Here is a 288,358-nt window from a genome sequence, read left to right on the forward strand (position 1 = left end):
AAAGCAGGGAGGGAGCACCCAGGATGGATTCATTTACACAATCTTGTTGGGGGGGGGGTCTTCTCACTAGTATTTTTCTAAGTACCAGGCAAGCTGGCCAAATCAGGGTGTCTTCAGGTGATGGCCAGAGGAATTCCTTTTGCATTTAAAGCAGGGACGGTGCACCCAGGATGGATTAATTTACACAGTCTTGTTGGGGGGTGTCTTCTCAGTAGTATTTTTATAAGTAGCAGGCAAGCTGGCCAATTCAGGGTGTCTACAGGTGATTGCCGGATGTATTCCTTTTACGTTTAAAGCAGGGAGGGAGCACCCGGGATGGATTAATTTACACAATCTTGTTGGGGGGGTCTTCTCAGTACTATTTTTCTAAGTACCAGAAAGACATAATACAGCTTAGGGCAGAAAAACATCTTCACTGCTAAGATTCCAGCAGCCTACATTTGGAACCCATGATGGTATTACAAAAGAGTATTATGGATCTGAAGGATGTAGGAAGCTCCCAATATCCACTAAGTTTAATGATCTAAGCTTCATGTTTACCATGTTTTGTGTTTTGGTATGTTTTTTAACCTTGGGGAGCAGATTTAATCATGGTGGAATAAACTACAGCATTGAAGTCTTTACCTGTTATAGCAAGATAGGTCCTAGAGTTAAATGCCTCTAGAGCTGAAGGAATGCCTAGTATAAAATTTTGTGAGTCACAGTTTGGCTCACAAATTGATCCTACAACTATCATATCTTCCTGGGTAAAAAGAATGAAATTACTGCTCATCTAACATTTATATATGTTTTTTGTCAATCACCTCCCAGGCCAGGTCTGCATTGATAAATATGACTACTCCCTTTTTCAAAGGAGAAGGTACTTGCTATTACTAACCCCCTAAAACCATTGTTCAGACTCTCCTTTCTTTTTACTTACTTTTACATTCTGTAGCAGTACTATATAAAGTTTCAGAGGCTTTCTCCTTTTTGATAAATCACTTACCTTTAATTTAGAATGTAATCCTCTGATGTTTTAATGATAATATGTTTACTGCAGACATGTTAACAGAATTACAGTGCTCACCACTCCCCTGGAGGTGTCCCTGGGCCATCTCAAAAGCATAATACCTGTGTCAATGATACATACAGTAAACTTCTCCCCAATATACACAAGATTGTAAAATACAATTTTAGCAAAAATACTCGTGATGCAAGTTAATAACCTGTCTATCTGAGAAAAGTGAATGCCCGTCATAAACACCTATCCCAGCAGTGGAAGAACTGCATACAGATAAAAGTTCCATTTACTCCTAAATATATAAATAGATGTGTAACATTTTACTAAATCTAGAATGTAAATGAATAATACAAGCATAGCGTAGCCAAATTAGAAGCCTTCTCTACAGATAAATCACCTTTGAAGGAATAGCAGTCTTCTGTTTTGTCCAAAAACACAAGTCGCCTCACCTTCAAGTTCCCTAGATACATGGTTATCTTTTTATAGTGTAGATTCAGGCCTTTGAGCTTGGTGAAAATGCAAATGAGGTATGACCTCGTTAGAATTGCTGAATACCAGACTTTTGACTTTGTGCAGCTGATGTAAACACAGTGTAGGCTCCATAACACTTAGATGCTAAGTGCTTGCAATTGTGAATAATTTTGGGATGGAGATGGAAGACACAACAACAATTCGGACTACCTTTCCTGCAGTGGGTGTGTCATGCAGGATGCACTTACAAAGTGCAGAAATAACTTTAGCAAGCTTTTAAATAAATTATACAATGCAGATGTATAATATTGTTCAGTAGTACACAAACTCTCGTGTCTGTGCTGATAAATGTTTTTCAGTGTCGTACTTGTTATCATAATGTTAAATGAAAATTAGACAAAATGCACTATAGAATGCATGTCTGAGATTACAGCAGAGATAAGGGAAGAATGAACATTAAGAGAAGACAGAGCTACATTTGTGCAAAGATATTCATAAGTGGTTAATTTTTGTGATCACAAGTGTTGTTGTGTCTTTTTGGCTTTTCCCGGTTAGGGGTCACCACAGTGGAACTCCGGTCTGCTAATGATTGGCAGTAGATTTTTACATGCCGAGTTGCCGGCCCTGATGCACAACCTTCAACGAAGGTTTGCCCATTCACGCATGTCTCCACACAGAAGACGCTCTAGCTGAGAATTGAATAGGACAACGTCTTACTGTGAGGCGACAATGCTACCGCAGCACCACCACCACAGTGTATGTCCTGTTAATACTGTAGAGGAAATGCAAATTGCTTGCATACACGTGATTTGCTTTCCTGCTCAAAGCTGTGTCTGTGGCAAGGAGAGATAACACACTCATACTGTGTTTTATAATTTCATTAATATGATAGCCCAGATCCAGATCTGTGTTAAATTTAACGTGTTAAAATGTTTTTATTATTATTATTATTTTAGAAATTAATACTTGTGCGGCATGTGGCTTAGCACACACACAGTGAAACATATGAGTATTTAAAATGTCATATCAGTTGCCTTATGAAGCGCAGTCCTTCTTACCATTATTATGCAGCAGTCAGCAGCTTGAATGATATGGACAGCATAAATTGCACCTATGAATCAGCTATGTCTAGTACACCTTATAAAGACATTGAATCACACAGGACATAAGATAGCTAGACCATGGTTCAAGTCCCACTTTACTTTTTTAAGTATAAATAATATTAAGCATTTTCTACAAAGAAAATGTATTTTCACCTTTGCCTGTCTCATTTGCAGGCTGCTCACCCATGCGCAAATACAGAACTGATGCAGTCTAAAAAGATAGATTGCTGCTTGCATTAAAGATACATTGTTACTTGTTTTGTCTTTCTTCACACAAACACACAGAATGGCATTGAGAGTGGGTCAGCAATCATACACAATACCCGCAGACAAAAAAGAAACGTAACGTGCTAAAATGAAATATTATTACTTATTTCATCTTCCTGAAGGCAAACATGATAAGTGGTGTTGCATGGTGGTCAGCAATCTGGACAGTATTAAGTGTAGAAAATACAGCTGATGCATACAGCTGATACTGAGCTTTCCCTGTGACACAAAGTAAGTTCATAGCCACAAGACAGGAGAGCCAGGGTTCTAATCCAGCACACTCCAATTTTTATTAATGCTGTTTTATTCTAATTTATGTAAAAATTAACAATATAAAGATAATTATACATAACAATAAGTGGGTTTACCTTCATACTGTCGATCACATTATGGTTGACTCTGCTTCCGTGAATACCGAAGTGCGACTGTCCAAAATGTTGAACACCACATTTCCGAACGGCAAAATCTCACCCCCTTTTTGGTCTGGAGGTGTGGCGCAGTTAGAAAAGTCAAAATTTGACATTTATTCAACATTTGGAAGGATTCATGGTTCTGGTTTCATTGAAAAAGTTCAAAAAGTGGCCCGACAATATGAAGGTAAACCCAATAAGTGTGTATACTAGTTGATATCATATGAACTATATGTGTAACTGTGGTTATCCTATGACAATTATGTTTCTGTAATTAATCTTTTTTTCTGCCTGGGATGGACTTCATACTTTACTGATAGTCATGTACACACCTCATATAACACAAGCATAGCTGTAAAACAGAATGCATTATGTGATCTGACCAAGAACTCAGAAATCAAACCTGAAAATAATACAAGTATATGCATTCCGGGTATATTGTCACACACTACTCCTGCATCACTCACGACAATGCATTAAAGAGGACCTTGTCAGGTTACACATACATAGTTAACTGAAGTGTAGCACCACTCACTCTTTAATGTGTCTATATAATTAATGAACATGTCTGACAGACACTTACTCTGTGGCACAGAGGAAAAAACACCTATGTAGAACTTTATGTGTTCTCCAGTTTTAATAGGTTTGAATCCCAGATTGTACAAATTACTTTTATCATTATGTAAGACCCCACAACAAAATGTGTCGTCATAAACTTTTTACCCTCCAATCCATGCCTTAAAACTCAAATCACTTAACAGGAACAGTAGCAGACAAGCCATAAATTAATGCTAATTGTCACATTACCCTTCCTATTTCATAAACTGCCTTCCTGTCTGTTTGGCAATGTTTCTCTGTGCGCACCATCACACAAGTACTGTTGGCATGTTTGTACTAGTTTGTCCACTGGACATAAAATGTGATATTGTGAACTGGCGGGAAAACACTTTAACTGTTGTTGGCTGACCTGTGCAGACAAGGCAGAAGCTGGGAAGGATAGTGCCTAATTCAAGGCTCAAAGATGGGGTGTGGAGGAGTCAAGAATATTCATTGCATACCTCATAAAGCCCTATAGCCACAGCCTGCTGCAAGGACACTATACTGGGTCTCAGTATAAGTCTGAGGCTTGGAACAGTCTACCCAAGGCTGTCTCCAGTGTTACTGGCATTCCATGCACTAGGAAGCAATGTAGGCATCATTATAATGACCATAATGTTGCAAGCAGGCACAACTAAACTAATGGCTGGATGAGTTTTGAACTGCTGATATCCCACAGTTGTGTAAGTATAAAGACAAATCAACATTAACTAATGTAGAGAGCTGTAGAGAGCCAAGACTGGTATGCATAATTCTTTCATGTGTCTTTTTCTCTCATTCTTTATTTTCCATCTGCTCACGTGATTTCAGTGAACAGGGAGGCCAATGCTAAATGCTTAGAAAGACTCAGAGAAGCAAGGGGTATGCATGCAGCACAGATTACCATACTAGCAAATTAAACATTCATATCTTAATTTAAAAGCAAACATGCATGCTTTATTCTGTAGCTTAAGGTAACTATGGGAATCAACTATAACAGTATATTCAGATGTTGTGGGTTCAAATGTAACAAATACATTCTAAAAAAAACTATTTAACATTAATTTCAACAAAATTGGTATAAAGGCCATGTTGTTACCCTAATCATTATTATTTTTAAAAGCATATATGCAATATGTGCATAGCATATGGATTACTTGGAACAATTCTCAATCTTATTTTGGGTTTTTAAAAAGTATAGCTAATGTAAAAGAAAAATATATTTTTATGGTTGTAAATTGTTGTATGCAACATATAATGGTTCTAATTATCTTTATTTTTTTTTTTTTTTTTGCTCTTACCCCTTTATCTCTCTTATATTTTTACATGTGTAAAACTCATACTTTTCTGAGAAAACAAACAAAATGATATCCAGCATAGGGAGGTAGGCCAACCACTGAGCCTTAGCCTGCCACCCCTCCAACAGACACCACATCAATGCCCAGAAAAAAAAAATTGTCTCATACATAGCTCTCCACTTCGCATTTGTATCTTCTCGACACACATTATTCAGTTCAATTGGCAATATAACATGATTGCGTTGTCACTCATCTGTGTTGTAATGCCAGTCCAGATTTAGCCAATTTTATATACGTGTTCATATTACACCATTGAACAAGTGGATAGCTATGGTTCTTTCCTAATTCCCTCCTGAAAATCCCTATATTGCTTCCCCTTTGTTCTTCCTCCTGCTTGCCCCGCATTTCACCACTTTCCTATCTACCCCATTTTCACACCTTTAATCTGGTCAAAAAATAGAATAACACACCATGCACATATGGCAGCAATTAACCATAATAAAGTCCTTCACTTTTTATTCTCTGCATTTGTATGGAGTTTGGCATTGTGCACCAATGCCAAGTGACAGTGAGTTTTTACCATCAGCCACACTAGTTGGGTTATCTCAGTGCAATACTACTTAAACTTGCTGTGCTAAAGGGACACAGAGTTTAATCAGAGTAAAGGCAGTACTTTGCAACATTTACTCTGACATTTATTTGGACTGCTGAATGTGTAAAAATGCAAATCCATATGTGTAGTGTTGACATAAATCACTTTACTGATGTTTATTTTTACACCGTACTTCAATGTAGTTATTGCCTCTCACATTTACAGGAATTATCACATTTACTTATGTAATGCCATCCTGACACAATATGTTAAAAAGTTAAATTGAGATGGATTTGAACCCTCTGTTATTTATGCTTGGAACATAAGCTCACTGCTCTTTCATCTGCTGCCACAGGGAATCTTAGGCAACAGGTATACTTTTTTAAACTCATTACTGTCCAAAGTGCTGACAGCCATGCCTTATCACTTAGTGTGTTTACGTGAAGGAAGGTGAATCAACAGAAATATTACTATTTTACCATTTAAACAGAAAACCATGTTTGCACATCATTTAACTCCTTGCAAAAAGGGAAGCAATAGCAACAGTTACTAATGTCATAAAAGTTATGACACAGCATGGGCAATAGAAACTACAGTATGAACAGCAATGTATCTGTCAGCTATTTCTCCCATAGTAATCATTCATAACTACTTCTCAAGGTGAAGTTGTATTCATTTAATGTGAATACTGCATGTGCAAGCACATTGCCATAATTTGTGAAAACCAGTTGCTTGGTGGTGCACTCTGTAAAGAGGTGTTTGGCATGTCTTACTTGTTTACTGCACAGTTATTCTTCATCTCATCAAAGTCCATGTAAAAATGCAAACAAAGGGAAGGGACTTGGTATTGACTGAAAACATATTTACTCACTCGTATTTACCCTGCAACCCATGCACTTGAAAATGGATACGTCAGTAATAGGTCTAATTTCAACTACGCTACAAAAATAAATAGCACAACTGCATTGGTACATTATTTAAATCTTTATACTAACATTAGACATTGAGGTTGTCTTATACATGTCTTACTGTGCAAATCAATTTATCACAATATGAACACACGTACATCAACACTTGCATCCATGCTGTTCACAAAATATGTGTGTGTAACTGAAAGTGAATAATATAAACAACATATTGAAGCACATGTGCATGTTTGTCTCATTTTTGCAATATGCATTAATGACAGCATATTGCATATAGTTTAAGGAAGCTGTCTTTTAAAGTATATCTGCACAATGGAAGCAAAACAGAAAATCCAAAGTCCACATTTTACACACCAATCTCATAACAGTATATGTTACCTGCAGCATATATTGATGAAGTCATCCTCTATAAAGACCACTATGCCAAGGAAAAAGCAGGCTTCAGTGATGGCATAAATATTAACTACTGTGTTCTAAAGATGGGAAATAAATAAAGTACTCGTTAGTTACTAGTTAATAATAATTAAGTAATAGTTAAGTAGGGGTTCAATTTGCACAACAGCCAAACTGTGTGTGAGTCTGTATGTGTAAGTGTATGTGTGCATAGTCAGAAGAGCAAGAATCTCTGTCCTTCTGTCAGCAATCAAGTCTCATGGAAGACAAGACGTTTTACAGATGTACATCATTACACAGCCATTTCATGCAGGTCTCCCAGCATCTTCTTCCAAACATACACTGATGATGTTATCTGTTATAAAGTGTTCTGCAACAGTGCAAAAGTCAAACTTGTGATGTGCCACTTGTGTTTAGTACTGTGTTCTGTAGGTAGGCAGGGGTTCTTATAACACTGAACTCAACTTATGTGGGTGTGTTTACGTTCAGTCAGCTGTCATTGTAGAGACAATTATAGATCAGTGTGTGAGAAACTCCTGCTAACATTTTCTTCTCAACATACACTGATGATGTCATCAACTATAAAGTGTGGTCTGATAGCCTAAAAGTCAAATATCTGTTGTGGTGCTTGTGTTATGTACTGTGACAGATACATACGTTGGGTTCTAATCTCACTGCATTCAACTTGAGTGTGTTTGTGTTCAGCTAGTTGTCAGTGTAGAGACAATTTTAGAGCAGCACATGAGACACTCCTCTTAGCATCTTCTTTACAACATGCACTGATGATATCCTCTCTAAAGTACACTCTGACACTATTTAAATCAAACTTGCACTCTGTTGCTAATGTTAAGTATTGTGTACCCTGGGTTCAGTAATTAGATAGCTAGGGATTCTAATATCACAGAAGCCAACTTGAGTGTGTGTTCATCCAAATAATATTTTGGATACAATTTTACATCGAGATGTGACTCCACATCTATGCCAGACACTTCTCCAAACATCATCTTCTCAGCATACAATGATGCTATCAACTTCTCTAAAGTGCACTGTGACACTGCTAAAGTCAGACGTATGTAGTGGTGCCAGTCTTACAATGTATGGAATCCACCTTCTATACCTTCTATACCTACACAGCTTTAAAGTTCAAATCTGACCTCAGTCATCTGTGTGTGTGTGTGGGGGGAGGGGGTGGTGGTATATTACAGTCATTATATGATCTTTTGAATCTCTTTTCATTTGATTTCCACTTTGAGGAAAATAATCCAATATCCCCATTTTGTCCATTGTCCACATAATATTCTTTATGCAGAAGACTGGATGATGTCATCATCTCAAAGATGTATACACACATCTAGAGGCAGAGTCTTTTCATGACCCTCTGCAAGCCAGCTCCAGACCACTAGATGTGTGATTGCTAATTCTGTCATGGGGTGGTGCACAAGTCACATATGGACAGAGTCAGTATGCAATACAATCAAACACAAACATCTATGCACATACTCTTACTATCTTCAATCATATAGATATAGCAATTGCTGTTTAAATGGCATAATAATGGTTAGAATTTTATGTTATGTTAGCTATTAACCTAGTAATGTCCTATGACCCCATGAATATTGCACATGTCAATGTTGCTGTCATCCACATGTACTATGCTGAGATGAGGATATACAGTAGCCCTACAACAGCGTATTCCAATCTGTGAATTAAGGTAATATATTGATGGCTGTTGCTGCCATTTGATTACATGTTCGTTATATAGCAGCTGTAGTAATATGCCTCATGAGAACTGTTTAGATGGCAAGATGATATTTATATTATTTCCTTACTAAGGCATGTGTTTTTGTAGTAGATTATATCAATATTCTACCCAGTCTTCATTCAACCATCACACTTGCAGTATGGCATAGGTATGCATGTGTATACCTACCATCATTAAATGCTCTGTGAGATACATTAATATAACATCATACTGATTACATGGGCACAAATGTCTTATTTTAGCCACATGTTGTAATTTTATTTATTTTATTTTACATTTGTTTAGCGGGAATGTCCGACTAGGATAAGACCCATTTTCAGTGGAGGACTGGGGTGAAAAGCTCCACATGCAGAGATTATACAAAATCTTATACAAGAAATTATTCAAAAGTTACACAAGAAATTATACAAAACATATACAAGACATACAGTACACCTGGAGTTACATTCTATGCTATTATAGCTGACATTTGTATTATACAATCATCTAATTCCTTATTGTAGTGTAGACATTGTAGTTTCTCAAAGTAAGCTGAGGAAGGGTTTATGGGAGGAAATTGGCTAGAAAAATGTGAGGATAGAGATTATCTAGACATGAGAGAGAGAGAGAGCATAGATTGTGAGGTGGTCAGGGAAAAAGAAAATGTATGACCAGAAGCTATTAAAACTAGTTAACCTGGAGTAGTACAGGAACAAAGCCAGGTGTCATTCAGATAATTTTTCAAGACTCTTTTTGAATTGATTGGTATTTGTACTGGTTCTGATGCTGTGAAGTAATGAATTCCACCTTGTTGCTATATGATGAGAAAATAGCGAGTCACCTGCCATATTGGTGGATTTGGACATGTAGTAGAGATTTATTTGTTGAGCGAAGACTTCGATTTGTGGTATGGGGCTAGAGAATATTTAGAAGGGCAGGGTTTTTTTCAAGTTGATATACTAGTTTGTGTGCCAAGGTTAATTGGTTATAGGATGGAAGTTGCGGGAGTTCTAACAAGGAGAGTTTTTCAAGGAGTGACAGTGGTGGGTATGATGTGGGCAGTCAGTTGCAAATTTAGCTATTTTATTCTAGCATGTTTCAAGTTTAATTAAATCTATCTTTTTAAGGCTGGTGAGAATTGGGGAAGCATACAGAAGTGTTGATAGAAGATGAGTTCTAGCAATGGCAACCATAGAGGTGTTAGTTTATTTATTTAAAGAGTACCCATTTCTTTGTGAACTTTCTTAATTGTTTGTGCTACATGAAGTTCAAATCTTAGGTTATCTATTATTACACCTAGTAGTTTTGTTTGTGAATCAGCATTGATTTTAGTATTATTCCTAGCTGTAATGTAGAAGGTGTTGGGGGAGGGAGAGGATCTTGTGGGTTGGAAGATCATGAGTTTTGTTTTATTGGGGTTGAGTATGAGCTGATGGTTAGAGAGCCATAGCTCAGTATCTGAGAATGATTTTTGGGTTATATCATGGAGGTATTGCAGGTTATTAGTGGCACATATAAGTATTGTGTCATCTGCATATTGGATAGTTGAAGTCAGTGGGTAACACTATGGAGGTTGTTTGTAAAAACAGTGAAGAGTAACAGCCCAAGAACTGAGCTTTCAGGTTCTCCTAATGTGAAAGGAGGAGGGGGGGGGGCGATAAGCCATTTTACAGATTGCTGATGGTCCTGTAGATAGCTCCAAAACCACTGAAGTGCAGGGACTGAGGTTCAATTTGTAGACAGCATTTAATAGTTTGGGGTGGGAGACCATATCAAAGGCCTTGGACATGTCTAGAAAGACAGCAGAGACTATTTTACCATTGTTTCTGAGTTGGTTGATAGTATTGGTGAAACTGAGAAGTGCAGTTGTGGTACTATGATGGAGCCTGAAGCCATGTTGACATGTTGGTAACATGTTGTTGAAGGTAAGATAATGAATCAGTTGGGAGTGGATGCATCTTTCTAGATAGTAGAGACAGAATAGCGATCAGTCTGTAGTTGGTCAGCTCTGTAGAATTTCTGCCTTTGTGTAAGGAGATAATGTGTGCTATTTTCCATATTGCTAGGACATGTGGTTCTGCTATGGACACATTAATAAGGATTGACACTGGATAAGATATGGCTTCAGCTGCTAGTTTTAAATATTCAACTGGCAACTTGTTAGCTGCTATTGAAGACAGTTTAAGCTTTTTCAGTAGTTTCTTAATGGCAGTTGTGGGTACAGGCTGAAAGGAGAAGGAGTTGGAGTTAATACTGAGAGGTTGGAGGCTAGTGATGGTTCTGTGGAATTACTTTTAATTAGAGATAATACACTTTCAATGAAGTATTTATTGAATTCTTCTGCAACAGTGGTAGGAGAGTGTGGTAAGTTGGGGGATGAAGTAGAGGAATGTTCTAGGTGGATAATGGCATTTATGGCTCTCCAAAATTTGTGGGGGTTATCTGGTGTTTTTGTTGTAGGTTATAGTAGAAGTTTTTTTTTTATCTAGGTTGATTTGATGTTTAGGCTTGTTTCTAATTTGCTGGAATGTGATGCGGTTGATTTGGGTTTTAAAGGTGAGCCATGTTTGCCAAGCTCTGTCTCTTTTTCTAAGGAGCATTCTGATGTCATTAGTTAGCCATGGTGTGTATGTGGCTTTAATACAAATTGACCTGGGGGGGGGGCAATTTGTTTAGAATTTCAAGGAAGGTACTATTGAAATAATTTACTGCAGCATCGAGAGGCAGTTTTTTTTAATAGAGACCAGTTACATTTTTTTAGGGTACTGATTAGGTCTTGGGGCTCAAAGATTTTTTTACTGCAGATTTGACGAAAGGTGGTGAGCTTGATGGTAGTGATGTTTTTTCTCAATAGATAGGTTGGCATATGGTCACTAAGACTGTCTGGTAAGCAGCCACTAATCTGATAATTCTGAGGTTTGTTGGTTAGTATCCAATCCAGTATAGCTTGACGGTTGGAGTTTTTATGTATTCGTATAGGAGCTTGAATGAGGTTTGTGAAGCCATACAGGTTAATGTGATTGGGTTATCTTAATTACAAGTTGTCCAGTCTATATTAAAGTCACACATAATGATAGTTTCTTGGGCTATTGAATTTGATATAGACTGGATGATGTGCTCTATAGTGGAGATGCTATTTCCAGGTGGGACATAGGTAGTTATAATGGATATGAATTTGTTTTGTTTAAGTTGAAGTTTAGTAGGTAAGATTTCTATGTTTTTGAAGTTATCTTTGTTTAGGCTTTGTGGAAAAAGTGCAAGACTACTCTTAAATACGATGGGTACCCCTCCACCTCTTTTTACCTTACTGTCTGCTCTAATAATGTTAACCAGGTGGTGTAATTTTGTTGTCAGTAATGTGTGCTTTTAACCAGGTTTCTGTTAAAACAGCAATATCAGGGTTATAATGGGATAGGGTGGTGCATAATTCTTGAACTTTGTTGACTATGCTTCATAGGTTTAGATTTGGGATTAGTATTTCAGACCCTTTTCTTGAGAGATTGGTTATATCTTGTATTTGAGGTAGTAGTGAGGATGTATTCTGTAGGCCTGGATTCGGGTGAATGTCTCCACTTGTAATGTTTAGTAGCTATGGTTACCAGTGTCTGGATGAATGTTAATATATGCTTATGAAACCTAAAAAGGGTATTTTTAGGGTTTGGTTTAATATGGTGTAGTCTGTATGAGGTGTGATGGAATTCTGTTATATTTATGATGGATGGAGATATTAAGATGGAGTAGTCAATTAGGTGTGGAGAAATGGTAGATGTAGTTTTGTGAAAAGTGTGAGGGGAGACTATTGGTGAATGATAGTTTGTTAAGTGAGCAGCAGTTGTTAGCAGAGCTAGTAATATACAATGTATTGATAACATTTTGTAATGGTGAAAAGGGTAGGGATCGGTTAAAGGTTAATATATGTGTGGTAATGGCTGGGTGTTGTTAAGGTTAGTGTAGAAATGCGAGCTACTTTACAACTGAAAATTGTATAGGTGGTGATTGGTAGATACATTATATACGCAAAAGTTTACTTAGTTCAGATTCAGTTGCACCCATGGTGAATTCATTACATGCACAATTGTGTTGCCATTCACAAGGATTATTTATGTGGTCCTCAGCAGCATTGTGTGACTGTCATCATTTGTGTCACTGGCTGTTCTGCATGATGAAACACATCCAATTAATTTGTAATGTGTCCATATATGGTATCAGCGCACTCACACACAGGTTTCCAATGAAAAAACATATATACACATGATGTGCAATTGATGTAATTATGCGACATAGGAAGAGCTGTATAAATGCCTGAAGATGTGATGCATACCCAAGTTTGTAATCGAAAGTGTTGTCACAAACCATTTTTTTTAATAAGTATGAAATGTTAAGGAGAATATACAACTAAGTGCAGATCTATTTGTGGATGGAACAATCCTTACTCAATTGTAGCAAATAGAAAATCTGCTAGCTGAGAGATTTGGATCAAACTTTGATCTCCTGTCCACACTAGACATCACCCAAAGCATAAATGGAAATATTACTCAGCCTATTTTCTTATGAGAGAAGCTCATCTGTGCTCTCTAAGGCTAAAAACATGGCATCAATGGGCCCTGACAACATCTCTGGTTGCCTTTTCAATAACTGAAAACCTGACCTAGCAGACACAGTTGGACCCTACTTATCTACAGCCTCCAGACAGGCCATTTTCTGTCAGAAGGGTGTACAGCAACAGTCATCCATCTGAACAAGGGAGAACCATCACCAGACCCAGGGAATTATATGCCCATAAGCATGACTCACCTCATCTGTAAGCCAGTCAAAGGAATCATTATGGACCTTATAAAAATGGACACAGGTAACCTCCCGACTGTGCTCCCAACCTGTTTTTGATTAGGTAAGGATACTTTATGTTTGTTAAATCTGTTTGCCTCCTTCAAGAAGGTCACCAAGGGCATAGGTGAGGGAAAGACAATGCATCAACCTAAAAAGGCCTGGCCAAGGCATTTGACACAAATCCACATTCAAGTATTACAGATAAACTGTTTCAACTGGCCATAAACACATATGCCACCAGGTGGATAGCCAAATGGATCACAGATAGGGCACATACTGTTGAAATGTGTGAATTCATCTCTAGCAAGAGGCCAGTGATAAGGGGCATATCACAGGGTTCTGTACTAAGCCATGTCCTATTCAGTATTTACTGCTCAGAAGTCAAGACAAACTAAGGCAGTCTTTGTCATACCAACTTTGTGGAAGACTGCAAATTATGGACAATGATTGACTCCATGAACACCATTGCTATTCTGCAGAAAGTGTTAATGCACAAAAATGATAGGTGTCAGACCCATGGAAACATAGTAAATAAACAGAAAAGCATAATTATTCCCTTTTACAAAGCACATATTCAGGCTAGTTACAATATAGATAGAACACCCCTAGGAGTACACTCAGTGCTATATGATCTGGGTACTCAATTAGATGCTAAGCAGAATTTCCACCAGCATTCGACCACAGTGGTGACAAATCCCTTGCATGTGGTACAACTCATAAGTATGGGCAGGCCATCCACATCAATGGACATTAAAATACCATTGCACTCGGCCTACAGTACACCCTCCAAATTGTCCCTGATTGAATTTTTACACATTGTCAACACAAACTGCTCAAGGATCACTCATTCCAATGATGTTAACCTAGCCTCTGACATAATAACTCATGCTGGAGAGATAGATACATCTCTCAGATACCACCCCTTCTCTGGAACAAGCTTGCCATTCACATGAAGCAGAGACCTTTCCTGACCCTGTTCAAGTGTAGCCTAGCTCAATGAATGGTTAGTCATAATTGTACTCCTGTTGTTGCACGACATCCCTCATGGAAAGAGGCAGTTGGTATTAGATAACATAGCATGGACACATACCTGTGTCAGCATTGTTCAAATAGTTATTGAAAATTGTGTAACTCATGTTAAAAATGGCCAGACTTTGATGGGATCTGGGAACTTTAGCCCAATACTCTATAAACCTATGAAGTTCAAATGTATCCTAGGTACAGCTAAAGTGCGACTGTATAGCTTCACGGATGTGCCATTATATCATATCAGTATTGCAACTTGATAGATTGCATGAACACATATGCATGAATGTCAGGATTTCATGGTAGTATAACATTTTCCTTGGCAACGTCAGTGTGACAGTGATCATGTGGTACATGTCTTGGACTTGTCATGTGCTGATAGAAAGTGTGCCCAATGTATCATTTGGTATGTGAATGATATCACAGTGACAACTTTCTCACTCACTGATGTTAGAATTTTCAGTGTTGTAGTTTCTGTGCCCATGGGCATAACTGGTGCATTGCCATCAGTCTCACATAGTAGTGTATCATTCTTTATAATAAATCACTTCTTAATTCATATATCAGTTGCAAAATGCTATTGCATGCAGCAGATGAATGCAATGTACAGTTGTGGGTAGGGAATCTACTGCTAACAGTGTGTTGCTTTTAAGTGTTGTTATCCATATGGCCGATACTTATGTCATCCAGGGATACTTTACTCAAGTGCATCACTTTTATCACAGTGAGCTGCCACACATCTTGTCAGCCATACATAAGTATTCTTTGTGATGAATAACCATTTGGAGTTAACAGTGCAGACTTCCCTTCAAGGTGTTCTACAAGATGCATGTGTGATATGTCTTTCTGTGATGCACCCAGTAAATACACAGCTCATTGACAACATTGATGATATGGGTTATATTCTTGAAGGTGTGAATTGTGGCTTATATGTCATACAAACCTGTCAACTGGCCAGGATTGCCCCAGTTTAAACTATGGGCGTAACACTGTCTCTCTTAACACCTCCAAAAAGTGGTAATTTTTTGAGGAAGGTCTGTTGAATTGCCCTTACAGATTACTAACAAATCATTGCAGTTGTACAAATGTGTTCTCACAGAGTAATAAGTATGACTCATTGATGACATCAGTAACTTTTCTGAACAGGAGACTGACTGTAGTGCAATATGCCATAGTAAAAGAGCAGAATGGGTCCGCAGAACCAATTGGCACATTGTGCAGTCTAATTCTGATGTTAGTAATAGTACGGGAAGTACCTCTTGGTACATTTTATAGGAGTACAAGATCTTGTAGAGTTGTTGGAACTCATGTCTCTGACAATTTGGGTAATAACATCATTAAAAAAGCCACATCACACACTTAAACTGTGCTGCTTTTTAAAATACTGAATAACCAATACATTTCTTCATCTGTAACGCATATGGTTTTATATTAACAGTAGGTATGGAAATGCCATCAAACTAGGTGGCATCATTTATGCTATTTCTTTTAAGTGTGAAGCATTAGACATTCAGAAAAAGAAACACATGCTGCATGCAACAACTCTGGAACATTTCTATGACATTTGGAAATTAAACTAAGTTACTGATTTGTGAAGTCATGTAATAGAAGCAAGCCATTAGAGCATGACTGCATTTCTGATTTTAGAAATATTAAGGAAAAAAAGATTCTCAGACCATAACTGCTATAATAAGAAATTGTTATTTAAAGCCAGATGGCAGGCTAAACTTGACATCTCTGCCAACTCTGATTTGAGTTCTAATTTGCCAGTAAAGACTTCTCTGTCAGCTAGGGCTGTCAGCAAATTAAAGTCTTCCAGGTTTGATTTGTGTATAGTTATTTTGTAATTGATTGCATTCATATGTTATAGTGCTCTACTGTTTCTTAATTAAATGTAAATATGCATTCTGACCAGAAGAAGAAGGACCTGTGGACCTTTTATGTGAACAATTTTTAATAAAGTATTTTATCTCATGCTCATAACAGTTTTCTCTTGTTGCCAATTTTATCAATGTATTGTAATTCAATTTTGTTTCTTAGCACCCAAATGAAAAGTTCATTAGACATTTATTTTACTTTTTTATTTTGATTTCAGTGTAACCATGCTTATTCTGGATAAAGTCAAAGAAAATTGTATGACAATGACCCAAACTCAGGGAACATTTTCAAATATTGCTCTACTTTACATCAGATAATTAAAGAACAACAAGGTTTGCAAAAATATGCACTTACTGATTAAAAGGAAGTATAAAACTAATCTCCTGGAAATGATGACTAACTATAACCACCAGTGATCTCACAGAAGATCAAAAAGGTTATGAGGGACAGATCAAAAATTTGAGGTAAAAATCAAGGGTGTTCATTTTGCAAAATATTGGGCAGTTGAGAGATACAATACAAGACAGCCCCTGCAAGTATGGCAACTGCACGGCTCCAAAAACCCAATAGCTGTAAATGAAACAGGGAAGGCAGCAGAATGTAGCATTCAGTATTTATTCAAAACTAGTTGAAAAGCATAATATAAAATAAAAAAGAAGACAAAACAGACCGGTTTCAGCTGTAAAAAGTTACATAGCCTTCATCAGTGCAATAAAGAAATAAGACCTTTGTCTCCTTTTAAATACAACCACTAGGTGGGGCTCTTAATTAATTAATTAGTCAGCAATCCTTATTAAAGATACTCATTAATTCCTGGAGAAAAAAGACCCCCGATTTAATAATCCATTTCTTTTCTTTACTGTTCAGAATATGATGCCATCCTGCTTTATTTGACCTGTTACCAATAATTTTATCTATCACAGTAAAACTGCAAAAATGCATTATTGTGTACCAGAGAGTGCTTATTTATGGCCTTGGTAAGTTTCTTTTGCCTGATATCACTATAATGTTCAGAAATTCTGAACTTGAGTAGTCTAGACGTTTGTCCCACATAAAACGCAGAACAGGTACAGGTAGCCAGATGAATCACCCAATCAGTCTGGCAATTTGCAAAGAATGAAATACCAAATACCTGACAATTATTTTTGCTACTAAACTGGCTTGTTTTCATAATCTTTCTGCAGTGGGTACAGTGACCACAAGGAAAACAACCTGTAAGCTGATCCCCCATAAGAGTAGTTTGGACGGAATCACCCTTGCCCCTCCAACCATGTTTATAGTGACTCAGAAATGATCCCAGATTCCTACCTCTTCTGAAAGAAAAATGACATCTGTCATCCAAAAAATCAGAAAGTTTAGCATCAGCTAGAAGGATGTTCCAGTGTCTACAAACACTGTTTAGTAAAACATCAGTGTTCCTTCCATAAGTGGTGACCAAAAGGATGATAGGTTCCTTATCCAGTGTCCTGTCCTTATATCTCAAAAGGTCTTTCCTATCACGGTTAGCCACCCAATTCCTGGCCTCATATATATTCCCCATTTTGTAGCCCCTATTCCTGAATCTGGTGGTTAGATCCTCCTTATACACCTCATAAGTACCATCATTTGAGCATATTCACTTCATAAGTAAGAATTGTGATTTGGGAATATTTCTATATATATGTGGGGGATGAAAGCTGGAAGCATGGAGAAGGGAGTTGTATTGGGTCTATTTGTGATACACTTCAGATGCCAATGTATGGTCACTATTCCTAGTTACTAGAACATCCAAAAAGGTAATACTGTTAATGTTGTAACTGACTGTAAATTGTACACCCCACTTTTATCATTCAGGTATCCTACAAACTGCATAAGATATTCAGAATCAGATCTCCATACTAACCAGCATCATCTAAGTATCTTCTGCATATGTCAATTTCATCTAAATATAGATTATGTATGTTGTCATAGGTGAGTTGTTTCTCAAGGTGGGCCATGAAAAGATCAACATATATGGGAGAGAAAGAAGAACCCATAGACGTGCCTTCAATTTGCAAAAAGCATTTATTCTAATAATAAAATACATTATTGGTTAGAACTTGTTCGGCAAGGCAAATTAAGAAGTTGAGAAAGCCAGGTTGGTACAATTCTGACTTGTATAGCCAATATTCTAATGCTTCCAGGCCCGCCCAGTAGGGGATATTAGCAAATAATGCAGAGACATCTAGGATACAGAGTAACCACCCTGGCTCAAGCTGCATCTCAGAAATTACCTGAAGGAACTCCACAGTATATTGAATATGAGCCCAGACCTATTTCAATAATGGTTTAAGATATTTTGTGAGAAATTGGGAAAGTGGTTCTGTAATTGAACCACGACCTGAGACTATGGGTCTACCAGGTGGATTCTGAAGATTATTATGGATTTTTGGGAGGAAGTACATGTACTGATTTAAAGGATCTGACACAGTAAGATGATGTAGAGTGGTATCTGTGATAATTCTCTCATTCTTAGCAGACCCCAAAAACTGATCAATTTGTTTTTTGAAACCAAGAGTAGGGTTCAATGTCATATGTGTATAGTAACGGCCATCAGTAAGCTGTTTTTCAGCTTCCATATTATATTGGGTCCATGCCTGGACAACTACCGCTCCATCCTTATCTGCAGGTAATATAGATTTCATTGCAATCTTTGAGAGGTTATTAGATTTGGCTCAGAACTCCCTGGAATGAAAATGCAGATCTTTGAGAATACAGTTCTGAAACATATGGACAGTATGATGCATTTGTGGTGCAAAGTTTGATTTGTGGTATCTGAAACCATCCTGAGATTCAGGATTAGATGCTGTCTGAAAAAATAACTTTAAATTAAGTAATCTACATAATGAGGTAATATCTTGTGCAAAACTATCTTCAGAGACATAGAAACTAGGCATAAAATTAAGACCTTTATTCAAAACTTTGACTTGGGTAGGTGACAGAGAGGTAGATGAAATGTTCAACACATTACTGTTGTTATCTATTTCTGAACCATCAGTTTTAACAGTCCTTCCATATAGTCTACCTTTAGAGTGTTTCCTACCGCCCTCACTTTGCTTACACCTAGAGGGACCTGTGTGTTACTTCTTTTAGGTGCAGGGGAATCTGGGGTGTGCTGTGGATCAGGCTTCAAACCTGACGAGAACTCCTCACCTGAGGTGTCAAAACATGATTAGGAAGGTTTCTTTAAAATAGACCTTGGTCGTTTCCTTTTAGCAACCTTTCTGTTGGTTTGTTCAAACCTGACATGTTTGTTACTAGAGGATGGGTGCCCACTAACATAGTCAGCTAGGTCCCTCTGAAACTTCCTCATTTTTCAATATTACAGTTGCTGTTCCAAGTTTAAAAGATCCTGGCTAAGTTTCTTGAGGCCAGTGCTATAGGACTGTTGTCCTTCACATTTCTTAATATTTTCACACATTTGGGTGATTTCCATAATATCCCTATCAATAGTTCTCTGATAATGGACAACTAGAATTTCCACAAAGCTCATGGAGGCTTTTTGTTGAGCCATAGCCCATTGTTCTGTTAATGTTCTGTCAATATTATTAACTAATGGCTGTATGCATACCCTAAGACCCCTTGGTGAAATTCCCTTGATTATGTAAGCCTTAAAGAGCTTTGAATGCCATACATTGGTCCATAAAGACCTCATGCTTTTATTTAATTTAAGAAATTGTGCCTCACATGTATTATCTATTTGTAAGTCCTCTGACCCATTATTCTGACTACTTCTGTTACTAAGATCAAAAATGGCCAGATCATCCTGATCTGAGGATAAACCATGTAACAGACTGGTTAAGTCCATTGGTAGTCAGTAATTTGTATGGCATAACTACTTCTTAAGCTGCTGGACCGTTTCTGCCCCTTTGACAATAGATATAGATAATATAAATAATCCAGGAGAAAATCCCCCAAATGAAATCACCAAAACCACTGTTTGATCCAAAACAAATTCCAAGGCAGGGAGCAATCTCAAAAGAACAAGAGACATTGTTCCAAAACATTTTTCAAAATATATTTAAAATATATCTCTCCAAGCCAAATAAGATAATACATAGCAATGCCACATTCATATAAATTGACAGTAATGATGTTGAACAATTAGTAATGTATGGACAATATTTGCCCCTACTATTCAGTCCCTTAACTGCAAACATCAATTATTCATAAGCAGTGCTAAGTCCATTTAACAATAACTTATACTTTAAAGGCTAAAATGAACCATAACAGCCATTGCTGTCACCAGACATTAAGTATTACTTCAGGAGAAGAAACCTTTGGATCAGTATTGGAATCAAACCACTGGTTCTGCAGAAATAAATATAAATAATATCTAACTGTTCAATGGGGCCCATAGGGTCACTAATCATGTTCATTACAACAAATATTAAGACTGAGCCACCAATGGAAATATACCTTGTCTAGGTGGTATGGAAATTAAATTATACCCTAGAATCATGTGAAATGTTACCTCACTATTTGGCACCCTCCACACAGGGGATTGGGTTTCCTTGTTGCTTAGAATTAAATTGAAAAAATAGATCGATAAAAGCCCTGTATGCAACACTGTGGTAATATATAAATAATATAGCCCAAATCCAGGTGGCTAGGACTAAACAGTTCCTAATCGGTAGGAAAACTCAGCTATTTTGTGTCCCTGAGTCAATTTGGCCACTGTATAGTTTGCCACCATACAGTTAGGTTCAGGAATAGGGGCTACAAAATGGGGAATATATATGAGGCCAGGAATTGGGTGGCTACCCATGATAGGAAAGACCTTTTGAGATATAAGGACAGGGCACTGCATAAGGAACTTATCATCCGTTTGGTCACCACTTATGGAAGGAACACTGATGTTTTACTAAACAGTGTTTGTAGACACTGGAACATCCTTCTAGCTGATGCTAAACTTTCTGATTTTTTGGATGACAGATGTCATTTTTCTTTCAGAAGAGGTAGGACTCTGGAATCATTTTTTCGTCACTATAAACATGGTTGGAGGAGCAAGGGTGATTATGTCCAAACTACTCTTATGGGGGATCAGCTTACAGTTGTTTTCCTTGTTTCCTTGTGGTCACTGTACTCACTGCAGAAAGGTTATGAAAACAAGCTAGTTTAGTAGCAAAAATACTGGTCAGGTATTTGGTATTTCATTCTTTGCAAATTGCCGGACCAATTGGGTGGTTTATCTGGCTACCTGTACCTGTTCTGCATTTTATGTGGGACAAATGTCTAGACCACTCATGTTCAGAATTTCTGAACATTATAGTGATATCAGGCAAAAGAAACTTACCAATGCCCTATATAAGCACTCTCTGGTACACAATAATGCATTTTTCAGTTTTACTGTGATAGATAGAATTATTGGTAACAGGTCAAATTAAGCAGGATGACATCAGATTCTGAATAGTAAAGAAAAGAAATAGATTATTAAATTGGGGGGGGGGTCTTTTTTCACCAGGACTTAATGAGTACCTTTAATTAGGATTGCTGACTAATTAATTAATTAAGAGCCTGGCCTAGTGGTTGTATTTAAAAGGAGACAAATGTCTCATTTCTTTATTGCACTGATGAAGGGTATGTAACTTTTTACAGCCGAAACTGGTCTGTTTTGTCTTCTTTTTTATCTTATATTATGCTTTTCAGCTGGTTTTAAATAAATACTGAATGGTACAGTCTGCTGGCTTCCCTGTTTCTTCTACAGTTGAGAGCTACACAAATGTCCCAGATAGCTGTGCATGTTATGCCCTTGTAATCTCACATTCTCTAACATTAAGTCAGTACCATTTTGAAGGAACTCTTCACTTTTAGGTCGGTTTTGAGGGCAGATGAAGAATTCTTTAAGAACTTCCTAACAAAAATGAAAAATCCCCAGGATTTAATAAAATCTGTATAGACACTGTGTAGAGCCTAGATGGAATTTATCCATGTATACGGCCACGGTTCCCCCTCGGCAGCACGCCATGCATATTATTGATGGCGATCTGCCCGGCCAAAGATGAGGAACAGGGATATTGAATCAGTGTAGGTAGATTTGTAGAGGCTACTTGTGGCTGTAGATGAGTGTGAGACTCCCTGTAATGCTCCCCACCACTGTTGTAATGTGAAGTGTGTCAAATGTATACTATGTCATTTTTATGATCTTTTATTTATTTAGTTTTTCTTCATGTTTGCGCACCCCTGTGCTCACATATAGACAGCTGACACCTGCCAGACATCTAAAAATAGAAACTGGATGTAATTAATTATCATAATTACATTTTTTTATAATTTTTTAATTGCTATTTGCATAATTAATTATCATAATTACATTTGTTTATAATTTTTTTAATTACCATTTGTGTGGCACAGCACAGAGTGCAGCAGAGCTGAGCGGAGCTTATACATACATAGCCGATACCTGCCAGACATCTAAAAATAGAAATTGGATGTAGTTATTTATTTATAGGTGTGTTTAAGCATGTTTGCGATGTGTGTGCTCAGCAATGCTAACAGGTGGGCTAGTAGTATATGTGAAGGAATACTAGTTTTAATAATGTCCAACTAGCTACATGGATAGAGTTATGGCCTTATGAGTAGTAGGTTCTGTGTTTGAATCCATAACAAGCAGAATATGTTTATAAATGAATGTACTATTTTTCTGTAATTTAGTAAAAGTATTGTGGAATTTGGCAAAGCTGCGCTCTGCTAAGCACTGCTCATTCATGCTAAGCATTACATAAACATGTTAACGGCTACCAATGTTTGTGCAGTGCTAAGCTTCACTAAAACTATGGTTTTGCAACTTTATGTGCTGCTTGGCTCTGATTAGCTGGTTTGCGGCATGCTAACCAATGTGGCACTTTTTTGAATGTTGCTGAATGATGTGTAAGGGCAGGGAAAACAGCCTATATTAAGCACAAGAGGCAAGAATTCTGCATCATTCATTAGAGTTCAATCTACTGTTGATATGGCAGGTGGGGCTGGTGAAAGTGTGTGCTTTCAGGCACAGAAATGGGGTATTCAGGAGTCCAGGGTCATGGTTGGGCTCATGGTACAAAACCATTAACCACATCTGATGCAAGGTGGATTCCAGGGCTCGGAGTGTAAGGTGGAGGCCTGGGACCATTTGGCCAGGGAATGCACCTGTCTTACTGGTATCCCCTGCACTGATGAGCAGTGTCATCACCATTATGATGACCTGAAAAGGAGAAAGAGGGGAACCTTGGACACCTGGGTCCATGAAGCCAGAGCTTGGAATGTGCTACACCAATATGTAAGTAATTTGTCCTCTGTTTTACCACTATGCAAGCTGAATGTCTGCAAAACTGGTATGCATAACGGTGTGCTTCTCTCTCTCAACAGCTGCAGCTGAGAGGGCTCACAATGTCAAGTCCCATGCCAGCCTCTTGGCCAGGTTGTGCCATGAGCATGGTAAGTATGGATTTAGTATACTAACTGTAGTACAGTAAGCAAGAAGGTGTAAAGCATTTATTGCAATAAAGTATACACAAGAAAAACTGTAGTGCAAAAAACGAGCAAGTAGAGCTGTAGTGCAAGACATGAATGTCTATGGTAAGATCAATGCAGTCAAGTGTAACACTGTAATAGCTGTAGTATGCAACAGTAATGGCCTGTAAACTGTATTGTGCAACTCATAGTACTGTCCAAGGCTATCTCAAGGCCAATATCAGTCACATAATGTTCTTTGTTTCTCCTACTTCAGATAATAAAGGTATATGGATGAGGTAGCCCACTCCATGGGCAGATATTGTGTCTGTACTTCACAGTTATTTCAAAGCAATAACAATACAAAATGTTGACCAGCATTGTTGACACTAAAATAAAGCTGTTTTAATATATGCATTCTGGTTGTATTCCATGAATTTGTATTCTACTGTCACTGCCGTCAATTATAACACTGTAATATTTCTAGGATGCAAAAAGAATGTTGTGTAACATGTATGGGTAAACCCATAGTATGGGTCAAGGTTTTCTCCATGCCATTACCAGTCACATAATGCTCTTATTTTCCCCATCTCATGAACAAAAAGTACCTTGCTGAGGTGGCCATGTTATGAGCAGATAATGTGTCTGGACTTCACAGATATTTCAAAGCAGTACCAATAAAAAATGTTCACAAGCAGTTTTGAGTATAAAATAAAGGTGCATTAACATATGCAGTATGGTTTTCTTCCATGCACGTGTGTTCCACTGTCATTGCAGTCAATTATAACACTGTAATAGTTCTAGAATGCAAAAAGAATGTCCTGTAACTTGTATGGCTCAACTCATACTATGGGTCAAGGTTATGCCCAGCACACTATAAGTCACGTAGTGCTCACATTTTCTCTCTCCCCAGGAACAAAAGGTATATGAGTGAGGTAGCCCATGTTATGAGCAGATATTGTGGCTAGATTTCACAGAGGTTTAATATTAATAAGAATAACATGTTCACCAGCATTGTTGATTCATAAATAAATCTGTCTACTTCCAGTATGGCTGTATTCCTTACATGTCTGTACTAAGTTGCTACAGTCAATTATTACATGATTTGCAGATGTCCTCTGCAGTCATAGCTATTGAGTTCTATTCCCATGCCTGGCAACTAAGGCATGATGGTTGTCTAGTTTATGAACTGTACACAGACATGCCTCTCAAGTGTCAAGATTTCTCATACTATAATTAATGTTGCATAATCTGTCTGTCACAGGATTACCACAGAACTGATTACTTGGAATGCAAAGTATTACCAAATCTGCTTATAGAGCACCTTGTTAGTTATATACGTCCACATGATGTGGAACTGTTCTGTCTAGTTGTGTACCTGCATTTGTTAATGCTTGGCCCATACTGTCCCATGAAACAGCTTGACAGGTATACACGAGCTATAACACCTATAGTACACTTGTAGTTACTGTACATAAAACTGACAATACACACCTGTAGAGTAAAGATTAGCACTGTTTTCAGGGATAAAATCTGCAATGTCACTAATGGACTGTTTTTCTCTCTCACCCCACCCCTTATCTGCATGTATTTATTATTGTTAATTATTATTATGGTTTATTATTAACATATTTTGTTACAATAACTATATTTTGGGAAATGTGGTTTATTATTGTTATGTGTTATTATGCTTTCATATTTACATATTGTGTTAAATTAACTGCTTTGTTGGCCTTATGTGGTTTATTATTGTTATGTGTTATTATACATTCATATTAACATATCTTGTTAAATTAACCATGTGGTTGCCCTTATGCTTTAACTGTTACTGGCATGCTGTTAATATACTGATTGTTCTGATATTTCATGTTGTGTCACACATAATGTACATTGCTATATATTTGGGTTAATTAAAATGATGTTCCATGCTGTTAATACTAACAATGATTTGTTCATAACTAACCTCAACTTATAGCTATACCTCAATTACTACAGCATGTCAAGGTAGACTGGTTCCATCTGATTACTTTACCTTGCCTCAACTGGCCATGGCACCAGGTCCACCAGGTCCCAGTATGTCTGCTACCCAGACTGGTGGTGCCCCCTCTGCTGCCCCTGCACTACCTGTGCCTTTGAGTACTACAGCACCACAGGATGGTGCACAGCCCCCCTCTGGGAGCTGTGGTGGAGGTGTTGTCAGTCTTGGTGTGCAGGATAGTCTACCATGGGTTTGACTACCACCTGTGTAAGATTGAGTGTATGCTGGCCGACCTGGTGGGGCAGCCTCTTCCAGGTGCCCAGACTCCAGCACTACCACCCTTGGGACAGTGAAGGAGCAGTGCTGCCAGTCCCAAGGGTGGAGATGTGAGTCACACTGCTGTCATGGGACTTGGATTCCACAACACCTTCCTTTTCCAAGGTGTTCACCCCATCATGTGTCACACACTGCCCCTGTCTGCTATCTTGTCTGTCTTGACTGCTTGCAAATGCATCCTCACTAATGCAACTCACTTCTGCCACATGTACCTATGCCCCTTCCCGAGCATTACACTCTCACCTTAAAAAAAAAATGGGCACCTGTCCCCAAAAAAAAAAAGTCATCCCGTACATACCTCTCCATTTCTCACACTTGTCCATTGGACACACGTAACTTGGTCCAAATGGCTTCACTACACAGTTATGTTGTCCTAACCCATCTCTCTATGGGATGGAGAGTTCAAAGTCATGTACAAATTCTGTCAAAGTGCACAGTTGTTGCTGTACAAGAAATAGATAGCTATGGTTCTGTCCTACACTCTTCCTGCACATCCCTCCCTGCCTTTCACTATGTTTTTCCCTATTTCCCCATTTCATCACTTTCCTATCTCCCCTTTTTTCTTTTCTTTATATTTTTAGTGCAGTACTGTGTGACATGCTGCATCACACAGCTTCACTAAACTCAGCTAAATAGAGCTATACTGACTATATGCATACCCCTAAACCTCTTAGAGCAAGAAATCTGCACAAAGCCATTAATAAAAGTGGTACAAAGGCCCAAAACGAGGGACACTTTTTAAATATTACTCTTACAAATTTAGAAAGTTGATAGAATAACAGATTTGCATTACCATGAATTTTCTGAAGGGTATGAGGTCTGAAACTCGAAAGTATGTCATTATTTTCTAACTTCAGTGTTTAATGATTTGCCACTAATATGCCAGAAAACCATAATTTCATGAGAACTGGACCAAAAATATGAGGCAAAAATCTGGACATTCTGTGAAAATCCATACAGTTGAGAGGTATTACTATATATGTTTATAGCACTGTGAGACACATGCATAAAATAAACACCTATGCCATGTTTCAAACCCAAGCCCATCACACCTGCTGCACACTGCATTAACTTGTCATACCACACAACTCTTAATTAACAAAGGTGGTTTAAAAAACATAATAATTGCCGATTGCAGTCATTAGGCATGTTTCAGTGGAGCTGCACACAGTGCCACACCCTCACAAACTGGAATAAAAAGTAATGGAAAAAATGGGAGTGTACCTTGGTCTCTGTTGCTATAGTACACCACAAGACAGCCAAAGACTTGCTAATGGATGTAAGTGAGACCTGTGATAGCAAGTAAATGTACCCTTTTATAGGCAACATCTATAAAGACACCTGTTGAGGCATCAATGGCAAAGTACATGTTCAGCTGAGACCCTGGTGCAGACATACATCCATATAAAGCATGCACATACTGATGGATGTAGAAAATGTTTGTCACAGCCTGTATGTGTGCACATATATCTTGCAAATACACCTGCTGTAGCAGTGACTTAGTAGTTCAGTCTGTTAAATACCTTGTATAGAGTACATTTTGCCACATACAGTCCTGGGTTCAAATCCAGTGTTGTGTTGCATTTCAATTACATTATTGTGAAGACAACAGTTAATGAATAACTGATGCACTCTTTAACCCACATAGCATTGTAAATTGAATACCTGCTTTTCAGTGCTGGAAGTCACATGCCTGCAGGTAGGGACACACCACATATCCATATAGCAAAGCTATATGTCACCTACTACTCTGTTATTGACACAGTTGCCTAACATACTTACCTTAAACACATGCCTTAATTGAAGTGTAAAGAGTACCCTCACTCTGGCTCTGCCTTTACAACACGGCTGACACAGCTGACACAGATACACCTACAGCTTGTTGTCCTCCAAAGTGTTCACACTCTCTGGCTATGTCTATAACCTGCAGCAGCAGCTGCAGCCTGTGGTACACACAGCTCTATGTAAAGGTGTCTGCTACAGACCTACTCTATGTGATGATGTAGTCTCCTCACCCCAGTAATGTCCACATCAGCATCTAAGAAAGGGGGCCCTGACCTATATGAAGGCCTTATATATTACACAGTGGTTACATGTCATTGGCTACTGATAGTGCAATTCAGCTGTTTTGGCTACAATTAGGATTTCAGACCCACAAATTGGTTCAGAGCCAATCACCTGCTGATGAGAAGCATGTGACAAATACAAGCAGCTGGCTATGGGGAACCATTCTGTATGAGACTTTCCTCACACAGAGTACACCTTTGCAAAACATTACTGGAAGCACATTTCAACAGAGGGATACTGCACTCCTCCAGGTATGTAACTTTGTTTTGTTTATAACAGGATGCAGAAAGCCCCCCACACCCCCCAGTCCCCTACACCCTCCTAACTATATATACTAACTCCTGGATCACACAACATGGTGAAAAGGGCATATGCCTTTTACTTGCCTTACAGTACACTATACAGTACCAGTACTTAATTTCAGTGAAATGAGATTCGGTGAAATGAGTGTTCAGTAATTTGAGCTTTCAGCGATTTGGTTAGGGTGAATTCAAATTCAATGAAATAAGCTTTCAATGAAACAAAGTAGACCCACATATATATATATATATATATATATATATATATATATATATATATATATATACACACACACACACACACACATGTGTGTGTGTGTGTGTGTGTGTGTGTGTGTGTGTGTGTGTGTGTGCGTGTGCATGTGTGTGTGTATGTGTGATGGATAGTGACTTAAATTCCTGTGCTGTTGCTGCCAACATCTGATGAAGAGTACCATCAGCAATATGGAGATATGGAGATTAAATCTCACCACAGGTATTGGCTAAAATACAAAGGGCAATTGGCCTTGAAGGTAAATGATAAAAGCACACTACTGCCATGAGTAATAGCTAGCACATGCAACAACCAATTAAGCTTTCTCTATACAGCTTCAACTGAACCCTGTGCCTTGTAATGCAACCTTACCAAAAGTAATTAAAGCCTGCTCAGAATTATTTTGCATATACACTGAAGCAATGTTTTTTTAGAAGGGAGTGACTGTCCAGCACCAGCATCATTCTTTTCAATGTTTAAGGTATGTTATCACCACTTTGTCAAATCTAACAAAATAAATACACAACCTATGGTTTATCTTTAAAATAAGCTAGCCATTAAATATCCATATAGCAGAAATTAGCTCTGAGTATTCACACTTTAATTAGTGGGTACCACATAATTACATGCTCATGTGAAATGCATAAACCATAAAACCTATAAATATATCTCCTGCTACATTTTGAGTTAATAGTCATTCCCTCTTGTTATAAGTCCCCAGACCATTTAGTTTGAATTTCAACCAAGGCATACTTCTGGAGTTGAAAGGAAGCAGTCACAGCAAGCTATTATTCAACTAACACATAATCAGCATCACCATCATTGTATGAACTAGTAAATTAACTTGTGCACAGACTCAAGAAGTCATTCTTAAACTGTAATGCATTTTTTATAGTGACACCTACTGTCAAATACTATTTAAAATTTATTTTTCATATTACATTTTAAAAGGCAATCATTTGAGCACATTTTACAAATATAACATGGCTAGTTTTCATTTCATGTATTTTCCTTTAAAAAATTCACAGCTTATCGTATTTCACATAATAAGTATAATATGCACATTTCTAGATAGACATGAATATAGATATACATAATATGATTGCAGTTTGTAAGACTGAATGCTCAAAAGAGCAAATGTTATTTTGTTGTTTTTTCCTGCTGTCTGCTGCAATGCATGTGACATTACAGTACAGAGAGGATTGGGAATTTGCCATTTTACTGATTTTGTGTGATCTTAGAGTTGGTATATACAGTATAATTAGCAAGATGTGGGTGGGGGATAGGGGGACAAGCCCTTTTATAATATATATATATATATATATATATATATATATATATATATATATATATATATATATGGGTTCACGAGACAATCCTGAAATACTGAAATGTCAAATTTCAGTATTTCGAGACTGAATAGTGGATAGTGCAGTTACGCAAAACTGCACTATGTCGAATGCAGAAATGTCAAATCCACTGTCGTGGTGTCGTGTTCGTGACGTGCAGTGCGGTTTGTAGATTTATCTGGGGTTTCAGGTAAGTGGTGTTTTTATAAGGGTATTGGGTAGGGATTTTAGTGTGTGTGAGTGTGTGTAGTGGTGGTTTTTGTGTGTTTGTGTGTTTAGTGCGACTTCAGAGTAAGTATCTATATGTAGGGGGGTGTTGGGGGTGCAGAGGAGCTTGCCCCCTGCTTATAGGTAGACTAGGTGTGTTTGTGTGTTATGTTGTGTTTGTGTGTGTTGTTTTGTTTGTAGTGTAGTTAGGTAAATGTATGTGTGTGTGTGTGTGTGTGTGTGTGTGTGTGTGTGTGTGTGTGTGTGGTCACGATTGTGCTTTTCACGGTTTTGGGTTTTTGGATATATGGATTTTGTACTATTCAGTCTCAATATACTGGAATTCGACATTTCAGTATTTCGAGATTGTCTAGTGAATCTATCTATATATATATATATATATATATATATATATATATATATATATATATAGTTATTTTTTGATTCATTAGGTAATCACATATAGAGTCTGTATCAGTAACTCAATATACAGCAGTCAGTCAAAACACTGTCACAAAAGGAATCCATTGAAACCACACAAATAAATACAGTTTTTACAATGGGGCAATCACATTTAAACCTCTACACATCTACAGCTTAAACTAAATTGACTTCAAGATTGCATACCAGTCAAGAGTACAGCCCATTCCCTTAAAGTGTATTTGTTATGTTTCTGTTTTGCAATTATTTTTCCCCATTGTACCCCTCATGCTAAAATTGTAAGTATTTTTGCAAAATATAAAGATTTTACTGCATTGTTTGACTTTTTAGTTTCCCAGTTTACTTAGTGTTTCTCTAAAAGCACACCCAAACTGTGATGGTATGGCAGCTACTGAGCAAAGATTTCCATACAATTGCAAAACATTATGAGCAATTAAAATAACTTACCTCTTTAGACAGCTGTTTCTTCTTTATATTGTGGTTTTACTCCTGCATCATTATGTGTTAATTTTCAAAGTGCGATGTTCCATTTGCAATTACTATTTGAAGACTTGCCTTTCACACAAAAAATAAACTAATTCTGATGCATTTAATATGGAAATACATTGTTACTTAACACTTGCTTTCAAACATAACCATTATATTATAATAAAATATGCCTTAATCTTAAATGAAATGCAAGTTGCTCTATCACTGCTCAAAAGCAACAACCTGTACTGCTTTGATATGTATTGATGGAAGCATCTGATGAAATGAATCACAACTTCACGTGGATGAAGTGTAGCTCAACGAATAGAACTCACCAAAAAGTATATTTTTCACAATTGCTTTTAAAGTGTGCTCTGATGATGTTGCTAAACTCTACAAAAATAAGTGGATGAAGATGTACACATATTTCTTATTGTTTTTACAAATGATGGTTCACAGTTCTGGTCCCATACTTTCCAAGGATGAAACAATCCTCTGCATGATTAGAAAAGCATTTATAAAATACAGACAATGCCTGCTGTATACTTTAGCATAGGTATTCCATGCATAGAGTACTGTGACTACACAGTGAGGTAAGACTGCATACAGGGACTGTACTCCATTGTGCAACTGTGTTCATGAATCACTGCAGGCTTTGGTTTTCACTTTTAATGGAAATCAAAAAGTTGGTGATGGGGTAGATCAAACAGGAAAAGGAGTGGATGCCACAGGTGCAGGCTGTTAGGAGGTGCAAACATTACATTACATCAGAAAAGGTGCAGACTGGTTCTTACAAACAGCCTTTATAATCATTTCAGCAACCACCATCTCAGATGCAGCTCTTTAAGTGCCATTCCTAAAACAAAATGTCTAAAATTTCTTTGATCTTTGATTTTTTTCCCCACTTGATATTTTCTTTCCTCTGACTTTCTGTTGACCATTTTGTTATCTTGTGGGTGTTGCTATGAAGTAATAATAATTACATCTGATTTTTAAATACACTTTCTAATCCCCTTGCCCGTGGCATGCATATCTTTCTGCTTCCCAAGTGAGCATCATCACTTAGCAAATTCTAGTGCCAGAACAAAGACATCCACTGCAAAGAAGAAAGTGCTTTTAAAATTCAGATTTTACTCACTGATGCTTCAAAACAATGACACGAAAATTACAAATCTGTCAGCAGATATCCAGATAGACACAACTGACTGCTCACTAATGGCCAGATGGACACAAGTGACTGCTCACAAAAAAAAAATCCTTTGGACTTATTTTTTTAAGTATACTAGCACCAGTGATAAAGTTTATGAAGCAATGGCATTCAGCACATATTCAGTACATATATCTTATAAAATTCACTTAGGTTTAAGCTGAGGTTGCAGAACACAGCAGTGACAAAAATGCATGAAGAGCAATAAAAATTAGATGCTATTCATTTTGCATCAGCATTTTTAACATTGCACATGTAGGCTTCTTTCTTCTCACTTCCAATGTGCACAGAAGAATGAGATGTACCCAGGATAACAGGAGTATATCATTCACAGACATAATTTTCAGCAACAGATTACAGTTCCTGTAAAAACATAATTTTAAACTCATTTTAAAAAATGTCCATACCCATGTTTAGCAAGTGTTCGTGTACAAGGCTGTACAGTGCAGAGGGTTGAAAATATAAATGAAAGATCAAATTTTGTTTAAATCTGTAAAGTGATTTGTGTTGTGAACTGTGAATGCTCTTCAGGCTGCAGTCAATATTGTTAATCATTTAAGCTGCCATCACTGATACTGCAGTTGCTTAAAAGATTTCAAACACTGTTTGCAGTGTGTGTGTGTGTGTGTGTGTGTGTGTGTGTGTGTGTATGTGTGTGTGTGTACACACGTGTATATGTGATAGTAGCAGAAAAGTTTTTTTTTTTTTTCTTCAAAACTTTGACTTCAATTCTCCTGAGGATGTTTTCTTGAGTGGGGGTACTAATTAAACATTATGAGTAGTGCAAGTTGAACTAGCTACAATTCTGCATACCAGACCTAGAACTTGGTGTATAATGTTTACATTTAACCTTTTGAGGAATAGGTTAGTTCCCCTGGACTAGTAACCTCTTTCAGGGATGTGATGTTTATACTACTAGGTGAAATTTGGCCAGGGTATTCGGGAACTCTCCCAACTTGTCATTGTTGTGAGTGGGATCCATTTTGCAGGAGCACTTCCTGTTTCCAGTTCAGGTGCAGAGGCAGTCCAGAGAAACAGGAAGACAGACAGAGAGAGTGGGAGGTGATGGAGAGGTGAAAAAAATGAAGGAGAAAGCAAATATCAAGATGAGAATGTGTGCAGGATTCTGAGTAGATGTTTCAAAGAGATCTGTTTGATGGAAATGAGTCAGCAAATGATGGATGTATAATTACAACCTCCTAGTTGTGAGGGTTGTGGGATGCTTTATTTAAAGAAATTGTGATGCAGCGTGCGCCAGAAAATGAAGGGGATGTTGCATGGGGATCACTATGGAGAAAGTACAAAAGGAGGATGCAGAGATGATCCAGAAGAATAGTAGAACATATGCAGAGAAAGTAAAAGAAGGTGGTAGGGGAGTAGTAGAAAAGAAGTCAGAAGAAAATGAAAAACATAAGAACATAGTAAGGATTTAATGTAAAGAAGACAATGAAACTGACAGGTATAAAGTATTTGACAATTTATTAGCTCCTTTGGGTATAAAAGCACATGAAGTTAGAGTATTTATTCTTATTAACAAAGAGACATGACATTATATTTGAGTCTTTTTTTCAATGGAGAATTTTCTTGGAGAATATGAAAAAGAAAGACTGTAACACATAGAATCTTTATGTGAGAAAAGCATTTAACAGAGAAACAAATAAGAAAATCCATGTACAATTTCAAACAGAGGTAGAAAGAGGGACTTTGAAAGGATATTTGAAAATATTATGTAAAGAAGTACTAGACATTGCAAATGTTTATGACAAAAAGGGTTTATGAATTGATGAGTGGGACTGTAATATTGTGATAAAAATGGAAAGAGAAAAATATGTTTATACCGAGCATGAAAAAACGTGTGGAATAGCGGTATCATAAAATACTGGGGATAACCCAAAACATGTTTTTTTTGTGGAAAGTAACCATGGTAAAAAAAAAAATGTTATATTTGTGGGGAAATGGGAGGTGATATAAAAATGTGAATTGTAATTTATGAATATAACAGAACTGGACATTTATGGATGGACTGCAAAAATAAAAATAAGAGTAAGGAAAAAGAAAAAGAAAGAGAAGAAATGAATAAGGAAAAGATATTTTAGAAGTATTAGAAATAGAAGAAACATTACATGAGAAAAATAATGAAAAGGACATAGAATATAGTTCTGAAATAAGTGATGAAGACATAAATTAGGAGGTACTAAAAGAAAAAGAAATAATTCTTTTGGTAAAAGGGTAAAAGACAGAAAAAGACCATTTAAGGGGATAAGTACAGAAGAAAAAAAAGAAAGGAAATGGATGAAAAAGAATACATGCTGCTAACAATTCATGGATGCTATAGTGGTTACGGTATCTGACTCATAGATACAAGTTACAGTGTTTGATTGCCACTGTTGGGAGGGAAATTGGCTAGGCTTAAACTGGCCTAGTAAGAAAGCTAGCCTAGTAGGCAGCTAAGGGAATATTAACATTTTAGAGTGATTTCTGTAAATGTGAATAGTATTACAAATATAGTAAGAAGAATGGGGATTTTGGAATGGTGTAATACGTGTGATATAGATGTAATTATATTAGAAGACACAAGATTTTTAAGAAATGAAGAAAGACTACAAACAGAGAAACTTTGGGGCAGAAAGATAATCTGGAACTTGAGGAAACGAGAGATGTTCTGGAATAGCCATATTCTGTACAAATATAGGTTCATAGGTTCATAGGTTGGTACTGGGCTATCTGCCCGAAGGCATATATTAGCCCAGCCACGTTGTGCGGTATTCACCACCCCTTTAGTAGTTCCCTAGACCCTTGTACTAGCAGCTAGTACCCTTGGCCTCTATCTAGTAGTGCTGTTGGTGTGATCCCCAGTGTGAACTTTCTGTTACCCATCCACTCATCAAGGTTCCTCTTGAAGAGTGATAGTGAGGGGCTCTGTCTTATGTAGATTGGGACCCTGTTCCATAGTAAGGGAAGTCTCTGTGAAGGGAATCTATACCTCCAGCATGTTCTATTCATTATTGTGTTGAGGTTTATATCCCTAGAGCATGTAGCTCGAGTAGATTTGGTTTTGCTAAGATGGAGCATGTTCAACAATTCTGGGTTGGACATGGCTCTGTACGTTAGACAGAGATCGCCTCTGAGAAAGCAGTATGCAACAGAGAACAGTCTTAGCTTTTTCAATCGTGCTGCATAGGGCAACTGTTTGAGGCCAGTAATCCTCTTGGTTAGGTACCTCTGTCTCTCCAGCTGCTGGAGATGTCTAGCCAAGTACATTCCAATTGGTGCATTGTACTCAATAATGGATCTGATGAAGGAAGAGTAGAGGGGCACCATTACATCCTTAGATCTTGATGTGAACCCTTTCGTCATCAGATGGGTCACATAGAAGGATTTTCTAACCACTTTGGCAACATGGTTATCAAAGGAAAGCTGACTATCTACTTGGGTCCCTAGATCCCTTATTTCTTCTTCAGATTTCAGGGGATTACCTCCTATGTTGTAGTTTGCGGGTACTCTGTTTTTTCCAAAGGGGATTACTACACATCTTTTTGCATTTAGCTTGAGACCATGGCTTTGACACCATGCATCAGTCTCATTTAAGCCCTTCTGGAGGATCTCCATGTCAGCTGAAGACTCTATTATAGCACCCAGTTTGAAGTCGTCCACAAACTTAGTCAGCCACAGCCCTTCCCTGCTTGCCTGTACTTCTGAGAAGTATATGCCAAACAGGAGGGGCCCCTGGACAGAGCCCTGAGGAACACCACTCATTACTGGTCTGGGTTCGGACATAGATCCCACTACTCTTACTTTATGGGATCTGTCTGAGAGCCAGTTTGCGATCCATCTTGTGACGTAAGGGTTTATGCCCAGGCTGGTGAGCTTATCAATAATACTTAAATGGGGAATGGTGTTAAATGCTTTAGCAAGGTCAAGGTAAGCCGTGTGTACCTCCTTTCCCTTATCTATAGCCTGAGTAACTGTGTCAAAGAAATCCACAAGGTTCAGGAGGCATGATCTGCCCTTGACAAAGCCGAACTGTGTGGGGTCCAGCGACTGGAGGTTCCCAATCTCTCCATTTATGAGTTCCATAATGATTCACTTCATAGCCTTACAGATCAGGCTGGTCAGGCTTATTGGTCGGTAGTTCCCAGGGTCAGTTGTGGCCCCACCCTTGTGTAGTGGGACCACCGTTGCTGTGCGCCATTCTATGGGCACATATCCTGTGAAGAGGCTGAGATTGAACAGGGTATTAAGATGCGGGGTTAATTCCTTTTGAAGCTCGCGTATGACACAGCCTGGGACACCATTTGGTTCCATGGAGGCAGTGCTTTTAGCTGTAGATAGAGCCTTGTTAACCAACGTATCAGTAATAATTGGACTTACACAATCCCCTGGAATGGTAATAGGCCCTGTAGGTGGTGGTGTGGGGGGGGGGGATTTGCACTGAACCTGTCAGCCAAGATGTTGGCAATGTCAGAAGGGTCAGTGTATTTTGTTCCATTTTGTACTAGCTCAGAACAGACCGAAGCATTGCCATTTAGGTTTTTGATGTAGCCATAGAAGGCCTTATGATTATCCTTGGCATCCTTGGCAACTTTCTTTCCAAAATTTAAGCTTGTTTCCTGCCTTTCCTGTTAAGTGGTATAGATTATTTGTAGGCTTCTGAGCCCCCAAGCCCTTCTGTGTTGGAGGGAAGCCTTCTAGCTTAGTTTTTTTTTCTTATAACTAGCCAGTTTTCTAGTTTCAGCACTCAAATCTGTTTCTTTGATCTCAGCACTTGTTCAGAAAAAAAAAAAAATAAAAAATAATCTGCTTATACTGTACTTGTGTTTCTACCTACTTTATTTTACTTTTGCATCATCTTAAAAGTACTCAATTGTATTTATTACTGCTTGGTGTAACTCATTCTAAGCCTTTTGGTTTAAACACTTGGGCTTTGGACCAGTTGTTTTGCACTGAGAGGGTTTGTGGTCTGCACTGTAGTGGCAGAACAGGTAGCTTACATCCTTCTAGGTTGGGAACTGCTGATTGAGGGCTCAGTGTCTGTTATTCTAAAAGTGTATTAATTCTGGTTTAAGCACTTGGGCTTTCAGGCCAGTTATTTTACATTAAGAGGGTTCATGGTCTGCACTCTTGTGGGAGGAGAGGCTGGACTCTGCCCTTCTGAGCTGGGAATTTCTGGTTAAAGGCTTATAGTGCATGCATATCTGAACTGCTTCTTACTGAAGTTGGTGCACCTTGTTTGCTGTGGCATAGACTGGATTCGGGCCTGCTGGATCTAGCTTTGTTTGTGTAACTTGAGCACTAATCCAGGCATTCTATAAAGTATTCAATTGTATTTATTACTGCTTGGTAGTAACTTGATTAAAGTGTAGCTATCATTCTAAGTCTTTTGGATTAAGCACTTGGGCTTCAGACCAGTTGTTTTACATTAGGAAGGTTTGTGGCATGCACTGTGGTGGCAGGACAGGTAGCTTTCATCCTTCTAAGTTGGGAACTGCTGATGAGAGCCCAGTGTCTGTTATTCTTAAAGTGTATTAGTTCTGGTTTAAGCACTTGGGCTTCAGGCCAGTTATTTTACATTAAGAAGGTTCGTGGTCTGCACTCTTGTGGGAGAAGAGGCTGGAGTCTGCCCTTCTGAGCTGGGAATTTCTGGTTAAAGGTTTATAGTGCCTGAATATTTGAACTGTATCTTACTGAAATTGGTACACCTTGTTTGCTGTAGCATAGACTAGATCCAGGCCTGCTGAATCTAGCTTTGTTTATATGTTTGTTGTTTGTTTGCTTGTTATTTCCCTGGAACACTAATTCCACCTAATACGTGGCTTCTCAGCGCTTCTGTGGATCACTAGTGATATCTGCATTGCTTACTGTACTTATTTCCTTGTTTCACTTGAAAGAAAGTTACTGTTTGTCGTTTTTGCATTTAAGTTACCTGTAACACATTGCACTTAAGTTACCTGGCACTTGCTCACTAAAGCAATTATATAAGTCAGCACTAAAAATTAAAAGCACTACACCCTCACTCCCCACTGGCCCTTGTTTTCAATTATAAAGGAATTCCCAATATTATTCTAGCATGTCCAAAGGTCAGTTGTCAATCTCCTCTCGGTCCAGCTGGTGAATCTGGGAATCTTGAGGCAATGTTACAACTGCCTCATGTGCACAGACAACCCTCTCCTCCTCCCAACAAATTCCAACACATGCGAGAGATGCAACCATATAGCCAAACTGGAGGCTAAGCTCTCTCAACTCAGTACTGGCATAACCAGTCAGGAGGAGAAGGAAACCACACTCACTACAATTCCAGTCTCACATAGACCTACCACGACAGCAAACCAAACACATAATCACACAAAAACATACCGGAGGCTCTAAATAAAGATCTGCCTAAGCAGCAGAGACCTCCAAAGCAGACACCCAAGCAACCGCTACCCCAAAACAAAACACGTGCAACACATATCTCACAAAGCCAGTGTGCTGAACAGTCACAGCCCTTAAGACTAAACAACACACCTGATACACTTGTAATAGGTGACTCTATTGTCAGGCACACTGACGTCCCGCTCACCAGGCTGAACAAGGAGAGGGTCACAGTGAGCAGCCTGTCGGGCGCTAGGATCCGCCACATAACACAAGCAATCAGGTCACTCCAAGGCAAGTACAAATATGACTCAGTCATTGTCCATGCTGGTGTGAATGACCTGAGATGTACCTCCCTGGACTACATGAAAAGAGACATTGAGGAGCTCTCTGAGCATGTAACCCAGGCCGGTATGACCCTGACCTTGAGTAGCATCTTACACTCACCAAGAATGATGCCACAATATGAAGACAAGATGATCAATTTCAACAATTGGCTTAAGTACTGGTGTCATTCAAAGGGGATCCAATGCCTGTCAGCTTGGGATTATATGCTCAACAAGCCACGATGCTTCGCTAGGGACGGCTTGCACCTGTCACCCCTGGGGTTTCGGATATTGGCAAAGGCTCTTGCTACCCCCATAGTGCCTTTTTTAGGCAAGGCTCAAAAGACAAACCCATCTCCATAGGTATCACAAGGGATAAGAAACTAAGAGTAATGCTACTCAACGCCAGAAGTCTAAACCTCAAGATGCACGCACTCGAAACTCTCCTTAGCATGGAGAACATCGATATCTGTGCAGTAACAGAAACCTGGTTCAGGGCTCCTGAGAGCACCCCAGCACTACCAGGTTATACCTCATACCATGCTTTTTGGCCCCAAAACTTGGACCGAACCACAAAAGGAGGGGAGTATCGATATTCATCAAAGATACCCACACCTCCAGGTTGGTGGCAAAGCATGAAGCATCAGAGACTATCCATGTGCAACTAACAGTGGGTAAAACTGCCTTCCAGTTTATAGCCTGCTACAGACCACCCTCCCAAACCCAGGAACCCCACTCGGCCTTCCTGAGAACACTGGAAAATATGAAGGTCTCTCCAAACACCATTATATTGGGCGACGTCAACTACCCAAACATAGACTGGGAGCATTACTCTAGCTCCAACACCGTAGCCCAAAGGTTCCTAGAATTTATAAACTCAAATGCTATGGAACAACTTGTTACCACTCCCACAAGAGGGAAAACATACTGGACCTGATCATCACCAACATGGGGACTCTATGCTCCAGACCAGAAGTGTATCCCTCACTGGTAAGATCAGACCATAAACTAATCTCACTGGATATTTACATCCTGACCCCACCCCCTGCCCAGAAAACCACAGTGAAAAACTTCTCTGAAGCAAATTTCACACTCCTCAAAACCGAGGTGGTATCCTTCAAAGCCCCCGGGCCTGTGGAAAATACGGACCAGACCGCAGAATCCTTTATAAACGCATTCTATGAACACCTTCAGGAATGCATGGATCATGCGATCCCAAATAAAACCAAGACCCAATCCTCCAAAGGCAGACGTCCTGTCTGGTGGACCCCAGCCATAAACAAGCTATACAGTAGAAGGAGGAAGCTACTAAATGATAGAGCAAAATCCCAAAAAGGGAAGGCATCACTGATCAGTATTAGCAAAAAACTACGGGCACTCATGAAATTGTCTAAAGCCAGCTTTGAGAGAAAAATTGCACAGGACACTAAGGATAATCACAAGGCTTTCTTTAGTTATGTTAGGAACCTGGGTGGTAATTCCCAGATATGCTCAGAATTAGTCCAAAATGACAAAAAATACACCAGACCCATAGACATTGCCAACATCCTAGCTGACAGGTTCAGCACAAACTTCTCCCCCCCTCCCCACCAAAAGGGCAAATATCTATCCCAGCAGAGTGCTGCCCCCCTGACATCTCAGATGCTCAGGTAAGAGCCGCCCTCTCCAAAGCAAAACACACAGCATCAGTGGGACCAGACGGTGTCCCAGGCTGTGTCCTACATGAACTCCAAGAAGAGCTAAACCCAAACATAAAACTACTGTTCAATCTCAGCCTTACTACAGGATATGTGCCCAAAGAGTGGTGTACAGCAACAGTGGTCCCTCTCCATAAAGGTGGTGCCTCAACGGATCCTGGAAACTATCGCCCCATAAGCCTGACTAGCTTGGTCTGCAAAGCTATGGAAAGGATCATCATGGACCTCATAAATAAAGATATTGGGGACCTACAGACACTGGATCCTACCCAGTTCAGCTTTGTTAAGGGCAGATGCTTTCTCTTAAACCTGGTTGATTTCTTTGAAACAGTCACCAAGGCCATTGACGAAGGGAAGGTGGTCCACACAGCCTACCTGGACCTCGCAAAAGCCTTCGATACAATACCCCACTCGGGCATTATAGTTAAGCTCGGCAGCTTAAATATAAACCCCTATGTCACTAGATGGATTGCAAACTGGCTCAAGGACAGAATCCACATGGTTAGAATTGCTGGAGCCATGTCAGACTCCAAACCAGTTACAAGTGGTGTCCCACAAGGCTCAGTCCTGGGACCTCTCTTGTTCGGTATATATTTCTCGGAGGTACAGGCCAACACGGAAGGACTGTGGCTGACCAAGTTCGCAGATGACTGCAAACTGGGTGCCATAATCGACTCTCCAGCCGACACAAGCATCCTCCAAAAGGGCCTTATAGAAGCAGACAACTGGTGCCAGAGCCATGGCCTCAAGCTAAATGCCAAAAAGTGTATAGTCATCCCCTTTGGCAAAACAAAGTGCCCACAAATTACCACATAGGTGGTAATCCATTAAGTACAGAAAAAGTAATTAGGGACCTGGGGACCCAAGTTGATAGCAATCTCTCATTTGACAACCACGTGGCCAAAGTGGTTAGAAAAACATTTTATATAGCCCACCTAATCATGAAGGGATTCACATCTAGATCACGGGAGGTCATCGTGCCTCTTTACTCATCCCTCATCAGGCCCATAATTGAGTACAATGCCCCTTTTGGGATGTGCCTTACCAGACACCTGCAGCAACTGGAAAGACCCCAAAAGTACCTCACCAAGAGGATCAAAGGGCTCAAACAGATGACATATGCTGCCCGGTTAAAGAAACTCCAGCTCTACTCAGTGGCATACCGCCTGTTCAGAGGCAATCTGTGCCTGACGTATAAAGCCACGTCCAACCCGGAATTAACGGACATGCTGCACCTCAGAAAATCCAAATCCCATCGAGCTACGCGCTCGAGAGTCTTGAACCTCAGCACTGAAATAAATAGGACATGCTGGAGGGACAGATTCATAACCCATAGGCTCCCTTCACTCTGGAATAAAATCCCAGTCCAGGTTAGGCAGAGTCCCTCATTGACTCTCTTCAAGAGGAATCTTGATGAGTGGATGGGAGTTCATAGGTTTACCCCGGGTATCACTTCTTTGTCACTGTTGGACAAAGGCACAGTATACTAAGCTCGAAAAAGGGCATAGCAAAATAAATTTAAAATGGGTGGCGAAAGCCAAACACATTCTGGCTAGGCTTATAAATGCCCTAGGGCAGATAGCCTAGTATGAACCTATTAACCTATGAAAATTATCTTTAGTTGACTTGATGAGGGCCCTCAATTTCTTACTAATGCTGATCAGGGATGATTTTTATACTTGAGATTTTGCCTTTTTTTGTATAAGTCTCCTCCTTTTATTGTAAAGTTTGCTTATGGCTGGGGTCCACCAGACTGGTTTCTTCTTGCTTGAGGAAGGAGTCTTGATTTTATTTGGGATAGCATGGTCCATGCAATCCTGAAGATGCATATAGAGTGCCTTGGTGTAGGATTCTGCATCCTGGATATCATTATCCTTCTGCAAGGGAATAGTGAAGCTTTCCACTTCAGATGCAAGTAGTTTGAAGTTTGCTTTGGAAAGGTTTTTGACTATGGTTTCTTTGACTGGGGGAGGTGGAGGGGTGAGGATGCCCAGGGTTATCAGTTTGTGGTTGGATCTGACCAAGGAGGGAGTGATAACAGGTGTGGTACAATGGGCGCCCATATTTGTGATGATTAAACCCAATATGTTGTCCCGTCTAGTGGGGGAACATACTAGTTGTTCAAGGGCATTTGAATTTATAAATTCTATGAATCGCTGAGCATAGGAGTTGGAACATTGGTAGGTCGCCCTGTCTATACCATGGTAGTTGAAATCACCCAAGATTATGGTGTTGGGTAGGACCTTTATATTTTGCAATGTCTCAAGGAATGCAGAGTGAGCATCTTGGGACATGCTGGGTGATCTATAACCAGCTATGACTTGAAATGTGGTTTTGCCTGCTGATAGTTGCACATGGATGATCTCTGGGGCATCATGCTGCGCTACTAACCTGGAGATATGGGTATCCTTGATGAATATGGATAAACCTCCGCCCTTTGTACTGCGATCCGGTAACTGAGGCTGGAAGGTATGATATGAATTGTAACCTGGCAGTGCTGGGGTGCTCTTTTGAGCCTTGAACCAGGTTTCCGTCACTGCACAAACATCAATTTTCTCCATGCTGAGGAGAGCCTCGAGTGTGTGCATTTTGAGGTTGAAACTTCTGGCATTGAGTAGCATTACCCGTAGTTTTTGGTTACCTGTGCTGGTTATGGTCATTTGTTTGTCCTCTGAGCCTTGCCTAAAAAAATCACTATGGGGACGACAAGAGCCTTGGCCAGTATTTGAAAACCTAGGGGTGACAGTTGTAACCCATCTCTGGCAAAACAGCGAGGCTTGTCTATCATGTCATCCCAGGCAGACAGACACTGGATCCCCTTAGAATGACACAAGAAGCTTAGCCAGTTATTGATATTGATCATTTTGTCTTTGTATTGTGGTATCATTCTAGGTGAAGGTAGTATGCTACTCAAGGTCAGGGTCATACCAGCTTGGGCTACATGATCAGAGAGCTCCTCAATGTCTCTTTTCATGTAGTCAAAGGAGGTACTTCTTAGATCATTCACACCAGCATGTACAATGACAGCATCATACTTGTACTTGTTCTGGAGTGACCTAAGTGCCTGTGTTATGTGGTGGATCTGAGCACCCGACAGGCAGCTGACAGTAACCTTCTCCTTGTTCAGCCTGGTGAGTGGAACATCCATGTGCCTTACTATAGAATCTCCTATTACTAGCGTTTTAGGTATGGTGTTTTGCCTTAAGGGCTGTTGTGAGGCACACTGCTGAGGTGAAGTATGTGTTTTCTGGCTTGTGTTTGGGGGTGCAGGTTGCTTGCTTGTCTGCTTTGGAGGGCACTGTTTCTTTTTCAGATTGGTAACTAGTGCCTCTGAATATGTTTTTGTGTATTTATGCGTATGTTTTGGCAGTGCTTGTTTTGTAGATTCATGTGTGACAGGTGGTGTGATGCAAGTGTGTCCCTTATCCTCTTGACTGTCTGTTACATTCATGGGTTAAGAGCGCTTAGCCACCAGTCTGGCTGTGTATTTGCATCTCTCACAAGTGTTTGTGTCTAGAGGTAAGAGGAGAGGGTTGTCTGTATACATGAGGTAGTTGTGACATTGCCTCAGGATGCCCGATTCCACCAGATGAACTGGAGAGTACACCTGAAGCTGACCTCTGGACATGCTTTGAAGAGTAAATTGAACTTAAGTCCTGCGGACAATCGAGGGTCTTATGCTATATTATAATAGTGCTGTCTAGGAAATTTGGAGAATAATAGTGCTGTCTAGGAGATTAGGACAAGTGCTGATTTCTGTTTTGCAAGTGCTGCAATAAGAGCAGCTGATCTGAAGCACTTGGCTAGCCTAATTCTAAGGGAAAATTTACAGCACAGACTTTGTGGGGCCGGGACTAGTATACCCCAGCTAACCGGCGCTGCCCGACACTGCTCTGTGCGCAAGACCGCGCAAAAAGAGAGTTGCAGGGTTTTTCCTCTAGATAAGTGAGGAAAGTAAGTACAAGAGCTGTTTTTCTCTAAGCAAGTGAGAAAAGTAAGTACAAAAACTGTTTTACTCTGGGTAATGAGGAAGATAGAGTGCTATAGTAATTAATAGCTTATTTAGTGCTTACACGTTCTGAACAAGTGCTGAGTATGAACAAGCAAATTTAAGTGCTAAAACTAAGAATCTGTATCTGCACTAGATGAGTTACAGGACAGAAATAAGTGCAAATACAGGCTTTCAAATCAGAAAGTTGAGAGAGATGGAAGAGATTGCCCAAACGACCAATAACTACAAATTCTGGGCCAGAACCACTACTTATGTGGTAGACAGGTTACCTAGTGCTTACCACTCCCACTGATAAGCTAGAAGGCTTCCCTCCAACACAGAAAGGCTTGGGGGACTCAGAAGCTTACATACAGTCCTGGATACAGCAAATCTGTATCTGGAACACTAGTTACAAGAAAGGTAGGAAACAGGCTTACAGTTTTTTTTTTTTTTACAGAAAAGTAGCAAAAACAGTAGTAAAAAACAATTGACATGCATTGCAAGCTAGCACACTTGAGTATGCAGCAATATTAGACCAAACACAGTGTAAAAATGCAATTAAATAAAAAAGGACTAAAAGCAAGTGCGGAAAGAGTTTATTAGGTAGAATGTGGTAAAGAGATGGGACGGGGGAGTGTCCCAGATCAAATCTACAGTGGGGCGGGCAACTGCAAAAGCCACCAAATTTAAACTACAAACCAAAAATAGAGAGGGTGGGTGGGACAAAACAGTTTCAACAGAGATCTAAGCAAAAACTAACAGTACAAACTTTAAAACCAAAAAAATATTCTCAGCTCTGTATATTTGCCGATCAGTCTCTCAGAACAGTGAGACAACAGTTTCAATACAGATCTAAGCAAAAATTAAACTCTATAACCAAAAAAAAAATGTATATATATATACAGAGATATAGGAGAATGTGAGGTGGTTAAAACAACATTTTCTGATCATCTTGCAATATGGCTAGAGATAAAGAAAAACAAAGACTATATAAAATAGGCAAAGAAATACAAAGGATAAATGAAAAATTGGGTCTATATCACTTCATCAAAGTCACACTTCAACAGACAGCATTTAATCGGAAATGCCATTCATCAAATTCCGCACATGTGGAGGGCTGCACCCTCCATATCCCCGACTAATTATATATACCGACGCCAAGATCGCACCACAGTGGGGTAAGGGCAAATTTCCCAATGTACCACAATCTCAGTATAAACAGTTTGACGAATGGCATGTTTGATGCAAGTGCACTGAAAATGCCATTCGCTGTAATGATTTTTCACCGAGCTGATTGGGACCCTAAAGATCATGGAATGAAGAAGGAAAGATAGTCTTAATACAGTTATGAAAAGATCATATTACTATGAGAACATTTTATAAAAATTGGTCTGAATGGTGGATGATATTAAAGGAAAAATATAAAACATTTTTTACAGGGGCAATATGATGTGAGAAAAGTAAAAAAGAATATAAAAGAACATATAATGATGCATCAGAAGATTTAGAACTTAATGATAGAAAGTGTTTTTGACAAAGAAAAATAATTATATGAAAGAAATCAAGACAAAATACAAGAAATGTTATATAAGCAAAGATATTTTTCACAAGAAAAAAGAGAAGAATTATTAAGTTACTTAAGCAGATTTGTAAAGGAAGATGGTAGTGTAATGAGAGAAATAAAAAATGCAAAAGGAGAAATAAAAAGAGCTCAGGAAAGTCTTCCTTGCTGCCTCTGAACTCTCGGTGTCTAAGAGATCCCTTTCTTCCCACCTTCTCTTGTGACTCCAAATCACCCCTGCACATCCCAGTAAAGTACAAGTCAGAAGACTGCTCAAACTGACTAGCAACTGCTCCGGTGACTCCAGGCAATTATTTTGAAACTGAACTGTGAACGGGAACATTTCTGGGAGAGCTAGTGTATGTAATTCACATTTGAATTGCTCAGTATTATGCCCTGTGTCTGCCATTTCATGTTCTAGCACAGGGAACTTATATTACCTGGGTTGGCAGCAAGTTATAGTCCTACCCACCCCACTCTTCAAATTGGGCACATTAGAGTAGATTGCCCCCAACAAAACTTAGTCAGTGCCCACTTAAAATTGACCTCGGAAAAATATACTCACTGATAGTTTTTGTTGTCTGGAAAGTGCCCCTAATGCTGAGGTTGCAGTGCACATACTTCTGCCCACCTTCCTTATCTATATCTCCCCTCCCCCACCTGACTGAATAGAGGTTTCTTATTTACTCTGTCAATGAGTGCCATTTCTTACATCCTCCTTGCTTCCTCTGAACCCTTGGCATCTAAGAGATCCCTGTAAGTACTTACAACTGGCAACAATTCTTTGCATTTTGCATAATTTTAACTGTAATACTATGCAGCCTTATATCTCTGTTTGACCATCACAAGTACTGCTATACATTGGTTTATCATAACCTTATACTGCTGTATTCTTTAACTGTGTATCTTTGTTCATCAGCTTAAAGGAGCTTATCAACTGAAGGGGAGCATATTTAAGGTTAGATACAGTTCACTACTGTTGTTGTCTCTAAGTGACTGTGACCACTGCACCACTAAAGAGCTGCAGGGTTAGTTTTTAGCTACTTGTTAGGCTACGATACCTGAACTGTAACTAAGTCGTTATAAACAGCTCACCATCTGTTGAGCCTCATATTCACAGGACATATATGTTCGTATCTCTGCTGCTATTATTATTAGTAGTTCACCACTAAAGAGCCACAGTTTTAGGTTTAAGTTACTTGTTAATCTACGGAAGCTTGAACTGTAACTAACACGCTATTCGCAGTTCAGCATCTTATTAGCGTCATATCCATAGAATATATGAGTTTGTTTGTCTGCTGCTGTTACTATTAGCACTGTACCTGAGCCTGTGCACAGCTGCATCGCTTATGTTGTTTCTGCTAGCCAAATGTAACTTATTTTATTTTAATGTATTACTGACGTGCTATTGTACAGCCATTGGTTTTACAGTTTCTGATCTCACTATATAAATATCCCCTGTTCCTTCTAGTTCTTCCTACTTTCTCTTGGGACTCCGAATCACCGCTGCACATCCTATTAAAGTACAAGTCAGAAGACTGCTCAAACAGACTAGCCACTGCTCCGGTGACTCCAGGCAATTATTCTGAAACTGGACTGTGAACAGGAACATTTCTGGGAAAACTAGTGTATGTTATTCACATTTTTAATTGCTCAGTATTATGCCCTGTGTCTGCCTGTTCTTGCTCTAGCACAAGGAGCTTACAGTGCCTGGGTCGACAGCAAGACAGAGTCCCTCACCCACCCCACTATTCAATTTGGGCACATTAGAGTAGATTCAACAGCTATTAAGCTGAAGAACAGATCACCCCATAGCTATCCTTTCCCTCCTTGCAAAAATCTTAAAAAAAATGCATCCACAATCTACTCCTTAACCACTTCCTTAGTCATAACCTGATATCCAGTTCTCCACACGGCTTTAGACCTAAACATAGTGCCAGCACTGCCCTAATAACTTTCACTAAGTTTATTTATTTATCTATTTATTTTACATTTGTTGACCGGGAATGTCTGACTGAGTCGAAGCCCTTTTTCAGCAGAGGCCAAGGGAGAAAAGCTCCAGTAAATACATATAACATTTAGTCATAATGGTCTAATACCATTCATCATCTCTTAAATTAAAGTCAGTTAGTCTCTTCTATCTTTCTTGATATGTCCAATGCCTTCGACACCATTTGCCACCAACTACTACTCAACAAACTCTCATCTTATGGTCACAGTTCACCTTCCGTGTCTGGGTTCTATAGCTAACTTTCCAATTGACAGCAGGCTACCAAATGAGAGAACAGTCTTTCCCCTCTACTCCCCATCTCAGTTGGTGTACCCCAAGGCTCCATACTTGATCCTCTCCTGTTTTGCCTCCATTGTCCAGTATGCCGATGACGCTACACTTATTTGCTCAACCGCCCCACCCCAAGAACTTCAAATAAAAATGCAAACATCTTTTCAGGACATAGAAAAATACCTATCTGAAAATTAACTCATACCAAACCCAAACAAAACTAAGATAATAGTCTTCAGAAACAAAAAATCCAAACCGTGGCAGCCCACTGTTACAATCCTCTCCTCAAATGGAACCAAGATAGAACCCACAAACCAGACTAAACTTCTAGTTGTCACAATAGATGCGAATCTAAAATTTGATAAACATATTTCTCTGACAGTCAAAAAAGTTCACATCAAACTTAGCACCCTGTATAGGGCCAAACCATACCTTAATCAAAGCACCAGGCTGGCCACTGCTTGGTCACACCTGCTTTCTACCATGCTGTACAGATCTCATACATTCACAGACCTGTGAAAGTCTGACCTCAGCAACTTAGAATCTTGTTACAACAAAATCACCAAATTTGCCACTAATCATCTGCACAGGACTCACCACTGCACTGTTCTCTCCTAGCTCAGATGTCTAGAACTCCCTAACCTTTCATCTCTCAACCAAATTACAATGGTCCACAAACTAGTGCACCAACCCAGCAAATGCCCTGGTATTTTTAATCTAGTCCAGCCTAATATTAATCTAAGATCCCTCAGATCCTCTGACAAACTAATCCTAAAAGTTACCTACTCCCACAACTATCATGGCAACTCAATCTAATTACGCAAAATTGTTACATTTTGGAACACCCTTCCCCAACCCATTGCAAAAAATCCTCAGTATCATGAGGTCAAACAACTTCCAAAAATCCACCTAGCTAGTCACTGGCTCTGCTACTGCAATACTCCAGGCTAATTCTTCCCAGCTCCCTTACTACACTCAATCATCCTATACTACCCTTATCCTGCTGCTTCTAGCCTCCCTTCTTTTTCCCTTTATCTCTAGGCTGAATTGCTTATTTTGTTGCAACTTCACTCTGCTGCACTACTGGACATGGGTTTATATGTACCATTGCTCATAACTGTACATTCAATTGCAACGATGTTAGTGTCTCTGTTAATGATTCACTGTATATATATATATATATATATATATATATATATATATATATATATATTTTTTTTTTTTGAATTTTGTATTCTATATTGGTTTGTTTAATAATTCTTGATAGCATTGTTACTGTTTTGCAGATTTCCTCCCTGGGCCTCTACTGAAAACAGGCTCCTGGCCCAACCTAACATTTCCCAGTTAACAAATGTAATAAATAAATAAATAAATAAATAAATAATAAATAATTACCACAGATTAACGTCAATATTGGTTGCAATTAATAACTTGTATAATATTTTTCCCAAAAGATTGGAACCTAACCACTTTGCCTAAAATATCTCTTTTTCCCACCATTAGAATTTGACCTGGTTGAGGTGACCCTGGAGAGGTGAAGATATGCTCTAGAGAGGAGAGGAATGAAGGTCAGCTGGACTAAGAAAGAATATATGTGTGTGAATGAGAGGGAGGATAGAAGAATGGTGAGGATGTAGGAAGTAGAGTTGGTGAAGGTGGATGAGTTTAAGTACTTGGGATAAGTAGTTTAGAATAATGGTGAGTGTAGAAGAGATGTGAAGAAGAGAGTACAGGCAAGGTAGAAGGGGTGGAGAAGAGTGTCAGGAGTGATTTGTGACAGACGGGTACCAGTAAGAGTGAAAGGGAAGGTCTATAAGAGGGTAGTGAGACCAGCTATGTTGCATGGGTTGGAGACGGTGGCATTGACAAAAAGGCAGTAGGCAGAGCTGGAAGTGGCAGAGTTAAAGATGTTAAGATTTGCACTGGGTGTAACAAGGATGGACAGGATTTGGAATCAGTATATTAGAGGGTCAGCTCAGGTTGGATTGTTTGGAGACAAAGTCAGAGAGGCGAGATTGTGTTGGTTTGGACATTGCTGAGGAGGGATGCTGAGTATATTGGGAAATGGATGCTAAGGATGAAGCTGCCAGGCAAGAGGAAAAGATGAAGGCCTAAGATAAGGTTTATGGATGTGGTGAGAGAGGACATGCAGGTGATTGGTGTGACAGAGCAAGATACAGAGGACAGGAAAAAATGGAAACAGATGATCAGCTGTGGCGACCCCTAACGGGAACAGCCAAAAGAGAAGAAGAAGAATTTGACCTTTACTACCTGGTAAAAAAAAACTTCCACGCTGGTGCAGCAGTAGCGTTGTTGCCTCACAGCAAGAGGTTCTCCCGTTCGATTCAGGGCTGGAGTGCGGGGAGTGCCTTCTGTGTGGAGTCTGCATGTCCTCCCCGCGGTTGGGTGGGTGTTCGAAAGACATGCGTAAATGGGCATGCCTTTGTTGAAGGTTGAACATCGAGCTCACACCTCAACGTTCATGAAAATCTACTGCCAATCATTAGCGGACTGGAGTTCCGCTGTGGCGACCCCTAACCGGGAAAAGCCGAAAGACAACAACAGCTACCTTTCTTGGCATCTCTAAGAATTGGCATATAATTATTTCATCTATCCCAACAAAACTTTGGCAGTATCCACTTAAAATTTACATCAGAAAAATATACTTGCTGTTAGTTTTTTGTTGACTGGAAAATGCCCCTAATGCCATTGTTTCAACCTGCTTCATTCGCCCTTGCTGCGCTCAAGCTCACTCGGCTCCTCTACCCTACCCCTATTCGCACCCACCCCACCTCCCCTACATTTATAGGTAGCTGACCACACCCACATACCACCAGCCAATTACATTAAGCAAAGCAGCACATCTCTTTAGCACATCCCTAACACCCAATGCCAAACCTTAATAGCAAAGAATTGCGTCTAACTGCCTTACACACCATAACAATTTCACTGCTGGTCCTCCTTTCCACATTTCCTCATATAATACTCAACTGCAACTATCTAATCTCCCTCTCTGACAAACTACTTCCATATCCCACCAAGACAGATATTTTTCTTATATTATTGCCCCAACCCTTGTTAATGCTAGCCTCACATCATAATATGGAAACAAATACCACCCACATAGAACCTATACTCACACCTGCCAAAAGCACTCCAAACTGCAAAACAAACCCAAAAAACTGTTCTTTGAACTCAACATGCTACTAAGTGTCTCTAAGGACATACTTCCAAACCCTGGTCCACATCCATCACAATCTATCTTGAGCATCTCTTACATCCCCCACTTAACAGAGCACTATTCAAACACAAGAACAATTCAAACCTTCTCTTTCTCAACATGAATTTAAGTATAGTCAAAAAACTACACAACCTGCATGTAATATTGTCTTGCTACTCTCCTGATATGATTATATCAACCAAAACCTGGCTAAAGCCCAACAGTAATAACAATGACATATTAGCTCCTGGATACAATATTCTACGTAAACATAGACCAATCAAGAAGGGAGGTGGAGTAGTAATAATATTCAAAAATCACCTAGAAGTTGAAAACTTACAGCTAACTGTCCCTAACTTTAACAACACAGAACTATTCTTTGTTAAGCTACAAATCAACCCCAAAAACACATTACTACACTGGATCTCCAATGCCCTCCCACAGGAAACAATCCTGATGGGGGACTTTGACATAGACTTGCTTGCCTGGCCCTCTCAGAATCCAGTAACCCATATTAACTTTCATCGGTTCACCCAAATTATCACATCTCCTACAAGGACTGATAAATCATCCAAATGACAGTCCATCATTGACTGCATTTTGATAAATACCCCTACCCTTTGTTCTCAATCCTGTTGTCTGCCTGATGGCTTTAGTGATCATCAACCAACCTTTCTTCTCAGGACCTGTACCCACCAAAATAAGCTATCTATCTATCTATCTATCTATCTATCTATCTATCTATCTATCCCCTTTGTTCTCAATCCTGTGTCTGCCTGATGGCTTTAGTGATCATCAACCAACCTTTCTTCTCAGGACCTGTACCCACCAAAATAAGCTATCTATCTATCTATCTATCTATCTATCTATCTATCTATCTATCTATCTATCTATCTATCTATTGTGTAATCAGAAACAAAAAAAAAATAACCCTAGCAACTTTATCTCTGCATTAAGGAGCTGTAAGTGGGAACCTCTTAGACAACAACCCCTGGAACAGGCTGTTAAATCTTCAACACCACTTTTTTAGACATACAGAACCACCATGCAGCCCCTAGAAATATCAGATCAAAAGCCAACCATGCACCTTGGTGAAGTAAGGTTGAGACCATTTTCAAAAAGACAAATCCAAATCCTCAAAACTATCATTCCTGCAATTGATAAACAAAGCAAACAAATTAGTCAAACTTGACAAAATGAAACAAACAACAGCAACCACTAAGCACCAGAAAGCAGCAAAATACAATCAAAAAGTGATCCACAAGTTTTATTGTAGCAAGTTCTTTTTCTCTGATGTCTAGGCAGTAGCCATAATATTCAAAGAAAGCACCATAATAACCTTCAAAAGTTTTGGGAAGCCATCAATAATATTCTACTACCATGCAAATCAACTACACCTACTCCAACACCAGCAGCAACTCTGAAAAAATAGCTACCCAATTCAACAAATACTTCACAGAAACCATCCTAGTCCTCTCCAATACCCTGAGAACCCCAACCACCCCTGATCCTTTTATCTCACAGAACATCCCCAACTCCTTTACACTGCAACCTGTCTCATTTACACCATAAAAATACTTAAAAAAACTAAAGCCAACCACAACAGCAGCAGACAAACTCCCTGCAGACTTCTTGCAAATTGCAGCAGTAGCAATAGCCCATTCAGTGGCCATACTAATAAGCAGATCAAGCTCAAAAAACCAGGTACCTGACATCTGGAAAATCTCCCACATCATAACTCTTCACAAAGGAGGTGGGTCCACCTAACTAACCAATTATTGCCCAATTCCCATTCTGTTACCCCTATCTAAAATCCTAGAAAGAGTCATTCATACACAATTGATGGCTTACCTTCACACACAGAACATGACTTTCTGGAAAATCTCTCACATCCTAACTCTTCACAAAGGAGGTGGGCCCACCTAACTAACCAATTGTTGCCCAATTCCCATTCTGTTACCCCTATCTAAAATCATAGACAGAGTCATTCATACACAATTGATGGCTTTCCTTCACACACAGAACATGACTTTCAGTCCTACCGCAGTATCACCACAGCCCTGATGTCCTTCACTAACACAGTGAACCAATATAGAAATAATGGTAAATTTGTATTTGTCATCTTTTTGGACCTTTCTAAAGCCTTCAGTATAGTAAATTACAACAAACGTATCCATGTTTGTACCACCCAAAGCCTCAGTACATTCTCTATTACCTGGTTCAAAAGGTACTTATCAGGTCACCAGCAGGCTGTTCAGTGGCGACATGAACTCTCCCCTCCTCCTTCTGGTTACTTTAGGGGGTTCCCCAAGGCTCCATCCTTGGACATGTACTCTTCTCTCTTTTCACCAACAAACTCCACAGCTCCACCTCACAAACCACAGTTATACCATACCCAGATGATCTACATTAATATGTGCAGCCTCCTCCCTACAGGACCTTCAGTCCACAACTTAAGACTCTTTTCAATCTGTCAAAACATGGCTCACTAACTGCCAACTTATACTAAATTCCAATAAAACCAAGCTCCTTCTTTAGTACCCCACAAGATCTCCCTCAACATGCCTGTCATTCAACATAACATCCAAAAACAAAATCACTGTCTCACCAGTAACCCATACCAAGCTTCTAGGTATGGAAATTGACAACAGCTTGAAATTTGATATTCATACCTCTCAAACAATTATAAAAGTACACAAGAAATTAGATCTTCTCTACAGAAACAAATAGTGTTTAACCATAAACACAAAAACTACCATTGCTCTCATGCACCTCTTAGCAACACTCCTATACGCCTCTACAGTTCTAACCAACCTATGAAAAACTGAACTAGCTAAACTAGAATCCTGTTATAATAAAATTGCCAGGTTTGTGACAGACTCTTCATATAGGACACATCATTGTACACCCCTGAAACTGCTCAACTGGCTAAAGCTACTATAACTACTAATCTTTAATCACTTAACCTTTGCCCATAAAATCCTGCATCGACCAAATAAAACCACTGCTCTCCAAAATCTTATACAGCCATATACCAACAACCGTAATCTTCAATTCCAGCAACAAACTACTTCTTGATACTTCCAAAGTAAACAGCTCAACCTGGGAATCACTGTTCTCTAACTTCATTTCCAAAATATGGAATAAACTGCCAGCCCCAATAACCTCCAGCTGTTCTTTAGTACAATTCAAAAACTTTTAAAGTATCACTTAACTAACACTTGGCTCTGTTCTTGCACCACTCCTGGTTAGTATCAGCACTCATATGATCTATAGCCTACACCTTATTAGTCTCCTACTACTCTCATCTGAATCTGTATAGTATACAGAGTCTGTACTTGACTTTATCCATTTAATAATGTGCATTCCCAAAGAAACTTTACATGAATCATCATTAGATAATTGTATGTTGTGAAACTTCTCAGATTTTTGTATAAAATGTATGTATTTCTGTGTATTTCCAATTTATTTTTACTACTATATGGACTGCTGGAGCTTTTCTCCCCAAGCTTCCACTGAAAAAGGACCTGTGTTCAGTCAGACTTTACTGGTAAACAAATGTAAAATAAATAAATAAATACAAAGATTATGAATGGTGTAGTACGATATGTACAAGAAATGTTTACAGGCAAAAAGAAGGTAGTGAAAAAACATTGAAAGTAGAAAAGAGAATAAGAGATGGAAAATGCGATTTTTTAAATGAGCTAGATGAAGTATTAGAACAAGTAAATATAGATTCCACTGCAGACCATGATGGAATAGGGTATGAAATTCATAAAAATGTAAGGGATTGGCAAAAAATAATTTTTAAAGATTTTGCGTAAATGGTTAAATGAACCTTTTAAGTATATAGAATTATGCAGTGGAATACTTAAATTCATATTGAAAAAGGAACGTAGAAGACAATTAAAAACCTGGAGACAGATAGAAATTAATAATAATAATGATAATTATAAGAGCTTTATGAAAATAACACAAAAAAAGATTTAAAACTAAAATGAAAAATAGAATGGAAAATAGTATATATATATATATATATATATATATATATATATATATATATATATATATATATATATATATATATATATATATATATATATATATATATATTGTAAAGGGGAAGGGTCGTGAAGAATTATTAATGCTAGTTACAGAAATTGTTGATGACATTATGAATAGAAAAAAAGAAGTGAAAATCATGATAGGAGACCTTAATAAGACATTTGATACAATTGGACATGAAATCTTATAGATAATAATGAAAGAATATAATATAAGTGAGAAAGTTAGGAAATTATGCATGTCAGTGTATAGTAATTATAAAGTAAAAATACTTGTAAATGTCTGGTTTAGCCAAGATGTACATATTAAGAGTAGTGTAATACAGGGATGTCCAATATATTATGTAATCTTTACATTAGTTATTAATGTGATACTATATAAAATGAATCACAAAATGAAGGACGTAGGGTATATAATACCTGAAAGGTTAAGAATTCCAGTTCTGTAAACATGGGAAGAAGATATTTAAACAATTGCAAAAAAACAAAATTTGGATAAAAGAGGTACTAATTTGCATAAATGAGTGTCTAGAGGTGAGAGGTAAAGGGAAAAGTAAAGGTTTAGGTGATAAAGTAAAGATAGAGGGCATTTATTTTACAATGAATGGCATTTCTGTTTTCTTTGTTAGGAATAAAATTTGGGAATAAAGATGTATGTAGAATTCAGTGGGGAAAACAAAAAAAATAAACACACCTGTCTTTTCTGGCGAACATATACATTATCATTTAAAAAAAAAGGCTTATTTGATAAATTAAGTACTGATGGGAACAATGACCTACATAGCAAGTGTATTTATGTTGTCAACAGTATTTGAATTATTACTGATAATGTTTTCATTTTATGGGGTTCTAGAATAAAGCCAGTAAAAAAAAAGAGTTTTGTATGCAAATAAAGAGGAAGGAGATTTAGGGGTAAATAATTCAGTGGTATATGCTGCCTTGTTAAATTTGCAAAAAGTGCTAAAGTGGACAAATGAAAAAGATGAAAGTTTAGTAGCAAAACTGTATAAATATAGGTATGATAATTTTGAGGTATGGTATAGTAAAAAGAGTAAAATTGAAAAATGAGTGTATAAACAAAGTGATTAAATATTATCAAGAAAAATATTTTTACGGAAAATAAAAATTGATGATATCAAAAAACATAGTAAAGCATGGTATACAAATGCAGTTATAAAGCAGTACTATGTAAAACCATGGGAAATCTAACAGATAAAAAAATAATAAGAAACGTATGGTGTAATTAGAAAGTAGAATGCCAAGATTTTGTTGTGGAGACTGGTAATAGATCTATTGTCAGTAAAGGGAAATATTTCATATAGAAAGAAAAGTGATGGAACATGTTTTCATGAAGAAGAATAAGCTATAGAATGAAATGTAAAAGAATAGAAAAAAGTGGGGAAATTATGTTTAAGATTTTTTCAATTATATAAAAAAGTGGATAAAACATACATGGATATGATTAAATACTTGCTTGAGTGAATGTTTTCTTCTAGCAGTGTTAGTGCGATCCTTCTTTCTTTTGACAAAGCAGTTTTGAAGCAGTACTGCATGAATTATGGAATTTTGAAGATTGGAAAATTGGTTAGAGCCTAATATCTTACATATTTCCCCTATTGCTATGACATAGTACAATTACTAGTTATGCCTTTTGATTACCTCCAATCACTCAGTCAATTATGCTCTTCCTTTCCTTTCCTTCCTTCTTATTTCCCTCACTATTCTTTCTACCTCCTTGCATTACTACTTATAATTCAGAAAGCTAAAATGTATCTTTATGTCCATGCTTTGCCTGCAAGCCAATGATATAAATCAACTATTGTTTCTTCCTATTCCAGTCTTTCTGTTTCCTCTCAGTATTTTTGTTGCTTTACATTTAATTCAGTAAAGTATTATTATGTATCCAAATAGTCACACTCTTCAGAAAAGAACCTACCATATTGCATCTAAAGACATGAAAGAGGTTTTGAATAACACTTAATCTGACCATTGTTATTTGTTTACCACTAGCACAGTGTTCTTGCAAAGATTTCAGTAGGTTATCTTAGCAATTATGATCACATCTAAATTGTTTACCTCTTCAGCTATACCTCACTGTTTTATACAATGCATTTTCATCTCATCCAGAATTGGTTCACTGCCTCACACTTAACTCTGTCTTGGACAACCTCATGCCAACATGTAACCCAAAAGCAGGTATCAGAGAAACCATTAATGAATGAATATATCACTCTTAGTTTCCTGTTAAAGGCATTCATGATGATTTCCTGGCAGTGTATATTACTTTCAGTTGTCCAATTCTTCAGCTAGCTAACTATTGCATCTTATTTGTCATCTCAGTATCATTAATGCCAACCTGATTTACGTGTTATCTGTTATGGAATTTTCATTTCAGTTCACATGGTGGTACCAAGTATGTTACCCTAAATTAACATTTTCTGAACATACTACTCTGGAAACACAATACTAAAGGCTCTTAATTTATTTGTTTCAATAATTATTGGTTCTTTCTATCTGACCTTCAGCCATTCTTTACAAAATATATGTAAGCTTCTAAATACTAGGTCTCTCCAATTTTCATAGCATTTTGCTACAATACCAGTTCTAAAGTTCTCCTAAATTCTAACAAATAGTTGCCAGTAGATGCATTTATCCAGGTATCTTCTGATAAAGACTCAAATTTGACTTTCATCAGGACCACCTACTCTGCCTAAAACTATGATGAAGATCTTACAGATTGAAAATATCACAAGTCGGTTTATTTCAGAATTTTCTGTCAATGCACATCCCACTAAAGATGTGTTAAACCACAAGAAATTACCATGGCTGTTTCTTATTTTGTCTGGCAAAATGTGTCCATATTAAGCATACTACTAAGGGTCTCGTCAGATAGCAACCACATGATAAGGAGCTGAGCAAGTGGTACAACCAATTTTAGTCTTTAAGTAAACTGTGATGCAGACTGTTTGATCTTTAAGCTTTCCCTAATATATATATATATATATATATATATAAAACTGTATTCCTTCCATAAACATTACTTCTAACCCTGCACTACCAATTGTTTTGCTGCTGATATCAATGTTGTGTCATTTTTAAATTAAGATGCTTTAAGTTTGCATTTCATATTCCTAGTGTTGTTTTTGTAAAAGCTAAAATTACCTCTCTGTATAACCCTACATTCCATTTATTTAGAAGTTAACTGACAACATATTGGCCACCTCTTTCATTTTGACACATCAGATCACATTCTTTCCTAACTGAATCCCTGCCACTTTTTACTGTAGCATGGAAGAACATGTGCATTATCTTCATTTTTATCCTACAATACTAAATTCCTTCCCTTAGATTCATACCTAAAGCGCATGCACTGTGGCAAACAAAGCTTGACATATCTTCTCCTGTGCTGTTGTATGCACATCAGTAGTAAGCTACTCTTTTTTTTCCTTGTACTTCCTCTTTTTTCTTTTTCTTAGAATAATTTTCCATTTCCTTTTGATTCTCACTTACTGACACCAGCTACTCTGCAAGAAATGTACCTGCATTTCTCAAAGCTGTACATTTGGGAATATGTTAATTGCCTTCACCATTAACCTTCTTGAATTTTCATAGCTTCATTAAGTTCAGATTAGGCTGCAGATTAAATAGATCAATTATAGTCTAGTCTGAAGATCCCATTTTGGCAGTATCCTATGCCTAATTTCATCCCAATTCAGTATGGGTTTGAGTGAACAGATTAGGTACAAGTTTTCCATTTCTCATCAACTCATCCTGATTGCATTTGAGGAGGGTCATGGAGCTATTTTGTTTTACATTTAAGCGAAGTATATTCCATAAAAGAGGAACATTTTGAGAGAGAGAGAGAGAGATTATTTTGCCAGTATATCCTGATTATGCTGCAGTAGAGGTTTTCTTCTTTTAAGTGGGTGGTTAAGGTAATATTTGTTTTATGGATGCGTAATAGATTACATAGAAATGGATTATTTGAGGCTTTGTAGGCAAAGCCAAGGACCCTATCACAAATCTGTAAGAAACAGAGAAGAGAGAAAGTGCTTTACAGGAGTATATGTAACACATAGAAAACATGTAATTTATTTTCTCTGTAAGGAAATGTTGCTGTTTTTGTAGTTGAGTTTTATTTTAGACAAGTATATACAAAAAGAGACATTATATTCTGTTATGGGTCTGGCTAGGGAGAAGTAGACAGTGATAATAACTTCCTTTGACCTAGAAGATATAACTCTGATAATCAGTCTGCCTAAATCTTCATTTTTATTTTTTATTTATTTAACATTTTTTTACCTGGAAAGTCCAACTGGGAGAAAACCCATTTTCAGCAGAGGCCCAAGGAGAAACCTTCCAGATGCAGGTCTTTGGAAATAAAAGGATTTCATAAAGAGAGTAGATAACTGTCAATTTTCAAAGGGATGTTGTCTATGTGGTAGGTGCCTGGGTCCCATATTTGCCAAAAGACACAAAAATACATTTCTTGTCAAGTTTAAGGCTGATGTCCTGGCACCATTTATTTCTAAATGCTGAATCCTCCTGCAGAATCAAGGAGTCATCTGGAGAGCTTATAATGGATCCTAGGTGGCAGTCACCTGCAGACTTGGTCAGCCACAGGCCCTAGACTTTTAACACTGATGTCAGAGAAGTAAATATTAATGAGAAATGACCTAAGTTCCAGTCCCTGAGGGATGTCACTAGTAACATACCTTTTCAATGAGATAATGACTCCCTACATTAATAGAATGGATTCTATCAGTCAGCCAATTTGCTATTCAGTGGGTTACTTAAGAGTTTACATTTAGTTTGATTAAATTGTTGATAATGTCAAAATATGTGATGAGGTCAAATACCTTCACCAGGTTGAGATAAGCAGTGTGTACTGATTTATCAATATCTTGTACATCAGCAGCTTGTTTAATGAAGTCCGCTGTGCTTAGGAGGCAGGCTCTGTGTTTAATAAATCCAAAATGGTTTGGGGCAGGGCATAGTAGACTGCTAATATTCTTGCTAATGAGTTCTAGAATGATATGCTACATTGTCCTAGAGATAAGACAGATGAGGCTAATAGGTCATGAGTTACTAGGGTCAGCTCGGACCTTCCCTAGTGTGGAGGGTGTCTACACCCCAGACATGAGAGAATGAGACTGAGTAGGTTTAGATGTCAGTCTGTATGTTGGGTTTAGTACTGACAAGAAACAGCCAGGCACATTGTCACAATCAATGAACCTAGTCTTTTTGACCTTGGAGAATACTCTTCGAACTTGCTCTGGAGTGATCTGAGGGTGGGGGTCTGGGGATGCTAATACGCATAGCGAAAATGGGGAGAGATAAAGGTATATAATTAGAGCTAAATTTATCAGCTAATAAATTAGCTATTTTTTGGGTGTGAGTTTGTATTGTTGTTATTAATTAGTTCAGTGTTGTGCTGGATATTGCTTCTAAGGTTTTTCATGTATTTGAAAATCTTCTGGTTGTCCTTTACAGAAGTAACAATTTTCAGTTGATGTATATCTTTAGAGGATTGAGTTTGCTTCTCACTTCATGATCTTCACTTTTAGAGGTTGAGAGATTTAGCTTATTATTATAGACAATACTTTTTTTTTCATTTTATTTTATTATATTTTTAATACTAAAATGCCACCATAGGAAGTTATTCCTGAGCTTAGCATTGTATTTGTAAATGATGTGGACAGGTTGCCTCAAAACATGTATTTAGATAAGTATAGAATGTCTCCATGAATGCAGCAGTGTTTGAGATTATGTCATCGAGGGATGCTTACATTTCATCAGGTCCTTGCTTAACCTCAAAAGGCAGAAGAGTTTACTGATAGATCAGGTTTTAAGCTTGTACTGAGTATTACTGAACAATGGTTGGATATGACCAGTGATATGGTAGGCACAGGTCTAGAGCATAGTGAATTCATATTGGTGTGGGCTAGATACAATGTTTTTTAACACCTAGTTGTATGTGTCAGCAATTAGGAAATCTAGGAAGCATTGTGCATACTTACTTGTGGTAGCATAGGTTTCCCAAGTTAATAAAAGGACAATTGAAATTCTGCAGGTGATTAGGGTTAATGGGAAGTTATAAAAAGGGTCATGATTTTAAAGTTAGATTCCCTATAACTTATTCAAGCGACATCAGAAGGTTCTGTAATATTTTTGAGAAGAATTGGAATGTTTTATTGTCGGATCCTGACTTGAGAGAATTGTTAGAAGATAGACCCAGCTTTTCTTTTAGAAATAAGAGGTCCTTAAAAAGGCAACTCTGTTATAAATCCAGAAACAATGAAAGAATGATCCTATCTGATAGGCAGGGGACTTTTCCTTGCAGAAATTGTACAGCATGTGACTATTTATATAATAAATCTACATATAAACATCCTACACTAGGATTTATAATTGATATAGATTTTTATGCTGACTGCAGAACACAAAATTTGGTTTATTTCAGCTTCTGCACTGTCTGTCATGCCTTTTATATAGGCAAAACCAATAGGTGTCTAAAGGAACGTATCCTTGAACACCTTAGAGATATAAGAAATAAAAAAGACACAAGTGCTTTAGCAAAACATGTGGAAGAAGGAGATAGGAAACATATTTTTAATTTCATGGTTTTAGATATAATAAATAAAAGTAAGAGGGGAGGTGATATAAGGAACAAGGTAGAGGAAGCAGAACAAAGATGGATTTTACTACTTCAGGCAGATAGGTCTCCTGGACTGAACAATGCTGTTTCCTTGAAACCTTTTTTAAAATCCAGACCACTAAAACATTAAGTAATATGGATTATTACATAAAATATGTCTGTTATATGTATATTTTATTTCATCTTATGCAGAATATAAGGCAAATTAATGTACTGATGTATGCAATTTTAATTAGTCTATGTCATAGTTCTATATGTGTTTTCATTGGTTGAACCATATTTTAAATACCAATGTTTTAACTGTTTTTATGAGTCTGAAGAAGCGATCAGCTGACTTAGATCACGGAAGCGCTTACTCTTGTTTAATAAAGTGGTGTGAAACTGCAAGTGAACCGTTTCCTACCTTGACTACTACATCTCAGTTACAACTTTTGGTTTTATAAAGGGCACTACTGTGAAGCTGCAAGTGATTTATTTCCTGACGTGGATTATTCCATTTTTATCTTCAGCTGTGGTCTAACCATTGGTCTTTTCATTTTTTTCGCTTGAGGTGTATACCAGGTGTTTATCCAGCTTTTGTTTTCTTTCATGTGTTAATGGGAAGTTATACCATTTTGTTTGGATATGCCTCATAGGCTTCAGATGGCAGGAAGAGGATTTGGTAGTTGCTATGATAAAATACAGATTTTTATTGATGGTAAGTAAGATATATAGGAGACCAAGGACACTGCCTTGCCTTATACATCTTAAAAGTCTTGATAATTCATTTAGTCTTCATTTAAGCTGACATTAGTAGCTGAAGCTATGATACTGAATTAGATGGAATGTGATTTCCCAACCCAAACATCAATCTCTTCACTTTATATGAACTTGGAGCAAGGAAAATGGTTCTTTCTCTCTGGATGAAGTAATCAATTGTTTTAAGAGGCATTCCTGCACTGTCTTCACTAAACTACATTCGCTTGTACCAGCTGTAGCTATAATATTCACTTTCTGATATATTTTTAAACCACACTCTCCTCTCTGGTTCCTTCTTGGGTGAAATGAGAAATATCCCACATTGAATAGGGTCAATGCATGGAAAGTTAAAGAAAAAAATATATATCCAGGTTCAGCAACAACTACTGCAGGATTGCTGCAATCTGATAGGGTACTGTGTAGTGCAAATGTATATGAGCTCCATGGAATTAATAGCACTGTTAAAAACATTCAGAAGTATACAATCCTTTAATCTGGTCATTTATTCCCAGTGTGCCAGGAGACTCTCAAGGGAACTTTCTTAAACTGTTGGATGCCTTAGCATCTGATAAGTGACAACTCTTTCAGTTAGTAAAAGCAGGTACAGGACATTTTTGTTTGACATTTTTTTGGTGTTTAGTTTTGAAAAGAGATAAATTGTTATGAAGGTTTTTTTTTAATCCTGTGGAATATACACCACAGTGGACAATTCAGACTGCATTATAGCTTAATCAAAGATATTTGCTAATGAGCTAGAAAGTTCCACAGTGCCATACAACAGAGTTACCAAAGCCAATAGTGTGTTGTGTGTGTGTGAGGGGATTTGCAGATACAGCTGGCCTGTAGCACTTTTGGCTTTGGTAACTATTTGACATGGGTAATATACTATGATGTTCTGATGTACTCTGATGTAAGCCTTGTAATTTTATTGTAATGTTGGAATTATGGTTTTAGTGCATAAAGGTGTTGTAAAGCAGTCTCATACAACATGTAGAATGAACTAAAGTTGTTTTTCAAATGTTGGCATACTGTTATTCATGCTTGAATACTCATTTCCAAATGTACTGGGGCCCAGTCCCTGTCCTGTTGTGCATTAAGAAATCTCTTCTGCAACCATAATCCATTTCTATTTATGTGAATTGTGCTGGCATTCTCCAAAACATTTTCTGTATACTATGATAGGGAATTCATACCACGCATACATATCCTAGGAAATTTGTCTTGCATGCAAAAAAAAAAAAAAAAAAGATGGCTTGACTGCAATAACTGGTAATATTTATTTGGTAACTAAACTGCTCTGCCATTTTCAAGCACCCTCTAAACATCTATACCTGACTAAATACAAGAATTCAGGAAAAAGCCAAAACTAATTGGGGGCAAAGGCCCAAAATCAAGGACAGATTTCAAATAATGATCCTATATTAGCATACATTTATCTGAGGGATATGACATCTGAAACTCAAATACCTATCATTATTCAGTATCTTCAATCCTCAATAACTTGACAGAAAAACAAAAATTTTAAGAGGAAGTGATAAAAAAAAAATATAAGGCAAAAATGTGGACATTTTGCAAAATTCTGGAGATTTGAGAGCTACGCTCATTATTTTTAAAGGTGGAGATGAGGGAGGTTGCATAGTGGTAATGGGAGGCACCTGCCCCTAACAAATAAAAATTAACAAAAAGAACATATTGTTAGTCAGATTGGTAAATGTAACTTATGTTTGTTTTCTTAAAAAGAATGTACGCCGATAAGTTACTACTGCTTATTATGAATCACCAAATCTAGTACATTGACTTTTACTCTACTTCCATAGGAAATAATTTTGACTTTTTCATTTATCTGCCATTTGTAGATTTTTCAATATGTTCTGTGCTTTTGTAACAATCACAAATGCTGTCTTCTGTTGTTTTTTTTTATTTCCCTTAAGTTCTTAACATGTGAGAAAAAGTGCCCCACCACATTTGTCCATGCCACTTTTCACAGATCTAACTCAGTTGGAAAAGTATTGTAATGTCACTCTGCTTTTCTAACAGTAAAGAGGAATTCCTTATTGTGGATTACTTTCATTAACCGATTTACTGACATGGAATCAGTAACATTTTAACAATTATTCAAGCATTTGTTCTGTAATTGCAACGTGCCTAGATGCAGTTACTGAGGCACAATGCCAGATGTCGAATGCCCATGACACCAAAATTTAAAAAGCGCATAAAATATTTATTTTATTTATCCATTTGCCTTTGAATTCAGGGAAAGAATGCCTGGGCAAAGCTCCTTTCCTTTGAAGGCCTGGAGAGAAATGCACCACATTACATATATTTGCACAGTTAGCACGAATTAACAGTAAAACTATACAGTATAGCACTGATGCATACGTAATTTAACAGGTGATCACTCTGTTACATGCATGATATAGTACATAAAACATGATGGAAGCTCACTTGGCTCCCGTACACATGTTAGAATTTAATTTATTTGAGTGTCAGTAGCATGGAGAAAAAAAGATGAATGGCATAATTCCAAATTGAAAATCATTATTGGTGTGGTTCTTAAGTGTGAGTTGACAATAATTCACTTGTTTTGGGAGATTTCTCACTTCTTTGAGTTGGTGTAACAATAAAGCTTATATATATATATATATATATATATATATATATATATATATATATATATATATATATTTATTTATACTGTATATATTGTTTGTATGTATATATATATATATATATATATATATATATATATATATATATATATATAGTTTAGAGGATTTGTCACCTTCCCTTCAGGGGTGTGAGTAGGGCAACTTTCCCTATGTAAGAAAAGTAATTTAAATTCTGCTTTTCAGGCAGTTTTTCATCCTTTCAGCTTGTCAGCTTTTAGGAAGCTTGCAATTCATGTCAGAACCACCTTACTGATATCTTTAGAGCATTCAGCATTATTTTACATATGTATATCAAGTTATATATGTATATATTAACATCTTAGTTTTAGCAAAAACTCAAGCACTCAGCAAATAAGTCCTGTCGCAGGTATAGTAGATCGTGGTACCTCTCTGATACAAGGATGACCAGAATTGAAGAATATATTACTGAATTTATGAACAGGGTAAGACTAAGTAAGCTGACATTCATACACTTGAGTAGCCATTCATTTATACTATTTATTTTAAAAGAAGCACGGAAATGTTTAAAAGACAAAATAATATCTTATCAAAGACTTATAAATGATGACAGTAATGAGGTTCCTTAAACTACTAATACACATATTTTTGGTTTTAGTCAGAGCAACAACAGAAAAAGAATACTAACCATATCACCTTTTTTAATAATGCACATGTTGAAATAGACTTAGATGTTAACATTTGCTTGGAATGTAAAGTTTTATACTCCAAACAACGTGTACCACCACCATTTTCTAGTAATTGTTCTCCGTGTTCTTAGGGAGTCAGCATTATTTATGAAAAGTTACTCCTGATCTGTGCCCTCTGACTACAAGAATTTCAGTTTGACATATCATGGAGTAGTGGTAAGATGGAGTGAGGCTTTAAAGCATGTACACTTTCTTCTCCAGACTTTGACTGTATTTAGTTTGGATATATTCATGTTGTCTTTAGCAAATGGACCCTTCAGAGCTAAGAAATTTCATTTCATAGCTCTAAGAAATCTATTCTTCATTCAACACGAAAAACAAACAGTAAAACCATAATGGAAAGTAGTTAGATTGTGGCACACCAGGTAATCTTTTCCCTGGAACAATGTATGTAGATCTTCCTGTGAGGTTTGAGTTCACTCCCGGACATTGCAGTGAAACAGATCCAAAAGGAAATTTAAGTTAGTTGCTTTGATTTGATTACTAGAATTGTGTTTATTATGTAGGGAACACAATAATACCAAGTTTTGCTAACTATGACAGGCAGAATACTCAGTCCCACTTTCACACATTGCTGATTTAACTAGAATTTCTGCTTCATCTGCAGCTATTGCCAGAAGTAATTGAGGATAGAATGTCAGGAATAAAGAAATGCAAAGAATCACTACTGCAGATTTTGTACTACTGCATGCTTTACCTGTGTGTATGTGTTTATGTGTGTATATATGATACTCACACATGTACCTGTGCATGAATGGATGTTTGATATGTGCATGACTTCATCAAATAGGCAATTATTGAAATGTTTTATAACTTGCTCCAGCATATTATAAACTCAGAGACAGTTAAACAAGTTAATGGAATGTATGTGTGAGAGTGGTTATATTAGTTAATGGGGGATATAGGATGGGATGCATAGTTTCATATGGTATTAAAAAAATTCCGAAGCTTGAACAGTGACAGCTCAAAAGAGTACATCTAGTAAAGCAGGATATCATTTGAAAAGAGATTTGACTGAAAATAATATCCATTTTGTTAGTGCATGTGTGTGTGTGTGTGTGTGTGTGTGTGTGTGTGTGTGTGTGTGTGTGTGTGTGTCTGTGTCTGTGTCTGTGTCTGTGTGTGTCTGTGCATGTGTGTGTTTTAGTGTGCATAAGTAAATCAGTAAGTGTGTTTTTATATGTCACTTTAAAAATATGTTTAGTTTTTTCATGCTTTTACATTTAATGCAGATTTAGTTTTCCTTTTAGTTTGACCTTTTAGTCTTACTAGACAATCCTATGCCAAAACTGGAAACATGCTTTTACCATATTGTCACCTTCATCTTGTATGTATTATTTATCTCCATACAATACTCCATTGTACTTTAATTACTGTTCTGCCTGTCTTGAACCTTCCACCTTATTATCCTGCCTGTCGATATAACCCAAGTTAACCTACAATGGCTCTGCAAATAGAATTATATTGTGATATTAGATAGATTCTTACTCTGTTAGGCACAATTCTACTATTTTGATATAATGTTTTGCATGCTGGATTGGTCTGCTATACAGTTAGTCAATGTTAAATTCTTCATTTGCCTGCAAAAAAAAAAAATAAATAAATAAAAAAATCAAAAGACAGAATGTTAGCCATTGGTTTCCATAAGAAATCATTGGCGGTGCCATTTATAAGTCTGCACCAGCAGTGGTTTACTTCATTTATAAGTTCACAGGTATCAGGCTAGCTGTTCATGCAGGACATTTTAAGCCTAACCAGTATCCCTTTCAAATTAAACAATTCCATTTGGTAAGGTAGTGGCCTTACCCATCCCATGGTCAATAATTATATATTACCCTTAATGAGAATAACTGGGATTGTACCAAAGATAATTGGTGGTGACCCATGCAAGGGTTAAAGTATTTAGAAACTGTGTATGTCCATTAGTAGTACAGGGGGCAGTCCTGGAGTAAATGTTCTTTGATATAAGTTGTACTTGTATAAGGACAGGCATGAGCTTTGTTTTACGTGGATAGGGAGCCTGTTCCACCGCAGCTGTATCTTCTGCAAGATGAAAATGTCTCTCCAAACCATTCTGTTGATGTTGGAGAACACGTTTGGATGCCTAGACCAAGTATTTATGATGCCATTTGATTTACTGATATGCAGTATATCCATCAGTAATGGGTCTGAGGATGCCTTGTATGCCAGACACAAGTCATCTCATAGCTGTCTGTAGGATACTGAACATACTGACAGGGCTTTGAGTCAGTCCATGAACAAAATGTTGTTTAGGCCTTTTATCCTTTTAGTAAGAATTTTGTGTGTGTGTGTGTGTGTGTGTGCGTGTGTGTGTGTGTGTGTGTGTGTGTGTGTGTGTGTGTGTGTGTGTGTGTGTGTGTGTGTGTGTGTGCATTTCAGTTCATGCATGTGTCTCTTGGGAGATTACTTCCTTCTTCAGTTTGGTGTGACTGTGAAACTGAAATACATAAGATCAGTGAGGGTGAGGGGCTCCCCCTCACATCAGGGGTATAAAAGTGGGTGTGGCTTGCCCCCAACCATAAAATGCTCAAAGTTAAATTTTTCTCCCCTGTGTTTTGGGCATTATTGTTTCAGCATTTTGGATTGTCAGCTTTGTGGAAGTCGAAGATTCATACTAGAACTGCCAGAATGTGTATTATATAGACTCCCCCTGTGTCAGAATTTTATTATATCACAACATTTTTGCCTAATTAATACTATACTTATAGCATTTTTCCATACTGTAAACTGTTTCTTGATCTTCCATTACATTGTACCTACTCTTTTCTGACTAATCCTGAAAACAGTCTACCAGGATCAGTGCTTAACCCCTGTCAACAAATGACAAGTAAAAAAAGTTAACTAGGCAAGTATGTAAAAAAAATATTAAATAAGTGGTTAGCATTACTTTGTAATTGTTTTTCCCCTATAATATACTAACTAAAGCTTTCATGCTGAAACAGTGTCATTTTATTGCCATGGCTTCTCTTTCCCATAATGCACTATGTGAAATCATATGATGATTTGTGACCCAGCCTTTTTTCCTTTTCTCACATTTTGGTGAAGAATGCTATATTTTTCAGTTTATGTCCTACTGGCATGATTACTAGACTGTCTGTTACTTCATAAACATTACCTACTTTAGTTGAACTTTTGTACCTTTCTTCTACGGTTCCAGGCCCTACTTCTCTAGTTGTTAAATTGAACTATATTGATTGAGATTTGACATTTAAAGACTGATGCGTCAGTGTTCATAGGAAGCTTGTACTTAGTTTAAACCTTTTACTCGTTCAATGTCAGTCTGTTGTTTTGAAATTAGTGGCATAATTAGCCTGCTTTGCTAAATGTTATATATTAGGTCTAGAAGTCTCCTCCTAATCAAATAAATACTTCATAAAAAGAATACTTCTTTGATCAATTCAGTGCTGTCCCAAGTACCAAAATGAAAGTATGCAAGATTTCACAGCTTCTAATTATACAAAATAAACTACAAACAGAAAAAAGAGAAAAGTCATTTAAATCATGTTAGCTTTCTATATGCTACTCAAATCCGGAGTAAAGGGAAATATTTGGTCTGAGTTATTCTTCAACATAGTTTTCTGGAGTAAGAAAACATGGTGCACCAGTACAGGTGTCTCAAATAGACTTACAACAGTGTTGATTTTTGAAATGACAGAGTTCCTGATTTGTTTCCCCACATTATAGTTTTACTATGATCTCAGGTTTTCAGTCAGTTGCATCCTGGGTTTGAATTCCAGCTTTAATGATGCACTAGTAAGGTACTGAGAACTGGGAATACTCAGCAATGAGTTCAAGTCACGTCTTCTGCTGGAAGCAGATGTTGTTGTTGTGTCTTTCGGCTTATGCCGGTTAGGGGTCGCCACAGTGGAACTCTGGCCCGCTAATGTCTGGTAGTGGATTTTTACGTGCCGAGTTACCAGCCCTGATGCCCAACCTTCAATGAAGGCACGCCCATTCACGCATGCCTCCACACAGAAGACGCTCTAGCTGAGAATCGAATGCAACAATGTCTTGCTGTGAGGTGACAAGTCCTGTCTGGACAGGTCCTGTCTGGTGGACCCCAGCCATAAACAAACTATACAATAGAAGGAGGAAGCTACTAAATGATAAAGCAAAATCCCAAAAAGGGAAGGCATCACTGATCAGTATTAGCAAAAAACTACGGGCACACATAAAATTGTCTAAGGCCAACTTCGAGAGAAAAATTGCACAGGACACTAAGGATAATCACAAGGCTTTCTTTAGTTATGTTAGGAACCTGGGTGGTAATTCCCAGATATGCTCAGAATTAGTCCAAAATGACAAAAAATACACCGAACCCACAGACATTGCCAACATCCTAGCTGACAGGTTCAGCGCAAACTTCTTCCCTCCCCACCAAAAGGGCAAATATCTATCCCAGCAGAGTGCTGCCCCCCCTGACATCTCAGATGCTCAGGTAAGAGTCGCCCTCTCCAAAGCAAAAAACACAGCATCAATGGGACCAGATGGTGTCCCGGGCTGCATCCTACATGAACTCAAAGAAGAGCTAAACCCAAACATAAAACTACTGTTCAATCTCAGCCTTACTACAGGATATGTGCCCAAAGAGTGGCGTACAGCAACAGTGGTCCCTCTCCATAAAGGTGGTGCCTCAACGGATCCTGGAAACTATTGCCCCATAAGCCTGACTAGCTTGGTCTGCAAAGCTATGGAAAGGATCATCATGGATCTCATAAATAAAGATATTGGGGACCTACAAACACTGGATCCTACCCAGTTTGGCTTTGTTAAGGGCAGATCCTGCCTCTTAAACCTGGTTGATTTCTTTGAAACAGTCACCAAGGCCATTGACGAGGGAAGGTGGTCCACACAGCCTACCTGGACCTCGCAAAAGCCTTCGATACAATACCCACTCGGGCATTATAGATAAGCTCACCAGCTTAAATATAAACCCCTATGTCACTAGATGGATTGCAAACTGGCTCAAGGACAGAACCCACATGGTTAGAATTGCTGGAGCCATGTCAGACTCCAAACCAGTTACAAGTGGTGTCCCACAAGGCTCAGTCCTGGGAGCTCTCTTGTTCGGTATATATTTCGGAGGTACAGGCCAACACGGAAGGACTGTGGCTGACCAAGTTCGCAGATGACTGCAAACTGGGTGCCATAATCGACTCTCCAGCCGACACAAGCATCCTCCAAAAGGGCCTCATAGAAACAGACAACTGGTGCCAAAGCCATGGCCTCAAGCTAAATGCCAAAAAGTGTACAGTCATCCCCTTTGGCAAAAACAAAGTGCCCACAAATTACCACATAGGTGGAAATCCATTAAGTACAGAAGAAGTAATTAGGGACCTGGGGACCCAAGTTGATAGCAATCTCTCATTTGACAACCACGTGGCCAAAGTGGTTAGAAAAACATTTTATATAGCCCACCTAATCATGAAGGGATTCACATTTAGATCAGGGGAGGTCATCGTGCCTCTTTACTCATCCCTCATCAGGCCCATAATTGAGTACAATGCCCCTTTTGGGATGTACCTTACCAGACACCTGCAGCAACTGGAAAGACCCCAAAAGTACCTCACCAAGAGGATCAAAGGGCTCAAACAGATGCCATATGCTGTCCGGTTAAAGAAACTCCAGCTCTACTCAGTGGCATACCGCCTGTTCAGAGGAGATCTGTGCCTGACGTATAAAGCCATGTCCAACCCGGAATTAATGGACATGCTGCACCTCAGAAAATCCAAATCCCATCGAGCTACGAACTCGAGAGACTTGAACCTCAGCACTGAAATAAATAGGACATGCTGGAGGGACAGATTCATAACCCAGAGGCTCCCTTCACTCTGGAATAAAATCCCAGTCCAGGTTAGGCAGAGTCCCTCATTGACTCTCTTCAAGAGGAATCTTGATGAGTGGATGGGAGATCGTAGGTTTACCCCGGGTATCACTTCTGTGTCACTGTTAGATAGAGGCATAGTATACTAACCTCGAAAAAGGGCATAGCAAAATAAATTTAAAATGGGTGGCGAAAGCCAAACACATTCTGGCTAGGCTTATAAATGCCCTAGGGCAGATAGCCTAGTATGAACCTATGAACCTATGAACAACGCTACCACAGGAAGCAGATGTATCAATGTGATATTAAATGAAGAAGACTAAACATGCAGTCCTAGTTCCTGTTTGAGCCAGCTCATACAATATCACCATTAATGTCTTCCTTAACTCTTCTTCAGTGGAGATACATTATAGATCATTCTAGTACGAAGCCTAAGCCCTTTGCCTTTCCTCAGAGAAATAGAATACACTTTAATCTCACTTGCAACATTTACCTTTTAACTTCACTATTTTAATGCTCGTGAACCTTTCAAATAGTTTATCTTAACCTATACTTCTAAAATAGATTACATAACATAGGAGAACTATTTATTGCAGTAAAAATTTGCAAGTTAGCCTTTTTTTAATTTTATCTTTTCCACATCATGTGCATTATTTAATCATTTTATCTATGAAATGAATACAGGGTAGGAATGCCAAATGCAATATGTATGCCCTGGTGCAGTGCTCATACAAGAAAACAAAAACAATTCTGAAACAGAGCCAGACACAGTTTCAAAAATGTAAAATTATTACTTCAGACTACTGTTGTATCTTTTATATTTAAGTTGTCTACTGAGCTGAAAATGTATGCTTTGAGTTTAAGAGAGAAAACAAATAAAGCATGTATGAAATACAAACATAATATTTAAACAGCTGCTTTGCATTAAAAATCTCCTCTTATCTTCATTTCTGTTAATAGGTAGCTGTAGGTACCAGGAAACCTTGTGGTTGCTGAGCTCCCCGTGGCCTTGGCGGCCATCAACCACAAAATGTAGCGCAGCAATCTTGTGTACTTACTAAACCAGTTGGGTAATAATAACTCCTAGGAAGAAGATTCCCAAGGATTGGCAACACTTGTTCTCCTTTAAAATGCAAAGATATTCCATTGTTGTACACCAGTGTTTTGTCAAGTAGCAGGCATCATAATTTCATTAAATATTTTGCAACTAAAGTAGTTGCCTTGACTTAATTCATGGTGATGTGCATTCTGTCCACTAAAAATAACATTATAGCAGGTGTTAGTTGTCCATGATACCCCTTGATCATCCTTGATTGTGTGGGGGCCCCACAAATGCTTCTTTTGGTTAGGGAAAATGAGGAGAAGAAAAGATCAGGAATTTTCTTATTATGTACTTTCTCCTACACAGGATTGTGATGGGCCCTGTTACTATAAAGTTGGTTTTCAGTGAATGAACATGTGTGAGGTAAGTGCTAGAGATTAACAGCCCAAAGGGACTGACTTCAGTGTTTACTCGGGATTTTAAGAAAAGTTGACAGTCCTGAACTTCAAGATGGTTTTCTCTTTCAGGGAGTTTTATAAATAGTGGCAGGACACCAGAGACTATAACTCTGAACTTCTTCACTCAAGAATTCTGTGGAAAACCAAAGATAATGGCATCATTGGACACAATCAGATGTGAACTAAAAGAAAACAAATTGCTGACGTCAAGAATAAAAGAAATACAAAACAACACATATGATATAATGATGTATCTATAAAATACGTTAAGCCAGAGGGGCATGGTGCTAGCCTTGAAGCTGCTCTCTGTATAAAGGAACTACCCAGAATATGCAATCTTTCCTCCCTACAAAATACAATGCTGCATTTACCTTCTGATGGAAGTTAGGTAAGTATTAGACGTCCATCTCTCCATTCTTTTTAAAACTTCAGATGACTGATCTTCCATTGTAAGGTCTGAACTTCTTCCTGTATGAAGCAAATGTGAAGCAAAGTCCTGCGGGGGAATCTCCTGGTGACATAATACTTTGTGCAGAGTGACATTGGCTGCAAAGGGGATAAGTAATGTATCTACATTTAGGGAAAAGACTGGAACAGAAGGAGGAACTCATAAGGATAGCTTGCATAAATCTGAATCACAATGGACCAGATTACTGTACTACATTTTGATCCATCTTGGACTTCTTCAGCCAAAGTAGCACATACTCAGGTACTAAAACATCCTTTCAATGCAAAGGCTGGAGAAGTTCAGACACCCTAAAAGCCCCAGAGTATAGACAAGCAAATAAAGTGGCCTAACAGAAGAAAGCCTTAGTGGTGAAGGAAGTGCAAAAGATGACATGTTTTGATTGCAACCGTCCAATCAGCTTGCAGGGTCCTGAACCTCTTTTTTGACATTATTACACCCTTTAATCATTGCAAGGATTAACCAGTGATTTAAAATGTTGGAGATGCCTACTGAATGGGCTAACCATCTAAAGGCTGTTAGATGCATATGTAAAGTACTGGGGGCGTCATAGCTATTCAGCACAAATATTCAAGACTTTGGCCAGGATTAGAGTCCCAAGTAAATCTGCCTCTAGAGCTGACTGCTGGAACCTGGTCATCTGGATTCAGGACAAACTGTCAGGAATGTCATCTCCTTGCCTGGAAAATGTTGAATTGAAAAAGTCAGATTAATTTATAGGCCTAAGAGGACTATCAATCTTATTACTGAATGGACCCGCTTAGGTTTAGATGACCTTTTCTTAATAGCTGTTACTACAGCTTAATTGTCTGAGTGAAATATGATGCTCCTCTTTGCAAAATGGTCCTTCCAAACTAGTGTAGCTGCCCCTATGGACAGTATTTTTAAGAAGACAATGTCATGCTTCCATTCTTCTGTCCAACCTTAGGGATATTATTTTTGAAAACCACTTCCCACAGAAATATGCCCCCATCCCAAACTCTGCGGCTACATCAATGTAAAGGAGAATCTTGTCAGATGATATACAAGGGGTCTGCCAGAGGGTGAGTCTGTTATGCTGAATCAAGAAGGTTTTCCATAACTGTTTGGCCTCTCTAATCTGCTAGAGTCATGAACCTAATGGTGCTTGTTTTTCTAACCACCCAAAAAATTACCCAAATCTCTGAGGAAAGTCCTGCTTGGAGAACTGACTGTACAGGTGAAGTTAAGGAGTCCAAGCAGTTGCATGACTTCCAAGACCCTTACTTTCTTCATCTTACAAAACTGGTCAGTGATGGAATTTAGTTATTGTAACTTGTCCTGTGAAAGCTGGAATGATGTAGAGGGGACATTGATCACCAAGACTGAAGTCGTTGACAGATAACCCTGCTGGGTGTGATAGGTGGTGTATTAAAAAAGTCCCTCTTTTTAGGGACTAATCCAATGTGTGATGTTTTGAAGGTGGACCAAGGAGAGATTCTGTAAATGGGTGATAAATCTTCCAACCTGATGTTTTTTTTCTTTTAGCAGTTGGTTTACTATTGAGCCTTTGCCTTTCACTGAAGTTAGATTCTTCACTATTTGCCATAGCCAACCACTGAAGACTGAATGACAAAACCATTGATTTGAAAATTTGCTGAATCCCTGTCAGGGTACATGGCTAACTTTTTTGTTAATTTATTGACCTTGATTGGGAAATGATACATATTGATCACAGAATTGTCTCCTGGAGTGTCACTCCTAAAGCCATGAAAAATTGATATACCTCAGGATGTAATATCATGAGAGGGGTTGGATCCTTTCAAACCTTGGCCTGAAGTGACACTTGCAAGTCCTTTCCCTGCCAGCATCTTCTGGCTGGATGGTTTTTATTGCAATGAGAGCAAGCATGGGCAAATATAATATACATAAAGGCCAGGAAGACCTACCATTACCAAACACTCAGTAAGGTCTAAGGTTGGCTTGATTAGTTGAAGAAGAGGCATTATTCAGGGGGTTGGCCTTGGCAATCATTACACTAAGCCATATGCCTTTATAGTACTACTACCAATGAAGGGATTTTTCTGTGGCTTTTAACTTACAATATCACTGGTCATAACAGAACTAGGATGATTTGCCCCGAATATGATGGGCCACCTTATTTGACAGAAATTAGGTTAGCAAAGGAAGATTTTGACTTGTGTCTTTTTCAGTCAAGATGACCATGTAAACTGCAAAATCCAATATCCAATTATCCCAGATAATATTTTGTAGGAAAAATGTTTACCCAAAGCTGAGAGAGCCACAGCAAGGTCTTTAGACCCAATGTTTTTGGACTCAAGAATTCTCTGGATGCATCTATGAGGTGAAAATGTCTATATATTCCTACTGGTTGTTTTATTTATTTATTTATGTATGTATTTTTATATGATACTAACAGGTACTTGTGCAGTAATGTATGAACCTGGTAGGGAACTGGCAGGTTGTGAAAAAACACCTGGTGGAACCCTGATGTATATATTTCCTAGGAATCTTTGAAGAGCCAGAATTCTTTTCTATGAACATGTCAAAGATCCTTGATCTGCCATCTTCTGGTATTCACTCTAAAACTCTTCTAAGTAATCATCTACTGCTATTCCCCCACCTGTCAATGGAACCTGCATCCTTTCCCTCATCAATACCTTTATTTCCTTGATTTGACTTACGATTTTGTGGTACAGCATCTGGCATCTTTCTGACTCCTCCACCATGGCTTATTGGCCCGTGTTTCTGTTGATTGCATTGTCACAGTAGTTGGCTGCAAACTCCTCCTGTTATGTGTCATCATAACTTGATTGTTGGCTGCTTCTAAGTCTGAACATTTGTCCTGTGTATCACTGGTTAGATAATGCATCGGTCTTTAAGTTCTTGAAGTATCACCAGTTCTGTAATGAGAATACAGGAAAGTTTAACTTAGAGAAAAAATAAACCTCTCCTTACAGTGCCTATGATTTTCATTAATCTAGTATGAGATAGGTAATGCAGGGAACTATGCTTGACAATCACTTAGGTATGAGGAGCTAAACAGAACCCAGTTGCCCCTTTGGCATCTATGTTGTAAAATTATGTTCTTAATTTTGTAAATTAATTAACACAGTTACAATAAAAATGGGTCTTAAACAAAAGAGCCCTGCTGCCCTTGACCCAGTGAGACCCTCTCCAGATAAGGTAAACAGAAACATGTAGTCCCTGTGCTGTTGTCCTATCGAATAGATACCATAAAATAATATTCTTGCCCCTTTCATCTTGCCATTCACTATATGTCCCTTTAATGTAAATAGAATCAATTATTATCCAGTTCATTGCTCAATATTCTTAGCTTAGTTTAATTTAATATATGTATTTTATTATATGTGGTTTTGTTTTGTTTTGCTTTGTTTTTTGGGTTTTGTAAACCATCTGAGTATGCTAGAGAAGGTACACAGACAGCAGATTTCCTGGCTCAACCTGAGACTCTGAAATCTATGCATGTCTATTGCATGAAACAGCTGCAAACCTAAACTGATAGTCAATCTTATAAAAGTCTAGGCTAAAATGATTAATTGAAGTGCCTTTGTTAACCATAAGCAGATCAATGCTTTTGACCTTTTTTCTTATGTTTTTTTTTTTTTGAGAGAGTGAGGCCACATCCCTACACCCACATGATCTCCTGCTGCTGCAGGAGTTCTTGAATGGGAAATATCCCTGCTCATAATAAGGTGCACCAGCCTATCTCTAAACCTCATTGCACAGGAAATCTTGACAAATACCAAAACAAAGAGGGATAAAGGCCCGAAAAAGGGACAGTAGAAAGTTGGCAGAATAACAGGTTCTGTATTAGGATGCCTTTCCTGAAGGATATGAAGAATTAAATTCAGATGCCTGGCATTATTTAGAAACTCTGATCCTCAGTTATTCACAAGAACCTTCAATTTCATAACTTCATACATCCTTATTCAAGGAGGCCCTTTTAGTCAGATATTGTTCCACCAACCTAATGCCAAAATAAATCATAGTACGCTAAACATATACAGCAAAAATCTGAATGTTCTACAAATCTAGACAGCTGAGAGGTATGAGCACAATTCAGACTTAAGGACTACTCTTTACCTTACAGTAACAATTCTTCTCTAGTGCTACTATCAGCACTGAACAACTTACCATGTCATGTTACCTGAAAACTGAGTAAAACAACAACAACCAAAGAAAGAAGCTGCTGAATGAAGAGGACACTCACCATGCAGCCTTACTACTAAAGTTGACTATCAAAAATAGAGTTTACTGTCCTCAACCCCCACAACTCAAGGTAGCACAATACCAATCACCAATCCCACTACAGCATTGAACAAATGTATTGCGTCACCCATACAAAGAACTAATGTTAACTTGTACCATGTTGGCCATTAATAAATCACTAGGACTTCTCCTCTTGTGAAATACTGAAAAACAAAAACAGAAAAAAAACATCCAGAAGTCTAAATAGGATATAAAAAGAGAACCAAATAATGTACCCTGCATTTTTGATGTAAGCTCATTAAGTGGAATCTACATTTAGATGAAATTTAATTATTTAAGTATAAGTAAGGGTGTATTACCCCACTTGCTGGTAGATGGATCCATAGTTCCTTAACTCTTTTGTCTGACAGCTGACTGACCAACTGCTTCCTGGAATCCTTGTCAGGGGATTTTAAACCCCTTATCAAACTCTGTCTCATAGCCGCAACTCGCTCGTAGACAATGAGCTTCAAACTTTCTTTAGATGGAACAGAAGGAGTCAGACCTGCAGTATCAGTGCACAGAATGTCTTCTCCTAGGGGAAATAATGAATTATTATAGGTTTAAAAAGTGTTATGTTTTGATGTAAAAAATTCCTAAACTGCAATTTCTCAAAACTTAACTCATATTCTGAGAAATAAATTCACCAAGAAATGTTTGGTTGCCAAGAATGAAACAGTACTTATTAGGTCCTTGTACATAATATGTTAAAATCTGAAGTAACATTAAAACTTTCCTCACAAAGATTTCAGAGAATGTTCCCTGACAAAGGATGACTTTATTTTCCCTAGACTTATTTTGCTAAGTAAATTTTAACAGTAGAGAGTGTTGTCAACTGCTGTGTAGTATTCGGGCTGGTAATGTGGTTGTTGTACTGTAGGGGCGCTGTGGGGAATTCAGCATGTACTGTTGGTTCTGTATTCCCTGGTAACTTGTTGGTTCTGGTGGATGTATGACTTGCAGAAGTTGTGTGAAGAAGCATGGGTGCGCACCTGGAGGCTCTTAATAAAGAAAGGCCTTACAACTCCATAAACCGTGTGGTCTCCTTATTTCCCAGGATATAACATATTGGCGACGAGAGGATGGGATGCCTCCGAGTCCGCTGCGAGTAACCTGGTGAGCTGCAGTTCATGTCGGATGACGAAGAGACGGGGCCTACTGGAGTGATGTCTGGTTTCATGTTGGGGTCACTAGTTGCATACGACTGTCAGACACAGACCTGGGAGGAGTATTGTGAAGTGTTGGAACATTTTTTTGAGGCAAACCAGATAATGGAAGCGGGTCGGAAGCGAGCCATATTGCTAAGCTCGGTGGGCAGTAAGACGTACAGTCTGATGAGGAACTTATTGAGTCCGGATAAACCGGGGGACAAATCATTCACAGAGTTGACGAGTTTAATTCAGTCACATTATAACCCAAAGCCGAGAGCAATAGTCCAGAGGTTCAAGTTAAATTCAAGGACTAGAATGGCTAATGAAACGGTAATGGAGTATGTCGCAGTGTTGAGGGAACTGGCACAACATTGTGATTATGGGGACAGACTGACCAAAATGCTACGAGATAGGCTCGTATGTGGCATTGCAGATGACCGCATACAACGTAGACTGTTAGCGGAGCCTGACTTGTCGTTTGAAAAGGCCTTGAAGTTGGCACAGGCCATAGAGACAGCGACTAAAGACATTCGTGATTTACAACAGAAAGCCATGGAAGGGGTTGGAAGCAGGAGTGCGACCCCACTGCCAGTGCATAAAGTGGTCATGGAGCATAATTCACAAGGGAAGTCTGGTCAGTATGCTTGTTACAGGTGTGGAGGTGAACATCTGTCACGGAACTGTCGTTTTGTAACTGTAAAGTGTCATGCTTGCGGGAAAAAGGGCCATGTAAAGAAAATGTGCCGCTCAATGCCCTCTCGGGACCAGCCGAAAAAGGGGGAGGAAAAAAGCAGTATGATGGAAAGGAAGGGAAACTGAAAAAATAAACGGCAGTATGCACACCACATGCGTGAAGTTACAGATCAACCAACCAGGGAAGCCGAAGAAGTGTTCACAATGTTTAATGTGACAGAGGCCAGGTGGGAAAGAGTTGATCCCATTAAAACCCAGTTGGACTTAAATGGTAAAATGGTGCAGTTTGAAGTGGATACGGGGTGTAGTGTGACGGTTCTGTCAAAGGCTGAGTATGGGAAGTTATGGCCCAGAGAAGCTCGGAAGCTGCAGGACTGTTCAGTGACTTTGAAAACCTACACGGGTGAAATAGTTCCCACGTTGGGAATGGTGAAAATGAAGGTAAAATATAAAGACCAAGTCAAAGAGTTGCCAGTCATGGTGGTAGCAGGTAAGGGACCGAACCTGCTAGGCCGGGTGTGGTTAAAAGAGCTAAACATGGACTGCCTACAGCTCCATAAGGTAGAACAGCCGGGCCTGACCTTGCAAGAGGTGCTAGAAAATAATGAAGAAGTATTCAAAGAGGAACTGGGGACCTGGTGGGGTCCACCAGCAAAGATACACGTGAAAGAAAACGTAACGCCAAGATTTTACAAACCCCGTCCTGTACCATATGCGATGAAGAAGAAAGTTGAGCTTGAGTTAGAGAGACTCACTAAGCAAGGTATAATTGAACCAGTAAAGTTTGCGGAATGGGCCGCACCAATTGTTCCAGTATTAAAGCCAGATGGTGCTGTACGTATATGTGGTGACTATAAGTTAACAGTGAACCAAGTCTCGAAGCTGGAGCAGTATCCTTTGCCCAAGGTGGAGGATGTGTTTGAAAAGCTGTCGGGAGGTGAAAGGTTTAGTAAACTGGACCTCAGTCAGGCATATCAACAAGTAGTGCTGGAAGAAGGGTCAAAGGCCTATGTTACCCTGAACACACACAAAGGTTTGTTCCAAGTCAATCGTTTACCTTTTGGGGTTTCCTCGAGTCCAGCTATTTTCCAGAGAATAATGGAGGGACTAGTGGCAGGAATTTCGAAGGTGGCTGTGTATTTAGATGATATCCTGTTGACGGGTAGGAACATTCGAGAGCATCTGGAGACGCTGAATGAGGTGCTGAGACGACTGCGAGAGGCAGGTTTACGGGTGAAGCGGAGTAAATGTGCTTTCATGGCAACGGAAGCAGAATTCCTGGGCTACAAGGTGGATGCATCAGGCCTACACCCCCTGCCAAATAAAGTGGAAGCCATTCAACAGGCACCAGCACCCACAAATGTTACAGAATTGAAAGCCTATTTAGGCTTACTCAACTATTATAACAGGTTCCTGCCAAATCTGTCAACACTGTTAGCTCCTTTACATAAGTTATTAAGGAAGGAGGCTCAGTGGTCGTGGCAAGAGGAACAGGACAGAGCGTTTGAACAGTCAAAGGAACTAATGCAATCTTCAGAAGTTTTGGTGCACTACGATAGTCACAAGGACTTAATTTTGTCATGTGATGCCTCACCCTATGGATTAGGGGCTGTGTTGGCACACCGGATGCCAGATGGACAAGAGAGACCCATTGGGTTCATGTCACGAACTTTGACACCAGCGGAGTCAAACTATTCCCAGTTAGATAAAGAGGGTTTGGCTGTAATGTTTGGAATCAAGCGATTTCACAAATACCTCTATGGGAGGAAGTTTACTATTTGCACTGATCATAAGCCTTTGTTGTCATTATTCAACGAGATGAAAGCAGTACCGCAGATGGTTTCTCCCCGCATTCAGAGATGGGCTGTAACGTTGAGAGCTTATGAATACGAGATTGTTTATAAGCCTGGGAAACACCATAGTAATGCAGACGCGCTAAGTCGTTTGCCGATGCCAGGGCATCTCCAGGAAGAGGAAGCAGAGGACCGAGTTTTGATGATGGAAGACATCACATTGGTGTCTGCCAGAGAACTGAGAGTTTGGACACACAAAGACCCGGTGCTTGCTAGAGTGTTTCAGTGGGTCCAGCAAGGCTGGCCAGTCAAACAAACGGATCCAGTTTTTCAGCCTTATGAGGTGAGGAAAACAGAGCTGAGTGTGCAAGATGGATGCGTATTGTGCGGGCACGGTGATAATTCCGTCCCCAGGAAGAAGGGCACTTTACAGCAGTTGCACCAAGGTCATGTGGGCATTACCCGAATGAAGGCCTTAGCCCGGTTATTTTGGTGGCTCAAGTTGGACCACGAGATTGAAGTCGTTGTGAATGAGTGTAAAACATGTCAACAACATCGCAACTTGCCGGTGGCGGCGCCACTACATCCATGGGAGTGGCCGAGTAGACCTTGGCAGAGACTTCATATAGACTATGCAGGACCTTTCATGGGGGCCATGTTTTTGATAATCATGGATGCTCATTCGAAATGGATGGATGCATATCAAGTCAAGACACCCACTTCTCTCGTTACCATTGAATGCTTGAGGAGGAGTTTCAGTAGCCAAGGACTACCTGAGACTATTGTATCCGATAATGCTTCATGTTTCACGAGTGAAGAGTTCAAGGGTTTTCTGAGAAAAAATGGAATCGTACACATTACCTCAGCACCCTACCATGCAGCTACAAATGGTTGTGCTGAAAGGGCGGTTCAGACTTTTAAAGCCATGATGAAAAAGTCTGGAGAAGGAAGTATGGCAGCAAAAGTGTCAAGGGTGTTATTCAATTATCGTATTACACTACAATCTACCACGGGTTTGTCACCTGCCGAGATGTTGCAAGGACGGAGATTGAGATCCACGTTGGATCTAGTGTATCCAAATGTCCGAGCTAAGGTGGAGGGGACCCAGTGGAGGCAAAAAGAATGTCATGATCGACGACGGAGAGAGCGAAGTTTTCTGGAGGGAGATGCAGTGATGACGCGAAATTTCAGTTATGGACCTAAGTGGATTCCAGGGTTCATTGTCAAGAGTACAGGTCCATTATCGTACCAGGTGAGGTTGAATGGAGATTTCTTGGTGAGGAGACATGTAAACCAAATTCTGAGGAGCGAACAGAAGAAGGATGCCATGGAACTGCTGGCCTCGGAACTACCGTTAAGTTCGAAACCAGGGCTCGCAGTGGCAGGAGGATCGCAAATTGAGGGAGACCGCCAGAACGTGGAAGGAGAGGTTTCTGAGGATCCAACCGTGCCAGGGAAGGACACACCGATACCTGAAGTGGTAACTGTGACACCGGAGTCACCTAAGGTGGTACCACTGCGCCGTTCTAAGCGTGTGCTGGTTAAACCTAGTTACTTGAAGGACTATCAATGTTAACAAAAGTGCATGTATAGATTACCAGCCTACAAATAGTAGATTGTATGGTAACCAGTCAATAACTAGCCTGTTATTTACAAGTAAGTGATTAAATGCATTATGGAACTTGTTCCCTAGTTTTGCTATTGTAGGAAATTGTGTCTTAGCTTAAAAGGGGAGGAATGTAGTATTCGGGCTGGTAATGTGGTTGTTGTACTGTAGGGGCGCTGTGGGGAATTCAGCATGTACTGTTGGTTCTGTATTCCCTGGTAACTTGTTGGTTCTGGTGGATGTATGACTTGCAGAAGTTGTGTGAAGAAGCATGGGTGCGCACCTGGAGGCTCTTAATAAAGAAAGGCCTTACAACTCCATAAACCGTGTGGTCTCCTTATTTCCCAGGATATAACATGCTGACAGTCTTTTTTTTTTTTTTTGCTTCACACAGCTTGCACTGTTAAGCTGAAATATGCTTTTTAGAGCATTAGTATGTAGATCATCTTTGCCAAATACCAGCATACAGGATTTAGAATAGTACTTTACACATAATATATAGCAATCTGAACCTGACAGAAAGCAGCCATACTGATATACAAAAAAGATAGTTGCTCTCGGATGCAGGGACCTGCAGACACAAGAGAAAAGCAGGCATACTGATGTATAAAAAGGTTAGTTGCTCTGGGATACAGGGACCCACAGATTCAAGAGACTAACTAGTTTGCTGAGTAAAATGTGAAATCGTCTCACAGATATCATCATCAACCTCTGTGAACTCACAGGCTGAGAAACATACTGCTTTCCCAGAAAAGCTTCTTATGGCATATGCAGTTTATTCCAAATTTCCTGAATCAAGGTTACCAGTGAAATAATTTAGATAGAGATGTTGATAGAATTTTTGAATGCATTGTTTTTTTCAGATACTATCATATGTGTTATTTTGTATTTCATTTATTATTTTTGACTTTGCCAGTTTATTTTCTTTTAATTCACGTCTGAGCCTTTTTATAATTTAAGATAGGAATGCTAGGGCAAGTTTCACAATTGCAAGAAAATCTTTAAAATTGTTTATTGTTTATTTGTTATTCACCAAAGTAAGAATATTACGTTTGAGTAAAGAATGAAATGATGATAGAAAATCAGGCTTTCACCAGAGAATTAAATACGGCTTCATACTTATCTGTGAATGGTACAACATCTGACCTTCTTACTTATCTTAATGGTGATTTTTTTAGGCCCCTAGATTCCACACTGGTTAAGAATCATGCTCAACATGGAACAGATCCTCATTCAGCATTGTTTGACAGCAGATGTCTGGAATATCATATTGCAAGCATAATAATTAATTTCAATAACTTGTTATAAATGTTATAAATGTTACTGGCTAAAACTACTTTTTCTTAGGCCTGTCCTGCATTTTGTGCTATATATATGCTCAAAGCACAGGTCCACATCTTAACGCATATAGCACAAGTTATCTTTCTTTTATTGTGCACATATTTTGCTAGAAAAAAAAATTTTTTCATGTTATTATAGCTACTTTGTAATATATTGAATTGTTAATGTATCTCTAAATTGCACCATGAAACAGTATGCTGTCTTAATTCATTTTCATTTAAATACTTGAAAACAGTAGATATCAAATGTTTCATAGTTTGAAATTCTCCATAGAAACATTTGCTTATACAAATATTGGCTCCAAAAGGAAGAGCTCCTGCTTAGCGTTAACCTTGAAACATTTATTATGGGGAGGTATACCAACTGCTTGAGATAAGAGTAAAATATCACATTATTAATAATGAAACCAGGATTTCCCACTTCCATCAATTTATTTTAAAGCATATCAGTTTACCTAAAGGGACAATTAAGTTTTAATCTCACATGGTTAGTAATGAATATGTTTTCATAGGGTGTTTATTGGAGGCCCATATCTAGATGAATCCCAGATGCCTGTCACCACTCTGCCTCAGAACTGAATAAGGTACTGGTAGGGAGTGTTGACAGAATAAGTGTTCTTCATCACTTCAGAATCTTCATATTTAATTCAAAACTTTCCGCAGCAGAAGGAAAGTTATTCAACCAAAATGGAGCTGCTTTATTTTTCCATGAAATAATAGTTTAATTCCCAACCAGGCATTAAATTTAAGACAGTACATACCTAACACAGTATGGCTGATAAGCAGTTGCTACTCAAGCAAATGGACATATGAAAATATGTTTGATTTCCTCCACATAACTACTCCAAGAAAGTGATGCCATGCCAAATGTTTTGTTTGTGGTTATTTTGGCATATGTATACAAAGAATGCTCTAAGTTGCTATCAAATCTGTCCTAGTCCATTGGATTGCTCTGATCAGTCATGGAATCACCCAGATATTTTATGAAGCATGTTACTTAACCAAGGCCATCCCCCAACTAATGACATCTTATTGCCAATTGATTCCTATTCTAGTTCTTTTTGAGTTCTACCTATTCCTCTGCCTTACCAGCACTTTCAAAACCCTCACTACCCCTTTGCAGATTACATCTATGCCCTGATAACTCTCCATTCACACAGACTACAGCCATGTACAGTGTTATGTAAAACTTTACTAAATACTATCAAGTAGTCCAGTTTAAAATTATTAGAAATCAGCATAAAGCTTTATATGAAGCATTCTGTCAGTATAGCTGGACTTGGCTGTCCTTTACTTCCTAATTATATGTTATGCATATGTAGTTGTTTAGGCAGAGGTTTCCTCTGATGAGAAGTGGTTCTCTACTGAAACATTTTTTTTTAAATTCTTTACCTTTTTATTTTCACACAGTAGCGATGTGCAATAAATAAATCTGTTCTGTTGTGCAAGGACAAGGAGTATTCTCTGTTTATCTATATTTTATTCCATCTGCCTTCACCTGTCTAGTGTTGTATCTAGGTATATACGGTATCATGCATATCATACATGCATAAAATCACATCCGCAGTGTAGCATTCTCCACACCCACTTGACACTGCTCTTTGTTTAATGTTAAAATATGACTGTTGCCGTAGTCCACCTGAATAATGTGCATGCCTATTCAACAGGACGAATGCTGACTTTCTTTTTTCATGTCCTGTGTTTGCTATTGCAATACTGCATGCAGCTTACTGGAACAAAACTTACTGGAATAAAAACTATAGACCGATAACTTGCTTTCTGACAATGTATAAACTATATACTGGCATTGATGCTAACAGGGTTTATAGTAATTTAGAAGAAAACTCAGTTGTGGAATAGAATGAAAGGGTAACAAAAAAAGTCATATGGAACAAAGGATTGATTGTTGTTAAATACATTTATAATGGAGAATTGTAAAAAGGGGAAGAATCTAAGTATGACATGAATATATTTCAAAAAAAGCATTTGACATCATCCCATTTTCATGGATAAAGAAGTGTTTACAGATGTATAAGATACACCCTCGATTGATCAATTACATTACACTGCCCATGAAACAGTGGCAAACCACTTTGCAACTAAGACATGATAAAGGAGAAATTATTATCCCAGGGATAAAAATTCAAAGAGGGATCATCTAGGGTGACTCTTTGTCACCACTGCTCTTTTGTCTTACCATTAACCCATTCAGCTGTCTACTTAACATGGTTACAGTTTATCTCCCGAAAAACACCAACTTATAAAGACTTCTCATATTCTTTTTTTGTGGATGATTTAAAATTGAATAGTTCATCAGATGGGGAGCTGAAAGCACAACTGGAAGTGGTCAAAACTTTCTCAGATGATGGAGGAGTGTCATTTGGTCTTGGTAAATGTGCAAAAGCAACATTTAAAGCAGGAAAGCTGCAGCATAAAGAAAATATCTGTCTGGGAAAGGAATGTCATGTAAAAGAACGTGAGCAGTAGGCAGTGTATAAATGTTTGGGAACTGATGAAGGATCAACAATAAAACATGAATACATTTGAACAAAATTCAGTGAGGAATGCCTTAGAAGACTAAAAGTAATACTGGAAAGAGCCCTGACATCTAGAAACAAAGTCCAAACTATAAAATCAATTTGCTTTTTCTGTTCTGACTTATAGTTTTGGGTGACTGACTGGCCCTAAAAGGTATTGCATCAGTTGGACAGGATAGCAAGAAAAATTTTACTCGCTTAAGAAATGATACATAAAAATCAATGTATACCAAGATTATATATCTCTCATTCTGAAGGAGGTATGGCCTCCTAGAAATTGATTACACATATAAATTGGCAATTGTAGGACTACATACATATCTGCTGACTTCACCAGATCCAAACATAGTGAATGTTTATAAACATTAAGAAAACAATTCTAAGATGACTTCCCTGCTTAGTTTAGCAGAAGAATATTGGTGTCAGTTGGGATTAGAAACCATACCAGAAGTATAGAACAATCAGGCAACAACTAAATGTGCCAAATAGCAAAAGAAAGACTATAAGAAGGATCAGATGAGAAGGCAAGTAATGTGGAAAAGGCATAAATATAGTTGCAAGTAACTTGAACACCCTCTTGTCAATCAGGATCTGAAGCAGGAGTGGTTGAGAAGAGGAGAATTTAAACCAAATGGTGAAAGGTTAATATTAGCAGCCCAGGACAGTGGACTATATGCGCATTGGTTTACAAAGCCCATTGAACATGTGGGAGAAACAGACAAATGCATGTTATGTAAAACAGAATAGGAAACAGTCATACATCTTGTGGCTGGGTATTTTACACTGATGGCAGAGAGCCTGTATACTAAAAGGCATAATAATGTGGCAAGACTGTTTCATTGGGGATTGTGCAAACATTACAATATTGAAGTAGCTGAGAAGCATTGGAAACATGAGCCACAAAGCATTATTGATAATGATGAAGTCTATATCACATGGGATCATCCATTACCAACAGTTCAAAAAATAGATGTGAGAAAATCAGATAAAGTAATCCATGAAAAGAAAAAAAGTAACATTGATCATTGAAATGACTAAAGCCAGTGATTACAGTGTCGTGTGTACCGAAAGACACAAAGTCATAAAATATTAGCATTTGCAGGCAAAAATGAGGGCAATGTGGAAGGATACCCAGACAGTTCCAATAGTAGTAGGAACAATGGGTCTCATAAAAAAATAATTTACAGTCTTATTTAGACATGCTTCCAGTGCATGTAACTCCATATGAATTTGCAGAAGGGGTCAGTTCTGGGCATATTGCAAGTGCTGTGAAAAACACCTGTGGCTACATCAAAGTCTGAAACAGTACTAATTTCATGAACTTTAATCATAGTTTGACTTAGAAATGTGGTCCAATCCGATCAAGGTATTAGAAACTCAAAAGACTTGGAAAAATTAAACCAGCAAAGACTAATTGAACTTCGTGGTTAGATAAAAGTAGATATGACATAAAAAGTATGGGTGCAGCACTAATGAAGGTGTAACTGTTTGAAATGATGTAAACCTATTGTGGTACTAGTAATATTAATAACATTTATATTCAAAGAATTCTGTAATAAATGTAGTGTGCTGGTTATACTCTGATATTTGGAAAAAAAACAAATCAGTTAAGCACTAGAGTGGAGTGAAACCAAACCTTAACAACTTTTATGCTCCCCTTGCTGAAGTTGTTAAGGTGGATTTCTCCTCTTGGCAGTAAAATCTGCCAGTACAGGTCAATAAACAACAGTGGCAGAAAAAAATTGTTCTGCCTGCTGTCCATGCCATTAAGGTGCCATTTCCTCTTACAAACTAAGAAAGTTACTAGAATAACATAATTTGTATTTGATTGCATTTTCTGAAGGATAAGAAGTCTGAAATCTAAATATATGTCATTATTAAGTGTCTTCAGTCCTCTGTGACTTCTCTTAAAAGCATGGACTTTATGAGGAACAGACCAAACATGGCAAAAATCTGAACAGTTACCAGCATGGAAAGGTGAGTGTAAATACAAGGGTACTATATGTGTGTTACATTGACATTCTGACAATATTTCCTAAGTGGCTAAGTGCTTTATGGCTTTGAAAGCCAGTAAAACACTTTTTTTTCTTCTTTTTTTGACTGTAATTAGTAGTACATGGAACAGATAAAGTTCCATGTACTGCAAAGAATTATGATCAGATCTCTGATCATAACCCTGAATTATTGGTTCTCAACATGAATGCCAAGATTCAAGTGTAGCTTCACTCTTGAGGTGAATTTCTTGAGATCCATATCTTGAACACATAAAAGACAGGTTATGATTGGCAAACTGATCATAATCGTGTATATTATACATGCTATCTCTTTAACTATTGTCTTGACTATTAAAGGCATTGCCATAGGTCAATGCAATCACATACTGCATTAGTGATGCTATCTATAGCCTCCAAAACAGTAGCTTCCACAAGATTCCCATAATTCTGGCTGTCAAAATTTTAGTTTCTTATAGACAGAACCATGTGGTGCTGTGGTAGTATTGTCACCTCACAGTAAGACGTTGTCCTGTTCGATTCTCAGCTAGATCGTCTTCTGTGTGGAGACATGCGTGAATGGGCGTACCTTCTTTGAAAGTTGTGCATCAGAGCTGGCAACTCGGCACGTAAAAATCTGTTGCCAATAATTAGTGGACCGGAGTTCTGCTGTAGCGACCCCTAACCGGGAAAAGCCAAAAGACACAACAACAACATAGACAGAACCATAGCATAAAGAGATAAAGCCATGGCTATGAGCTAGGCAATTGGAGAATAATTAGCAGCTCAGACATCTGAGGTGGTTTCAGTTGAGGATGGGCATGACTATCTGGGAGAAATTTTACTTGTCATGGGCATGGCCTCTCATAGATCTGGCAGATGTAAGGAATGAAGGGACTGCTGTCTTGGAAGGAACAGGCAGGAGGAGACGTGGAGAGGTGTGTTTACCCAGGGCATGGGGCAAAATGCACCTTCTGGGCCATGCACCATTTCCTAGCCAAATTTCACAGATGCCAGCATGCAAGACTTGGGGGTTAGAAACATAATTCACCAAACAAGTCAAGCTGTTTTTTGCAGCAAATAGAGTGTTTTTGTCCATTCTGCTCCCATGTACTATATCAACCTTAGAGAAAAGGTTGAACCCACCATCTGGCAGGTCATAAAAATATTAGACTACCATACAAATTAAGGGATGAATGGAGAGGACTCAGCAGGAATGCCACACTGCCACATGACATCACCAGTGAGTACTACAACAGCCATTCACAAAAAAAGTCAGATACTTGCATTTAGAAGGCACCTTTAACAAGTGCAGACAGCTTCCTGAATAGTCACTTGCAAAGTACTGCAACCTTGCTAGTTAAACTGTTTGACACAAAAACTAGTAAAACAATTATTTTTATTGCAAAAGCAACTATGGCAGCATACAAGTACTGATGTAAGGTCATACAAGACAATAATACTTTCTACAATGCATGACCTACAGCATATCTGGTGAATACATGAATAGTTACTTTGACCAAGAAAATGAAAGTATATGTTATCAGTCCTATTAAACTGCATAATGACAATAATGCATGAGTTCTAATTTAGGAATATCGGTCTGTCATAGACATAGTAATAGGTTGCACCAATCACATAGATATGTATTAGCAGATAAAGCAGCATTAAAACTCACCTAGACGAGAAGATTATACTATAAACTATATGGAAACAATGTGTTATATAGTACATAAAATTATAAGGGGAGGGTGGCAGTGGTGTGAGGAAAAGCATAAAGTGACATTAGCAAGTGCTATGAAGTGTAGTTATATATCCTCAAAGTATCAACTGATTTAATTGGGGATGAGAGGCCAAAGCTGTCATGTAACAGTGAGTGCTTGTTTGACTTGCTTGCCATTCTATGTCTGAATATTGCTGATCTCTGAATTTGATTCTCAATTGAAGTATTTTTTAAGGTTTGATCACTTCTATTTTATGTCTTTTTCTTATACTAAATTCGTTTTGTTTTAAGTTTTTTGTTCTTTTGGAGTTTTGAGAGGTCTTGGCTAGGTCCAGTTAGAAAAGTTAGAAAATAATTACTTTGCTGACAGTGAATAACATTCATCTAATTAGTGGGAGGAGCTTAGAAATAGCATTCCTCACTTAACTAGCAATATTTGGAGGCATCTTTATTTAGCTGGAGTACTTGTTTGACTTGATTGCTGTTATCTGCCTGACTACTGCTAATCTTTGTCTGCATTTGATTTCCCCCACCCACCTGACCAACTGTTGTTGTACTTTTAAACTTGGTGACTTTTGAGTTGCCTGTACCTACTATAAATATAATTTTGAACACTCCTCCCAGTCTCATCAGCTCATTCTACTGAGTATGGAGAGATCAGTAATGGAGGTCCACCCCTTTAGTCTTTTAAACTTGAATTATCTTCTGTTTCCACCTTCCCACATACATACATACAAATATTGCACTTTATTCAGCTGCTTTTACCATATCTTTGTTTCTTCCTGCTTTGTTACTGTAGTTTGTGTTTCGCTGATTGTCCTTAAAATGTTCAGTTAAATTTATTCTGTTGTATTTATTAGTGCTTGTTAGTAGACTGATTATATTGTAACTGTTATTCTGAGCCTCTAAGTTTTGACTTAAGCACTTGAGCTTCAAACTAGTTATCTTACATAAGGAAAGTTTGCAGTCTACACTCTTGTGGCAGGAGAGGTAGCTTACATCCTTCTAAATTGGGAATTGCTGGTTGAAGGCTCATTGTGTCTGTTATTTTTAAATTATTTTAGTTGTGGTTTAAGCACTTGGGTTTCAGGTCAGTTATTTTACATTAAGAAGGTTTGAGGTCTAGACTTTTATGGGAAGAGAGAGTAGCCTCCACCCTTCTGAGCAGGGAATTGCTGGTGAAGGCGTATTTTTGGCTGTTATTCTAAGTGTCTTTGTTCTGATTTAAGCACTTGGGCTTCAAATTAGTTATTTTACATTAGGAAGATTTGTGAAATAAACTCTTATGGCAGGAGAGGATATCTTACATCCTTCTGATCTGGGAATCGCTGGCTGAAGGTTTATTGTGTCTGTTATTCTGAAAGTGTCTTAGTTCTGGTGTAAGTACTTTAGCTCCCAACCAGTTATTTTACATTAGAAAGCTTTGTGGTCTACACAGTTTACTGGAGCTGCTCAAAATTTTGCATTCTTAGACAAAGGTTTGGAGTGCATCTGAACAGAAATCCAATGCATACACTGAAATCTTCTAAAAATAAGTATAATTTAAACCTATATTGCACTTTATGAACTGTATTTTATTGAACTGCTGCTTCAGTTTTACTGTTTTTTGCTGTCGTGACTGCTACATTCCACATTTTGTATCATTGCTACTTCTGCCTTAAATCGCATATGCTAGACACAGACTTGCTGAATTTAGGCTGCCTGATATTGCTTGAGCACTAAAACCAGCCATATTACATTAAGAGGGCCTCCCTGTAAACTTGTGGCAGAAGTGTATAGCTCTAGACCCATCTGAGTTTAAAATTGCTGGAATAAGGTTCTGTGTGTGGCTTTCATATTGGTACTTTGTGTTAAAACTGTTTAAATTCACTTGTACTTAAGCCTCACATTTGTATGGGTTTGCTCTTAGTTTACCAGAGCTGCTCAAAGTTTGGCATTCTTAGCCAGAGGTCTGGAGTGCATCTTAACAGAAATTTAAGGCATCCATTGAAAGCTTCTAAAAATAAGTATAATTTAAGCCTGTATTGTACTTTGTGAACTGTAGTTTATTGAACTGCTACTTTATTTTTACTGTTTTTTGCTGCTATGACTGCTTCATTCCACACTTTGTATCATCAGTACGTCTGCCTTAAAAAACATAGGCTGCATTCAGACTTGCTGAATTTAGACTGCTTGGTACCACTTGAGCACTAAAACCAGCTATTTTACATTAAGAGGGCCCCCTTGCACCCTTGTTGCAGAAGTGTGTAGCTCAGGCCTATCTGAGTTGAGGATTGATGGAATAAGGCTCTGTGTGGGGCTTTTCTAGTGGTAGTTTGTGTTAAACCTGTTTAAATGTGCTTGTATTTAAGTCTCACATTTGTGTGTAGCTGTTTACTGTGCAATGGGGGTTAGCAGTGCCCTGTATAGATGCAAACACCTACAACGTTTCCCTAGAGAACAGTCAGTGGAACCCTCCCAGGCTTTGCTGCTGCACTGCAGGCAACTCAGTTGAGGACTCAGCGGCATTGCCACACTTTTAACCCCTAATCCTCAATAGAATAAGTCCCCTTGCTAATGCTAGAGCAAAAGCTGGTCTAACTTGTCTACCCCTCATATAGTACTTACAATTTAACTTTCTACAATGGACAGTCATTTTCGCCAACATTTCTCCTAACAACAAGATTGACATGGGCATAATGAGACTATGTAGTAATTGCCTCATGTACGCTGACAACCATTTGCTCCTACAGCAAACAAATACAGTATGTGAGAGATGAAACTATACTATGAAACTGGAATCAATCCTTTCACATAAACCATGAACAAGACATCAAAGAGGTTGTCAGCATACACACCTCTCCTTTCACACAAGATAAAATCATGGCACATAAACCCACATACATGGATGCACTCTCTAAAAGACTAACAAAAAAACAGAAACCTCCAAAGCGCAAACAACTCAAACATACTAGAGCATGACGAAAATCTACTACATGTAACACACATACCAGTGTCTCAGCGAATAAGTCGCTAAGGCAGAACACCATAAAACCAAATGTCCAGGTCATAGGAAATTCCATAGTGAGACACACAGATGTCCCCTTCACCAGGCTGGACAAAGAGAAGGTCATGGTCAGCTGTCTGTCAGGTGGCTGGGTGCATCAAATCACACACACACTCAGGTCACTCCACAACAATTACTATTATGATGCTGTCATAGTACATGTCGGGATGAATGACTTGAAACATACCTCCCTGGACTGTATGAAGAGAGACATGACTAAACACTCAGATTATGTGTTTCAGGCAGGTATGGCCCTAGCGTTAAGCAGCATTCTACCTTCATCCTGGATGATGCCACAATATAAACAAAAAAATATTTACTTCAGCAATTGGCTTAGCTTCTGGTGTCAGCCCAGAGAGATCCAGTTCTGTCAGCCTCAGAAGACATGTTCGACAGACCACACTGCTTTGCCAGAGATAATCTTCGCCTGTCTCCTCTAGGCTTTTGAATACTGCCAAAAACACTTGCCTTCCCATACTGCCTTTTTTGGCAATACCAAAACAACAAAACTTCCAACATAAAAAAAAAATCCACTACAGACAAATTGATGGTTGTTATGATTAATGCTAGGAGTCTAAACAGGAAACTACACTCCTTGGAAGCTCTCCTCATCTCAGAATATGCTGTCATCTGTGCCATCACTGAGACTTAGTTCAAGATTGCAGAAAGCACCCCAGCCATGCATGGCAACAATGCCTTCAACACATTCTGACCTCAAAACAAGAGTGAAATAACCAAATAAATCTTGAGACTGGTTAAAAAGTATGACTCTGTTGAGCTACTCTTGGTCCAAATAACTATAGGTAAAACACCCTACCACATCATTGCTAGCTACAGGTCCCCCACCATGAACCAGGAGAAGCACATCACCTACCTGGACTTGATTGTGGGCAATTTCAACTATCCTTCTATCAAGTGGGCAAGGGTGACATACCAGTGGGGTACCTCAAGTTTCTGTGTTGGGTCCTCTACTGTTTTGAATCTATTTCTTGGAAGACAAGCTGAAAGTAGATGGCCTGTGGCTTACCAAGTTCACAGATGACTTCAAACTGTGTGCAATCATTGAGCTCCTTAAAGATATTAACATATTACAGGAGGGGTTAATACTGGTAAAAGATTGGTGCCAAAACCACAATCTAAAACTAAATGCAAAAATGTATCATTGTCCCCTTTGGCAATGAGATAGCCTCTGTAAATTACAATATAGGTAGCACCCCCTAAGCTTGAATTCATTGGTGTGTGACTTGGGAACACAAGTTCATACTAGTCTAAACTTTAATCACCATGTGTCCACAGTGGTAAGGAAACCCTTTTACACTGCACATCTCATAAGTAAGGGCATCGCATCCAAGTCCAAGGATGTTATAACTCCTCTGTACTCCACCCTCATCAGACCACTAATGGAGCACAACACTCCCTTTTGCATGTACCTCACAAGACACTGGCAGCAGCTGGAGAGACCACAGAGGTTCCTGGCCAAGAGAATTTAGGGACTCTAAAGCATGACCTACATGGAAATACTGAAAGTCCTGTCGCTGCAGTCTGTGTCCTACAGGCTGCTGAGAGGTGACCTGTGCCTGGTCTACAGAGCAGTCTCTGACCCTACCCTAATAGAAATGTTGCATGTCTGCAATCCAAATGTGACAAGAGTCACTTACTCCAGAGATCTCAACCTAGCCTGTGACTTAAACAAAACATGGTGAAGATATATATATATATATATATATATATATATATATATACATATATATATAGATGTGTCTCCCAGAGATGACATGACCACTCCTCTGGAATATACTCCAAATTCACATTAAGCAGTGCTCCTCAATGACCCTATTTAAGCGTAACCTGGACAAGTGGATAGGAGACTGTAAATTCACCACTGGGGTGGCACCTATGTCCCTCATTGATAGGAGCAGCTGGTACTGATCATATATTCGGTCTGCAAACAATCAAACCATCTAACAATGGTCAGTTAGGAAACACGGATATTACATTGCTAGGCTTGTAAAGTCCCTAGAGCCATTAGCCTAGTAACCATGAGACAAGTCTAGAATGATGTGAGCATATCACTTAAGAATGATGCAGCCCCCCCCCTCCGCCCCAAACTTACACACCTATTATTGTTTCACTGGTTAGGCAGCCTTTAAATTGTGCATTAGGTTTACAACCTAGGGATAAGCTATGGCATGGGATGAGTAGCCAACAAACAAACCGGAAGGTACTTCTGAAACTTTAGTATCTTCTTCAGAGCTCCCTACATAATGCTGTGAACACCATTTTAAGAATGGGTGTCACCTTATAGAGGTGCATCTCATCTTGTATTTACCAGGCTGTAGAATTGGTGATTCATCACTGGGACTAAGCAGAAATTCCTTAAGATTCCAAGAGCAGAATAAGTTATTTTTTATATTTATTTCATTGAATTGCATTTATTTAACTCTTATAATTGTGCTATACAGCTAATCTACCACATTTTGCACTGTTATAAAGCTTTATTACTGTTTCACTGCATTATGTACTGTTTTATACTGTTTTAACTGTATTTTTCATTGCTAGATACTGCTTCATTACTCTAATTGCATGTTTACTGAATTACTTAACTGTAAACTGCTTTTTCACACTGAGAGTTGTATTTTCTGTTTGTGAGTGCTCTATCTGTGCTTTTCTGTGAATTTGTCCTTTTTTAGGTTTCTGTGTTCTAGTCAGGTATCATATAACTGATTTGTTTGCAGTTAAAAACATTGTATAGAGTCTGCTTGCTCCTTTATCTGTTTAAAACTTTCATTTAGTGGCTGTAGCTAGTAGATGTAATAGTGTGCATCACTGTAACTGCATTTTTACTGAATTACTAAACTGTAAACTACTTTTTCATACTGAGACTTGTATTTTTCTGTTTGTGAGTGCTCTTTCTGTGAATTTATTGTCAGGTTTCTGTGTTCTACTCAGGTAATCTTGATAGAGGCCTGCTGTTGTCCACACCTGGTAGTTTTGTTTGTTGAGTTTCCTGTGTTTCTGGCAGCCATCCTCTGCTGATAATGTGTTGTCTTCATTGTTATTGAGAGTAACAGGGTTTCCTGACCTTCTCTAGCAACAGTGATTGGTGTAACAGCAGAGGCTAGTAGGACTGAGTAATAATTCGAGCTTTTAGATTTTTCCATCTTTTCTGGTATATAAACCCTGTGTGGGTAAGGGGCTGTGCTTGTATTTACCAGGCTGTGGAATTGGTGATTCAACACTGGGACTAAGCAGAAATTCCTTAAGATTCCAAGAGCAGAATATGTTATTTTTTACACTTATTTCATTGAATTGCACTTCTTTAACTCTTATAATTGTGCTATACAGCTAATTTGCTACATTCTGCACTGTTGTAAAGTTTTTTTACTGTTTCACTGCATTTATGTACTGTTTTATACAGTTTTAACTGTATTTTTCATTGCTAGATACTGTCTCATTACTCTAATTGCATTTTTACTGAATTACTTAACTGCTTTTTCATACTGAGAGTTGTATTTGCTGTTTGTGAGTGCTCTATCTGTGCTTTTCTGTCTAGTTGTGCTTTTTTGTGAGGTTTCTATGTTCTAGTTAGGTATCATATAACTGATTTGTTTGCAGTTAAAAGCATTCTCTAGAGTCTCATTGCTCCTTTATCTGTTTAAAACTTTCATTCATACTTGGTGGCTTTGCAGTTGCCCTCCCATACTGTAAATTTGATCTGGGACACTCCACTCAGTCTAGTGTCATTAGCTCATTCTACCTAATACAGAGAGAACATTTGAGAAGGCCAACCCACTTAGGTTCTTAACCTTGAATTATCTTCTGTTCCTGCCTTCTCCTTTTCTATTTTACTAAAAAAAAATATAGGCTTGTTTCTTGCTTCTCGTGTACCTAGTCTAATCCAGATACAGATTTGCTGTATCCAGGACTGTCTCTAAGCTCCTGAGCCCCCCAAGTATTTCTATGTTGGAGGGAAGCCTACTAGCTTATCAGTGGGAGTGGTAAGCACTAGATAGTCTATCTACCACATAAGGAGTGGTTTCTGGCCCAGAAATTGTAGTTGTTGGCCGTTTGGGCAGTTTTTCCATCTCTCTCAACTTTCTGATTTTAAAAACACGCATTTGCAATTGTTTCCCTCCTTTCCTGTAACTAGACTAGTCCAGATACAGATTTGCTGTATCCAAGAATGTTTGTAACTTTCTGAGCTCCCCAAGCCTTTCTGTATTTGAAGAAAGTCTTCTAGCTTACCAGTGGGAGTAGTAAGCACTAAGTAGCCTATCTACCACAAGAGGAGTGTTTTCTGGCCAAGAAATTGTAGTTATTGGTCGTTTGGGTGTTTTTTCCATCTCTTTCACCTTTTCGGGTTTAAAAGTCTGAGTTTGAGCTTGTTTCCTGCTTCTTCTGTAACTGGTCTAGTCCAGATACCGATTTGCTGTATCCAAGACTGCTGGTAAGCTTCTGAGTCCCCCAAGCCTTTCTGTGTTGGAGGGAAGCCTTCTAGCTTATCGGTGGGAGTGGTAAGCACTAGGTAGTCTATCTACCACAAGAGGAATGGCTTATGGTGCAGAAATTGTAGTTTATTGTCCATTTGTGCAGTTTTTCATCTTTCTCAACTTTCTGGTTTAAAAGCACACATTTGCACTTGTTTCCCACCTTTCCTGTAACTAGTCTAGTCCAGATACAGACTTTCAGTATCCAGGACTGTTTGTAAGCTCCAGAGTGGTGCCAAATTTTGCTCTTCAATTTGACACTTAGATCTATTAGTTCTCTCCTCTCCTGCACTTATACTAGCTTATTAGTCTAGCACTTAACCAAACTTCTTGTAGCAATTATTGTAGCACACAAAAGTGCTACCAGCACTAAACGTTCTACAAGGAAACAGATCCAGTACTTGTTATCAATGTTCACCCCTCCAGGCATGTCTAAAGGTTATTTCCCTGTGATTTCTCCTATTAACCTGGTGAACTTGGGCATCCTGAGGTAATGTATCAACTGCCGCATGTACACAGACAAACCTCTCCTCTTATCTCCCAACACTCAGACTTGCAAGAGATGCACATATATATCCAAATTGGAAGTCACGCACTCTCCAGCCAAGACTGAAATAGCTAGTCAAGAGGAGAATATCAGCACTTGCACCACACCACATGGAACACATAGCCCTCCAGAACATACACCAGCACTGCCTTCACATACAAACACAAACCACACACTCACTTTCATGGAGGCTCTCAATAAAAATCTACCCAAGCAGCAGAGACCTCCAAAGCAGAAATGCACTTGACCAGCACACCACAGCACTAATCATGAGACACATAGCTATTTTAAACAGTGTGCCACTCAATCTAAGCCCCTAAAGCAAAACAGCATGCCCAGTACACCAACACACTAGTCATAGGTGACTCGTTAGTGGGGAACACTGATGTCCCACTCACTAGGTTGAATAAGGTGACAGTAGTAGTCAGCTGCCTGTAAACTGCCAGGATCCATCACATAACACACACACTCAGGTCCCTCAGCAACAGGTACAAATATGACTCTGTCATTGTACATGTGAGTGTGAATGATCTGAGACGTACCTCCCTGGACTACATGAAAAGAGACATGGAGGAGCTCTCGAATTATGTAACCCAAGTGGGTATGACCCTATCCCTGAGCAGCATCTTACCATCACCCAGAATGATACTACAGTACAAGCAGAAAATGAGTGATTTCAACAATTGGCTAAGTTTCTTGTGTTATTCTAAGGAGATCCAGTATCTGTCTGCCTGGAATGACGTGATTGACAGACATCTATGCTTTGCCAGAGATGGCCTGCATCTGTCACCCCTGTGCTTCTGGATACTGGCCAAGGCTCTTGCCACCCCTATAGTGCCTTTTTTAGGCGGTGTTCCAAAGACCAAATTACCACCATAACAGCTACAAACAAATGCAATCTGAGGGTCATGATGCTCAATGCTAGAAGTCTAACTCTCCAGATGCACTCACTCAAAGCACTCCTTAAAATGAAGAACATCTACATTTGTGCTGTAACAGAGACCTGGTCTAAGGCAGCAGAAAGCATCCCTACTCTACCAGGCTATAACTCAATTCACACCTTTCATCCTGAGAACTTGGACCAAAGTGCCAAAGGCAGTGGTGTTTTCATATTCATAAAGGATGCACACACCTCCAGACTGGTAGCCCAACATAATGCATCAGAGATACTTCAGGTGCAGCTAACATTGGGTAAGACAGTGATTCAGGTTGTAGCCTGCTATAGGTCCCCAACCATGTCCCAAGACTCACAGTCCACATTCCTAAGCACCCTGTAGAATATTAGGGTCCAACCTAACACTCCCTTACTAGGTGACTTCAACTACCCCTCCATTAACTGGGAAAACTACTTATGTACCAATACACTTGCCCAATATTTCCTGGAGTTCATTAATTCCAATGCCTTGGACCAGCTCATTCTTACCCCACTAGAGGTAGCAACATCCTTGACCTGGTCATTACTATCATGGGCGACCATTGCTCTACACCAATAGTCAGCTCCTCCCTGGTTAGATCCGACCACAAACTAGTCACTTTGGAGATCCACATCCCACCCCACCCCCGCAAAGGTAACCACCATGAAAAACTTCTCCAAAGCTAACTTTGGGCTACTAAAAACACAGGTGGCTAACTTCATGGCATCCATGTAAATGGAGAATAGTTGTATGACTGCTGAATCATACACCAATGCACTGTATGAATATGTACACAAATGCATGGATCTCACCAAACCCAGTAGAACCAAGACACTCTCCTCCAAAAAAAGAAGCCAATCAGGTGGTCCCCTGCCATAAACAAACTCTACAACAGAAGAAGGAAATTGATGCACAATAAGGTGAAGTCCAAAGACTGGAAAGACTCCCTTATCAGCCACAACAAAAAGTTGAGATCCCTCATCAAATCCTCTAAAGCTAGCTATGAAAACAGAATTGCAGCGATAGTAAAGACAACCACGAGGTCTTCTATAATTATGTAAAGAATCTCCATGGCAATACCCAGATTTGCTATGAGCTACTGCACAATGGTACCTCCTATACCGAGCCAACAGATATTGCCAGTATACTGGCCGACAGATTCAATGCCAACATTACCCCTACCCCCAAAGGACCAATCACAATACCAGTAGATTGTCAAGCACCCAGTATTATGTCTGCACAGGTTAAAACAGCACTGTCCAAGGCCATGAATACAGCTTCTATAGGACCTGACAACATCCCTGGCTGTGTTCTACATGAACTACAGAGTGAACTGGCACCTCACCTCTGTACCCTGTTCAATCACAGCCTCACCTCAGGCTTTGTCTGTACCAAATGGCGCACTGCTACCGTCACACCTCTCCACAAAGGAGGAGTGACTACAGACCCTGGGAACTATTGCCCCATTAGCCTGATGAGCCTGATATGAAAAGCTATGGAGCGTGTGATGGCCATGCCCTGGCCCAGCAATCATGGAGCCTCAGTCCTTACTACTAACATCAGGGATGGTGTCTCATATAAGAGGAAAGGATAACAAATACATACAGTAAAGTACAATTTCCCTTAAGTGCACACACAGATCACAGTCAGTCTGGGGCTGGTTGCTCCCTTGCTCCTCAGGTCTCCAATAAGACTCCCCACTGGCACAGCTATATGGTCCAGATCTCAAGCTAGCTGGCAAGCTAACATCTAGTACCCTCTCTGTCCCACCAGTGCTTTGTGTCCCTGCCCAGGTTGCTGACACACCACACACACTTTGAAATAAGTATTTATACAACTTCACAGACACTCCTGGAAAAGGCTGACATGGATTCTCCAGCTGTGCCCCTTTAACCCAGACTATAAGGTAGTAATTACTCCCACCACCAGCTAATACTTATCAGCTAACCAAAGGCTCTTAAAAGGATGTCCAATTATTACTGTGCACTATTATTATCCAATTGATAAGTGTGACTAATCAGTCTAAGGCTTATTAGAGTGGCTTTGTACAATAAACTCTATAAATATGCAATGTACTCTAGAGCTTAACTTAACTCTACACAAACTAGCCACATGTAGAAGGTTTTTAAAATATTTAATAATAAATAATTGAACCACAAGACAATACTACTACACCACAGTGCTATCCAAGAGTTCAAAGATCACACAGAAACTTAAAATAATTCTGTAGTACTGTTCTGACATAACAGAAAAAACACTTAAGTCTAATCTTTATAGTCCTAGCTATTTCTACAAGAAAGCATACTTCTAAAGTAACTTACTTTCATAGAGCAAGGCAGTGCTGAGTTAGATAGTCAGATCAAAATAGTTTTTAAAATCACTCAAACATTTCTGCTGGACCCTGCCAGATTACATCATTTTGACACTTAGGTTTTTCCAGTATACACATTACATCATGACACTTAGTCTGGATTTCCCAGGCAAACCGGCTACATTATTTAACAATCTAACACCTGCTCAGGAAACTACAACAATAAAAGACATTTCACATGTACACTCTAGTAAGTATTCCTTAAGTTAAAACAATAGAAAGAATGTGATAGCCCAGACCAAATGACTTCAAGCTCTACAGATCAAATAACCTACCAGACATCATTTTAATTACAAAGAACATGTGAAATGCTTGGCTTAGTTTTCCTTACAGCAGATGGCAATGTTGCTACAATATTGAAGTTCATATTTTACAGCGTTTTCTTTCATTTAAGAAACAAGGCTGTATTTTACATTTATATTTACAAATGATAGAATTATGTATCAAATTCTATTTGACTAGGCTGGCAGCCGTCACCCTTCTCTGCCAGTCTTCACATCTCTCCCCCACTGGAGAACTCAAGCTAGTTTTTTAAGTGACCCTTGATAAACGCCTCTTGAGAGGGTTAGGTCTATCTGAGGGTACCTCACCCAATTCCCTGTCTTGAGAGCCCATCTGCATTGGGATTGCTAATCCCACTGTTGTGCTGCACTGACATATCATATGCTTGCAACCCCAGGCTCCATCTTAGCAACTTGACATTTTGCTGACTGTCTCTGTTTAACCATGTTAGAGGGTTGTGATCTGTCATAACAGTGAAATTTCTTCCATATAGATAAGGCTGAAGTTTTTGCAGTGCCCACACTATGGCTAGACATTCCTTTTCTATGGCTGCATAGCATTCCTCCCTGGGTTGGAGCTATGACTGAGATAAACCACTAGATGATCTTCCCCCTCTGACGAAATCTGGCTAAGTACAGCCCCCACCCCATAGTTTGAAGCATCCAATTGCACAACAAATTATTTGCTGTAATGTGGACTGGCTAACACATGGGGTCCTCCCAAAGCTTCTTTAAGCTTCTGGAATGCCTGCTCACATGCTGGGGTCCACACTACCTTATCTGGCCTGTTCTTCCTTGTCAGGTCTGTGAGGGGAGCAGCTATGGTACTATAACTGGGGCAAACTTTCTGTAGTACCCTGTTGTCCCTAAGAATGCCCTCACCTGCTTTTTGGTAACCGGTGCAGGCCATGCCTGAATGGCTTCCACGTTGGCAGGTTCTGGCCTTATCTTACCACTCCCCACTCTATGTCCTAGGTAGGAGACCTCCGCCATACCAACCTGACATTTGCTCAGCTTAATGGTCAGCCCTGCCCTCTGTAGTCTGAACAGCACCTCCCTTTTATGCTGAAGGTGCTCTGGCCAGGAATGGCTGTAGCTAGCAATATCATCTAGGTAAGCAAGCACATACCCTCCTGCTCCTGCTAGGATATTATCTACCAGCCTCTGGAAAGTTGCAGGGGCCTTCTTCATCCCAAAGGGCATCTTTGTGAACTCATACAAGCCAAAAGGAGTCACAAAGGCTGACTTCCTTCTAGCACTGGGAGTCAAGGGCACCTGCCAGTAACCCTTGGTAAGATCAATGGTTGTAAGATACTGAGCCTCACCCAGCTGCTCTAGGGCCTCATCTGTCCTAGGCATGGGGTAAGCATCTGACTCCGTATATTTATTTAATTTCCTATAATCCACACAGAACCTGGTGGTGCCATCCTTCTTTGCCACCAGCACCCCTGGGGAGACCCATGGACTATTGGACTCTTGAATCACCCCTAGTTCCAACATCTCCTGTACCTCTTCCCTCAGAGTCTGTCTGATTCTCTCAGCACCCTATAAGGGGCCTGCCTAATAGGCCTTTGGGGTCCTGTATCCACCTGGTGCCACACCAGGGAGGTGCACCCTGGTTTCCCAGAGAGAATGTCCCCAAATTCCTCCAACACTGCTCAGATTTCTTGAACCTGGGTAAGAGATAGCTGCTGGGACATTGCTACCCCTTCCACTGAGGTGTCAGCCTGACCCTCACTGAGGAGAACAGTCCCCAGATATCCCTCAGACTCCTCCTGCAAACCACTGTAAATGCTCAGCACAAGGGCCTCCCTATCATGGTAAGGTTTCATCATGTTAGCATGGAACAATTTGTGCCCCTGCCATCTGCCTAGCATTTCCACCATGTAGTTAACATCACTTACGTTTCTTACCGCCTTGTAGGGACCCTCCCAAGCTGTTTGCAGCTTGTTGTGTCTGACGAGAATGAGAACCATTACCTACTGCCCCACAGCATACTCTCTAGCTCGAGCATTCCTGTCATACCTCACCTTTTTCTATTGTTGGGCTTCTGCCAGGTTTTCCTGGGCCAAGCCCATGAGTTCCCTCAGCCTTGTCCTGAGGATTAGGACATATGCCACAACAGACTCCTTGTGAGACTCGCACTCACCTTCCCACTCATCTCAAATTAAATGTAGTGGTCAGCTCACCCTATGCCCATACAGCAACTCAAAGGGTGAAAAACCTGTGGATTCCAAGGGAACATCTCTGTAAGCAAACAACAGATGGGGCAAATATTTGTCCTACTCCCTCTTAAACTGATCTGCAAATGCCCGTAGCATGGACTTGATTGTAGAGTTTAACCTCTCAACAAGACCATTATTCTGGGGATGGTAGGGTCTTCATGTGCTTCACCCCACAGGACTTCCACAGACAAGCCAGCAGGTCTAACATGAAATTGGCACCTCAGTCAGTCAGTATTTATTTTGGGAAGCCTCCCCTGCTGAAAATCTCTAATAAAGCACTTGCCACCTTCTCTGCCTCAATGTAGGACAAAGCCACTGCCTCAGGGTATTATGTAGCATAATCCACTACCACTAGGATATATGTTTTCCCTGTGGAAATTGGGGTAATCAGAGGACCCACAATATCTATAACTACCCTCTGAAATGGCTACTCAATCAGAGGCAAAGGCATCAAAGGAGCTCTCATCTTGTCTTTTGCCTTGCCTACCTTTTGGCAATGCTCACAGGTCCTGTAGTACCCTGTTACATCTCTGGAAATTCCAGGCCAATAGACATTTTGCAAAATATGTCTCTTTGTATGTTTTATGCCCATAAGACCTGCAAAGGGAATATCATGGGCTATGGCTAGAAGCAGCAGATGGTAGGCTCTAGGCACTACCAACTGCTGTACTCTCTCATTAGCCCTCCCTCAGGGGTCCACTCTCTGTATAGTAACCCTTTGTCCCAGTATACAGATTCCCCCTTCCCTTGAGAATCAGGTGCCTCCCAAGCTACCTGCCTCAGGCCTGGCAGTGTAGGGTCTGAGAGCTGAGCCTGTCTCAAGTCTCTCCTTGTAACCCTTCCCAGCTCCCCTTCTACAGGAATTCTGGCATACTCTGACAGTGGTACCTCACTGTCATCCTGGGTACTACTACTCACCTCTACCTGTGCAGTCACTCTGTCCATGGGACCATCAGTACCCACAAGCAGCTGTGGCTCACCTTCAGTCTCACTGCTACAAATTAGCTCCCTTCTTAAAGTAACCACCTTACCAGTTCTGGCTGCAAGTATGCAGTCTGTCTGGGACTCCCACAGGCTACCAGACCCACATGCTTGTCTCCTAGCCTGACCATGTGTAACTGCATAAGTACATAGTACTGCCTCATCCAAATTCTTCCCTCCCAGGACATCTGCAGGATGGTAGTTTAGTATCCCTGTTGTCTCAAGACAACCTAATATTGGCATTTTGTCTTTCCCACTTACTGGCTCCCTCAACTTTGGTTCCCCACCTTGCCTCCATGGACATCTGTATGTCACATGGCCCCACTGGTTGCATTCAAAACATTTAACCCTAGCTCCTGGATGTGTACCTGGACTAGTGGCTTCCCCTGCTACTTGCAGATTCTGTTGGGGCAGTCTGTGCTGCCCACCATGGGTTCCTTTAGACCCATGAGCAGTACTGGGGGTCCCCTTCTTGTGTAGGGCTGTCCTGCTTGCCAGGTATAGGTCCCCCTTTTTCCCAACTCATCTAAAGTAGCACATTGTGTATCAGCTAACAAGATCCTCATGTCCTCAGGCAAAGTGCTAAGGGCTTGTTCCCTCTACAAAATGTCTGCCAGCCCTTCAAAAGTGGTGACCTGACATCCACTCAGCCAGCTATGAAAATAAGTGCTCAGTTCAGCAACATATTCACATACATTTTCATCTGTCTTGCGTCTATGCTCACAAAACATTTTCTTATATATTTCAGGTGTTAGCTTAAAACATTCTAAAAGACATTTTTTACAGCACTATAATCAAAACAGACAGAGTCAGGCATTTTTGAAAGAAAAGTTACAGCTTTCCCATAGAGTAAAGGGGTCAGGAACCGTGCCCAGAGCCTTTGTTCATCATTATACTGTTTGCATACCCTCTCAAACATATGAATAAAACTATCAACATTATTCCCCTCTTTAAATTGCAGAAGAAATTTATTGACCTGTTGTGCTTCTGGGGTCCAGTTACACCCTTCCCCATTACCTCCATGACTCTGGTGAAGAGTCAGCATTTCCCTCTCATGCTTCCTCTGATGCTCCTTTTTTTCGGCTTTTACCTCCAAATGCCTGGCCTCCAACTCAAGTCTCTTTAGCTCCAGCTGGATTTTTAAGTCCACTGCAGGAAGGTTGAGCTGTCCATTCTCTGAGGATATTGTATCTCCACTGCCAGTCTGATTGTCCTCCTGGATGCTGTTTTCTGATGCAGCTGTAACCAAGGCTGCAATCAGGTCTGCCTTAGTCAGGTTTCCATGTACCAGTCCCCTAGCCTGCCACATCTTCACCAGCTGGCTCCTTGTCAGCTTTCCATACTCCTCTGCTGACATGCTGCCTGCTCACCCTGACTAACTAAGCTAACAAAAGAAATAAAACAATTGTGATCTGAACTAGTATTCACTGCATGGCTGTTTTAGAGTACAAAACACCTTCAGTGATCACTCTACATAAGCTACAGGATTCACTCTACCCACATCATTACAAGCCAATTAGTATGTGAACTGGATCCCACCACTGCATACCACAATGAGGATATCTTATCCCAACCACTGCCACCACAATATAACAGCCATGCCCTGGCCCAGCAATCAAGGAGCCTCAATCCTTACCACTAACCCCAGGGAAGGTGACTCATATAAGAGGAAAGGATAGCAAATACACACAGTAAAGTACAATTTCCCTTAAGTGCACACAGAGATCACAGTCAGTCTGGGGCTGGTTGCTCCCTTGTTCCCCAGGTCCCCAATAAGACTCCTCACTGGCACAGCTATAGGGCCCAGATCTCAAGCTAGCTGGCAAGCTAGCCTCCAGTACCCTCACTGTCCCACCAGTGCTTTGTGTCCTTGCCCATGTAGCTGACACACCACACACACGTTGAGATAAGCATTTATACAACTTCCCAGACACTCATAGAAAAGGCTGACACAGATTCTCCAGCTATGCCCCTTTACCCAGACTATACAGTAGTAATTTCTGCCACCACCAGCTAATACATATCAGCTACCCAAAGGCCCTTAGAAGGATGTCCAATTATTACTGTGCAATATTATTATCGAATTGGTAAGTGTGACTAATCAGTCTAAGGCTTATTAGAGTGGCTTTGTACAATAAACTCTATAAATATGCAATGTACTCTAGAGCTTAACTTAACTCTACACAAACCAGCCACAGGTAAAAGGTTTTTAAAATATTTAATAATAAATAATTAAAATCACAAGACAATACTACTACACCACAGTGCTATCCAAGAGTTCAGAGATTACACAGAAACTGTAGTACAGCTCTGACATAAGTCTAATATTTATAGTCCTAGTTATTTCTACAAGAACACATACTTCTAAAGTAACTTACTTTCATAGAGCAAGGCAGTGCTGAGTTAGATAGTCAGATCAAAATGCTTACAGTCTCTCTCTCAACAATTGTTTTTAAAATCACTCAAACATTTCTGCTGGGCCCTCCCAGATTACATAATTTTGACACTTAGTCTGGAGTTCCCAGTCCAACAGGCTACATTATTTAAAAATCTAACACCTGCTCAGTAAACTACAACAATAAAAGACATTTCACATGTACACTCTAGTAATTATTCCTTAAAACAATAGAAAGAATGTGATAGCCCAGATCAAATGACTCCAAGCTCTATAGATCAAAGAACTTACAAGACATCATTTTAATTTCAAAGAACATTTGAAATGCTTGGTAGTTCCCTTACAGCAGATGGCAATATTGCTACAATCCTGAATTTCACATTTTACAGTGTTTTCTTTCATTTAAGAAACAAGGCTGTACTTTACATTTATATTTACAAATGATAGAATTATTTATCAAATTCTATTTGACTAGGCTGGCAGCCTTCACCCTTCTCTGCCAGTCTCCACAGAATGCATCATCATGGACCTAATAAATAAGAATATACAGAATCTCCAAACTCTGGATCCCACACAGTTTGGTTTTGTGAAGGATATTATATCATGCGTGCTCAACATGTTCAACTTCTTTGAGTCAGTCACCAGAGCTGTGTATGAAGGCAAGGTGGTTCATACAGTCTACCTTGATCTGGCCAAGGCTTTTGATACCATCCCCCACTCAGGAATCATAGAAATACTCAGTAAGCTAGACATCAAGCCCTATATCACTAGGTGGGTTGCAAATTGGCTCACAGATAGAACTCACAGTGTGAAAGTAGCTGGCTCCAAATCAGACTGATGACTAGTCATGAGTGAAGTCCCACATGGTTCGGTCCTGGGTCCTCTCCTGTTTGTATCTACTTCTCTGAAGTCCAGGCCAACACGAAGGGACTCTGGCTGACAAAGTTCGTAGATGATTGCAAGTTGGGAGCTATTATTAACTCCCCAAGTGATGCTGACATCCTACAGAATGACCTCACTGAGACCAACGACTGGTGTCAGAACCATGGCCTTAAGCTCAATGCCAAAAAATGTGCTGTCATCCCCTTTGCGAAAAAAATGGTTCCCATGAATTACCACATTGATGGTAGTCCACTGAACACAGAAGGTGTTATAAGTGATCTGGGAACACAGGTTGACAGCAACTTCTCTTTTGATCACCACATTACCACTGTGGTCAGAAAGTCCTTCTATGTGGCACATCTCATTACTCAGTGTTTTGTATCCAGGAAGAAAGAGGTCATTGTCTCCCTCTACCCTTCTCTCATTAGGCCAATCATTGAGTACAATGCCACATTTGGCATGTACCTCATTAGACACCTGCAACAACTGGAGAGGCCGCAAAAGAACCTCACAAAAAGGATCCTAGGCCTTAAGCACTTGTCCTATATGGACAGATGAAAAATAACTCCAACTATTCTCTGTCTCATATCACCTACTTAGAGGCGATCTCTGCTTGACTTACAAAGCCATGTTTGACCCAGCTCTGCTAGAAATGCTACATCTAAAGAAATCCCAGTCCTCCACACTACATGCTCCAGAAACCTCAACCTCCTTACCACAATTAACAGAACATGCTGGAGGGACATGTTCATAACCCTGAGACTTCCCATGCTATGGAATAGACTTCCCATACATGTCAAGCAGAGCACCTCACTGGCCCTCTTCAAGACAAATCTTGATGAGTGGATGGGAAATAAAAAATTCACCATGGGGTGTTGTACTCTATAATAGGTCTAATAAGGGATGGGTAGAGAGGAACAATGACCTCCTTTTTTCTGGATGAGAAACCTTTTGTGATGTGGTGTGCCATGCAGAAGGATTTCCTGACTACTGTTGCAATGTTGTTATCAAAGGAGAGACTAATGTCCACCTGTGTCCCTAGGTCTCTTATCACACTTTTGCTGTTAAGTGGACTACCGCCTATGTGGTAGTTCATGGGCACAGGGTTTTTCCAAAGGAGATGACTATGCATTGTTTGGAGTTGAGCTTGAGGCCATGGCTTTGACACCAGGCATCTGTCTCAGTGAGGCTCTTTTGTAGACTGTCCACATCATTTAGGGATTCAATAACGGCTCCCAGTTTCCAGTCATCTGCAAAGTGTGTTAGCCATAGACCCTCTGTGCTGGCCTGAACTTCAGAGAAGTAGATGTCAAACAGGAGTGGACCCAGGACTAAACCCTGTGATACTCCACTTGCCACTGGTCAGCAGTTGGATTTGGAGTTGGCTACTTTCAATGTGTGGGTTCTGTCAGTGAACCAGATGGCAACCCATCACGTGACATAGTGATGTATGCCCCCAGTTTAGTGAGTTTATCTATGATTCCAGAGTGGAGAATGGTGTTGAATGCCTTGATGAGGTCTAGATAGGCTGTGTGAACCACTTTACCCTTGTCCACAGCTCTGGTGACTGCTTCAAAGTAGTCAATTAGGTTTAGGAGACATGATCTGCCTTTCATGAACTCAAACTGGGTGGGGTCCAGAGTTTGATGGTTACCTATGTCTTTTGTTTATGAGTTCTATTTTAACCCTAACCAATACATAATCACATAAATACTGTACCCCCTAATGCCAAAATGAAATTGAATACCTGAAGTGTTCGGCATTAAAAAAGAAAATGCATTTACATCCATACCTGCAAAACTATCCTTCTCCCTTCAGCAAATGCACACATAGAGCAACACTACAATCAACAATTCATGTAACTGACCAATTTCACACCACCAGCACATTTTTATGAAACAATCATTTTGACACAACACAGTAATCCATATATTTTATTTATCTATTTATTTATCCTGACTTAGTCCCACCTGGCAAGGGACACCTTTACTGCTATTTATTTGACTAGGGGAAATTTGGCTAGAATATCAATGACTTCCCTTACTCTTTTCAATAGGTGCTGTGGGGTCTTTTATATTCATCTGAACTACTGCCAGATCAAGCAGATAGGACATCAGTTTAACATCTCATCTGAAAAATATACTCACCTTGATATGGAACTGCAGTATCAATAATTGATCTACCTGGTGTGGGAATACAAATGCGAATGTGCTACCTGTTTTGCTGCTGAATGATACATCTTCTGGCTATGTCAGTGAGGTAGGTTTTCACTCTGTATAATGTATTATAATTGTTTTTAACCATGTGTGGTACTTGGTGGTCAAATATCAATTGGTTATTTGTGATGACACCCAGTAATTTTGTGCGGTTTACTTATTCTATCATGGTATTCTTGGCAGAGACAATAGTGAATACCATTGCTTTGGTAGAAATGTGCTTGGGGTAAAATTCCATTAACTTATTTGTTTTAGACTTAGTAGTACTTGTGAATTATTTATCTATATTTCAATTGATAAGAAAGATTATTATGTAAACTCTTGGAGTTTTGAGAACAATTTGACAGAGCTGATCAGGGTCAAGTCATCAGTGAATTGAACTAGGGTAACACTTTTATGTAGCAATGTAGAGGTCATTGATCAATATGTTGAAAAGTATAGGGCTTAGTATAGATCCTTGTGGGGCACCAATGGTTACAGACAAGAAGATGGAGAAATAATTTTCCATTTCACTGCTTGAGCTGTTTTTGAGAGATAGCTATTAATCCATTGCAGTGACAAGTCAGCGAGTTCTAAGAATCAAAGCTTATATAGGAGTTTCTGGTGGGAGACAGTATCAAAAGCTTTTGATAAGTCTAGAACAATGGTGGAGACTAGACTTCTGGCATTTCTATGGGTTTTGACAGTATCAATAGAATTCAGGAAAGCAATAGTTGTTCTGTGATGTGGATGGAAGCCATGTTGAGTTGAAGGCAGAAGCTAGTTTACTATTAGCTATTTGAGAAGTTGGGTAGAGATATAGTTTTCTAATATTTTTAAAAGAGGTGATAAAAATGGAAATTGGACTATATTTTGAAACACCTGAATGGATTCCACCCTTGTGTACTGGAATAATGAATGATTTTTTTCTATCATGAGTGGACTTTAGTTTTAGATATGGATTTATTTATCAGAACGGACACTGGATATGCAAGAGCTGCTATTTTAAAATATTTGTCAGGTAGATTGTTGGGGCAGTTATAATAGGCTGCATTTTTGAGTTATTTCTTGATAGTATCTTTGGGAACTGGCTGGAAGGAGAAATATTGAAGGAGGTTATTTGATTGAATAGCGGCATCAATTGATTAGTCATCTGGTTGGATAATGACTACTTTCTGTATACAGTGGGTATTGAATTCTTTGGCTATGGTATCATTTTCTTTCTGTTTTTGTTGTTAGCTGTGTAACTTGCCCTGGATTTAACAATTTATTGATGGAAACCCAGGACAGCTTTGGATTATTAAGGTGTATGTTTTGATTGGCAAAGTAATAGGCTTTTATATCTTTGGTGAGAAGTTGTTTTGTTAGATTTCTTAGATGTCTATATGCTAGTAAAGTGGAAGCTGTTTTATTTTTTGTTCAGATCTTCCTTGCTTTGTATCTTTGTTTCATGAGTTAATTAGTTTTAGGATAGCCATGGGGCATGGTTAGCACTGACTTTTTTTTTTATCAGGAGGGTGGGACTAGTGTATTTAGAACACCAAGGATGATTTCATTCAACTCAGAGACAGTATCATTTATGGGGAGAGTCTTTATTGATTCACAGTTAAGGAGATGATATTGTATTAATAAAACTGTCTTCATAAGGAAGTATTGCCTTCTCTTACTAGGTTTTAATGATATATTTTGGGGCTGTTACTTTGGTATCTTATTGCTTAAACTGGTAAGTGATCACTTAGGCTGCCTATCAAAGTTCCATGGAATGATATTTTATTTGGAGACGATGTTAAAATCCAGTCAAGGATTGATTGTCTGGTTGTGGCTTTGTTATATTTGGTTGGTGTGGTTATATGTTAGGTGAATTTGCACAGATGTAAATTATTGGTTGGAGTTTCAGATTGTATGGTTTGCCAATCTGTATTAACATCACCCTATATGATGTTTTCATGAAGGATTTTTGAGGATGCCTAACAGAGAATATCTTTCAGTATTTTACCATTGTTACATGGGGAAATGTATATACCCATGATCACAATTGTGTTGTGAGTGTTTAGTTTTAGCATGGTTAGTAGGATTTCTGAGATAGAAAAAGTGATAAGGATGTGGGAGGAAAGGGGATATTAAGTGTGTTTTTTGCAGAAAATAACAACACTGCCATTTTTTGCCTCTGTTTAATTTGATTATGTTATATCCTGGCTGGGTAATTTCTTAACCTTTTGTTTCCTAGTGGAACCAGGTTTCTGTAGCAACTAAGATGTCAGGAGAGTATACTGCTATAAATGCAGACACTTCAGGCTGTTTGTTATAAATACTTTGTTAGTAGGTATCGTATATATAAAGAAAATAGTGAGGCCATGGCTGAAGTGGAAGTGATGAAGGAGCTGATGGGGATATGCTATCTAGTACCTGAATATGCTGGGCATGGTTTTGGGTGGATGTCACAACTAAGTTTTATTGTTATGGAGGTATGATGGTAAGGGTAAAGCCATTTTTGCTTGATGTTATATTTAATACCAAATTTGTTAGTAACTGACTGTTGGTATGAATAATTATTGTACTTGAACAGCACATATAAGTGGCGATATACATAGAGTGTGATTGGGAGATGAGGCTCAGAAGTATTTTTCTTTGAGGGCACAATACAAGAACGTTGTTGGAAATGTTTGGGTAATGGATTTTGATAGGATGTTAAGTGTGCAAGTAGGGAAAGAGATACTAATATGAGGAACATTAGGAGAGCCATTTTTTCTGACATGTAAGAATAGCAGGTTTTGAAGGACAGAGGATGTGGATATAGTTAAGACAGGGATTTTGGGTTTTATTTGGAAAAAGAAGTAGAATATTTTATTTATTTTTTATTTAACATTTGTTAACCGGGAAAGTCCCACTTGGAATGAAGCCAAATTTCAGCAGAGGCCCAGGGAGAAATGCTTCATACGCATGTCTTTGTAACGTGGGAGGAAACCGGAACACTCAGAGGAAACCCACACAAATGCAGGGAGGACATGCAGACTCCACACATTAGGCACCCCAGCTGAGAATGGAACCAGAGAACCTCTTGCTATGAGGCGACAACGCTACTGCTGCACCACTGCACCATCCATGCACTGTAATGTTCAATAAATGAAGTAATCCATTACAAAGTCCAGGGAATAACTGTAAGCAGTAATCTTTCCTTTGGCACACAGGTTCAACTGATAAGTAATAAAAATATACATGAAATGGGATATAAGTTCACAGATCTTAGCATAATAAGCTAGATGCTAATCTCAGAGTACAATAATATTTTTTTCATATAAAATGCAGGTTGGTTTAAGTTGAATCCCCTTGAGAGAATACAAATACAATTTACCAAGAAGATTTTACTTCACAAAGATCACAGTTACAATAATGGATGTAAATACCTCAACTTATTTACTATTCATTATCACTACATCCCTGGTACATTAATATTTGCATACAAACTTGTTCATGACTCTAGTTTACAAGCTATGTTTGACATAAAAGTTTAAAACTGTGGTTTAACACTGAGACACCAGGGTATGAGATTTGATTTAGGTACTATGAGGACACATCACTCTTACTTAACTCAAAGAATGGTGATATTATAGCTAAATTGCCACATCAGATTAGAGACAGTAAGAACTCAGAATCCTTTTAAGAAAAGACTGGATTTTTGGTCTGTGGACAAAGTGATCAGGAAATCATGCAGTCAGCATTACTAGACCACATAAACCTTAATATTAGTACACAACTTTCAAACTTATGAACTTTCTTTCCAGATTTTGTAAACAGACTGGAGTCATCTGTGTATCTGGTGATGTGCATGAAATGCAAAATGCAGCATGTTGTTTTATGAATATATTAAATGGCATAAGGCCTAATATTAATTAGTGGGGTTCATTGTGGATAGATGGCTCTCATTTAAAAAGCAATTTATCCCACCAAAGTAATTGTGTATAGTTACTGAGACAACTTGTGATTTATATCATAGTTCTAACTTCAAGGCCTATTCCAGCTAGCCATGTGATTAAATCTGTGTTGGAAATTTTATCAAAGGTTTTAGTTAAGTCTGGAATAGATAATTGACTACTTCACCACCACTGAGTTTCTGTCAAAAGTATTAATTTAACAGCCAACAGTACACTTTATCTACAGTAACCAGAAAATAAGACATGCTGTGTAGGTGAAAGGTAGCTGCAATCCTCTGGGGACTGGTGCAAGTGGATATCATTTTGGAAAGAATTGTCATTGACCGATGCTTTTTCAGAGGTTAATCCACAATCTAAGGCTTGCTTGAGGAAAGTTGGTAAATAGGCATGCTATTGCATACTATTTTTTGCATCAGTGATGGTGCTGGACAGACTGAGAAGGTATGATTGCACCCCTGCTGTTTGACCTTAAGATACTGGAGGCCTTGAGTCCATCTCTGCTGTCTGACCATAGGATAGTGCAGGCCTTGTTTGGATTGTAAATGAGAGACACCACAACCTATAAAGCTTACATTTGGGACAAGTGAGTGATGACTTACATAATGTCCTGATCAGGAAGTCTGCCCCAGTATTTATTAAAATAAAATGATTCACCAGATGTGCTCAGCACACATTTATGGAATACTTTCAAGGTAATACTAAAAAATAAAATGACTGGAAAATCTGCCCATAAGAAGAGAGTGAAGAAAAAGACAGAAGTGCTCCTCACCAGGCATTATCTATGATCAAATCTTCTCTGGATGAAGGTAAATCACATAAAGATGTTTGGAGAAGGCAAGTTATGGTGGCACAGCCACAGAGTGTAGACATTCATATATTGTCCTGCAGCACAAGTTATGAGGACTAGTCCATAAAGCTGAACTTGGGAGAATTCACTTGTTGGCCAAAAGAGTCAGAATATTATACACTGCTACAGAATTTCCACTATAGATGTTGAGTTTGTGATCATGTAACTTTGTTTCCAAACTAATTGAACCAGTGTTTCTGTGCCATCCTTAGGTCATTTACTCAGCTATGCTAGGCCTGAGGACTTTGAAATAAGAGGCAAAACTTTTTGCTAGATTTGCCTGAAGTGACATGAGTCATAATCAGACTGTGACTTTTCTTTCTCTGGTTATGTATAGAGAGGATACAATTTATTTGCAGTATCTTCATATCTCCAACCATCTGATGTGCATAGAATCTTTATACACAGGATCCAATGTTTTATTGATACCAGCATTATCTGAAGCCTTTAGTGATCCCATGGCTGTAATATAAGCACTACATCCACACACCACTGTGCCAACTGCATTGTTACGTTTGCATTCTTGCCAAATTAAGTTTATAGCACTCACTGCAAGTTCATCACAGCAGCTGGGAAAGCCTTTATGGACAGGTTTACTTAAAAGTTTGTCAATGCAAATTAAGATGTAATGTCATGATCAAAGTAGTCCAGATAGTACTCAAGGCCATTTTGCAAAAAAAAAAAGAAATTGCTGACCTAGATTTAGAACAACAATCACCACTGGATGCCTGTGTGTATTCATGTAAGTGAGATGGACTTTGAAGTGCTGTGCTGCAGTGTTGGAGACTGATGGATAGGGCTTTGGGAGAGGCCTAGACACTGTAAGCTATACATGTGCATATTAAATATCTTAGGGACATTTTACATAGGTCAAATACTAGACTTACAGCGAAAGAGATGGTAGTATCCCTGGGATATTTGCCATATACCAGTGATTTCCTCAAATACTACCTTTCCTCCATTCTTAATTTACTGACTGTTGATTGTGTACTGAAGAGTCAATGATTTCAGCAAGTTCAAGTATTCAAGACTGGATATGAAAAATCAAAGTGTAATGCTGACTTTCCAGAAATAATGCTTTAAATTGTTTTGTAGGTAACAGATGTGTTATCAGATTGCTCAGCATTTTTCCAGAAAAGAACAATGACCTAGGTCCTAACATAGGACTTCATTACATCAGCAGGGATTAAGAAGTACTTTATATATGTTAATATAAATTGATTACTTTTATATGAATGTAAATTTGCTTATGTCACAAGTGATAATTCAAAAAAGGTGTTTGGGAAAAAAAAGTACTTTATATATTTAAATTATTTAAATTCTTGATGAAATACCTAGGGTACAATTAATATCTTGTTTCCAGTTTATAAATTTGTCTAATTTTGAAGAGGTTAGATAATTAGAGAGGGACATACTAGGTAACATGTAGTACAGAAAAGATCTACGGTGTGTTCTCTGTGGGGAAGCAGGAAAATAAAGGAGAATCCAAGCCTACTACGGAGTTCCTGAATGAGATGGGACGTTTATCAGCCACATTTTTATGACTGCTCACTGACTGCACAGATGCCACAGATGATGGCAGGGCTCCAATGGATGAACTCTTTATGGAAATACAGTGAGCAATGCATTAATATTTGAGACGTAAAAGTACAAGTTCATGTAGGAATGCTGGTTACATGGGATATGTACAGGAGATAATAGTATGACATAAGAAAGTAGAAAGAAAAATTAAAACCAATATATAATGTTGTGATACTGACAGTCTGTGATATACTTTTATGGACTGAGATTAGGACTGATCCTGTAGTGTAGATTGGTATTATATTGTTTAGAAGCATATCTTTGGCATCCAGTGCAAGCCAGTCATTTGCCCTTTTGGTGCTTTTATGGCTCATTTAATCCCTATAGATCAAGATCTACATCTAGCCCACTCATTCCATGAAGGGAGAGATGATTGCATATGTTCTCATCCAGGCATCCATCAGTATTTTTAAGGCCCTTACCCTGTCCACTATTGATTAATGTGAGCACTTGCATCACCAGTCACCGTAATAGCCTGATGTGCCATCACATGATATATGCATGCCTTCAAATACACAATACAGAGAGTTACAGTTTCCAGCTTGGTAGATCCCAGGCTATGTCCCTGGTTCTGAGTTTAGTCAGCTCTTAGACAATCTTGAGTTGCACAATAGCAGTTGGTTGACCTGAACTGCTACTTCCTCTCCATGATAGAAAAGCCAGTCTTGGCTGCTCATGCTCACCCTCTACAACCCAGTTTTTCAAGTACACAAACATCTGTTTACACTTTGGTTGTATTAAAGACTTTACTTCTCTATACACGATGCAGGTTTAAGGGTAATTGCTGAACTGAACCTGCAGTGTCTAAGTGATCTAGTGAACAGGGATGATATGTAAGACCCTACTGACAGACTGAGTGGGGCAAAAATGCAGAACTGGTAGTCATATTCCCAAATGTTGTTCTACAATCAACGGCTGATAAAGAAAGCCATTGTTGCAAAAGCACAATAAAGTTAAATCTTACTTCTGGAATGTATTCCATTGGAAACTGTACTGTAATTATTTCCAGATCCCTAAAATTTCAATGTGGATATGTGGGGGTCTATCCAGTTGAAATCGAGGAGATTATAAAGTCTGATTGAAGCCAAAATTCTTCACTTAAAAGTTGTTGCCTCTTAATGAGGGATGATTAGGGAATAGTCATGGGCAGCATAAGTGAGTTATTAAAAGAAGTTTCCGAAATGTCACCATAATATTTTCTTTCTTCATCTTTAACCCTTTCACAATGGATTACAGTGGATTGCCAGAACAGACCCACATCATGAAAACAGATACAATATTTAGACGGCACTGTTCAGAGTTTTATCCAGTTGTGGAACACCATGAGGATTTGGCAATAACTGTGTAAGCTAGGTGGCTTTAATAGATCATGGAATCATGGGTATTGCTGGAGCACTTCTAGAATGCATGGGATATTATGATATGAACTAAAGATAGACCAGCCTCCTTCCTTTTTCTTGCCTCCATGAGAGATATGAAATGTGTGTTTCCTGTTCTCTCTGTGGCTAATCGTAGAAATAATCATTAAGGCAAATTTCTGGTACATGAAAATACATATGCTTTTATTGAGTATCATTCTATAGTATAAACTAATTATTTGTATCAGTTGCACATTGGTAAGCTGGTTTAAGGTACCTCACGACAATGTTATTGAGTGTATACATTATCATGATAATAAATACATTTTAATGGGAAAAATGTGTTCTCTTTGAAGAGCACTAAATAAAAAAAAATTGTCCAGATTTTTTTTCTGCACTATAACTAAATATCATTAGCTACAAACTGCATAAATGGGATAGTTGTGTTCTAAAAGGAAAGAAATCAAAAAAAAAAAAAAAAACAATCCTTAAGAAATGTCATTCTTTCCGTCAGTACACCACACCATAAAGCATGTTATTCTGTATTGCTAGCCATCACTCTCTCTGTTTATGTGATAGCAGAGATTGAACAAATGTGCTATTTTATTATTATTATTATTTGAATGCTTGCCTTGTGATTTTTTTAATTTTATTCCTTTTCTACGTGCTGATAAAATTCTTGCCCTTCTGTTGTATCGTCAGCATTCAAGTATTCTGCATTCTGTGAAGAGTTTTATGTGTTACTAAATGGCAGACAAGGATAACCAAGCCTGTCACATCTGTCTCCTGTTATTGTTTGGAGCTGGGAACATCTAGACTGGAGCCCAAAGCTGTTAATCTTGCCTAGGTACTATACATCCTATCTATCAATCTTCAAATAGCACCAGTCATAAAGAACTAAGATACTTTTAAAGCCTGCCCTTTGTAAACATGCTGACTGCAGTATCACATCTGGCTGAATAAACTTAGTGAGAGGTGGTAAGGTGGTAAGATAGCAGAGCAGCTACATCATAATCTGAGCCGAAAAAATGAATCACCAAGTCCCCCTTTAATAAGCAAGCAGCATGTCAGGAAAATCTGTAGGATTCAAATACAACAGTTTGGTCTGAAATTATAAACCTTGTAGTTGATATGTATTTTAATCCAAATCTAAAATGAGAAAAAATGGAATATATTGCAAGCACAAAAGAAAAAAAAATAGAAATCCCCAAATGAAGTCATTAACATACTACAGAGGGAACATGAAATACACATCTCTCATCCCTCATGGAGACAATGGCAGGGAAAGAGGTGTCTCTATCTGCATTATACTGCAGGTTCAAAAAGTCATTTTTCTGGGAGAACAGTACGTTAACACACATTTATGAGTGAACAATCATAAATGAAGGGCTTGGAGAACAGTGAATCATAGGAAAATGACCACATAGATAGTGACTAATGCTGTTATTCACCTAAATAAATATCTGAAAACAAACTGAACATTCAATGTTTCTTAGAAATCTGTGAAAAGGGCTTCCACTCATGAAGTCTAAAAGCTTGTCAGTGAAAAAAAAAATCACCATAGCTGAAAGAAATAACATCTTGATTGCAAATATAGGCTGTATTAATGAGGTTCAATTATATTTAATAATCAATGTATTCTGTTATAAACTAGAGCAAAAAAATAAAACAATAATATGACATGACTCTTAAAAATTCCCTGTAGTTCTCTCATTTTTAATATTGTTACAGTGAATCATTATCCAGTTGTACAGCCTCTGGGTCTTTGCAGTTACTGCTACTAAATGCCATAGCTGTGTAATATTTTATTTAGATCTGTAATGCTTCATAAGTGCAGGGGTAGTGAGAAAATGGCCAGATACATTAATGCCTACACTAAGTGTACACAAACTGTATTCAAGAACATTCCTTCTGCATTGTTTTGCTTTCTAGTCGCTCAGAAATATTAAACTAAGTATACATGTAGTCTACATTTTGTTGTAACCTTTAAAGCTATACGAAAATCAGTAGGACAAGTAAAATTAAGAGGAAGAAGGTGTGAGTTGTGTTTGTGTTGTCTGTTTAATCAGAACAGTGAACACTTAGTGTAGGTGTTAACGAAGCCCAGGGAATGAGATAACATGTGTGTCTGACAGTATGGTATTTAGGCAGGTGTTCATTTAAAACACAATAAAGCAATGTAACAGTACATTTGGATGGTGGATATGTTGCATTACATTAAATGCATTTTTGCAAGTGCTGCAAGACCCAGCCATAAAATAAGTCACAGGTTTTATTAACTGTAAAACAGCTAATGAATCCATTTGTAAACTATCTCCTTAACTGACATTACAGCCTTGTTTGATACATGAGAAAAGGTGTACACCACCCATTGCCTCTACAAAAGTTTATCCTTTGGCAGTGATTCTTTAATTTTCTATTTCTTTTATTGTGATATCATGACATTCAAACACATACCCCTGGATTCAGGAAGGAGGCATGCATGAATAAGTTATTCCTGCATGGCAGGGACCGCTCCTGTTCAGCACTGCAGTGAGCTATGCATATGTATGAGGGCGCACTGCCGTGCTGTAAAACAGACACGGTTCCTTGTATGAGTACAGGGAGTGTGTCTGAAAGCAGAGCTCTCACAATATACATGCCCCCTGCACTCCAGAATTGCCTTTTGGGAATTTAAAACAATCGAGAACTCTCATAACACCTCTAACCCATCAGGATAACAAATTCCAGTCAAAGCCATAAGGGACAATTGTCCTTTCCAAGACAAAAGTTGTTAGAATAACACATTTAGCATAAGCACATAGCCACACCTCCCAACCCATCAGAGTAAGGAATGTGGACAAAGCCACAAGGGACAATCATCCCACAAAGCAGAAAGTTGATAGAATAACAGGTTCAGTATTAGCATGGATATTCTGAAGGGTACAAATAAAAAAAACACAACATATAATTTTTTTTAAAAACATGCAATAAAGTTTAAGCGTAGCTGCGCGGGTATGCCCATTGCTTAGCTATGCTTAATCCAGCTTAAACAGCACAAGAAGTTAAATAGCAAGAGAAATCCAACATAAGCAGTACTGTAATAATGTAGTGGTTAGAGTGTATGCTTTACAAACAGCCATTCCTGGTTCAATCCCCACTGTAACCAGTTTGCATTTTACATGTGCAACCAGTTCATAAACTTTTTTTTAATAATTAGCTACTAAATAACATGTATTTGTTAAACAGAGTACTGTAGTAGGTCCAGATGTGAGGTGTCAGTTTAGTAAAGATGTGAAACCCCCATATAAACACAAATGCCCCATACAATATAGTCACACATGAGTAAACATAATAAAAGCACATTGGGGGGGGGGTGTCAGGGAAAGTAAACAAATTTATAATAGGCAATGAATGATAAATAAATCCCATACAGCAGATAGTTTATAAAATAAAAAATAAGCAATGCTAAGCATTGCACAACTTTGCTGCCTGGGTGTAAGCATTGTGTACATATGAATGTTAAGCAATGAATAGCCCAGCTAAGTGGCTTTGCCCATTGGTAAGCAATGCTGAACCTGGCCCTTTAAGCACTGCCAACCTTAGCTAAGCAGGTTTGTCCGTAGTTTAGCTTAGCTCAGCATATTCAAAACCATCCAATAACATTGTAAGACATGAAATTGTCCGTATTAAACCCTGCAGGTGGGACTACATCTTATAACAGGTTGCAGCTTCCCACTGTAGGCAGTATGGCAGGAGCTGGTGAGGGCATGGACTTCCGGGTGCAGCACTGGGGCATACAGGATTCCAAGGTCATGATAGGACTCCTGGTACAAAACCATGATGAGAGACCGCTGCAGGGTCAGTACTAGGGCTCCCTATATAAAGTGGAAGCCTGGGACTGTCTTGCCAATGATCTCACCAATGCCACTGGTATCCCTCGGGCTGTTGAGCAGTTCCAGCACTGCTACGCCGATTTGAAGGGAGGAAGAGGGAGCTCTTGGATGAGTGGGTCCAATAAGCAAGGTAGAGGGGTGATGTCCCAGCAGTGTGTAAGCAGTCATACCAATAATTGTTTAATAATGTTCAGCCTGTGTATGTGATGGATAGGTATGTCTAAATATTTCTCTATTTCCCTTAATGCTGCAGCTGAGTGGACTGTGAATCAGGAACCCCACCATAGTAGGTTGCAAAGGCTGTATCATAAGGCTGGTGAGTAACAATCCTGCTTGTAGTAGTTGTGAAGACTGGGGAAAGATGGACGAAGGCTGCCAGCCTAGTCAAATAGAATTTGATACACAATTCTATCATTTTTATAAATAAATGTAAAACACAGGCTTGTGTTCTTAAATGAAAGAAACCACTGTAAAATGTGAACTTCAAGATTGTTGCAACATTGCCATCTGCTGTAAGGAAAACCAAGCCAAGCATTTCAAATGTTCTTTGAAGTTACAATAATCTAAAAAGTGGTGCTGAAGTGGCTGGCTGAAAACATTCTTTCTATTGTCTTAACTTAAGGAATAATTGTTAGAGTATACATGTGAAATGTCTTTTATTGTTATACTTTCCTGAGCAGGTGTTAGCTTGCTAAATAATGCAGTTTGTTTGCCTGGGAACTCCAGACGAAGTGTCAAAATGATGTAATGTGAATACTGGGAAAACCTAAGTGTCAAAATGATGTAATGTGGGAGGGCCTTAGCAGAGCTGTGTGTTAGTGAGTTTAAAAAATATTGTTGAGAGAGAGACTGTAAGAATTTTCTCTTGGACCATCAACCCCATCACTGCTTATGCTCAATATGTATGTAAGTAGGATTGAAGCACTGTGTTTTTTCTTAAGAATAGCTAAAGATTAGAAAGTTAGATTAAGTGTTTTTCTTTGACATCAGACCTGCCATACTGTATTATTTTAAGTTTCTGTGTGATCTCCAAACTCTTAGATATTTCTCTGGTGTAGTAGTATTGTCTTGTGTTTTTAATTATTTATTATTAAATATTTTAAAGCCTTTACCTGTGGCTGGTTTGTGTAGAGATAAATAGGCTCTAGAGTACATTGCATATTTATACAGTTTATTGCAATAAGCCACTCTAAAAAGCCTTAGACTGAATAGTCATATTACCAATTGGATGATAATATTGCACAGTAATAATTGGACTCCCTTTCAAGGGCTTTTGGGTAGCTGATAATTATTAAGCTGGTGGTGGCAGTAATTACTACTGTATAGTCTGGGTAAAGGGGCACAGCTCGAGAATCTGTGTCAGCCTTTCCCAGGAGTGTCTGTGAAGTTGTATAAATACTTATCTCAAAGTGTGGGTGTGTGTCAGCTACCTCGGCAGGGACACGAAGCACTGGTTGGAAAGAGTGGGGTACTGGAGGTTAGCTTGCCAGCTAGGCTGAGATCTGGACCCTATAGCTGTGCCAGTGGGAAGTCTTATTGGGGACCTGGAGAGCAAGGGAGGAACCAGCCCCAGACTGAATCTCTGTGTGCACTTAAGGGAAATTGTACTTTACTGTGTGTATTTGTTATCTTTCCTCTTCCATGAGATGACCTCCTTGGTGTTAGTGGTGAGGATTGAGGATCCTTGATTGCTGGGCCAGGGCACGGTCATCGCAGTAGTCATAACAAATAAATATAAAGTAGTAGAAAGTCACCTGGCAGTATAAAAACTGTGTATGGGTTGTATGACAGTAATATCAAGCACGACCACAACACCAACCACAACAGCAATGTTATTGCACGACTACTGGATCCAAAATAATGAATAAATCACAGTTTATATAAAATTTTCTTTAGTCACCAACCGTTCTAGTGCCTCGGTACAAACACCTTTACAGAACATAACATCTTAGAAAAAAAACACTCCTTAAATACAAAAACCCATTCTCAATTAAATATTAATTGAACTATTAAACAATTAAAACATATTCCTCTTTAAGTAAATATCTCCAATTCACTTCATTATTGAGCCCCATAGGAGCCAATGTGTTATATTTCAGTATATAAATCGATTCCTTATACAAAAGTTTATTTTTCAACACCAAATCATTGTCATATTTTACATTGATTTGTTCTAAAACTGCACCTTGTAACAATAAACGATTACTTGCATGCATTTTTTTAAATGTGCAGATATAACTTTTTCTTCTTTTTTATTCTTAATGTCTTTTATGTGTTCTAAAAATCAAACTTGAAACATTCTCTTTGTTTCCCCAATATAATAAAAAATTGCATGGACATCTAAGTACATAAATTACACCTTTACTGTTGCAGGAAAACACATCTTTATATATGTAGTACGAGCAACAGCACTGCAGGGGGGTGCTGTCCACACCACATTGCAGCAGGCCATGTGCACGTGGTCCTGGCCAGTCCCAACAGGGACACGGATCCAGTAGACAATTGTCATCATCAGGGAAGAGTAACATATCTGGACTTCTGCCTGGTAGTGCCCATGAAACCCCTGGGAGGCACAGTTTCTGTGTCCATGACCAGAGACAGTGAACTGTACACCCTGCCATGTACAGTCTGCAGCTCTCCAATAAACCCATGTATAGGGCAGCCACAAGGCAGATGTGTGCATACATACACACACTTCAGCAACAAAGCTAGGGCACCTCCATACCTACACACACCACATCTGACAACTGTCAACAATTACCATAAGTACACAGACCTCACTACTGTACAGACTACAATAGAATGTCCAGGTTTTGTCCTCAGATATAAGGCCTACTATACATAACATGTCTAGCAGTCTGATATCTCACTGGCTTGTTATCAGGTATAATGTCAGTAAATGATATACTGTACATATGCACCTCTTACTGGATGACATATGGACAAAGGGTGACAAACTTGGGGGACAGAGGCACAAACACAAGCCAATATTGACATATTGCTGTGATAAGCTGAGAAAATTCCTGGTGTAACAGGGTTTGTTGTGACATATATCTTCTGAGGGATATGAAATCAGTAACTCACATGGATGTCACAATGTACTGACTACAATCATCAGAGTATGCTATCGCATTTCTAAAGATAGGAAATGTATGAGTAACACACCACATCTAAGATTCAAAACTCTGGCCAGTCTGCAGACAGCCCTACGGGTGAGAGTTTCCTCAACAACATAACACTGTCATGCCAGACTTTAAATCATGTAGAACAGCCATATCCACATAAACCCTGTTAAACCAACATTACTTCAAACATAGAACAGCAATACTTACATTCTGTCTCCATGTCTGGAACATCCCCCTCCTATTTGCTGGCCTGTCTCCACCTGTTTGTTGGCCTGTCTCCACAGTGCATATGTTGTAAGAGGTATTTATGCTGTTTGTCAGACACCCACATGAAGTCTAGCTCATAGTGAAGGAAACGGGCAAACACTCACATGAAGTGCTTACTTAAAGTTTCCATGCAATTGGCTATAGGAATGATACCACAGCTGTTTCACATGAAATTAGCAAGTGGGGGACTCCAATTCATGCACAGGCCATCAGCAGATCATGAGCACTATTTACAAAACTCAACCTGCTGCCTATGCAAAACAGATGTACTTTTCCACATCCACCAGAGCGGGAGAGAGAGAGAGAGAGAGAGAGAGAGAGAGACAGAGAGAAAGTAAGAAAGGAAGGGAGTAAGAGAGTAAGAGCCAAGCGTGTTTGTGTATGATCCATGGGTGAAGAGTGGTATCTGGGTATTATAACGGTTGCCTATATTGTTTACTAATACATGGTGACACATAGTAATTGCACATGGCTGTACACGTTTATGCTGAGGATTGTCTACAACAACCTCTACAGTGTTTGAAAACTGATGGCCTTTTAATGTAGACATTGGGACATATAGGTCCCCAATATAATGATGTAGCAAAAACTGCACTGAAATGGATCCTGTCATTACACAATCACCCCAACACCCACACAGGATACCGATAACACACTCACTTACCTGTACAGAGTTTCAAACCCTTACCTGACTATGTATTGCTATTACAGTGTTATGCAGTTATTGCACATGCCACAGAGCTTACATGTTGGAGAGCTGTCCAAATGTATCTTTGAAGGTGAGTGACATCAGCAGCAGTGTTAAAGGAGGGGTAAGGGAAGTGTAGTAAGTGGGAATATCCACAAAACCAGGTGTCAATGAAGACATGCACACACTCTCTCAGAGAAACGCATACATTATCACAGTTGGCAGGATCAAGATTAGAACTCCTACCCAACTAGTTTGCTATACTACAGTATTATACAGTTATTGCAAGTACCACAGAGCTTATAGAGCTGAAACATGGCTAAAGGGGTAGTGAATGTGAATGGCTTTAAAATCATTCATCGCCACACACACACACACACACACACACACACACACACACACACACACACACACACACACACACACACACACACACACACACACACACACACACACACACACACACACACACACACACACACACAGTTGCTATATTTGGGATTATACTTCCTACCTAACTAGTTTTCTACACTACAGTATTACACACATATCACAAGTGCCATGCTGCTTATAGAGCTGAGACTTGGCCAGAGGGTTATTTCAAGGTAACTGACATCAGCAGGAGTGCTAACATGGCCAATGGGAAGTGCAGTGTGTGTGAATGGGCCATAAACCATTCCTCTGGAAACACACACACACACACACACACACACACACACACACACACACACACACACACACTTAGTCACACACATCTTTACATTTGACAGGACTGGGTATATAAATGCTAGATGAATACTGATTTGTTCTATCATGTTACACAGTTATCACAAGCACCACAGACACTATAGGGCTGAGGGCTATCAAAAGCAATGTCTACAGTAATTGACATCAGCACATCATGTGATATTGGCCAATTGGATGTGTGGTGGGTGGGACAGGCCTCATGATGAAAATCTTTCTGTTACTTTCTATCTCTCTCTTCCCCACATCTCTGTATGTGTATGTTTGACATATTATAGTGTGTTGGCCTTTGATATGTGTGAGTATTCCTATCCAATGTGTGTACAAAGCATGAATGGTTTACAATGTGGTGTATGTGCACAGAGATCTGCAACTGACAGATATCTATAGTCCACTGTGTTGTTAGACATAGGCTTCATTTCTCTAAGTGTAGGAGCATGCCCAGTATGACCTTCTATATTGAGTGTGTGGATCCATTTCAGGTAGGTTGTACTCCAGTCCAGGATTTGGTATTCTAAACCTAAAGCTAGCAACCTGTTTCTGCAGGATATCTGTAGATAGGCTGACAATATGGAATCACAATGGGCGATAGATAGTGGGATACTGTAACTATTGTGTCTGTGCTCCTTGTATTCCATGGTTGGTGTTAGCAGAGATATTCAGACATATGTACTGTTTTACACTGTGATGTATTATGCCATCAACTACTGACAGATATACTTATTTGCTCACAGTTATTTCCTGGGAAATACAAGATGAATGAAGCTGTGTCCAGTATTGTGTTCTGCAGCCTACATATTCTTGCACACTCATGCCATTCTGGAGGGGTGGCTGCAGACACTTGCTGATGGGCCTGTGTAAATGGTCCAGCACCTTGGTACTATCATAGCTGAGGATCCCCTGCTTGTACATATATCAACTTAACAGAATGGCCATATCCTGCTGTGGCCATACCTCTCAGCTGTGCAGATTCACCTAGGTTACCCAGAGGCAGGGCTCATATATCTGGTCACTTTCCCTTCACATTGTGGTTTACAAGCAGGTTTGTAGCCACCCATTACTGGGTTTGCAGGCAGAGCTAGTATGGGCACACACCAGAGTTTCAGACTTCACACACTCCATGACGTCTATGCTTCTACACCCCCCACTCTGTTATTATATCCTCTTCCTAACATTATGGGAGTGATATCTGAGAAGTATCCCTATAGTTGTCCCTTCATCCCAGTGGTATTTAGGGGTTGGTCTACAGTTCATGCAGTAGGATATGGTGGGCATGCTACTGGGATTTGTCATCATGGCCTAGCATTTGTGTTCTGTTGACTGTGTTATGTTGTTAGTTGGGACCCCATGAAATAACATATATTGGCAGTATGGGTGAGGCACAGGGCTTTGACAGAGGCCATCTGTAGCAGGCCAGTGCATTGTCACTCCTACATTCCCAGGCTGTGAGCCACTGGATTCCCCTGGGTGACAGGGAAAGTGTGCGAGGTGTTAATGGCAATAGTTGCTGTCCATATTAATCCATTGGTCTGGATGTTGGCAAGGTGCTGCTTATAGCCAGGGACACACCTGCATGGGACACCTCTTCAGCATGCTGCATTCTGTGAGTATTCCCATACAGAAGTGGGGGTCATACTGTACTCATTCCCCACAGCAGGGATATGACCTGTGATAAACCTGTGGCTGAAGGTGGGGTGAGCTGAGTGCATGTGTGATATGGAAGCTTCTTGCAGCTGACTTACAGATATACCTGGGACATTCCTCTTATGCTGCCTTGTGTGGGGACATGGGCAGTCACTCTTTACTTCATAACTGTGCCTTTTGTGGTCTGACACTGTTTGGCCAAACTACATCAGTACCCCATACTACACAGACAACTAATGTGCTGCTAACCTGTATGTACAATTCCAAAGGTGTGTGTAGTTGTGACAGTTAATATTTTATGTACTCTGAATAGGCTACTTCCACCTGTGTACTGTGTGTATGTCTGGGCCCACATTCATGGCATGTCCATCTTTCAGATGGTGACAGATATTGACATCTGGACAGTGAGTATGGATGACTGCTGACATGGGTATTGCTGATATGCATTGTGGTTGGCACTGCAGTTGTCAGAACATGGCCCTCTCATCAACAGTCCTGGCCATAGGCCACAAAGACACAACCTTCCATGTATACATGCTGACCACTTCCAGACAATATTGAACACAACAACCTAACACACGGACCCCTGCATATTGCACACATGCAACAATCTATCCTGTAAATAAGGCCAGCTCTGGTAATCTGTGCGTCACTGTTATTAACATATTATGTACATGTTACTGCATTTCTACATAGGATTGTGTGTGTGTGGGGGGGGGGCACACCTGACAACTGTAAACATTTGCTATGACTGTACTGATATTTCAGGTACTCTGTTGCCGTCCATTTTGTTTTGTATTCTGACCTATCATGCAGACTAGAGGCATATCAGCAGAGTACAGATCTTAGGTTTTATTGACCTACATTTCAGTTTCAGACTTCTTACCCTTCAGAACTAACATACAACTGCCAGACCTGTTGTAGTCTGTCTGTGTAGGTCTGGAGGGGGGCTATTCACCATTGCCATCAATTGGAGGCCTTAGCACAGCCCTTCTTTATGGCCATCTACACCTGTCCTGCTGTCTGAGACTGCTGTTGGGTATGTGAGCCTTACTGACATGCATGTGTGTGTCCTCTATGAACACACATTTGGGCCACCACATGTACTGCAGTGGAATATGTCACCTTGCCTAGTACTGCCTACTGTGTTGACACCAATATTTGTTATGGATTTCATGGTGCCCATGTAAGTGTCCACTATCTGCTGCCATCCCATTCAGCCACCCGATTCCTTGTATGCTCATATCCATACCATAGATACAACTAGCAGAACATACTAATCCATTCAGCAATTGATAGGAAGAATGACTTACCTTGTGGTAACTGTGCCAGTACTGAGGACGGTGCTGGAGGGCTGACTATGTCGGATGCACATAGTACACTCCCTATACATGGTAAAGCACAGGTGGTGTCATGTTTGGGATGCCTTTTACTGTATGTGCAAGTCAGAGAGAGGTGTCATTCCATGGGTCCCTACCGTGTCAGTGTATGTTGCCTCTTTGCCAAAGCCTGGGCATACTGGGCATGCCTCCTTCTGCCTAGATGGGCAGGCTCAGGTTTTTCCTCCTCTGAGTCTCTCTGTGCCTGTGATGGCCTTGGAAATGGTGGGGGCTGTGTGGCCATGCCCCATGCTGCTCCTGCTGTAGCTGTTTCCGCAGGATCATATTGTGTAGCATGGCACATACAATGAACATTTGTGTACATGTAGCTGGAATGTACTGCAAGGCTCTACTGGATATGTCCAGGCAGTGGAACCGTGACTTGAGCATTCCTAACACATGCTCTATTATGATTCTGGTTTGTGCGTGTGCCTCATTATGGAGATCTTGTTTGGGTTTGTGTGCATTTCTGATGGGTGTCATCAGCCATGGCTCCAGTGCGTAACCAGCATCCCCCACTAGGTGGCCATATGAGATGTCACCACTGGCAAATTTCTGGTACAGCTGTGTCATATGTCAGATGTGGGAGTCATGATAGCTTTCAGGGCTGCCAGCACACACATTCAAGATAATGCCCTGGGCATTGCACACAACCTGGCAGTTGATGGAGGGGAAGCCCTTGGGGTTTATGTAGACCCTACCCTGCTCACTGGGTGGTGCTTTGATGTGTATGTGCATGCAATCTTTAGCACCCACTACCTCAGGGTATTCTGGTATTTGGGGGAAGAGATGCATATTGCTGGTCAATGCCTCAAGGGTGTTGAGGAAATAAATGCACTCACCGGCATCTGCTGACATGGCATCCAGGAAATGGTGGAGTACCCTGGATGCTGATGCCTGTGAGATCCCCATGATATCCTCAGCTGGCCTTTGGAAGGTACCTGTAGCTAGTATTCTTAACCCTACACATTCCTTGGTATCCACTGGGATAGGTTCCCCTCTGTTGGTTCTTTGTGTGAGGCATGGCTGGCACAGCTCAACAATTTGCTGTAGAATGTCCCTGTCCACCCTATAGTGCTCCACTATCTCCATCTCATGTAGCTCCTGGTAGGTTACCTTGAGTCTGTACACTCTTCTCCTCCTCCTCACTGTGGAATGGTTGTCAGCATTCACATTCTCACCACCCTCAGCTTCTTGAACATATTGATGTATGAGAGTGACAGCACCCTCTAATATTAAGTCAGTTTTGTCAGGTAAAATTTCTCTGTCTGTGTACACCAGTGGTGTAGAGTTTGTGGGAAAAAACAGAGTGAAAGTGTGCTTGCATAGTTTATAGTAGTGTGCTGGGCTGGGCTGCTGCCTGTGGCTGATTCTGATACATTTCACCTGCCAGCTATGCTAGTTCTCCTTGATTGCCTTTCTACTGCTGTTTTCCCTTCCCATTGCCTTCCCGTTAAAGCCTTGAGGTGTGCCACACATACCCAGTGCTCAGATGTGAACAGACCTGCTATTTCCTGTGTTTTCTTTTTTTTTTTTTTGTTTAAAACCCAGTGCACAGCACACACACCGATTTAGGCAATGTAAACACTGCTAGGCAGCCTCAGACACACCCCCATCCTTAGCTGTGCTTAGCTAAGGGCAAACTCGGGCCACAGGGCTCCAATAAGCTTACAGCATGCATGACACTCCCCATTATGAGGTCATTTACCTCTTATACTTATACCATGGTGTTGCTGCACCTACATGGTTGGGTGCAAGCTAACACTGAGAGGAATTCTGTGATTCAGTATCAGTCCCCTCATTTGCATAAAACAGAATGCTAATTCATAGTTACGACACTCACACTGAGCTTTCCCCCTTAGCAACGACTATTCCGTGGTATTGTTGCCTTATGCATGCCATTGACTATCAAGGCAAAATGCTGATTTGGGTTAAAAAGCTTATTTCTAACTTTTTTTCATATTTTTCGGGCTGATCCCATTTGTGCATCACTGCCCTACATTTAAATGGCTGAAATCGGCCAAAAAACGTTTTTTTTTTAAATTTTGCAACTATTTCCCATGCCAGTGGACATATATTTGGCCACGGGCATGCCTACTACATTGAATACATGCTTTCTTTGGAGCTATCATGCCTCCATTTTGTAATTTACAGAAATGTATTTGGTTAGTAACCAACTACATTTCTGCAGGTTACACTATTCCTGCACAGATGCCTGCCTGCTTCCTGGATCACTAATTATTCTCATGTGCATGGTTTTCACCAGCAAATGGGGTAATTGTCATATAGCAGTGGTGTCCATCCAGGAATGGTGTAGGAGCGCTTGTGCACATCCCAGGAGCTTGTTCCTGGATCACTCATCAGCCATATTGCCTGCAGCAGCTCTTGCACTATTCCTGCACTCCGTGCAGAGCTTGTTGAATCCCGTGAATATATATATTTTTTTATTTTATGTATTTTATTTTTTTATAGGGTTGCCAACTGTCCAAAATTTTCTGGACTATCCAGAACTAAGGGACACTGTCCAGAAAACAGAAAGGACATCATATTGTCCAGAAAAAAATATCAGGAGATTAATTTTCTTTTAATTTAAAAAAATACCTTTTTTTTTTTTTAATGGTGTTCTTCTTTAAGAACACCCTTTGTGTCTGGTTGCATACAGATGCAGAAGATAAAAAGAGTATTCTGCTTTTGTGTGACTGATTGTTTACGTCTTTGTCTTCTGTACGCATGGAATTTTAATTCTTGAAGACATTTGAACTGTGCAAGGGACCATGAATGGGCATGTTTCAAATATGGTTCAGGTACTTATGAAATATTGCAGTTTTATCTACTCATTCTAGAGTCTGTTTGCATATACAGAAGAAGTAGGATGTGGAATTCCTAGCTAGACAGTAACCTTTCAAAGTACTGTTATTGATATTAAGTAGCTATGTTAGCGGCTAAAGTTTCAAGCAATAAATAATACTAGGTCTGAAGAACTCCATGAATATTAAATGTATTTTGAAACAGAAGGGTACTAAATTATGATACTGTTTTTAGTTATGATGCTGTTTTACTCATGTTTTCACTAAGTGATTAAGTAGAATATTTTTGTTGCACTTGATTATGCATTTTTATATTATTGGTGGGGACTTAATCATTTAATGTGATCAAAGAAGTCTTTTAAATGTTTCTTTTTGTGGGTGAATTCATTTTTGGTTACAGATGTAGTCACAGACGACTGACAAATATTAGTATTTGGTGCTATACAAATGTAACGTATCCAAAAGTAAAAGTGTGACAAGCTTGATGATGCTGTTGTACTGATCAAATCCTGACAGACAATTTAAGCACACCCCTCTCTCTATAAAGATGATGGTGGTCAAACCAGTATTTAGTGGGATCATATTCATAGGTTCATAGGTTCATAGGTGTATACTAGGCTAATGGCCCTGGACCCTTTACAAGCCTAGCCCATAGAAGTGCCCTGGCATTGTGCCGCCCAATGTCAGTTCCCAGTGTCTCTATCAAGTAGAGCCACTGGAGCGATCTCCGGTATGAACTTTCTATTTCCCATCCTCTCATCAAGATTTCTCTTGAAGAGGGCTAGTGAGGTGCTCTGCTTGACATGTTTGGGTAGTCTATTCCAGAGCATGGGCCATTTCTTGATTATGAACCTATCCTCCAGCATGTTCTGTTGATTGTGGTAATGAGGTTGAGATCTCTGGAGCATGTGGCATGGAGGAATTGGGACTTCTTCATATGTAACATTTCTAATAGAGCTGGGTCAGACATTGCTTTGTAAGTCAAGCAGAGATTGCCTCTTAGTAGATGATATGAGACAGAGAATAGCTTGAGTTTTTTTGAGTCTGTCCATGTAGGACATGTGTTTAAGGCCTAGGAGCCTCTTCGTGACTTTTGTGGCCTCTCCAGCTGTTGCAGGTGTCTAGTGAGGTACATGCCAAATGGGGCATTATACTCTATGATTGGTCTAATGAGGGAAGAGTAGAGAGAAACGATGACCTCTTTCTTCCTGGATGCAAAACCCTTGGTAATGAGATGTGCCACATAGAAGGACTTTCTGACCACAGTGCCAATGTAGTGGTCGAAGGAGAGGTTGCTGTCAGCCTGTGTCCTCAGATTTCTTATAACTCCTTCAGTGTTCAGTGGGCTCCCATCAATGTGATAATTAGTGGGAACTGAGTTTTTCCCAAAGGGGATGCCAATGCATTTTTTGGCATTAAGCTTAAGGCCATGGTTATGACACCAGTCATTGGTCTCAATGACCCCTTTCTGTAGGATGTCTTCATCACTTGGGGAGTTACTAATGGCTCCCAGCTTGCAGTCGTTTGTGAACTTGGTCAGCCAGAGTCCCTCCATGTTGGACTGGACTTCTGAGAAGTAGATGCCAAACAGGAGATGACCCAGGACCAATCCCTGTGGGACTCCACTCATGACTGGTCATCAGTCTGACTTGGAGTCTGCTACTTTCACACTGTGGGTTCTGTCTGTAAGCCAGTTTGTAACCCACCTAACGATATAGGGGTTGATGCCTAATTTGGTGAGTTTATCAATAATTCCTGATTGAGGAATGGTATCAAAGGCCTTGACCAGATCAAGGTAGGCTGTAGGAACTGCCTTATCCTCATCCACAGCTCTGTGACACACTCAAAGAAGTCAACCAGGTTGAGCAGGCATGATCTACCTTTCACAAAACCAAATTGCATGGGATCTAGAGTTTGAAGATTCCCTATATCCTTGTTAATTAGGTCCATGATGATGCACTCCATAGCCTTATATATTAGACCCGTCAAGCTAACAGGGTGTTAATTTCCAGGGTCTGTAGTTGCTCCTCCTTTATGGGGAGGGATGACTGCAGCAGTGCGCCATTCGGAAGGGACAAAGCCTGAGGTGAGGCTGTGAGTGAACAGGGCACACAGATGTGGTGCCAGTTCACATTGTAGTTCATGCAGAACACAGCCAGGGATATTGTCGAGTCCCATGGAAGCTATATTCTTGGTCTTGGAGAATGCAGCTTTAACCTGTGCTACAGTAATGCTGAGTGCCTGGCATTTTTCCGGTATTGAAATTGGTCCTTTGGGGGGGGGGAGGTAAAGTTGGCACTGAATCTGTCAACCAGTATGTTGGCAATATCTGTTGGCTCAGTATAGGAGCTACCATTGTGCAGTAACTCAGAGCAAATCTGGGTATTGCCATGGAGATTCTTAATATAACTATAGAAGGCATTGTGGTTGTTTTTAGTGTCTGCTGCAATCCTGCCTTCATAGCTGGTTTGGAGGTTTTGATGAGGGATTTCAACTTTTTGTTTAGGCTAATAAGCAATTTTTTCCAGTCTTGGGACTACACCTTTTTCTGCAACAGTTTCTTCCTTCTATTGTTGAGTTTATTAATGGTAGGGGACCACCAGATTGGCTTTTTTTTTTTTTGGAAGAGAGCGTCTTGGTTCTGTTGGGTATGGCTAGTTTCATGCATTTATGTACATATTTGTACAGTGCATTGGCATATGATTCAGCAGTCATGTATCTATTTTCCAATGGCATGGGTGCCCTGAAGTTAGCCACCTATGTTTTTAGGAGTCCAAAGTCAGCTTTGGAGAAGTTTTCCATAGTGGATACCTTTGCGGGGTGTATGGGTGAGATGTGGATTTCCATGGTGATTAGTTTGTCGTCGGATCTGAGCAGGGAGGAATTGACTATTGTTGTAGAGCAACAGTTGCCCATGCTAGTAATAACTAGGTGAAGGATGTTGCTTCCTCTAGTGGGGGTAAGAATGAGCTGGTCCAGGTCATTGGAACTGATGAATTCCAGGAAGCGATGGGCCAGTACATTGTGGCATGAGTAGTTTTCCCGGTTGATGGAGGGGTAGTTGAAGTCATCTAGTATGCAAGTATTGGATTGGATCTTAATAGGTTCCAGGGTGCTTAGGCATGGGGAGTGATAGTCTTGGGACATGGCTGGGGACCTATAGCAGGCTACAACTTGAATCGCAGTCTTACCCAATGTTAGTTGTAGCTGGAGTATCTCAGATGCATTATGCTTGGCTACTAGTCTGGAGGTGTGCATATCCTTTATGAATATGCAGACACCACCACCTTTGGAGCTTTGGTCCATGTTCTGAGGCTGAAAGGTGTGGAATGAGTTATAGCCTGGTAGCACAGGGGTGCTTTCTGCTGCTTTAAACCAGGTCTCCGTTACAGCACACATGTCAATGTTCTCCATTTTGAGGAGTGCTTCAAGTGAGTGCATCTTGAGATTTAGACTTCTAGCATTGAGCAGCATGACCCTCATATTGCATTTATTTATAGCTGTTACGGTGGTAATTTGGTCTTTGGAAACTGCCTAAAAAGGCACAATAGGGGTGGGAAGAGCCTTAGCCAGTACCCAGAAACCCAGGGGTGACAGATGCAGGCCATCTCTGGCAAAGCATCGAGGTCTGTCAATCATGTCATCCCAAGCAGACAGATACTGGATCTCCTTAGAATGGCACCAGAAACTTAAAGAGTTGTTCAAGTCAATCATTTTTTCTTTGCACTGCAGTATCATTCTGGGTGACGGTAGAATGCTGCTCTGGGCTAGGGTAAAACCTGCCTTGGCCACATAATCCAAGAGCTCCACCATGTAGTACAGAGAGGTGCATCTCAGGTCATTCACACCCACATGGACAATAACAGTGTCATACTTGTACTTGTGGAGTGACCTGAGTGCGTGTGTTATGTGTCGGATTCTGTCACCTGACAGACAGCTGACTGTTACCTTCTCCATATTCAACCTAGTGAGTGTGACATCAGTGTGCCTCACTATTGAGTCACATATGATTATTGTATTGGGCAACCTGTTTTACCTTAGGGGCTAAGGTTGAGGGGCACACTGTGTAGGTGAGCTGTGTATCTTGTGGTTTGTGCTGTGTTGTGGTGGTCGAGTGTGTTTCTGCTTTGGAGGTCTCTGCTATTTGAGTAGATTTCTATTGAAAGCCTCTGCAAAGGTGGGTGTGTGGTTTGTGTTTTTATGTGAGAGCTCTGATGGTGGGTGCTCTGGAGGGCTATGTGTTCCATGTGGTGTGGCACAGGTGTTGACCTTCTCCTCTTGACCAGATATTCTGGTCTTGGCTGGAGAGTGCATGGCTTCCAAATTGGAGATATAAGTGCATCTCTTACAAGTCTGAGTGTTGGGAGGTAAGACGAGAGGGTTGTCTGTGTACATGAGGCAGTTGCCTCAGAATGCCCAGGTTCACTAGGTTAATAGAAGAAAGCATAGGGAACTGACTTTTAGGCATGCCAGGAGGGATAGTCATCATTACGAAGTACTGGAGCTGTTTCCTTATAGGATGTCTAGTACTGATAGCATTTATGTGTGCTACAATAATTGCTATAAAAAGCCTGATAAAGTGCTAGGTGAATAAGCTAATTAAAGTGTGAGAGAGAAGAGAACTAGCAAGATCTAAGGGAAAAATTGAAGAGCAGACTTTCTGGCACCGGTAATAGTTTGCCGCTGTTAACCCAGAAAGTTGAAAGGAATAGAAAAAGTGCCCAAACGGCCAATACACTACAATTTCAGAGCCAGAAACTAATCCTCTTGTGGTAGATAGGCTACCTAGTGCTTACCCCTCCCACTTATAAGCTGGAAGGCGTTCCTCTAACACAAAAAGGTCTGGGGAACTCGGAAACTTACAAAACAATCCTGGATACAGCAAATCTATATCTGGAATACTCTAGTAACAGGAAAGGCAGGAAACAAGTTTAGAACGTTTTTTTTTTCCAGCAAAAACAGTTAAAACAGTAATAAAAATACTTTAAATGCAGTGCAAGCTAGCACACTTGATTGTGTAGCAATATTAAGGCAAATACAGTCAAAATAAATGCAGTTAAATGAAAAAAATGTCTCAAATCAAGTGCAGAAAGCAGTGTAATCAGAAAAATAAAAGTGGAGACATATAAAGTCTCTCTTTCTCCTTTCTGTTGCACTTGTAGTCTGCAGGACACCAAAATAGGATCCACAAAGCTTAAACAAGTGCAAACCTGCACAAACATGTGCATTTAAACCAGAAAGTTGAAAGGGATAGAAAAACTGCCCAAATGGCCAATAAATTACAATTTTAGAGCTGGAAATCACTTCTCTTGTGGTAGATAGACTACCTAGTGCTTACCACTCCTATTCATAAGCTGGGAGGTATCTCTCTTACACAGAAAGGTCTAGGGAACTCAGAAATGTACAAAACAGTCCTGGATACAGTAAATCTGTATATGGACTACTGTAGTAACAGGAAAGGTGGGAAACAAGTTTAGAAATTTTTCTTATTTTTCTTGCAGAAAAAAACAGTTAAAACAGTAGTAAAACAACTTTAAATGCAGTCCAAGCAAGATATAGCACTGTCTGTGTGTCAAAGTGTTTCTTGTGTAGTGGCAGTTTTATGTGACGGATTTAATGAAGGTAAGGAGTAGGATTAAGGTTGAGGAAAGGGTCAGAATTATAGCCTTAGCACCCATTACTAAAGTGGTACAGGCGGTAAAGCTGACTACATAACTCACTTGTGATTCCCATGCTATCATATGACATTGTAAATAGTTTTTTTTTTCCATAAATGTACATAATTTAGACTCATACCTCTCAACTGTACAGATTTTTGCAGAATGTCCAGATTTTTGATTCATTATTTTTGGCCTGTTCCTCATAAAATTTGCAGTTTTCTGGCAAATCACTGAGATGATCTGAGAATTGACGTCACTAAATAATGATGTACATTTGAGTTTCAGACTCCACATCCTTCAGAAAAATGTATGTTAAAACAAGCCCTGTTAATTTAGCAACTTTCTAAGTTTATAAGAGCAATATTTAAAATATATCCCTATTTTTGGGTCTTTGTCCAAATTTCTTGTACTAAGGGGTTGAGAATGTGGCTATTGTATATTGCTGCGTATTTAGCTCTATACGTTAGATATGAGGTTTATTTCTGTGCATGTTAAACCAGTTGTAAATGCAATATATGTAATATGGCTGTCAACATTTTTTTATGTTTGCTTATTTAGCCTGGGGCATGGCTGAAAAGGGTTCTCAGACCAGTTTACTGACCTGTGTAACTTGTTACCTCAGCAGACTAATTCACATGCAGACATAATATGCTGTGGTTAACACGTCTGTATTTGTGTGCTTTTCTGTGTGGCCACCCGGTTTGCTCCCCTTCATGTCACTTTCCTGATGTTCATAGTGAGTAGGACTGATGTTCCAGATCTGACACAATGGGGTAAGAAATATGGTCTTGCTATACTAAGAAGCCATTGTTGCAGCTCTGGACTTTCTGTGGTCTAACAGAATTTATATGTTGGTAGAAACACCAGCATTTCATAATTAAATATCAGACATATTAGTTCACTTTAAGGGCTCTGATTCTGTTTCTCTCTCTTTATCTCTCTATATATGTGTAGTGCACCCACAGGTGTAGCTGAAGAGATATGGGTTCCTTCCTACCTGACTCTGGTGACACCCCTATAGGCCCAACACAACTCACCAAGGTGGCAAGAGGGACAGATTTTATTCTAGATGACAAATCTAGTTTAAAAAGGCAATAGCCCAACCATAAACAAATTATTTCAACAGTGCACCAGTTAGCAATAAAGCAAGGTGAGGTATGCATGCAATAAAAAATACATTCACCCTCTTCCCCAGAACTCAACAGAAAAAAGTCTTGACATTCAAACATGCACAAAGAAGGCAATATCTATGAGGCATAAAGCTTTATAATGCAGCAATACAAACACTGGAAAATGCAATGTCATTAAGCAATAAAAGAGTCATGATACAACAATACAGATATGAGAAAATGCAATGTCATTGAGCAACAAAATTCTTGAAGACAGCAGTACTAACATGAACAAAATGCAATGTCATTGAACAATGAGGATTTATAATGCAACAATACAAATATGAGAAAATGCTATGGCATTGAGCAGTAAAGATTCTTTAAGGCAGCAGTACTAACATGGCAAAATGCATTATCATTGAACAATAAAGATTTATAGTGCCACAATACAAATATGAGAGATTGCAATGTCATTCAGCAGTACTAACACCCTCTACCCCTTTGATCATTTCTAAACAGACCAACTATGAAACACTCTATTATACCTTGTTCACTAGCCAGTGACTACTTACAGTCTTGCTGCTGGCATGATGGGGCCCATGTTGGAGCTCATATGGATCCCAGTTATTTGTAATCCACAAAGCATTAAAGGGGGAACCACAATCTTATAAAAATATAAAATGATGGCCAGAACCTCCCACCACTCCATTGAGAATATCCTAGTGACCAGGCACCATGGTTCCTCTAATGAGAAAAGTAGAAAATCACCTACCAGAACTCTGGTAATCATCTATGGCTTCTCAGTACTATGTCCAAGGGAACTCCTTTCCTTGCTGAATCATAGCAAGCATGGAAATACTGGTTTCAGACTTCTCTCCTGATTCCACAAAATACCATATCCAGGATTTCAGCAAGTGTTAGGCACGATCTGCTACTTCACTTCTCTGTCCCAAAACACTAGAAAAGAAAATCCAGTCATGCTGCAAGGCCCTTTTTCTGTTCAGCTATCTGTTTCAGTCTTCCCTCCTTCAGCTAGTCTTCCGGAATCCTCTTTTACTTTCGAAATTGTCTTTTATATTCCAGAAAAGGAGCTCCACCTTGAGGTGTAATGGAAAACTAGAGTCTATTACTTCTACAGAAATAAAGTGAGAGCTACACTCTCCCCCCCACATGAAAATCTTGGGTCCCCCCCAAGTCAAAGGTAGATTAGTAGAAAATATTTACAAACGCTAATGCACCATCAACTGAACAATATTTTTGCATTCAAAAGGTACATTTCACCAAGGGTAATCTGCCTTATGCTTAACTTGGGTTGGAGTGTCACCACTGGAGTAGGAGGCATAGGGATTATGATCACAGACCCTCTGATGAGCTGTGGTCACAGGTTCCTGTGTACTATGTCCCAAACTGTTATAGATAAGTCTCTGCGGGGGCTGAATCAGTCTCTGCAGTTTGGGTTCAGAAGAGACAGCTAAGGAACTTTTCTCGGAAAGTTTGTCACTCACATCACATTCAATGTCAAGTTCTTCAGTAAGCATATTGTCTACTTCTAAGAGCTCCTCTTGTATAACTTCACTTTCATTTTCCATAACAGTATGACTATCCTCAGCACTATTTTCTGAAGTTTGCATAGCAAGGCCTCCATCAGTATCAGGTTCTGCAAGAGGCACAGAAACATTACTTAGTATATTGTTAGGTCTGGACTGCTCGAAATCACAAGGAATGAATTCTGGTGCATTTACATTGAGATTACAGACCACGGGGTCTTGAACATCCCAATAAAAAAGCCCACTGAAACTTCAGTCATCACCACTGTCCTCTTCTCCTTCAGCAGGAGGAAGCATAGGCTCTTGAATATTGGAGAGGATAGTTCCTCTCTGCCTTAGCCTTCTGGATCGCCTTGAGTTAGGCTTTCACTGAGCCATTCTGGGTTCCGGATTAATGAGTCTCACTAATTTTTCCAAAGGCATTAAGTTGTTTCAGTGCCAGGTTTTTATGGGTCCTTCTTTTCCCTCAGGTCAAACTTGGTAGACAGGGATATTAGGTAGCTGAGAACAAATTATGTAAATCTCAGATCCCCAGCAGTCATCTAGTTTATGCTTTCCTTGTAGTCCCAAATTTCTCAAAAGAACTCTGTCCCCTGACTGCAAGTCATGCATCTTTATTTTTTGTCATATTGACCCTTGTTTCACTGATGTCTTTGTTCTGTTGATTTTTCAGTAAGCTCATAAGCCTGTCTGAGGTTTTTCTTGAGTCTCTCCACATAACTGCCTTGAGATCGCACTGGTGTATCATCAGCTGTGACTCCAAAGGTGACGTCAACAGGAAGACGAGCTTCTCTTCCAAACATTAGGAAGTAAGGTAAACATCCTGTAGCATAATTTTTAGTACTGTTGTAGACATGCACCACTGTGGCTGCATGTATACTCCATTGACTCTTCTACTCAGCAGATAGTGTCTCCAACATGTCTAGTAAATTTTTGTTGAAATGCTCAGGTTGAGGATTCCCTTGAGGATGCTAAGGAGTGGTGAGGCTTTTTTGGACTCCCAACAGAGTGAATTGCTCATGGACAAGCTTGCTCTCAAAATCACATTCATGATCAGAGTGTATCCTTTTTGGCAGGCCATAGTGTATAAAGAACTTCTCAACTAGTAGTTCTGCCACTGTAATAGCTTTCTGATCGCAAGTGGGAAATGCTTGAGCATACCTGGTATAGTGGTCTGTCACCACCAGCACATTACTGATTGTGCCTTCATCCGGTTCAATGCACAGAAAATCTATATAGACCAGTTCCATAGGTCCACTACTTTCCATTTCACCCAATGAGACAGCTCTGGTTGGCAGAGTCTTTCTCTGAATGCAACGAAGACATGTACAACAATAATCCTCAACATCTTGCTTCGTGCATGGCCAGTAGAACCTGTCTCATACCAGACCCATAGTTCTGTCATAACCAAGATGACCATGTTCATCATGCAATGACCAGAGTACTATTTCTCTATACTTCTGAGGAAGCAACAATTGCCACTTTTCACTGACGAGTGCACTAGGAGATCTCCTATACACTAGTCCATTCTGTATCTGAGTCTGTCCCATTCTTTGACCAAAAGTTTGGCAGAGGATGAATATCCATGCTAAGCATATTAACTTGTTTCTTCTCTAAAGCAGCTACCACCAGCTGACCTAATGGGTCTTCTCTTTGATCTCTCCTGAGGTCACTGTTACTCAAAGCTGGTAGCGATAAAGCCTGCAAAGTGATCAGATTACAGTAAGCTTGAGGTATGCTTGCTGCCGTCAGACCCAACTTCTGGGCCCAACATTCAGTGTGTTGATAGCAGGTTGCAATCTGACACATAGCACTCACCCCTGGAGCTGGAATTTCCACCCATTCATCGTCAGGGTGTAAATCTCCTTGATGTCTTCTGGACAGACCATCAGTATTTCCATTTTTGTGTCCTGGGCGGTATGTCAAACTGACATTATAGTTGCATAGAGCTGCCATCCATCTGTGGCCAGTAGCATCTAGCTTTGCAGTCATCTGGATGTATGTCAGAGGATTGTTGTCAGTCTACACTTCAAATTCAGCCCCATAGAGATAGTCAGGTAGCTTGTCCACTACTGCCCACTTTAAGGCAAGGAATTCCAACTTGTGTGCAGGGTAGTTTCTTTCTGTGGGGGATAAACTCTAATTGATAAAAGCCACAGGTCTCAGCTTCTTGTCATACTCCTGGTAAAGGACTCCTCCTAAGCCATCCCTGCTAGCATCCACATGTAAAGTGTATGGCTTTGTTGAGTCAGCATATGCTAGCACAGGGGCATTTGTGAGGCAATACTTAAGCTGTTCAAATGACTTCACACTGAAGAGTCCAACAACTCTCAAAGAGTTCTTTAGAACCTCTCAGTCCCTTAGGCTTTCTCACAAGGATATCTTCATCTGTTTCATCTACTTTCTCATAATTTCAGAGCAAATGGTTGAGTGGTCTTGCTATCTTTGAAAATCCTTCTACAAACCTTCTATAGTAACTGCAGAACCCCAGGAAAGATTGCAGCTCTGTGATAGTTTTGGGTCTTGGCCAAGATGTCACCACTTCAACTTTGCTGGGATCTGTGGATATTCCATTTGCAGACACTACATGTCCCACATAGTCACTGAAGGTTGAAAGAACTTGCATTTGTCCAATGACAGCTTCAGGCCGTCCTTCTCAATCCAGTCCAGTACCTTCATCAGTCTTTCTTCATGCTCCTCTAGGGTCCTCCCAAACACAATGATGCCATCCAGGTAGACTAAGACTTCCAGGAGATGCATGTCTCCAACTGTTATTTCCATGATTCTCTGCAACTCAAAAAATCCTAAAGGGGTGATGAAAGAAGTCTTCTCTTTATCTTCTGGGTGCATAGTGATTTGATAGTATCCACTCCTTAAGTCTAGCACACTGAACCACTTACTGCCCACCAGGCAATTTTGAGCATCTTCAATCCAGGGAGTTGTGTACTGGTCTGGAATGGTTCACTGATTCAGAGTACGATAGTCAACACACATGCGAAGTGACCCATTAATTTTCCTGACAATGACAATGGGAGAGGCATATGGACTTCTTGACTCTCGAATTATCCCTGCAGCTTTTAGTTCTTCCAAATGTTTTCTTAAGTCCTACAGGTCTCTTGAGGCGACTCTTCTGGAATGTTCCCTGAAGGGCCTGTCCTCTTTTCTCTTATTCAGTGTTCTGCACATTTTGTACAGCCCACATCTAGTTCACTAGTAGAAAAACATTTTTTCTTTTTCATTAGTAGCTCTTTAACTCTGGTTAGCAACTCAAGGGGCAAGAGACCACCTCCTATCTCAATATCTTCCAGCTACAACTCGTTGGCTCTGCTCTCATTCCTTGTCAACACAGAAGCAGGTAAGGGAGTGGCAGCATAAACATTTACCAAAAGCACTTGTGAATGCAGGACAATGGGAGTACTTCCTTTATTTTTCAACCCCACAGGCAAAGTATCATAAGGATGCTTTAACTTGTCTGCAGGTCAAACTTGTGGGACTAGTTCCAGCCCTGGTGGCAAGTTACTTTCTGGCTTTGTTTCCATCATGAGATGGGAGGAAACTGTTTTTCCACACATCCTCACTTTGGCTCTCAAGCAGGTGGCCTGACCAGTATGAATTATATGCTCTTTTCCAGACAGGGTCCACACATGACCAATTTCATCTTTCTTACTATCCTTCTCCCTTTGAAGGGCACAGAAAACTGGTCTCAGGAGAGGATGTAGTGTTGGGTGTTCCTGGGTCAACTGAGGCATTAACATTCTTCTGACAAGGTCAGTATTTGTCCCCACTAAAATAGATGCTGAATCATTTTGTTTTGGCCTGGGCACACAACAACGAGTGTTTCAAAAACTTCTGTTGACCCAACAACTGAAGTGGAAAATTTTAACTTGAGTGAGACATAACCATCATAAGGGATCTTTGTGTCACTTAGGCCCCAGGTTTCCAAATCTTCTAACTTTTCAAGTGGCAAATGCTTTAAGTATTTTTGGTAGAAGTCTCTGTACAGAATGGTAATTTGTGCACCAGTATCCAACAGTGCTTTACTATGCACTCCTTCTATTTTTACTGACATAACAGGGGACGGTCCCAGTAGGCCATCAGGTAGTTTTTGTTTCCTGTGTTGTTCAGCTGTATGGAAGTCAGCCGGGTGACCTCACCATTTTAATGGATAAGACTCTTACTTAGTAATGCTTTGCAGTCTGAGATACTGAGATTTTGGCTGAGATGGCGTTCCAATTCGGTTGTTCACCTCAGATGAGCTAGAAGTGTGCATATTAGGTAGATTCTCTCCCCTATTTCAAGGGTTAGTGTGGAAAGGAGATCCAGGATGCCGTCTCTTGATGTTAGATTTTATGGAGCTCTTTGTAACTTGGCACTCAGCTGACTCCATCACTGAGGCACTTTGAAGTTTCCCTGCATTGCACAAGCCAATAATAGTTTGTTCACTCTTTTCAAGTTCTATGCATTAGGACACTCTCACTTTATATGCCCTGCATCTCCACAGTGAAAACAAAATCCGTAGGAACTCTGAGCATTGGCTGATTCAGTTCTTCCCTGAGTCCTTTTGTGGAGGTTCTAGCTGATGTATTCCTCCCTTCAGCTAAAGTTGCCACAGCTTTCTGCAATTCTGCAACTGTCTTGGTGACTTGAGCTATGTCTTCGGTCAGGGAAGACACCTGCATCTGCAACTGTGACACCTCTACATTGCAGACACTCTGGGCCACAATTCCTGTTTGAGTAGTGAGCACAGCTATAGCTCCTTCTGGTGTTCACTCACTGTTTTAGTTGCTGTTGAACACTGAGATTTGGCTTCCAACAGGGCTTCCTCTTCCCTCACCTCTTTAACCAACTAAGAATAAATTAGAGTCTCTTCCCTATTTCTCATCCTCATTTTCCACACAATGGGGTCCATAGCTTGAGCTCCCTGTAAAATTTTTCTGATCCGTACTTGGTCAGCTACTTTCAGATCGACCCCCTTCTTTAGGATGATCTGGTAGAGTATTTTATCTAATCACTTAATGTAATCAGATAGCTTCTCACCAACCTCTTGGTATCTATGTTCAAACTGATACAGTAGGTCAGCAGCCCTCTCGGTCCTTTCAAACACATCCTGCAGTACTCTTAAATAGTCCTTGACCATGCAATCTTGCTTACCCATCCTTAGATTGAGTATGGTATCCACAGCTAATCCCTTTAGACTTTCAGCTATCCGCTGCTTCTTCTGAGATTCTGGGATGTCCCACTCCTCTAGGGCTTGTGAAGCCTAATCCATCCAAGATTCAAAATCTTCCTCTCCCTGATGTGTGGGTTGTTTACCAGAAAAGAAACGCAATTTGCGGTAGCCAAACCCAGTGAATGGCTGTGTAGGCTTTAAGCATTTGTCTACAATTCTTCCCAAAGCATTCAAAACTTCAGGCCCGATAGTATTTATGGGCAGTGAAGCTGCAGCATCTGGTGTAAGGTTCTTACCTACTTGGATAGCTTCCACAGGTGTTTTTCTGTTGCTGAGGTAGTGCACTTCTCAGGGATTACCACACGGACTGCACTCTCACCTGAAATTTGCACACTCAACGGTATGTGCTCATACACTAAAGGGCTTTTCCATTCTAATAAGGCCAATGTGATCTGCTCGGTAGTGTCCACAGTCCTGTCCAACAAAAATCCTTGCCTCACAACTGACAAGGATCCTATGACTTGATGTATTTGCACATCAGTTCATGTGACCCCTGGCAACAGCAGAACTAAGCAATGCTCTAACTGAGCATTGTGCTGTTTGTACCACTGAGCGGCTACTTCTGGGTTAATGTTTCTACTGGATTTGCTTTCCACACGTAGAGGGGAATAGGGTGGAGTCCAAGGCAGTACAGGAAATCCTGAACGAGCCCCCAAATGTAGCGCACCCGCAGGTGTAGCTGAAGAGATATGGGTTCCTTCCTACCTGACTATGGTGACACCCCTATAGGTCCAAAACACCAAGGTGGCAAGAGGTTCAGATTTTATTCTAGGTGGCACATCTAGTTTAAGAAGGCAATAGCACAACCATAAACAAATTATTACAACAGTGTACCAGTTAGCAATAAAGCAAGGTGAGATAGGCATGCAATAAAAACATAGATTCACCCTCTTCCCCAGAACTCAACAGATGAAAGTCTTGACATTCAAACATGCACAAAGAAGGCAATATATATGAGCAGTAAAGCTTTATAATGCAGCAATACAAACACGGGAAAAAATTCAATGTCATTAAGCAATAAAAGAGGCATGATACAACAATACAGATATGAGAAAATGCAATGTCATTGAGCAGCAAAATTCTTGAAGACAACAGTACTAACATGAGCAAAATGCAATGTCATTGAACAATGAGGATTTATAATGCAACAATACAAATATGAGAAAATGCAATGTCATTGAGCAGTAGAGATTCTTTAAGGCAGCAGTACTAACATGGCAAAATGCATTATCATTGAACAATAAAAATTTGTAGTGCCACAATACAAATATGAGAGAATGCAATGTCATTCAGCAGAACTAACACCCTCTACCCCCTTGATCAATTCTAAACTGACCAACTATGAAACACTCTATTATACCTTGCTCACCTGGCAGTGACTACTTACAGTCTTGTTGCTGGTATGATGGTGCCCATGTTGGAGCTCATATGGATCCCAGTTATTTGTAATCCACAAAGCATTAAGGGGGGGAAACCACAATCTTATAAAAATATAAAATGATGGCCAGAGCCTCTCACCACTCCATCAAGAATATCCTAGTGACCAGGTGTTGTGGTTCCTCTGATGAGAAAAGTAGAAAATCACCTACCAAAACACTGGTAATCATCTATGGCTTCTCAGTACTAGGCCCAAGGGAACACTTTTCCTTGCTGAATCATAGCAGGCATGGAAGTACTGGTTTTAGACTTCTCTCCTGATTGCACAAAATACCATATCCAGGATTTCAGCAAGAGGCAAACACAATCTGCTACTTCACTTCTCTGTCCCAAAACACTAGGAAAGAAAATCCAGTCATGCTGCAAGGCCCCTTTTCCCTTCAGCTACTTGTTTTAGTCTTCCCTCCTTCAGATAGTCTTCCAGAATCCTTTTTCACTTTCAAAATTGTCTTTTATATTCCTGAAAAGGAGCTCCACCTTGAGGTGTAATAGAAAACTACACCCTATTACTTCTACAGAAATACAGTGGTAGCTACATATCTCTCTCTCTCACTCTCTCTCTCTAGATATATATATATATATATATATATATATATATATATATATATATATATATATATATATATATATATATATATACATATATATATATATATATATATATATATTTTTTTTTTTTTTTTTTTTAAACTTGGGTTTAGCTATTGAAGGCAGAGGTTCACTTCTTAACCCCTTCATACCTGTGCTAAAATTCATTATACAGATGGCTATTGTTTTTGTGTTTTTTATTTTCAGGGGCAGGTTAAGCTGAAAAGTGCAGAGCTGCTCAGTACTTGGAACTGTGGCATTGTTTTGTAAATATGAAGTAGTGCCCAGGCATAGTATTACTCTTATTAATTTTTTTCAATGATGCTGTCATTGCCTAGACTGCATTAAACTAGAGTTCAGCATATTTCTTTACCTGGTCAGATTTCTGTAACTTCTCTTCATTCCTATGTGAACTGCTAAAAGCTAACTTATCGCCTGGCAGACAGCTTTATCATTAGACAGATTTTTAGCATTTTAGGGAGCTGTATAAATGGCTAACACATACATCTGCCTTCAGTCTGTTATTTGTTTTTCAAGTTGAATTGTATCCATACTCTCAGTTTCCCTGCTCAAGGATTCTGTACAAATCCAAAATAATGGCTGGACAAAAGCCCAAAATCAGAAATTATTTTAAATATTGCTCTAATTCATGTTAAAAGTTAATAGAACAGCTGGTTTTGCATCAACATGCATTTTCTAAAGAATAAAAGGTATGAACCTATAATATCCGTTTATATTGATTGACTGTAATCCTGAGTGATTTTCCAGAAAATCAAAACATTTATGAGGGATGTTGCAAAAGTATAAGGCAAAATCAGGGATATTCTGCAAAGGCAGTGACAGCTGGAGGTGCAGTGGTGTATGCAGTCATCTGGCAGATAATGCAGGGATTCTGAAAGGGCTGCCCCTATCAATAAGCCATAACATGGCCCTTTTCCTGTTGATGGTAACTCTTTCTGATTCAGAAACAGACCCTCTGACTTGCAAAAAGTTGACACCATATGGGAACACTAGATTTTTTCCAGTGGAGGTCGGAGCCAGTCAAGTTCATGCTATCACAGTGCACTTGTATTAAGTAGTCAAGGAGAAACTGGCATGTAAAGGCACACTTCTCCTCAGGATGTAGAGGTTGTGGTCTCAGAGGAATCACAGATGGGAAGGGAGCTGCTTCTTGGGGGGGGGGGTGGTAGCCATCCATGACCAACAATGTAACTGACTGCATATCATCAACTGTTGCCAGGGAATAAAGTGATTTTAGAGGATTCCAGAGAAGAAACAAATGGTAATAGAATGAGAATCCCCCTGTTGTTTTCATGTCTAGGACATGAAAAATGAGTCTTCATGGGTTCTGTTTAGGCAGCTTTATTTTATACAAACACATCACTGTAAAAGCTTACTAATGCTAACTTAAGTAACTTATATAGAATCTAACAACTGTGATCATGCATGCTCACTCTCTGGCTGCTCCTTCAAAATGGCACTAGGGATTACTCATGTCTGGGATTTATTTGTGCACATACAGCCTCACATGCTTCTTAAAGATATAGCATACACTTTACACTCTGATCTACACTCTCCTAACCTGGGAATACCCAGCTCCCATTCAGATGGAACAAATGAGTCATTTGAGTGAATGTAGAAGAGCAATGGGGTTAATTCTTGGGCAGATGAAAAAGTGCATTGGGACCTTAGTTAGCTCTAGATCCACACGGAGGAGGTTATAAGAGACAGACTATAGGGAGGGAGCTTCAAGTCTGTCTTTGTATCTATGTGCTTTTATTCCAATGATCTTTTTTCATCTGAAACATCTGAGGCCTTTCCAGCTGAGTGATATGTTTAGTTTGATACTTGCATTTTTTCATTTTACAATTTGCATGATCAGGGCAGAGTACTGTGTAGTGATAACATTTTTTGACCTGGATAAGATACCTTTAGTTAGTTATTAGGCTAGATAGAAGGATTTCTTATTGCTTATGCAACAAACGTCTTTTTGCTTATCACAAACTTGTTGCCCTCCTCTTCTTGAATCATTACACTTTTTACAACTTTCCCTCCAGTACTTGAATTAATACATCCCTTTCTAACCCCCTTAAACAATATTATTTTCTTGCTCTTTTTCTAACTGCCCCAATCCACCATTCTACCCCTCTCATTCATCTCCTGTATACCTAAGTTATAAACCTAGATGCCCCAGTTTGGAACAGACAGCCTAAATAGAAACAATCCTTTACCATGCACTCTCAGTCATATGCTGTTACCACTGTCCTATAGAATGCTACTATTTTCCATTTTCTCCTACATAATTTTGTAACTTACTACATTATATCGCTTGAACATTTTACAAAGCCATACAAAACTAAAATCTCCCTTCCTTCATAATTTTATAACCATCTTCATTATGCATTGTGAACATTTTCCAAACCTTTCTTTACTGAAATAAAAGAAACACTAAATTCCTTTACAATAATGATTTCCTTCTGCACTATCAATTCATTTATGTCTGCAAGATTTTACAGCTGAAACAACTGCATAGACGTATAATTGCCAATGTAAATTATTTACTGTCCTGTAATTTTGTTTATTGTTTCATGACAAATGTAATTGTTGTTTTTCTGACAACTGTCTGAAGTTTACTTGTTAATATAACTGTATGCTGGTAGAGCTATCCTCAGCGGACCTCTGCTGAAAATGGGTTCTGCCCAGTCAGACTTTACCAATCAACAAAGGCAAATAAATAAATAAATAAATACATTTCCTGACTGTTGCTGCTAGAAGATGATGAAAGGCTAGGGAAACGTCTATGAAGTTGAGAAAATGTCTGATTCACAAATGAGTCTTGAATGGGACGTTATTTATACTGTAAGCTGCTGATTAGATTTGTCCATTAAATGTGACAATGCTACAATTCTTTACATTTAATCTAAGCTTGTATTTAGATGGCTTAGCCCTTCTTGCAGTAGGACAATATAGGATGCTGATTGAATCAGAACACCTATGTTGCAGCCATCAGTAAATCTATTTAGTTATATGTCTGGGTTAGTGAGTGGAAGATCCAAGAAAAATATGCTGACCAAAAGAGGATCCAATATTGAGGCCAGAATGTCACCAATCCCCTTTTTACTTTCTAAGTAGCACCTACTATGCAAGTTCTATCTAAAGCCAGTTTACTATCCATCTTACAAGATTTCTTATTTCAAGGCTTATTAAATCCAGGGTTCCATAACTTTGCAAATTAGGCCTGGGAGGTAGATGGTGCATAGTTTGTGGGTTCTGATGTGGGAACTCCTTTCTGAAGTAACATAACTAAAGATATTTTCCATACTTCAGGAACATACCCTATGGCCATGCTTAAGATGACAGCCAATGCTTTGGTTATTAAGGGAACTTGTGGAATAAAAGGTATGGGCTATCATTAGTGAAGCAAGTTGGGTTGTTGATCATCTTAACCCAAACTGACACATTCTGGAAATGCTTAGATTGACTCCAGCTAGTTAGTCAACTAATAAAGCTAATTATCTTATTTTTGTACCTGGGTATCACTCTGGGTGAGGGTAGCTTTCCACACAGTGCCAGTCTCACCTGTATTTGACACATGCAAAACAACCTCAAAAATATCTCTCTGCATGTCCTTCTGTGTAGAGATCCCCAGGTCATTCACTCTCACATGAGCCACTGCCAAGTCATTGTCATAGTCATATTTGTCCTGCTTGAGGGGCTATTGGGCCCTCTTGACATCAAGCAGTTTGGCACCAGATAGGCTGCCATCTGTCAACTAGTTTTTGCCATGCCCAGAGGGTACACAGTCAGTGTGCCTAACAATGGAGCCAGCAGTTCCTTGGTCATTGCTAGTTGAAGTCACAAACTTAGTGGCAGTAGAAGATCTACAGTTTGCAGCTGGTAACTCAATGAATTGTGGAAATATGGTGGAGTTATGTAAGTGGATTGCTGCCAATGCCCTTTATCTTGACATTACAGATATTTGTCAACAGAAAACCATTCACACAATGAGGTTAGCTATGTATAACCGAGCACTACAACCACATTTGTCCTAGTTAGGCAGAAAGAGTCTTGCAGTTGGCATATTTAGAAGAAACCATACTTGCACAAGGTCATCCTACTAGGGAGTTTGACAGGGGAACAGGCATACAAATACATTTACCATGGATACAACTGATCCAGTATGAAGAGAGGAACCCCTGTGATAGAGTTCTGGGTACACTAGTGACAACATATTATCTAGGACATAAAAAAATCTACAAAACTGGATTTGCAGAGTTGGGAAAAAATATACAAAATGAATACACAGACTTGGGACCTCAAACTAATGTTCAATGAGGATGAGAAGTTGGGAAAGCTTTTTTAAAGCATTCTGACTACTATCATGTAAACAACCACCAAATCTAAAGCATCTTTTTTGTGAGAAACACTCACAGACCACCACAGAACAATTGGAAAATGGCCAAACTGCAACCATTCAAGGAACAAAATATGTCAGATTAATTTGATCTGTTTCAGCATATCAACTTCACAGTAGAGGAGTTTCAAAGTACAGTGTCACTTAAAAGTCCCTGTGAAGCAGTCTAACACTGAAAAGAGCAAAGAATGTATAATATATTGCACTAAGGTGCTTCCCTCTCTGCTGCTGGCCAATGTGCTAGTGGCTGGAAGAACATTCAGTTTCTTCCTCTAACCATAAATCCTGAATCCTTTAAGTGTTGCACATTATTATTCATTGGGCACAAACCTCAAAAGGCAACTTTCCACAAAATGGTTTATGAACTAGTAGAATGTCACTGCCATGGCTGCTCCCTGGATCTCAGATATCACCTAGTATGGTCTCTTTTAATAGTTATGGCAAAAATTTGTAGCTGTCTGCAGAGCTCTAATCCATGAGCTAAATACTGAAAAAAAGAAGTTCAGGATAAATACCTGAGCTGATCTTGATGCAAATGAAAATACAGGAATTGTTCATACCAAAAAGTAATTCAAAGCATAGACCTTAGCAGTAAACTATATCCTGGTAGTGATCTTAAGCTATTTTGAGAAATTGGAAGAAGAAAGAGAGATAGAGAGATCAGAGTGATATTAACATGGGCAACTGAGAGGTTAAATGAAACTGACAAAAGGTGTTCCTTAAAGTTAAAATGTCTAAGTTTGTTTACAGTACCAGAAGGTATAGGCAGGGCTGTCATAAATAACAAATGCAAGTATTAGAATAAATGAATCAGAAGTTAGATTTTGATAACAGCCTTTAGACAGGAAAAAGGATAGCATGATTTATAGCACATAATTATGATATTTTTTGTGAAGTGATGACAAATGTAGCATACATCCTAGAAATGATAATCCCCTGGATTAACTATTCTTCCAAGCAGGACTAGCTTACTCCTGCACGGAAGTGGCTGTTTAGGAGCAGCACGGCAGTGCGCCATGCATATTAATGAAGGCATGCTGCCTGAGCTCCTAAATGGACATGAAGCATGTATGAGTGCAGGGGGCATGTCTTAGAGCAGAGCTCTCAGAATATACATGTCCCTGCAATCAAGAACAGCAGTTTAGCAATAAGAATGAGTGAGACTGCTCATAGGTGTTTACATACCCCCAGCAACATCCCCCCAAGTTTATAAGAGGAATAGTTAAAATATAAAATATAAACAAGCTAATTTTTTTTATCAAACAGATAAAATTTAACCATAGGTGCGCGGGTTTGCTCATTGCTTAGCCACGTATACTGCAGCTTAAATGGCACAAAAGGATAAATATCAAGATATATGCAAATGAAGCAGTACTGCAATAGTGTAGTGGGCAGAGCATTTGCTTTATGAGCAGTCATTCCCGGTTCATGTCTCACTCCAGTACATTCCATGTCAAATCACTTTATGAACAATATTTTTTGTTGCATAGCCTACTAAATAACATATATTTGTGAACTGGAGTACTGCATTACATGCAGATGTGAGGTGTCATTGTCATAATGTTGTAAAATCCACAGATAAACACAAGTGCCCCATACAGTATATGTACACATGAATCAGGGATATAAATCAAAGGTACAATGTGAAATGAATGATAAATCCATAGAGTGTCCAAATCCACCACCTTCCCAAGAACCATTTTACATTTCTGTCTAAAATTAGTGTGGGGGTAAGTGAGAGTAAGCACTAAGCAGTGGTAAGCGGGACTAAGCATATTTAAGCAGGAGTAAGTGGGTTTAAGTCCATTTGCATCGGGGTAAGCAATGTGCATACAGGTTAAACAATATTGAAGCTAACTCTCTGTAAGCATATTTAACCAGAGGTTAGCATTGCTTACCTTTTTACAAACCTGCTTACAGTTGCCTTAATCACTCTGTATGCAACAGCTGCTGTTCAGGCCAGAAACAAAGTAAACAGCCCTTGACCCCAGGACCCTGTACACTATAATCACAGTAGTTAACCACTAAGCCATCACAGCAGCACATAAGATTGCGGTATCACCAAACAGATCCTCACTAAAGAAAAATCAAACATGTGAAAGGAATCTATATGCAGTTTTATGTTGTATAACCTACTACATAACATAAATATGTGAACTGGAGTACTGCATTAAGTCCAGATGTGAGGTGTAATTGTAATAAAGTGTTGAAGTCCCCTAATAAACACAAGGACCCCATACAGTGTACGTACACATGAATCATGGATACCAAACATATATATAACATGTAATGAATAATAAATCAATGCCAAACAGCAAATAGTATGCAAATTAAAAATTAAGCAATGCTAAGCATTGCAGAGCCCAGCTTACTGGGTATAAGTAATGTGTAGGCCAGCTAAATCAGTTTGCTCATTGGTATACCCCTTTAAGCAATGCCAACCTTAGATAAGCAGGTTTGCCCATAGCTTAGCATTTTCAAAACCGTCCAATCATGGCAAAATGTGGGAAATCAGCCCTATTTAAACCCAATAGGTGGGAATACATCTCATAACTGGTTACAGCTTCCTCCTGTAGGCACTATGACTGGTATGGGATAGGGAGTGCGCTTTCAGGCACAGTGCTGGTGCATCCAGGAGTCCAAAGTCATGGCAGGACTCCTTGTAAAAGACCATGACCAGAGACTGCTGCAGGGCCAGTACCAGGGTTCCCAATAGAAAGCGGAAGTCTGGGACTGTCTTGCCCGTGACCTCACCAGTGCCACTGGCATAACTCAAACTGGTGAGCAGGTCAGACATCACTATGCCAACCTGAACCAGAGAAAGAGGGATCTCTTGGATCAGTGGATCCAAGAGGATAGGAGGACAGGGATGTCCCAGCCGTGTGTAAGTATCAGTCCACTACCTGTTTAATAATTGCCAGCTCATGTATATTATGGATAGGTATGGCTAAATATTCCTCTTATGTCTTTGACAATGGCAGATGAGCGGGATGCGAAGCAGGAAGCCCATGCCTGTAGGCTGCAGAGGTAGCGTCACAAGGCAGGTTAGTAATACTCTTGCATGTGCTGTCATAAGAAATAAATCTAAAAGTAGTAGCAAGCTAATTGCCTGTATAACACCTGTATTGTTTAAGGCATGTACTGCATACACCAGAGAATATGGCAGGAAGAGTCTCATATAGGTTGTATGTAAATAAAAGGATAACAGCCTGACAATAAAGGTCTAACTGCTGGACTGCATGTGTTTACTGTTGCAATCTCTTAATAGTACTGTTGTATTAAGCACTTTTACCCACACTGTGATACATAAATAAAATGTGTAGGAATGTCTGTATATGACTGTTGTAATCACAAGAGGTCATATTGTACAACTGAGAGACTTAGACAGAAAACAGTGAAAATATAGACAACATTATCCAAACAGCACACTCAACTGAGACTTGAACTGTTGTATTTTTAGCACACACAGCAATGGTTCAAATCCTGGGAGTGGTAGTAAGCTGTATGCAGAACCATACCCCGCAACTGTGCAGATATATCCAGAATGTCCAGTTAATTGGCCCATATCCGCAGTCTGTCCCTCTGGCAAATCAGTGGGATGATCCCAGACATTTAGGCAGCAAATAATGAAATACAACTGATTGTCAGACATCTATAAGAACAAACCTGTCACTCTAGCAACTCCCCAAAATGTTATGAGAGTAATAAGCCAAGTATTCCCATCTCCATCCCCACGTTGTGAAGCTGTGACCAGAGTGTGTGCAGTAACAGAGTGAGACGTATGTGCATAATAATAATGTAGAATCTGGTAATATGTGTGGCAACATTCAGGTAATGCTAACAAACATTGCCCCCACAGGTCTGTCAGATACAAAAACTATACCTAGAAATAAAAGATTGAAATCCTGGACTGATACTGTTTACTCTGGCATTGCATGGCATTGTTAGTGTTGCAGTTGCTCTGAATAATAAGGTATTACTCATCACTATCACCCATACTGTGCTACATAATAAAACTGTCTAGGAAATCCATTTTAAGAGTGTTGTAACTACAAGATCAAATTATAAAACCATGGGGGACTTATAGATAGAAATCAGAGAAGCGTTACACAGCCATATCTATATAGCGCACTCAACTGTGATGGACACAGTTCTGTTTTTAGCAGACACAGCCATGGTTCGAATCCTGGGAATGGTAGTAAGCTGTATGCAGAATCATACCCCACAAGTGTACAGAATTGTCCAGAATGGCCAGTTAATCAGCCCATATCTGCTGGCTGTTACCCTGTCCCTTGGCATATCAGCATGCTAATCTCTGACATGTAGGCAGCATTTCATGTCATATAACTGACTGTCAGGCCTGTATATATTTGGAAAATGTCAATGAAAATATACCTGTCATCGTAAAACTCACCAAAGGTTTAAGAGGGCAATAGTCAAAATATGTTCCGGTTCACCTGCATATGGTCAAGACATGTCCAGAGTGTGTGCAATAAGAAATGGACAGGTATGTGCATAACATCAACCTGGAATCTGGGAATATGTGTAGAAACAGTTATGTAGTGTTAACAAACAATACCTCCACAGGTATACCAGGCAGGAGGTATATACTGCAGGTAAAACTCAATTCATGTATATAGTTGTCTACATCCATACCACTGTCCAAATTAAGGCCATAAGGTAGTGTACTAATACCTGTAAGGTATAGATCACAGCACTGACTAGGAAAATAATGAGAACTACAGGAATATACTAGTTGTTAATTGACATCTTTCTCCACCCCCCCCATCATATCTGCAACAATAAACTAAATACACAACTTAATCGGTATGTACTCCATTAAATCTACTGTTGGGACATATGTCCTACTGTTTGATAAATATTTAAATTTGTTTCTATGCATGTACCATGTTGAAATACTCTCACATTGGTGGCATGCTGCCATCAATGTACCTGCATGCTGTTGTAATGACCACCGTGGTTCCATATATGCATGTGTTCTGTTTGCTGTGCAACTGTTCCATATCTGATGTTTTGGGTTAATGGGAATATCTATGCATGCTGTTATACCTAATCCTGGAATGTGTTGACTATTACTAACCCACATATCAGCAGAAAACCATAAAATGCTCAAACAAAGTAAAATCAGAAGAACAGGTCACACTCTTAGCTGGATGATGTTCTTTATTTAGCACTTTTGTCAGTTAATAAAACAATGACTTTTTCAGACTGTTGTAACACACTTTACATCCACCTTATATACTACCATGTGTTTAATCAATTACGTCAATTATCTTTCCCTCCAAAAACATTTGTAAAATATTTTTAAAGCCATACCCCCTGTTAAATTGTTACTGATGTTAAGTTTCATAACAAAAATACAAAACCCTATAGTTTGTATATATGCACACATTCCTTAAAAGCAATTCATATAAAATATATATTTTGCCACAATTATTAAAGAAGATTCATTAAAAAACTAAAAAACTAAGTGAATAACCAAACAAGATATGAGACAGAATAACCAATATATGCTTAAAATATACATGTTGTTCTATTATTATGACAAATGGTGATCTGATTTTAACTTGAGGTAACTAGATAAAGAAACTACCTTATTTAATCCAGGGGGGTTCGTGGCATTAACCCTTAGTTGCCACATCATTTCCTTGAACTCTAAGAATAGGTCATTTGCCCCCCCCCCCCCATTGTATTCTAGATGTTCAAGTCTTGTAAATTTAAAATAATGCTCTGGAAATGTAGTAATATGCTTAGCAAGGGCATTATTGACATTCCCCTTCCCAATTTCATACATATGCTGATATATCCGCAATCTGAAGGAGTTTTTTCTTTCCAATGTGGAATCTATTACAGATTTGACATAGTGCAATATAGACTACATTTTTAGTACCTCAGTTATTTCTGTGTGTTGATTTCACTATACCATACCCAGAAATATTCACTCTGACACCCTCTAGGATAAATTTACACTGCAAACAATGTCCACATTTCCTGGTATGCTCACTAGTGTACGATCCTACCCTCACCTTGTTCCTTTCTAACATATTCTTAAGACTGATGTCTTTTGTATACTACAAGTGGGTTATTACCCACTGCATTACCTATTTGTTCATCATGTTATAGGATAAACCAATTCTTAAAAAGGACGTCCCTAAACAGGGAATACTGTGGGGTATATGTCAGGATCATAGCCTTTTTATACACACCGTGGTTACAGTCACTACCATCCATGACTGCACCTTGTGTACCACCTCCATTGCCAAGACCCAACAATGGATAAAAATGTCCTGATATTCTTTTTTTGAGTGACTTCTTCCAATATAGGTTTTACAAATCCCTGTGGGTATCCCCTTTTTTCCAACATACCCAACAATTTGTCTCTTTCATCATAAAAAGTATCTAACTCACTAAACATTCTTCCAAGCCTTACACCCTGCTCCTTGACTAGGGACCTTCTTTGATGCAGGGGTTGGCCACTATTAAAATGGAGTAGAGTGTCAGAGTACGTTGGTTTCCTATAAATAGTAGATGTGTACTTTTTGAATTCTTTATTTTTCTTGATCTGGACATCTAAGTAACTAATACTGTTTGTGTTCATCTCCACAGTAAATCTTAAGAAGGAGGTGCTAGTATTCAAATAAGAAAAAAATTCATATAGTTCACCTTTACTACCTCCCCACAGAATAAGTATATCATCCATGTATCTGCCATAAAATACACACCTCCTATAGCCATCAAAGTGGAACACCTTGGTCAACTCCCATTGGGCCAAGACAATGTTTGCAAAGACAGGGGCACAAACTGCCCCCATGGCAACCCCTGTCATTTGCCTAAACAATTGCCCTTCAAACAGAATGCAATTGTTTTCAAAGACCAACTCTATTAGTGTCCTAAGTGTAAGTATTCTAGAGTGCATATATTGTGAATTCTTACACAGGTAATCATAAAACAGTTCTACTCCCTCAGAGTGCGGTATGACATTGAAGAGGTCCTTCACATCAACTGTAACAAGAATCATATCATCCCCATACAAATCCTGGTTTAGTTTTTTAAGACAGTCCCAGGAGTTCTTAATAATGTGTGGGAACCAATTAAGACCATTCTTTAAACAAAAATCCAGAAACATGGCAATAGTCAGGGTCTTAGAGGCCTTAGCGTCCACTATAGGCCTTAAGGGAAGGTTGGAGGCATCTTTGTGGATCTTAGGGATGCCAAATATGTTTAGACATTTTTGGATTTTCCTAACCCATGAAGGCATATTCTTTTTTAGTAATTTGGTTGGTAAATAACAACTCATATAAAGTGGCATCTATTTTCTGTATGCTAAATTTAATTCATTTGCTGAAACTTTTTCAAATCCATCCCAGTATAAATTAATTAACATATTATCCACATAGCATTGCTGCTCCATTACCACCAACCCACTCCTTTTATCAGGTTTCATTATCCTTAGTGACCTGTTGTCTAAGATGCCATTAAGTAGATTTTCTTCATCTTTACTTAAATTACTTTCACCTCTAGGAATCTTTTTGTGCTTACAAATGTCCCTAAAACCATTTACACACATCATCTCAAATAATTGCATACTGGGATGTAAGGGGGGGTTATAGACACTGGGTTTTTTACATACTGGAACAGAGAGATTGTCTTTACCACTATTTACAACCATACTCAAATTGAGCTTCCTAGTGTACACCATCAGGTCAAGTAAAGTTCTATCAATTCTAGCAATGTTCATGGGCACAAAGTTTAACCCTTATTCAAACAAATTCGCCCATTCTTCAGTGACCTGAGTGTTAGATAAGTTGTATATTGTAAAATCATGCTGTATATTACTTATAATGTTATTATTTGTCTCTGTACCTACCAGTTCCCAGCATTGTTCCTGGCTCTCCCCCTCCACATGTTCCCATAAGTTCCTCTCCCCTGTCCAAGGCCATTCCAGGAATTCCTGCTGTGAGACCAATTGTTGTTGTAATTCTTCTGGAGATTCTTGATTCTCTGACCTCCTGAGCAGGTTCCTAAAGGGACATTATCGTAATTGTTGCTGTCCTCTGGATATTCTTCAACTATGTCTCTTACTTTGCCCTCATGAACAGAACCTTCATCTATTAATTATATCTGAACTGAATTAGACCCTATACTGCCTTTTGGTGTGGGGTATGCCTGCCCTTGCTTATATTGCTTTCTATCTCTTTCTAATTTTTTGCTTTTCTTATCCCTAATAGCAGCAATTTTTAACTACATTCACACATATAGCTTTGTAATCATTTATTTTAAAAGAAAAACACAGATCTTGTTTGATTTGTTCATCCAATCTATTAACAGCTTATTTTAGTACATTAAACTTTTTGTCATTGTCTCTTAATAACAGTTCCACCAACTCACAACCATGCCGGTTAAATAAGGCCAATAAGTCCGTGTGAAGTTCTGAGCCATTAACCAGCCCATTTGGATTCTACCAAAATCTTAGTCCCGTTGGTATCTGTTGCCATTTCAAACATTCCCTTAAATAATGATTTTCCACCTTTAATTGTCTCAGTCTAAACACATTTTTTCCCAAAATTTAAATTTTTGATCAACAGTTCCTTGTACGATGTGTTCAGGTGGAAAAACAAATTCACAGTGTCCTTCCTTGTTCGACCAGTCCATGATGTTTAAACCCTGTTATGGATCCACCTGGTCATTGGAATCGCTCTGTTGACCTTGTCTGGTCGCCGAACCTCCATGTTATATATGCTGACTGCTCTGCAATGGGCTCCTTTGACCTGGGTGTAGGCTGCATGCAGACTCGTTCAACGATGTTGTTGTTTCTTCGCCCTGAGGCCCAAATGTAGTAGGGGAGGGATTAAGCTTCCTCCCAAAGCTGATAAGCTGTTGCATCAACACCCAGATAAGTGAAGACAGGTTCCCAATAGCTTTCACTAATTTGTCAGTGGAACCTCCAGCCGTAGAAGAATTTCCTGTCTCCAACTCCATACCAGCAAAAAAACACGAAATGCTCAAACAAAGTAAAATCAAAAGATCAGGTCACACTCTTAGCTGGATAATGTTTTTTATTTAGTGCTTTCGTCAGTTAATAAAACAATGACTTCTTCAGAATGTTGTAACACACTTTACATCCACCTTATATACTACCATGTGTTTAATCAATTAAATCAATTAACTTTCCCTCCAAAAACATTTTTTAAACATTTTTAAAGTCATACCCCCTGTAAAATTGTTACTGATGTTAAGTTTCATAACAAAAAATACAATTCTTTATCTAGTTACCTCAAGTTAAAATCAGATTACCATTTGAAATAATAATAGAACAGCATGTATATTTTAAAAATATATTGGTTATTCTGTCTCATATCTTGTTTGGTTATTCACTTAGTTTTTTAGTTTTTTAATGAATCTTCTTTAATAATTGTAGCAAAATATATATTTTGTATGAATTACTTTTAGGGAATATGTGCATATATACAAACTACAGGGTTTTGTATTTTTTGTGTTGTTCAGCACAACAGCCCATGAGCAGCAGGAGCGGACCACCCTGTGGAACGATCTTCTCCACAGGGTCAATGATGTCTGCCTACATAACCGCAGTTATGAGCAGGACCGGCATCATTGCAGTGACCTACTTCACAATGCCCATTGGTGTGCTGCTTCAGTCCAGGGGCGGTCATCACACAACGGGTGGGGTTATACCATCCATCCCCCCTGACACATGTTGAGGAGCTCCCTGCCAGCCTCATGGAACCTGCCCACCAGCACACATAACAACTGGAGGAGAGTATAGTGGAGGTGAGTCCCACACACCAGCAGAGGAGAGTGCAGGTACAGCCAGAGGGTACATCAGTAGACCACTGTTGCATATCCATCCATATCTGTACAGGTAGAGCATGCATATGTGAGATGATATATATATATATATATATATATATAGTCTGTTGCTGTGTAGTAGTAATAAACAAATGTGCATAAGCTGTAGTATTGTAGTTGATATACTGTAATGCTGCACCCAGCCTGTACCAATGCCACAGCTGTGGCTACTGACATCACATCTCTCACACACTTATGTGGGTCCCTCTGGTATACCTCCAAGGCAGCAGCCTGTAGCTGGTGAGTATGTTTTTTGTTTAGACTTGCCAATACACCAGTCATGTTATTGCTATGGTATATTCCATGCACACATTTAACACACCTACCAATAATGCATGCCATACATGTTCACGTATTATTGCTGTTACCTGCACTGCATCAAGGTGGTGACCATGATGGTGTATTTGAAGGATATGTCAGACTCCTGCAATATAACTAACATCCTGTCATTGCAAAATGTGTCCACACAGATGAACATAATGGTGGGACAAATGTCCTACAGTAGGGACATGTGTGAAACATCACCCTTATACAGTGCTACAACAGTGTATATACCAGTATAACAATGGCAACTGTTACAGATCTACACTACAGCATATCATAGTATTGCGGTCCACAACTCTTAAAACCTGCAATATGGTCCCAACATGAGCAATTAGAGTGTAAAGTGGAATCGCTGGTTAGGGCATAAAATATGGGGAAATACATACTTTCACAAACACTGGCAGCATATGTGTGCACACACTCCAGATAAAATATAGTGGGAGCAGCTGTTGAGGCACTGGCTGCATGTATTTGTCATGGAAATGCACCTTCCAGCAAGCACACGTCCCCAATGTCACAACAAGTACTGGTCTGCTGTCCAAGACGTTTGGCCATCAAATGTGCACATTTACCTGCAACAGAGGCAGTCATGAGTTGCACACATCTTACATGACATGGTGTGGGCCCCATACCAAACAGGTAGCATCCATGAGCTGGACATGTAGACATACCTCACCATTGCATATACCATGGCAAACAGTGCAGACAGTCATTTATATGGCAAGGATGTATGGGACAGGAATGATGTAGGAAATAAACAGATGGCCATCCAAGACAGATGATGTCACATGTAGCAAGCTGGTCATGCAGACTGCCTAGTAACATCCCACAACACTGAGGGGGTTGCAGGAATGTCTAGCAAGTACTGGCTGTGCAGTACCTGTGTCAGCAATTGCTTGGAATTTGCAAATGTGTGGCCTATGGGTTAGGGTAATCAGATGTGACGGTTGCACCACAGGAAACATCAGCCAGGCCTCTCTACAGGTAGTGTATGCATAACAGAAGAGGTCCCCAAAATTCATGTGCTGCAATGTGTACTGGTGTGCCATGACCATGTTGGAAACCTACAGACAGTATCACATAAGATACATGTGCTGCACAACCAATGCCTCACCCCACCTCAGGCCCACCATCCCCAGCTGTACCATGCTGGTGCCAATGTGCACCTGTATGTTTGCCATTCATTAGCTGGGACTAGGCTGCTACATATGGTGTTTAGTGTTTGGGACACTGCAAACTGACACACATGGGTAGGCCATAGTTGTCAAATATCTGCAAAAAGGCTGAATGTGGAGAGGGGGTGTTATCATGACACACCAGTGCACTGCAGCAGGGATCCAAAGGATGTTAGGAATGGCTGTATCTGCACTCTTTCAGGGTCAGGAACTGTGGCAGATGTAACCCTGACTCCACAGCAATAGTGACGGCAGTGTGTGAACTCCAAGGGATGTGCACATGAGTTGACCATGCAATCATGCAGAGTTGGGGGACATGTGTAGGGCAGACTGACCATATACTGGCAAATGCAGATGGCCCATGCTAGTGTACCCCTTCCAGGAATAGTGACTGCTGTAGTACACATAACAGTAGGTGCAACAAGCCGTCATGACAAGGGTGTGCACATATATGCACCCACAAAATGTATGCATCTCAGTCAGCTTCAGCACAACTAACACATTTGTTAGACACTGCGTTTGATTGCATAGAACATATATCACATATCAGGCTCATGTAATGTTAACATATGCAGTAATGTGGTCCCATGGCATATCAAGGAAGAGGGCATCATATCAATAAGGCTGTGTACACTCCCCATAGCCACGGTGAGGTTTGCCTGGTTGTCAGTGTAATAGTATTGTATTGGTCATACATGCACCGCTGATGATGACATCTGTAAGTCAGACATCAGGCATTCACAAATTACATCTGTCCACATATCATCCCAGTTACGTGTCGGACAAATGCATAGGGGCTGTGAGCATTAGAGCAGACATAACTGACATAGTAATACACATTCACCAATGGTGTGTACACCTGTGAGGTATGGTGCACAGTACATGACAGGGTGCAGAACAGGTGCACAGCAATACTGTGTACATGGGTGCAGTGTTTTCCAGGGGAAGGGGCATCACTACTAACACAGCCCATGCATCACACACATGTATACTGTTGCTAGCATGGATTGACTATAGCTGCACTGCATGCTGTTGAGTACCATATGTTATGCATGTTGACAGATGGGTAATGGAAGGTCTGTGTGTGCTATCTTTGTACATCCTCACCTGTAGGTGTGTATCTGGAGGGGTGGGGGTGGAGGGTTATTTTGTTTGTAAGTGCAATCTGGTGGAGTGGAGGGGGATGCTGCATGTAGTATGTGTGTGTGTGTGTGTGTGTGTGTGTGTGTGTGTGTGTGTGTGTGTGTGTGTGTGTGTGTGTGTGTGTGTGTGTGTTTGTGTGGGTGTCCATGTATGCACATGTGTGATTGTGGGGTTGTTCATACATCAGTACTTCCCTTTGGAATCGTGCAGTACATGGACATGGACTAACACATGAGACACCAAGAATACTTGTCTGATGTGTAATCTCAGGACAGCTGATAGTATAATAAGGTCTGTAACATGAAACATGCATTGGGAGGGGAAACTTGACACCAAGTATACTGTTAAACTTGCAATCAGCAGAAAGATGAAAGACTACAAACGTATGCAGCACTACAGATGCATTGGGGAATTACTAGACAACACCAGGGAGTGTATCCATATATTGCTGTTGTCCACATAATAAGTTGATAGAGCAACAGATCTTGCATCTACTGAGCAACAGTTACGTATGACACTCCAGTGCGTGACATTAATGAGTGAGCGTAATTGCCCCTAACATATGGGGGTCATGCTCATGATGTCTGGACACACCTAGGGTAAACACTGGATGACAGCAATGAGTCCTTGTAAAACTTACTTCAATCAAATCAAAGAGGTAATGGAGTAACAGGTCATGTTTTGTGATCACTTGTCTAGGCAATTAGAAGAATGATACATTAAAGATTGATATTAATGAGTGTATGTTTCCAAGTGTGATGCAGGATGGGGAACTTACATGAATAAACTTGGGACAGTCTGTAAACTCAGGGAGAGATAGGTATCGTGGTGGAATGTCAAGGTGCGTGTGTATGTTTGTGTGTGTGTGTGTGTGTGTGTGCGCGCGTGTGTGTGTGTGTGTGTGTGTGTGTGTGTGTGTGTGTGTGTGTGTGTGTGTGTGTGTGTGTGTGTGTGTGTGTGTGTGTGTGTGTGTGTGTGTGTATACATGTGTACTGTTAAGTAATGCCATACAGGTCTTAAAAGTGCATTTCTTGTATTCCCCTCACAGGTGGTGAGGTGTGTCAGGGTTCCTCCTGCAAGCAATCTGATGTTGGTGTTCATACAGACACTAAAAATGATGATAGGTGTGTTGAGGCACAGGTGGGGTTGTCAGAGGCTGAAAATGCACCATCGTTTGACATTCCCCTGTTATCCACCCCATCCCCACACACAGTCACAGTGCCTATAGATACCCTATCACCAGTGGCCATAGCAGAGGGACAATTGGCGGTTGATGGCAGTGCACAGAACAGTGTGGTATCTATGCCTACTGTGTCTGAACACAGCCGGCATAGCTGGATGTCCGTCAGACTACCACATAGGCAGATGTACTAGGGTGCTCATGGGAGGGCAGCTGGTCATCATGCCCCTGGCAGAAGTGTCACATCTGGTACCACCAGATGCATGTTTCAGGCTGTCATGGGGGTTCAGGCACATATGGAACTATACACCAGACAGGGTCTGAGGCTGCAGAGGGCTAATTTTTCATCTGTAAGTGGCAGCATGCATGATCTTGCAGGTGCCTTCCGTGATTATACAGAGGTCATGGATGGAGAGTTGGGTGACATGGTGGGCCTCATCAACCGTGGATTTTCCATGCTAGAACATGTGGTTGGAGTGGGGCGATGGCCACATGGATGTAGGCCAGCAATGCCAACATCTGGCAGTTGACATGGACGTGCAAGGACACCAAGCAGCTCCCGTAGTGGCAGTACCAGCCCCAGCACTGCAAGGGGGTGTCGTCCACATCACACCTCAGCAGGCCACATACATGTGGCCCTGGCCAGTCCCAGGAGGGACCTGGTTCCAGCAGACATATGTCATCATCAGGGGAGAGTAGTATATTGAGGCCTGTTCCTGGACGTGCCCATGGAACCCTGGCAGGCACAGTCCGCATGTCTGTGGCTGGAGGCGGTGAGCTGCAGACCCTGAAAGGTATGGTCTGCAGCTGTCCAAGAAACATCTGTATAGGGCAGCTACATGGCGGAACTGTGTGCATGCATACCCACACACTGCAAACACACCTAGGGCAACCCCATACCTACACACACCACATCACCATGCCCATATCAGTATCTTACACCCCTCACTCACACACATGCTGTGAAATGTATGGCCCACCCTAGGTCTCTGGTAAACCAACACACCCTGTGCATAGGATGATACTTGTGCCACATCCCTGTCATCCATAACATCGATGCAGGGACAGGCTAATATGGTTCTGATGCACATGGTGACTGTACTACAGTGTATCAATGTACTGCTGTGTAACATGTTGTCAGCAGTAATATGTAATGCTTACATGTCAGGTAGTGTAGCTGTCCAGCCATGATGCTTTATAGCTGTTAGTAACACTGAGTGATTGTGGTCTCCATAATGTTATCCATTTGTGTTGTAAGTGTACATGTGTCAGCAGGCGGATGGTCTGCTATCATATCTCACAACGGGGAATGGCACTGTGGTGACACCATGGCTGTGCCATATCCTGGGTACAGTTGAACATATGTCACAGGTCTGTATAACAGTTACTGCCTGTGCCACATGGACAGATGACCCCCTGGGACATGTATATTTGGCAACCTGAAGTAGATCCCTCCACATAAATGCACACTCTTACTTGGCAACACTGGGACTAGACCCCTACCTAGGTATGTAGTGCTACTGATGTGTGTGGCTTTAATTGCACACACCACACAACATTTAGGATGAGGTGTGTTCCAGGTTACATGTTAGATGCAGAACATCCCCAGGCATGTAGAGTATGGTAATGGGGGATATAATGGCTGTATATGGAAAATACATAGTGTGACATACCATCATATACACATTAACAAACACATAACAGGCAGACACACATCTGAGAGACCTGGGCTTATCAGTGCTAACTAACTTGTCAGTGTGTCCAATGTCCTACAGAGAGGCTGCACATAGCACATGCATAACTGGGCTGGATAGTGTTACTAGTTACCTGTATGGTTGATAGTGACAGTGATCAACATACAGTGGTACGTGGGACATGTACTGGGGGTACAATGGTGTAATGACAGTATACCAGCACCCACACCCCACTGTGGATATTGTATGCACTGTGACCCATGATGACACTCTGACATACCCACCATCACACATTGACCAGGACTGCAATACAACCTCTTGTCCATCCAAAGAGGGCTACTACAGGGATATGCATCTAATGCACATGTCACAGACATAGTAGGGTGATGCATTGTCATGCCTCTCCTATGGGTAGCAACATCAATATCCCTAATACTGTGTGGCAATGCATATTTTAATAGGAGTATGTGGCCTAATAATGCTGTACCCTACATATATACACACATGCACACATACACACATTTGCCAGAACTCAGTGGGTATCCCATGCCTATCAACCCATTTGTACAACAGTGTTGTGCTGGTACTGCAAGGCTCAGGTAGCCTTTAAGTAGAGGAGGATAACAAGGTACATGTAATGTTTGGTACAGCAGCAGCCACATCTAACTAAGTCAAAGGGTGTTGCGGTGGGTATGAAGGGCCTCAGGGTATTCCCAACTACAGGTGTACTAACACACAGACACTGATGCATATGTAATGCATACATACACATTTGCTAGTATTGGGGTACATCACTGCAGGTGGTCATAGATGTGTACCTGGCTATTGTTCATGGAGAGATGGGAAGTGTAGGGGATGTGTGTACAGTGGTATGATGCCACCTGCCATGTGACAGCAGGCAATCTATCTACAGACACCACTGTGGTAACCCTCAGGGTGAGAGTAACATGCATCAGTCAATCCTCTGGGTACCTCCTGCAAATGGCTGGTAAGGTGCTCCAGTTGACATGTATGCAACATGTATTACAAAATATGGTTAGTGTCTGTGTTGGATACCTGTACCCAAGCATGTTCTGTTGACTGTGGTAGTGTAGTGGAGGTACCCATGGAATGTGGTGCGTACAAGGTTTTGTGACTTATCTGCGCCAGTTATAACACAGCTGGGCAGACATGTCAGTCTCAGTCAAGCATAGGTTGCCTGAATGTATCCAAGCTGGATACCTGACATCTGCACATCTGTATAGGGACTGACAGGCATCAGCTTGCCAACTAGCTATGCAGTAGGATGAATGTGTTAACAGACAGACGTCTGAAACCAATAGGTATGCCATTACTACATGTTGGCAGTCCTCATTGACATGTGCTATACAGACAGTAGTCTACAGTTAATTTCCACATCAGATCATTATCCAGTAGGAAATATATAATGTGACACAGCTCACACACCAGGAACACAACAGTGAGGACTCAGGTGTCTGTTGCCAGTGCTACAATTAGCAATCTACTCTTGCTTGTGAAAGCACTGTCAACAGTAGTAACATCATGATACACTACATGCCAGCTTGACTGCACATAACCTGGGATACTACCCTTATATGTAACACATTCACATGGATAAGAATGTTGTACAGGTCATATATACTCAAGTGTCACAGACAGGAGACTCACACCCCTTGCTACTGTACTGACAGCACATAGATGCATGGTATGTACATGGCATTACATACACCTATTACAGATGTCATTATCCTGCTATGTTATCAGACTGGAATGTGGGCACAGGTTACCAGGGCTGAGCCATGTTTAGCAGGTGTCAGCATTGCTGCAATCTAACAGCTAAGCAGATTTGCGCACTGGTAAGCGAAGCCTACATGGCGTAAGTGCCCTTACATTCAACCATAGCTTAGCACTGCTTAGCTTTGAGCAACCCCCCACAAACGCACTTAAAGCTGCTCAAAACTGCCTCAACCACTCTGTATTCAACAGCTCTTGTTCTGCCCAGCAACAAAATAAACAGCCCTTGCAGGTCTTGAACCCAGGACCCTGTACACTATAGTTACAACAGTTAACCACTACATCATGACAGCTGTGAAGACAGTTGTTTTTCCAATACATCTGTCAGTAGACATATTGAATAGTATTGAATAGTATTGAACAATTGTTGTGACCTCTACAATTGTATAGTACATGTTAGTGATATTACTGTTGCATCACATATGTTGTTATATCTAAATATACACATATCAGATACATACATCTGTGAAGGTATACACAACAGTAATGTTTACACATGACAAGGACAGAGATATATACCTATACTTATGTAGATATATGTGTACATGTACATACACACACACACACACACACATATATATATATATATATATATATATATATATATATATATATATATATTTTTTATTTATTTTTTATAATATAATAAAAAAATAAAATAAAATAAAAAATAAAAATAAAATAAAATAAAATTATATATATATATATATATATATATATATATATATATATATATATATATATATATATATATATATATATATATATATATATATATATATATGTGTGTGTGTGTGTATATGTACATCATATATCTATGTGTAGACATATATAGATGTGTATGTATATATATATATATATATATATATATATATATATATATATATATCCATATATGTATGTAAATATGTATATATCAACATATATATATATATATATAATATATGTTTACCATATGTCCAGAACATGGAGTGGAGTCCTACCTCAGCACCAATAGTCTCAACCTCTTAGTGTACGGGGATGTCATGTATATATTGCAGGTATATATGTAGAATGTTGCTACTGTAACAGGGGTTGTCTTAACAGGCATGTTGTGTGTGGGAGGTCACATCTGCTACTGACATGCACACCATCGGTTACTGACAGACATCCTAAGGACATCATAGTACAGTACCACTGATAGCACAGTAATGATCCTGTGGACTATAGCAGAGATATGACCAATATATTTGGACAGTCTGGAACTCTCTGGTCAGTCCAGGGGTATACACAGATCCCCTTAGTGAGAGACATGTGGACCAAGCCTGACAATGTGGATGTTAACAGCCATGTACATGGGTATATCACATAAATACTGGACTACATATTTCTACCCAGTTTATGTATTCACAACTCCTGTCTGTCTTGACACATAATAACTGGTGGTGCAGAGGTCACATGGCCACATAATGCCCAGTAGTTAGTGACATATATCTGTAAAGCATCCCACTGCTTTGTCAGAAATACACAACAGTTATGGTGGACCAGCAGCAGTACTTCTTGCAAATATCTGGACATAACATCACACTGGGTAATTACACTAAGCTGCTAGGCTTGTAACAAAGCACTGTGCAAACTACAGGCAGACTGCCACAACACTGACCTAAATTTCGTATTGGGGAATACACATGCACATGCAAATAAAGCAGGCTCTACAGGCATGTCACAGCACAGAGTAACAGATACCTGAGTGAAATTGCATACCCACAACCAATGTGAACACAGCCACAGTCATATTTGGTACCCAAGCTTAATATTACACTATATGGACTGTCTGATCAACACCATCCTCATATGTACCACTCACTCACTAACCCTACATATATTGGGTCACGACACAGTGTGGTTCAATGCTTGGCAGTGGTATGGTACATGTTTGTGTCTGGCCATACAAACAAGTGAGCCAATAGGGTACCATACACTGGAGCAGCATGTAACATCAGATAGAACAGGACCAAGAACAATGACATCTACCGCAGTCTGTTCACAGACCAAGGTACGTATTCGCAATACACATACCGTCGACAATTGCAAGTACAGAGACCCCACTACTATACACACAACCACAGAATGCCCAGGTTATGTCTTCAGAAATAACCTTTACTATATATAACATGTCTAGCAGTCTGATATCTGACTGGCTTGTTATCAGATATGATGTCAATAAATAATGGTGTACAGAACATATGCACCTCTTACTGCAAGACATATGTACAAAGGTTGACAGACTTGTTGCTGGAGCCACAAACACTGGGCCAATATTGGCATGTTGCTGTGATACTCTCATACATTTACTGTTGTAACAGGGTTTTTTGTTCATAGGTTCATAGGTTCATATGTTGGTACTATGCTATCAGCCCTAGGGCCTATACAAACCTAGCCATAACAATTCCCTGGATATTTCTTCCCATAATATTTACTTCCCTGGACCCTTGTCTAGCAGGGTGACTGACATGATCCCCGGGGTGAATTTCCAATCTCCCATCCAATCATCAAGTTTCCTTTTGAAGAGGGCCAAGGAAGCACTCTGCTTGACATGCATGGGCAGTATATTCCAGAGTATGGGGAGTTTCTGGGTCAGGAACCTATCCCTCCAGCATGTTTTGTTCATTGTGATGACAAGGCTTTGATCCCTGGAGTGTGTGGCTCTGAGGGATTGGGATTGCTTTAAGTGGAGCATGTCCAATAGCTCAGGATTTGACATGGCCTTGTATGTTAAGCAGAGATTGCCTCTGAGTAGATGATATGCCACAGAGTATAGCTGGAGTTTTTTTTTAGACGGTCAACATAGAACATCTGCTTTAGGCCTGTGATTCTTTTAGTAAGGTATTTCTGCGGCCTTTCCAGCTGTTGCAGATGTCTTGTGAGGTACATACCAAATGCGGTGTTGTACTCTATAATGGGTCTAATGAGGGATGAGTAGAGTGGGACAATGACCTCCTTTTTTCTGGATGAAAATCCCTTAGTGATGAGGTGTGCCACATAGAAGGATTTCCTGACTGTTGTGGTGATGTGGTTATGGAAGGTGAGACCACTGTCCACCTGTGTCCCTAAGTCTCTCATCACACTTTCAGTGTTTAGTGTACTGCCACCTATGTGGTAATTCATGGGTACATGTTTTTTCCCAAAGGGGATAACTATGCATTTGTTGGCATTAAGCTTGAGCCCATGGCTCTGGCACCAAGCATCTGTTTCTGTAAGGCCCTTTTGTAGAATATCCACATAATTTGGGGATTCAATAATGGCTCCCAGTTTGCAGTCATCTGTGAACTTTGTTAGCCAGAGTCCCTTAGTGTTGGCCTGTACTTCAGAGAAGTAGATGCCAAACAAGAGCGGTCCAAGGACTGAACCCTGAGGTACTCCACTTGTCACTTGTCTGGAGATGGATTTGGAGCCAGCTGCTTTTACAGTCTGGGTTCTGTCAGTAAGCCAGTTGACAACCCATTGAGTAACGTAGGGATTTATAGGTTCATAGGTTAATAGGAAGGTACTAAGCTATCGGCCCTAGGGCCCACACAAGCCTAGCCAAAAAATGTACCCTGGCTTTCGCCACCCAAGAAAATTACTTTCCTGTGCCCGTGTCGAGCAGAGACACAGAAGTGATCCCCGGGGTAAATTTCCCATTTCCCATCCAATCATCAAGATTTTTCTTGAAGAGTGCTAATGAGGAGCTCTGTTTGACATAGATAGATAGTCTGTTCCAGAGTATGGGAAGTCTCTGGGACAGGAATCTATCCCTCCAGCATGTTCTTTTTATTGTGATGACAAGGTTTAGGTCCCCAGACCATGTAGCTCGAAGGGATTGGGATTTCTTTAAGTGGAGCATGTCCAACAGATCTGGGTTTGACATAGCTTTGTATGTTAGGCAGAGATCGCCCCTGAGTAGGCGATATGCAATGGAGTAAAGCTGTAGTTTTTTGAGACGGTCTACATAGCGCATCTGTTTGATGTCAGTAATCCTCTTTGTGAGGTATTTCTGTGGTCTTTCCAGTTGTTGTAGATGTCTTGTGAGGTACATACCAAAAGGGGAGTTGTACTCTATAATGGGTCTAATGAGTGATGAATAGAGGGGAACAATGACCTCTTTTTTTCTGGATGATAATCCTTTTGTGATGAGATGAGGTACGTAGAAGGATTTTCTGACCACTGTGTCGATGTGATTGTCAAAGGAGAGACTACTGTCCACCTGTGTCCCAAGGTCTTTTATCACATTTTCAGCATTAAGTAGACTATCAGCTATGTGGTAGTTCATGGGTACAGAGTTTTTACCAAAGGGGATGACAATACACTTTTTGGCATTGAGCTTCAGGCCATGGCTTTGACACCAGATATCTGTCTCAGTGAGGCCCTTTTGTAGTTTGTCCACATCATTAGGAGTTTCACATATGGCTCCTAGTTTGCAGTCATCTGCAAACTTTGTTAGCCAAAGACCTTCTGTTTTGGCCTGCACTTCAGAGAAGTAGATACCAAACAGGAGAGGACCCAGGACTGAACCCTGTGGTACTCCACTTGTCACTGGTCTGATGTCAGATACTTTCACAGTGTGGGTTCTGTCCGTGAGCCAGTTAGCAACCCATCTTGTGCCCAGCTTAGTAAGTTTATCTATGATTCCAGAGTGGGGGATGGTTTTGAAGGCCTTAGCGAGGTCCAGATAGGCTGTGTGGACTGCCTTACCCTCATCCACATCTCTGGAGACTGATTCACAGAAGTCAATCAGGTTCAGGAGACAAGTTCAGCCCTTCACGAACCCAAACTGGGTTGGGGCCAGTGTTTGTAGGTTACCAATGTCTTTGTTTATAAGTTGCTTGATAATGCATTCCATGCCCTTGCAGATCAGGGTCACCAGACTGATGGGATGGTAAGTTCCTGGGATACAAGGTGGATCTCCCTTGTGGAGTGGGATACCTGTAGCTGTGCACCACTTGGTGGGCACAAAGCCTGAGGTGAGGCTATGATTAAACATGAAACTTAGGTGAGGTGTCAGTTCATTTTGTAGTTCATGTAGTACACAGCCAAGGATGTCATCTGGTCCCATGGATGCTGTATTCTTAGATTTGGAGAGTGCGGTTTCTACCTGTGTGGCCGTGATTACTGGAATTAGGCAATATTTTGGTAGTGAGTTTACCACAGCTGTTCCTATGAGGGATATGAAGTCAGTAACTGTCATGGCTGTCACCATGTACTGACTGCTGTCCTCAGACTATGCTTCTGCAGTTCTAAGATAGGTGATCTGTGAGTAACACAAGAAACATAAGACTCCAAACACTGGCCAGTCTGCAGATAACCCTACAGGTGGGAGTTTCCTCAAACACATAACACTGTCAAGACAGGTATTAAATCATGTAGACCAGCCAAATCAACACAAACCCTGTTAAATGAACATTACTGCAAATGCAGAAGAGCAACACTTACATTCTGTAGTAATTTCTGGAACACCCCCTCCTATTTGTTGGCCTGTCTGCACAGTGTATGTTGTTAGAGGTATATCCCACTTCCAACTGTGATGCTGTTTGCCAAACACCGACTTGAGGTCCTGCTCACAGTGAATGAAAATGGCCAACACCCACATGATGTTCCTAGTTATAGGAGTGTGTTTCCATGTAATTGGCTATGGGAATGTTACCACAGCTGTTCCACATGCAATCAGCTAGTGGGGATCTGCAATTCATGCAGAGGCCATCAGCTGATCATGAACATCACAAAACACAAGCTGCTGCCTAAGCAAAGCAGGTGTACTTCTCCACATACACCAGAGAGGGAGTGAGAGAGACAGACAGAGACAAAGTAAGACAGGGAGGGGGTGGGAGAGTAAAACCTAAGCATGCTTGTGTCACACACTTACCAGTACAGGGTTTTAAACCCCTGCCTATGTATTGCTATTACATGTCAATGCAGTTATTGCATGCACCACAGAGCTTACATGTTGGGGACCTGTCCAAAGGTATATTCTATGGTGAGTGACATCTGCAACAGTGATAAAGGAGGGATAAGGTAGGTGTAGTACACATACCTGTCCACATAAACAGTTGTCAATGTTGACACAGCCGCACTCTCTCATGGACTCACACACATTATCACAGTTGGCAGGTTCAAGATTAGACTTTCTAACTAACTAGTTTGCCACAATACAGTAATATGTAGGTATCACATGCACCACAGGGGTTGTCAGGATGATATATGGGCAAAGGATATGTCAGGGTGTCTGATATCAGAAGGCATACTTTAGTAGGCCAATGGGAGGTGTAGTGAGTGTTAATGGCATTCAAATCATTATACTCCACACACAGGCAGACACAGGTTGCCAGTACTGACATGCATAGGTGCATTGCTTCACAGGTTTGTAGTGGTTGACTGTGCCAGAAGGCTGTACAATGCTAGGTAAAGGGAATACCTTGGCATCAGGCCACATGAAAATGGTCTGCAGTGTGGCTCAGGGTTGTAGTGTCTGTACTGGCCCACACAGGTGTGTTTTGTATTCACCATCCAATCATCTGGGTTACTATTGTGGGTGGCCAGTGTTTTGTAATGCTTGCCATGTGTGTGTTCTATAGTACATGGCATGGACGGTGTCTGGAATGTGCACATGTCCCACATGCATGTTCTGTGACATGTGAAAGTGTACATTGGGGTTTCTGGGGCATTTTGTGTAGAAAGATTGTTATCATCAGATGTGCCATTCCTGGCCTCGTGTGGTAAGAACTGGCAATGGCCACCAGGTTGACCTTGCACCTACATTGACTGCATGATACAGGTATTTCCCGGTTTCAGTGGCATCTGTCCATACAGGGCATGCGTATAAGTCATGGTATGTCCTTTGTGGGTTACATTTTCTGGCTCTACAGTTGTAGCAGGCATCCAGTGGGGAACATAGTGAAGAAGCACCGTATGCAATTATGCGCCTATTGTAGATATGGAACAGGGTGCCATGCCCTTTGTAGTCCACTGCAATCACTCCATGGTTACTATCTGTGGGCAATATGCAGGGAACTACCAACATAGTGGTTGTTGCCTAGCTGAGTGTGTTTGTGTATGAGACATGGGTTGAGAGTGTTCTCTGGGTAATACAAGGGTTGCCTAAATTGTTCACCAGGCCCTGATGTCACATGTAGGGGTATAGATTGTCTACTCCAATCTCTCTGCTGTTTGACATCTGTTGTCCTTGCAAGGTGGACATTGTGACATGTAATAGGCCCACCATATAAGAAATTTGCAAAACCCGCTCCACAGTGAGTCCAGTTGTCACACACTCATAGCCACCTCCACACAGGATACGAATGACAAACACACACACACACACACACACACACACACACACACACACACACACACACACACACACACACACACACACACACACACACACATGATTGAAACTCCTACCTAACTAGTACATCACACTACAGCATTATGCAGTTATAACACATGCCATGGAGATTACTTGGCTACTCCTTCCCCAAAGGTGTATTTCAAAGTGAATGACATCTGCAGGCTTGCCAAAGAAGGGCAATGGAGGTTGTAGTGATGGTAAATGGTCTCACATGATTGGAACTCCTACCTAACTAGTACATCACACTACAGCATTATGCAGTTATAGCACACGCCACGGAGATAACTGGGCTACTACTTCCCCAAAGGTGTATTTCAATGTGAAGACATCAGCAGGCTTGCCATAGTAGGGCAATGGGGAGTGCAGTGTGTGTGCATGGACCATAACCCATTCATCTAGAGGCAGACACACAACACTCAGGCACACACAGGTTTATATTCCACATATACGTGTATACAACTGCTAGATGACTACTGACTTGTACAGTCATGTTACACAGTTAGCACAAGCATCACAGACACTATAGTGCTGAGGGATACATTTGCACATCATGTGGTTTTAGCCAATTGGATGTGTGCTGGGTGGGACCGGCCTCAAGATGGGGGGCTCTTTGTCACTGTCACTTACTTCTACACATCTGTGTATATGTATTTTTGGCCTATTATAGTGTGTTGTCCTTGGGTATATGTATGTATTCCTATCCAATGCATGTGCAAAGCATGACTGGTGTGTACTGAGGAGTGTATGCACTAACATCTGCAACTGTCAGATATGTATGGTCCACTGCTGTTGCCAGACATGGGCTTCATTTCTGGAAGTGTGTGAGCATGCCCAATATGACCTTTCAGTATATTGTTGTCTGACATGGCCTTCATTTCTCTAAGTGTGAGAGCATGCCCAGTATGACCTTCTGTATTGAATGTGTGAATCCATTTCAGGTAGATTGTACTCCAGTGCAGACTTTTGTGTTCTACATCTACAGCTAGCAAACTGTTTCTGTAAGATATCTGTAGATAGGTTGACAATATGGGGTCAAAATGGGCAAAGGATAGTGGGTTACTGTAGGTAATTGTGTCTGTGCTGCCTCTCTACATGGTGTTGGTGTTAGCAGAGATATTCAGACATATGTACTATTATACACTTTGATGTTTTATGTCATCAAGTATTGTCAGGTAGACATATTTGCTTGCAGTGATGTCTTAGGGAACACAGGGTGAATGCAGCTGTGTCCAGTATTGTGGTCTGCAGCCTACATATTCTTGCACAATCATGCCATTCTGGAGGGGAAGCTGCAGACACTTGCTGCTGGGTCTGTGTAAATGGTTCAGCACCTTGGTACAGTAGTGGCAAAGGATCCCATGCTTGTGCATCCATCCATGTGACAGTATGGCCATATCCTGCTTTGGCCATACCTCGCAGCTGTACAGATTCACACAGGTTACCCAGGGACAGGGGTTATAATTCTGGACATTACCCCTTCACATTGTGATTTACAAGCAGGTTTCTAGCCAACCATTCTTGTGTTTGAAGCCAGGGATAGTATGTGCACCTGGCTGAGTTTCGTACTTCACACACTCCATGCCACCCATGCTCCCACCCCCCATATTATTCTATCCTCTTCCATACATTATGCAAACATTATCTGATATGTTCCCTATAGTTATCACCTCATCCCAGCAGTAATATGGTGCTGGTCTACAGTTCATTCAGTAGGACATGGTAGACATGTTACTGTGATTTGTCCACATGGCCTTGCATTTGGGTTCTGTGGACTGTCTTATGTTGTTATTTGGGAGCCCATGACATAACATACACTGGCAGTATGGGTGAAACACAGGACTTTGGCAGAGGACTGTAGGCCATTTGGTAGTGATGCAGGCTAGCTATAGCAGGCTGTTGCATTCTGTCACTCCTACAGTCCCAGACTGCAATACACTATATTCCCCTGGGGTGAAAGGGTAGGTGTGCAAGGTGTTCAAGCCAATACTTTCTGTCATTATTGATCCAGTGGTGTGGATGCTGGCAGGGTGCTACTTACAGCTAGGGACATACCTGCATGGGACACCTGTTCTGCATGTTGCATTATTTTGCTATTGCCATACAGAGGTGGAGGTCATATTGTACCTATTCCCAACTGCAGGGATAAGACCGGAGAGGTACCTGTGGGTGGTGGTGGGGGGGGGGGTGATCTGGGTGCATATGTGCTATGGACACTACTTGCATCTGACTCACAGATATGCATGGGGCATTCCACTTATGCTGGATTGTGCAGGGACATCAGCTGTTTCTCAATACTTCATTCCTATGACCTTTGTGGTCTGCCAGTGTTTGGCCAGACGACATCGGTACTCCCTACTACAAGCCCAAATAATGTGCTGCAAACCTGTATGTACAATTCCAAGGGTGTGTCCATTTGACAGTTACATATTATACACTGTCTGGGATACCCTCCCCTGTGTACTGCTTGTATGTCTGGGCCAACATTCATGCCATGGCCATCTTTTTACTTTCAAACATTTACTATGGCTTACTGATGGAATGTATTTTGCTGGGAAGCATTGTGTTTGGCACTGCAGTTGTGAGAACTTGGCCCTGTCATCGGTAGTACTGGGCAATGACCACCAGGACAAACCTCACCATGCATACATACTGACCACTCTCATACAATATATGACACACACCAACCTAACACACACAGACCTGCATATTGTACACATACTACACTCTATCTTGCTTCCTTGGCCAGCTCAGATAATCTGTGCTCCACTGTTATTATACCTACACATACATGTTACTACATTTCTACATAGGATTGGGTTGGGGGGAACATCTGACTTTTACTACATTTCTACATAGGATGTGGGAGGCACACCTGACTGTTACTACATTTCTACATAGGATTGGGTGACACATCTGACTTTTACTACATTTCTACATAGGATGGGGGGGGCACACCTGACTGTTACTATGTTTCTACATAGGATTGGAGGGGCACATCTGACTGTTAATATGTTTCTGCATAGAATTGGGGGGCACACCTGACTGTTACTACATTTGTACATGAGACTGGGGGGCACACCTGACTGTTACTATATTTCTATGTAATATTGGAGGGCACACCTGACTTTTACTACATTTCTATATACGACACACACCAACCTAACACACACAGACCTGCATATTGTACACATACTACACTCTATCTTGCTTCTTTGGCCATCTCAGATAATCTGTGCTCCACTGTTATTATACCTACACATACATGTTACTACATTTATACATAGGATTGGGTCGGGGGACACATCTGACTGTTACTACATTTCTACATAGAATGTGGGGGGCACACCTGACTGTTACTACATTTCTACATAGGATTAGGGGGCACACCTGACTGTTACTACATTTCTACATGGGATTGGGGGGGGGCACACCTGACTGTTACTGCATTTCTACATGGGATTGGGGGGCACACCTGACACTTGTGCACATTTGCTATGACTGTACTGGTATTTCAGGTACTCCATTTCATTCTGTATTCTAGCCTGTCATGCTGACTAGAGGCATATCAGTGTACTACAGGTCTTAGGTTTGATTGACCTACATTTCAGTTTCTGACTTTTTACCCTTCAGAACTAACATCCCACTGTCTGACCTGTTGTAGTCTGTCTGTGTATGTCTGCCCGGGATGTTCTCCATAACCATCAATCAGAGGCCTTAGCACAGCCTTTGTTTGTATTTGTCTATACCTGTCCTGCTGGCTGAGACTGTTGTTGGGTATGTGAGGCTCCCTGACTGGCATGTGTGCATCCTATGGACACACATCTGGCCCATCACATTTCCTGCAGTGTGTTTTGTCACCTTGTCTAGTACTGGCTACTATGGTGACACCAGTATTTGTTACAGATCTCATGCTATCACTATAGGTGTCTACTATCTGCTGGCATCCCATTCAGCCACCCAATTCCCTTGCATGCTCACATCCATACCATAGATACAAGTCATAACACATACTACTCAATTTGGCAATTGGTAGGAAGAGTGACTTACCTTGTGGCTGTGCCAGTATTGATGATGGTGCTGGAGGGCTGACTATGTCGAATGCACATTGTACACTCCCTATACATGGTTAAGCACATGTAGTGTCATGTTTGGCATCCTTTTTACTGTATGTGGGAGTCAGAGAGAGGTGTCATTCCCTGGGTCCCTACCATCTCAGTGTATGTGCTATGCATTGACTATTTGCCAAGGCCTGGGAATACATGGCCCGTCTCCTTCTGCCTACTGGGACAGGCTCAGGTTGTTCCTCCTCTGAGTCACTCTGTGCCTGTGCAGGCCTTGACAATGATGGGGGGGGGGGCTGTGTGGCCCTGCCCTGTGCTGTTCCTGCTGCATCTGTTTCTGCAGGATCATATTGTGTTGCATGGCACATAGGGTGATAATTTGGGTACATGTAGCTGGTGAGTACTGCAAGGCTCCACCGGATGTGTCCAGTCTCCAGAACCGTGACTTAAGCATCCCAAACACATGGTCTATTATGATTCTGGTCTGCATGTGCTTCATTATGGAGTTCTTGTTCGGGTTTGTGTGCATTTCTGATGGGTGTCACCAGCCACAGCTCTGGTGCATTACCAGCATCCTCCATTTGGTGACTATAAGGGATGTCCCCATTGGCAAATCTCTGATGCAGCTGTGTCAGATGCCAGATGTGGGAGTCATGATAGCTTCCAGGGAAGCCAGCACACACATTCATTATAATGCCCTAGGCATCGCACATGACCTGGCAGTTGATGGAGGGAAAGCCCTTGTGGTTGATGTAGACCCTACTCCGCTCACCAGGTGGTGCTTTGATGCATATGTGCATGCAGTCCATAGCACCCACTATCTCAGGATATTCTGCTATTTGGTGGAAGAGATGCATATTGCTGGCCAACGCCTCACGAGTGTTGTGGAAATATATGTGCTCACTGGCATGTGCTGACATGCCATCCAAGAACTGGTGGAGTACCCTGGATGCTGATGCCTGTGAGATCCCCATGATATCCCCATTTGGCCTTTGGAAGGTACCTGTGGCTAGTATTCTTAGGCCTACACATACCTTGGTATCCACTGGGATGGGTTCCCCTTTTTTGGTTCTGTGTGTGAGGGGTGGCCAGCACAGCTCAACAATTTGCTGCAGGAGGTCCCTATCTACCACTATCTCCAGCTCATGTAGCTCCTGGTAGGTTACACTAGATCTGTACATTCTTCTCCTTCTCCTCACTGTGGGTTGGTCGACAGGATTCTCATCCTCACCACTCTCAGCCTCTTCCACATGTTGATTTATGATAGCTGCTGCAGCCCCTATCATTTTGTTGCTTTTGTTTAGTAAAATGTCCCTGCTTGTGTACACTAGTGGTATATAGTATATGGGAAAAACCAGAGGGAAAGGTGTTTGCATAGTTTATAGTGGTGTGCTGGGCTGGGCTGTTCTACTGCCTGTGTAATTGGCTGATTCCGATACATTTCACCTGCCAGCTATACTAGTTCTCCTAGATTACATTCCTACTGCTGTTTTCCCTTCCCATTGCCTTCCTGTTTAAGCCCAGGAGCACACCGTGCAAACACAGTGCTCAGATGTGCACAGAGCTGCTATTTCCTGGTTTATTTTTTTTCCTTTAAAACCCGGTGCGCAGCGCACACACCCGCTTAGGCAATGTAAATTGTGCTAGGCAGCCTCAGACACACACCCTTGCTTAGCTCTGATAAGCTCAGGGCAAACCCAAGCCACAGGGCTCCAATAGGCTTACAGTATGCCTGATACGCCCCTCTATGATGTCAGCTAGCTCTTAGGCTTGCAACATGCTCTTCCTGTACTAACATGGGTGGGTGCAGGTTAGCCATGAGGGAGAATCTGGGATTCAGTATCATTCCCCTCATTTGCATAGGACTGCCTGCTAATACATAGTTATAAGTGCCATAGAGCACCCCAGCACTACCAGGCTATACCTCATATCATGATTTTCAGCCCCAAAACCCAGACCGAACCACAAAAGGAGGGGGAGTTTCCATATTTATCAAGGAAATCCACACCTCCAGGTTAGTGGCATTGCACGAAGTATCGGAGACCATCCATGTGCAACTAACAGTGGGCAAGACTGCTTTTCAGTTTATAGCATCCTACAGACCACCCTCTCAAGGTCAGGAATCCCACTCGGCTTTCCTGAAAACATTGGAGAACATGAAGATCTCTCCGAACACCATTATATTGGGCAACTTCAACTACCCAAACATTGACTGGGAGCACTACTCAAGCCTCAGCAACTTAGCCCAAAGGTTCCTGGAAATTATAAACTCAAATGCTATGGAACAACTAGTCACCACTCCCACAAGAGGGGACAACATACTAGACCTGATCATTACCAACATGGGGACTCTATGCTCCACACCAGAAGTATATCCTTCATTGGTAAGATCAGACCATAAACTAATTTCACTGGATGTCCACATCCCGACCCCACCCCCAGCCCAGAAAACCACAGTGAAAAACTTCTCAAAAGTGAACTTCTCACTTCTCAAAACCAAAGTGGAATCCTTCAAGGCCCCAGGGCCAGTGGAAACTACAGCCCAAACTGCAGAATCCTATATAAACGCATTCTACGTATATCTCCAGGAATGCATGGATCATGCTATCCCAAACAAAACCAAGACCCAATCATCCAAAGGCAGGTGTCCAGTCTGGTGGACCCCTGCCATAAATAAACTGTACAACAGAAGGAGGAAGCTACTACATGATAGAGCAAAATCGCTAATAGGGAAGGCATCTCTGATCAGTACTAGCAAAAAATTATGATCCCTCATAAAATCCTCCAAGGCCAGCTTCGAGAGAAAAATTGCACAGGACACCAAAGACAATCATAAGGCTTTTTTCAGTTATGTTAGAAACCTGGGATGCAACTCCCAGACTTGTTCTGAGTTTTTTCTAAACGACAAAAAATACACTGAACCCACAGACATCGCCAATATCCTGGCAGACAGGTTCAGTGCAAACTCCCCCCCCCCACCAAAAGAGCAAGTATCTATCCCGGCAGAGGGCTGCCTCCCAAACATCTCTGGTGCTCAGGTGAAGGCTTCCCCCTCCAAAGCAAAAAACACTGCTTCCATGGGACCAGATGGTGTCCCAGGTTGCGTCCTACATGAACTCAAAGAGGAACTAATCCCTCAAATAAAACAGCTATACAATCTCAGCCTCACTATAGGATATGTGCCCACAGAATGGCGTACAGCAACAGTGGTCCCACTCCACAAAGGTGGAGCCTCTACGGACCCTGGAAACTATCGCCCCATAAGCCTGACTAGCTTAGTCTGCAAGGCTATGGAGAGGATCATCATGGAGCTCATAAACAAAGACATTGGGGACCTACAGACACTAGATCCTACCCAGTTCGGCTTTGTCAAGGGCAGATCCTGCCTTTTGAACCTGGTTGACTTCTTCGAAACAGTCACCAAAGCCATAGATGAAGGGAAGGTAGTCCACACAGCCTATCTGGACCTTGCAAAGGCATTTGACACAATACCCCACTCGGGCATCATAGATAAGCTATCCAGCTTAAATATAAACCCTTATGTCACAAGATGGGTCACAAACTGGCTCAAAGACAGAACCCACAGAGTGAGAGTTGCTGGAGCCATGTCAGACTCGAAACTGGTCACAAGTGGCATCCCACAGGGTTCTGTCCTGGGACCACTCTTGTTCGGTATATACTTTTCCGAGGTAAAGGCAAACGTGGGAGGACTATGGCTCACCAAGTTCGCAGATGAATGCAAACTCGGTGCCATAATCAACTCTCCAGCTGACACAAACATCCTTCAAAAAGGTCTCACAGAGACAGATAACTGGTGCCAGCACCATGGTTTAAAGCTAAATGCCAAAAAATGTATGGTCATACCCTTTGGCAAAAACAATGTGTCCACAAATTACCACATAGGCGGAAACCCATTAAGTACAGAGAAAGTTATTAGGGACCTGGGGACCCAAGTTGATAGCAATCTCTCCTTTGAAAACCACATTGCCAAAGTGGTTAGAAAGACCTTCTACATAGCCCACCTCATCACGAAGGGTTTCACATCTAGATCAAGAGAGGTAATTGTGCCCCTTTATTCATCCCTCATCAGGCCCATCATAGAATACAATGCCCCTTTTGGGATGTACCTTACCTGACAGCTGCAGCAATTAGAAAGACCCCAAAAGTATCTCACCAAGAGTATCAAGGGTATCAAACAGATGCCATACACTGCTCGGTTAAAAAAACTCCAGCTCTACTCAGTTGCATACTGCCTACTTCGAGGCGATCTATGCCTGACATACAAAGCTATGTCAAATCCAGAATTAATGGACATGCTCCACCTCAGTAAATATAAATCCCTTAGAGCCACACGCTCGAGGGACTTGAACCTCAGCACAGAAATAAATAGAACTTGCTGGAGGGACAGATTCATAACCCAGAGGCTCCCTTCGCTCTGGAATAGAATTCCAGTTCATGTGAGGCAGAGCACCTCACTGAATCTCTTCAAGAAGAATCTCGATAGGTGGATGGGGGATCGTAGGTTTGTCCCAGGGATTACTCCCTTGTCACTATTAGACAGAGGCACAGTAAACTAAACCTTAAAAAGGGCACAGTATACTCAAATCAAGGGGTGGCATAAGCCATACAGAATCGGGCTAGGCTTATAATTGCCCCAGGGCAGATAGCCTAGTATGAACCTATGAACCTATGAACCATACTGCGCCTTCCTCCATAGCAACCACTATTCACTGGCCATGTTGCCTTCTGCCTGCCATTGAGTATAATGCCAAAATAGTGATTTTTGGATACAATTCTTATTTCAGTTTTTTTGGCCCGATCCCATTTGCGTGCCGCTGCCCTACACTTAAACAGCTGAAATCAGCTAAAAAAAATAAAAGTTATTTTTTTTTATTTTGGCAAGTTTTTTCCATGCCAATGGCCATATATTTTGCCATTGGCATGCTTTCAACATACTATACACCCTTTATTTGGAGCTGTCATGGCTCCGTTTTGTAGTTTGCAGAAATGTACTTGGTTACTAACCGAGTACATTTCTGCAGACTACATTAGTCCTGCATGACTGGCTGCCAGCTTCCTGGATCACAAATTCACCTCATTTGTATGGTTTTCACCTGCAAATGGGGTGATTTGCATACAGGAGCTGTGTCCGTGCAGGAATAGTGCAGGAGCACATGTGCATGTCCCTGGAGCTTATTCCTGGATTGCACGGTGGCCATATTGCCTCCAACAGCTCCTGCACTATTCCTGCACGCTGTGCAGATATTGCTGAATCTGGGGGACTAAATAAATAAAAGTAGAAACTGTGATATGATGGAATAAATGTATGATGAAATTGAAAGAGAAAAAAGTTGTTAAATCAGGAAAAGAGAAGATAACAAATATGGGTAATGCCACAGTGCTTTTTAAAATCAAAAAAGAAATACATGCAGAGAAACAAGATGGCATCAAAAATACTCCAAACAGACAGAAGATTAAAAAGTCAAAGGGACAGACTCAATAAACCCTACACAGTTCCCTATGCCACATACATAATAGCGCACCATTTCAGATTCAGTAAACAGCTCTGCATGGTGTGTAGAGCCTCGCAAACACAGGAAACACCATGGTATGGTAATTACAACATAAGTAGATTAATTGTATGCTAATCAACCAATCCAAAATGGAGGTGCTATTCAAAAAGTTATAAAGCAAATGTGTAGACTCAGTGCTGATTTTCCCTGCAAATTCCAAAACTTATTGGAATACAGTCACAGAAAGGAGTCCACACAGAAAGAATATTAGGGGCTGCTGTTGCTCTTAATCATCTGTATGTACAACAGGCTGAAGTCTATGCTGCTGCTGCTAATAGGCCATGGCCAAGAAGGAGAAGAGTTTCTAGACACTGTTTAACTTATCACAATCTGCATGAGGTGGAAATTGTAGAGCACTACAGAGTGGATAGAGCCACACTACAGGAACTCTGCAACCTCTTTTGTCCTCAACTCAGACCATGTCAAACCAAGGGGAACCAATACAGGTGGAGACAAAGGTATGTGTAGCACTTAGAATATTAGCTACAGGAACCTTTCAGAGACCAACAGGGGACATGCTGGGGATGTCAAAGGCATCAAGCATCCAGGATCATCCATCAATTCCTGAATGCTATGCTCCAACACCCCAGTTATTACATATATTTTTCCTGTACATCTGAGGATAGGGCCACAAATATGCAGGAGTTTTACCCTGTAGCACACTACCTTGAAGTACTGGGTTCCATAGACTCTACATGTATAGAAATCAAAGCACCAACTGGGGAACAGGGAAGGCTCTACATAAACAGATTTGGCTTCCACTGCATTAACTGCCAAGTCATGTGTAACGCTAAGAGAATCATCCTGAATGTGTGTGCTGGCAATCCAGGCAGTTAACATGACTCACATATCTGACATAATTCCAAATTGTATCAGATGTTTACTAGGGGTGATATCCCACAGGGTCATTTACTGATGAATGCAGGTTATGCACTGTAACTGCAGTTGATGACACTATCAGAAATGCACACACACTGACTGAAGAATGCTGTAATGAGGCACTTGCTCAAACCAGAAATATCGTACAGCATATGTCTGAACTGCTGAAGTCAAGGTTCCAGTGCCTAGATACATCTGGAGAATCCCTGCAGTACAATCCACATACATGTACTGAAATCTTCACTGTCTGTGCCATGCTTCACACCATCATCCTGAGAAAACAGCTTCAGTAGAATCAACAAGGGGAAGGGGCAAACATTCCAATACCACTGGCAAGGTCATCAGAGCCATACACAGGTGAGGAGTCAGAGGTGAACCAGCAGCTGCTGTGGGTATAGGCAGACATAGACGTGCTCAATATGCCCTCACATTGGCTAAGAGGCAACGCATAGCACACTCACTCACCACCTAAAGGGCTATCACCTTCATCCTATGCACATACATACAGTAACATTGATGCCAGACAACTCACACAACCTTTACCTCCCCATGTAATGGCTTCATACACTTAGCATCAGACAGATTCAGCCCTAAACTGAAACTGTAGCAATTGCTGGATTTACAAGGTAAGTGTTGAACCTGGAATATTTAAAAAATATGTAATAATACAAATGAATGGCATATCCTTACATGCTGTTACTTGGTAGTGTAAGTAAAAGGTGGATGATTTCTACAGCAATAGCTTCAACATAGGACAGCAGTGACTTATGTGAATACATGTGTCCTCTATCAATTAATAGACCTCAGGCATCAAATATTCACGCATTTATACCTCTCAAAAGTACTGATGGTCACCAAATGTCCTCAGTTTGACCTCATACTTTTGTACTGGCAAATCATTAAAGAGTGAAGTTAGAAATTAATGACACACATTTCAGTTTCAGACTTCATAACTCTCAGAAGAATTTAAAAAAATACTGAAGCAAAAACTGTTTGATTCTATCAAATGTCTAACATTCTAAGACCAACATATTCAAGCAGCATCACAAACACAGCTATACTAAGCATTAAGTCAGCCATGCACCCTGAGCATCAGGCACAAAGCTTATGTATCCCAGAATCCAAAAGATAGAAAACTAGGATATGGCACAGTTATCATCACTTACACAGTGTGTTTTGTTTGTGTGTGTGTGTGTTTGCATGTGTGTGATGATGGCAGGAAGCCTAGGCTTACAAAAAAAGTAAGTGCGTATGTGTTAGTAAGAGAGAAACAGGCAGACATTTGGATAAAGTGAAATTAAAAAGAACCAGATGCATCCTGAAGTTGGATCAACACAAATACACAATATGAGATATAACAAAGTAGTAAAAGAAGATCCAACTAAACACGGCTAAAAACATAAAATGTAATATTTAGTAAGTGCTTTCAAGCCAACAAGCTCTTCATCAGACCAATACAATACAAAACACTGAAACAGAAACACTTAAGTACTAAAACCAACAAATCACATGATAAATAACAATTTATAGTCTATAAACTAATCAAAGTTTCAAATGACCACTGAGTCAGACTGAGCTTTAAGCCTCACAAATGAACCATGTAACTGTTGTGTTTGTGCCTGTATGGATATTCCAGGTGAAATTGGTGTGTGAGTGTTTGCAAGAGCACAGCCAACCTCTGTGCTAGCTCTTCTTCTTGGTATGTCAGACAGATGTGAGCTGTGCATGGGAGTGGTGGCAGTTCATTGTCATTGTACCTGACCATGAAAACTGGCTCTGTCAGGAGTTGCACTGGCATGTTCACACCCCTGGTCAGATGCACTCCTGCTACCTGAATGTGACAGATATCGCCTGAGTAAGCTCTTATCCTGAGTACTCCCAGGACCACAGCCCCATGACCTGCCACATCTGGGTGTGGACACTTCAACCACTGATGAAAAAGTGGAAGTAGTGATACTATGGGAGAATGATTGGGCTTGGCCACATTGGTTAACATCAGATGATGTGGCTGACCTAATCCCACATGGATTCAATCCCCCTCCCAGCAGGCGTTCCATCACAGACACCACCCATTCCAATGTGTCATTCATCTGATCCAATGAATTTGCAACATGGTGGAGCCAGTCATGTATATCAGCCTATGCTACACCTGAAAACCTAAGCATTTCTTTGGGGGCCTATGGGCTATGGGAATGTGCATGAGCCTCTATGATGGTCCTAAATATATGTCAAGTGGCACAGAAAGACATATCTGGATCAGGTGGAGGATGAACAGCAGGCCTCCTCTGAGCATCCTTAACAACCCTTCTGTGTGGCACTTCACACAAACTATGGTTACAGCTAGAGTCAGCAAGCATTGATGCCACAGTAACCACACTACACTGATCAAGTGTCTCACCCTTTACCTGTCCAATATCTGAGGGCTCAATGGAATGGGTTGGCGAAGGCCTACTGGCTGTTTCCAATGGAATTATAGGAGATGTCTGAATGTCAACTTCAGTGTCAGATTCAACCTCTGCACCCCCCAACTCTGCCTCTGTTTGGCAACTAACATCATCAGAGTCTGCTGATATTCTGATATCAGATGGTAAGAGTCCTACACTTCCACTGTCACTATCACCTGTGATAATAAGCAGCAAATGCAAGAAAGAAATTAATAGCTATACTACTATAGTTCAATATATGCTAACAAACTAACAGTGGTGGCACTATTACAGACAGTAGAGCAATACACACACAGTCCTGACACCCACATCACACATATAGCTACAATAAATATTTCTGTGAACTGCTCATCAGTACTGGCATAAAAATGTTTGGCTTACCATGTGCAGATGATTGTAGGCTCCCTGTAGTGGATGGTCGTGGAAGAAGTTAAGCAAAGGGTAAGGACACAATCATTACAATTAACTGTAAAATGGTGGGGGGGTGAAAAAGTTTAGCCCTTTAACTTGGGAAGACATGCCCACCCCAAGTCCATGCATAATGAATTAGAATGTCTTGTTAACTATATCAATCTTTATAACTACCCCCCCAAAAAAAACCTTAACTATTGCTGCCGATATTTTGCTATGCAAGAAATATTTCATAATTGACATAGGTAAGTCTACCTGGCAACTCCTCCTGGGGCATACTCGCCCTCCCTGAAACAGCAGCACCAACACCAATCATATGCTGTTGTGGACTTTCCTCTGAGCTCTCTGGATCCCTAACAGTGGACAGGAACTCTTCATTTGGTGTCAGTGCCTGCTCTGTAGCAGGCCTCCCCGGTAGCCATCTGTCCATGGGCCACTGCAGCTGCTCTCTTCCAGGCTGATGAAATCATATCAGTGGCCCTATGACTCATCTGATCATATATCCTGGTGTGACCCCCCAAAATGCTGACATTGTCCACTATCTGCTGCCAGATTTTCATTCTTTCAGATATATCCCCATGTCCTCTCCCAAGCAGAAAGGCACCATGCCACCTAAATGCTTGCACAATGGCATCATTCTCAGGGTCACTGAAGGGGGTTTTGCAGGGATTGGGATGCCTGGGTGCCTAGGTGACAAAAAACACAAAAGAAGGCTAATACACCTAAATATCAGATAAATAAACGTCTTGCTTAGATATAACACATAAAAATACTTTTTCTATATTACCCACTGCAGAAACAAAAAACATTCAAGATATTCAGATATAAAAAAGTATTTGTGTGGTTGTAACATATCACAATCACACACAAAGCAAGGTTGGATCCAAAACAAGTGGAGTAACAATAGCAAAGCTAACATCTGTTCAAACAATTTTGTTTGTGCCAACACAGAAATGGAACTTGGCTCCCCCACCACCAAAATAAACAGGCAAATGACACATTTTGCTATGGAACAAAAGGAATAAAACATCAGTGAACTGTTCTAAGTGCTATCAAATAAACTTCCCCAAAAACATGCATACACATTTACCACAGAACATTTAATTTTATTTAATTGCCAGTCACCTCTGCCTGTGGCCAGCACTCCCTTAGAGGTGTCTATTGGCCAAGTTAGAATACTACTGTGTCATTGACAATATAGGATATTTACATTTCACTGAAATAGCAACAGAAGAGTGTAAAACTAAACAGTTGTAACACTAGCACTTGTGATGAAAGTTAATAAGGATATGCATGTGAGAAACTAAAATGTACTGACAAAAATTCCCATTCCATCGGTAAACTTAGCATTTGCTAATGCATTCATAAAAGTATTTTTCTAAGTTACGTTTGAGCATATCCAGTATATAACTGAAAAATCAGTCATACCTTATCAAGATCAGTAGTCTTCTGTGCAGATAAATCCACATCTCCTTACCAATTTTCTTTTGTGTTATCCACATGAACAAGTCTCCTCACCTTCAGGTTCCCTAGCTACATGGTTCCCTTTTTACAGTGCAGATTTTTGGCCTGTTGACAGTGAAGATGCAAATAAGGTGTGAACTCATTCGAATTCCTGAATCCCACATTCTTGGCTCAATATAGCTGATGCAAATATATTGCAATAACTCCCTTAGTGTTTGTTGCATATGGATTGCAACTGTGAATGATGACTGGTAGGGAGAAGAAAAACACAACAGCAATTTAGATTTCCTTAGCTCCAGTTGATATGTTAGCCAGGTTAGATTTACAAATTGTAGAAGCAATTGTATTAAGGTTTTAAATGTAAGTAAGCAGCACACATTTCACATTTTCTGTTCAGCAACATCCAGCCTCCTCTGCATTTGTTAAAACTGTATATTATTGCCATTTAATATTCTCAGACATTTTAAGGACAGTGATACAAAATGCCTTACTCAGATTACTGGTCAGATAAGAGAAGATATACACAGATAAGACAGAGCCACATTTCTGCAAGCAATAGTTATAAATACTTGTGTGATCAATCATTGTACTGCATCTGAAATTAATACAAGTACACACAACTCAGAAGTGTACAACTGTCATATGTCTTGTTAATACTGGGAATTATGTGGTTGCTTGTGTGCACAATGATTTTCAATCTCTTCTGCAAAGCTGTGTTTTGAAGGTTCATTGGTGTGAGAGTCCAATTCCGGACTTGTGTTCATTGGTGTGAGTCCAAATCCAGACTTGTGTAAAAATCTTTCATATGTACTAACACAAATTTTGTGGTGTTATTCATTTAATATATTTCTTTTCTTTATTTTTAATGCCAGTATTTGCATGGTGTATGGCTTAATGCAAACATGGAAAATGGGGAAACTCAATAAATGTCTTGTAATGTACTTCTTTGATAACCAATACATCAGCTACACCTGTGAATCATTTGTGTGTGTAGCACATTTACTAAACATGTTGAATCACACAGCATATACTATCAGTTGAACATGGTTCAAGTCCCACTTTTGTCTTTGAAGGACGAAACCTAATAAGCAATACTTACAAGGCTAAATCAAGTTTAGCTTTGCTTGTCTCGATTATGTGATGCTTACCATCATGCAAACCTTGACTAATGGCCCATACTAGAAAAAGATAGAACATCTGCAGACATTCTTAATTTCAAAAAAGATGCATCATTACTTCTTTTGCTTTCCATTGTGAAAAACCACTTAGCGATGTTGTGTGGTGGTTACCAACCTTCCCCAACACTTGAGTTCCAGAACACCTAAAGAGAAGAAGCAGACAGTAGATAATTTCAAAATGGGTGACTTACTTGTAAATTACTTTGGCTATGGTGTGCAGGGTCCTGAGTTCAAGACCTGCAAGGGCTGTTTATTTGCAGCTCAGATGGCTTAGTGGTTAAGTGCTGTGACTATTGTTCACAGGTTCCTGGGTTCAAAAACTGCAAGGGCTTTTTATTTTTAAGCTGAGGTAGTATAGTGGTTAGAATCATGGCTTTACATGCAGATGTTTATGGGTCGAGTCCCAAAAGAGGCAACTTATTTAAAAAATGTTGACGATTGAATGGGAGATAGGAAATTCACCCTGGGGATCACTTCTGTTGCCCTGCTCGACAGGGGCACAGGAAAATAATTTTTGTGTGGCGAAAGCCAGGGAATCTTTATGGCTAGGCTTGTACAGGCCCTAGGGCCAATTGCCTAGTACCTACCTATGAACCTATGAACCTATATGTTCTATCAATTCTGTTGGGTACTGCACAAACCAAGTAAGTGGCACTGCGCTGTGGTTAACACACAGAAGTTAATAATGAATAGAGAAATATCCAACTGTCATTTAATTATTCCTGTGGCAGCAGGTGTAAGTGTAGGACTGCAATATAGATAGTCCTGGCTTCTAATACAGGAAATTATAAATAGTTTTGCTGTTGTTCCATTTCACTTCATATTGAATATCACATAAAAAGGTAAACATAATTGAAAAGAACAATAACATTAAGTATGTATAGAAGTGGAGCTCATAGGAATTATATGTATGACTGAAGTTAAACAGACTGCTATGTTTCTGTAATTATAATTGTGTTATCTGGCCTTGGATGGTCATCAGACTTCAATAAGACTCATACGTACATTAATGTACAAACCGGGACATTGTGAGGTGACACACATATATGGTCAACCCCTCAGTATGTCAAGTGTATTCATATATAATTCATGGCCATGTCTGAGAAGCACTTCTTCTGTGGCAAGAATGAAAAATCACTAATGTAGAAGAAAATGTTTTTCCCCTTAAGCATAGGTTTGAATCCCACACTGTAAAAATTAATTTTATCAGTGTGCAAAAACAGTAAAAAATTGTATCAGGTCATAACTTATACATGTCTGCAAAGTTAAATCACTTAACAGTTACAGCAGCAACTAACCCTCAAACTAATGCCAACTGCTACATTAACCTTCCCATTTAAAAACTGCTTTTATCTCTGGCACTGTTGCTCTTACTTAACATTCTGCAAACATGGTTAGCATCGTTGTTTGGATTTGCACAGTTTCTGAATTCTAACATTCTTTTGCTGTGTGTCAATTTATCCAAAAGTATGCTTTCCTCTTTAGTAAGATATAACAGCTATTTGCATATAGTTTGTAACCTGTTTGCATATAGTTTATAAAGCTCTCTCATAAAGTATACCTGTGCATGTAAAACACAGCAGCAAATAATACACATTGCACACTCATCAAACTGGTAACATGCAGAACTTTATTATCCTGATAGCTAGACATTGCTAGCTATCCATTTCATGCAGGCCTCTTAACATATTTTTTCCAGCATTTAATGCTGATGTCATCCACTATAAATGTCGTGCAACCTTGCAAAAGTCAGATGTGTCATGGCTCTTGCATAAAATACAGAGTTCTCTAGACTGTGTACTGAGTTAGGCTGGGGGTTCTAATCACACTGCTGCCAACTGGGGTATGTGCATCTGTCTAGTCAGAAGAGCATAAGTGTGCATCCAGCAGTTACAACTCTAATCCCATGGAGTACCAATATTTTGACAGTTGCACATGCTTCCACATCCAGTTCATTCAGGCCTCCCTACATCTTTTCTCCAGCATCTAATGTTGATGTCATCCACTATAAATTGTTCTGTAGCCTTGTAAAAGTCAGATTTTTGCTGTGGCACTTTTGTAAAATACTGAGTTCTCTAGTCTGTGTACTTAGGGGTTATAATCTCACTTCAGCTCCCTGGGTGTGTGTATATCTGTCAGTTATCACTCCAGTCCCATGGACTACAAATATTTTAACAGTTGCACATGCCTACACATCCAGTTCATACAGGCCTCCCACCATGTTCTCTTCAACATCCAATGCTGATATCATCCACTAAAAATTGCTGTGCAGCCTTGTAAAAGTCAGAGTTGTGCCATGGTGCTTGCATAAAGTACTGAGTTCATCAGTCACTGTACTTAGGTGTCAACTGGTGTGTGCATGTGTGTGTGTGTGTCTGTCTAGTCAGAAAAACATAAGTGTGTATTCGGCAGTTATCACTCCAGTTCCTGGAGTACCACCATTTTGACTTTTGCACATGCCTATACATCCAATTCATGCAGGCCTCCCAACATCTACTCTTCGACATCCAATACTGATGTCATCCACTATAAATTGTCCTGCAGCCTTGTAAAAGACACACTTGTGTCATGACTCTTACATAAAGTACTGAGTTCTATAGTTGGTGTACTTGGGTTGGGGGTACTGTTCTCTCTGCATTCAAGTGGGGTATGTGTGTTTGAGCACTTGCTTGACATTAGATACAGCATTTTACACCATCTTCTCTTCACCATACTCTGCTGATGTCATCAGCTATAGCTGATTTGCAGATGTGTGGCATTTCTATCAGAGCAGGGTCTTTTCACAAATCCTTTAATCTTATACAATTGAAATGGTAAGTGGAATACACAACTAAGCACATATGTGCATGTGGATGCCAGTAGATATGCCCAGCAGGAGGAAATAGACAATCCACTAGCTGGCTGTATCACACAAGTCACCCCCTCTCGTCACTGTCCATTAGCTAAAGTATACATTCAAACATTACTCAGTTTCTATGCTAAGAAGGGCAGCACATCTGTGCGCCTTGTATGGCTTACCCAGAATCAGTGGACATTGACAACATCACAGATCACCTCTATCTTCACTCATAGACATAGACCTACCTGGAATGATTGGATAAACTCTTCAACATAGCCTCCAGATGTAATATGTTCTCATAGAAGGGTGTACATTAACATGCATCCATTTGAGTGGAGGTGGAACAGCAGCTGATGTATGCACATATAGACATATCCTCACTCTCCAAATCCATGAGGTAGACCAACATGTCAGTATGGGCCTTTTCTAAATAGATACAGTAATATCCTGGCTGTGTGCAAAAGATGTGCGTAATTTGTTCATGCTACATCCATGTATCTGTTAGATGTCCTCAACACGGCCATCAAGGGCATGCATGATGACAACACTATCTTCCTGCAGAACCTGACCAAGCCAAGGCATTTGGCACAAATCCACACTGAGGTATTAACTCATTACTGTCTCAAGTGGCCATTACCATCTATATCACCAAGTCGGTAGACCTCTGAATCACATACATTACATATAAATATGTTGAAATGTGTGACCTATATCTCAAGTTCATAGATAAGGTCAGTACACAAGGGCTGTGTGCTATTTCCTTTCCATTTTCATTATTCAATTCACAGATGTCACATTCTGTGTCCAAACAGTTGTCTGGAGGACTGCTGATTATGATACTTGTTCCACTGCTGCACACAGTATATACGGTGATATTAGTATAATACAGACAGTATCAACACACACCAAAGATTGATGCCACAGCCATGAATACACAAGAGTTGAAACAAAAAAAATGGGGGGATTTGCTATGTTATGAAAACAAATTCACAACCCAATAATAATGTAGACATCACACTCCTATGATCAGACCAAGTGGCATGTGACCTGTGTACTGAGGTAGATGGTATGTGCGATGTCCGCCAGCATGTTCTCACAGTGCTGACTACTCCCTTGTATATAACAGAACTCCTGAGTATGTACAAGACATCCACGTCAAAGTCAATAATACTTCCATAGTTCACAGCCTTCATTTCACCAGTAACTGAGTACAATGCATCCTTTTTCATGTACCTCCCTACATATATTCCAGGGATGTGTAACTTAAATACATCACCTTTGCCACATTTAGCTCCCACACTTATTGACTATACCTAGATTTTTTTTTGTTACATTAACATTACTGTCTGATGATGCGCAACCCCCATCAAGGTGTTATACCAGATGCATGTGTCATACCTGTTCCACTGATGCACACAGTACATAAATAGCGGTGTGACAACATTGATGACATCAGTTACATTCATGACAGTGTGGATTGCGCCATATATATGCCATGTACACTTGTCAGTTAGCCTACATTGTTTATAATGTCATATACAGGTATAGGAATATCCCTCCTAACACCTCCAGCATATGTTACAGTGTCAGGACAGTGTGCTTGATTACTCTCATAGATTGCTGACAGCTCATAAAAGTTGCATAAGTGTTCTTGTGCAGAACCATCTATGATCACATGCAATCACATATGTTATGTCAGAAATGTGAGATTGCAGTTGATATTATTCTGATATTGTCCATGATTGTGTGTGCTTGTGTGGGTTGTTTGGCAACTGAGGATTTTGTCCCTGGGAACTAATTACAGGTACTGTGAGTTCTAAACATATATTGGGTTGGTATGTTTCAGTATAATCAACAAATTTAAATCTACAGATCAATATTGGACATTTGTTGTTAACATTTTGAACAGATAATAGACATTCTGGGGTGCCGTCTTATTTTGGATGTTGCAATCTGAATTTATTGGCTGATATTTTCTATTAAATCAGCCTTTTCAGTATGATAATCATCACTTATCAGTTGGTCTTTTGGGTTGATTTCATTTGTCTTTATTTGGATATTTTCTGTGGTATTCTTGGTGAGACCGAGTAGATTGGGTCTCCATTGTCTCTTTCAGGGGATATACTGGACAATTTTTCATTTCTTTATTTGTGACATTACCATGGTATTTTCTTTAGAACATGATTCACAATGTCATGGTTTATATACCATCCTTGGTTGCCTTTTTTTTGGGCACATATATCGATTACAGTTCACAACTAAGCATTTGTATGCTTTAAATGTTTCATGCTATCAGGGGAATGTTTCTGGTTATATTGTACTAGGACTGCAACAACAACTGAATATTTGACACGGGAACATATTGCTTTTTCTGAATTCATGTAATTAGGGTGAACTCTTTTTCAATATTATTATTCATATCTTTTGATTTTTGTTGGGGTTTAGATTATATTTAATTAACAATTTTCAGGATTGTCCCATTAATACTATGGATTTCACTAAATGTTTACAAGGTCTCTCTGCAGGCAGGGATGACCTGAATGTTTTTGGATTGGGACAAACCTCTGCAGATAATTCCACACCAGGCCCTAATGATCCTGAAAACATATGTTGAACATCATTTCTTAAATTGACCAAAAGTATGAAGTTCCTCATGAGTAATGTTTGGCATCTTAAACTGTTTAAGGCATACAAGGTATGGGGAATCTCTCCATGTGGCCTTAGGGTTCGCATTCAACCCTTGGTGAGCTTGGCAGATGATTTATTATTAGATGAATGGGCTCAAGCCTAGCACAAGGCCTTTATGGCCTTTGTTGAAATTCTTATTCCCATATTATGAGGGGACAATTGACAAGTTCATTCTTGAAGTTAAAACAATATGTGAAGAGGTCAGACCTTTTGACGCCTTACTTGTTTGCCTTACAGAACATGTGTTAACTAAGAACGTGTTTTATTTCCATGGCAAATGTTACTGGCAGGTGAAAGGTACCGCTATGGGGGTTTCTTTTGCCTCCATTTATGTGGACCTTTTCATTGGTTATATCGAGGAACAACTTATTTATGACATCAGCCATAATTTATACTTTGAAGAAATTGATATTTGGCAGCGATATCTAGATGATTGTTGGGTGGTATGGTGGGGGGATGATATATATGTAAAGGAATTTCAATGAGAATAAGTGGGGCATCCAATTTACATTACATTTTGACATTAATCATATTACAGTTTTGGATGTGACCATTACTAGAGAGGTTGATCACACACTCAAGACTGAGGTATTTTGAGACATCCTCAATATAACACCTTCCTCCATGCCAATAGCCATCACTCTCGACACATCATCCACAACATCCCCAAATCCCAATTTCTAAGGATAAGACATATTTGTTCTTCTGAAAACTCCTATGATTTTTACCAACAGGATTTGAAAAACAGATTCCTTAGGAGGGGATATGATATTCACAACATAAATGAGGCGAGTCAGTTTGCTTCACAACAATCCAGGCATTCTTTGTTGCAATATATTCCCAAGGACAGTAATTCAATTGAGCCGGTTCATCTTGTTACCACATGTGAGCATAACATCAATTCTTTCAGGGAGATCATCAATCATCATTGGGACATTCTCATGACAAATGACAAGCTTTGTGAGACTATTTCTTCAAAATGTCTTTTCTCATATCACAGGGGTCCTACACTGGGCTCATATTGCAATCATTATAAACACAAGATGCCCTCCAACACATAGCAGGTCACTTTATTTGGGGACAAATTGGTGGGGTGCATTCCCTGTGACCACTGTTCAGCATGTAATCATGTATTAAAGAGAAAAGCATTCACCAGCAGCAGCACTTCTAAGGTTTATGATATTTTATTTTTTGGTAACTGCAGCACTGACTGGGTCATATATCTGGCTACTTGCTCCTGCTCTGCTTTTTGTGTGGGGCAAACATCTAGGTCACTGAGGGTTCATATTTCTGAGCACCTCATTGACATAAAAAATAAAAGGATGTCAAGCTCATTATTTAAACTCACTATGATCCACACTACTGCTCAGTTTAAATTTATTATTATTGATAAGATCACAGGAAACAGAATGTCTAAACTTGGTTGGCATATTATGTTAAATAAAAAATAATCCAGTTGGATTATTAGGTTTGTAGGCCTGTTTAAACTTGGACTGAATGAGGTGAATTAATTATCCAATGAAATGCTATTTTGTTATTAGGCTTACTATTTAAATTTATGCGTGTGTTTGTTATTATTATACCACCGAGGAAGGCTAATTTTTTTGGCCAAGACTGGTCTGCTGTTTAATTTTATCTTTATTTTAGAGCTGCTATAGTAAACTGTTTGGAATTTTCACCCTTGGTGCTGGACAGTTTTTGTTTTTGATTATAGTGGTTTAGTCCGTGAACCTGCCGTATTTGTGGATTTTCTTGTCTTACCTTGTAACTATGTGTCCCACTTGGTGGAGACCTCTGCTGACAATGCAGTCATATTCAGACAACTCTTTTTGTACACCTTCACAATATGCACCTAACCCCTATTGTATGTAACATCCCTGATAGATAGCCTCTCCATTGTACATGCCAGGATGTTCATACCACAAAAATATCTTCTCCATTGTTGTCACCTTGTGTGAAAGTCACAGCATATATATTTTTACTGTGCAGTCTGTACTCTATCATGTCAATATGTGATTAGTCTTTCTGCTATAACTATCTTCATTTACATGCCCTCATCTGTTGTACATTAAGATGTTTCACCTGTCCACTTGCCATGTGTTCATTCATACAATTCATTTGTGTGCCCCTATTCAATACACACACTTCCTTTGACTGTTTATTTTAAATGGTAGTCCATGTACCGTTACGGATCATTTATACAATTTTTGTACAGAATGCCTGAAATGGTATTCTGCAATACTGTGCATTGTTTACACTGTCCTGTAATGCGATTGGACCATATACATTGCTATATTATTAACCCTGGTGATCATTGTAGAATTCCGCACAATCCCACAGAACTAGTTTGCCTGTAGGTAAACAGGTCTACATGTCTGCTGCTAGCCATGCTACTGTACACAGTTTCCTGGCCAGCAACACTGTTGCTAGCCATGAAGCGATGCTTCTTTATGTTTAAACACATTGGGTGGCACGAACATGTAATTAGTGCTTGTGCTCACCACTCAAACACATAAACTAAGCTTACACAGAGTTTATTGAATACCCAGTAGAATGACTGTCTGTGTTATTTACACATGGCTCAGGAAAGAAAGAGTGCAAAAGGCAATAGAGACAGGAAAATATGACCAAGTGAATGCAGAGTTTCTGAGAAGAACAGGGAGTAATACAGGCACAGTTAAATCAGCAGGGCAGAGAAGTGGGAGAAGACAATAGAAAGAAAAGAATCAGAGATCTTTTCAGGAAGACTGGAAAAAAATAAAATTTGTCCTGCTGTATTATCTTGAGATAACTTGTGGTGTTCCCATAGACTTTAATGGGGCACCATTGCACATGAGTGTTCATGTGCCTGTTAAAGTCTATGAAGGCAACTCACATTTTTCCTACTCTGATGTCACTGGGATTAAAGTTACCTGTTTTACTTCAGTAATGTTATTGTATGGAAAACATACATTATAAAATGTTTTTCTTAGTCTTGGTAACAAAGATGCTGAAAATGTTGCTCTGTGGGGGAAATTACAAATGGGGAGTTTATGTGCCACATGAAGGGATACAAAGGTAAGTTTCCACATGTAAGTAAATCTCCTTAAAATCCTGCAAAAGAATGCTGCTTGGACTTTGTCAGAAATTATAGAAAATGTGGTAATAGCCAATAAATTGGAAAAAGGGCAGCTTATATCCCAGTGCCAAAATACGGCAACACTAAGGAATGCTAAATTATCAAACAGTGGGACACATTTCGCATGATAGCAAAGTAATGCTCATGGTCGACTGAGAACTGCCAGATGTATTAGCTGGCTTTTAGAATAACAGAGGCATTACAGACCAAACTGCCAAAGTCCAATGGATAATGAAGAAAGAAAGGGAAGTGCAGAAGAATATTTATTGACTACTCGAAAGCCTTTAACTGTGTGGAACATAACAAGCTTTGGAAAGTGCTTAGAGAAATTGGAATACAGAGATGTTTTATTTGCCTCCTGAGGATTCAGCATGCGAAAAAAGAAGCAAACATTAGAACTAAATATGGAACAAATGAGTGGCTGAAGATAGGGGAAGAAGGATGACAATGCTGTATTTTCCACCCAACATATTCAATGTATATGCTATGCCCTCTGAAATTCTTGTTAAGATTAATCAGATGCTGGAATCAGAATTGCTGGCAGAAATATTAATAACCTTAGATATGCAAATGACACCACTCTAATAGTTGAAATTGTGTAAGAGTTGAAGACCCTGTTAATGAAGGTGCAGTAAAGTGCAAAAGCTGGTTTGTTGCCGTACACCTGAAAATCACAAATACGTACACACACATACACATGTGCACACACAAAATTGTCATCTAACCCTATCATTTCTTTTGACTAGAAGAAGAAGAAGACTTGGAGGTAGTAAGGGAATTTATTTTCCTGGGCTCAGCTCAAATGATGCTTGATTTTCACAAGGAAGGTAATCTAGATAATATTTGTATAGTCAAAGATAAATTTTTCTCATTGATAACATATGGCTGTGGGAAGTGAACTACAGCAAAAGTGACTGCAAGAAAATTTAACCAATCAGTTCTTAAGGAAATAAATGTACAATATTCTATAGAATGCCTACTAGCAGTCTGTGAGCTTAATAAAGCATTTTTGACTAGAAACAGACTGTCAACCCTTCTTGGATTACTTCTGAATATCTACTAGTTAATAATTCTGTATAATCTTAATAATATTTCAAAATAAGTTTTTATTTTTTCATTTAGGATGTTTTTAAGTTCACTACCTCTACTACCATTTTCTGATTTTTTCTGCTTTTAATAAATAGTGATTAACTAGACATACATGAATTGAAAAACTTCCACACAGAGAAGTTTCTTATTCTAATTTTTGAAGTAAGTCTTAAAGACTTCCTCAAATCTTTACCAAAATACTGTCTCCTACAAACCACTGATCAATGTCTGGCCTACAAAATATCATTTGATCCTGCTCTGATGGATCTGCTACACATCCACAAAAGAAATAGTATCAGAAACATCCAACTGAGAAACATAAACCTTATTTGCAACATAAATACGACATGTTAGAGGGACAGGTATATGTCACAGAGACTACCCCTTCTGTGAAACAGGCTTCCATTCCTTGTGAAATAGAGTCCCTTTCTGTACTTATTCAAGCATAATATGGACCATTGGATGGGGAATTGTAAATCTAATCCTGGTCTGCCATCTATGTCTCAATTAGTCATAGGTATCATGTAAATGCTCTTTCACTCTTGGCCAAGTTATACCACCTATAAAATGATTGGTCGCATAACCTTTCCAATATATTTGGGAAGCATGACTATACTTGAAAAGGCCTTTTAGAGCTATGGGCTTAATAATCAGCTATAAACCTATGAAGTGATCAAAACTCTGGCACAATAAATTGTATCAGTACATTTGCACTAAATGGACATTACAAGCTAACAAGTTTAAATGGATAAAAAAAAAAATATATAGAAATTCCTAATGTCTTTAAGATAGGTCTAAACAGAATCCAGTGAGGACTGGTCCATTCATTAGCAGTGTGTAGCAAGGAAATCCAGCCCATTGCAGCCCAGCCAAATAAAACAGCAAGTCATGCTATGATGCACAATTTAAAATTGTGGAATATTAAAGGCAGCAGACATGACCAGTGTTTATTTATTTTTATTTATTTATTGACATTTGTTAACCGGGTTGGTCCAGCTGGGCCTTTGGACCATTTTCAGTGGAGACCCGAGGAGAAAAGTTCTCATTACAAACAATTTACAGTGTGTGAAAAAAAAAAAAAAAAATTCACAATCAAAGAATTAAAACGATTTGAAAATACAACAAGCCTAAGATATGAAGTAAAAGGCATGCACATACTGATATACACATAGGATTATTTACAAGATAAATATAGATTAATGTAAGATTTTAATTCCTTTACCATTGTTGATTTTGTGTAGCAAGTGGCCACCTTGTGGGTTACTAGGTCAATTGGAGGAAGATCATATTAAATACATATACAGGGGTTAGGTGGTTTATGTTGGGTCATAACAGGGGCACGTTTTGTTTTTAAGTAGATGAAGTTTGAGTTCTTTTTTAAACTTTGATGAGTGGTTGATGGAACACATGTGTAGGGGCAGTTTGTTCCAAGCTTGGGCTACAGAGCATTTATATAGAAGATTGCCTACATTTTTCTTAGGTTGGTAGACATCCAGGAGTAGCTGGTTAGAAGTGCGGAGGGTCTGAGGTGGGTTATAGATGGAGACTATGGATGAAAGAGCTGGGCAGGTGTTAGGTTTGTATAGACTAGAGTATAACATTAGAAATTGTGATAGAAGGAGTTGTTGGGGGAATTGAAGCCATTGGAGAGAGTTTAGGGCCAGACAGTGTATGAGTTGTATGGAGAGTTTGTAATAAACCTAGCTATTTTATGGCATGTCTGTTGAAGTTTGTTCAAGGTCGTTGCCTGAATGTTGGTTAGAACAGGGTGAGCATAAGTGAGGGAGGGGAGGAGCAGTGCCTGTACTAGAGAGAGTCTAGCAGTAGAAGTTAGAAATTTTTTGTTGCGGTATAGCAGACCTACCTTCTGATGTGTTTTTTTTATGCATTGAAGTCTGTGCAGGTTGAATTTGAGTTCATCATCAATGATGACACTTAGGAGTGTTGAGTGGGTTTTAGGATTAATGTTTGTATTGCTGGAGGATGTAATAGTAAAGGTGGATTTATGGTGAGAAAGAGAATGGGGAGAAAGAGTAACAGTTTGATCTTTTTAGGGTTAAGGATGAGTACGTTGTCAGACAATCATTTTCAGTGGAGAAAAAGGTGTGTTGGGTTAGGGTATGGAGTTCGGAGATATTGCTGGAGATGGAAATGAAAGTTCAGTCGTGCGTATTGGATGAGTGAGGATTGTTTGGATTGTTTGGATTGTTTTCAAGATGTATAAAGTTCATTAGTGAAAATGTTGAATAGCAGGGGACCCAAGATGGATCCTTGTGGTACTCCAGTTGGGACTGGTAAGAAGGGAGAGTAGGAAGAGAGCCATCTGACAGATTGCTGCCTACTGGAGAGGTAAATGGAGAACCCGGTGAGGGAGGTAGCTGATAGGGTGAGGTTAGCAGGTTTAGATAACATTAAGGGGTGAGAGACTGTGTCAAAAGCTTTGGAAAGATCAAGAAAGAGACAGGATATGAGTAGATTGTTAACTCAGGCCTAGGTGATAGTATGGGTGAAGGGTAGTAGGGCAGTAATTGTGCTGTGGTTAGGTCAAAAACCATACTGAGAAGGTTATGCTGGAGGAGGTAGTTGAGAACCTGTGAGTGAATGCATTTTTCGAGTGTCTTGGAGAGGGGGGATAGGATGGCGATCGGTCAGTAGATAGATGGGTCAGTTAAGTTACCTCCTATATGCAGGGGGATAGTGAAAAAAGATTTTCATAGGGAAGGAACAGTAGCTTCTTTAATTGATCTGTTGATAAGAATAGATATGAGATAGGCTATAGATTCAGCAGCAAGTTTGAGGAAGGTAGAAGGTAGATTATCAATGGAGGGGGAGCAGTCTTTGAAAAATAATGTAGTTCACTGTGCAAAATCATAAAAAAATCATGTTCTTTCCAAAACAAAATATACGTGGCTTAAATGTTCACTGCACCTACTTTTAGTACAGTTCCATACAGCTGATGTGGAATCTCTCTCTCTCTCTCTCAGTAGGGGTCCACCCCCAATAGGTCTCCCCCTCTCTCTCTCTCTCTCTCTCTCTCTCTTACTCCCTCCCCCATCTCTGTCTCTCTAGCCCACTTTCTCCCCCTCCCTTTCTTTATCACCCACCTCTTAGCCTTTTGTAGTTTTCTCTTCTGGACTTCTATAGCAGGAACAATCTCCAACTTCCTACTAGTGTCATCTTCCAGGTATTTATTACCTCTGCTGTCTTTTGTTGTTTTTCTTCCAGAGCTGCTGCCTCAGACATCAAAGCTCCACTCCAAAAAGGGCAAACACCTCTCTGCAATATTATATCTCAGCCTTCCTTTTATACACTCTTTCATTAAGCAATCCTTTTCTAACTGATATTTCTCCCAAAGCAGCATTCTGTTTTAAAATTGGTAGCAACTTCTCTGGCTAATATAACAAGATTTCCTCTCTGTTCCTAAAGGCACACATTTATTTGCCTTATATTCTTAATAGAAATACTTATTCTATTTACAAACTTTACACACTGAATACAACACCAATTGCAATACATTCGTTCATTCTGGAATTGTATTTGACAAGATTCTCCATGATATGCTATAAAAGCTACATTTAAGAATCACTGCCAGTCAGGAAGCAACTGCATATTAAGCCTGGAGCAATCAGAGCACCAAGACCACCAGCTGATTTCCTTCTGTCACTAAAAAAGTGCTCCAAGTGAACAAAAACTCTGGCACATTAAACTTTATTAAGAGATTACCAGTAAATTCACTTTAATATACATTGATGGAATTGGGCTAAATAAAAACATTTTCCTAATTCAAAGATCTGTAGATCCATGGACTGTAGTACCCTGCAGTCAGACCCGTTAAGACTTAACAAAGAAGAAAGACTCCAGAATATTAGTTTAGAAACATTGCCTTCTAGCCCAGTTATCTAATAACATCTTAAATGTTCCCAGAGATTAAGACTGATAAATCATATTAGTCTACTCCATAATACTGGAATACTAATTGGTATGGCATTCTTCTTCCTCTAGTCTTTAAATTTAGGAATAGGGAAGTTCAAACATTATGGGCCAGACTCATGAATGCCTACACTAAGTGTACACAATCTGTATTCAAGAATATCCCTACCACTTTTTTTATGCTGTATTTTTACTCAGAAAGATTAGACTAGTCTACACATTGTGGCAACAATTATGAATCCCCCTCAATATTTAAGGTTACAAAAAGATCAGTAGGAAAACTAAAATTAGGAGGAAGAAGGTGGACATGATGCTTGTGTTGTCTATTCACTCAGAATGGTGCATGTGTAGTATACACTTAGTGTAGGCTTTAATGAATCTGACCTATGCCTATTGATTCTAGAATTTGCATTTCATTTAAGACCCAGATTCTCTCTCTTGTTTAAAACTTTATAGGCCAAGAAGGGTTTACACCTATTATTATGATATATTATTTTTTAATAATAATCATATATTAAAATGTGTAAAGTTAGTTTTGTTAATCCTCTGATGATAATGTAAGAGTTTACAAGCTAGAAAAAATTGCTAAAACTTTTCTGCAGCTGTCCCCATAATACTCAAGGTTTGTTTTTGGATTAAACACAAAAACTACAGTTGTACTCTAATATGGGATGGATTAGGCTAATGAATAAACTAGTAAGGATCTAATGCTTCCTTTGTGAGATCAACATCTTTTGTAGTCCAAATTGATTAAGTGATTAAGTTCTATATTCCTGGCTCTCATTGTGTTTTTTGTTTTTTTTTTTTTTTTTTGAGAATTGCAACTTGCTTTTAACCCATATGCACAAGTCCTTAATGACTTTCACTTTTGCAAGTAGGATGTTATTTAAAATAATTTCTGAGTCAATTACGAGATTGCCTAATGTCATAATATTTTAATGTTGAACTTTAGACCAGATGAAGTGAAACATCCATTTGGAGAACATAAATAATTGGCTGAAATAAGCATCAGAACATATTGTTATCACAACCCCAGTTTTAATGTCATAAGTGATATATCTGTTAAAATCTGAGATTAGTTAATGTGAGTTCCAGAATGGTGAATGTGTGAAAATGGTGACATACATATACTAAGTGTAAAACTGCTGTGTCTCAAAATAATCCCTTTTCACTGCAGAATGGCAGAATGACAGTCTTAGAGATAGCATTTATAAGTAATAGGAGTAATGAGTATGCAATGCTAGGTGGCTAGACCCCTGCAAAAATACAAGAAAATAATAATTTTAAAGGAGGCCATCAATTATTGGCATTTCTTGTTCCACTTTAATTTTATTATTTTTTCCCATAATCTCCTGCTTGCAATTATGAGTCTTGGAATTACTGTACAAAGTCTTCATCAGCATAATTATTTGTCTGACATATAGAATTGGTTAGAATGTTAAATACGATCAGTTCTAAGTCAATCCCTGGGATACACTCAATTTAATCAGAATCCAGTTCAACTGGCAAGCCTGTATAATGACTCCTCGGTATTTGAGGTCTAACCATGTTTCGTCATATTGTGCAACGCAGTTATACATATTATTGAGTGACAACTTCTGTGAAGGCTGTTTGATGTAACTTGTCAAAAGTCTTTGCAAAATTAAATATACTGTTATTATATCCAGTCCATATCAAGTCTCTACAAGCAAGTTCACAAATTTTGGTTAGGTTGGTAAGAGTAGCTTGACTTTCTACATATCCATGTTAAGTCTAAATGTAGTGAGTGCCAATTTTATAACTTCAAAATGCTAAGCAACTTTCAAACCATTTACCAATTATAGATGCTAAATTAATTAGCATAACATTATCCACTAAATCTTTTCTGATTGCCTTGTGTATAAGGAAATGTGAGAAAATCACTTTTCTTCTGGGTCAGTGCCCTTTGGTTCATAAATTAAATTAAGTTTGTACATTAAATTATAGTGATCTAGCCAGTGGCGGCTGGTGACTTCAAATTAAAGGGGGGGCTGCCGGAGACAGCTGAATGGGTGGGGCCAATGGGGAGGGGTGTGGCCAACTCAAAAGGGGGGGCTATGCTCAAAACCACAACAACTGGAACTTTAATTAAATACACTGCCCTAGGTCCCAAACCATCATTACAAGAGCCCAATCAAGACAAAATGAAATGTAGAAGAAAAAAGTATTTCAATGCATTGGCTACATGACAACTTACTTAATATATAAATGGAAACACAAAGGTTATTAGGCATGAAAAAATAAATTACTTTTTAAATACATTACTGGAATGCCAGTCAAAATCAGTTTTAATTATAATTTATATTCAGCTTTATACAATTACCAAGTAACATGCTGAACGTAGCAATCTCTGTGATACCCCCACTTGTAAAAATGTTTCTTATCCAAAAAAGACCTGCTGCCTGACAACAACAATCTACTTGTTTCATAGGGAAGACATGATCAAAGTAAAAAATGAACAGCAAACAAGAAACAAGCTCAAGATAAATTGCTTAAAGGATTACTGCACAAGCTATGGACCAAACATGATAGATTGGCATTCCGTTTAGTTTATGGGTAAAGCCTGCAAAGATGACTACAAGTCTCCAACTCATGTAATGAGCTTCTGAAAATACTGTAATCCTGTCCTTTATTACAAATACTGTCATATGCATTTCAATACCTAAGGCTTACATGTTATCTAGTTATGTAAATAATCTCTGCATGGCAACACCAAAAAGGCTTTCAATGTTGGTAATTCTTTAACAGTATGCTTATCAAAGCTTACTTGCATCTGCTCAATCTCCGACAGCTTACCTGATAGTCATTAAAGCATTGTTACTAAAACACAGAGCTACAGGGTACTACAACAGCATGCATTTTCTGAATAATAAGCATAAATCAACAGGATAAAAATATGAAAGAAAACCAGAACATTTTGCAAAATCAAGGACAGATGTAAAGCCACCATCGTACTTGTGGTCTACCTTGGATGGGGGAATACTCTGCACACTTACACTGCTCAACTACTCCATGCCTTGCTTGACACATCCAAAGCCACTACAGTGGGGAGTGGGGTGCAACAAGTACGTCACAATTTGAAATGTCTCAGGCTGACGGTGATAACTCATACCTCTCAACCTCAGAGCAAGAAATCTGGACAAAGCCATACATAGAAGTGGGACACAGGCCCAAAAATAAGAACAACTTTTAAATATTGCTCTTACTTAGAAATATAATAGGCTAGTAGTAGGTCTTGCATTAGTATGAATTTTCTGAAGAGTATTAAATCTGAAACTCACATGTCTGCCATTATTTTCTAACTTCAGTCTTTAATGATTTGCCACTAATTTGACAGAAAAACACACCTTTATGAAAAATGGAGCAAAAATTTGATGCAAAAATATGAAATTGACACACAATACAACTGGGAACCTGTCAAAGAAGGGACACCTTTTTAATATTACTGCTGTTAACTTGAGCAGCTGACAAAATAAGAGCATCTACATGCATTTCTGAAATAAAAGTAATCTATAACTCTGATCATTACAGTTATTTATAATTGTAAACCCTCTACATTTTCTTCCAAAATTGCCATTTTGCAGAGGGATTATTAGAGGGAGAACAACATTTTGAGCCAAAATTGGAGACAGTTGAGAGGTTTGGATATTCCTAATTCTATAAAGTGATGTATTTGCATGTACCTCTCAACATCTTAATGCATGAAATCTGGACAAGGCCAACTATATTGGGGGAACATAAAAATAGTACTAAAAATTGCTCTTGAATAAACTCAAGACAGTTGATAGAATCACAGGTCTTGCTTTAGCATACATTTTTCTGAAGGTTATGACATCTGAAACTCAATGTCTGTCATTATTTAGTGACTTCAATCCTAAATGATTTGCCAGAAAACCACAGATTTTATGAGGAACAAACCAAAAATAAGAAGCAAAAATCTGGACAGTTGAGAGGTATAGTTCAGCTGGGGTTGTCTTTGAGTTTGCTGCCCTTCCCCCCTCACAAAATCATGGTCGAATGGAGCCTCCCCCTGCAGCCATTCCAATGTCCCATTCCTTGGTTATTTTGCCCCATTTACCATAAACACTGTAATGTGCATACTGCTTTACTTCTGCAATGATTTGGATTTCATTTGAAAGTTTTATTTTGCATTTTACAGCACAAACACTAACATATATCTGCTAAACAAAGTAATCCAGTCTCACAATGAAAATAGACTTAGCATTAAAACTTCTCTGTCCTTGAAACACACATTAATTGAAACAGCATTGAAATCCACATTCAAAGAAAATGCATTTTGCCAGTGGCAGAAAAAGATTAACTTTGGGCTGTTTTCAAATCATAAGCCCCTTGAACACGAAACATACACGTGCTCTTTGATACACCTTCCTGATTGTATTAAATTATATTCCTTGTACAATAGTATTATATTCCATGTACATTACAGTACAATTGTTAGACGGCATTTTAAATTTATTGTTTTGAACATTTTTCCAGTAAACAATGAAACAAAATGCATGCACCAATAATGGCAAAACTGCCCAGTTCAGAACATTTCCATCACAAAAGTCTACTCAAACTTCTACAGTCCACCAGTATCAGTAAATATGCACAATCTCTGAAGAAGTAAAAGTCATCTAAATAATTCCACATTAAAGAAATCTGTAACTAATGAAGAGGTTACTGCTAGCAAACAACATTATATGTCATTGTTTCATCTACAAATAAAGTGCCAGTTGCCCTTGAGGAATAAATTGCCTATGTTGCATTAAAAAAATGATAAGCTAGTAATATCACAATAGGGAATAGATGGCAAACTGATAACAGGTTCATAGTTGCTAGGTATCTTCGCCAAAAAGGACTGCAACATCTACCCCCTTTACAACACAGTACAGTATCAGCAATGCATCTACCTACTGTGGGAGTAGAACCCACAGCCTTCTGCATCAAAAGCAGGTACACTACCTGTTATGCTATTAACAATGCAAGCATGTTCAGCATAAGCAGTACTAAGCTTTTGTTCCCCTGCAGCTCTCAGCTCCTTGTAAAATCTGCTCAACTCAGCTGTATCTCTGAACTTTGCAGCACAAGAAATCTGGAAAAAGCCAACATTTATTGGGGACAAAAGCCCAAAAACAAGGGGTACATTTTAAACATTGCTTGTATAATGTTGTAAAATTGCTAGAATGACATGCTGTGTTACCACCCGACATTTCACTGCCAAGTCTTGAACCCAGAAGACCCTGTGCAAAACAGTCAGAGCAATATACCATTATGCCAAATCATCTGTCTTGTGAAAGAGAGGAAGACTGAAACTTAAACGGCTACCATTTAGTGAATTCATTTCTCATCATAGCTGTCAACCTCTTAGCAAAAAACATGTGGACAAAGCCAGTAATGGGGGAATATAGCCCCCAAACATATTCAGTCCTCACCATAGCTCTCAGCCTTAGCACAAAAAAACCTGGAAGAAGCCAATAATGGGGGAATACAGTCCCAGAAATAGGTACAAATTTTAAATATCCATGTTATAAACTTAGACAATTGCTAGAATAAAGGTTTTGTGTTACCATGTACTTTCTGAAGAATATGAAGTCTGAAATTCAAATGCCTGTTATTTTTATTTAACATTTGTTAACCAGAAAGTCTGACTTGGAACAAAAGCCAATTTTCAGCAGAAGCACTGCAGACACATGTTCTTTGTAAGATAGGAAGACATGCAGGCTCCACACAGAAAGCACTCCAGCCAAGAATCAAACCAGATAACCCGTAGCTGTGAGGCAACAATGCTACTTGTGTGCCATTGCACTACTGACTTTGTAAGGAAATTAGAAAAAACAAACACACAGAAACCACAGATTTTATGAGAAAGAGAACAAATATGAGGCAAAAATCTGCACTTCTTTTACAAATGGTGGTGGGTAGGGAATTCAGGCCTGTGCCACCTCCACCCAAGGTACAGGGTTCAAGCCTGAGTATTTTCTAGCCACCAGTATATAGCAACTGGGGCATTATATACACTACGCCTTATCCAACTGAGCTTAGCCACTAAATAATTACTTAATAGAGGACATCACATTATATCTTAGTTATTTCATTTATAATAAAATGTCAATAAATAACTACATAAATAAATAAATGTTTACTCAGTAGTTGACTAGGTATATGGAAAAATCCACAAAAAACTAATGAGGTGAAACAAAAAAAATTCACTGGAGTGTAGGAAGTACTAGATTTATTTATATTGGCATGTCTACAATAAACGTCAGAAATCCAGCATTCTACAAACAATTTACTTGCAGTTAGCGCAGAGGACTGTCTGGCAGCTACTACAGAGGATTTAGGCTATGGTCACTTTGACAGACTGCTTCCTGCAGTCCAGGTTTAATTCCTTTGCTTCTATTTGCTTACTATATGACTTACCATGTGACTTAATCAGACAGAGCTTCTTGGCTGAGTCTGAAAATGATCTAAGTGATTACTGGTGTACAGTTAAATATATATAAATCACAACAAATTATTATGCAATTCATTTTAAAAAAATAATAACTTTTTTAAATATGTAAAATGTATACAAATTGCTAAATGACCAGTTGCAGTGACCAAGCACACATCAGACACATTTTTATGTGATGTGCTTCCACCTAGTTACAGATTAAATTATGTCCTTTTTTAAATAAGACATTTTCACCATAACATATCACATGCTTATAGATGTTCACTGATTTGAGGTGGCAGCCTTTGCAAGGATTCCTTTTTTTTTTTTGGTAATGTAAATATTTTCTTTTTTATCAGCTTTTACTTGCTGCTGGTCATATAATGGCAGCACATTTTAAAATGTATTTTTAAAACTGACTGATTTATTTATCTACAACTGCAGCAGGTGGTTGGTGGTGCTTTTTTAGGGAGGTAACTTTATAATGTAAGAAACATCAGTCAAATGCAATTCAGGAAATGAATACCTATACCTTCTTTGCTGTACAATATTAAGACATAAAGGTACACCTTATAACTGACGTATAATACCCTACAGCTACAAATAAATCTCTATCACTTGTCAGCAGTACTGTTAATGCATGATGAAAGTGCAAAAGAGAACAAAAAGTATATATCTGAGCTCATTCAAACTGATATTATTGTAATGCACATGCTATACTAGTGATTGCAACATGGTATTTAATGAGTTTTGCTAAAGGCCAGTACCGGACTGAGGTACCAAGATGTTGTTTTCATCCAAGTTACAGTATTAAAGTTTGCATAACACATAATGTTTTTTGTACACTTTTATACATATTCATGTTTTCCGCTTCTAGTCTTTTATAAGCATCAGCATTAGTGTTCAAAGCATAAAAGTCCTTCCTCTTAGTGGGGTAACCGTTTTCATTCACTATCTAGACAAAACAGCAGTGACATACTAAAAGAGACATCTTTGTATACACACACACACACACACACACACACACACACACACACACACACACACACACACACACACACACACACACACACACACACACCCTACCTGCAAAGGCTGAAGCAAGCTAATCCAAAGCTCGTCAATCCCGCTAGGCAGTCAAGCTCATCCATTCCAGTCTTCTCCTTAGCCCGCGCAAGCTAACGGCTGATTTCTTGTTTGGCTGGCTATTTTCCTCACGAGAGTTATGCTGGAGCCTCATTCCTGCAACCGATGCAGTCCGGTTTCCTTTTCTTCGGTGCGGTCGTCACTACACAGACTTCTGGGCTGCAGGGGAGAGATGCCTTTCTCCCATATCAGAACTGCCTAACACAGCAGTCTTGAGTTCGGTGAGTACCAGGAACTCCATGCACACATGTGTGGAGTTCTGGGACTCGAAATTTTTTTTTTATTTTCTTCTTTTTCTTTTCTACTAGGTGGGGGGGGGCTGCAGTCCTGCAGTCTTATAGCACAAGCCACCCCTGGATCTAGCCTTAAGGCCATCAGGAAACACCTCTCAGTAGAAGGTTCATAAATTTAGTCTCAAACCCATATATCCAGAAATTTCTTGAAAGAGTCTATACTTTTAGCTATTTTGATTAAATCAAGAATTTTATTCCATAAGTGTATACTTTGAAGAGTTATGTAACAATTCCTTAATTTTATTATTGATACTGGGGCGCATATGTTTAAATTATCCTGCAGATTCAATAAACTCCATGTAGGCTTAGCATGATGCCTACAGAGAGTTTACATGTTTGCATGGTGAGCAGCAGTAGTAATTACATATGCATGCTGTGCACCGTGTTTAAGCATAAACATGGGCAGTTCCATGGCCAGCAAACTATATATACCAACCTAGATAGCATCAGTCATGTAAACCTGTTTACCTATAGGCAAACAAGGTCTGCAGGATTGCGTGGAATGCTGCAGTGATTACTAGGTTTATTAGTAAAGCAATGTAAATAGTTACTACACATTACATGAAAATGTATACAGTGCAGAGTATTGTAGAAACCTGTGTCAGGTATACTGATTAAAAGTGCAGATGATCAGTAAGGTTACATAGGCTGCATTATAAGTAAGTAGTCAGGGGGAGTGTATATATTGAAAAGGGACACACAAATTAATTGTTGGAATGAACACAGGATAAGAAGACAGGCAAAACATGGTAATGTACAGCACATGAGGGCACGTTGATGATGATGACAGTGGTAGTATGAATACTAATCACATATCGACATGATGCAGTATGGACTGCACAGTTACTGTATATTATGTGACTGTCAGACAAGGTGACAAATCAGTGGAGCAGAAACTTTGTGATATAAGCATCCTGACATAAACAATGGACAGGACATATATCAGGGATGGTATATACAACTGGCATTATGTGCATATTGTGAAACTGTGCAAAATGAATTGCCTGAATATGAATGTAATGTCAACATACATATTACCTGTGTCCTTTTACAGAAGGTCCATGATGACTCCTTGGCCTATATCACAGATGAGGAGAGTCAGGATATGTCTATAACTTCATGCATCAGGTGATGGTCTCCCCAAGTCAGAAAGATGCATGTTGCTGTATACCCTTCTACAAGATCATAGGCTATCTGTAGACTGTGTCAATGTACAGATCCAACTGTGTTTGTTATGTCAGGTTTTATGTTATGCTATAGAGAACGTGTGATGTTGTCAGCGGCCTTTGCTTCTGTTTCATTAGCCATAGAGAATGCATAGAAATGCTGCCCTGCTGAGAATAATAACTGAGTAATGGTTGCATGTGTACTTTGGCCGTTGGCCTGTGGTGACAGGGTGGTGATGTGAGACAAACTGTCAGCTATCAAATTGTCTATATCCTCTGGGTGGTTATGTCTGCAGACATCCACACACAGATCTGTGCTTAGTTGTATATTCCACTTAACATTTGATATTTATTGGAAAAAATGATTTGTTACAAGACTGTTATACAGCCTTGGTCATTTATCGCATTCCACACACTGTTGTTATGCACACGGTCATACAACTATACCAATATCACATACTTACATCATTTGTACAACATATGCTTATATGTGTTTCATAGACAAGCTGTGTTTGAATGGCCTGATGTCATATCAGAACATGTTAAAGATCAGTTGTTTGTTGTTCATGCAAATGCTAATAGTCACACAATGATGCTGCTGATCACCTCAATAATCTTTGGGTATAGCAATACAACTGCACATACAATGAATTCCACAAGGCTGAAATTGCATCAAAACATGTGATACTTTGGTTGTATATATCACAGTGTAATAATCATGAGTATGAGACAAGACTTATGTGACCATGTAATCAATATGAATTGATATTGATGTCAGTCACAGAATACTAAATGATTTTATTTAGACGCATGCACACATGTGCCATACTGCAAGTGTCATTGTGATGGCAGAATGAGAACTGTATAGAAGGCTGATCTGCCCCACTACAAAAACACATGTCCTAATACACCAATAATATACATAACATTGTATCATACCATGTCAACAGTTGTCAGGAGGCATATTACTACAACTGTTATAGAATGATCATGTACTGCAAAGGCATCGGTAGCTATAAATACATTAGCTCACATCACAGATTGCAAAACCTTTTTGTAGCCATACTGTACACCCATACCTCAATATAGCACATGTCAATAACAGCAACACTGGCATGTCAACTATTCATAGGGCCATAGGACATTATTAGAAATCCTAGCCATTATTATACCATGTAAAAAACATCTCTATATCTATATAATGGAATATAGTAATTTTATTGTGTGGATATGTATACTTGTTTGATTGCATTACATACTACCACTGTTCATATGGGACACGTGTACAGCACCATGACAGAATTAGCAATCACACATGCAGTGGTCTACAGATGGCTTTCATGGCTCATGGAAGGACTCTGCTTCATGATGTGTGCATGCATATTTGACATAAGGATATCCTCCACTCCTCTGCTGGAAGGATATCATGTGGTCAGTGGAAAAATGAGGATAGTGGATGTATGAGGCTACATGAAAAGTTTTCAGAGTGGTAGTGCAATGAAGAATGATTCCAAAGATCATACAATGACCATAACATGCCACCAACTGCATACACACATCAGTAGACTGGGTCTGATTTGAAAATTACACCTTTGAAGGTATAGAATATGATTGCCATGTAATGTCACAGAAGCAACAGCGCATATGTCTTGTAACACTGTCACTTTGCACTTTATGGAGTATGATAGCATCATTGTATGCTAAGAAGAACATGTTGAAAGGAGTGTAGGACATGGATTTGGAGTCACATCCCTGTGTAAAATTGTTTCTAAAGTGATGTATATGTACACACATGCAAGTCACTTGCTGTCAGATTAGAACCCCTGTATGTATAGATAAAGTCGTTTGCAAACACTGTAGTTAATGCTGTTGCCACAGCAGATGTTTGGCTTGAATATTGTAATAGTGCATGTGATACAGGATGTTATCATCATTCTGTGCTGCAAAGAGATGTTCAGAGTAGGGCTTCACATAGCTGTAGACTCAGATATAATTCTAAGAGTGTCACCATATCAAGTGTTAACTGCATACACAGTTGATTGTAGTGAGAGTAGAACCACTACTTAAGTAAATTTATTACAGAACTCAGTATTTAATGCAAGCACAAGTCTGTTTTTTATAGAGTCTGACAACACTTTATAGCTGATGACAACAGCAGTGTCTGGTGAGAAGAAGTTTGTAATAGCAGTGTCTGACATGCTGTTGTAAAATTGCTATCTCGAATGTCAACCAAGTGAACACATGCACAAACACCAGTTGACCTAGGCAAGAAAAGAGCCCCTACCTAAGTACACCAACTAGTGAACTCAGTAGTTAATACAAGAACCACAGCACAAGTCAAGCTCTTACAGTGTCCAACAACACTTTATAGCGGATGACATCATCGGTGTCTGGTGAGAAGAAGATGGTAATAGCAGTGTCTGACATGCTGACGTAAAATGCTCTCTTGAATATCAACCAAGTGAAAATGCACACACACACACACACACACACACACACACACACACACACACACACACACACACACACACACACACACACACACACACACACACACACACACACACATACATATCAGTTGACTGCAGTGAGAATATAACTCCTACCTAAGTACACAGACTAGAGAACTTAGTATTTAATACAGGTCTGGCTTTTACAGTATCCGACAATACTTTATTGTTGATGACATCAGCAGTGTCTGGTGAGAAGAAGATGATAATAGCAATGTCTGACCTGCAGATGTAAAATACTCTCTTGAATATCAACCAAGTGAACACTCACCAACTTACCACAGTGAGAAAAGGGCACCTACATAACTACACTGACTGAAGAACTCAGCATTTAATGCAAGCACCATAACACAACTCTGTATTTTACTGTGTCTAACAATACTTTATAGGTCATGACATCAGCAGTGTCTGGTCAGAAGAAGATGGTAATAACAGTGCCTGACATGGTGGTGTAAAATGCTCTCTTGAATGTCAACCAAGAGACAAATGCACATATACATGCTAATTGATCACTGTGAATATAGAGCCCCTGCCTTACTATTTATACAGCACAGTACTCAACCCAAATAACACAGATCAAGTCTGACTTTTACAATGCTGCAGGACAATTCATAGTGGATGAGATCAGCATTGGATGTTTGAGACAAGATGTTGGGAAGCCTTTATGAAATAGATGTATAGGCATTTAAAACTGTCAAAATAATGGCATTCCAAGGGATTGTACTGATGACAGTAGGATGCAATCTTATGGTCTTCTGACTAGACAGACACATACCAATTGACTGCAGTGAGATTCAAACACATACCTAAGTAAATACACTGACTAGAGAGATCAGTACTTAATGCAAGTGCCATGGCACAAGTTTGACTTTTACAATTCTGCAGGACAGTTCATCATGAATGACATCAACATTATGAAATGGATGTATAGGCATGACAATTGCCAAAATATTGGTACTCCAGGAGATTGTACTGGTGACTGCAGGATACATAGGTATGATCTTCTGACTAGACACATAGCCAGCCAGACACACACACACACACACACACACACACACACGCACACACACGCACACACACGCACACGCATGCACACACACACACACACACACACACACACACACACACACACACACACACACACACACACACACACACCAACCAGTTCAATGCAGTGAGACTAGAACCCCTGCCTAAGTACAATGATTATAGAACTCAGTACTTAATGCTAGCACCATGGAACAAGCCTAACTTCTGTAATGCTGCAGGACAACTTCTTGTTGATGACACCAGCATTAGATGTTTGAGAGAAGGCGTTGGCAGCCTGCCTGCAATGGATGGCTAGCCATGTACAAGTGTCAGGATATTAAATATCTGGCATGCTACCAGATTAATGAGTGTGTAAAGTATACCATTTGCAGTTGTGTTTCCAATGTTCAGGTATACTTTAAAAAGACAGCTTTGCAAACTATATGCAAACAGCTGTCCAAATTACTACAAGTACTAGAAAATCATACTTATTTATTTATTGACATTTGTTAACTAGGTTGATCCATCTGGGCTTGTGGCCCATTTTCAGTGGAGACCCAAGAAGAAAAGCTCAAAAAAAAAACACAGTTTACAGAGAATCAAACATTTGGGTCAAAATATGGTTAAAATCAGTTATCCAAGAGCGTTAGAAAGACAAAGCAGAAATGCATACACATGATATATACATATCAATATTTTACAAGCTAAAATATATTTACATATTTACAAAAAGAGTTAAGTCCAACAGCATTGATTATAGAGTTTAATAAGTATCCACAATAGTGGAGTGCTTAGCAGTATGTGGAGGGACTGAAAAGGTATATAGTAGGGTTGTGGGGAGCATAAGTAGGGGCTTGACAAGGGCATATTTTGGAGTTGAGTAGACGATGTTTGAGTTTTTCTTTAAAGTGGAATGGGTGAATGATGGAACAAGGCTTGGGCAACGGAGTGTTTATATAGGAGTTTGACAGCTATTTTTTGGGGTTGATAGATTTGTAGTAGTTGCTGATTAGAGGTACTGAGAGTCCATGAAGGAGTGTAGATAGAGCTGAAGGAAGAGAGAGCAGGGCAGGATGAAGGTTTTAAAGAATGAAGTGTGACATTTGAATTTGTGACAGCAGTAGAAGATGGGGGAATTCTAACCAGTGGAGAGTATTTAAGGCATGTGTATTGTATGGAGAGTTTGTGATAAATCTAGCTATCTTGTGGTATGTTTGTTGGAGTTTGTTTAAAGTAGTAGTTTGGATGTTGGTGAGTACTGGGGCAGCATATAGAAGGGAGGGGAGGAGAAGAGCTTGTGCAAGGTAGAGTCTGGCATTTCTAGTTAGAAATTGTTTGTTGCGATACAGTAAACCAAGTTTCTGGTGAGTCTTTTTTATGCTTTGGAGGATGTGCAAGTTGAATTTGAGTTCATCATCTATGATGACTCCAAGGAGTTTAGTGTGAGCTTCAGGTTGGATAATAGTGTTACTACAGGAAGTAATAGTAAATGTAGATTTGAGGTGAGAGAGAGATCAGGGGAAAATAATAAGAGTTTGGTCTTTTTAGGGTTGAGAATTAGTAGATTCCTGGACAACCACTGTTCAGTGGATAGGAAGGCTTGTTGAGTAAGAGTGAGGAGGATTGTTTACAAGAAGTATAGAGATCATTGGTAAAGACATAAAATAGGAGGGGATCCAGGATGGAACTTGTGGTACCCCAGTTGGGACAGGTATGAATGGAGTAGTGGAAGAGAGCCATTTAACAGATTGGTGCCTATAGGATACGTAACTGGAGATCCAGGCAAGGGAGGAAGAATATAGATTGAGATCTGCAAGTTTAGATAGCAGTAGGAGATGGGAGACTGTATCAAAGGCTTTGGTAGGTCAAGGAAGAGATATGACATGAGTTTGTTATTGTCTAGGGCCTTGGCAATGGTATGTGTAAAAAATAATAGGGCAGTAGATGTGCTGTGGTTGGGACAGAAACCATGCTGAGTGGGAGTAAGGAGGTTATGCTGGAGGAGGTAGTTGAGTAGTTGTGAGTGGATCCATTTTTTGAGAATCTTAGAGAGGGGAGATAGAATATCTATAGGTCAGTAGTTAGATGGGTCTGTAGAATGTCCACCTTTGTGCAGGTGAATACTGAAAAAGGATTTCCATAGGGTAGGGATGGTGGATTTCTGAATTGATCTGTTGATTATTATAGATAATGGATAGAGAATGGAGTTAGCAGCAAATATGAGGAAGGTTGGAGGTAGATTGTCATCTAAATGTGTATTGTCAGAATAAAGCATTTTATTTATTTCTGCAGTGTAGTCAATATATTTTGTAGCAAGTAATGAGAGACCAAGTTTCAAGAGCACACATGCAGGTAACACATGATTACAGTATAAATATGAGTTATTTTCTTAAAAACTGCCTTCCCTTTGTTTGTGTTTTTACATATATGATGTACCACAACTGGGACAGTAATCAAGGAACCTCAGTTTTCACCACTAGCACTGGTGAGGGACATACATTGGGAAGATGACAAATGCACACACAGTATTTCCAGATGCAGCACACTGTATCAAGTGCAATTTCCTTTAAGAGCACACAGAGACCACAGTCAGTCTGGGGCTAGTTTCTCCCTCTTTATCCAGATCACCAATAAGACTCCCCACTGGCACAGCTATAGATTTGAGATCTTAGCTGATTGACTAACCAAGACCTCTAGCACCCTCTCTGTCCAACCAGTGCTTTGTGTCCCTGCCCAAGTAGCTAACATACAGACACTTTGAGATTTGATTTATACACAGACATGCACACTTGGGAAAGGCTGGGAAAGGTTTACTAGCTATGCCCCCTTCTGCTCAGAGTATAAGGTAGTTTTCACTGCCAGCAGCCAGCTCCTTATCAGCTACTTTATGGCCCTTAACAACGAGTGTCCAATCTTAAAGCGCAATGTTACTGTTAATACAAATGGTAGTTTGGTCAAGAGTAAGGCTATTAGGAGTGGCCCACAGTGTCGCCAAATACATATACAAGTACTCTCAGAACTTAAATATGTCGCACAAATATCAGCCACAATGTAAGGTTTAAATATATTTAATAATAAATAATAAAAGTACAAGAAAATACTCAGTATATAGTCACAGTAACATCAGAGTTCAAAATCACAGGAAATATTTAAAAAAAATTGCAGGACAGTCTCAAATAAATAAAGAAAAACAACTAAATTAAGCTTTGCTATATTCCTGATTATATCTAGAGAATGACTATATCCTAATTAACTTACTTACAGAGCAACAAGGCAGATATGGTGAGTGGGCCTTGATACTGTCAGGTAAAAGACAAAATACAGAATACTCAGTCTCTCTCAGAGAGTTGTTAAATTAATATCTCAACTATTGCTAGTGGGACAGCTTACAGGATGACATCACTTCTTGTCATCATACTCTATTCCAGGTAAAACCCCCACTGATGCAGCTGGTAGCATTTAGCATATACCTGTGAAAATACATAGACAAGGCTTTTCTTAGATCTAAGGCAGATCCTGGAAGTCATAAAACAATAAAAACACTTCCAAGACAATACAGTGAACCTCTAGTTCTAGACATTATGTCTGTTACTGCAATGAAACTGAAAGATAACATCCTTTTATTACATGGCTATAAAGTAATTTAATTTCAGTTATTTTTTTCTGAAGTTAACCTCTGGTGTTCCAGTTTACATTGTTAAAATATATACATTTAAACAGTTACAATAGTGCAGGTACATTTCTGTTCTAATCCAGCAGGGCACACTGTGGTTACGTCTTTAAGCTCAGCACTTTGTAAAATACCTTTTCAACACCCACTTCTGTACCAGCAGTTTGATAGACACATAACAAACAGTTCTAATATAGCTTTAACACAAGCATCTTACATGAAGCATATTGACAATCACAAATTACACATAACCATTTACAAAATTCCAGACAGCTGTGCTGGCCGTACCTCTCTTTGTTACACTTCTATATAAACCATGTTGATATTCACAAATGACATATAATTATTTAGGTCCAGCTCAGCTGTCTGGAATTTTGTATCTCTTTTCATGACAATATGTAATTTCATGGGATGAAAACTAAATGGGCAATAAACATAAGAATACATGCTGATAAGTACTTTCCATAGCAATCTGTCAAGCAGCTGTTTTGTATGATTGATGTCAAATTGTTTGTGCATGTGAGTTACAAATTTACACTGCTTTTCCCATTTGCTCATAGTTAAGGGGTGAGCAAACATGAGTTTCTGCCTCCTAGATAAAATTATGGGAGTTCTGTTGCTTTGTTGGTGTCTACGCAATCATGTTAAATGAAGAGGCACAGCAGTTAGCTGTGTGCATAGTACTCTTTGTAAGAAACACACCTATTGCCTAACTGACTCTGTTGCAGGAGGTATAAATGCATTGATAGATTTTTTTTGGAGCCCTAATGATACAGGACATGACTCCAGGTGTAACTAATGCCTTTAAATATGCATTTAAGATGCAATGGAGCAATTCTTTATTCTACTTTCCTTGTGTGCTACTTTAGTGCAGTGTGTTTAAGCAGCTTTGCATGGAGGTAACTATACCAGTGAAGAGCCATTCACCATTGCTCAGCCAAACTCCACGCAAACACACAGGGCAAAAAGTTAAAGCCTTCATTGTTTTTTTTTTCACTTTTGTGTGTGGTGTGTGACTCTATTTTATGCCCAGATTAAACATGTTAAAATGGGATTTATAGGAAAGTGGTGAAATGGGTAGCAACCAGGGGGAAATACAAAGGGAAAGCAATATAGGAATTTGCAGGAGGGAGGTAGGAAAGATCTATAGCTATCCACTTCTTCAAGCATGTAAAATGAAAATATGTACAGAATATTAGACAAATTTGGACTGTCACCTCAACAAAGAGGGGTGACAACAACACAGTCATGTTCTTTAACCAACTGCACCAAATCAAGTGTGCCCAGAATACATGTGTACAAAGTGGACAGCTATGCATGGGACAATACCTTTTGTGGAACAGGTGCCCATTTTTTTTTCTTTAGTAAGACAGGAATGTTTGGTAAACAACATAGGCATTTTGGGGTCAGGAAAGTACTGTAGGTGAGGAAGCAGATGTAAACAGGACAAACGAGATAAGACACAGGGATGGTGAGGGACATGACAGGTTGGGGACACCATGTTTTGGGATAGGGAGGGTAAAACAGATGCCCATCAAACATGGGAACAGTGAGAATGCAGTCCTCACCCGCAGGACTGCCATCACTGTCCCTTTATTCTGCTGGCTGTTGGAGTGCTTGACATTTTCTCCTAATGACCATAAATGAGAGCATCCTATCCCTATAGTATTGGCATGCATCCTTTATGCTGTACATGACCCTACACATTAAGCCTGGCAACTCATAGTGGGTGATAAAATCCCCACATCTGCCAATACTCCTGGAGGGTACCACAGCTCTAGCTGCTGAGGTAGTGATACCTGATGTGGAGGGCTGGATAGTGCAGGGGCAGCACACGCAGTACTTCCAGGTTTGGTCCTACATGTACTGGGCATTGGTGCAGGAGCCAGTGGAGCTGGGGCAGGCTGATCCATGGACATTGGCCTTCCTCCCTGTGCTGCAAAGCATTTTATGATTTGTCAGAGATGGATGAAATGGAAGCATTTTGATGACACATATAAAAATAAAAAGAGAGAGATAAGGATTAGTGTAAGACAAAAAAGAGAGATAATTATTGCCATCCTATGTGACATACAATGCATTATCACAATGATAAAGTATTTATCTATGCTTTTACATTAATGTATACTTCTTAACAACTATCAACTATAACTAATGATAGCTTAAAGTAATCCATGCAATGTGCATATATTGCATATATGTTTGGTGAAATTATACAGATTAAGTTAACATCAGGGCATTATTGTGTAATATATTTAATTGATTTTACCATATGTTTGTTACTTGTGGTATTTGAACCAATAATGTCTGACTACATTATTAGACTTGACTCCTAAAGTTTATTTATGCTACAGACTGATGCATGCATGCTTGCTTTCACAGTTAGGACATGCATGCTTACTTTGCTACTGCTATGTAGAAGAGCAACACTTTAGCAAGATAATGGTTATGCTGTACTGCACACATAGTCTTTGCTTCCCTCAGTGCCTCTAGACAATCAAGATAGGCCTCCTTATTCACCATGATCTCCTGGTTGGCTGTAGAATAAAAAGAAGAGAACAAGAGAAGAGCATTAAACATACACGTCTTGCATATATGCAGCTGCCTATCTAGTTTTAATTCTCTGTATCTGTATATTTACACAGTTGTGGGATGTCAGCAGTCCTAAACCCATCTAACCACTGGTTGAATGTATCCTGCTTGTGTCTTCTGAGATCATTGTAGTGATGCCTACACTGTTTTCCAGTGTGTGGAATGCCAGTTGCACTGGAGACACCCTTGGCTAGACTATTCTATGCCTCAGAGTTGTGCTAGAAGCAAGTATAGCAGCCCTAAAAGAGCTTTCAGCTGTGGTGCTTTTCAAGGACTCCAGTAAGAATTTTGGGCCTCTCAACACCCTCCTCTGCACCCTAAATTGGGCACCTAACCTACCATCACCTGGTCAGACATATCCGACTAGAGAAAACAGCAATAATTAAAAAAGGCTTTCCTGCCAATGAGTGTTATCACATTTACTGCTAGTGCACAAACCTGAACAATGACGCTAATCATGTTTGTGCAACTTTAAGTGCAGAACAACTGTGCCAAACAGAGAGGAAAATGGTTTATAAACTAAGAAGGATAATGTGAAAATTGTTATTAGTTTTTGCTTTGGATGCTGCTCTACCTATTACTTGATTTAACTTTGCATAGATGTATTGGGGGTATAAATTATATGACCTGATACATTTTTAGTGTGGCTTTGCAGCACTAATGAAAACCATTGTACATACAAGCAAGTACAAAATCATCCACAGTATTAACAAGACATGTAGACACCTCTGAGTTGTTTTTATGTGTGTTAGTTTCAGATGTAGTGCAGTGAGTGATCACACAACCATTTATGACTATTGTTTGCAGCAGTGCAGCTCTGTCCTATCTTTGTATGGTGTTCATTCTTCTCTCACCTGAGAAGTAATCTGAGACATGCAGTCTGTAAGGCATTTTGTATTATTGTCCTAAAAATGTATGAGAATATTAAATGACAACAATATACAGTTTTCAGCAAAGACAGGGGAGTTTGGATATTACTGAACAGAACCTGAGAAATGTGTGCTAATTACTTACATTTAAAACCTTGATACAATTACTTTTACATTTTGTAAGTGCAACTTCGCTGACACATCCACTAGAGGTAAGGGAGTCTGAATTGCTATTGTGTTGTCTTCCTCTTGACCAGTAATCAGTCACAGCTGCAATCCGTTAGCAACAAACCCTCACAGAGTAGCAGCACTATGTTTACACCTGCTATTCAGAACCAAGAATTTGGGATTCAGCAAGTCTATTAAGTTCACATCTCATTTGCATCTTCACCATGCTCACAGGCCTGAATCTACACTATAAAAAGGGAACCATGTTACTAGGGAACCTGAAGGGGAACAGACTTGCGTACATGGATAACACAGAAGAAAAATGCTGTTACTTTGGATTTATCCACACTGAAAACCCCTGCTCTTGATGAGGTATGAATTAATTTTTCAATTATATACCAGATTTGTTCACATGGAAATGGGAAAATATTGTATATATGGAACTATATATATATATATATATATATATATATATATATATATATATATATATATATATATATGTATATATGCAAATGCAACTTTTATCTGTATTCACTTCTTAAAAGTTTACTGATGGCATATGTGTTTTTTTCTGGGCATTTTACTTTCACAGATACACAGCCCTTATTAACTTTCATCACAACCGTTACTGTCACAACTGATTGTATTTTCACACTTCTATATTATTTCAGTGAAATATAAGTGTCCTATAATGTCAGTGACATAGAGGGGTGTTAGCCTTCTAGGATGGCCCATAGACACCTCTAGGGGTTTGCTGGGCAAAGGTAGAAATGACTGTCACTTGCATACAAATGGCTGGTCTGTGATAAATGTGTACACATGTTTTGGAACAGTTTGTTTGAAAGCACTTATAACAATTCACTAATATGTTATTCCTTGCTTGGTTCAAAATGTCACTTGCCTGCTGTTTTGGGGGTGGGGGAACCGAGTTCCATTTCTGTGTTGCCACAATCAAAAATGTTTTTACAGAGGTTGCTTTGCTATTATTACTTCTTGTTTTTGATCAGACCTTAGTTTGTGTGTGACTGTGATATGTTACAAACACATCTTTTTATTTTTGAATACATAGTGTATCCTCCAACTATAAATTATCTCTACTTGACTCCCAAGTAGACTATTCTCTATCCGTATAGCTAAGCACTTGCTCCTACAGTACTTATCACCTCGATACAGCACTCTTGTTATAGAAAGTACCCCAAAAAAGCAGACCCCATTTCTCGGTCACCCACATCCCCAAAACCTTTTTTTAAGTTTTTCTGTCTATTCCTTCTAGCATGTTGAGGGATCAGTTGCTAATATCCTCTCCTGCTCAGCTGGTGAACCTGGGATTATTGAGGCAATGTTACAATTGCCTCATGTACACAGACAACCCTCTCCTCCTCCCACAAAACACAAATACATGCGAGAGATGCAACTATGTGGCCAAACTGGAGGCTGAGCTCTCTCAACATAGGACTGGCAAGACCAGACAGGAGGAGAAGGTAACCACACACACTATAGACCCAGTCTCACATAATACCATCACAACCTCAAATCTTACACATAAACACACAAAGACATACTCGGAGGATCTGATCAAAAATCTACCAAAACAGCAGAGGCCACCAAAGCAGACACCCAAACAACTACCACCTCAGAACACAACACCTGCATCACATAGACCACACAGTCAGAGTGTCAAGCAGTCACAGCCCTTAAGGCCAAACACTATGCCAGACACACTAGTCATTGGTGACTCCATAGTCAGACACACTGACGTCCCGCTCACCAGACTGAGTAAGGAGAAGGTCACAGTAAGCTGCCTGTCGGGTGCTAGAATCCGCCACATAACGCATGCACTCAGGTCTCTCAACAGCAGGTACAAGTACGACTCAATCATTGTCCACGCTGGTGTAAACGACCTGAGATGTACCTCCCTGGACTACATGAAAAGAGACATAGAGGAGCTCTCTGATTATGTAGCCCAGGCAGGTATGACCCTGACCTTGAGCAGTATCCTACCTTCACCAAGAATGATGCCACAATACAGAGATAAGATGATCAGTTTTAACAAATGGCTTAAACTCTGGTGTCATTCAAAGGGGATCCAATGTCTGTCTGCCTGGGATGACATGCTGGACAAGCCAAGCTGCTTCGCAAGGGACGGCTTGCACTTGTCACCCCTGGGATTCCGGATTTTGGCAAAGGCTCTTGCCACCCCCATAGTGCCTTTTTAGGCAAGGCTCAAATTCTAAACCTACCACCCTAGAACAAAACAAAGAAAAAAAACTAAGGGTAATGCTGCTCAATGCCAGAAGTCTCAACCTCAAGATGCACGCACTCGAGGCCCTCCTCAGTATGGAGAACATCGATGTCTGTGCTGTGACAGAAACCTGGTTCAAGGCTCCTGAGAGCACCCCAGCACTATCAGGTTTTACCTCATATCATGCGTTCCGGCCACAAAACCCGGACAATACCAAGAAAGGAGGAGGGGTATCCATATTCATCAAGAACACCCACACCTCAAGATTGGTGGCATCACACGATGCATCAGAAACCATCCAGGTGCAATTAACCATAGGCAAGACTGCTATGCAAATTGTAGCATGTTACAGGCCACCCTCGCAAACTCAGGAACCTCACATGGCCTTCCTGAAAACACTGGAGGGGATAAATGTATCTCCGAACACCATCATACTAGGTGACTTCAACTACCCTAAAATAGACTGGGAACACTACTCAAGCCCAAACACTCTAGCCCAAAAGTTCCTGGAATTCATAAACTCAAATGCCATGGAACAACTAGTCACCATCCCCACAAGAGGAGAGAACATACTTGATCTCATCATCATGAACATGGGAGCACAATGTTCAACGCCAGAAGTATACCCTCACTGGTGAGATCTGATCACAAACTAATCTCGCTGGAGGTCCTCATCCCGCCCCCCCCCGAAATGAAAAAGACCACAGTAAAGAACTTCTCGAAAGCCGACTTCACACTTCTAAAGACTAGTGTGGTCTCCTTTAAGGCCCCTGAGCCGGCGGTTAACATCACTCAAACCGCTGAATCACTTACAAATGCCTTCTACCAGCACCTGCAGGGCTGCATGGATCAGGCAATCCCAAGCAAAACAAAGACTCTTTGTACCAAAGGCAAGCGTCCAGTCTGGTGGACCCCAGCCATAAACAAACTCTACAATAAAAGGAGAAAGCTACTACAAGATAGAGCAAAATCCTTAAAAGGTAAGACATCGCTGATCACTATAAGTAAAAAGCTAAGAACTCTCATAAAATCATCCAAAGCTAATTTTGAGAAAAAAATAGCTAAGGACTCTAAAGACAACCATAAAGCATTCTTTAGCTATGTCAGAAACCTAGGAGGAAACTCCCAGATATGCTTAGAATTAGTTCAAAATGATGTGAAGATTACTGATCCTACAGACATTGCCAACATATTGGCTGACAGGTTCAGTGCAAACTTCTCCCCACCCTCCCCGCCTAAAGAAGAGATATCTATACCAAATGATTGTAGCCCCCCAAACATCTCCAACGCTCAGGTGAGAACTGCTCTCTCCAAGGCAAAGAACACAGCATCCATGGGACCTGATGGTGTCCCCGGCTGTGTGCTCCATGAACTCAATGAGGAATTAAACCCAAAGTTAGGACAGCTGTTTAATCTTAGTCTCACCTCCGGATACGCACTCCAGGAGTGGCGCACAGCAACTGTGGTCCCACTCCACAAAGGCGGTGCCTCCACCAACCCTGGAAATTACCGCCCCATTAGCTTGACAAGCCTGATCTGCAAAGCCATGGAAAGGATCATAATGGATCTCATAAATAAAGACATAGGGAATTTGCAGACTTTGGATCCAACCCAGTTTGGTTTTGTCAAAGGCAGATCATGCCTTTTAAACTTGGTTGACTTTTTTGAAACAGTCACCAAGGCCATTGACGAGGGAAAGGCAGTCCATACAGCCTACCTAGACCTGGCGAAGGCTTTTGATACAATACCCCACTCGGGTATCATTGAAAAACTCATCAACTTAAATGTAAACCCATACATTACAAGATGGGTTGCAAACTGGCTGAGTGACAGAACCCACAGGGTCAGAGTTGCTGGCGCCATGTCAGACTCTAAGCCTGTCACAAGTGGTGTCCCACAGGGCTCAGTCCTGGGCCCACTCTTGTTTGGCATCTACTTTTCTGAAGTACAAGCAAACACAGGAGGGTTATGGCTGACAAAGTTTGCAGATGACTGCAAACTGGGCGCCGTAGTTGAGAACACATCCGACACAGATATCCTTCAGAAGGGTCTCACAGAAACAGATAACTGGTGCCAGAGCCATGGACTCAAGTTAAATGCCAAGAAATGCATAGTCATACCCTTCGGGAAAAATAAGGTTACCCCTAGCTACCATATAGGTGGCAATCCCCTGAACACAGAAGAAGTTATTAGGGACCTGGGAACCCAGGTTGACAGTAGCCTTTCATTCAACACTCATATTGCTAAAGTAGTTAGGAAGACCTTCTACATTGCCCACCTTATCATGAAGGGATTCACATCTAGATCAAGGGAAGTCATAGTCTCCCTATACTCATCACTCATCAGACCAATGATCGAGTACAATGCCCCATTCGGAATGTATCTGACCTGACACTTGCAGCAGCTGGAGAGGCCACAAAAGTTCCTCACCAAAAGGATAAAGGGTCTCAAAAATCTGTCTTATGCTGCACGACTGAAAGAACTCCAGTTATATTCAGTTGTGTACCGCTTACTCAGAGGTGACCTATGCCTGACATACAAGGCCATGTCAAACCCAGATTTGATGAATATGCTTCATCTCAAAAAATCTAGATCCCTCAGAGCCACAAGGGCGGGTGACTTAAACCTCGACACGGTTATTAATAGGACGTGCTGGAGGGATAGATTCATCACCCAAAGACTCCCTATGCTGTGGAACAAAATCCCGGTTTATGTGAGGCAGAGCACCTCGCTGGCCTTGTTCAAGAGGAATCTTGACCAATGGATGGGAGATCGCAGATACACCCCAGGGGTTACCTCAGTGTCACTGCTCGACAGAGGCACAGCTAAATAATGGGCATAGTTTCTCCAAACTAAGGGGTGGCGTAAGCCACAAAACTATGGCTAGGCTTATAAATGCCCTCGGGCAGATAGCCTAGTATGAACCTATGAACCTATGAACCTATAACGTTTTTTGTTTCTCCAGTGGGTAATATTGAAAAACTAGTAATATGTGTTATATCTAAGCAGGACTTTTATTTATGTGACATTTGTGTGTAGTATCCTTCTTTTCTGTTTTCTGACACCTAGGATTATAGCACCCAAGTGTCCCATTCCCCTCAACCCCCTCTTCAGTGACTCAGAGAATAACATGATTGTCCAAGCCTTTTATCAACATGGTGAATTTCTGCTTGAGAGAGGATATACGCAAGAGCATGTGATCGATGTTGGTGCTTCTGTTTCAGGGAGGACAAGTATGTCCCAGGAGGAACTTTCAGGTAGGCTTAACTATATGAATTTTTAAATATTTCTTGTATAGTAAAATACTGAAAACAAGCTGGTTTAACAACTTTTTTTGGGGGAGGGGGTACTTTTAGATTGGTACAATTAACAACACATTCTGGTTCACTGCACATGGGCTTCAGGTGGAAGTGTCATCCGAGTTTCAGTTAAATGTATTGTTAATGGACATATAAAGGGAATAAATTGTTCTCCCTGTGTTATTGCTATTGTGATGATGGTGTCCTTACATTTTGCTTAGCTTCTTCTAGGACCATATTCCCTAGCAAGGTGGAATCATCTGCTCCTGGTAAGCCAAACACTTTCATTTCATTACTGATCAGCATTTGACAGAAATATGCATTTATCCGTATGTGTGAGGATTGTGTCAGGAGTATGTGTGTGTATTGCTGTACTGTCTGTGATAGTGGCACCAGTGTTAGTTAGTAAGCATATATTAAGTTGAAGTAGTGTAGCTATTTATGTCCTTCCTATGTTTGCTGCTTATTATCACAGGTGATCCTGACAATGGAAGTGTAGGACTCTTATCACCTGATGTGAGAGTATCAGCAGACTCTGATGATGATGGTGGCCAAACAGAGGCATAGCCAGGAGGTGCAGAAGTTGAATATGACACTGAGGTTGACATTCAGTCATCCCCTGTAATTCCATTGAACACAGCCAGTAGGACTATGCAAATCCATTCCAGTGAGCCCTCAGACATTGGAAAGATGGAGGGTGAGACACTTGATCAGGGTAGTGTGGTTACTGTGGCTTCAATGTCTGTTGGCTCTGGCCATTGCCAAAGTGTGAGTGAGGTGCCATACAGTAAAATCACTAGGGGTTATCAGAGGAGGACAGCTGCGCATCCTCCACCTGATCCTGGTGTGTCTTTCAATGCCACTTGATGTATTTTTAAGGCCATTATGGAGGGGCAGGCACATTCCAATAGGACCTTCAACGAAATGCTTAGAGTTGTAGATGTGGCACAGGCTGACATGCATGATTGCCTCCTCTATGTTGCTGATTCAGTGGAATGGATGAAAGACACTTGGAATAGGCAGTGTCTGTGATGGAACATCTACTGGGTGGGAGATGGTAGCCATATTTATGTAGGTCAGCCACATCATGTGATATTAACTGTCATGGCTGTGTCCGATCATGTTCCCATAGTGGCACTACTTCCACTGCTCTGTCAGTAGTTGAAGTGTCCACACACAGATGTGGCAGTTGATGGGGTTGTGGTCCTGGGTGTTCTTGTGAGGCGAGCTCGTCCAGCAGACATCAGTTACAGTCACATAGCAGAAGTGCATCTGGCTGTGGGTGTGGACATGCCAGTGCAACTCCTGGCAGAGCCAGTTCTTGTGCCCGGGGATGATTATGATGAATGGTCACCTCTACCATGCATGGCTTCTACCTGTCTAACTTACCAGGACATACATTTAGCACAGATCTTGGCTGTGTTCTTGCAGATAATCTCACACCAGTTTCACCAAGAGTGCCCATACAGACACAAACATGTAACAGTTACATGGTCAGTCATGAGGCTTACAGCTCACTCTGTCTCAGTGGTCATTTGATAATTTTACCAAATGTCTGCTTGTTTCTCTTTCTTACTCAAGTGCACTCACTACAGTTTGTATCAGCCTAGGCCACCTGCCCCCCCCCCCCAACAACACTCTGTGTAAATGATGATAACTGTGCTATATTCCTGTTTTCTAATGCTTAGATTCAGGGATACATAAGTGTTTGGTCTGATGCTCATGGTGAATAGCTGACTTAATGCTTAGTGTATCTGTGTTTGTGATGGGGTTTTGAAAATTGTATTGCTTTCTTACAGATTTTTGTAATGTATACATCCCTCTCAACCTCTTAGACCAACAAAGTTGGACCAAGCAATAAATAAACATGAGACAAAGGCCCAACAAGGGGGAAGAGTTTTTGAAAATTGTGGTCCTACAAACTTAGACAGTTGATAGAGTAACATGTTTTGCATTAATATTTTTTATGTCTTTTCTGCAGGATATGAAGTCTGAAACTGAAATGTGTGTCATTATTTTTTAACTTCACTCTTTCATGATTTGCCAGTAAAAAAGTATGAGGTCAAACAGTGGACATTTGGTGGATATCTGTACATTTTAGACATATGAATGTTTGAATCTTTGATTCATGAGGCCTATTAGTTGCTAGAGAACACATAAATACATAAGTCACTGCTGTCACATCTTGAACTTATTGCTGTAAAATTAACCCACTTTATACTTACTTACATTAGCAAATAACATTTAATTTTCTATTCTAGGTTTAGCACTTACCTTGGAAATCTGGCAGTTGCAAGATTTTTAGTTCAGGGCTGACTCTGCCTGATGCTAGAAGTACACAGCCATTACATGGGTTAGTAAAGGCTGTGAGTGTTGCCTAGCATCAATGTTACTGTATGTATGTGCATAGGATAATGGTTTTAGCCCCTTAGGTGTTGGGAATATGTGTTATCCATTGCCTCTCGGCCAGCGCAAGGTCATTTTGTGCATGTCAATGTCTGCCTACACTCAGAGCAGCTGCTGGCTCCTCCTCTGACTCTTCATCTGTGTGTGGCCTTGCCAGTGGTGGTAGGGTGTATGGCATTCCCCGTGCTGTTCCTGTTGAAGCTGTTTTCTCAGGATAATATTGTGAATCATAGCACAGATGGTGAATATTTCATCACATGTATGGTGATTATAATGCAGGGCTCCCCCAGATGTATCTAAGCATTGGAACCATGACTTCAGCAGCCCAAACACATACTCTATGATATTTATTGTTTGAGCATGTACCTCATTATAGCATTCTTCAACTGGTGTATGTGCATTTCTGATGGGTGTCATTAGCTACAGTTGCACTGCATAACCTGTATTCCCTAGTAAATAACCCTATGGGATATCCACCCTAGTAAGTATCTCATACAGTTGAGAGTTGTGTCAGATATGTGAGTTATGGTAACTGCCTGGGTTGCTAGCACACACATTCAGGATGATTCCCTTAATGTTACACATGACCTGGCAGTTAATGGAGTGGTAGACATGTCTATTTATGTGCACCCTTTTCTGTTACCCAGGTAGTGCTTTGATTTCTACATCTGTACAGTCTATGGCACCCAGGACATCAGGGTAGTGTGCTACACGGTAGAGCTCCTGCATAGTTCTGGCTCTATCTTCAGATGTATGGGGAATATATATGCACTCACTAGCATGCTGGGGCACAGCATTCAGTAAGTGATGGAGAATCCCAGATGTTGATGCCTGTGACACCCCAAACACGTCCTCTTTTGGTCTCTGGAAGGTTCCTGTAGCTAAAAAATTAGGTGTAACACATACCTTTGGTCTCCACTGGGTTGATTCCCCTTGGTTTGCCCTTGATCTCAGCTGAGGATGACAAAGGTTGCTGAGTGCCTGTAGTGTGTCTCTATCCACCCTGTAGCACTCTATAATTTCCACCTCATGCAGATTGTGAAAAGTTAAACTGGGTCTAAACTCCTTTCTCCTTCTTGGTCGTGGCCTATTAACAGCAGCAACAGTAGCACAGACATGGGTCTGCTGCACATACAGATGAGTAAGACCAACAGCAGCCCCTAGCATTCTTTCCATGTAGATGAGTTTCTGTGGCTGTATTCCAATAGGTTTTGAATTCACATGGAAAACCAGCAGTGAGTCTTCATGGTTGCTTTATAGCTTGACGAATAGCTCCTCCATTTTGGATTGGTTGATTAGCATACAATTCAACTGTTTATGGTATAATTAGCATGCCACAATGTTTACCATGTTTGCACGGCTCCACACAGCATGTAGAGCTGCTTACTGAATACAGAATGGTGCACTATCATGTCCATGACATGCCACAATGCACACACAGTTTTAGCGGTCTGTGTAGACTTTATTGAATCAGCACCTGTGATTATATGTTTTAGAACACATGCACATTTCTATATCCAGAAATGTCTGTAATATCTTATTATGAAAAAAAAAACATTTTAAGCAAATGTTGGTCTTCCTCGAATAAATCTCTAATGCATTGAATAATTAAATAAAGACTGAGTGCATTGCATCCATTCCTATAGTCTGCATATTTTACTGCTGTAACATTTTAGTAAATATTCTCTGTACTTTCTCAGTTCTGTTAATTTGTACAGGATTACATTTACAGAAAGAATTATTGCATTCCAGTATTAACCAGACATATACTTTAAAGTTGCTAAACACTGATTATTTCTGGTAGTTGTATTCCTAAATATGAAGCTTATTTACTTCAGTGCTTTGCATCAAATAAACTGAACATAATTTTCAAATGAAAAGTTTGAAGACATCATTATTCCTAAGTCTTGATAACTACTTACTTCCATTAATATAAATGAATAGATGGCTACTTGTTTTTTTTATGTGTGGTTGTTGAATGTCATATCCAAACTCAAGCTCGCCTGTCAATTTATTCATGCAATAGTATTCACTGATTTTATTAAAGACTGATAATCAATAAGCCTGCTGTTGTAACTTTGAATAACATACTTAGACTTAGATGAGACAATCAAATTAAACACTACTGAGTAGTGATCAGAGGTCACTACTGGAGTTGAAACAAGAATGCCATAAATTATATTAGATATGTCTGTGGCAGTATGATCCAAGATATCTCCATTTAAAAGCATTGTAGCTTAATGGATGATCCCGTGAAAAGAACTGATATTAATAAACTCCTTAGCATAACAGTTGCTAGTGCTCAAGCTATTACAGTCAACACAAGGGTAATTACATTCTTCTAATAATATTAGGATTTTATTATTCAGGACATTGTTGAATACAAACACCCTAATACTTCTTAGCATCCATACCTGGAGATCTACATATAACACAACTGCAATAGCCAACCCCCTTACAATGTTATGTAGTTGTATTATATTGCATTATTTTTTCATGAATTTACAATAATTTAGAATTAAGAAAATTATGGATCCACATAGTAATACCACCAACCTGATAAAATGTCCTAAGGCACTCATATTTTACACATTTGGATATAGTTAAGCTTTCAGATTTCCATATTTCTGTAATTATGATGTTTTTGTGAGCTTCATTAATTACAAGATTTTTTTTTAATTTGTTCCCTTTAGACCACAAACTGTGGGTGTTAATATGGTAACATGTTAAAATTGTATTAAGTCTATTACTTCCATAGGTGATCTTCTTATACAGTTTCATTGGCCTAAAAATCCTTCACATAATCATAGACCATACAAAATGCTATTACTGCCGTGTCACTATTAGACAGAGGCACAGTAAACTAAACTTTAAAAAGGGCACAGTATACTCAAATTAAGGGGTAGCGTAAGCCAAACACAATCGGGCTAGGCTTATAAATGCCCCAGTGCAGATAGCCTAGTATTAACCTATGAACCTATGAACATAAACTGAGGTGTATGTCATCATAAGCAAACATATAATTAATTAAAACAACTCCTCCCAGTAAGTAATTAATTTGATATTATAGACCAAGTTACCTTAGCTGACTATTAAATATTTTGACCTTAGTAAACTGGTAATCAGTACAGCAAAAATAAATAAATAAATATATCACTTAGGGCAATGTTTAAGCTTACCATTTCTAAGTTCTCTACCAGGGGCAGAAGTGGCTGCTTTCATGGAATTCAGAGGACTGTATAACAGGATGTTAATGTTAAAATAAGCACCCTTTTCACTGTACTTGGTTTTACCATTCAATATTACAGGGATTAACTCATTAAACGTTAAGCCTAGAAGAGCAGTTGCAGTGGCCCTTTCTTTATTTAATGCACTTAACATTTTTACCTTTGGTTTAAGAATAGAATCCCGTTAATCAGTATTTCACTATTCGTGTTGTTATTATTTATATTAATGCAGTTAATATTATTCTAATTTGTGCTAAAATATTTGATTTGGTTGTGTACTATTGTACTATTTTCTAAGTCCTCTTCTGTATATATATATATATATATATATATATATATATATATATATATTTTTTTTTTTTTTTTTTTTTTAATTAGGTCCTGTCTATCATAATCATCACTATCATGATTATTTGTACAACAATCTTGTTTCCTGCTAGTTATGTTCTGTATTATCACTTCTGGATAAAGTGTGAAGGGTATTTCATTAAAGTTGGTATTATTACCATTGCTCCAAGTCATAGCATTTAAGTTAATATCCTTAGGTCTGTCTGTAGTTATCACCTTCATAGTTAACAAATCTAGTGCATTGTGTACTACCAGTAAAGGGTAGAAGAATAAATTGCTAAGGAAGGCTCAATTCTGTCTAAACATTCACTGTTTACGATTCTTTCATTTACTGATCCAGTGTCATCAGCTGAAGGTAACTCTTCTGTAATTAATTCAGAAATATTTATTTCTATCTGTTCAGTCTCTTTAATTTCAATGACTTTCTTAGATTTTATGTTAACTTTTCCGCATATTTTTCAGAAGCATATTCTCGTGTTTTCTTTTTTTTTCAAAAGATGGATTATTAATAGTTCCATGTATTTTCCTTTCTTTGAACTCTCATTTTTGTTAATGACTGATGACAAATTATCTAAAGAAATTAAACTGGATTGCTGAGTTTCAGTTTTTACATTAATTTTCCACTTTGTTAAATGTCTAGTAACAGTCTTTATACCTAGCCCAATACTACATGGACAATCTTCTTGATAATCAACCATTTTGCCTTTCAAAATTATACTTAATTCATTAAGCTTTGAACAATTGTTGTAGATATTTGAAGGCACTTTTTCACTCTTTATGTAGACCTCACATCCATTACATTGAATTGAATATTCATTTTTTAATAAATCATTAAAAACATATGCATTTAACATTTCCATAATTGGTGGAAGATGACTTTTAAACTGATTATAAAAAAACAACAATAATCAATTACAAATCACCAAAAATAAAATAATTATTAATGACAATAATGATTTACCAGTGATATCAATGTAACAGAAAAAATAAATTCAAGACTTTTTTTAAGACCTTGTATAAGATTTATAATGTGAAATTTCTGCCCTAGAATCAGATATGAAAAATATGTGCTATAAACAGTTTTATAAAATGATGTACAAAAGCTGTCACTGTTGTAAAAGAATAAGTGTGGATAATTATTCAATCCCTCATCTGGTGCATATCTCTTTACAAAGTAATAGGTGCCCAAATACAGTATTTTTGAATTACTAGGCTATGGTACTACAAAATCAAAAGTATATATTTTAATCTATTTAGTACTGATAATTAGACAATGTTTACACTGATTTTTAATCCCTATATACAGCAATAATTAAAAACTATGTTGTTTGTGATCCACTAGACTGTTATAACTGTGAAAAACGAATGTATAATATTATCTATTCAGCTGTTATAACGTAATGCAGTATAGAATATTATCTACAGTGAATTTTACATTAATAGTTGATCTAGATATAATGGTATAAAGAACCAATAATAAACTGTACTGCATCTGAAAAAAAATTCTACTTGTAGGATAATTAATATACAGTTTAACATCTTAGTGTTCTAAAACTAATTATTATTTGTTTGCTTATACAGAGCTATAACTGGTCTCCTTTAAGTAGCAAACTTAATTATAGAGCTGTTTTAGTATTCCTGTGGACATATAAGAAATACATTTCAATAACTGGTATATCATATTAATGTATGAAATCTAAAGTGCAAATAAATAGAGTTTACTTCGGAAGAGAAATACAAAACTTATATTTGTTTTTACCAGTGTAAAACTTAATGATTTAATTTTTAAGTCCACATTTATATAATCCATTTGCTGAAAAGAAAATTGACTTTTCAGCTTTATATTGTAAATGTAAGTAAAAACTGCTTACTAATTTTTAACATAATGCAGATAAGTGTATCACTTAAATTACCTTACAATTACTAAATAAAAAAAAGAAAATAAAAAAATAGAATGATAATCTGACACACTTTAAATATGTTTACTGTGATAAATTAAGTAAAATGTATCTGCTAAAACTAGTTTTATGGCCAGTGGAAAAGGACTGACTAACATTTTTTTATGTAAAAAAAATAGTTGATATACCTATTTTAACTGGTTAACTGGCCACCCAGTATCACCATATCATGCATTGTAACAACACTCCATGTAAGCATCCACTTCTTTTGCATCCACTTGAAGTGCAAGTTATTTAAATGTCTGTCATCCTTGTGATTGGTTGGAAGCCTAATCAGTCACTTCTCACCATTATGCCATCAAAAAAAAACTTAAAAAAAAAAGAAAATAAAACAGCATACAGCTGTCTACCTGTTGTCCTTTAAAGGACAGGAGGTAGGATAGAAAACAAATCAAAGACCGCTGTGTCTCTGTTGTTTTGATAAGGTCAGGAAGGAAAACAAGGCTAAAATAAAACAAAAATACTCTACGTAAAGCCCATACAGCACAACGTTTGTCAATAGATGAGCTGAGCATCAGTATTTTGTTGCCCGACGAGTAAGTTATTTAAATCGCGATATCAATTGTGATTGTTTGAAAGCCTAATCAATCACTTCTCACTACTAACTAATAAAGAATGTTAGTACAACACACAACTGTCTATATATTGTCCTTACAAGGATAAGAGATAGGACAGAAAACAAATATAAAACTTCTGTCGACCAATTGTCCGATAAAAAAGCAGATAGGGCAGAAAATATTCTATGTAAAGTCATTGCAGCATAAAGTTTGTGCATCAGATGAACTGAGGATCAATAATGGTGTGCTTGAGGAGAAAGTTTTTTTTTTAAATAGCTGTAGCCCATGTCATTGGTAGGAAGCCTAATCAATAACTCTTCACCCCTATGCCACAAGGAAAAAGTTAAGAAATATGACAACACACAGGTGTTTCAGCATTGTCCTTACAAGGACAGGAGGTAGAACAGGAAACAATTAGAAAACTATTATCTCCCTGATGTCCCAATAAGGATAGGAGGTAGGACAGAAATAAAATAAAACAAAAATATTCTTTACAAAGCCCTTGCAGCACAAAGTTTGTACAACAGATGGCATAAACACAAACAATTGGCCATTCAAGGAGTAAGTTAGTTACATAGCAGTAGCCATTGTGGTTGGCTGTAATCCTAATCAATCACTATGCATCACTTTGCGAATAGGAAAAACTTAAAAAAGAAAATAATCAAACACACGGCTGTCTTCCCATTGTCCTTACAATGAAAGGAGGTAGTGCAGAATACAGACAGAAAACTATTGTCTCTCTGTTGTCCGGATAAGGACAGATGGTTGGATAGAAATAAAACAAAGCAAAAATACTCTGTGCAATGCCCTTGCAGCACAAAGTTTGTGTAGTGGATGAATTAAGTGGTAAGACATAATTAAATACAACTACAGAATGGTTTTACTAGATCATACTTTAATCTTACAAATAAATTATTAAGATAAATTTGTATTACCACATCCAAAAAAACCAGTGGCTTCTATTCAAAATGAATATCTGTTTAATTCCACAGCATGTAAAATAATAGAGAAGCACAATGAAAAATATAGCAATGATTGTCAAATAATCCAGAAAAATATCTTCTCCTAGCGCCTCGGCCATAACAGCCTTTACAGAGTAAAATGCTTGCACACAACATACCAATTTATAACTCTTCTAAACACAATCAATCAATCAATTAATTAATTAAAATCTTAAAGCAGCATCAGCATAATTTAAAACAAAATAACAGAAGTTAAATAAAACTTTGCCAATGGCACTCCTTATTTAGCCCAATGGGCTGTAAAGTATTATATTTCATTATGACAATAGACTCTTTTTTTCTTAATAAATATTTCAAATATTCATCACTAGAATAATATACAGAAATATGTTCCAAAATAGTAACTGCTAAACTATCAATTACCCCTTTATGTACTGAATTAAAATGTTCTGCTACAGGGCTAACCATTTTTTTAGTTTTTATATCCCTGACATGCTCTTTAATTCTTTCACTTAAACTTCTCTTACTTTCACCTATATAAAAATAATTGCATGAACATTTCATTGCATAAATAACGCCCTTTGTTGTACAAGAAAACAATATCTTGTGTTTGAAATCTCTTACCATTAATTTGATGAAATGTAGGCACTATATATTGACATATAGAGCATTTACCACAAGCACTAGTACCTCAACTTCTTATATTATTCATCGGAAATTTTGTTGGTCTGCTATATTTACTATGTACTATAAAGACCTGAATATTACATCCCCTCTGATAGGAGATCCTATTCTTCTATTAAGATAAATTGATTGGTCCCATACTAGGTTTTTGTTTCACTCCTGTTAAAGTTTGTTTCAACATCTTAGTTAGGAAAAGTATTTCTGACATGTTGGATATATGCTGATTTGAATTCACAACAGGGACAAGGATACTAGCAAAAATACATGATTAATATATTAGCAATAACTTTTAAATCAGAAACCACACTGTTGTCATAAAAGTTTTATATTCATTATGTACTACTCCTTCTGTCTGTGAAATTACATATCTAAAGTAAGATGGCTTATTTTCCAAGACATTGGAGAGAAATTCTTCAAATCTTAGATTTGCTGCTCTTTGTTTACGTGTTTAGAAGCCTCATTTAATCTCTTTTTTCTCTTACTGGTGTCATGTTTTTTGTAAGTGTCATAACTCTTTATTTCAATTAGTAACAATCCTTCACCTTTCTTAACACCACCTTTGTGGTTTTTGGTACCCTTGCTGGCCAACGTTTAGTAGTCACAGTACGTTTCAGACACAAATTAATCACCTGGTATAGGCTTAGAACCCACAGTCATTTGATCTTCCAGTATAAATGGAGAGTGTGCCTGCTGCTGCTGATGCTGCTGCTGTGCCACTAATAGTTGTCTTTGTGGCTTTTACAAAGGTCAGGTCACATCTGGTTAGAGCTAGTCAATCTGGCAGTGTGTAGAAGCAAATACAGCACAGCTTGTTTGGTAGCCTACAAATAAAATGCTTGGTGTACTGCAAGCAAAGTGTTTTCATAATAAAGATGGTTTTCTCTGGGTAGATGAATAATTTAACATAAAATGATAGAAAAGATTTTTTTTCTCCCTGGCAATAAAATGAGTTTATTCTACTCAAATATTACACATTTTAATGAATAAAAGAAAAAAAAATGTATGTGTTGAAATTTAAGGTCATGATTTATGGCAAGCATTTAATGAATTAATATTTTTATCTCTGGTGAAATAATAAATTAAACACAGTCTCTGGCTGCAGAATTAATTCAATTAAATTAGGGCCAAAAACGGGTCTGTCCAAGCAGTGCATTCTCCATCTCTCTCTACTGTGTACCACAACAGACTATGTGAGCATACCTAACACTCTTATTTTCATAGTAAAGTCCATGTAGGTCGTAAAAGTACTAAATTAGTTGTCTTTCTTTCAGTTCACTTCCATAAATTAGGATCAGCTATGCACTTGATGTTTTCAGTATATAATGCCTTCTATATGCTACTTCTTTATGTCTCTACTATTTTGTTTTGACTTTTCTGTAACTACTTTGAGCTATTTGGGTACTTCATTTTAGTTCCTGACTAAACAGATATAATTGACTAATGTACAGCATGAACTTAAGTACATAGCAAGGTGTGAGCTCAGGAATGAATGTTAATAATACAGATCTGTCTATGGTCCTCACAGGTTTAGGTTACACTGTTACCAGTACACTCGGATATGTGCTCCCATAATAGGCGATAAATGTAAATAATATATACTGTAAATAAGTTCCTGCAGAGGAATGAATACTTACTGCAGGCGATCTTCAAGCAGGCTGTATTAAATAACAACACTTTATGAAACTGGAAGTGTAAAAACTAGCCAAGCTATTAAAACAGAATGAGAAGCCAAAGCCTTGTTGGCTGTAGTACAGTGCTTCTGGAAGCATTTTAAATTCTGTTGAATTTTAATATCAACCATGTGTAATTTGTTGAAGAAGAGCATTTTATCATTATATAAATCTGGATTATGGTATACTGAGCATATTGTTGCCAAGATTTGTCTGTACTACCATTCGTTAAATGGAAATGGTACAACAAAGCTATGTTGCAAGGCTTTGTGGAATACTTATCATAAATGTTATCAGGTACTAAGTGTGGGGAGCAGAGTTCCAGGGAAAACATTTGCCTTGTGGAAGAAGGACAGTAGAAGTCGATCTACAGAAACAGCAGAATGCAGCTTGAATATTGGATTACATAGATGCTCAGTAAAGTTATGCACAAAACTTGTTAATTTGAACTCTACGTACATGCATGTTTTCAATAAAGTGAAGAAAGATTTAAGAACACATAAACATTTTTTTAAGAAATGCACTCAGAAAGGACATAATCCATCAATGATGCTACATGTTGTTTTCTTGTTTAAATCAAATTTGAGTTGAATCTCCTCCTAACCTCTTCATGGGGCAACCCAAATTCAGTAACCCCTCAAATTTAATTATAACCTGAATTAAGAACACTGTATCAGAAATGGTATAAACAAAAGCCACTTAAAAAATCAAATAATGACTACTAGTTTAGGAACAAAACTTACTCTTCAATATTTTATTTATGTATTTAACATTTGTTTACCAGGAAAGTCTGACTGGGGCAGAGTCTATTTTCAGTGGCTGCCCAAGGAGAAACACTCCAGGCGCATGTTTTTGGAAGGAAACAGGGCTCAGTGAAGGGTAAATACAGCATATGGGAAAGTGTGTTACACAGTATATATACCGGCTAATTCAAACGTTATTGCCAAACAGAGCATGCTGTAACCATACTGTCTTGGAAAATGCAGCTTAATGTCTTGCTTATGGAAAGCATCTGCCCGTTTCATGTAACATAGACTTTAAGGTATTTAGGAACTGGTCAATCAGAACACAAAGCTGCACTGTTAAATCGATTCGGTGAGTATAGGCAGTACATACACTTATTTTGTAGTTCTCAGTTCTTAAATAATATGGTGGAACATGAGCTAGCATCTCCAAAATACTGTACTATATTTTAGAAGTATTAATTCTCGAAGCAGCACTGCATGCTCACCACTGCCAATACAAATGAATTCCCTTGTAACTTAACTACAATCTTGCTCCCCCAGATTATTTCCAATGTAATGCTGCAGTAGACTTACAACCCCTTGCCTTTAGCTGTACATTATCTTGACACTGTTTTAATTTTGCCAGAAAAGAACTTAACTCAGATTTTTTTTTAACATATGTTTATGCAGCTGCCAAGTGAATGAATTCTGGCAGAGTGTATGCTTTATGATCAATTAAAAGGAATACATTTTAGTCTCAATATATGTTTTTTTCTGTTCCCCTTTTAAGACTCCACTCTGACACTTCTAAGCATATGTAATGGCCTAGAACAATTAGGAAATGTGAGGTATTCAGAATATGTTACCTACATGTTTTTCTTCTCAAATACAAGCATCACTTCAGGAACTCTTTTCTCCATCACTCTGACAGGATTTACATTTCAACGTCACTTTTAGCTAAATTTCTCTTTAAACCTAGGTTCAAAGTTGTCACTGCATTCACCTTATCCATATCAGCTAAAAACCTCTGCTAATTGTCCAAATATTTCTCTACATCTTTTTATGTTTCTTGCTACAACAACAACGTGCCACATTTTAAATACAAACCTTCCAAAAAGAATGCCTGAATAAATAAATAAAAATAAAAATTTCTTGCTGCACTATAATTTTTTGAGGCCACTGTAAGATGTTGGAATGCTGTACTCCTTTGTTACATGGTGCATACTTTGGAATTCTCAAGAGTTTCATTGAAGTATTACATATTTAGTTTTTATAGTAATTTCTTCAATGTGCAATTGCACCTTCCAAATCATACCTATTCAATATGAACATTTATCTTATTTTAATAAAAGACTATGCTACAAAGCCCATCTGTTCTCAAACATCCATATTCTTTCTTTTTGATTCAATGAGAATCGCAAGTTTTACATGCTTTTTTGCTGCACTGCATTTCTGTTATGGAGAGTCATTTCCAACAAACCATTGTGCTACCAGTTAGAGAATTTTAATTTAATTCTATTCTTTCTGTAGAAAGTATCCACATCAGGGAATATTCTGTTTTATGAAGCCATCAAGTTCTAGTCTCGGTATAACTGAAGAACAATTCTTAATAACAGTGAACACTTTCTGGTATTTTGCAAATTAACATAAATATTTGAACAACAGTACATTTTCTGTACTTCATTTCATACTGAGAAAAAAATCCTATTATTTAAGTACTCTATTCAAAATTGCAAAATCATAAATTACTTCACTAAATAAGTTTTCACTGTCAGCTTGTAAAGGATTCAATTGATGGGTAATACTTGTAAAGATCAGGAGAAATATTTCAAATTCAGGAATTTTAAGCAAAGTTTTGCAGGATCTATTTAACTGCCGGAAACCTATCATGAATTTAATATAGATAATTTAGCATTATTTTTTTAAATATTAATGTATGACAGTATTTACATTCTTGTTAAGTTGAACTATGAAAAAGTACATCACAGCAGGAAATTGGCAATCACTTTTACTATAAACACTTGGCCAGAATTTATTTTATTTCCTTATGCCTTACTCCAAACCCAAGCTAAGAATGCAACTGTGACATGAATCAAACAAAGAGAATGTGATTTAAGTATTGACCTCTTTCATTCCTGAGCTTACTACCGGATTCTGCCTGTGTGACTTCGTCTATGTGTGTGTATGTGTGTGTGTGTGTGTGTGTGTGTGTGTGTGTGTGTGTGTGTGTGTGTGTGTGTGTGTGTGTGTGTGTGTGTGTGCGTGTGTGTGTGTGTGCATGTGTCCATGGGGGCTGTTAACATTATTTCTTTATGGTATTTACTTTTATGGATCTTTCCATCACTGGTACTCTTTCATTAAGTAAAGTTAATGAAATAAAACTGGTAGGCACCTCTAATACAGTACATAACCTTAGAAAACAAAGTTTTCAGGTCACTGACTGCAGTGACTGTATTCTAAGTAAAGTAGGTTACTGATTCTAGTTATTGTGCTCTAACTAAAGACTGCAAAAAAAACTGTGAATTAAGTAATAACTACAATTCCAAGCATGAGTTTTTCAGATAAATTCTATCACACTGAATAACACAAGACCGACGTCTAAGGTGCATTACATACACTTTTCTTTTGAAGAAAAGCAAGAGAGGGACCTCTACCGTTGATTATGTTCCTCATAACTGTATCACAAGTCACTGCAGAAGAAAGTTTGAACATTCATGTTATTTTTCAGCTGTGGAACTCAAATAGGAGGGAAAAGTTGAGTTTCATATTTGATTTACGCCTTCTCCATTTTTCCTGAGATTGTGCAATCATGGAATTAGCATACTTGGAGACTGGATACATTGGTGTAAGGCTCCCTATCTGGAAATTAATTACAAGCATTCTTTTAACTAGGTCATTTTTACTTATATGCCTGCCACACAGACACCGGGGTAATAGAGGGCCTTAGATTTTACTTTCAAGGAAACTTGAGAAATCGTGCTAGTGACATTTATATTGCAGCCTTGTAGTACCCCGGTTTTCTCTAAAACACTACTGAAATCCTACCATGCCATCAGCAAACAGGCAGGTTAATTTTATGATCACAATTCTCTACTGGGATCCCTTCTATCCATCATTCTTTTATCGTTGGTTGCAGTAGGGATTTGATCACAGATGCAAATAAAAGTGAAGATAATAAACATCCTTATTTGGTCTAACTGCCAAGCCTAATAGTACCTGAAATACACTGTCTTATTTAAACATCATATGAGAAACACTGTAGGCCTTCATTGCAGCTCTTATGATATGGCATGGGAACATGAATCAACTGAGAGCCTTGTATAACTAATCTCAATTCAAGTTATCAAATGTCTTTTCAGCATGTAAAATGAGGAAAAGTCTATGCTCCCCCATCTCCATGACATGTTATATGAGTTAAATAACTTTTCTCAAGGTTATCAAAAGTCTATAACCCTGTTTACATCTGCATTGATCGTTCTCTGTTAACCAAACTTGAAGTTTTTGAATACAGTCTGCCTATGTTACCTTGAACAATGATATATACATCTATAAGATCATGCCACAAAAATACAACTTTCCCATTTTCAGGATTCATATGGGAACAGAGTTTCTTCAGAATGTTGGGATGTTATCATCTTAGTAAGCCTGCTGAAATATCTTGATAAAGTCCAGTTGCATAAGTGGGTCTATATCGTTCTGCATTTCTACAGCAAGCCTATCAATCCCCAGTTCCTTGTTCCCCTCCAATACTTTTGTCACTTGTTCAGTTTTGTTAAACAATATGGGCAAGGTCAGTTGTAATTTCCCAAATTTTCTGAGCTTAGAAAGGGACAGCTATACCCCATATTTGCCCATCATGCCAGAGGTGTCATCCCACGAAGGATTGGTACAGGCTTTACATTTAAGCTACATATACAAGACACTTGGAAAACATCATAGAAATAAACTGGCCTAATGTTTAATAGTGTTGAATCCAAATATATTAGCATTCTGAAGGCATTGTTTATATCCACAGTTAGTCATAGAATGTAATTTATGTTTTAATAGTCTATCATGGACTGATATAGACATATTAGAAATAATGTAAAATGTTATACTAAAAGGAGAAGAAACATCTTACACCTTTCTTATTCTTATAAAGGCTACTAAGAGGAAAACTTTACCTAGTATTTAAGGCTGTAACAAATGAAATATTAAGGAAATAATTTGAGTTAGTCATTGCTGTACATCGTCTAAGTATTAAGGACAGTGGACTTTCTTACATTATGTCATAAAAGAAAACACTGGAGAGAGATGGTTATTTCACCCAAATGGTTCCACAGATCTAAAATAAGTTATCTAAAGATGCAAAAAAAAAAAAAAAATTCTACTTCAGTGACAATTTTTAAAAGGAGCTTGGATGAATATATTGATAACAGGAAATAGATGCATGGTATAAAGGAGTCTACATAATTGAATCTGATGACCAAAGTGCAGCTGATGAAACTATGTTGATTAATATATAGCCTGCAAGTAGTCCTGAAAAGCCACTAATAACCCCCTCTTTTCCCAATACCACCTCACTCATTTTGGAGTAATTGAAAGATGTTACTAAATATTGATCTGATTTCACTCTCAAACTGCAAGTCACTTTAGGCACCTACTTTAGGGACAAGACATAACAATCCCATAATTTACCCCATAGCCTACTGAGTTACACCTGAAGTTTGCACTGTAACTTAAATTAAGTTTACTACTACAGATACTACTATTGCAACCTAAACTATTTTTACTTACACCGAATAACTCATAGTAAATTGCTAAGTGGAAAGTTAGTGCACTAATCTTAAAGAGGTTGAATCATTTTCTCATTTCAGGTTACTGGGCATATATCGGTGACTGTGTTGCTGCATGAGTCATGTAACCTTTAGCATTTCCTTAGCAGAAAAGCAAAGGAAGCTCTGAAAGAAAATATACTCATGCAAACCACAGAATATGTCCTCTTCTTGGAATATGATCTCTCTCCAGTGTAATGTTTCCACAAATAATGCAGCCAGCCAACCATAATTCCTTATCATCACCAAAGCACTTGTCCTGGTTAGACTGCAGTGAGCTCCAAATTAAGTTATTCAAAGTTTGACATTATATTTACCCTTAAATTACCCAATAAACAGACTAATGCATATCCTTTATTGAGATCAAATTACTACCCTTTTCAGAAATTGCTATAATTACATTTTATTTCATTTTCATTTATTTATTCATTTACTGCACACTGACTTCTCTCACTTATTCTCTCTCATTACAACCTCAATCCAAGACAATGCAGTCCTCATTGTGGTCTCTTCTTTCTCTTGTATTTGAAGATGTAGTCTTTATCGTGGCAGTAAAGCATACAGTACTAGGTTTGGGAATTAAAACCCATGTCTAGAAACCAGAATGTATTCCAGAATACACTAGTTGTGAGCACTTTTGTCAATCAGACTTCATCAGACAAAGTTTTTAAAACAAAATGTGACCCTTAAATACTCTTTGCAAAAAATCACAAGACACCAAAAACATGACACCAAAAAAGCATGATTAAAATACAACATACCATATAACATTGATAAAATATGTATGAAAATTAAAATTAAACTATTTTATCTCATATAAGCCCTCATTTTCAATAAACTACTAATACTAATAGCATCATTAGTATTAGTATTAGTATTAGTATTAGTATTAATACTAATAACATCATTCAAACCAGGTGGTGATGTGGTGGTAATAACCATACTGGAATTAAGACTTTTTATCTGTAATTTGAATCTAAAGCTGTTGTTTACAGGTATTGATTTGATGCTAGAACGTTCACGGTTACATGTACCAAGTACAATTAATCCAGACTTACACCGAGTTTTAGACACATTTCAACAAATATGTGAGTTAGGTATTAGAAAGTTAGCAAATACCAGGTGGGTGAACTCTGGTAGTTTTAATTTAGGGAAGGATCAGTGGGCTCTTTTGAAGGAATTTATTGCAACCCCCAATGTGCGTGTTATGCAATGTGACAAGGGGAGTGGGTTGGTTGTTATAGATCAACTGGATTATGAACAGAAGATTTTATGTATTTTGTGTAGTGATGATTATTTACAATCTTCATGGAATGAGGTCAATGTAGCGTATAAACGTATTGATGTCATTCTCCATGATATGCTAATGTGAGGTGAAATTAGAGCTGATCACCATAAGTTTATTTCTAATGTTACACCACATATACCCAATTTCTTTGGGCTTCCAAAAATACATAAGGACATACCCACCCCTCAGACCCATAGCCGATGCTGGCAATTCAAAAACGTATTATATTGTTAAATTTATTGACAGCATTTTGAAGCCCCATGTGATGGTTATATCGCAACTCTGTAAGGATTCCTGAGATTTTTTTTGATTAGGTGCAATAACATTGAGGTAGAAGTTGAATTTGTTTTCATAACCATTGATGTCAAAGATCTTTTTAATTGTATCCCTCATGACATTGCCTTACAATGGTTTGAAGATTATTTGAGTTTTCATTTTTATTTAGAACAGTCCTTGACTAATACTTGGACCACACTTATGGGTCTAGTCCTGGATACCAATTATATATTGTTCCAACATCAATATTATAAGCAGGTATTAGGGGTTGCCATGGATGCCTCTTGCAGCCCCCTTTTTGCCAGTATTGTAATGGCAGCATGGGAACAACAGTTTATTTTTGATGGTCCATTTTTTCAGTATATTGAGACCTACATTAGGTATTTGGATGATTTGTTTTTGGTGTGGACCAGCCATGTTGAAATGCTTGATGATTTTGTCGTACATCAATGGTTCTGCATCTTTTATTGGAGTTTACCCATATGACAGGTAATAATTCCAACAATTATTTAGATGTTTCACTTAGTAAGGATGTCACTACAAGTGGGCTTTCTCCCAGGTTATATAGGAAACCTACATATTCCAATAACTTATTACACTTTACTAGTACTCATCCCTACCACAAAAAACATGACATAATAAAGGGATAGACAGTTAGGGCGGCTAGGATGGCTTCCCATTGTGACAATTTCTTAGATGAATGTAACATCTTGTGTTCCATGTTTTTAAAACATGGATATCCTGAGAAGTTGGTGGTCAATATTAAGAATAAAGGTTTCAGGAAAAGGCAAAATAGTATTTTTTTACCTTTATTGAGGCACCAAAATACTCAAACCCAGGAAATTAGTATAGGGGATTCTCTTGGATCTTCAGTTAATCCTGGAACAGGTCCATCTGTGGAACAGAGGGTCAACACATCCCAAGGGATGGGCTCACATTTTCTCACAACATTCAGTTTAGATAGTGAACATCTAGTTTCTATCATTAATAAAAACTGGCAATTGCTTGCCAGTCATGAGCAGGTCATCAATAAAGTGGGTTTGGTTCCAAATTTTGTTTATAAACAAGGGAAATCCTTTAAGAATTTTTTTTGATGGAATGTCTGATGGGACATCAAGGAAGTATGGCAAGATGACAAAATGTGGGGCATGTTCACATTGTCATATGATTCTTGAAACAAATGAAATTGTTGTCAACGTTGTCCAACTAAGGGTCAGGGGCAATTTTAATTGTCAAACTAAGGGTGTGATTTATATTGCTATGTGCAAGTTATGTCCAGGAATTTACATGGGGAAGACAGAACACAAACTAAAACAACAAATTTATGAACATAATTATGAAATAAGGAAGCTGAAGTCTATAAATACGCTCTGTAGACATATCCTGGCTAATAGCATTCGCACCTTTGGATTTTGTGTTTTAGAACAGGTTGAACAGCAGGCAAGGGGTGGTCCTTGGTCTATTAAGTTAGAAGAAAGAGAGTTGTGGTGGCAGGTTTATCTAAACACCATATTACCACCTGGGTTGAATGATGTTATTAGTATTAGTAGTTTATTAAAAATGAGGGCTTATATGAGATAAAATAGTTTAATTGTAATTTTCATACATATTTTTATCAATGTTATATGGTATGGTTGTAGTTTAATCATGCTTTTTTGGTGTCATGCTTTTTTGGTGTTATGTGATTTTTTGCAGAGAGTATTTAAGGGTCACATTTTGTTTTAAAAATGTTGTCTGATGAAGTCTGATTGACAAAAGTGCTCACAACTGGTGTATTCTGTAATAAAGTCTGGTTTCTAGCAGTACCTTGTGTGGTTCAGTAGTTTGGTGTTTTGTTTCTACAATAAAATCCCATGTCACGTATGGGCTGCTTTTTTGCTGACATTATTTATGTTTGTTTGACTGGATTGTTCACATGAAGAAAAACATTCTCCTCTTCAGCTAATACAAATACAATAATTTTATGGAGTTATGTGAGAACAAGAAAAAAGTGTTTAGAGTAACAAATCTGGTGAAGCAGCAGTAACATGCTAAACCCAGCCTTTCTTTTTTTTCTTAAATATTTTTTTTTATTTTCAATTAAAATAACATTTACATAATACTTTTAAATATCATTTTAAGCAACTATATCCAATATTTACAATAGCCTGGCTTTCAATTATATACACTGTATGTTATTAAATATAGAATTAACATATCAGTTATCAGAGATGCAATATTGATTATTGCAGAGTGTTCAACAAAGATTTAATTTTCTTCCAAGGATTATTTACCAATGGCCTGGGATAGATTTGTAGTTCTTTGATTTTTATTTCCATCAGTTGTCTTCAGTAAAGTGCAGAATTCTTCCAAGGTTGGGGGTGTATTTGAATTCCACCTTCTGGTTATGCATTTCCTAGATATAGCAAGTATTGTCCATAACAAATACATATTTGTCTTTTTCAGGTAGGGACCTTCATTTACATTTAGTTTTATCAATACTTTAGTTAAGGTAAAGGATTCATTAAATAAAGCTTGTAAAAAATTATTGATTCCATTCCAATATGATTTAATTTTATTACATTCATAAAAAATATGAATCCAGTCTGCTTTATTTGACTTTTTACACCTCTGGTAGTAGTACTGATCTTTTTAATTCTATCTGGTGTTAAAAATGCTCTATGTAAGTATTTCCAGTTAAATATTTTCCAGTACTGTGTGTTAGAGGTGTAATTAACTGATAGTAAGATGTTACTTTTAATTTCTTCTGTTAACTGCAATGACTGACCTTTTGTTAAGGACTGCCAGTATGATGGTTTGGGAATTGTTTTATATATTATTAACTCTTTATATAGATTTGAAATGGAATTTTTCTTTTCACAACTATTGTATATAAATTCATACAGAAAACTTATTAGATTTGGAATATATTTAAATGAGGAATTATTAATTAATCTGCATAAATCTTGAGTGTACATTAGAATGCTTTGTAAGGTTAACCAGTCCTGTGCTGGAATATTGTAAGCAGTTTTTATCATAAGTATATCTAAAACATTTAATTTTTTTACACATTGAAACCAGCATAAGAATCCCTTTTGTTCCCAGGAGGTTATTGTTTCCCTATATATTTTGTGAGGAAAGTTCTTAGTGATGGTAAATGGGGTTAAAAGGTCAAACCAAAGTTTTAGATCTATGTTTGCATTGATAAGTTTCCTAAATTAATTGATGTAATGATTAATCAGTGTTGTTTTAAAAGGTTTTGTTATATTATATTGTATGCTTATGCATAGTATGTACCAGGGTTTGTTTAATTTGTCTACTATTAATTTTTTTTTAACAGATTATATTCATTTGTTAATATAGCCGTTGTTAATTCTTTCCAGTTGGCAAAATAATTTGGGTTTATCCAGTCTATTGTAGTTTTAAGCACAGATGCTTTTATATATATATATATATATATATATATATATATATATATATATATATATATATATGTCTATTTCTGGGAAGTTCAATCCTTCTTGTTTCTAGGGTCTAATGTGATAGGTTAGAGCTACTCTATTTTTTTTGGGATACCATAAAAATTTTATTAAACATGAGTTTATTTCTTTAAGAATGCATCTTTCAGGAATTAACTGTATTGCTAATGCTACATATAGTATTTTTGGGATTAAGACCATTTTTATTAATTGCAATCTGTCTTCAAAAGTTAGTATAATTTTGTTCCACTTTTCTATATATATATTTATTGTTTCAATAATGTTTTTATAATTTATTAATATTGTTTTGTTTATATTTTTGCATAACACTATTCCTAAATAATTTAGCGTAAGTTCTTATTTTCCTATGATGGATTTATCTGTAATTTGTAGTTCTTTTTTCTTATTTAAAAATAGAAATTTTGATTTTGATCTATTAAAGTGTAGACCTGAAATCTTATAAAATGTCTCCATTACTTCTTCTAGCTCTCCTAATGACTCTCTGGAGTTTGATTGGGTTAATAAAATATCATCAGCAAAAAGCATCATTTTAGATATGTACTGGTCATAGACTTCTATTCCTTTTATTCTTGGATTATTGCATAATATTTCTGCAAGTATTTCTATAGCCAAAGCAAATAAAATAGGAGAAAGGGGGCATCCTCGTTTAGTACCTCTTGTTATATGGATAGATTCTGAGGTGAAAGGACCTAATTTAATGTAGGCTCAGTTATTAATATATATGTTTTTTAGTAATAAGATGAAGGGAGGAGGAAATTCAAATAATGCTAAAGTTTTAAATAGATATTCCCAGTTGAGGGAATCGAAGGCTTTTTCTATGTCTAATCTGATTACAAGTGTTTCTCTATCTTCTTTATTCACATAATCTATAAGAGTAAGTATCCTTTTAATATTATCATGTGTGTGCCTGTTATATAAAAATCCAGGTTGATCGTTATTAATTGTCTTTGAAAGTGGGACTTTCATTCTGTTAGCTAGGATTGACATGAATATTTTGTAGTCATTATTCAGTAATGATATAGGTCTGTATGAGATGCAAAGGTCTGATGGTTTATTATCTTCTAGAATTGGTGTTATGAGGGAGTATTTCCATGAGGGTGGTATTCTTACTTCTGATTGGACTTCTAGCAAAGCTTTATGAAAAAGGGCGATTACTGTTGAAGGGAAAAGTTTTTAAATTTCCTTAATTACGCCATCTATCCCTGGAGCTTTGTTAGATTTACTTTCTTTTATCTTGTCAACAATTTCTTTGTAGGATATAGGTTTTTGTAGGGCTAGTTTCAAGTTTTCAGGAATTGTCTTTTATATTGATAAGTTTTGTATCTAAGTTTATTTGGTTGGTATCTAAATCTTCTTTTTGGAAGTGTTCCATATAATGGAACTGAAATGCTTCAAGGGTGTCTCCTATATCTGATACTTTTTTCCCTTTCTTTTCATGATATAAACTACTAATGTTATTTGCTTTAGATTGTATTTTAATTCTTGTAGATAAGTTATGTAGATATCTGGGGGAGGTGGCTAATGAGTTTATTTTTAATTTTTACAAGGCTAGACAAGTTTTGTGTGTTAGAATTTCATTATATTTTTATTTAATTCCTCTATTTCTTTTTTGACTTCTGGACAATTCTGATTTTTTTTTTTAGATTTTGCTATCAAGAGTCTGGTTTGCAAGTGTAATGATTCAGATTCCCCCTCTCTAACTTTGTTTTTGTACCAGCTAAACCCAGCCTTTCATTAAACACATGGTAGACAGTATCACGCCATTTTCCTTTCATTGTTATTATCTGTGTAGCATGTATGCCTTTTCCTGATTTGTGTTTATAAAATTGTGACCAGTAAGTCTATTCTAAGTGCCACTTCTCGTTCTTTTACTTTTGTTTTTCTTGCTAGTCCTCGCTGAAAAATGAGCAAAAGGTCTAGCCCACCTTTTTGTTTTCCCAAATTAATAAATAAATATATTGCAATTGTGCAGATATAACTGCATATCTTTGTTTACAAGCTATATACATTAATGAAGCACTACTGTGCTTGACAAACCCCTGGAACTCTGAGTCTGGTTGCACGAGAGAAAATCAAACAAAAACAAAGCTTTATGTAACCATAGTACAAAGCTTCTACTGCTGCAAGCATTTATGTTGTAAAAATTTGATTTTTTTTTAAATATGTTTATGATAATGATGATTAAATTAAGCTGACTGTGCCTACCTCATCAGTTTCATATATAATATGAACTGTACATGTTACTACCACTTTTGAAGAACAGTCAGCAAATCTCCCTTGACTGTCCCTGTACATTAACTCTTTCATATGAATAACTGAAAATTATGGTGTCCATATTTGTAAACAACAGCCTTTCTTCAGCTTTTTAACCATTGTCCAATGCTGTTAAATAAATAATCAGACAAATAATCTAATTCCAAAAATAATCATTATTAAATTACTGAGGGTTTATTAACTTTACAAGAACAAAAATTGAAAACAAAAAGAACAGAATGCAGTGTATTATTGCATGTGTTATTAAATTAACAGTAGCCTGATCTTTATAAAGAGCTAATAAACTAAGGTTCTGTTACCCTTGCTGTTTGGTATCTACTTCTCTGAAGTACAGGCTAAAACTAAAGAACTGTGGCTGATAAAGTTTGTTGATGACGCAAACTGAGGGTGATGTCAACATCCTACAAGAAGGTCGTACGCAGAATAATGACTGGTGCCAAAGTTGTGGTCTTAAACTTAATACAAAAACATGCATTATCATCCCCTTCAGCTAGGGTGATGTTCCTGCAAACTTCCACATCAATAGCAATACTCTAAGCACAAATTCAGTGGTGAGAGATCTGGGCACACAGGTTGACTGCAACCTTAACTTCGATCACCATGTCTCCACAATGGTAAGAAGGGAATTTTATATTGCTCTTCTCATAAGTAAGGGCATTGCCTCCAAGAAAAAAGAGGTTATAACCCCCCTGTACTCTTCCCTCATCAGGCCAATAATAGAGTACTATACTCCCTTTGGTATGTTCCTTTCCAAACACCTGTAGCAACTGGAGAGACCACAAAGGTTCCTTACAAAGAAAATTCAGAGTTTTTAAGATCTGTCTTATGCAGACAGACTGAAATCATGCCACTGTACTCTGTGTTGTACAGACTGCTCAGAGGTGACATGTGCCTTGCATATAGAGCAATCTCTGACCCAGCTTTAATGGACCTGCTGTACTTTCACAATCAAATGGCACAAAGGTCACTTGCTCAAAGGACCTTAATCTGGTATGTGACATCAACATAACTTGCTGGACAGACATATTTATCTCACAGAGGTTGCCCCACCATTGGAAAAAGCTTCCTATTCATGTTAAACAAAGCCCCTAATTTGCCCTATTTAAGCATAATTTGGATGATGGGAAGGGTAACTGGAAATTCACCCCAGGGGTTCCACCTGTGTTCCTCTTGGGCAGGAACAATAGGTGCTGATTTTAGTGTCTGCCTGAATCAGACAGCCTTGGGAACACAGGTTGATTGTAACTAGGCTTTTAAGGGCCCTGGGGTTGTTAGTATAGTAACCTTCTAAGATCCTATAATCCTATGACCATAGAAAAGTGCAGGAATGAATAAGCTTTCATGTTCCAGCAGCTCTGTATTCTACCTGGAATTAAAAAGGGATTACGTCTTTTTAGCAAGTGGAGAACAGCAACTCTTAGTAGTTTTAGCCAGCCAATATTATATAATAAAAAAACAAAGTCTGAAAGCTAGCTTTCATTTCATTGTTCTCATGGAACAATGTTACAGCTTCTAATAGCTTTAGTATTGTCCCAGTTCATATTTGCTGGCTCTGGGCCTGTTTGTCCTTGCAGTGATTGTTCAGAGCACATGAACAGGCCATCTTGAATTAGCAGAAGTCTTTCTTTACCTTCTTGGCTGGATTGTGTTGATTGGCCGCTGGCTAGTAGGGGCTGGTTCTTTTGTGCTTTTTGCTAGTGGGGGCTGGTTCTTTTGTGCTTTTAAAAAAAAAAAAGTTGTCTCAGGTTGTATCTTCTGGTATTTAAGCCCTACCTTTTAGAGGATTTTTGTCTATACACATTGAGCAGAGTGGAGGAGGGTCATTGACTACAACTGTGATCTGAAATATATAAGTATCCTATTTTTTTGGCTTATTTATACTGATTATTGCTTCTAGCAATTTATATATAGCACTTTTCATTGCCTGCTGCATACTTTTTACTGTATTTTATTGCTATTAACTAATCTGCACGAGTAACTGATTTGTTTGCAGTTAAAAGCATTCTGTAGAGTCTCTTTGCTCCTTTATCTGTTTAAAAACTTTCATTTTGTGGCTCACTTCTGTAGTGTTTACTGTCTAAAGAGTGTAGGCTAATAGCTGTAGTATTGGTCCCCACCCTCCCTCCGTGTTAGTATCTTGTTGTTATACTTGGTGGCTTTGCAGCTGCCCGCACCTACTGTAAATTTGATCTGGGACACTCCTCCCAGTCAAGCTCATTCTACCTAATACAGAGAGAACATCTGAGAAGGCCTTCTGTCACTCCTTTCTCCCTTTCTTAAAAAAAAAAAAAATGCCTGAATCTCCTTTTGTTCTGACTGTGCTTCTTAAACATTTAGGAAATATAGAGTATATTTTAGTGCATTTGTTATAACTGTATTTGCCTTAATATTGCTACAACTCAAGTGCTCTATGTTGCACTGCATCTGAATTGTTTGGGTGTTTTAGCTGCTTTTTCGTATATATATATATATAGGCTTCTCTGTATATGTAGACTAGCTACTTATTCTACTATATTACTGCCTCTTAAATCATTTTTCAGTTGTGCACCTGTCTTGCTACATTTAAAAAGTTTTAAATTGCTAATTTTGTAGAGTTTTAATTGCATTTACTGTTTAGGACTACACACTCAAGTGTGTTAGCCTTTTTCTGTGTTTATTTACTGTATTATTGCATTGTTTAGCCTGTTTTAACCAATAAAAAAATACTATCTTGTTTGCTCATTTCCCACCTTTCCTTGCCAGTATAGTCCAGATCCCAGGTTTTGCTTGTCTCAGGACTTTATTTTCTATGTTCAGAGCTATCCAGACTTTGCTGTGGTAGAGGGAAGTCCTACTGCTTACCAGTGGGAGAGGTGAGCATTGTACTGCCTATCTAACACTAGAGGAGTGGTTGCCAGCTCTGAAATTGTAATTTTATTAGCCTTTTTGGGCTGATTTCTATCCCTTTCAACTTTCTGGATTAAAAACGTGTGTCTTTGCACATTTTTTGCAGCACCGCGGGGCTACAGTTAAACTATTCCAGGTGCCAGAAAGTCTGCTCTTCAAATGTTCCCTTAGAACTAGCTGGTTTCTCAGTAGTAGCACTAAAATCTGAACCCCTGTGACTAGCACTTGCTCTAAAACATGCTGGAAAGCACTAGGAAGCCTGTAACTGATACAAGCACTCAACTCTACTTGTTAATAAGGGGAAATTAATCGTAGGCACTAAACAGCCTATAATTGCAATGTACCTTGCAAAGGTAAGGGAAAACAGCTCTTGTACTTTACAAAAAATGCACCTTAACAGGCATGTCCAAGGGTCAGCTTCCGGTGATTTCTCCTGTCCACCTGGTGAATCTGGGCATACTGGGGCAATGTGGCAACTGCCTCATGTACACAGACAACCCTCTCCTCCTACCACCCAACACTACAACCTGCAAGAGATGCACTTACATAGCCAGACTGGAAGCAAAGCTCTCTCCGGCCAAGATTGTGCTAGACAGTTAAGAGAAGTTAACAACTGCACTACACCTCATGCAACTCATAGCCCTTCAAAGCCGCACATAGCAACACTAAACCCACATATGCGGAGGCCCTTAGCATTAACCTGCCCAAACAACACAGACCTCCGAAGCTGAGACACAGACAAACACCAGTCACAACCAAAGTGACATATAGTTCCAACACCAGTGTGCCACCCAACAACCATCCCCTAAGGCAAGACAATGTACCCAACACTTTAGTCTTAGGTGACTCTGTAGTCAGGCACACTGATGTCCCACTCACCAGGCTGAACAAGGAGAAAATTACAGTCAGCTTCCTGTCAGGTGCCAGGATCCACCACATAATGCATGCACTCAAGTCACTCCACAACAAGTAGAAATACAACTCTGTCATTGTCCATGTTGGAGTGAAGGACTTGAGGCGTACCTCCCTGGACTACATGAAAAGAGACATGGAAGAGCTCTTGGATCATGTGGCCCAGGTAGGTATGACCCTTGCCCTGAGTAGCATCCTCCCTTCGCCCAGAATGATACCACAGTATAAGGACAAAATGATTGACTTCAACAATTGCCTAAACTTCTGGTGTCATACAAAGGGGATCCAGTATCTGTCTGCCTGGGAAGACATAATCGACAAACCATGATGCTTTGCCAGAGATGGTCTGCACATGTCATCCCTGGGATTCAGGTTACTGGCTAAAGCTCTTGCCACCCCTATAGTGCCTTTTTTAGGCAAGGTTCAAAGGACAAAACCACCACCATAACAGATATAAGCATGCAAAATCTGAAGGTAATGCTACTCAGTGCTAGAAGTCTAAACCTCAAAAGGCACTCTTTTGAGGCACTATAAAAATGGAGAACATTGATATCTGTGCAGTAACTGAGACCTGGTTCAGGGCTCCAAAGAGCACCCATGCAATGCCAGGCTTCAACTCTTACCACACTTTTCAGCCACAAAACCAAGACTGAAACACTAAAGGTGGAGGAGTGTCCATATTCACCAAGGATATTCACACCTCCAGGCTAGTTGCCCAACACAATGCATCTGAAATTCTCCAGGTGTAAGTAACACTAGGTAAGACTGCAATTCAAATTGAAGCTTGCTACAGGTCCCCCACCATGCCCCAAGATTCTCACTACACCTTTCTAAACATACTGGAAAATATTAAAATACAACCAAACACCCTAATACTGGGTGATTTCAACTACCCTGCCATTAACTGGGAAAACTACTTGGGTACCAACACCTTTTCCCAACGGTTCTTGGAATTCATAAATTCCAATGCCGTGGATCAACTAACCCATTGTCCCACCAGGGGCTCTAATATCCTAGACCTGGTTATTACCAACATGGGAGATAGATGCTCAACACCAGTGGTCACCCCCTCATAGGTCAGGTCTGACCATAAGCAAATCACCCTTGACATACACATCCCACCCCCACCCCCCAGTAAGGATACCTCTGTAATAAACTTCTCCAAAGCCAACTTCATACTACTGAAGTCAGAAGTGACAAACTTCATGACACTCATGCAGGCGGGATCTAAAAGTTTGACTGCTGAATCCTACACTAAGGCATTGTACGAGCACATCCACTCATGCATGAATCGTGCCATCCCAAATAGAACCAAGATGCACTCCTCCTAAAAAAGGAAGCCAATCTGGTGGTCCCCTGCTATAAACAAACTATACAACTGTAGGAAGAAACTGTTACAGAAAAGAGGAAAATCCCAGGATGCAAAAAACTCCCTCACCAGCCTCAGTAAGAAGCTGAGATCACTCATAAACTCCTCAAAAACTAGTTACGAAAATAAAATTGCCAAAGATTCCAAAGACAACCACAAGGCATTCTATAGTTATGTTAAGAATCTAAATGGCAATGCCTAGATCTGCTCTGACCTACAATAGAATGGCATTAAATATACTGATCCCAAGGATATTGCCAATATCCTGGCAGATCGATTTAGTGCCAACTTCACCCCCCTCTCACCCTCTAAATGGCCTATCTCAATGCCAAAAGATTGTCAAATTTCGGTAATCATGGCCACACAGGTAGAAACTGCACTCTCCAAAGCTAAGAATACAACATTCATGGGACCAGATGATATCCAGGGTTGTGTACTACATGAACTACAAAATGGCACTCACCAAGCAAAACAAAATAATAACATGCAGCCAGTCAGTAATCCAAAAACTTTAATAAAATAAGCTCTCCCTCTAATATCTTGGCTGTAGCCTTCAAGGAACTACAAAATGAACTGGCACCTCACCTAAGTGTCATGTTTAATTATAGCCTCACCTCAGGTTTGTGCCCATTGAGTGGCGCACAGCTACAGTTATCCAACTCCACAAGGGGGATCCACCTTGGATCCCGGGAACTACTGTCCTATCAGTCTGATTAGCCTGATCTGCAAGGGCATGGAACGCATTATCATGGAACTTATAAACAAAGACATTGGCAACCTTCAGACACTGGACCCCACCCAGTTTGGATTCATAAAGGGCCTATCTTGTATCCTGAACCTGAGTGACTTCTTTGAATCAGTCTCCAGAGCTGTGAACGAGGGTAAGGTGATCCACACAGCCTATCTGGACCTCGCAAAGGCCTTCGACACCATCCCCCACTCTGGAATCATAGATAAACTTACTAAGCTGGGCATAAATCCCTATGTCACTTGATGGGTTGCCAACTGGCTTACTGACAGAACCCAGACTGTAAAAGTAGCCGACTCCAAATCCAGCTCCAGACAAGTGACAAGTAGAGTACCTCAGGGTTCAGTCCTGGGACCACTCTTGTTTGGCATCTACTTCTCTGAAGTACAGGCCAACACTAAGGGACTCTTTGGCTAACAAAGTTCGCAGATGACTGCAAACTGGGAGCCATTATTGAATCCCCAAATGATGTGGATATTCTACAAAAGGGACTTACAGAAACAGATGCCTGGTGCCAAAGCCATGGGCTCAAGCTTAATGCCAAGAAATGTATAGTTATCCCCTTTGGAAAAAAAACATGTATCCGTGAATTACCATATAGGTGGCAGCACACTAAACATCGAAAGTAAGATGAGAGACTTAGAGACACAGGTGGACAGTGGTCTCACCTTCCATAACCATATCGCCACAACAGTCAGGAAATCCTTCTATGTGGCACACTTCATCACTAAGGGCTTTTCATCCAGAAAAAAGGAGGTCATTGTCCCACTGTACTCATCCCTATTAGACCCATTGTAGAGTATAACCCCCCATTTGGTATGTGCCTCACAAGACATCTGCAACAGCTGGAAAGGCCACAGAAATACCTCACTAAAAGAATCACAGGCCTAAAGCAGATGACATATGCTGACCGTCTAAAAAAACTCCATCTATACTCTGTGGCATATCATCTACTCAGAGGTGATCTCTGCTTAACATAAAAGGCCATGTCAAACCCTGAGCTGTTGGACATGCTCCACTTAAAGAAATCCTAATCCATCAGAGCCACATGCTCCAGGGATCTAAACCTTGTCATCACAATGAACAAAACATGCTGGAGGGATAGGTTCCTGACCCAGAGACTCTCCATACTCTGGAATAGACTGCTCATACATGTCAAGCAGAGCGCCACCTTGGCCCTCTTCAAAATGAACCTTGATGATTGGATGGGAAATAGGAAATTCACCCTGGGGATCATGTCAGTCACCCTGCTAGACAGGGGTCCAGCGAAGTAAATATTGCGGGAAGAAATATCCAGGGAATTGTTATGGCTAGGCTTTTATAGGCCCTAGGGCCGATAGCCTAGTACCAACCTATGAACCTATGAATCTTTACTTTTGTCAAGTAGCACCACATCATATTTACCTTTAGAACCACAACTCAAGGAACCCTCTCTTACATTCTTTTCATTACATCAGGGTAGCATGTAATTTCAAGACATATGGGAAATGCAGTATCATGAAAGCAACAAAATCTGATTTGGGAAATAAATTATATTAACTGAGCCACCACTGAGCTTGGAAGCAGAAGGGTTTGCTATTGACTTATTTAGATTGTGAGGAGAGGATTGCCGTGACTTAAACAGGCCTTAATGGTCATTATGAAAGTACACACCTATGAACCTATGAGGATAAAAGAAAAAGTGAACTTAAATTGCACAGATGTGTGCAAAACTACTGCAATGCAACTGAGCTCATTTCATAGGAAAGGTCTTTCCTAATTAAGCTGAACAGCAGTGTACCATACTGTGATTATCAAAAACAAAAAATTATGAGAGTTGTGTCTGGCAGGGTGGAGGACAACTGCAAATAAGAAACCCACAGTCAGTGTGCATCATCTGCTGTTATACCTCTGAAAATGCAGCTTATTAACTGATGTCTTACAGCCTTAGGCCAGTTAAATTATACTAGTCTTCCTAGACCTCCTTATTTAGCTATGCGTTTTGCTGCATAGGGACATCTTTGACTTAAATGAAGTAGTTTTAGCAGGGTAACCAAATAATAAAGTGGCAAAAAATATATATATATACTTGAGTATCCAATCCCCTAGGGAATTGCTGAACATTGATAGTGCATTTACAGGCATGTGAAAGCCTGGTATGGTTAAACAGAACATGTGAAACATCTTTGTGGAGCTTTTGTGGTACTCAATTTCTCCCAAGATGAAGGGATAAAATATGTAAGGGATTACTGACTCATACATAATGTACTAGCCCTCATAAAATACATGCTATTTTCTATGTTTTGCTTAAATACTGGAATCTTTGCCAATATCTATGTTTTGATTAGTAGGTGAAACAATGTTGTCTGGAAAGAAGTAGAATATTTTGAAAGGCTCATTATAGCTAATATAACTGCTGCCCATCATTTCTGAAATACTTCTAAAGTGATTGACATTGAACACAGGAGATTTCAGTCTGAACTGCAAAAGTTAAAATATAGGTTTATCACATTGGGATTAATAACAAGTAGGAGTTCTTACTACTTAGGACAAATGTGTAACTCTGTTTACTTGCTTAATGGTTTGTGTATCTGTTTTGACCTCAGTCTCCACCCATGATGTAAGCATTTGTCCCCTATTGGTGCATTGATTCTTCTTGCATTTTAGCATTCTAAGACCCCTGGAGAGGGAGGTAAAAGCCAAGAATAACATAGTCATTCTGCACTGATCAGGTGATAAAAATAAGGGTGCATTCTGGTGCACAATAAGAAGGACAAGTTAGTTACTATAAAATGTAAATGTAAATCTAAAAACCTCGGTTACCTTACTTCTGGGGTAATGCAACAATCCTGTGGATCTGATCCTATCAGAAAGGGTAGTTCTAACATATTCCAGACTGTATCTCATAACTGGATAGAGTAATGTTTTAAGTTGTATATAACAACATTTGATCCAGTTTGAAAGCTTATGATCATTAAGTTTCTGGATGCCTGAAAATGGCTGCATTGGTGTCTGCAATTCTGTGGATAACTAAAAATAGTAAGAGCTTTGATTTATTGATCTAATGACATAAAACAATGAGAGACCTGAGTATCTGACCTTGTTCCTACGCTGCTTCAAATGTGACATGAAATATTAATATCCCTATGTATCCCTCACCTGTAGAACAAGCTTCCACAACATGTCAAACAGAGTAACACACTTTCCAATTTCAGGGTAAACCTAAATAACTGAATGGGCATTCTCAGGTTCTCTTCTGGTCTATATTGTCTTCCATTCCTTGAGACAATAGGGAACTTCTGAACAGAGTTTTTTTTCCTAGGATTGTAATAGTTTGTAGACTGATTGCCTTGTACTTACCTATGAAATTATGAACCTGTTTCTTAAACAAAAAATGGAGTAGAGTTGAACTTTGTGGTTTAGAAGTATATTTTGCTGGTCAATAAGTTTGTAAGCAGAAGTTGCTGGACTACATACAAAGGAAAAAGAGATGTATCCATCTGGTTGTTTGGCATTATTACTGCTCCATCTGTGAGCAAAGAAAATAGGTATTCCCAAAGAGTTAGTCTTGTACCCTAATCACTCATTTTTCCTATGAACTTAAGTCAAATGTTTGACTGTTTCATCTTTTATGATTTCTAATTTGATATTTTAATTCTATAAATAAAAATGGCTGATGAAGTCTATTTCTTTGTTCTTTAGTTAACTTATAATATATATTATCTTAAAATATATCACCTAAATTACTGTTCTTTAAACTACTATTGTTATTATTATTATTATTATGAATTTGTTAATGAGTCCCAAAATACCCTAATATATCAAATAAATCTGTCACTATTTTATTATTATTATTATAATTTCCAATTTTATATGAAATCTCTTTAATATGATTTAAATTATTCATTTTTTATCTAATAGCTAAGCTGTGTAAACTCTTAGGATTCATGGAATTTGACTGTAATTTTATTTTTTTTCTAAATTTATTGAAATGTTATGATTTATTATTTAAACGTATTTTTGATTTAACACTTTCAGCTCTAAATTTGCAGTCTTAGTATTAGGTTTTATAATTAACTTTAAGTAATCTATTTTGGGTTGTAAAATGTTTAGTTCTCTATCCCATTGTCTCTTTTGGGTCTACTTTATGCACTCAAAACACAAAAAGCCCGAATCCGAATAGCACGACACATAAAGAGCGATCCACAAATACGTCGAATGCACTAAAGTGCAAAATTTAAAACCTCAAACCATCATAGTCGGCCAACCCACCACCCACAACATGCTACCTACCCAAACACAATAAAAAAACAAATAAATACACTAACCAAAACCCTACTTTTAACCCTAAAATTAAAGCACCAAAACCCTACCACTAATCCTACACTAACCCCACATGCACAACTATCTATGCACTATTCTTAATCCCTCCCTAACCCTCAGGTCCATATCTACTGCACACTTCCCCTATGGAGCGATACTTAAACAAACTAAATATTCCACACACATACACTTAATAAAACCCTACACTAAACCTTACATACATTACCTAATCAAAACCTTACATACACTACCTAACTATGCATTTACCTTAACCCCTCCCTAACCCTAAGGTCCATAACTATCACACACTTATCTTCCGGAGCTATACCGCAGACTGGTCAACTATGCAAATTCGATATTTCCACTTTTGCGGTTTCATTCGTTCGACGTATTCGCGGTTTGCTCTTTATGTGTTGCGCTATTCGGATTCGGGTTTTTCAGCTTTCGAGCGCTTAAAGTAGACCTGTCTTTTTGTACATATATACCATTTATTTTCTAATTTTAATATTCAAATACACTTTCAACATGTCCCACAAAATAACTTCAGTAACTTCATCATCATTATTATTGAACTCTAAAAACAGTTTTTATCTCATTTATAAACCATTCTCTGAAACCATTATCTTCAATAATATATGCTGGAAGTCTCCTACAATGTATTAAGTTATCGGAGGTTAATGTAAGAGAATATTAACACATCATCCATTTTAGAATACAAGCCCTGGAAGTGAAACCTTTATCAATACTAATGTGGGTACCAAAATCTATATGAATAAGTATAAATGAGATATTTTGGTAATCTTAAATTATAAATGTCTCTCATATTCATATAATTAATAAAGTGGTCTACATGCTTAGGAACTGAAGAAAGTCTGGGTCTCTTACTGGTAGTAGTATCTTTGTTAGATAAAATACAATTAAAATCTTCAGCTATAATCACCTCTCCTTTCATATAAAAAAGTTATAATATCCAAATATTTTTTAGAAACTTTAGCTCCAGTCCCAGGAATCCAATAGAGACTTACAAAAGTATAATATGTTTTATTTATTTCAACTACAACCAAAGCTAACATGCCTTTCTTATCAGAATAAGTATCAATCACTTTTGGCATAATTGATGATTTTTTCCATAAGATAAGAGTGCCTCTTCTTTGTGATCTAAAATGAGAGCCAACTAAAAATTGAATAATCCTTTAAAAGCAATCTGGTTAAATCATTAGTAAACAAGTGTGTTTCTCATAAAAAAATATGAGCTTTGTGAAGCCTCAGATATTTAAATAAACTACCACTGTTTAATGGACTGTTTAGAACATTAATATTCAAAGAAATACATTTGTAACATGACATCTGTAGCATGAATTACTTTAAAGATTAATATGCAATGGTTTAATAAAACTAACAAGAACCAACTTTTAATACAACTTGTTATAGACAAAAACACTAAAACTAAAATTAAGTAATCTAACCTAAAACATGTATGTATCCTAACATAAAATGACAAATTCCTAGTTTGATGATATAATCCTACAAACTATTCTCTAACAACTCAATTAAACTACCTAAACTCAAACCATTGCTACTGCATCTCAATAATAAACTAAGAAAAAACAGCTGCTGTAATAATCTTCAAGAAAGATAAGCATAAACCAAACACTGGAGACGGCAGAACAATATGCTCCAAATATTAAGTCACAGTCACTTTTTGTTTTAGTAAGACACAGCAGTCCAAGAAACGATAAAGCAATAAATTCTCTCCCACTTACAGAAATTATGCTCCAAGCTTAAAAAAGATCACCTTTATTGTTACAGAAGGCAAGCACTTTCACCATGTGGGCTTCCTCAGGCCAATTTAAAACAATTTTATAAAAGCAATGAGAACACTTTAAATACTAAAAGCTGTAATGACATCATTTCCACTTCCAATCAAAGCTGGAAATAAAGAAACAAACACGTTCTTATACTTAAAGCACTACTACAAGTGAACCAACAGTTAAAAACATTTAAATAAAAAACTACCTATACACATCGATCAAATCTAATTAACTTGATTAACAAACAATTAAAAATCATGCAACGAAGCATTATGAAAATACAAAATGCAGTCAGCAGATATTCAATACTTAAATAAACTGTCAACAATCAAGAACATATAAAAAACAACCAAAAAACATCCATACAAAAATAATAATAAAGTATAATGATTATTTCATTTCTATGCTACACCAAAGGCAGTAGAGAACTATACTCACTTATACCTATTTCCTTAATGATCTGCCTTTTAAGATTGGTTTAATCGAAACCCTATCATTTAAACCTAGTACACTATCATTAGGAATAAAACTGAAGAAATTGAATGCTGATGGATCATTAGGCTCAGAGCTGATAGTGTACCAGGTTTAAATGATAGGGTTTTGATTAAACCAATCTTAAAAGGCAGATCATTAAGGAAATAGGTATAAGTGAGTATAGTTCTCTACTGCCTTTGGTGTAGCATAGAAATGAAATAATCATTATACTTTATTATTATTTTTGTATGGATGTTTTTTGGTTGTTTTTTATATGTCCTTGATTGTTGACAGTTTATTTAAGTATTGAATATCTGCTGACTGCATTTTGTATTTTCATAATGCTTCGTTGCATGATTTTTAATTGTTTGTTAATCAAGTTAATTAGATTTGATCGATGTGTATAGGTAGTTTTTTATTTAAATGTTTTTAACTTTTGGTTCACTTGTAGTAGTGCTTTAAGTATAAGAACGTGTTTGGTTCTTTATTTCCAGCTTTGATTGGAAGTGGAAATGATGTCATTACAACTTTTAGTATTTAAAGTGTTCTCATTGTTTTTATAAAATTGTTTTAAATTGGCCTGAGGAAGCCCACATGGTGAAAGCGCTTGCCTTCTTTAACAATAAAGGTGATCTTTTTTAAGCCTGGAGCATAATTTCTGGAAGTGGGAGAGAATTTATTGCTTTATCGTTTCTTGGGCTGCTGTGTCTTACTAAAACGAAAAGTGACTGTGACTTAATATTTGGAGCATATTGTTCTGCCATCTCCAGCGTTTGGTTTATCAATAATAAACTAACAACATCTTAAAATAAAATAACAAATCATACCCATATTATATTACATTTATGTTATGCATATTTAAAGAACACTGTATATCTAACTGCCTTGTACTTTAAATAAATCAAAACAAGGAATTATTAACTTTTCACTAGAGTATTTTAGTTAAATAAACAAGTATAAGCTGACACTAAGCTCATTTATAAAATTAACTAATGAAATATAGTAAGTCTCTCACAAATCACATATGTATACAATATGGAAAATTATATTAACTACATTCTTAATGCATCTAATAAATGCCATCATGTGCACGTATTATTTAAATTCAGTATAAGTCCCAAAGATGTTACTTTTTTATAACTTTAAGCAACTCAATTCTTAGCAGCAAAAGAGGGCTTACGTTCCAAAATATAAAACAAACATATCATTCTTACTCTATTAGCTACACTAATTCATATATTTACAATATAAAATATTCAAAGATCCATATGCTATTAATCTATATTATTAATGTTCCATTAAATCGCATATTTTAAATCAGATTAATGTATTAAACATATAAAGCACAATCAGTATTATAAAACTCAAGCTAATCAACATTAGGTTTCCCTCTTTTAATGCTTTTTGTTTACAACAAACCATAATATGTATATATATATATATATATATATATATATATATATATATATATATATATATATATATATAATTAAAACTAGACCAGTTAAATATAAATAATTAGTTGTATTAGAGGTTTTTTTTTTTTTTTACTATTTTTTTTCTTTTAATGTCCATCCATTTCTAGTGGCTTGTATATTCAAATTAGTTAAGGATCAGTCCATTTCTTCAGGTCTATCTAAAAGTTTTTTTTCTTCTGTGTGAATTCCAGGGCATCTTCTAAGGTCTTAAAAGTTTCTTGCCCATCAGGTAGAAAAATCTTAATTTTTGCTGACAAAATGAATTCAGACAATGTTCAGTTTCTTTAGGCTTTTTATAAATGGGATGCATGGCTTTCTTTTTGTCATAATAGATAAATAATAGTCATTATGAAATCTGGTGGTATTTTTATTTATTTTTATAGGAAGGTTTGCCCATGCTGTCTTCAAAACCAAATCCTTATCCTGAATGGAAAGAAATCTAACAATCACTGACCTTGGAGATGGTGGATTGCTTTGTAAAGAGAATCTCAAAAGGGATCTATGAGCTCTCTCTATAACTGAAGAGAAAGCTTCAGGTAAGTTCAGAGTCTTGGGCAACCATTTATTTAAAAACTGTACCACATTATCACCTTCTTCTTTCTCCAGAATTCCATATATCCTGATGTTATTTCTTCTAGACCTACTCTCCAAGACTTCTAATTTTTTTTCTAAAAGTAAAGTATTTTGTTTGAGAACAAATTCTAAATGGTTTTCATTTTCTGATATTTTACCATCCAAATCATTAACTGTCTCTTCTATTGTTGAATCTGTAATGGCTGTTGTTTAATGACTTCATTCAATAAGTCCATTTGTTTCTTACATTCTTTTTTTTATATTGTCCATTTTGATCTCTATTTTGTCCGTTTTATTTTCAACACAATATCCTGAATGCTACTTATAATAGACTCTTTCTTCATTGTATTTTCTTGGGAACTAACTTTAGAGTAGCTCATTGCAACAATGTTGATGTTTTTCTGACAGAAAAATGATACAGAAAAATCACAAACCTGATTTTATAAAGATACTTTTGTGAAAATTACTTATATATTAGAACTATAAGTCATAAAATGATATTAATTGAGTTTTTGATATAAAATCCTGTCAGAATGTTTGAAAAGAAGCAGAGCAAAAATTCACTGCTGCTAATTGCCCACCATCTTGGCCTAACAGCCATTTCTCAGATGGCAAATATGGTAACTTGGTACCTAGATTTGTCTAAAAACATGCTACAACTTTGTTAAGAAATTCACTATCACATGCTTTAGAATAGTAAAACAAAGCAGAAACAGATTTTTTCTTGAACTTCCTTACCTTCTGTAATATTTAATGGATTGTAACAACTTAATATCTGGTGCCACTACCCCTTCTAAATCCAGCTCGTACCCCTGTCATTGAGAAGTTCATATATTGCTAAAGCCTAGCATACATCATTTTAAGCAGTACCTTCCTAGAATGTGAAAAGAGTGCAGTTGTTTGAAAATTACAGAACTCTATGCCATTGCCTTTTCTGGTACTGGAATATAAAATGACATTAAAATCCAGTGGCAACTGACATGTTTTCTGAATTTGCTGCCAAATTGCAAGAGACACTATAACAGTGTCACTTAACAAGATTTTAAATAATGCAGAAATTCCATCAGTTACTGTAGGATTGTTGTATGAAAGGCTTTCTAATGCCCACTGAACATCATCTCAAGGATATCTGTCTTTTGAACAGAGAATATTTTATTACACTTTTCAGTGATGTCACTTGCCAGGCACTCAGATGCAACTATTTAGATGTATTATATTTACACTTATTTTTTTACACTATTTCCAAAACAATTTTTAGGAATCATAAGAATTCTCACTACTCACATAAAATACCTACCACAGGTAAGTCAATTTACACATTGGAGAGAAAATGTGGTTCACTGATACTTTTGGCTGCAATGAGAAAGACCCTGTTATCAACTCATTTGCATATATCAGAATCACCCTTGTCAAATGCTAGCACTGTCAGTCCCAAACTGGTAGTAGTCTTTATTCTGATGGCCCATGCATCTCATTGGCAAAGGCAGCACCAACACTCATGTACTCATGTACACACACACACACACACACACACACACACACACACACACACACACACACACACACATACACACACACACACACACACACACACACACACACACACACACACACACACACACACACACACACACACACACACACACACACATGCATTAACACATACACATTCAACTAGCTTCATTCATGTCCCTACAGACATGCAGATGCATTTTCACACTCATATACGAACTAACACCCCATGACCACACGTCTTTGCAAAACTTGCCTGCACCATGACTGCTTCCAAAGGAGTGAATGTGTGATTTTTGTCTTTTGCTGGTTTATCTTATCCTACAGCCATGAATTTTATCCAGCCAAGTGATTTTCTGAATCATTTGATAAACCTAAATCTAGAGTTGCTGGCATTTTTTGGGGAAGTACATGGCTACTTGGCACTAGCCACTCTGCCAGCGTGCCTTTTCCATATAACTCAGCTAGTAGGACTACCATCCACACTAAGGTTCTCACTAGCCAGAAAGTTCAGTAGTAAGGTAGGCTAAGAAACAAAAAGGGTTAATGTGCAGGGAAATCATCTGTGTGAAGGCTTCCTGCTCATTTTAACTTTTCCTGAATCCCAGCCTGTGTGTCACACTAGATCAGAAAACAAGAAGCCTCTAACCATTGAATATGTTAGTACTACATTTTAATTTCATATGTGATTGAGTTGTTCAGTTCAATCTGTCTTTATTAACCTTCACATGGATAGCTTAAGACAGAAAGCACAAACATTATTGTTTTTGATTTATTGCTTAGAACTGTTTGGATATAAATTACTACTATTTTAGCCTTCATTATTTGTGAGTAGCCAGTGCAGGACTGTAGCATGGCTTATCCTTAAAACAATCTAGATTGTCAGTAGCTTAATTTTTAATTTCTTTTCTGAAAATAGACCCATTGATGAGTTTCCCTAGACATTAAAAGTTGAGTAAATTTTCATTCCATTAAAAGTTTGATTTGCTTTAATTATTAAGTCCATTCTGGTCTTCATAATTTCTGAAGGGATGGTTTAAGTAAGAAAAGCAAACCTCATTTTTATAATGATTTTGTTTTCAGAAAAGACTAGGCTGCAAATTAATGGCCATGCTCAGGAACTGGCAGATGAGTTCTCAGCTTAAGAAAGATCACAATGGTAAATTAGACCATGGGTAAAGCAGCTCTTGTCACAGCTAACTACAACTTTTAGATTCACATCTACCTAGGTACTATAAGCTACAGTATTTATTTCGGAAATGAGCACTATAGGGGTAACAGGTTTGGAAGAGAAGAGAGGAAAGGGGATATATGGGTGTTTCTGTTAGATGTTGTCTCACTGTGAGTATGAGGTACCTGTGGGAGAAACCTTGATGTGGGTCATCATGTAGGAGCACAGAGAAACAGGAATGGGGCAGATGAGGTTTGAAAAGTGCATGGGAAATGTGGTATGGGTACATGGTGCAAATGACTGAGGGCAAGAAATTAGGATGAGGATTTACACTGATGCAGTAAAAGTGGGAGAAAGGTATACTGGAAAGAGGGAAAGACTGATTAAAGGTAGGCATATGGGAACAGGTAAAATGAGCAATCAGGAAACAGGTTATGTGTTGTGATAAACCAGAGGTACAGAAAAACAGGTAGGGGCCATAACAGGGGAAAAAGAAGGAATAAATGTGTGGAAAATGACATGCCTTGATTCTGGACAGTGGAGGCAGCAGGAAAACTGGGGCATGAAAGTGTAAATATTAAGAAAACAGAGCTGGGAAATGGGTCAAAATTAGAAAAGAGAGAACAGTAAAAGGAGACTGATGATCATAATTTTGAAAGCTTGTATGAAGAGGTATGAGAAATAGGTATGTGCAATTCAGGCAAGCATGCACCTGCCAGCAATTATGATGAAGGCGAGCAGTGGTGTAAACAAAGTAGATAAAAGTGTAGGCAGGATGGAATAGTGGTATGGTGAGAATCTGACATAGAAGAGAAGTGGTGCTAGAAAAGAAGACCTTGGAAATAGAGAAAGAAATGCACAAGTTAAATTGAAAGTGGCCTTAGAGCTAAGATTTAAGAAGATGGAGGAGAAGGAGATACCCTTTATTAACAGGATGAGTGAGATGGAAATAAACTAATGTGACCGGAGAATAGTGGAACCTGAACACTGGATACATATGTGTTAGTAAATTCATATCACAGACATTTGAAGGGATCACCTTGAAAAGAAATGGCAGAGAAACTTGGGTGGAACAAACACCAGATTATAGACATAAACAATTTTCTGGGTCACTTAAAGTATTTCGTCAGGAGGGAGTTATAGCCCCATGCAGAAGATTATCGCAATGGCTGGATGAAAGAAAAACAGTATAGGCATTTAATGTGCCATCAACTGAGTGAAATGGAGGGATGTAGAGGAATTTCAGAGATCAGCGCTCTTAAAGCACAGTCTTTATACGCTCACTGTATCCATCTGCCATCAAGTAAATTGAAAGTAATGACCAAAATGGTCACTAAGTGGGAGGGAGGAAAGGAGTGATGTCTTTATTTCTTCTTTTAATTATTCTCTGGAAAGTATACTCACCTCAGTATATCTGCTGCTTTAACTTATTGTTGTTTTTCATTTTATGTTTAAATCATAGCTTTGTGCAGACACTGACTAGGTGATTGATTGATTAATTATTTATTTAGTTGACAACTGATAACTATGTAGGAGGATTCGTACGAGGACCCTTTTGGCTATGACATGAACCATTAGTCAAGCACAACATAACACAGAAAAGATTAGAAAGTAGAAAAAAATCATAGTACAAATATCAATAAAAACAGGATCATGTTGCTGTAGATATATTAGCACAGCAGTAAATAAAATAAAGAAAAATAATACAGCAGTGCATGTCATAGAATAAATACATAATAACAATAGAGGTGGATCATACTATCATATAGTTGTTATGACACAATATCAGGAAAAGAAACTAAACATTAACTCTCATCTTCTTTTGGCTGTTCCTGTTAGGGTTCACCACAGTGGATCATCTGTTTCCATTTCTTCCTGTCCTCTGCATCTTGCTCTGTCACACCAACCACCTGCATGTCCTCTCTCACCACATCCATAAACCTTATCTTAGGCCTTCCTCTTTTCCTGTTACCTGGTAGCTTCATCCTGAGCATCTTTTTCCCAATATACTCAGCATCCCTTCTCAGCACATGTCCAAACCAACGTAATCTTACCTCTCTGGCTTTGTCTCCAAATTGTCCAACCTGGGTTGACCGTCTAATATACTTATTCCTAATCCTGTCCACCCTCATCACACCCAGTGCAAATCTTAACATCTTTAACTCTTCCACATCCAGCTCTAACTCCTGCCTTTTTGTCAATGCCACTGTCTCCAACCCATATAACATAGTTGGTCTCACTACCCTCTTGTAGACCTTCCCTTTAACTCTTACTGGTACTCATCTGTCACAAATCACTCCTGACACTCTTCTCCACCCGCTCCATCCTGCCTGTACTCTCTTCTTCACCTCTCCTCCACACTCACCATTACTCTGAACTATTGATCCCAAGTATTTAAATTCATCCACCATCGCCACCTCTACTCCCTGCATCCTCACCATTCCTCTATCCTCCCTCTCATTCACACACATATATTCTGTTTTAGTCCTACTGACCTTCATTTCTCTTCTCTCTAGACCATATATCCATCTTTCCAAGGTCACCTCCACCTGTTCTGTACTCTCACTACAGATCACATTGTCATCTGCAAACATCTAGGAAAATAAACTATACATTAACTCTATTGTATATAATATACAAGAACATGCACAAACTGTTGTGTAATGCATATGTTAACTCCTCCAAAAATAGCTAAAACCTCCAAATAACTAGTAATGCAAGTGCAATAAGGTGGTGGAGAAGGTAAGGAGTCAATCAGTAATCCAAAGGGAGAAAACTAACCAGAGTCTTAAAAGCATGTACACCTGCATTAAGAAACATCATCTGCAGTTTCAAAGGTGTCTTGTACGAAAACTTTATGAATATGATTTGCAAGGGTTTATGGCATTTTTCCACCTGAAATTCCTTAGTTAACACATATTCATGGAATTCTTCATATCCATTTGCAAATGTTTATAGTTATTTTTCTACGTGAGTTTATATCTTACAGATTATTGGTATATCTCCTTGTAGCATCATATCTTCTGTACTATTTTCACTGTTATGCTCTTACAATACAACTGACATAGCTGCATAATTGTATTTCACTGCTAGTGAATCTGTAACAGGTTGCATAAGTATTTCACAGGTTAATAGATAGACACTACAAATACATTCCAAGACACCATTATGGAGTCTAGCCCAAATTCACAAAGGCCTCAAAGTACCACGTGGTTCAGTGCTCAAGGTCATAAAGTTGCCCACAGAACCCCTTTCTGATCATTGCTCAATTCTCTTGTCATATATTGCTCAAAAGGCTTTTACAGAGCCATAGTTATCAAAGGCAAATCAGTTGCAAACTTTTAAAGATATGTATCACTATGTGCAGTTTTGTGATCTTTTTGTAACTATTTGACCATATCTGTATACATAATTTATTTAGTTTTGCACAGTGAATTTGTTTTTCCATTTCTGTCTCGAAAGTCAAGCAACCTAAAACATTCTGAGAATAAGTGTTGTGATTTGAGATCGAATCTTGTATTTCATCATTTAACATTCGTATGTAAATATCTTTTGACCCATTGAATCTACCTCATATCAGAAACATATTAATATTACTCGTATAGCTTTCTTATAACGTCACTAAATCGGCCGTGCCTTAAAAGTACTATACACTGCACCTATGTCTCCTTTAAACCCAGCATTTTGCTGTTAGTTCTTAACATTTATTTAAAGTATCTGTCTCAGTTCCTCTAACGAATATTTAAACTTCACTTCATGATATGTTCACTACAGAGGTACCCACACTGTTAGTTTTTCCAATGTTTTTGTTCAACAATATTAAAATCTATTCAACTTGGAATCTTTGCTTTTACATATCTTTTTAAAATAGTTCCTTGTTGGGCAGGTTGAAAAAAAGAATTTTTTATATATATATATATATATATATATATATATATATATATATATATATATATATATATATATATATAAAATGTCACAGGGGAACATGATTATGGATGCCCAAGATCATGGTGTAGTAAAGAGAAGTCATCATCCTGAACACAAAGTACATGGGGAAAGGAAGGGGAAAAAGTAGCAATTTGCAGTGAATAATTTTGCCCTTAATTTGTAAAAGTGCTTTTCCATGGAGAGGGTCATGGCTCCACTGAAGAAGAAAGAGGAATGTGTAGTGCTGAAGGAATACATGAAGTTATGGTAATGGCATTGGACATGTGGAGAATGGAAGACAGGGAATATAGATCCATAAGAGGTGAAAATATCTTGGACCTGGTACTAACTAGCATGAATAGCCACTATAGCACCCCTACAGTGTCAATCCTCCTTGGCAAGATCTAACCATAAAGCAAACACTTCCAAAGTCACCATCTCCCCTGACCTCCACCCTTGCCAGGGTCAAACAAAAAAACTTTTCCAAAGCTGACTACAACCTCCTGAGAGCAGGTATAAGCAGCTTCTCAGACACCATCCCTTCAGTTGGAACAAGCACTAATGTCCAAGCTTACACCAAAAACTATATGAGCACCTATACAGCTGCATGGACTCAGCAATACCTGACAGAACCAAATCATCTTTCTAAAGGAAGATTAAACCTGTCTGGTGGACAGCAGCAATAAACAGGGTTCCTATTAGATGACTGAAGACGCATTCTTAAGAATGCGTCTTGGTCGAACTTAAAACAATGAAAAGGCAAAGTAGCGAAGCGGCTTTTAAGCAAATTCTTTTCCAGGGAAAGAATTCACTTGGCCGCTTCCATTACTTTGCCGTTTTCAGCACTGTAATGCGATCTTGGAGTTGGTATATTTAAGTGGGGGGGTGTATTCTTTCAATTTTTTTTTTTTTTTTTTTGGAACAGCGATTTTTTTCCCTTGGAAAAAAATCACTGTTCTGAGCTTTTGAGAATGTACGCTTTCACTTACATGGGATTGATTATTCATTATTCACTTTTTTAAGCATTCAATGATATAATATAGACCCGATAAACAGACTCTATAATAAAAGGAAAAAGTTGCTGTCCAGGACCAAGAAAGAGCAGATGCCAAGTTGGAAGCAATCTCTCCTTTGTCTGAACAAGCAAATAAGGTCACTGATGAAATCCTCTAAGGCTAACTTGAGTCCAAATTGGCCACATTCACTAAGGGCAATCACAAGGCCATCTTCACATATGTTCGCAGTCTCAAAGGTAACTCACAAATCTGCTCTGAATTGATAGTCAAGAATATAATATACACAAATGGCATAGAAATAGCCAACCTGCTGGCAGACAAGTTTAGTGAAAACTTCACCCCCCTGTCCCCTCCATCAGTAAACCAGGACATCCCCAGCTCCTGTCCCCTTCCCCTCATCACCAGGGAAAGGTCATTAATGCCCTCTCAAAGGCAAAAAAAGAACAGCCTCCATGGGACCCAACAACATCCCTGGCTGTGTTCTACATGAACGCAGGCAAGAACTCTCAGTACCACTAGGCACCCTATTCAATCAAAGCTTGTGCACTGGCTTCATTCAAGCAGAATGGAGGATAGCTATTGTCATCCCTCTACACAAAGGTGGAGTGCCCACCGACCAGACAATTATAGGTCCATAAGCCTAACTAGCCTTATCTGCAAGTCCATGGAATGCATTATCATGGTCCTTATAAACAAGGACATTGGCAACCTCCAAATGCTTGATCCCACACAGTTTAGTTTTGTCAAAGGCAGATCATGCCTGTTAAACTTGGTAACCTTCTTTGAAGCATTCACCAAAGCCATGGAAGAGGGGAAGAGAGTGCACATTGCCTACCTTGGCCTAGCCTAAGCCTTCAACACTGTTTCCCACTCAGGCAAAATAAACTCTCCCAGCTTGGCATCAACCCGTTAAAAAGCAGCATACCCCAAGAATCAGTCTTGGGGCCTCTACTGTTTGGAGTATAAGTTTCTGAGGTGCAAGCCAAAACCAGTGGTCTGTGGCTGACCAAGTTTGCAGATGACTGCATGCTGGGCACTGTCATAAATTCCCCTAGTAATGTGAACATCCTCCAAGAGTGCCTTTCCCAAACTAATGACTGGTGCCAGAAGCATGGCCTCAAACTTGAATGCCAAGAAATGCATCATCATTATCCTCTTTGGGGAAATGGCATCCTCACTAATTATCACATTGATAACAACATACTAAGTACACAATCAGCCATATGGGACTTGGACACCCAGGTTTATAGCAACCTGACTTTTGTTCACCACGTTGCCTCTGTTGTACAGAAGGCTTTCTACATGGCCCACCTCATACATAAGGGTGTTTCATCCAGGAACAAGGAAGTCATAACATCCCTGTATCCTACCTTATCAGACCCATTATTAAGTACAATGCCCCCTTCAGCATGTTCCTTGCCAAGTTGGAGAGACAACAGAGGTTCCTGACTAGGAAAATCCAGGGGCTCAAACACCTATCCTATACAGATAGGCTAAAAGCCCTGTCCCTCTACTCAGTCCCATGCAGACTGCTCAGAGATTACCTGTATCTGGTACACAGGACCATCTCAGACTCAGCTTTGATGGAGTTGCTGCATATCCATAAGTCAAACTCCACTTGCGTAACCCACCCGCAAGGCCTCAACCTGGTCTGTGACATTAATAGACCTTGTTGGCGGGATGGATTTGGGTCCCAAAAACTCCCCTAACTGTGGAATATACTCCCTATTCATGTCATGCAGATTACCTCAGTAGCCCTCTTGAAGATGAACCTGGACGACTGGATGGGAAACAGAAAATAGACCCCTGGGATCCCACCTGTGTCCCTGTTGTACAGGGAAAACAGGTGCTGAATTTGTGGGAACATGGATGAAATTCTTGGCTAAGCTTATAAGGACTTCTGGGCCAATAGCATATTATCGTACTTTGAACTTATGAACCTATGAGAATTGCTAGAGTAACAAATTCATTAAAGGGCAGACTTAATAGATTAACTGTCTCAATATGATGTTTAACAAATGTAATGTAATGCAGTATAATTTGACTATAAATGTAGGTGGTAGTTTTGTTGCTTATGTCCTAGAAAAAGAAGAAATCTATGTGCTGATTTCAAATGTGGACCATTTGATCTATGCTTTCCATTTCTGTGGATAAATAAGGTATCAGTGGTAAATGGAATGGGAATACATAAGAATAAGTGACAATGAATGCACAGAAATGAAGGTGTTTAACTATAATGCAACAAGCCACAATTTTGTTTGCAGTGATATAGTTGATGTAAAAGAAATGGTACACTTTGATCTACTTGAACAGTTAAATCTTAGATTTTACAAAAGCAGCTTATTTTTCTACAACATTCAAGGTTTTCTGTTATTTTCTAAAGGTGAGTACTCTCTTGAGTGATTGGAGAACTCTTTCCATTTCATATTCCTGTGTTTGGTCACTTGCACTGTGTTGTTTTAATAAAGTACCACTGGCATATATTTTTTTAAACACAGAGTGAAGTCCATTTTCTTCCTCTGCAGTTCTTTTTTCATAAGAATTATTGTACAACAGTTATTTATGCATTATAGTAGTGAATGTTATTTTTTTTTAATCTACTATCTTCTCAGGAAGACTTTTTTTAAGTTAACTACCACCCCTTTTGAATATCTCGACAAAGCTGTATCCAGAGTTTTATTTTCAAATCAAGTAGGACTCTTAAAGAAAGTAGGTTAATTTCAGGTTTTACCAGGTCTCCTTTATTCAGTATTGCATACGTTTATCTCTTGTAGTCTTTAAAATGTTTTCTAATTAATGCAAGGTGTTTGCAATTTATTTCAAATGTCTTCTATCCATCCACAGTCCCTTTTCCCATTGTTGACAATCATCTAGAGCCAAGGTTTACACTGCCAAGTGGCTAGCCCTGGCACAGTAGTTCATCTGCACCATACACTCAGACTTATACCTATGGCCAATTTAGAGTGTCCAATCTACCTACCATATGTCTTTGTAATGTGTAAAGAAACCAGAGCACCTGGAAGAAAACCATGCAAACACAGGGAGGACATGAAGGCATCCTAGCTTAGAATCAAAGCAAGGCACCTCTTGCTGTGAGGTAGCAACACTATCCACTGTGCCACTGGGCTACTCTCAATTGTCAGTTATTTCAACTGTCTTAACCCTGCACTATTCCATAGAAACATAAGACTACCTTTTTACCTGCCCACAGTTCTCTAGGTGGTGCCTTACTAGTTGATCATCTAGAGGATAGCAACTTTTGTTTACAGCTAAAGCCTCTTGCTATACACTCTAGAATTCTGCAAGCATCCATTGCTAACTTTCTTACACTGCCTATTTTCTGATAGTCAACTCATATGATTAACTTCAGGTTCATCTTTAGCTGTTTATGCCCCCCTTGTCTGTGCACACATTTTCAGATCCATTTTTTGATATATTTCTAAGCCCTGAATTTAATAGTATGACTTCATCTAGTCATACACTCTTTGCAACTGCCTTACTCTCCTTTCCTTTTTTGCATAATTGTAAAAAATAACTAGGAAACCTTCCCATCACTTCCAAAAGACTTTAAAAAGAGTTGAGTTAGTAATGATTGCTGCAATAACCCATTTATCCCCATCATTTGTGTGATCCAGTAGCATTAACCATACTTCTCATTTTTTTAAAATAGATGGATTAAGCATCCAGGCTCTTAGACTGCATATATGTCAGAAATGTTCTGCTGGAGATCATTAAACACATGATTTGAGGATGAGAAGCATGCCACAGAAGCAAATTCAGTGTTAATAAAATTAAGTAACTGCATATGGATCTTTTTGTTGAGAGGAGTTAGTCTCATGAAGCTAGTAGCCTCTTTTTAGGGGAGACCCAAGGTGGCAATAATACTACTGTGGGAAATTTGGTCAGGGGATTAAGGAACTTCCACTTGCCTTTTCAACAGGTTCCATGGGATTTTTTACATCCAAATGAGCTACCACCAATTCAAGGAGATGGGGCCTCAGTTTAATGTTTCACCAGCAGAGCAGCATACTTTACCCCTTAGTAGCCCTTTTAGCACCACTTAGGTGCTGTGTTAGAAGATGTGTGTGCATGTCTGGTCATGCTCAACCTCTGACTAAGGGGTACACTCTAACCCCTTGGTAGCCCTCTGAGCACCACTTAGGTGCTGTGTTGGAAGACGTGTGTGTAGTATTGGTCATGCTCAACATCTGACTAAGAGGTACACTCACTCTGCACCATTGAGCTTACCAGCCTAGTAACAATATTGTTTTGCAATGAGCTTAGGTCGCCTCCCTCCAGGATGGGTGAATCAACATTGGTGACTCATTCCCACTTACCCCCATCCTGTGCAACCCCTCTAGCATCTGTGCAGCTAATCAAACACATGCTGTATGGGTTGCTGTAAGGGTTTTATCCCTCTGTGCCACAGGGCTGCTAAAGTAACACATTTTAATGTAGTACACCAATAAAATTAAAATAAGTGAATATAAATTCTGTGCTAGCCACATGACATAAGAAAGATGACAATATTCCCATATCTTATAAGATGTTAATCATTTTCGTTCCTTCAGTAAAGATTATGCACTAGTGTTCAGGTACTTGATCTGACCATAAAATCATGATGAAGCTAAAACTTATTGTGGAAGGTTAAGAAGTGGAGTGGAGTAAATAATTGAAAAATGGGGACCATGTCCAGTGATATAAATCTAAATAATAAAATATCAGAAAATAATTTTATACTAACAGCACATAGTCCCTTATGCACAACGGTAACAACCACTCTAAACAGCTTTTTCTCGGTTCAGCAGCTTCTTCCAATCTTTCATTTCAATATCAAATGAGTACAACTAATGCGTTTGAGTCAAATTTATGTCATATATGTATCACATATTTAAAAATATGCTAACTTTTTAGAAGACGATTGCTTGAAATGGTACTCATACACCTAAAATATAAAGGCAAGTGGTAAGTAAGTGACTTTAAAAGAATGTTTGCTTCCTCTGCAGAGTCAGGGATTTATTTTACTGGAGACTAAGAGGGGATGCATATTTATCTGACCTTTCTATGGCAGGCCGATCATGTTTCTGGTAACTGCTGGAAGTGAGATTTACTGAGTGAATCACTATATAAATATACAATGAACTTTCTAGCATATCTTAATATACAGTTAATCGACTGCCAATTCATTCTGCATATCATTGAAATAAAAAAATGCACACTTGACTGCCTTGGCAAACCTTGAACAAAGGCTCATTTTATGCTAGTGTTATCCTTTTTTATTGTTTTCTCCCAGGAATCTTACTTTACTGTGGAACATCTATGTTTTAAGTATAGAAAATCTTATTAGTTACTCTCATATATGGCACACTGGAGAACAATTATTTGCCTTAGCATTAAGCATACACCACTGGATTCAGAGAAAGCCCAGCAGACTTAAATTGCCCACCACAGAAAGGTCAATTTACATAATCTGTGCAAAATGTGTTTTAGAGACAACTTTTGCCCCAGTGAAGACCTACTTACCAACTCCTTTGCATATCTCTGAATATGAATAACATTTTTCTTCAACTAGCACTGACAGCCCTTTGTGGGGTTTATGGATGCTGGAGAACCATGCATTTCATTGGCAGAGGTACTGCCCCCCCCACACACATACAAACATACATTCAGACATTTATACACATGCACATATGCACATACATACACAAACATCCACTCCATTTTCTTTGTTTGGTCAGGGGGAAGTTTCTTTACTCACCAGTGGGAGTGGGGAGTACTGAGCTGCCTGTTTGTCCTCAGAGGAGTGGTTTAAGACAGTAACTTGTAGTTCAGTGGCCATTTTGGGTCATTTCCTGCCTTTTCCAGCCCCCTGCTATAAAGCACACTTTGGCAGGCTTTTCTGGCTGTAGAGAACTCAGCACAGCTCCTCGTGGTATCCAGCAGAGTTCCTAGAGCAGCAGAGGACAGAAAAAGCAACTTTCCAGATTTTAAGTATTTTTTCTTGCATTTTTCGACCATTTGTGTTATTCGACAACTGTTTCTGTCTATTTTATAGTGGTATTACCTGTTTTTCCTGCTTTTATAAGCTTTAATTGTTGGTTGCACTTCTTAATTTAAGTTTGCTTAAAAGTTAAACTACAGGCTAATACACTCAAGTGTACTAGCTTTTGATAGCATTAATCGAAAAGCAAAGCATTTATTGTGTTTTCTGTTCTGTCTGTGAAAAAAAACAAAAAAATATTCTTGTTCTCCTAACTTTCCTGGCTAGTTTGTTCCAGTGATCAGATTTTGCTGATCCCTGGGCTTTGTCTTGGTTCCTGTACTTCTCCATTTTCTTTGTTTGGTCAGGGGGAAGTTTCTTTACTCACTAGTGGGAGTGGGGAGTACTGAGCTGCCTGTTTGTCCTCAGAGGAGTGGTTTAAGACAGTAACTTGTAGTTCAGTGGCCAATTTGGGTCATTTCCTGCCTTTTCCAGCCCCCTGCTATAAAGCACGCTTTAGCGTGCTTTAGCATGTTTAGCGGAATTGCCACTAGAGCAGCATCGGGCAGCGCCGGTTTAACAAGGTTAAACTTTTTCTGGCTCCATAAAGTCTGTTCTTCACTTTCTCCCTTAGAACTGCTCTACTAGTAACCTAAACAGTATATCCTTTGACTAAAAAGCGCAGCACTTGTTCCTAAAAGTTTTTTCCCAAAAAAAAAAAAAAAAAAAAAAGCTCAGCACTTGTCACTTCTATATTATACAAAGTCCCTCACTTGCGAAACCCCCCAGGAGTACCCACTTCCTTACTAAGTCCTCTCTTATTCAGTCTCATACCTAACTTCTTAATTTTTCTAGCATGTCGAAGGGCCAGATGCTGGCGTCCTCTCCTGCCCAGTTGGTGAATCTGGGAATATTGAGGCAATGTTACAATTGCCTCATGTACACAGACAACTGTCTCCTCCTCCCACATAACACAAATACTTGCGAGAGATGCAGCTATTTAGCCAAACTGGAGGCTGAGCTCTCTCAACTCAGGACTGGCAAGACCAGACAGGAGGAGAAGGCAACTACACATACCACAAAACCAGCCTCACATAATGCTACCACACCACTGAATCAAACACATAAACACACAAAGACATACTCGGAGGCTCTGAGTAAAAATTTACCTAAACAGCAGAGGCCTCCAAAGCAGACACCCAAACAACTGCTACCTCAAGACACCCCACAAGCACCACATAAACCACAAAATCAGTGTGCAAAGCAGTCACAGCCCTTAAGGCCAAATACAGCACCAAACATACTTGTCATAGGTGACTCCATAGTCAGACACACTGACGTCCCACTCACCAGGCTGAACAAGGAGAGGGTCACAGTAAGCTGCCTATCGGGCGCTAGAATCCGCCACATAACACAAGCACTCGGGTCACTCCACGGCAAGTACAAATATGACACAGTCATTGTCCATGATGGTGTGAACGTCCTGAGACGTACCTCCCTGGACTACATAAAAAGAGACATAGAGGAGCTCTCTGATTATGTAGCCCAGGCAGGTATGACCCTGACCCTGAG

This window comes from Protopterus annectens, chromosome 3.part1 (genome assembly GCF_019279795.1).
Source record: "Protopterus annectens isolate FY-2018-M chromosome 3.part1, PAN1.0, whole genome shotgun sequence".
Lineage (NCBI taxonomy): Eukaryota > Metazoa > Chordata > Ceratodontiformes > Protopteridae > Protopterus > Protopterus annectens.